Here is a 278042-nt window from a genome sequence, read left to right on the forward strand (position 1 = left end):
CATGGGGGGGGGGGGCTCCCACATGCCTCCCCTTCAACCTCTTTATGGAGCCACAGAAGGGTCCACTCCCAAGTGACTGGACCTGCATCGCAGGGCAGAGCATGGGTCAGAGGACCCTATGGAGACTCTCTAGGGCCTCGCCTGGTCCCTCAGGGCTGCACCGTGCGGGGGCTTCCCCAGGACCGACGTGGAAGGCTGGCATACACAGTGGTCTCAGATGCCCACATGAGGCTCTGGGCAGCAAGAGGGCACCGGCATAGGGGCTCTGTGCTCCCTCAGAAACGGGGACCCTCCAGGCCTGCCCCATGCCCAGCAGCCCTGACGACGGGGGATATTGTGCTGGGCACTAAGCTCATAGGCCATGGAGACAAGGCTCCTGTGTGCCAGGCCCCCGTCAGCAGGGCTGGACCTCACCTGACCCCCTTGCAGACCGTCTCCCACGGAGAGAACGCTGCTGTGCGCCCGACATCGCTCACAGGTCAGGCCCATAGGTCCCATCATCCCTGCACTGGTGTCAGGAGGAACGCCAGCCCCGAAACCGAAACCCAACATTCTGGTTCTGCAGCCTCGGCTGCCCTGCAGGCCTCCTGTCAGAGTCAGGGGCTGAGCCAGCGCAGAGAAGCCAGCACAGCCCAGGAGCAGTCAGCCGTCCCCGAGCTGCTGTCACACATCCTCCGGTCAAACCCGCCAGCTATTGGTCCCAGGAGGACCTGTTCTTGTCACCGACCAGCGGCTTCAGGCCAGCGCCCTGCTTCTTGTGGTGCAGGTGCTGAGCACCTGCTTCTTGTTGTGACCTGCAGCTCACAGACCTGTGCCAGGACACACCTGGGCCAGGGCACCTGTCAGGACACGCCTGAGCCAGGGCCCACCTGTCCATATACATGTGAGCTGGTGAACACCTGTGTTGGCTCACAAACCTGTGCCAGCACACACCCAGGCCAGGGCCCACCTGTCAGGACACACCTGAGCCAGGGCCCACCTGTCTGTATACATACGTGTCAGCTCACACCTGTGCCAGAGCATACCTGGCCTGGCACAATGGCCACACGGTGCGTCTTCAGTGCAGCCAACATGATGCTCACTGACCACTGTGGGCCCCTCCTGGGTTGTCTTTCGGTCTCACAGCTGCTGAGACATCACCTGATTCATATCTGAGGACGATGGCCCAGGCCTGATCATTTGACACCAGTGACCCTGTACTGGGGTACACAGTGTCCCCCAAAATTCACATCTATCCAGAAATTGTGAATGTGAACTTACCTGGAAATGGGTTTTTACAGATGTGATCTCATTGAGGTGACTGAGCCCCCATCTAGTGACCGGTGTCCTAAGAGGGGAACGTGGACACAGGACATGGAGGGGGAAGGCCTGTGATGACAGAGGGGCGGTTGGGACGCCCAGGACTGTGCAGCCACTAGAAGCCGGGAGACACAGGGAGGCTCCTTCCCTAGAGCCGAGAGGGAGCGCCAGCCGCCCTGGCCTCAGAGAATGTGGGGTTGAAGCCCCTGTTGTAGTCGCTTGTTATGGCAGCTACAGGACACTCTCATCCTTAAGGATATGGGGTCACTGATCCCAGCCCTGCCCAGCCCCTGGGTGTCCAGAGGCTTGCCGTGGGCTGGGGCATTTGGGGGAAGTTGGGGTCAAAGAGTAGGATCTGGGTTAACAGGAAGGAGGAGGGGGCATCTGGCTGAGACCAGCGCATCCCTGGAGTGTAGGGGTAACAGGGCACTTAGTGGGGCCCATGGAAGCCCTGCTGCCAGGGCCCTGGGGCTCCCAGGAGAAGCCCTCTGTCAGCGCCCAGCTCAGCACCCGGGCACCAGCCTGGCCACTGCCATGCCATCGCCCATCAGGTGGGGGCGCCGATTCCCTGGAGGGAGGCCGCTGCAGCCCCAAATGAGCTCGGCTGGCAAACCATGTTCTTCAAAAACCAAGTGAAAACAATGACAAGTATTTGGCTCCATAGATCTCCGTGGTAAGAAACACTGAACAGCAGGCAAGCTTTGCACAAAACCTGGTGCTGGGGTTCGCCTGGGCCACGGCCCCCCAAACACTAGCCAAATGAAATGAAGTCAGGTGTCTTTGAAAAACCGCGTGCAGTGGCGCACAAAGGCATGGAGTATTTCCTATGGACATTTCTTTTTTTAAAAAAAATATAATAACTTAGTTTGCATTTTACAGCATTTCCAACCAATTGGTTGGGGTCTCCTTGGCCGGAACGCGTGCATCAGACTCCACACGTGATCGCCAGGCGTCCACCCCGATAATTGGTTCACCCTGCGGTCACCCGCAGCCACCCCGTGGTCACTCCACAGTCATCTCGCAGGGATTCAGGCCCCTCGCCTCTGCGTCCCGGTACATCCGCTGGAAGTCCTCCAGGCGTGGGGCGCAGCCCAGCCGGGCCTCCCCGAAGTGCATGTGTCCCGTGAAGAGGAACTCGCCGCGCCCGGGCCGGACGCCGCAGGCCAGCAGCGTGGAGATGCGGCCCCGCCAGCCGCCCCCGGGCACCGCACGGAACACCCTGCTCTTCTGCCGGTAGATGCGGCTCACGCGCAGGTGGATGGCCGACTCCTGCCGCTCGGGGGCGTGGGTGACATCCTGGATGGCTCCTCGGACCACTGCGGAGGGGAGGACACGGGGTCAGTGGGGTCAGTGAGTTGGGCAGGGCCGGGCCAGTGAGGGGGGCAGGGGATGGGCCAGTGAGGTGGGCAAGGATGCCCGCTGAGCAAACAGCACGCTGCCATTCGGTGTGAGCAGGCCCTGGGATGGAAGCCGGTCCTGACCTCTGCATCCCAGAAATTCTCCTTAAAGTGACAACCCCTGCCCTAGCCGGTTTGGCTCAGTGGATAGAGCGTTGGCCTGTGGACCAAGGGGTCCCGGGTTCCATTCTGGTCAAGGACACATGCCCGGTTGCAGGCTCCTTCCCAGCCCAGGCCCTGTTTGGGGCACATGCAGGAGGCAACTAATCGGTGTGTTTCCCTCACACTGATGTTTCTCTCTGTCTTTCCCTCTCTCTTCCACTCTCTCTAAAAATCAATGGGAAATATCCTCGGGTGAGGATTTTAAAAAAAGAAAGGACAACTCCTGGGCGTGAGGCTGCCTGGGGTGGTCCCAGCACTCGGCTCTGTCAGAGGTGGGAGGCCCAGCCACACATGTGGGAGAACATGGAAGAAATAAGCCACTTGGTGCGTCAGATGTTCAAGTTGGGACAAGAACAGTAACGAGAGTTAATACACAAGATCTGCATCAAGACTGGAGAGGGTGACGCTGAGGGGCGGAGGTGAGGGAGGACAGGGCAGAGAGAGGGCTCATTACACAGGGTCCGCCCTTGTGGGCCCAGTAAGAAGCCTATGGTTCCACAGGAACCTGCCCTCCGGGTGGCTGCCCTTGGGCTTGGGGCTCAATTCGCCCAGCTGTGCCAGCTGCCATCCTCTGCCTGAGCTGAGGCCCTGACCTCGGCCCTGGGTCCTACCAGGACCTGGAACTCCCACTGTGGCCCCAGTGGGGGGCCTGGCGGAGGGTGAGGCTTCCAGAGCGATGACGTCATGTGCAAAGTGGGACAATGCCCCTTGATCACCTTAAATAACAGGAATTCCCAGCCCTCTCCCTGCCCTGCGCTAGGTCCCTTCCCTGGGGCTGGAGTCACGCGGGTGCAGCCCTGTGACCCATGGAAGAGGGGCACCAAGCCCAGGGGCCTCACAGCCCCCTCCCCGCAGAGGTCGGTGCCAGTGCCAGAAGGTTCTCTGGGATCAGGTGGGGCGCCCTCCCCGCAGCGGGAACCAGGGCACTCACCGAAGTCACTGGTGCAGACTGCCAGGAGCACCTCGGTGTCGCTGCAGGGCCGGCAGGGAGCTGCAGGAGAGAGCAGGGAGGGGGGCATCAGGCAGGGCACGGATGTGCATGGATACAGACCTGCCCCGCGGCGGGGCCCCTCCACACTGGACAACACCCCAAAGGTGCTCTGATTTCTGGCAGCGCCTCTACGACTCCTGGCGCCAGAGTCACACCGCGGCCTCAGTGTGCAGGCTGGGGGCTGACTGCAGGGACCCCAGGCCCACCACCCAGTGCAGGACGGGCCTGGCCCCACTCAGTGGTCAGAGCAGCTGTGCCCCACGAGCAGCTACTGGACTCAGTGAAATCCTTCCGTGCCCAACACCAACGCAGACCAGCGTGCACCGAGCAAAGCCTGTCCTTCCGCCCGCCCGAGCCAGGGCTACCATCACTCCGCCTCCGCAGCCACTCCCCGAGATGCCAGGGCCGCCCACTCACACGCCACCTGCTCCTCAGCGTCCCCCCGGCCACCTCCATTCCACAGGGGGTCGAGATTCTGCCTGGGAGGACCCACGAGGCGGCAGCCTACTAGGTGTACCGGTTAATAATGCGGATTTTTTTTTCAATAAATGGAGTTACGCATAGCTCGATATATATGCGATTTTATATGTATCCTATTTTGTTGTATTGACAACAAGCTTCAAGCCTTCATATGTCAAATTTTCTGAAGGTGTTAACATCATAGATATTTTTACACTTAAAAATGTCGAATATCGTGCCAAAAAAAAAAAAAGCATTTGCGGGAAGTTTTAATTCATTACTTTATTTTGAAGAAAAGTGCTGCTGAAAGTTATCGTATACTTCGGGAAGCTTATGGTGAATATGCTCCATCTCAAGACACTTGTGAACGCTGGTTTAAACGCTCTAAAAGTGATGATTTCAATGTGAAAGACAAAGAACGTCCAGGTCAACCATAAAAGTTTGAAGACCAACAAGCATTATTGGATGAAGATGCTTGTCAAACTCAAAAACAACTTGCGGAAAGATTAAACGTTGCTCAGCAAACAATTTCTGATCGTTTACAAGCAATGGGAAAGATTTTAAAGGAAGGAAAATGGGTGCCACATCAACTGAACGAAAGACAAATGGAAAACCGAAAAGTCATCAGTAAAATGTTGCTTCAACAGCACGAAAGAAAGTCTTTTTTGCATCGAATTGTGACTGGCGAGGAAAGTGGATTTATTCTGAGAATCCCAAACGCACAAAATCATGGGTTGATCCAGGTCAACCATCAACATTGACTGCAAGGCCAAATCGCTTCAGAAAGAAGACAATGCTCTGCATTTGGTGGGATCAGGAAGGTGTGGTGTATTAAGGAGCTTCTAAAACCAGGTGAGACCATTAATACTGATCGCTACCGACAATAATCAATTTGAACCATGCTTTGATCGTAAAATGACCAAATGGGCCAGAAGACATGGCAAAATAATTTTGCTTCATGATGACACACCATCACACACTTCAAAACCAGTACGAAGAAGTGGACAATTGGGTCTCTGAATGGTCTGCCTCAAAACAAGAAAAGTTCTATTGGGACAGTATCCACAAATAACCTGAAAGATGGGGGAAATGTGTAGCTAGCGATGGACGTTACTTTGAATAAAGCACTTTTAATGTTTCTCTTGAAATTATCGTGTTTTCTTTGGATCACAAAATCCGAATTATTAACCGGTTAATAGTTAATCTGCACTATTAACTGGTTAATAATTAATCCGCATTTTAGCCGGTTAATTGTTAATCCACATTATTAACTGGTTAATAGGTAATCCATATTATTAACCGGTTAATAGTTAATCTGCATTATTAACCATAATAATGAGGATTTTGTAATCAAAGAAAACACAATAACTTCAAGAGAAACATCAAAAGTGATTTATTGAAAGTAATGTCCATCTCTAGCTACACATTTCCCCCATCTTTCAGGTAATTTGTGGATACCGTTCCAATAAAACTTTTCTTGTTTTGAGGCCATTCAGAGGCCCAATTGTCCACTTCTTTGTACGTTTTGAAGTGCTGCTCAGAAAGCGTGTGTGCCATCGATCGGAACAAGTGGTCATTTGAAGGAGCAACACCACAAAATAGCACACATATCACATCGCATATATATCAACATATGTGTAACTCCATCTAGTGAAACAAAACCCGCATTATTAACCAGTACACCTAGTAAAGGTATCGTGAACAACGAGGCCCTAGGACCCTTCTAACTCCCCTTCCCCAGACCCCACCTGGCCTTGAGCCCCAGTGACCCCTCTAAACACCCAAATGCCTTTCAGAGCAGCCCAGTCACAGAATCCCCTGAGTTCCCTGAAAACCCCTACCTGGGGGGGGGGGGGGGGAGGGGCTGGCTTCCCAGAGCCAGATGGGCCTTACGAAAAGCCCTGCTCCCCCAGCCCTCCCCCTCCTCTCAGGTGGGCACAAGGTCTCAGAAAGGTGTGGGGGTGGGGGAGGCAGAAACCTGGGGCTCTGTGACTCCCCCAGGGACCACGCCCTCCTTTCCTCGGTGGTGGATTTGGGAAAATACCATTTGTTACTTGACTATGGCCTCTCCCTCGCCCGTTTTGAGTTTCTACGTTTTTGCACAAATTCTCCTAACTCCATAGAAACTTGAGGCACTCCCTGTGACCCTTTCCTGTTCTAAAGGCCCCGGACGTCCCTGGCCTTGGCACTCACTGGGCCTGGACGACACTAATCCTGTCTGGGTGCCTGGCTGGCTGCCCTTGCAGCCTGGGAACAGGGCTGAGCATCACCTGCCCAGGGGCTGCCCGACCTCCTCCAGGAGCCCGTGGGGACCAGGCAAGGCACAGACGAGCAGCAGCAGAGAGGCCTCCGGGGCCAGAACGTGCATGGCCATGGGGCCCGGCACACGGGGTCTCTGGGGTGCCTGAGGTGGACGTGAGCGTCCAGAGCGCTGGTGCCGCCGTCCCGCCTACGGGCAGTGTGGGTGCAGCATCCCAGTGCAGCTCAGTGAGGCCTGACTCACCGCAACCCCGCCCCCCCCCCCCCCCCGGCCCCGCACCCCACCGCCCGGCTCCTGTGAAGTTATCAGGAGCTGCAGAGCAAGAAGAGCCTGTTGAATGAATGGGTTGGAAGCCGCGTCCACCCAGCCTCCAGGCAGGCACCTCCCCGCCCAGCTCTGAACCCCAAGCCTTTGCCTGCCTGCAGGAGTGGACCCCAGCCTCAAGGCCTATCTTAAAAAAGGGGGTGGCGAGCCCTGGCGGGTGGCTCAGTTGGTTGGAGTGCTGTCCCATACACCAAAAGGTTGCGGGTTCGATCCCAGCAGGGCAGGGTGGGCACATACAGGAGGCAACCAATAGATATTTCTCTCTGGCATCCATGTCTCTCTCTCTCTCTCTCTCCCTTCCTCTCTTTCTAAAATGAATAAAAACATATCTTTGGGTGAGGATTTTAAAAAAAGATGGTGGCCAACTGGGGGCCCCTCATCCCTCTCACCCACTGGGGACCTGCTGCCCATGCTGCCCTCGATTGGAGCCGCACGGTGGGCGTGATGACGAAGGAGCACATGGCACGGCCGGCTCTGCGGGCTCTTATTCTGCCCTGTGAGCAAGAGGCGGGGAGCAGCGGCGACTTCCCCTCCTGGCTGGCATACCCAGTGCCATGGGATCAGCGGCCTCAGCCTGGGGTCCCTCTGCAGTTGGGTGCCGGCCTCGGCAATTCTCCCCAGGAGAAGGCAGGTTCCCCTCAGCAGCCAGGTGTGCAGTGGGTGCAGCGCAGGTGGGTGGGAGGTGAGGGTCTGTGCAAGCTCACACAGCACGTCCCAGGGTCCGAGCCAGCTGAGCTAGGCCAGGGGCACCACTCCAGAGGCAGCAGTCGGGGGGGCCCAGGCTACAGGCTGTGATCAGACCCTAGGCCTGGGCGCGTGTGACCCAGCCTAGAGCTGTGCCCTCTCCAAGGGTCACGGGCCCTGGGGCCTCGGCCGAGGGCTGAGGACAGAGGTGGACACTAGCCTCCCTGGCTCCCTCCCAGCCCCACTGCAGAAGGTGTGGGCCCCGGTAGCCCTGGGGAAGGCGGTCAGCAGCCCTGAAAAGCCCCAATGAGCCGATACCATCGACAGCTGAGCTAATAACGCGTCACCCTGGAGACTTCCCTCCTACAACTCTGAGCTTCACAAAGCAGAGGTCACCTTTGTGGAAACCCAGTCTGTGGACGCCAAGAGAAGCAATCTGGAAACAATTATTAATCGGAGTCGGGCTCATAAAGGCTGTGGAATGCACTGGTCTCAGGCGCATCCAATCTCCTTTCCTTACGGGGAGCCGGGGAGGGGTTGCCAACGGGCTGGCTGGAATGCTGGCCCGTGTCTCATGGAGAGGGGAGGGCTGGGGTGTGGACATCCCAGGAAGGTTACTCTGGAATGTGCATAAAATGAACTGAACGAAGGAAAAAACAGCAGGGTCAGGGAGACAGGCCAGGGCCATGCAGGGGCCCAGGTGAGGCCAGCAGGCACAGGAGGGAGGGAGTGGGCGGGTGCCTTCTGTCAGAACCTTGCCACCCCGAGGGGCTTGCAGATGGTCAGATGGACCCTGGTCCCGACTGCCCGCGTAAGGACAACCGGGTGGACGAACACAATTTCCAGAGAGAAAACCGTACGTGAGGGCACCCAGCGGGTCAGCTGGTGACAGGCGGGCAGTAGATGCTGAGTTGTAACAGGGAGTGAGGAGAAGGGAGAAACCAGAATGTGGTGAACGCAGCTGGAACGTGGTTTGTATTCACGGAGACCAAGCAGGCGCTGAGCTGCCGGCAAAGGCTCTGGAGCCGCCTCCAATGATCAACCACCTCCACCTCTGAGGTCACACAACCCCAGGCCCCAGATGACCCCGCCAGGGTCCCAGCTGGCCACCAGCACCTCCTCCTGTCCTGCTCCCTCCCGACCTCTTCCTCGCCAGGAAGGCCACACCCTTCCACCCCAAATGGGCAAGGCGAAAAAAATTACACAATAATGACAGAGGCCAGAGAAGCCGCCGAGGCAGGAAATAAACGATCCTTGCAAAAATACAAAGTTTTCTCCTTTCCTGTTTCCCGGCAACACTGAAGTTTCGTCACACTCCTCCTGAACTTTGCTACTCACCCCCACAGCCATCAAGGCCACCCCCAAACGCTGAGGTGCCGGAGAGGGCCCCTCAGCAGGGGCCTCTGCACCCCTGGGACGACCCCAGGAATCATCTGCCCCCAGCTCATCAAACAGAGCGGGTTTTAAAGGGGACGGGAGATGAGGCCCACCAGACCTGCGGGACCGGGGCTGCCCACCACCTCTGATGCCCCTGAGCCTGTGATGGAGCGATTTCCGTGTGTTCACAGCCAGCACGAGGGCCGTGGGCTTCTGCCCACCCTCCAGCTGTGGATCTGAAATTCCACTGTCTACCCGCCCCCCCTTGTCTGCTCCCAGGGGTGGGATGCTGTAGGTGGATGTCCCAGGAGTCCAGAGCGTGGATGTGCCCAAGCGGTGAGGTCTGCTACTCGGCCCCCGAGCAGTAAAAAAGAACAGACTGGAATCTGGGGCCCACCTGAGCTGCCCCACACGAACCGGGGACACAGGTCTGTCTTGGTTCCCCAGTGCCTGACGCAGTGACCCCCTCCCTCCCTGGCTGGTCACCCCCACACACCCACCAGCCCACTGGGTGATGGCGGGCCCTGGAGTGCCTGTTTCCTTGAGTGCTGGGACCCCGGGGGAGGACAGTCCCCCCGGCAGCCAGGCCAGGTTCTACCCCGAGACCCCAACCAATGTTCCAGGCATGACCCGGAGCTGCATCTGGCCGCTCCCTGCCTTTCATGTCCTGCCAGATGGGTTCAGGGCCACGGAAGGGGTGTCCATGTTACTCAGGTGCCCTGGCGAGGCCCACAGAGGCAGTGGGAGTTGGGGGCGCACAGGAAGCCTGTGGCAGCCAAATCCCACTCCCCCTGGGCTGGGGTCCCCTCCCACTGCCCGCCGTCCGCACCTGTCCAGGAGCTGCCTGCCTCTCCCTTCTTGGCTAGTGGTGCGTCTCAGTTCACCAAGGAAGCTGACTACGCAACCCCAGTGTCCAGAGGGCCAACACGTGCTATAAACACTCCCAGCCAACCAGTCAGAGTTGCGGTGGGCGGCAGCTCGCACCTGCCAGGACTCAGCAGGGAGCCTGTCCCTCGGAAGTCAGCACAACTGTCACTCGCGGCTTGTCAGCGGGAGAAGGCAGGTGCTCACTCCCAGGTACATCCATGGGCTCTGGGGTCACCGAGGCCTTGGGCAACCAGGGCCAGAGCAGGACGGAGCCGGCAGCCACGCTCTCTTCCCAGAGCCCGCCTGGCCCAAGGACATCACGGCCGCCAGATGGCCAGTGCCGACATTCCGCATTTCACACCCATTCCTCCGGCATTAAAGGCTTAGGGGCCGTGCCCCGATGAAAGATGAAAGGCGAACACCACGCAGAAGAGATGCCCCGACCTCCTCAGCTCCCAGAGCCCTGGGTGCCTCAGAGTCTCTGTCCCATGTTCTGACCCTCGCTGCCACTTGGGGCCATGTTACTCTCCATGTTGGGAGGTCTCTCACTGTGGGGTGTTAACAGTGTATGGGCCTGGCCCCCACCTGGCAAGGCCCCAGCACCCCCACCTGACCACCATCCCAGCTGGTCACCAAGAAAACAGCTCCCAGGACAGCACACGCACACGCACACATGTACACACACAGGCACATGCGTGCACACACCCCGAAAGGCATCTTGCTCCTGGAATTGACGCAGATGGTGCACCCAGAAGCCCGGTGGCCCTACCCTAAACATCACCCCACACATTGAGACACTGTCGTCCTCCGTGCCTCTCAGAGGGAGAGGGGGGCCTGGCCCCCGGCGCGGGACCTGCCCTGTGTGAGCATCTCGGGGTCTCGGGCTCCTCCTCCGTCTCCGTCCACAAAACTTTCCAAGGCCACCCTGCCTCCACCCAGCGCCTGGCAGAGAAGAAGGGATGGAAACCTAACGCCAGCTCACCAGCTTCCCACGTGCACACACACACCCTCGGCCCCGAGAGGCCCCTCGAGACCCGCCTCGGCTCCCAGATCACCCCAGCCCCTCAGGAGGGCCAGCAGCAGGGGCTCCTGCCTGCCGGGTGCCCACCACAGCCCCACTCTGGCATGTTGCTGGAATCTCCACAGGCACGCACCCACAAAATTCCTCCAGACCCGGGACTGGCCCAGGATTCAGGATGTCACCACTTTCCACCTGGGATGTGGATCAGCCTCAATTTCCACCCAAGACTCGACATTCCAGGGGCTGCACCCAGAGGAAATGCTGGGACCACTGTTTGAGTGGTAACAGCACCCACTTCCAATGAGTCACAACTAGTCCATGGAAGCAGAGCACACGAGGGATGAGGGCCCATCACAGCTCTGACCTACGGCCCTTCTCGGGACGACTGTTACCCTCCACACACACACCTGGGAGACGAATGTCTTGCAGAGTCCAAACACAAACTTTCCAGAACGCGGGCACTACACCTACATCCCACACCCACGACACTGCACAGGTACCCCCCCCCGCCAGGAGGGCCCGTCCGCTGGCATCACGATGCCCCTGGCCTCCCCCAGGTCTGAGGCCCACCCTGGGGAACTCCCGCAGAGGCTGTGCTGAGGGGGGCGGGAGAAAGTCAGAAGTCTGGCAAATGAGAAGAACCCGGGCTGAGGAGGGGGGCAGCCGGAAGCCCACCCACCAACCCCGGCATCACCCACCTGACAGAGCGTGCAGGTCCGAGCCGGCGTGCCGGCTGCTCAGCTCGTACTGGAAGCCCGTGGTCCTCCGGCTGATGTCCTGCTGGGGCGTCGCCTCCACGAACAGGCCGCCCTGCTCGAAGCCGAAGCAGCGCACCTGGCCGGGCCCGTGGTCCCCGTCCCGGAACAGCAGTTTCAGCGCTCCAGTTTTCTCCAAATAAATATTGGCCCCAGACGAGTCCCCAAGGGGCTTGATGCACAGAGTCAGGGGGCGGGAGGGCGAGACGACGTTGGGTCGCAGGTTGACGCTGAGAGCACCTGTCGGGTACATCCACTCCACAGCACCCGCGGAGCAGCGCAGGTACACCTGCTCCACCTCTTTCCTGTGGGCCTCATGTGTCAGCCCGCTGTGGAGAGGGGACAGCGTCAGCCAGGGCTCCACCCGCTCACCTGCACCACAGCCCGCTCCAGCACTGGCGGCTCCAGGGGAGGGGCAGCCAGCGCCCCCAGGCCCTCCCCACGCCCTGACACTCAGTATCGCTGGCCTGCCGGGCTGCAGCTGCAGGTGCCCCAGTGCAGGTGAGAACCAGGGAAAGGATGGATCTTCCAAAACACAATCAAGGGAACACCAGGAGGCCCTAGCTGGCTTGACCCCGTGGATAGAGCATTGGCGTGTGGACTGAAGGGTCAGGCACATGCCCAGGTGGCGGGCTTGATCCCCGGGGTGGGGGTGGGGGCGTGCAGGAGGCAGCTGATCAATGATTCTATCTCATCATTAATGTTTCTATCTATCTCTCTCTCCCTTCCTCTCTGAAATCAATAAAAATATATTTTTTAAAAAGGAAACACCAGGACAACTCTGGCACCAGCCCAAGTTCCCACTGAGCATGAAGGACCGGAGGCCACCCTCCCTCCAGGGAGCAGCTTATGAATCAATGAGGAATGTTAGCCGTCTGGGGGTCGTTGCTCAGGGTTTTTTAGAGCCTCATCGGCAGGCATACTTTTTATATTTTCCTTATGGTGATGATTTGACTGCTTTTTCATTCATCTGCAAACCTGAAGACCCTCCACTGATCACCATATTTTAAAAAATAAACTCAAATGGCATCAAAGATATGAAAGTAAGGTTAAGGTCCTCTCCAGGGACAGACGTGGGAAGAAAAGTGTGGAGAAGCCAAAGGGTAGCAGACACCTCGTCTTCCCAAGGGGAATTTCTAGAGAAACACGTTCAATTCCCTCCTGAGGAATCGGAGTAGAAAAGAATGAAGCGGTGCTGTGCTCTCCGGGAGACAGGTCTCAGGAAAGTCATCACATTATGTTTCAAGAAACTGAAACCATCAACAACGTTACCGCTTCTCTCCCCTCCTCCAAACTCAATGTCAGTGTCAGCTTGCGCACACACGGTTGGGTTACGTCACAACCACCACGCAGCCCTGGAACTCAACCAGTGACTGGGCTGTGTTCTATTCCATGAAATTTGGTTCTGATCAGCTCTCAGACAGGTTCACCCACATTCTTGGGATTTTTACGTGGCATAAACAAAGCTCCACTCAGAGCCCTGGCCCCAGTGCGTTACCAGAAACCCTTTCTGCCGAGGAGAAAACACAGAACATATGGTTTGCATTTACTGTGGGTGACTCATGCTCCCGGCTCCCAAAACCCTCACTTTCCACAGGACGGCCCGCGGCTCGCAGTCACTCTGCAGGCCACATCAGAGGGAGGTGCCGGGAGGTGAACCCTCCTAACCCCACGCGCCCGGGGTCAGGAGCCGCCAGCCCAGCCTCAGACGCCTACCAGGGCTGCACACACGGAACCGACTAACAAATTACAGTCACATAAAACACACACAAGCCCACGTGACACACAGGTGGGAGTGGGCGTAATTACATGCTGTGTGAAAAATTAGACTAAATGGTAAGTGGTTGCCACGGATCATTATAATCAGCTCGGCTCTTACGCAGCCAAAACAAACTTTACCAGAGTGCCCCTCCTCTCGGGGTTCCTCTCCGCAGGGGCAGCTGAACCCTTGCCCCAGCCCAGGCGCCCATTCCCAATCCTCTCTCCCACAAAAACCGCTCTGCCTAAGGCGTTCCTTCTCTGTCAGTGGGGCAGAGGGGGCCCTGGGGGTGGAGGGAGTGAAGAACCCGTACCAGAGGCTTCGGATCCCTCACTAAGGCACCTTATCGGAACCCTGGAGGGGGAAAGAGTGAGGGCCACCCTCCACCCACACCTCAGGCAGGGGCAGGGAAACGCTCATGGGGCAGCCCATGGGGAGGTGGACCTGAGTCGACCCCCAGCCTGCATATAGGACTGTGTACATCTTATGGGGGCACCTGGCCCTGGTTATTCATAAGTCACTCCACTAAAAGAGAACTAGGAACAACATGAAGGAGGACATTCAAGAAACGAGGCCCGCCGTTACATCACCCTTAAACTAACGTCCTCGCTGGCCCACAGAGGAGGTCTGCGCCATCACGGGCTCTCCGGGCTCTGCCCAGCTTCCTAAAGCACCCAGAGCTCCAGGAGTCCCCTAGGCACTCCACACAGAGTTCACACCCATGTCAGTCCCATGTGGCATGCAAGACCCCCTTTTGGACAAACACCTCCGCAGTTCACTGGTCTCTCAGCCCAGGACCCGCTGGCTCTTTTTTTTTTTTTTTTTTAATTTCAGAGAGGAAGGGGGGAAGAGGGAGAGGGAGAGAGAGAGAGAGAGAGAGAGAGAGAGAGAGAGAGAGAGGGAGAGAAACATCAATGATGAGAGAGACTCATTGATTGGCTGCCTCCTGCAGACCCCACACTGGGGATGGAACCCGCAATCTGGGCATGTGCCCTGACCGGGAATCAAACCGTGACCTCCTGTTTCATAGGTTGACGCTCAAACACTGAGCCGAGCCCAGCCAGCCCGCTGGCTCTTTGAATGAGGACAAGGACTCCTGGCCTGGCTGGTTCCTACCAGGAAATAGAGCCACGTCGCCCACCTCTAAGCTTCCAGCGCCGCCTCAGCAAACGTGAAAAAAAACCTCTATTTATGCAAAAACCGCACCGTGCCTGAATATTCACTGATGATGGTTTGTTGCAATATTCACGTGACATCTAACCAGCCCCTCCCCGCAAAGCAACTGTTTTCTGATGTGATGAAGCGGCAGGATACAGAGAAAACTGTAGCTCTCCTCAGCCTTAGGGAAGGAGAAGACTGGTTTGATCTAGGAGTACTTAAACTTGGAGTACAAGTCAATGCCTTTTTCCTTAAAAAAAAAAAAAAAAAAAAAGAGCTGGCAAGTGTCACCGCCCCACACCTGGGAGCACCTGTGGAAAAGACAGCAGGTTCCGGTGGATGCGGCGTTTTCCAATGGGGTCAGTGGTGTGGTGGAGGCAGAGCCCACACCCCTCTCCCCCAGCGGAGCGGGCGCAGACCCTGAGTCACCGGGAGGAAGCGGCCTCTTGTTTACGAGGAAAGAAGAGTTTCAGGCCAAGCCCAAGGCAGGAGAGACAGACAGCCCAGGTGTGACGTAGGTCAGTGCCCTGCCCCGGGCAGTGGTCCACCTTTAGGACCAGGCGCAATACAGACGGGGCCCTGTCCTGTCCAAGAGCATGGGTGCTGGACTTCAAAACCACCCACTTAGCTCAGTGGGTTAGAGTGTTGTCCAGATACGCCAAGGCTGTGGGTTCAATCCCTGGCGGGGCACATAAAGAATCAAGCAATGTGCGCATCAATAGGTGGACTAACAAATTCATATTCCTCTCTCTCTCTCCCTTCTCTCTCAACATCAATTTTAAAAAAGACAAACCCACACCTACTTAACTGCTTGGAAACACCCAGAAACGCGTGTCAGCCTGTCAGCTGTGAGAGGCCCGTGTCCTAAAGAGCAACTCCCTCCCTATCAGGGGTCAGAATCCACCTCATGGTGGGGGGCGGGGGGGGGGCTGTCTTTACAGAGACTCATAAAAGTCCTGAAGGCTCCAGTCCGCAGGCAGACAGCACCCTGGCTCCCAGCAAGTAGCATATGATCTCTGGGGGTGCAGTCACAGCTCCACTGAGGCTTATGGCCAGGAATGCGACCTGGCAGGCTTCCCCCCACATCCCCCCAATGGCTATGGAGCCTGGCGGGGGGTGGGGGGGTGCACTAGCAATGAAGGAGGCTCAGAGAAGTGTCCCACCTTCTCCAGGTGATAAAAGGTGAAGGGACTCCTCTTCCCTCTGCAAACACCTCCAGGAGCTGGTGCCCCCCTCCCTCCCCCCACACACACACCACCCCCCATCACAACCGCCTCAGGGCTCAGCCCTCCAGGCAGACAGTCCTCCCAGACCCTGGAGAGGGTGTTCGCTCCTCCTTGGGAAACTCAGGCTCACCAGGTGGGACTGGGTTACTGCTTTGGATTTGTGGAAGCAGGACACCCCAGGGCCTCCGTTTGCCCTGATTCATTCCGAGAGGCTGCGACGCAGGGAGTTTAATTCCCGGCAGGGGCAGGGGCAGGGGCAGGGGCAGGGGCAGGGGCAGGGGCAGGGGCAGGGGCAGGGGCAGCCCCAGCGGAGGGGTCGGAGGGGTCGGGCCGGCGCCAGCCATCTCCAGGCCACCCTCCCCAGAGCCGACCTGCCCTCCACTCGGGTCCAGGCCCGGCTCCTCTATCCCTGATCCAATGTGAGGGGCGCGGGGGGTCGGGGCAACCTCGGGGGCCCAGATCTCCGGTCCAGGAAGGGTCATTGCCGGGTCATCGCCAGCGTCCACGAAGAACCGGTCTGCAAGCGCCGCGATGACCAGCGGCCGCCTTGACGCAGAGCCCAGTGCGCGGGCACAGCCCCACCTTCTCGGAAAACCGTCTTCACCCAAAACAACCCCGTGATGTCCCCGCCCCGCCCCCGCCAGGAGGCGTCTGAAGCGGGGGGCTGGCCTGGGGGCCCCGCTCCCGACACCACGACACCCGGGCCCAGGCGGCCCAGCCCGCGGCGAATTCGGAGGAGACGCGCGACCCCCGAGCAAACTCGCGAATCGGCAACTTTCGCGGCGCACGGGCCTCGCCACCCGCGAGCTGCCAGCGCGGCCAGGGCGCCGGGGGCGGCGGTTTCTCCTCCGAGAGGCTGCGCCCTCGGCACCCGCCCGCGCGCACAGGCGGCCCGCACTCCTCGCCGCGGTCACTCCAGTTTCTCACAACAAGTCCTGGCCGCCGCCGCGGAGGGGAGCGAGGAGGGGGGTCGCCAGCCCGGCGCGCGCGCTGCCAAGGGCGGCCTGACCTTCACGGGGCGAGGGCGGGGGGCCCGGCCAGGTCCGCACACGGACCCGCGCGCACGTCTCCGCCCGCACGGACGCGGTCCGCGCTGCGGTCACTGCCACAGCCCCGCTCTGACCACTCGCGCCGCCGCCCCCTCACGCGGACCCGCCGTCCCTTCCCGCTCGGCCCTGAGCGCAGGCCCGGCTCCTCCAGGCCGGGGGACCGACCCCGCCCGCGGGCCGGGGGCCGAGGCTGTGGGGGACCCGAGTGGAGACCGGCGCGACCGGGCGCGGGGCGAGCAGGCTGCCGGCCCGGACGGACCCGAGCGCAGCCAGCGCGCCTCCCGGGGCGTCCCCGGGACCCGGGGACCCGGACGCCGCGGGCTCTTTTGTTCTGCGGCCGTGGCAGAGGGGGGACAGCGCTCCGCCCGGAGAGGGGACCCCCGAACCCTCGCACGCTCTGCCCGTGGGGAGGGGAGGGAGGAGAGGGACGCGGACCCACGAGCGGGGTGGCCCCGCGAGGACTCACCTCCCTTTCCAGCTGCACAGATCACTCGAGTACTGCGCGCCCGCGCCGCCCAGGAGCGCGGCGAGCAGCAGGGCCAGCGGCAGGAGCGGCGGCCGGGGCAGCGGCGGCGGGGACGGGGGCCCTGGCCACGGCCGCCCCGCGCGCCCCCCGGCCTCCCGCGCCGCGCCCCGCATGCTCTGGATCCCGCGCGCTCGCCCAGCAAACCCTCCACTCGCGCGGCCGGGCTCCGAGGCCGGGCGGGTCACGTCGCGCGCCTCCCGCGCCCCCGGCGTGGCCGCCCGCCCATCGCGGCCGCTGGAGCGGCAGGAGCCTCCGGAGCTGCGCGGAGCCCTGCGCCAGCCGCCGCCGCCTGAGCTCTGAAGCCGGCGAGTCAGCAGCCCGGGTCCCGGCTCAGCTGGGGGGCGGCGCCCGACCGGCCGCCCCGCCCCGCCCCGCCCCGCCCCGCCCCGCCGGCCGCCGGAGCCCCGCCCCCAGCCGCTGGAGCTGCGCGCCCAGAGTCTGGCACCTGGTCCCGGGCGGGATGCGGGATGCGGGATGCGGGATGCGGCGGCGGCACCCACGTCGGAGGCACGTGGTCCCGCGGGTGGGACAGGGTGGGCGCCACGGAGAGAAGGGGCGCGCGAGGCGGAAGAAGGTCCTGAAGAGAAAGCCAAGCGGGAAAGCCGAGTCCCCGCGAGAGGAGGACGGTGGTCTGTGGCCCTGTGATGCGGGGCGGGGTACAACCCGAGACCCCAAGTCTGTGCGGACCCCGCCCAGCGCCCGCCGGCAGTCGTCACGTGGCAGCGGCGCCTCGGCCCATCACGCACGCTGAGCTCCGAGGGCGCTGGGCTGAGGGGGTGCCTGAGCCCATCAGGGTTGTTCCTGGCACCCATCCCCCCTCCGCAGGATTTGAGTGCAGTTTGTGGAGGTTCAGGCTCCATGGGGGAGGGAGGCCCCGCTGGGGCGGGCTCGCGTGGACTCGAGCGCCCGCTCCACAGGGTCTGTGGGTTGCTGACCACAGGCCCCGCTCCTGTGCATCCCTGTGGGCACTAGTCCCACTGGTCCCCACTCCAGTACGGCTTCACCAAATTCCCACGTAGGCAGGGTGCGGGGTCGTCCTCTGCATTACAGGGTTTTGCAGCATCCTGGCCCCTAAAGTCCAGATCCACGATTTTCAACCTTTTTCATCTCATGGTACATAAACTAGTTGGTAAAATTCTGTGGCACACCAAAAATATATTTTTTGCCACTCTGACCAAAAAGAATAGGTATAATTTTGATTCATTTACATCAGATGGCTACTGCCATTTTTGGCTGTTGCCATTTTTAAATTGGACAATCTAAGGGAAAGGAGGTCAGTGCCCCCGACTAAATAGGCAGGTATTGCATGTTTTAAAACTTCTTGCCTCACACTGAGACGCTGCTCTGGAAGGACCCCAAATGGTGAGTACAGCGCGAGGAGAGCGGGTTCCTTTGCCCGGTGGGGGAGACATCTCGTGGGGGAGACATTGGAGCACATGCAACCCCAGCCCCTACAGGAAGGGGTATGCCGGAAAGTTGGGCCGGTCTAGGGAGAAGGAGGAGGAGGAGGGTCTGCCGGGCAGAGGCAGGGAGCCTGGCCCCCAGGCAGCCACTCCCGTCATCACAAAAGCCAGCTTTTCTGCTTCCTCGGACTCTGGTGTGGATCTGGGCTCCAGAGCCTCCAACAGCATCAAATGGGGGAGAAACCTGACCTTGTTTTAGCCTCCCTTTTCCAGCCAAGATGCAGTTCAGGAGGAATTTCAGTGACCCAGTGGGGGAGGGGGGGGAGCGGGAAGTGTATGTGTGTGAGAGAGAGAGAGAGAGAGAGAGAGAGAAGAGAGACTACCTGCTCCTGTGGATTTGCAAAGTGCACCCTTGTCCTGAGGTTGGAGTCAGATTGGGTTGGAGTCAGATTGGGTTGGAGTGACCACACTCTGGAGGGGCTGCAGGGCCCAAAACATCTGGGGCAGGGACACAGCATCCCCCGGAGTTCTGGGCAAGGGGCGGGAAAGTAGCTACAGGTGAAGGATGTTTGGAGCAGCTCTGGAACTGAGTAGGTCCACCCTCCCAGCCCAAGGCCGGGATGGCACTGCCCAGTCAAAAAAAGTGTTGTCACCCTGAGACCCAAGGTCAGCTTTGAGGCTGGGCCCAGGGGGCCTGCTGCACTCCTCCCCTCACCCCACTGAGATGTGGGCTCCCTGTCCCCATCCCTGCAAGAGCCAGGGTGCAGAAGTGCTTCGAGAAGCGGGCAAAGGGAGACCACCACCAGGCTGTGAGCTGAGACTCTGGAACCTGCGACCAGCTCTGTGCCCAGGAAGGGTGTTGGCCCTCAAGGCAGCGCCTCTGACCCTGTGCGTGTTTCCCTACAAGCCGCCTCCGGGTCCTGAGGGCCTGCGACTTCACACAGGAGAAGGGGAGGCAGCTTTAGGACACCCTCCCCCCCCCCCCCCCCCCCGTGACACATGCAGAGATTAAGTGCTGCTGGCCAGAGTGACCTGCTGCTCAGAGTTCTAGCTGCCGGATGGCTCTTGAGGGTATTATGCAAAGTAAAATAAGCACAAAAAACCGGCCCTGGCCAGCTTGGTTCAGTGGATAGAGTATTGATCTATGAACAGGAGTCACGTTTGATTCCCTGTCAGGCCACATGCCCGGGTGGCAGGCTCGAGCCCCAGTGTGGGGCATGCAGGAGGCAGCCAATCAATGATTCTTTTTCATGATTGATGTTTCCATCTCTCTCTCCCTCTCCCTTCCTCTCTGAAATCAATAAAAATAAAAAATAAAACAATAAAAAAAAACCTGTATGATTTCACTCATATGTGGGATATAAAACCAAAAAGTAATGAACAAACTAACAGAACACACTGGGAGACACAGACAACAGAATGGTGGTTTCCAGAGGGGAGGGGGGGTGAATTGGGTGAAGGGTCAAATAGATGGTGACAAGAGGAAACTAGACTGCGGGTGATGGACACACAAATACAGATTGTAATAGTGCACACCTGAAATTTAAACAATCCTATGAACAATGTTACCTTAATAAATTTAATTTTTTAAAGCACCCAGAGACCACCGGGCCAAAGGGGAGAGAATGTCTCTGAACTGGTTCCCATCCCCCCAGGCTCAGGGCTGTGGCCAGACCCCCTGTGCCCAGGTCCCTAAAGCTAGGACAGCACAGCGGTGGCCACAGGACGTGCACGTGTCACAGCCCATGGAACATGCCACCTGAGAGGGGACCCCCAGCCTTTGGTTAAACATGTATCGCTATTGGCTCATGGACTGTAACACAGACCTTATCATGGGGACTCAGAGGGGGAAGAAGGAGGACATATGGGAACTCTTGTACGATGCTCACTGTCTCTGTAAACCCAAAAATTAAGTCTGTAAATTAGAAAATAAAAGCTAAGGCAGCCTGTTTGCCTGGCAATGTTCTTAGAAGAACCTGATAGGCTGTTAGGAAAGGGCCTGGCCTGGTCTGTCGCAGGCCCTCCCTCCTGGGGACACAGCTACCTCTGGGCTCCTGGAAGGTCCCAGAAGCAGGAATTTCCAGATTTCTCTCCTCCTGACAAGCTAGCCAGCCGCAAGGTGTGGCTACAGTGGCAGAACTGGTTTCCCCAGCGTCACTCAGCTCCTGGGGAGGCACCTGCAAGTTGGGGGCTGCCAACCCCCTCCTGGCCCTGCAAAGCCACCTGCAGGATGAGGTGGGTCATGGCTGTCCAAGACTGCCGGGTGGGGCGACCACCCCACCTCACCCCCTAGGGCCTGGCCCAGAACAGAGAGACCCCTGCGGGATTGGTTCTAAAGGGTCCTTGCCAGTTAGAACTGGGGTCCTCCCAGGTGGTAAGAGAAGCTGGGGTGTGTTCGTCCGCGGATAGCTGAGGGGCACTTACAAGTGAGACTTCCTCCCGGTCAAACCAGGAAGGGGCCAGGGGACCACCCTCACCCCCCACCTGTAGTGGGAAAGGAGCCGGGCATCTGAGCAAAACGTGGGTGCCTCCCTGTGTTCACAGTTCCCCAAGTGCCAGGGTGACTGTTGGGAGCTAGTGTGTGAGTCACGAATATGAAGCTGCCCCTCCACACCTACCTGTTCATGGGGGTGAAAGCCACTGAAGGGCCGGGACCCGCCGTCCCACCGGCAGATTTTTTTTAAACATATTTTTATTGATTTCAGAGAGGAAGGGAGAGGGAGACAGAGATAGAAACATCAATAATGAGAGAGAATCATCAGTTGGCTGCCTCCTGCACGGCCCCCACTGGGAATCAAGCCCACAAGCTGGGCACGTGCCCTTGACCAGAATCGAACCCGGGACCCTTCAGTCCGCAGGCCAACACTCTATCCACTGAGCCAAACTGGTTAGGGCTCTAGTAATTTCTTTATAAGTGCAGCCGGAACCATCACCTGAGGAAGGAGACTCAGGGGGAGCAGGGTCTGTGGGGCTGGACACCCTTTCCCAGCCTCTGAACATCGGGGTGCATGCAGGCCCTGAGGTTGATGGATGGGCCAGGACTCCGACCTGCCCCTCCCTGATCTGGTTCCCACAGGCTGTGGGTCAGGGTCCAATTCTGAGTCTGTTCCTGCAAAGTGGGTGGGATCTTGCTTATCTCAGCAGATAGGCCTTGGCTCTGCACAGGTGTCGACTCTGGCGCCAGGTGCCACCCTGGCCTTCGGCAGAGCTGGCGGCCCCAAGTGGGGTGCTCTATCCCCAGGCCTCAGTGTGCTCCCCACAGTGTGAGTTCTGTGCACCACTACCATGGCCCAGCCACTGTGCACGCTGGTGTTTTCTGCCCAGTCTCGAGGTCTTCAAATGTACATGGATGGTCATTCTGTTGTTCAAATGGCCAGTCACCGAGCCTGCTGGTTGGAGAATCGGCTTCCTCCCCCAGAACCCGGGCACTTCCTGAAAAGCGTTTAAAGTTTTTCCTAAACATGCCCAGGAAATGTTCTCTTTTGGCATTTGAAAACCATTTCTGCCTTGCCCTTCCATCACTGACACGGAAACACCCCCACCGCCCAGGGAGGTTCCCGCCAACCCCCAACCTCCCAGGTCATTTCTGAGGTCATCTGCGTTGACCTTCTCATAGGGACGTAATTATTGTAATTGTGGTTCAATGATGTATCACAAGCAAACGCTTGTAATTGGACATTTAGCAACTGCAGGGAGCAGCATATAATTAGGTTGTGAATCAGCCCAAAGAGTGCTGGCGGCTTCATCCCAACACCCTCGACCTAAACCCGAACCTGATTTGCTATTGAGTGTGGCTGTCTGGCATCAAATGGGCATCCAGCCGGGTGGGAGCCGAGGGGCTCCCGCCAGCCGGCCACGTGCCAGGCATGGGCTTCGCATGCCAGCCGACTGGCCTGGTGTGTGTGCACTGGGTGCGCGGCCGGCCTCTCAGAGGGAAGCACAGCTCCATGGGAGGTAGTGTGATGACTGCACCGTCATCGCTGTTGCTGGCAGCAGCTGCCTTGGTCTCGATAGCGTCTCACTCAGACTGCAGGCCCCAGGTGGTAAGCTGTAATGTCTGTGCACGCGATTCCCTGGGGGCTGCACCTCACAGAGAAGCAGGCCTTCCACCTCTCGAGCCCCTGGCTGGGAAGCAGAGCCTAGCCCGTCCGGTCTGAGTGTCCTCTGGGCCAGGAGAAGGCAGGGAGAGGGAGCAGCCAAGCACCGAGGCCGGGGCTGGCACTGAGGAGGCAGGACGTGCCCCAACCCTCTCTCCAGCCCTCCCAAGAGAAGTGGGGTCACCCAGGGAAGGCTGCAGAGGCTGTGGACGGAGGTGGGGATGGAGTGGACAGTTTGGTCACTGCCTGGGAAGGGCCCAGATGGCAGGTTCGTCCCTCCGTGGCCCCAGCGGGAAGCCTCAGAGACAGGCCACACCTGAGTGACTCAGCCCAGGCGAGCAGGCAGGGCGGCTGTAAAACACTGGGTCTGGAGCCTGTCAGGTGGGGCCTGGTCCCCTCCCATGCAATTAGCCTCCCATCCCACTGGCCCAGCCCTAGGGAGAGGCCACATCAGGATGGGGGTAGGGCTGCCCCCTGCTGGACAGACTGAGAGCAGGCCTGCGGGCCCTGGAGTGTGGGGAGGTGAGACAGTGGACAAGCCAGGGTCATCACCCAGGCCATAGGCCATTGTCCACTTGTCCCGAAGGTTCCATTTGCATGAAGACATGGCCCGTGGAGCATGGGCTGGGGGTCACCTCTCGCCATGGTGTTGGGAAATCCCGTGAGCCGAGTGGGCCTAGCGTTCCCTGGACCCAGGGTTTTGGGGAGGGTGCCCACAGGTGGGACAAGTTAGGGCCCCAGAGCCCCATGCAGGGTTGTGGAGTGGGGGGCTGGGGGGCCCGGGGAGCATGTGTGTACGAGCATGAGAGTCTGCATGGGATTTGGTAAACTGAGTCAGGAGCATCCACAGTGACTGTTTCACCTTTAATCCCAGAAAATCACAGGGCGATCGCAGGGACCAGGGCTGGCGCTGGTGTCTGAGACAGGCTCTGCATTTCAAACCCAGTGTTTAAAAGGCTAATCGCAGAGTCAGGAGCCAGCACCGTCACTTTCTTTTCCGCGGTCGGCTTGCCACCCTGGGGGACACAGCGCCCGCCGAGGCGCCAACGCGGGTGCGAGGAGAAAGGAGTTAAAGTCTGCTGGTGTCAACAGGAAGCCCTTTTGTTGGCGTCTTTGAATTCTGTCTGTTCTCACTTCTTTCAAGTCCAGCCGAGGGCGGGCGGAGCGGCTGCCATCTCCCAGGGTGACCAGCCTCTGAATGTCCAGGCTCCTTTCCTGGCGGCTGACCAGCCTGCCCGCCCCGTGGTCCCTCCTGACCCTTTCTGGGTGTCAGGGACCCTGAACCCCGAAGCCACAGGCAGGGTGCAGGCGGGGACCTGAGGCGGGAACACGAGGTGGCCCTCCTGCCCCCACCACCTCCACCCTCCCCGAGAGGGAATCAGGCTGCCGTCCTCAGGGTGGTGCCAACCGCTGGGCTGGGTGGCAGTGCCCGGCTGCTGCTCCTGATGCACACGTCTCACTCCTCCCTCACCCCCACCCCAGCAACTGCACACAGTAGGTGCTCGTCAGGACTCTGAGTCCTCGAGGGGTTCTGGCTCCAGCAGATGTTTACTTGAGGGACCCCAGGGGATCACAGATGCTTCCAGGGAGGGCGTGTGTGTAGTGTCCCCTTGGCGGTGGGTGTCTGTTCCTCACGGCCCACGCTTGGGTCACATATTGCAGACCATCCATCTCACTCACTCCGTGCACCGTCTCCCTGGACCCAGAACCCAGCCCAGACCCGCCCTGTGGCCGGCCTTCCTGACTTGGAACAGAGGGAGGGCCAGAGGCAGGCAGGAAGATGGGCCTGGGCCTGGGCCCGCACCTGCATTTCAGGAGGGAAGGCAGCACAGCACACACTGTGTCCAGAACCGTCTGAGGAAGGGCCTGCTCAACTCTGAGCTGCAGTGGCAGGTGGGCAGGGCCAGCTCAGGTCCAGGCTCCCAGCCCACCTGTCACAGGGCTGATAGCGGCCCCTCTGGCAACCTCAGGAGCCCCCCACCTCCACCCCCCCGCCATGGCACTCTTCCATTTTGTTTTCCATCTCCCTGCTCATGCCTGTGATTTCCATGGATCTTAGCACTTCAGACCATTTCCTGAAAAATCTGCATTTTGGGGAACTGTGCACCTTTTCCTTCTGAGAAAGGCAACGTTGGGAGGACCATCGAGCTTGCCACAAAGCAGCAACATCCCCAGGTCCAGGCCCCAGCTCTTCCTCTCCCGGCTGGAAAGTGCCCTCGCGCCCCGGGAAGGGAGCTTTTAGAGGCACGTTCCCCTAGCCCAGCCCACACATTTCCTGCATTTCCAAAAACGTCCCATCAGGAAGTCCTAACCTCATAAAGCAAAAATAACCGCGTCTCTCCCCAGACGGCCCTCGCTCCCGGCCACAGAGCGCATCTGCGACTCCCACACCACTGGGTCCTGGGTCACCACTGAGCTGCCCTGACCGAACCCCACCTCGTTCCCAGCACCAGAGTGGTGCTTCTCTTGGCTGAGAGGCCTTTATCGGGGGATGGGTTTTTAAGGGTTGACTTGAAGACATTCTGGGAAATAAGACCAAATGCAACTTGAAATAAGTGGAGCCCTGGTCGGTGTGCGGTGAGGTGGGGCCTCCTCACTCCCCACAAACCTGGGACCCAGAGCAGCCAGGGGGGTGGTCAGGACCCTAGATGCCCCGGGGTTTTGCAGGCTCCTGGGGGTGGGAAAAGGTGGGAGGAGGATGCTGAGCGAGCCCTGGCCTGGGTCCTTGCAGGTAGGCCGTGTCAGGAGTAACGGACACCACCCATCAACCCGCATTCTGACCTTTTTGTCATGTTTTTCTTTCTTTCTTTTATATATATTTTTATTGATTTCAGAAAGGAAGGGAGAGGGAGAGAGCGATAGAAACATCCCACACTGGGGATCGAGCCTGCAACCTGGGCATGTGCCCTGACCAGGAATCAAACCATGACCTCCTGGTTCATAGGTCAATGCTCAGCCACTGAGCCACGCCAGTCAGGCTTTGCCACATTTCTTCAATTTAGTGGCTGACAAGAAGCCAAGGCATCATCAGTGAGGGGTAACAGGTGAACATGTCAGAACTTGTTCACCCCTTCCTGGCAGCCCACAAGTTTGTGCCCGCCCCCCCCCCCTACTGCGGTTACCCCCTTCACAGTCAGGAAGCAGGTTCTGCGAGTTTCGGTCACTCTGAGCAAAGGGCCCACGAGGGAGAGGCCACACGTGCTAACTCTTCGCCTGTTCCTGGCTCCCTGGTTCGGGCCCCACTCAGCTCCATGAATATCTCATGCCGCTTCTTCCACTCTGCAAATCTCGAGACTCAGCAGCCAACATGCGGATCCTGAGCCCAGGAGCCTGGCACTCCCGTAGCACCTGCGTGAGGCTTATCACCAATGCCTCCAATTTCAACAACAGATCCATGATTTACAGGTCTCCGCACATTGGTAAATCTTCTCGGCTAATCTGCTGCGGGCAGGCTCAGGACCGAAACAACCTTGTTCTTTGTTGAACGGCTGCTTGGGGCACAAACCCAGAGGCGATAGGTCTGCCAGAGCTGCGGTCCAGGGGCAAATCCCCTTTCTTCCAAGGTCTGCTGATGCCGGCCGGCTATTAGTTCTTCCGCTTCCGCATCTTTAGTTCACAAAGCACAGCAGTCATGTCGACAGGCACGGTGGGCAGTGGTGAAAAGGCCAGACGTGTTCTCCAAAGACATGTTCTAACATACTCTTGCCGTTGAGTGTTAGCTTTTAAAAATATTAAACTTATTCCTATTTGCTTAGGGTCCCATCCATTTTAACAGAATGTTAAAATGTTGAAACAAGCACAGAATTGATGCCAACCTCTTACAGAGAGAGCTGAAGGGCTCTCTGCTCAGGAAGGGCCATGATGGGGACCCCCGGCCCCCTCAACAGAGCACCTGGTCCTTACCCCCTCTCCTGGCCTGCCTCACTCTCCTGGCCCCAGCTTCCTGGAGCAGAAACCCTCCCTGCATAGGACCAGACTCAGGCTCTGCAGATTAGCTGAGAAGATTTACCAAAGTGCGGAGACCTGTAAATCATGGATCTGTGAGTTGAAATTAGAGGTATTGGTGATAAGCCTCATGCAGGTGCTCAGGGAGTTCCAGGTTTCTGGGCCTGGGACCTACATGTTGAGGAAGGCAGCACCCATGCCAAGAGAAACATCCTACGTGATACTCAGATGCTGCCACCCATCCACACCAGATGTTTTCTCAGCTGTTAATTAATTAAATGCTTCCTGTGATGGGAACCTCATTACTTCCTTCAGCTGGTAGGAAGTCCTGCCTTGGCTTCTTAAGTCAACTCGGTGACTATCAACAAGCCTTTAAAAAAAAAAAGAGGGAAAACAAAACAAAACAAGAAAGACACCCGTGCATGTCATACTCGCAGACAGCTGGCTGCTCCCTCGTGAACAGACCTATTATCGGGGTGCTCGAACAGCTATGGGCAGCCAATCTCCTCCAGTGCTGGGCACTGCCCTCCACAGCGCTGGGGAGCTCTGCACCTCCCAGCAGCACCCACTGCCCAGGGAGGTCCTGCCAGGGCTCTCGTGGGGTTCATCACATCAGGAAACTTGGAAGGGATGCTTGCTCGGAGGTATTGCCGTGTGAGCTGACAGGGAACATCGGGCTGTTGTTAAAGCTTGAGCCCCCCGCCCACCCTTCACTGACACGCTGAAGGCAGTGTCTGACTCTGGGCCCGGTGTCCCCAGCCACATCTTCACCATTTACACCAGCGTCGTAAGAGGCTGTTGATCAGTTTTTAAATTTGGAGGCCTTGGCTGGTGGTCTTCTGACTACAGCCATTCTTCACTAAACATTCTGCATTTAAAAAATAAAATAAAGAAAAATGAAGACCTATGTCACTTGGTGAATCCACAGTGAGCAGTGGGACTTTTGCATCGCTTTCCCTGCAGGTGTCCTTGACTTTGTTCATCTTTTTATCTGACCATGTCCTCCCCAGGGGGTGTCAGTCCCCAGGGCCTGGTCTCTGTTGACAATCTGCCTACCGTGAAGAGAATGACCTCGGGCCCCGCCCAGCCACACACTGCATTTCTGAAGTGCCTCTTGGCACTCTGCTTACAAAAAGCCGATTCTAACCAAATTTTTATTAAGGAGAACACAGTGAAAAGAGAGTTTCTGGCAGCCGATAAGATGTACAGAAAGCCAGGCAGGAACAGCCAAGCCCAAGTCCAATGCACATGACGTGGGGGTGTCTGGCACCCCCATCTCTTCCTCCCACTCATTACTGGGCCCCCAGCTCTGAATCAGACCCCATATTCTGGTAGCCACCCTGTGACTCTTCACCAAGTTGTTTAAAATGAAACTATTCCTAATACCCCCGCCCCTGGAGAACACTGGGCCCTTGGAAACAAATTCCCATGGAGCGTGTTCCACCTTAGATTAGGCTGCATTTTTATTCACGTGACCTAGGAGTTTCAACTTGTACCACAGGCTTTGCTCATAGTGATGCAATTTAAGGAAAAATTACACTTCAAGGGATGCCTTACAAGAGAAGTTTGGCTTTGTTGTAGTGGTTAGTTTATAGAACGATTTGCACTTAATCTTAGTTCGGGGCATTAAAGGGTTTGTCCTTGCAGCGATGGCTGTAAACTTGCTCATTAACTTGGAGGAGCTGGGACTAACCCCGAGTGTGCGCTGGCACACTGGCCTGTCACAGCGGGTCCCGTTTGTCTCCCTCCCGCGCGTGCTGGCACCGGACCACCTGGCTCACGCCCAGAGCGCTGTCCACTGCGGGGCCAACTCCCCAGGCAACGAGGCCTCCAGGACCCGGGGGGGGGGGCGGGCGGAGAAGGGGGGGACCTGGGGGGAGGGGAAGAGGGGGGCGCAGGGCGGGCGTGGGAGGGAAGGTGCTTTCACCGCAGGGCGCCTTCCTCGGCTTCCACCTCCCTACGCCCCGCCTGTAGGTGTCCCCACTCAGGTAAGACCGTGCAGAGGACACGTCACCGGCCTCCTTCACCGTACAACCTTCCCCAAAGGCCACCCCCGCCCCGCAAAGGTTTGGATTTTAGGTCGTAACCATCCGTATAGCGTGCGCCTTCCTCACCACCCACGTGCTTTGGTGACCCCTGAACCCCCCGAGGGCTCAGGCGTTGGTAAACCCCCTCAGGTGAGGGCGGGCTCCCGGGGGTCAAGGAGAGGATGAGAGCGGACCGCTGGACCCCAGAGTCCCCACGGCCCAAGGCCGCAATACCCGGTTCTCCGGCCGCTCCAGGCCACGCCTCTCCACTACGCCCGCCCCGCCCCGCCTGATTGGCGTCTCTCTGCGCCACTAGGAGGCGGCTCTACCTCGGACCCGCCTCCCGCGCACGCGCTTTAGGCCGACGTGGGCGGGGCGTTCGAGGGCTCGGAGGGCGGGGCGTCCGGAGGAGGAGGCCATGCGGGCTCAAGTGGTAGGTGGCCGCGCCGCCCCCTGCTCCCGTCCCCTTTCGTCTCCCTGCCTTCCGCCTCCGTGTCCGGGTTGGTCCCCACCTCTTCTGGGCTTGCCTGGGTGGCGGGGGGGGGTGTCTCCGCCTAAATCCCCCGGCTCCGGCGGAGCGCGCACGGACCGAGTCCAGGCCCCTGTGACAGGTACTCCCGTCATGCTCTGTCTGGTAGACCTTGAATAGACAGTTCTTTTTTCTTTTTCCCGAAGAAAATAATTCCCCAAAGTGAAGTAAATGCGTAAGTGCACGGAACTACTTTGTGGTTGACACGCGCTGGGTCAGAGCCTCCGGAGAACACAGAATTGTGTGTCCATGGTTGTCTCTCTCGGAGCCTCGCGGAACCGTTTCCGCACGGAGGTTTTTTCTGTAACACACTCGTCCACGTGCGCGTGTGTGCAGGTGTCTGCGCCTCGGCACGTGCGTACCGGGGAGGTCTCCGTGGCTTAATGTGTGAAAGTGCACAGTTACCCGGAAGTCGGTTCCGTACACTTTAGCAATTCTTGTTTTATCTGTGCTCTCGGAGGAAAGGACACGACCATCAGCCGAACTGAGAAGAGCAGAGAGAGAGGGCGGGAGTCCCTCCCCGTCCCAGCAAGCGCCCGGATGAAGCGTGTGGAGGGGGTTCTTAAAAGGGTTTCTTTGTTGCTTCTCCAACATCATGGTTTACCAAACACGAGCATCCCACACAGAAAAGTCCCACTCGGTTATTTTCATGACTGGGTTGAAAGATGCACAGATGCTCGTTTCAACCACAATGATGGTGTTTCTGGCCAAGTGATTGGAAACATGAATTTGCCCTTGAATCGGGAACATTTTTGAAGCCTTTCCGATTTTTGTTTCCTTTTCAAAAGCATCCCAAAGACCAATTGAGGGACATGTAACATGAAATACATCCCCTGGAGCCAGAGATTGAAGACCTTGGAGAGAAGGCATAGACACCGTGTTTGTCCGCACATTCTTTCCCTGGAAGCCTGGTTTGGGTTATTTTGTAACACCTGGTCCTGCGGGAAATGAAGTGTGTTCAGTGTTCACACCATTTGATAACGTATTTCTCTGGATTCCAGTCTGTGATCCTCCCCGTCCACAATGCTGAGCCCTGGTTGGACGAGTGCTTGAGGTCTGTTTTGCAGCAGGACTTCGAAGGCTCCATGGAGCTCTCGGTTTTTAACGATGCCAGTAAGGTACTTATGAACTTCCCATTGATGATTCCCCCCATGTAAGTCACGTTGGACTGCTCTCATGGGAGTTTCCTGACCTGCCAATGCCTTCTTGCTTTCAGGACAAGTCTATGGCTATCATTGAAAAATGGAAAGTGAAGCTAGAAGGTTCTGGTATCCTCGTGGTAATTGGAGGGCACGATTCCCCTTCTCCCAAAGGAGGTCAGTTACCATATGCTTAGCTTATTATTTAGCTGTAATGAATGGGTTTTTAATCAACATATACGTAGGTAGTTCTGTGTTTTTCAAATCCTGTTGAAAAGCATCCTGAGTAACACTTGAGTTGACTACTTACTAAGTTGGTTAGAGTGTCTCCCGATATACCAAGGTTGCAGGTTCGACCCCCGGTCAGGGCACATACAAGAATCAACCAATGAGTGCATAAACAAGTGGAGCAACAAAACAATGCATCCCTCTCTCTCTCTTAAAAAAAATCACTAAATAAAAACGTTTTGTCTTTCATAAAATACTTTTTATTGATTAGATATAACTAGAGCTATATCACATTTGAATGTATTCTACTAATAACAAAAGAATTTGTTGTAATATTGTGAAAAAAATGGAGTCATGCTGCTGTCTTTTTGAAATTAGGTAAGGCAGATCCCGTATTACACGTAACAAAATAGAGTTAATTTGATTATGTCTGAAAGGACATCTTTTCCTGTAACAATATTTTCTTAAATAGGAAATATTGGATAACATAGACCCAAAGTATCTATTTTCAGGATTCCTGGGTTATTTTAACTGGATTAAGATTCATTTATTATCATTTTCTATCACAGTAGAGCAAAACATTTCTTAATAATGTGATCACTTGCTAAAATAAAAATAAAACATAATCCCACCCTCTTCTCTCCAGGAGTAAGGAATGTTGATGCCATACTGTGGCCTGAGTTTTTTCTGCTGTGACCATGACAACTGGCTCCCCTCACAAAGGGTCGGGCCTCCCCAAACATCAGGCCCTGGCACAAACATTTGACTTTCTTCAAGGCAATAATATTAAAGCAAATTCCTTGTCTTTGCCAAACAGAAGATTCATTGTGGGAAACTTCCAGGTCCTTAGTGAGCAGCGTTTTCCTTCATCACCCAAATGCTTGGGTTTGTTTTCCCCTTCTAAACCCAATTCCAGTAAGCAACTTTTTAAACAGAACTCGTAATTTAAATGTGATTGTGGAAAGTCTCTTCCTATTTTTCAGTTTCCACGTGCTGCTCTTTGGTGTTGATTCCCATGAGGTCTTTCTCTGAGCTTGCCTCCCTTTGCAGTGATGACGGAGATTTAGCCACAGCTGTTTCGGTGATGGCTGCTAATCCATCCCCAGGCGTCAGGAGCCCCTCACTCTGCCTGCCTCTGCGCTTTCTTCTCTGCCTTGTTATCCTGTAGTTTGTTGAAATCTGGGACCCTTCTGCTGACTGGCTTGGGTTGGCTAAGCTCTGGGATTAAAGCTAGAAATTAAGCTGCTACCCTGTGTGAAAACAGCACTGCCCTGGGTCAGCCTTTGATGACCAGAGTGAGGGTGCATGGCTGTTAATTGTCCCTACTTCTGTGTTGCAGCTGGTTGACTTTGGTGCTCCAGAGCAGCTAACAGGAGGGGCCTGCCCTCTCTCTCCACCTTGGAGAGGTGCTCTCCCGATAGCAGTAAACCTGGAAGTACCCTGGGTGTGGCCAGAAACACTTTGCTAGTGTCCCCTGGGCACCTACAACTTTCTCCAGGTTGTCTGGGTTTTGAGTACCAGAGGGATGTAGTGTGTTAACTTTGCACACATCTGTTTTGTTTTGTGTCACTTTTCTTGGCGGCACCAAATCTGTATCTGTCTAGTGAACACGACTCAGGTGTCAGCAACCTCTTCTCTAGGGAGAGTGGTCGTTGTGCCCCTTGAAGTCTCCTCAGCCCCTTCTTTTGGGACTCAATACCTCCTCCAATCTGCCCTGCCCTCAGCACCCAGACGGAGCTTGCTCAGCGTTAATTTCTGCACAGCAGTCCCTACTCAGAAGCCGTTCCGGCTGGCCCTTTCTCCTCAGCCCAACAGCAGTTCCTACAGACACTGGCGGAGCTTACCTGCCCTGGGCAGCCTGGAGCTCCCACACGGCCTCGGTGCTGGTGGCCATTCGTGGGTTAGCATCGTGCTTATTGAATCAGACGCTAAACATGGAGCCTGGTTTTCTCCCTTGCCCTCCTCCGAAGGCTAGCCTGATCCCCTCCTGGTAGCGCAGAGTGCTCCCAGTGTTCCTGTAGCACATGTTACACTTGGTTTTATGAACAAGAGTACCATCAGGATTGAATCACAAAAGAGCTTTCGTTTTCTTTTTAAACAGTCGGATATTCTAAAAACCAAGCAATAGCACAGAGCTCAGGGTCTTACCTGTGCTTTTTGGATTCGGTGAGTAACTCTTTGTTTTATTGCTAAAAGATATATATATATATGTTGGTTGAATAATTAAATAATCTAACATTTTAGTGTGGTTCTTGGCAATCACTTCTAATGTATTATAATCAGAACTTTTAAGGTAGATAGGTTTTTGCTGTTTAATTATCATAGCACTTAATGAGTTAAGTTTTTATAAATAGGATTACGTAAAAAAGCAAAATTGCATAGCAGAGCACCATATAAAGAAAAATGAAGATAAACTGGAAAGATGTGGACAAATATAATACTAAAAAGATTAATAGCCTTAAGAATAAATAGTTCATGTTAGTTGATGAGCAAATACAAAGAAATACTGGTGACGACAAATAGGAAAGGACTGGCGTAGGGACTTCACAAAAGTGGATGTGCAAATGACAGACTTTAAAAAAGGTTTAAATCATTTGCAATGAAACAAATTAGTGAGATGCTGAAAAACCAGCGAAAAGTTTTTTAACGTTGTAGGTACTTGGGACTTGGAAGGGGTGAACTGGTACTGTCGATGGCTTCATTTTGCATTGTGTCTCTAGAACTGCAAAATTTTTATGCCCTGGACCCCTACGTTTCTCCTGTAGGCGCCTCTGAAATTCCAAGAGAGATTTACGTACAAAGAGCTTCAGTGTTTGCTATTAGGGTGGGAAATGAGAAACAACAGTGCAGGCCAGTGGAGTAACAGTGAAGGTCCGTGTGAGGGAACTACTTATCTTTTATGAAAAATGTTTAATAACATGACAAGTGATTATGACTGGTGAAAAAAGAACACGTGATGGCATCTGTAGTGTACCCTCAGTGAGGGGTGTACACTCAGTGAGGGGTGTTCTCTGTAGTTACTTTGAAGCCCACTTGCGCTCCTTCCTCGAGCCTGGGGTACAGAGCTCCAGTCTTCCTCTGTGCATTCCCTGGGAGGGGGGTCGGGTGCTGTTTTCCTTCTCAAGCTCAGCACTGGCTCAGAGTTCCCACTTGTGCTGAATTAATCCACATAGGAAGCTTCTTTTTGTCTCATATTGACTCAGCTTTTCCTCTGATTACCAGGAACCTATAGACAAGGCTGTGGTACATGTGGAAGTTGGGGAAGATTGTGTGTGTGTGTGTGTGTGTGTGTGCGCGCGCAAAACGTAAACTTACCCATGAAACAGCCCCACCCTGAAAACAAGACCCCAGCAGGGGCTGCAGCTTCCTGCCCTGCTGCTCTGGTCTCTCATCTCCCTCTTCTTTCTTAGGCTGAAACTCTTCCGCTTTCCCTGTTCTCTTGTGGGGACCCTCAGCCACCCCTCTCGTTCCGTCATCTCCTTTCAGATTCTGCTCTGGGCTTATTTTCGTACTGATGGGCCATCCTACATTTTCATAAACAGTTTCCAACAAAGACAGCTTCACCTACCACATTGACAATTGTGCTTTTATAGTCTTTGGGTCATTTGGTTATTTTTTTTTTCTCGTTAAGCTTGCTCTTTCTGACATACTTTATAGTGACCATGTATTTCTCTCTAACGACAATATAAACTTCATTTGAGCTGGTGATTGGTGCTGGATCGGACCATCCCATCTTCGAGGGAATGCTCAAGTCACCCTCTCCCCAACAGGGTCTCTACTGTAACTTTCTTTTTTTCAATGAAGGGAAGGAAAAAAAGTCCTAACTGAGGTGACGTCCAGGTAGAGAAGTGTTGGAAAATATGGGGCCTAGATTAGAGTGGTGGGACTTTCAAATCCAGGAGTCACCTAAGTAAAGCAGGCAAATGGGTGTCAGCAGAGTCGCCACCACCCACAGACCGAGGAGGGCAGAGGAAGGTCCACAGCCACTGCCCGCTGTCAGGGTGGGGAGCCAGGTCCTTGAAAGATGGCCTTTAGCATTTAGGGCCAGAGAGAGAGAAAGAGCAGGTTGGACACTGGCCTGCTCAGTCCCAGGGGAAGGGGGCGGGCATCGGAGATAGCGGGGAGCTGTCACAGGACCGTCTGCGGAGACGGGGATGCTGCGGGGTGGGCGTCGGTTGGACAGTGGGAGATTGAGTTGCTCTCAGGGTTCATTTGAAGTAAGTCAATGAAGAATGAAATAAGTTTGGTTTTCTCAGGATCACTGTAAGGGTCCTATAGCTTCTGAACATGGCATCCTAGTATTGTTCCAATTTTCTAGTTTCTGTGGTGATTTCCTTCTTTTTAACTTGAGGTCTCAGGAGCACAGACTTGAGTCAGTCATGTTCTTGGTTCAGAACAGTCTCATCTGTCCTGGTGCCAGCTCCGTTTTATGTCTGTTTCTGTTGCATGATTGTGTTGCATGTTTATCTTGATAACATTATGAGGACCCATGGACCTGCCGCCCAGAATGAGAGCCCACTCAGTCCCCCGACCATATCAGCGCCTGCCTCCCTCTCCTGTGACCCCCCCCTCCCCCCGCAGCCACATGCCGTGTCTCCCCTGCTGAGCCTCTTGGTCTCTCTACAAATCTGAAGAACTTAATTTTAAAAATATTTAGTTGTTTTTAACTTTATAAAAAGAGAATCGGGCTGTATATAATATTTTGGAAATTTAAAACTTCTTTTGTTAAGATTCATCTATTTTGTTGCATGTCATAGTTATTCAGTTTTTAAAAACTGAGGTGAAATTTATATACGATGATACACAAGATTTTAATGGGAAAATTGTACAAAATGGCAATTTGATGAGTTTTGACAACTGTATTCACTACATAAGTAAGACACCCCCAGTCAAGATCGAGACCATCCCATCACTCCACATTTCGGGAGCTGCCTGTTCTCGAGTTCATAGGATGGAACCGTGTAGTATGTGCTGTTGTTTTTAGCTCTTTACTCAGCATAGTGGTCACCCGTGATATTTGTGTGTTGGTGGTTCATTCTTGGTTGGTATTATCCTTTGTATGAAAGACCACAACTTATTTCTACTCTCCTGCTGTCCAACCAGCCCATCTCCTCACCTGCGCCGCTGCTGTCGGTTCAGCCACTTGAGCAGACGTGCCGTGACGTGTGTCTCATTGCAGTTTTAATTACATTCCCCTGGTAGATTGTGGTGTTGGGCACCTTTTCATGGTTTATTGGCCATTCTTTTGTGAAATGCCTATTCAGATATTTTGCCTAATTTTTTAAATTGGCTTCCCTTCCTGTTAGTTAGGAAAGTTTGTTCTGTGTTTGGGATCCTGGTTCTTTGTCAGGTGCATGTACTGTGAGTATTTGCTCCCAGGATGTGGCTTGACTTTTCATAGTTTAGTTAGTGGTGCCTTTTGATGAGCAGTTTTACATTTTGATGAAGTCAAATTTAATAATTTTTTTCTTTTAGAGTTAATTTATTTCCTAAGAAATCTCTGCTTGCCCCAAAGGAGAAGTTATTCTCTTATGTTTTCTGCCAGTAGCTTATAGCCTTTAGGTGTTATTTAATTCATTATCCACGTCCCCCTGATTTCTGTGGGTGGTGTGGGGTCGGAAGCGGCTGTTTGTTGTGGTGCTCGGTGGCAGCACCGCTGGCTGAGGAGACTTTTCTCGCGTGAACCGCCCGATGCCTGTGTTGAAAGTCCATTGGCCGTGGCAGTGTGGGTTTATGTCCAGGCTTCCCTTCTGTTCTGTTTGTCTGTTGTGGGCAATTCATTCCCTCTGCCTGCTGTACAACATCCCACTGAGCACACGCCATCATGTACTCACCCCTTCTCCTGTCGATGGCGGTCAGGCTATTTCTACGCCTTTGCTCTTGTGAAAAATGCGCTGTGAATGTGCCTGTATCACCTTCATTGTCCATGTGGGAGATGTCCTCTTGGGGTCACACCCAGATGTGGATCCCAGGCCGTGGGGACTCTACTGCAGGGGCCATGGTGGTGGCCTGGGGGCAGGGCCTCTCCAGCACTGGGACTGCAGGTTCTGCAGTGCTGGCGGGTGAATGGAGTGAGCGGCCTCACTGTGTCCTGGTTTCAGACGGCACCGAGCACTGTCTATGTTGACAGCCTTGCCCGTTTCCTTTTCTCGTAACGTGTTTGCATCTTCTCCCCACTTTTCCTTTTCAAACTTAGAGAAAGGTTGCAAAGACAGGGCAAAGAACTCCGCGGGGCTAGCATTGTGTCCGCCTCCCAGCACCTGTGCCTCCTGCGCAGAAGGACATCGGGCCACGTGCGTGCTTCGTTCCGTGTGCGCCGACATGTCTGTCTCAGCTTCTTCGGAGCCGTTGTAAGTGGACACTGTTTCATTTGTGCCCACATGTGACTGTGCTTACATGGAGATGTGGCTCTCTGTGTGCTGGTCTCCCATCCTGTGGTCCTGCAGCGCTCCCCACCAGTGAGGGTTCTCCAGGTGCCCCACTGCCACCTGCCCTGGGCACAGCTGGCTTCTTCCTTCCTGACCTCTCTCGCCTGCGGGCGCGGCGCTAACAGGCGCACACATCCTTGCCTCCCGCTGTCTCAGCGGAAAGCGTCCACTCTCCCTCAGCGCTGCGCTGGCTGCAGGCTCCGCCTCGCTGTGTTCCTGACCTGCTCAGAGCTTTCACCGTGAACATGTGTTGGGTTTTTTGTCAGATACTTCTTCTGTATCCATTGGGATTTGCTGGTTTTTAAGTTACGTTTGTTACTGAAGATTTATAAGATTTTTTTCTGTATTCCTGGAATTGGGTGAGCTCTTTTGAAGTGCAGACTCAAGGTTTTCTCAAATGAGATAAGTTTTTCTATATTAGTTCTTCATTTCTTCCCTGTTTATCTTGTTTTTTTGCTCTTGGGGTTCTCGTGTGTGAGTGTTAGGTCCTGCATCTGCTCCTTTCCCACCGTTGTCTCTTTCTTTGTAATTTTGCCTGTCATGTCACAGTCCGACCTTCCAGTTTATGTATTCACTGGGAGCTGTGGCTCCCTCATGATGATATTGCTGCTGCTTTTAGGGCGAGACTCTGCTGTCAGCTCGGGCAGCGTGGAGACCCCCTTCCCGTTTTCTCCTCCAGCAGCTCTGGGCTGCCACCTCACTCTGCTTCACGGGTCCCCTTGGGTGCTCATGGGTGAGTGCAGGCCACGCTCACCTGGCAGAGGTGTGGGAAGAGGAGGTGGCCTCGGCTCCAGGTGGCCCAGGTCCCCGCCTCGGTACATAGAGCCTTCCCGCTGGCTCCCGCCCCCTCGGTCCTCCTACAACTACAGCGTGGTCTGTGGATCACCAGTTGAGGACCTGTTTAGAGCTCCATGTACGTGGGACGGCTCACATGTGCTCTTGTGGTTGGCGGCTTTTGCTGTGTCATACTTCAGTCCTGCTGCTGAGAACGTCGCCAGGGTCTGGACAGGCTGTTTATCCATTTACCAGGGGTGAACGTTCAGTAGTTTCCACTTCCTGGCTGTGATGGACAAGGGGCGGGACCACCTGTAGGGGAGTTTGTGTGGGCAGATGCTTTCCGCTCTGAGGTGTGTGGGCGGATGGAATTGCTGGTGGCACAGTAACTCTGTAGCACTTTGAGGAACAGCCAGAATGTTTTCCAAAGTGGCTGCACCTTCTTACATTCTCACCAGCAATATATGAGAGTTATTTGATTTTTTGATACTGTTATAAGTGTCATCATTTTAAAAACTTTGTAGCTATAAAAAAATTAATTGAACTTAATCTTGTCTCCAGAAACCTTGCTAAATTCACTTTTAATTCTAATATTTCTCTGTAGATTTCTTGAATTGCTTATGTACACAATCTTCCTCTTTCTAACCCTGTGTCTTGTATTTCTTTTTCTTGACTTAAGTCTCAGTAATTTGTTAAAGTCGTGAGCATGGCCATTCTTGTCTCCTTCCCCGTCTCAAGATGGAGAGCTGGAACTTCTCCCTATTGAGTATGTTTGCTGTACGTTTTCTCATACACACTCTTTATAAAACTAAGTTCCCTTCTGAAAGCTGGAGGAGCACGGGATGCCCTGAGACAGAAGAGGGTACTAGGCCAGGGTGGAAGAGCTTGACACTGTGTTTTAACTGCTCACTCCCCTACCCCACCGTGAGCCTGTCCCTCAGCACAGTGTCCCTCTGCAGTCATCCCTCCCCGGCTGCCCACCACGGCCAGGTCACCCATGCAGCCAGGTCGCCTGTGCGGCCAGCTCGCCCGTTGCCTGTGCAGCGTGCGAGAGTTGCAGGCTGTGGCTGGGTCAGTGCCGGTCCACTGGGCAGGGTCTGAACTGCCTGTCTAGTCTGTTGCCCACTTTGCTGTGGGCTGCCTGCCTCTTCCTTTCGTGTCTGTGGCTTCCCGTGAGTTAACGTGGGTTCCTCCCGCAGGACGATGTGATGATGCCGCAGAGGGTGAGGCTGCAGCTCGAAGCCGCCGTCGGGCACCCAACAAGCGTGAGTGCTGACCTCTGGTTCTGTGTTTTCACTGCCTCTGATGAGATTGTCATCACAGCTTTTTTCTTTTATTTGTTTATTTTTCTTGTTAAGGAGAGACCTGCTTATTCCTGATAACACTTCATTTGGCTAAAATCACAAGAAGTTCACACACAAACACCTAACGTGCACATTCTCACAGGCAGTGTTTATAATGCCCCTGGTGTTGTCTTGGGGGGAAATGGGAAGATAGTGACAGTAATTGTTAAAACAAGGGCACAATTTGAAAAATAATTCATGTGGCCTGCGTATATTTTATCTGGCACATTCAGAGGTGTATGTGAAGGGGTCATGTTGCCTGTAGGAGTGAGGCCCCACCGTACACAGGTGCAGGCTCTTGCCTGGGTGGCTCTCCTGAGACACATGCAGGATCACGGCCTTGAGCAAAACCCCTAGAGTCGGGTCAGCTGTGCTCACTGAGCATCACAGCCTTTCAGCTCAGAGTCCTCCTGGTGGAAGGCCGGGTTACAGTGGGACTGCCCTCCCAGGGCGTCTGTGAGGCGTCTGCAGACCCTGCTGGTGTTTCCTGTGAAGGAGGACATGCCTCCTCTTTGGGTGGCACTTGCTGCCTTCTGGTGGGTACAGAGGGTCTCTGGATTTTTGTTCTGTTTTTTGGAATCAGCATCTTTGAAGCTGTGCCCCTTGGGCATGAACGCACAGGCTGAGAGCTTCCTGTGTCACCACAATGCTTGGCAGTCCCTCTCCCACCGGTAACTCAGTCGTGTTCTCTTCAAAGCAGCTTCCCTGTTGGCCCCAGAGCCAGGCCTCTCTAGGACCATCTTCCTGGCACTCGCGGGGGCCCCTTCTCAGCGGCGTGTGGGCTCGTCTCCCTATAGGAGCCCTGTGTGGGGGGAGGTGGCCGAGGCCCCGTCTAGTCCTCAGACACTCCCTCTCGTGCTCCTCGCTGAGTGTGCTGGTCCTCCCACTGTGGAAGGCATCCGACCCCGGTGCTGACATGCACGCCCGCCCTCCCGCCCCTCTCCATCCTCCCCCCCCCCACCCCCACCCCCGCCCCAGCCTGGAAAGAACAGGTCCAGAGCGCGAGGGTGCCCACTGCCCTGGCCCCACGTGCTGCTCTGCCTCGGGCTCTGTGGGGACGCAAGCGTGTTTCTTCACAGCTTAGCCCCTTCCGCCTGGAGGCCTGGACTCCTCCTGCAGGACGCAGCCCCATGCAGTCACTCTGTATCCCCTGTGGTGCCCCTGCCCCACGCTGTGCCTGCGCGTGTGCACCTACACTGCCTGGGCCCACCTGTTGGACGGGGGTTTACAGGGCGCAGGGATCCTGTCTCCATTTGTTTGGTGTCTCAAATAAAACGCTTGTATCTAGTCAATGCTTGGATGTTAGTTGTGTGCCCCAGCTTGGGGGTCAGGCGTCCCCATGGCAGCATCCAGCCCATCCGGTGCCCAGCGTGGTGCCGTTGCTGCAGGGGTTGTCGGTGCCTGGAATCTCATGTGGCCACAGCTGCCTCTTGCGTGGGACACCTACCTGATGGAGTCGGCAGCATGCCACCTGAGACGACCTTCCTCGCCCACCCAGAGTCCGCCACCTGGACTCCAGTCACGTCTGCCACACCCTTCCCAGCAGCACCCAGACAGGGTGTGAAGAACTGTCGGCAGCAGCCTCCTGAGTGCACACAAGCCCAACTGGGACAGCGCGGAGGCTGCAGTGGAGCCAGTGCGCGAGGGTAGATGACCGAGCTGGGAGGATGTCTCCAGGGTGTGGAAGCCGAGGGGGCAGGGGGACCCTTCGCAGGAGCTGCAGGCGCCTGGTGGGGCTCTGTGACCCCTACCAGATCCTGAGAAGGTCGCAAGCCGAGGAGTCTGAGAGCTCAGTGCGCAGGGCGGGGTGCGTGCACGGGGCAGAGGTGGGCTCAGCCTCCACGGAGGCTTTGTGGATGTCCACAGTCACTGAAGATTGAATGTCTCACCACTTCCTGGTTGGGAAAGAAGTCAGAAAACATCTTGGACACAGCGTTGGGACAGTCACTGCTTCTCCTAGGAGCCACGTGGGAACGTCGTCCAGCTCTGGACAGTGGGTTGGACCTGCAACCTTCAGGCCCTGGTCATCAGGCATCATTGGATTCCTCCGTGGGGTCAGTAGACTGACCTCCAGCAATTTGGCGAGATTTCCCAGTGACGTGAAAGGAGAGATTAGATGCACAAGCAAGACGCTGTGGTCTCGCTCCTTTGCTGGGAAGAGGAAGAGGAGTGGGAAGAAGTTCTGGATGGACTTCTGCTCACAGGTTGGCTACAGGGCAGTGCAGAGGCAGGTTTGCAGACGTTTCTCTCTGGTCTGACAGGTGTGACGGAATTACAGGTGGCACGGCTCCAGTGGAGCAGCCCAGCTTTTCCAGAGTTTAAATTGCACTGACAGCCAAGCTCACTGCTTCTGCCCGTCCATGCTAACCGTGTGACCCTGCGACGGTCACAGGCACGGCCCCGCCCCGCGAGGAGGATGCTGTGTTTGAGCAGTTGGGTGAGCCGTCCTCATGGGGAATGCCGTGTCTTCCTTCCGAGTGACTGCCACACAGCAGTTCCTAGCATTGCAACGTGGCCCACGTGGAAGCTGCTCCAGCCCCTGGCACCAGTGTGGGTGCTCTCGAGAGCGAGCTGCTTTCAGATACATTGCTGTCCACCTTTTTCATTTTCATACTGAAAACAATCAAACATGATCAGCTCCTTAATGAGATTATTTTGCGCAGTCCTGCAGGCAAGACTGATGGACCACGATGTCTGAGGATACACAAGGAATTTAGAAAAAGGCAGACTGCGTCTGTTTCTCATGCTCTTAAACTACCTTGGTCTGCTTTTTTACAAAGTTCAAGGCTAAGCTTTTCGTGCTCACCATCTCTACTCAAGTTCACACTCAGGAGGAACTCTGCCTCCTCCTGTGAATGCTCCCGGCCGGCGGCTGGTGCCTCTCTGTGGGGCCAGCGTCTGCCTTGCAGGTTTTCAGTGGAGACAGGGTTGTCCTCACCGTCTGGCTGCATCAGAACAAAGCAGCTTTAGAGAGCTCGTTACTGTGGGGTTGGATTTTTTTTTTTTTAATCATGACCTACAAAATCTTAATTTGCAGTTGCTGATTGGTGGTTTTGTCAACTATATCATATATTTAGTTGGGAAAGAATGAAATGAATGCTAAGTGTATGCTTGCCCTTGGCCACTGTTTTCTGAAAGCAGGTTACAAGAAAACCACTTCATTGTGAAGGCAAGGCCCTGTGGCGGCTTCCACAGATGGTGCTGCTGCACAGTCTGCAGGACTTGTGGGCATCACTAGGCAGCCCCACTGTGGCACTTGTCCAGCACGTACTGGACCTTCCCGAGCAGAGATCAGCTGTGGGGCCGGAGCTGGGGTGCAGGGGTACCTTGCCAAGGAAGGCAGCATCCTGGAGCATTTCCAGCCCGTGGTGACGGCTTTTGGGACAGATGGACCCTTGGTGGGACGTTTCTGAGGTCAGCGAGTTCCCAGGGAGCTCAGTACGAGCAACAAGCTTGTGAACATCCTGCTACCCCCCTCACATGCTCAGGTGCACCAATAAAACTTTATGTACAAACCAGGCAGCAGGACAACCTGCCAACCGGATTTCCCCTGCCTCGAGGGGATGCTGGGCACCTCTGCTTCGCCATGTGGAGCAGAAGCAAGGACAGCGCCACCACCGGCTGCAGATGAGCCAGCGCATGCCTTGTAGTGAGCACACGGCCTCTGCCCTGGCGCATCGAAGTCTCGCAGAGGGTGACATCCTTGGTGTGCGGCCCCTGTGTGCCGTCACCTGAGAGGACACAGGCCGCCTCGCGTGCACAGGGCTGTGGGCGGAGCAGCAGGGTCTGTCCCCAGAACCCGCGTCCCTCCTCCCTTGTTCCCAGCTCTCCCTAAGCCAGCCCAGAGGTGCCAGCTGGTGCCAGGTGAGAGGTAGACACAGGTGTGTGCACCCAGGAATTCACAGAGACTCTCTTCCGCTTCACAGATCATAGGCTGCCAAGTGAGGAGAGAGCCCCCTGACTCCACGGAGCGGTACACGCGCTGGATCAACCAGCTGGCGCCTGAGCAGCTACTCACTCAGGTACTTGTTGCCCAGGCTGGGAGCTGGCCACACACCCTGGAGAGCACGCCGCTTATGCTGGGAGCCGGGGCTCGGTTCATCATTTAGCCCCTGTTTGCCCACCCCCAGGGTGTGCCAGCGCTCACTGGGGAAGGGGGAGCATTTCAGAGGAGCCAGAGGGCAGGAGCCTGGGAGTGGGGCAGAGCAGCCCAGAGGGGGACTGGATGGAGCGCAGGGGTGTGGCTGGGCAGGGCCAAGCTTTAGGCAGGTGGAGGGTGGTGTCAGATGTACACACTGCAGGGGCTGGGGCTGGAAGCTGAGGTTCAGCATCTGGGTGGGGCTGCCCTGCAGGGGGTCAGAGCTGGCTCTGAGCTGCAAAGAGGCCTGGGTTGAAATCAAACTGGAAACCACCTGTGAGGGGTGTGGGGCCGCCGGGGTCGGCTGGTGGGAGGGGGACAGCCACCCCACCCCCAGGACGTGGCTCCAGAAGCCTGAAAAGGTACCCCTGCCCGTGTGGTGGGGCCGATGCTAGCATGTAGCTCACACAGTGATTCCCGTGACTCTGCCATGTAAAACATGCTTTTTTTCTAGACTGAATTTTGCAACTTGGTGAAAGGGATGACTTGTATGGTAATTTGCTCCTTAGATTAGAGCTCCTCCCCGAGTCACGGTGATGCAGAGCGTGCCCTGGTGACAGCACCAGAGCCCTGGCCCTTTCTCTGCCGGGAGGGGCTGCGAGCGCACGACTCCAGGACGGGCCCATCGTGCTCGCACCCTCAGGACATGCACGCACGGGTTCCTGTTCTGTTTTTCTGAACAAAGGAGCACAGGAGACCTGGCAAGAGCTGCCAGGTCCGTGGTCGTCGGGCACTCGGTGCTGCCGGAGCGGGCGGGCTGGCAGGTCACCCAGGGATGAAGCTGCCGAGTCGGACTTCTGACCTGTTTGATTTTCTGGTAGAACGAGACTCAGGCAAAAACTGTAACTAAGCACAGAGGGTGTAATGTAAACGCAGCAGGCACCTTCTCAGCCAGAAATACAAGGTCTGGGCTGAGGGCTAACAGGAAGCCTTCCCTATCCAGCATCATAGAAACAAGGACGGATAGTGCTTGTCATGGTGCTTTCTTTAGCAGGTTGGGGGAGCTTCAAGTCTGAAGTGTCTCAAGATAAATTGAAGACAGTATTTCTTAATGAAGTAATTTCTCAACCGTTAGTTACAGAAAACCAGGATTTCATCAGGCGGACGCCACCAAGTGGGCCCTTCCGTGTTCACGTCTACACCATCCCCTCTGCGCTTCTCCCAGCATCTTTCCTCTTCTTGTGAGAACACCTTGGGTTAGGGCCCTACCTTACAGTCACCTCCTAGGTATAGTCCCCTTGGGGGTTAGGGCTGCCACGTGGGCTCCAGGCCACAGCATAGACACCCTCCTCGTGCTCCTCGACCTGGCGGCACGTCCCTGCAGGTGGCAGGGCAGCTCCGCCACGAAGGCTCCCAGCCCACGTGGACCAGGCTGGGCTCAGACTCCGCCTGGGGCTATCCTAGGGCTCTGGGCACGGTGTTTCACCTCATCAGGACTGGTCACCCGGTCCCAGACTGCCTGACGAACGTGCTGGCCATGGTGATCAGCTGCCGAGGAGGACCCAGGAGAGAAGGAGAGTTTGAGAGGATGCTCTTGAGTGGGCATGGTGCCAACAGGGTGGAGGCGAGAGGCCAGCTCACCTTGGGGGTCAGCAGAGGTGATGGTGGGGAGACAGGCGGGCTGGCCCTGGAAGGTCTCTCCAACGTCCTGGCCCTGAGGTCGAGGGCTGAGGCCACACTGCAGGTCCGTCAGCAGGGGGCCTGCTGAGAGGGCACTGGTGTCTCTGTCCCGTTGGGCGTTTCCAATCAGAATGGAGCGGGTGCCGTGGGCCGGGTTGCCGCCCTCGAGGCCCCAGGCCTTCCATCAGCTGGGTGACCTCTGTGGCCCTGTTTTACTTCCGTAAAATGCACGGGTTTAAGCACAACACCCAGAGCCTCGGGCCGACTGCTCTATGGCACCTTGCAGCGTGCATGGGTGACATCCCGCAGTCGGTCCCACAGTTCTGGCAGTGTCCATAGCACGATGGCTGGAACCCGCTGTTTCGTGTAAAACCAGGACATTTCACTCTTCTTTGATCTCCATTTGTCTTTTCCTAAAAAGTGTGTCCTTGAAGCTCAATGGTTTTTACCTGTTTCTAACCAATCGGCATTTATGAGATTTAAAATCTGATGTGCTCTGACATGGTGCAGCTGTGCCGTTGTCTTTGCTCTCTCTGTTAATGGGAGCGTCATAGGCGGTGTGTGTGGAGCAGGTCCCTATGAACTAGCGACGTTTCACCTGGTGCAATAGAGTGCTTACCAGCTTCCCCAAACGCTACTGAGAAAGGAAACTTACTCTTAATGGCCGTGCCTTCATTAAATCCAGAAGCCATAGGTTTTGGATTTCACATCAAAGTTTATTCTTGTTGCTATGTGGGTGTTAAATGTCAGAATTCTGGAAAACTTGTTATCTATCTAAAGATAGTCTTCCAACAAATGAGAATTTAGAAATAAGGATAATAAGCCACCGAAAGCTGGAAATGAGTCATGTAAACTTAGCTCTTTCTCTGGAAGAACCATATCACTTCCTGCAGAGACAGTTAATGAGGCCTATGAATTTCTCTAACTGCTCGTACCTCTGACTTCGGGCTTCTCCTTTGTGAATAAACACCCAGCGTGTGTGCAGCCTGTAGTCCGTGCTTTCTCTTCCTGAAAGCAGTTCACGGCGTCTGCCACGTCCACGCGTCCTTCTGCGCCTTCCTCGGGGCCACGCCAGGTTTGCCGGTGGCATAGGGAGCTTGTTCCCGTTTGTTCTGCATCTGAAACATCTTGGGATAGACTTTTAAGGTTTGAGAACTACACACAATTCACTTTTGCGAAGTGCACCCTGTGTTGGCGTAAAACCAGGGGAGAGCCCCAAACTCCCGGGTTCCCAGAACAGCGCCTGGGCCCGCAAGGCCTCGCATGGGAGCCCTTGTTGACCAAATTCTAAGAATCTGGAGTATCTGATTTTTCAGTTGGTGACACACACAGGGAGTGACAGCTTGAGAGTGAAGAGGAGGCGAAAATCGATGAAAAGGATTAGAAAGACCCAACAGTCTCATGGGAGGGAAGGGCGTGGCTTTGGTGACAAGTGGGGGGTGTGCAGCCTGAAGTGAAGCCCACTGCCCGGCTCTGTCCACCACGGGGGAAGTGACCCAGGAAAAGGGAGCTGCTGGCTGGGCCTTGTGCCCCCTTGTTTGGCCTGGGGCCTGGTTTTGACACTGAACTTCCAACAGGCCATTCTCCTGTTCCTCCTCGCGGCCGAGAGTGCCCTCTGCTGGGCCTGCGTGGAGCTCGAGTCCGCCTGAGTCATCATCAGCAACAGGTTCAGTTACCCATTATTTACCTAAACATGAAAGAATGAAAACAATCAACGCAAAAGCATTTATGCCTCTTGGTCCTATTTTATTTGGGTTCCAAGAATCCTGAGATTCTGGGGGCTGTTTCTGCACGTCATTTACCCACAGACTCCAGCAGTGGGGGAGACAAGAGGCGGGCGCTGGCCTGTTCCAGGCTCAGTAATCAAACAGTTTTCATTTAAATTGAAGCCAAAGGCCCACCCCTTACCAGGTAGACCCGTGGTTGGCAGGTTGTTCTGCTGCCTGTTTTGTACATAAAGTTTTATTGGTGCACAGCTGGGCTATTGGCGTCCACTCTCTCTAAAAATCAATGGGAAAAATGCCTTTGGGTGAGGAAAACAACAGCAGAGAGTCAGCCGTCCGGTCGGGGGCTATGGTTGCAGGACTCCTGAAGTAAGTGGGGAGGTTCTCGGTCCGGGTCTGTTGCTCAGGCCCGGCTGCGGCAGAGCTGGCTCCTCCGGGTGCTCGGCTGCACCTGAGCATGCGAGGAGGGAGCTGGAAGTAACGCCTGCTGGGAGGCAGGAGGCTGGACAAGCAGCGAACCACCTGAAACACAAGAACACAGAAAAGCTTGAAAGAAACCAGCAGGACAGGCCAGTTTGTCCTCTGACGGGACTTAACGAAATCACCTCCAAACGTGCTTTCTTTGCTTTCTTTGTTCCATTTTTACTCTTTCATTCCCATCACTCTTAAGAGAACGTCGGGTGTGGAGTCAAGCTTGTGTCAGGGGGTGCTGGGTGTGTGCTGGACCTGGACGTGGGTGCCCGTCCATGGGAAAGGGGCGAGTGGGGAGCAGAGAGACAGCCCCTGGGCTCTGGCATCCCCACTGGAAGCTTGGAGAGAGGCAGGAGGTCGAGAAATGCCCTGGGACAGAAATTCCCTCTCTTTGTTCTCTGCTCTTTTTTTGATTGAGGAAAACATTACGAAATGCTTTGGAAACTGTTCTGTCTTGTGCAGGTAGTACTGGGGGTGGGGGTCATTGAGACCGAGAGACTGTGATGCTGTAAGAAATGTCTGGGAAGAAGCAGCCCTGAGAAATTATAGGTGCTGTGCTCTGGGCGATTAAGTGTGATCTGCAGGCTGCCTGTGGAGGCTGTAGATGTGGGAGGCCTGCAGGCGCTTTCATCCCGCTGTGTTGCACCTTCAGAAAAACTCCTCCCTCCCCGCCCGCGTCCCTGCCCTCCCACAGGGGGAAGCTGCGGAGATGGAGTTGGAGATGAAAGCACAGAGCCGAGCAAACCTCCTGTATAAGGGCCACTGGGCATGTGCAGGGACCTGGGCTCAGCCCCCGAGTCCTCTTCCTTTTCTCTGGAAAACGTGTGCCCTGGTGAGACAGTGAGGAGGACTCGGCAGGCAGCCTAGGCAGGACCCCAACATAGGCACATCTGTTCGGGCTCTTATTTGTACCGATTTACATAGGTTTTCTGTTTCCTCTTGAGTCTCTTTGATGGTTTATCTTTCTAGGAATTTGTCCATTTCATCTAAACTCCTAGTCATCATCTCTGTCCTTTTATGTTATTTCATCTGTTTCCTGTGATATTCAGACAAGCGATACCATTGATCAAATGCAGGGGGAGGCTCCTTAACAAACACTGAGCATCTGCCAGGAGCAGAACCTGGGGTGGGCTGGGTCCCGCCACTCATGTCCCGGCTCCTGCCCTCCACCCTGCGCCGGGGGCTGGACATTCGGTCTCGTAGCAAAGCCCCATGAGCCTGCACCTGCAAAGGACGTGCAGAGCAGTCTGTCACCCCGGAAAGACACCCTGGGGGGTGAGGTGCAGGCGCTGCGACCAGCTGCCGGTGTTAACTGTTCTAGGTCTTCACCTCCAATGGCCCAACTGTGGTCATGCCCACCTGGTTCTGCTCGCGAGCGTGGTTTTCTCACGTGGGCCCGTTCGACGAGGGCGGGCAGGTAAGTGTGGGTCCCCCTGTGGAGTCCTCCTCTGGGGTTGGGGTTGGTGCTGTCATTCCCCAGACTGGGACTCCCCACCCCCACCCCACCCTGCCGCTTGTAGGCGCCACGACTTAGTCCGGGGATCAGGGGCCAGGGAAGCGCCTCGAAGACGGTCCCCAGCACTCTGCTGCTCTGCTGAGCTCCAGGGGGCAGCTGGGCCGGCACCGTGTTTGTTTTGCCACAAGCAAGGGATTTCTGTGTGAGGCTGAGGGTGTCACACCTGCCCTGGCCCAGGCCCCGCTTACCTCATCCTATTGTGGGAAGCTGGGGTGTGGGTGGGGGGTGACAGTGGGGGGAGGCAGCCACACTGGGCGGGGGGAGGGGATGGGTGTAGGGGCTGCAGGGGTTCTGGGAACAGGGTTCCTGGGGGTCTGGAGACAGTGACTCAGGCCAGACTCCACCACCCGCCCTGGGACCTTGGCCACAGTCCTGGCTCTGGGCCGACAGTTCACTGACTGATGGGGGCCACGTGGACTGCCCCCTCCCTGGTCCCGCCCAGCATCCTCTGCCTTCCCCCAGCAATCCCCCCTTCCTGTGGCCCACAGGAGCCTCACCCCTGACCCTCGACCCGCCTCCCGGTCGCTGGGTAGTCTCTCACAGCCACAGCCATGCTCCGCAGGGTCAGGACTGTTCTCTGGTCTAAAAGCCAGGGCCCCAGGAGCTGCCCAGCAGTGCTGCCTGGGATGCAGCCGAGCCCCCTGCCATGCCCAGCCCCGGCCCTGGCCCTGGCCCCGGCCCCAGGATCAGCCCGCTGTGCTCCTCCTGCCCGTGGCCCCGCCATGCCTGGTGGCACGCGGATCACCGGGCCCCTGTCTCTGTCCTGGAGGTAAACCAATCACAGTTCTAGGGCATCGGGCACTGTCCATGTTGCCGTTTCTCCCAGATTCACACGAGTGGGAGGAGCTCATGCTCTGCCACGCACCCTGCAGGCACCAGCCAGAGAGGATGCTGAGCTCTGGTCCCGGTGGACGCCCTGTTTCCCCTTTGGGACTTAGAAACGGAGGGAGCCGACCCGGCACCCCTGGTCAGCACGGAGGCTGGCAGCCTAGACTGGCCTGCCGGTGGCCGCAGGCCCGGACGCCCTGGCTCTGGTTTGAGCCTGGCAAGCGGATGGAGGGGTGCCCTTCCTTACCATGTCCAGACTCGGGGAGGTGGCCCTGTCTCACAAGATAGGAGAATCGTGGAAACCCTGAAGAACCTGTCAGAGCCCAGTGCCTGCCCATGGGAGGGCGTGTCTCAATGGGCCAGCGACAAGGATTGCAGCGTCAGCTGGGAGGCGTGTGACGGGGGAGGTGGGGTGTCGGCCCCCCTGGCCAGGCTGCCACACTCCTCCCCTCTAGCTCCTCCTTGTTTTAAAGAGCTTCGTGTGGTCACTCTTGCCCAGCGATGCCGCGGGCTGGGGCAGCTGGGCGTGTCGTCAGCAGGCCGTGACCTCAGGGATCCAGATGGGCCGAGTGGCCGGCAGCCCTGGCAGCCTCCCCGCCTCGTGGCCTGAAGACCAGATGCCGGGGGGAGAGCACTGGACAGTGCTGTGCGTGGTGGTGAGCAGCCTCCTCTCCCGCAGGGCGTGCCCGAGGACCTGCTGCTCTTCTACAACCACCTCAGGAAGGGCGGTGGCGTCAGACGGGTGGACCAGAGCCTGCTCCTCTACCGCTACCACCCCAGCGCCGCCACGCATTCCGTGCTCGAGTACGCGGGTCCCCAGCCAGGGCGGGGCAGGGTGGGGTGCTGTGAACTCTGGGGGCCAGCTGAGGCCCAGAGTCCAGTGTGAGGTGAACTGAGACGGAATTCACGCGTACGAAGTGGGCCCTGCACACTGCCGTGGCTGCAGGGGGGCTAGGGCACCCTCTTCCTTCACCCTAACCGAGGGAAGGCTTCGGTGGGCAGTGGTTGAGCCACACCCCTATTGGGCATCACAGGGAGGCCAGCCTCCTCCCTCTCCCCCTTCTCCCCCTTCAGGCACAGTCCACGTCCCCCAGCTCCAAGGCCGCCTGAGCCTCTGCGCCAATGTGCAAGGGAGGCCGGCCGCTGGGACGGGCAGGAGGGGTGCAGGCCCAGGTGGGTTGGAAAAAGGAGGAGTGTGTCTTTCTTTAGGTTGAACTCTGTGTTCCGTCTGTGTCACATATATGTGTGCGTGTCATATTTTCCTCACATTACAAGGTGTGTCCCTCGGTTCCTCACCATCACGCTCCTGCTCACTTTTGGGAACTCCAGACAGGTCAGTCGTCAGGGACCCTCCGCACACCAAGAGCGTGAGGCAGGGACCCGCACTCGCGTTTCTGGAAGTCGAGTCGACTGTCCTTTCCCTGGAGGGTGTGGGACCCGTCAGGCAGTTACGTGGCTTCTGCTGGGGCCCTCTGTCCTGGGAGGTGTGATGTCCACTTACACTGAGGTCACGGGCGCCACGTCACGGTCACGCGGGTGCGATGCCAACTTTGCGTGTTGTGTGTGGGTCCCAGCAGCGACGTCCGCATTGACTGGAGGCGCTGCTCAACGCGAGAATGAACAGCTGGACAGGCCCTAATCCTCGGCCTGGTGACATCTGCATTTGACACCGTAGCTTCAGGGACGCACCATTGGGTTTGTTGTCATGAACCTAACTCAGTGCAAGTGTGATTTGCACCCTCTTAGGACACAGCCCTGCGTGTGTATCTCCCTAGTCACACCTTCAGGTTGCACAAAGCAGAACCTCACCGATATCAAGGGAGAAGCAGACAAACCCACAGAGAGAGCTGGAGTTCCTGACACTGTCTCAGTCACGGATAGAAATGGGGCGTCTGTATGGATGCCGAAGACGAGCAGCTCTATCAGCCAGCTTGACCCAACCTGCCAGTTACAGAGGGAGCACGATACCCAACTGCTGAGTGTGCATTCTTCTAAAGGGCAAGACAGGCAACACTTTGGATAAATAAACAAATCTGAATAAATTTCACATTGAAATCATGCAGGATCTGTTTCATGTCCACACAGAATTAAATTAGAAATTATTAAGCCATTTTGAAAAGCCAAAATACTTGGAAATTGAGCAATCAAGGGAAAAATATCACAAAATTTTCAATTTGATGGAAAATGAAAATGTGGAATTTAGCTAAAGCAGAGTTTTTCGTAAAATTTTATGGCTTATAAGAAAAGATACTAAGCAATTATTTGAGTCTCCACCTTTAAAACTTACTAAAGTAATAGCAAAATAGACTCAAAGTCAACAGAAAAAGAGAAATGAACAGTGAAGGAAGGTGAAATTTAAATGCACAGCCCTGGCCCATGTGGCTCGGTTGGCGAATTGTCCCTCCACCAAAGGTTGGTGGTTCGATTCCTAGTCGGGGCACGCTGTTTCTCTCTCACATGGGTGTTTCTCCCTTCCTCTCCCTAAAAATCAATTTTAAAAAGAAAGAAAAACATCACTTAAAAAAAAAAAAAAGGACAGTCAATACAAAAAAAAATCAGCAAAACCAAGAACTGTTCCAAATAAAGTCAATAAAGTTGACATATCTCTAGCAAGGTTGATTTTTAAAATAAAATATAGGTTACCAATATATTTGGAATGAAGGAGGAGACATCACTATAGACCCAAAAGCTAAAGTATAAACAATAATTAAAAATTAGATCGGTAATTTTGAAACTTTCCATAAGGAAAAACCAAGCTAAATGGGTTTACTGATATATTCTAACAGATTTCAGAAAGAAAGAATACCACTTAAGATCCATGCACTTTACTGTGTAAAGTTATACTTGTTTAAAATTTAAAAACATCTGGCAGTGACCACAGCGCTCTCCGGGCCACGGTGTGGCTGCTGCTTGGGGAGGGACCAGGCAGCAGTGCTGTGCCACACACACACACACACACACACACACACACACACACGTCCTCGTCCTGTTTGCATGCCCTGCTTGTCTTTTATTTTGGGACCTTCCCCCCACCCCCATTTTGCAGCACGAGGCTTTGCCACCCACAACACGAAAGAAGTGATCTCATGTTAGTTTCTGTGTGGATTAAAGTCTTTGCGCTGAGTGGGAAACCTCCCAGAGTAATGGGCTTAATTATGCCCTGAGGTTTGTCAAGAACTGGATTCCTTCAGACTCTCTCCCCAAAAGCCCTCTTTTGAGTGGGCGCCAGTTCTGGTCCTTTTTATATTAAGTTCAGAATGGTCAGCACTTACATCATTTAACGGTTTTCACGGAAATACTTCAGACACCAGAAAGTAGGATGGGAAGCCTCTAATAAAACCTGGCCCTCCCTGCCCCCTCTCGCTCCCCCAGGCTCTGTCTCCTGCCCAGCGGCCACCACAACACTCCCTCGACTTCCTCACACGTTCACTGTGTGTAATTTCTCTCTATACAATACCCTTAACCTCTTTGAAATGTTACATAAACGGTAGCAGTCTGCTCATTTTTTTCTGAAAGTTGCATTTTGCTTAACTGTAGTTGAGCTCTTGTCCCCTCGGCATCTCTGCCTCCCGTTCCGACTCCGGGCCTGCTGTGCCCAGTGCCGGCTGGCCGTGACACTGCCCTTCCTCCCAAAAAGTTCTGGAAGTGCTCATCTGCGGGTTTGGGGAAACTGTGCACTGGCCCCTGCACTGCCCCACCCTCAGGTGAGGACACTGGTCCCCAGCAGGCAGGGGTGGGAAGGGCACGAGTGTGAAAACGGCTCTGGAAGAGGAACGGGCCCAGGGCGGGACGAGCCCACACACGTGTGTCCATGGCAGTGTCTCCATCTTGTCAGCTCACCCCGTGTGGTACTTTCAGACAGAGACCCTAAGACGATTCCAGAGACACGGGGAGGTCGTTTAATGCCCGTATTCCTCTGAGCCGTCTGGCTCTGTCCCTCCCTCAGGGCAGCCTTCCCGCCAGCCCCAGGGCTGATGCCTTCCCATGTGGGCTTACACCACCCCGATCCCCAAGGCTCTGAGCCGTGTCTGGTTGGCAGCACTGATCTCCTCAGAGACCTGGTCTGGGCCATTTCATATCCTTGTAAATGTCCACGAAACTGTGGGCATTCTGGTGGGCATCATTCAGTATGTACCTCAAAGGGAAGAAAAGGGCTGGTTAGAAAGAAGCAGTTCAAGTCCCAGAAGTGGCAAGGCCCCGTGCCTGCAGCCCCTTCTCACCTGCTCGCCCGTGGCGGGGGAGACAAGAGCCAGGGTGCCCCCACACTAGCAGGGACCCCAGGGCACCTCCTGTTTCTGCCCAACCCAGACACGCGGAACCGAGGGCCCCACTCAGTGCCTCATGACACTGAGCTGTCCCACCCGCATTCCTGACTTGAAGGAGGAAAAGTGTTAAAAGTGACTTCTTGCTCAGAACACCGTATATTTTCTAGAATTCACTTGTATGAGGTCCACTGTTCTGTCCTTAGAAACTTTTCATTTTTAAAAAAAGTATATTTTTATTGATTTCAGAGAGGAAGGGAGCGATAGAAACGTCAGTGGTGAAAGAATCATTGATCGGCCGCCTCCTGCATGCCTCTCACTGGGGATCGAGCCCACAACCTGGGCATGTGCCCTGACCGGGAATCAAACCCTGACCTCCTGGTCCATAGATCGACAACCACTGAACCACGCCAGCCGGGCTTCTTTCATTTTCTTGGATGTTGACAAAGCTGCGTGTTGTGTGGCCAGGCCTGCGTGCTGTATAATGGGCTTGGAGTGTGTGTAGCTCATGCGTTTCTTTCTGAAATGAGGTGCTAAGTGGCCAGGATTAGGGAGTCAGCACTCTGTGACCCCCTGTAACGCCCACCAAGCCACTCCCCCAGGGGACGAAGACCAGGGCCTATGTACCAAGGGACCTGGCAGGCTGGGTGGGGCTGGAAGGGTCACAGCCTCCCTCCACAGGGCCACCATCTGGACCCACCGTGTCCGCTTCCTGGAAGAGCGGGCTTTGCCACACTGGGCAACCTTCACCATCTGGAATGCAGGCAAGCAGGGCCGCCGGCTCTACCGCAGCCTTACAGCAGGGGCGCGGCACAAGGTGGGCGCCCCCCTCCCTTGGTACCTCCCATCCCCTGCGCCCTCCCCCACCCCCACCCCCATCCCCCGGCAGCACTGTCCAAGGCTGGCGTCCTATGTCCTCCCCAGGTGGTTGCCTTCTGCGATGTAGACGAGAACAAGATCAAGAAGGGCTTCTACTGCTACGAGGACTCTCAGGTGTGGAGGCCCCTGGCGCCCCTGGGCTGGGGGCTGGGTCCTGCATGGGTAGCCACACCACGCCTGGCCCACCTCTAGGACACCATCCTGGACAGGCCACCTGGGCCCAGGTGGCTGCAGACACAGCCCACCCCATCTTTCCACTGGAGAGCCCTGCTCACAGGTCCAGGTCTCCCACTGCCCACCTGGATGGGTTCTGCGGCGATTCTGAGGTGGCTGGGGCAGGGGTGGGTGGGTCCCGGGTCTAGCCTGCGCTGTGCAGTTGGGAGTGGTATGGGGCTCAGGTGGCAGAATGAGCAACGCCCACGCCCTCTTGTCTCTCAGGAAAGACCCAAGCCCCGGGTGCCCATCCTGCACTTCCGAGCCGCCCGCCCGCCCTTCGTCATCTGCGTGAAGCTGGTGAGTGCTGGGCTGCGGGGCACATGGGGCTGGGACACGCCCTAGACCACCAGGCAGCTCAGCCTTTTAGGAGCTGGTTCCCAGGCTATGCTGGGAGGACACCCTTGATGCCCGTCTACCGTCCCTGCAGGCTTAGTGCTGGGAGTGGGAAGAGCGGGCCGTGGGGGTGCCATGTCATCCACGTCACTAGACGGTGCCCACAAAGTGGCCAGGCCAGAGGCCGCCCAGAGCTAGCTCCGCAGGACACCGTACATTCTCTAGAATTCACTTGCATGAGGTCCACTGTTCTTCTGTCCTTAGAAACTTTTCATTTTTTAAAAAAAGTATATTTTTATTGATTGCAGAGAGGAAGGGAGAGATAGAAACATCAGTGATGAAAGAGAATCATTGATCGGCCGCCTCCTGATCGGCGGTGCTCTTGCTGGTTTTAAGATGCATGTCTGGTCTATCCACTGGGCATATGGAGTCCCTCTCCTGTGACATTTCTAAGCAGCGTCTCCCGTTTACCTGTGGGACTGTGTGCCTCCTGACAGCCGTAGACGCCATCCTTACCTGCTGGGTTATCACCCTTTGTTGGCTTGTCTGGCCTTTTCACTTTTTAAAAAATATATATTTTTTAATTGATTTCAAAGAGGAAGGGAGAGGGAGAGAGAAACATCAATGATGAGAGAACCATTGATTGGCTGCCTCCTGCACACCCCACAACCTGGGCATGTGCCCTGATGGGGAATCGAACCTTGACCTCCTGGTTCATAGGTCAATACTCAAGCACTGAGCCATGCTGGCCGGGCTGGCCTTTTCATGCTCTTAACGGGCTATGTCAATGGAAGTCTCGTTCAGGAGGCCCCTCCCAGTCAGAAGCAGGCCTTCCTTCCCATTGGCCCCTCTGCATTGCCCAGGGCTGTCAGCCTTGCCCATGACCCCTGGGCCACACGCCAGGCAGAGCCCAGTTTTCCTGTAACATCTCAGGAGCAGCGCGGGAACAGAAGAGGGGGTTTGAGCATGGATAGCAAGTGAAGGACAGAATTTGGAAATTGCAGATGTTTTCCAAGTAGAGTGGTTTTCATTTGTTTTTAAAATGTATTTTTACTGATTTCAGAGAGGGAGAGCTAGAAACATCAATGATGAGAGAATCAGAGTGGTTTTCATTCAAATACGTGTAGCCGCGCCCAGTAGTAACAGCAGGAGGAGGAGCATGACGGCCCAGGTGGGCACAGCCAGGCCGACTCCCACGCTGGGCCTGACCTACTGTTCCCTCCCACAGGACCTTACTGGGGGTGCATTTGAGGACAACCTGAGGTCGCTGCACCTGCAGGAGGGCCGGGACTTCCTTCACTTCAGCTGACAGGCCCACAGCAGCCATGGAGCCCTGCAGGTGACAAGGGATCGGGGGCAGTCGGGAAGAACAGCCATGTGGCCATGTGGGAACCCGCAGATGGGAGTGGCAGACCCGGTGGGAGACCTTCACCTGGCTGCGGGGCAGGGGGTGGGGGGGTGGTCTGACTGGGTAGGAGCCACACCCTCACCAGGCACCTGACCTGTGCCCACACACCATGTCTTCTGAGAACGGTTGCCATGAGGAGTGCCTGTGTGTGGGCACTGCCATCTGGTGCCGGTCTGGGTGGACGTGAGCTCATCCGTCAAGGTGAGCACCCTGGGGTGCAGCTACTGCGCTTGACCTCAGGAGACGGGTGGAAGTAAACAGACCGCCCGACGAGAACGGCTGTACTCAGCGCTCGGTGGCAGGGCATCAGGCAGCAGAGGGCAAGGAGCTCAGGGGCCTGCCAGGGGCTGTGGCGGGGAGGGGAGCATATCTGGTTTCCTCTGGTTGGTCTCAGTTGGAAATGGGGCAAAAATTAGGGAAGCTGGCAGCTGCTGCCCACTCCGGGAATGGACTGGCTGCTGCAGGCACTGGGCAGGAGCTGAGGTTGTATGGCTGGTCTGGCATTGTCTGCATTCAGCCTCCCAGTCCTAGGACCCCACCCCTCCCAGTAGCCCCACCCAGGCCAGGAGAACAAATCCCAAAGAGCTTTTCCCTAAATGTGGCGCCTCCTGGTCCCGCGTTCCTCCTTGCGTCTGAGACCTTCCACTCAATCTTTTCCTGCTGCTGACGTCCATCCACAAGGAGACAGTTTGTCGTCACACCTGGAAAGGGGTTTGCTAAACTCCCTGCAGCGCACAGGACTGTCCCCACAACAAAGAACCATTCAGCCCCCGATGTCAACAGTGCCGAGACTGAAAAACCAGCCACAGGCTGGAGAGCCCGTCCTACCTATGGCTTGACTTTGTTCTCTTTCTTGAATCCTTTAGGCGCTCAGTTCTGCCACGCGGAGTCGTGTCCTCAGCACGAGGGCGAGCGTATCCAGCCTCTCGACTTAACGGCTGCCGGGATTCGGGCAGCAGGGCACCGCCGTGTGCACAGCAGCTCGCGCTTTGCGCCCAGGGGTGAACCCGTCCTGTGTGGACCGCTGGGCTTCTGCGTCGAGGACGGCTGCCTCCCAACAAGTGTGGCGCCTGCACGGTCCGCATCCCAGGTCCTGGGACACACAGGTCCCTTCTCCCGACTTTGCCGACATGCTCCCCGGCTGTTCTTCCCGACAGTTTCTGCAGGTCCTCCCGTCCTCGCTCTCCTCAGCCGTGTCCATGTGGTTGTTTAATCCATTGAGCATTTTGTCTTGAAGCTCTTCTCGGTAAACTCATTTTATATTTCGTATCTTTTGGGGTCTGATTCTAAAAATTTCTGAAATGTGAGCTTACGTTTTTAATTGTCTCTGTGGGGGCCAGCCAGCTTTCTCTCAGCGGGGTAGTGGGTTTTGCTCGTCTGCCCCTAGTCTGGAGCTCCGTGTTCGAGCTGTGGGTGGCCAGGGGAGCGCTCCTCCCTCCACCCCAGCACCAGGTGGAGCCTGAGACGGGTGCTCTGGCCGCACCTTCCTGGTCATTCCCCCTCCTGTAGAGGGTCCCAGCCCCTCTTCCTTCCCAGCCCTCGGGTGCACTCGTGTGATCATTTGCTCTTGCCTGCTTCTGGCTACAGGGTAGGTTGTGAGAGCCTGGGGCTTCCCTCCAAACCCCTCACCTAGACTCAGGTGGGCAGGCAGAGCAGAAGGGAGCCTAGGACTCTCTCTGGCCTCCAGTTTACGCCCCCCATTGGGCTGTCCCCCCATTCACCCTCGCTCACAACAGCATCAGACACAGACGCAGACTGCTCAGCATGTGATTTTATAAGACGTGGACTCGCGTTTAAACAGACTAAAGCACAGACACGGGGTCACTAGAGCGCAGACGCCCGTGTTAAAGAACGCCTCCGTGGTGACGAACTCCTCCACACACATTCCAGCGACGGCCGGGGTTCTGCACCAGGTTTCCTATCCTGAGCGGCATCTGGCTGCTCCTCCCAGCAGACGGCACAAGCGCTACTCAGCTCCCAGAACTGGCCTCAGCGGACAGCAGGCTGCAGAGCACACGACAGGGTCAGTCAGGGCGGCCAGCACCATCGCCCGCCCCCTCTGGGCCCTGCTTCCCATAGGAAACTGCGTTTGGGCCTTTCCCCGAGACGTCCCAGGAGCTGACGCATGTTCTCCCTGACCACACCCATCTGAGTGCAAAATTTTCCTAATAAAAACGAAAAAGCACATTTACTTGGGAAGCTGAGACTGCATGGCCTGGACACGAGGAGACAGGAGCGTCACAACGCTCCTCCTGCCACCTCTGCCCTAGTGTCCCCTGGGGGCTGGCAGATCAGCACCTGCCCTGCACCTGCACCAGGCTCCCTGGGGGGACTGCCATGTGGGTGCTGCCCCCCCAGGGGTCCTGAAAGCCAGGAGGACCCAGGTGTCTAGGCTGGAGCTCAGGACAGTAGCTCGTCGGAGCTGTTGGGAGGCCTGGCCTGGAAAGGGCCCCAGGTGTCCCTGGCGCTGCCCCCTCGAGGGGGACGTGCAGTTACCTTAGGGACCAGCTGAGGTCTGGGCACCCCGAGGAGGTCACACAGGCGGTTCCGATGGCCTCTTACGAGCAGGAGCTCCAAGTCCCTGTAGGGAGAGAACAGGTTGGCTTCAGCTGCAAGAAAGGCCCACTCGCTTTAGTCAAACCTGCCACAAAGCTTATTTTTATTTTTTAAAATACGCTTTTATTGATTTTTAGAGAGGGGAAGGGAGAGGGAGACGTGATAGAAACATCAGTGACGAGAGAGAATCATGGATCGGCTTCTCCTGCACACTCCCCACTGGGGACCGAGCCTGCAACCCGGACATGTGCCCCTGACCGGGAATCGAACCGTGACCTCCTGGTTTATAGGTCGACGCTCAACCACTGAGCCATGCTGGCCTGGCTGGGGATTATTATTTATTTTTTTAACAGATAGGGATTAAATTATCGGGAAGAACCTTCCCCCTCTGCCCAACACTGAGGCAAGTCTGCGCACAGCAGCCCCCGCTGCAGCCACGCCACACGGACACGCAGCACATCCTCCCGTCGGACGAGCCTCCCACACTGCACCGCACTGCAGCTTGGGCAGGAGCCCAGTCCCCGTGCAGCACACCTGGGTGCACCAGTGTCCATCACGCCCACCGAGAAGCAAAAACAGCCCATTTTACTTACAAAAACATTGCACTTGGTTGGGGGGGGGGGCACATATATAGTAATACTTTCAACAATAAGGATTTTTTAAAAATTTGCACGTGTGAGAAAAATAACTGCACTTTGAAAACGTCGCCCGAGCGGCCGGGAGGCGCCCTGCTGCTCCGCGTGTGGCTGGCTCAGCCCTCGGGTGCGAGGGGAGAGCCTGAGCTGCAGAGCCCTGGACGAGCAGGGAGCAGCCTGTTGCAGCCGCCGCCGCCTAAACCCAGAGCCAAGGCCGCCGAGGGCTGGGAGCCTCGCTTTCCCGTCCCCGTTCCCTTCGGGGCTTTGGTGGGAGACTGTGGGACAGGAAGGGAGGTGGGCACGACCGCGTCCTGAGAAAGGGAGGACTGAGCACTCACCAGGCGGTGTCGCTGAGCACAGCCATGACCTCGTCCAGGACGTCCGCGCCCACCACGCCGCTGTAGGTGAGCAGCATCTCGTACACCTGGCTCGCTGTCGTCTTGCGGATCTGGTTGGGCAGAGCATTAGTGGGAGGGGGACCCCGGAGTCCGACTGAAGCCTGAAGGACGTGCTGACCTCAGATCCTAACTTGGGAGACCTGCCGTGACCGCACGCGTTCCCACGAGGGCACGAGGCCCTGGCCCCCTGCGGTCCCTCCTGTCAGGCCGCCGTGTTCTTGTCGACATGCCTCAGAAAGACCTGCCCTCCTCAGGGGCACGTCTCGCCTGTTTGTCCTAGGATCCCCTATGGTGACATTTCACAGAGCCGGGGCTCCAGTCCCGGGACTCCAATCCCCAGGGTGTAAGCCAGCAGGTCGGGTGGCCCGAGACCTGCCTTTCTAATGGGTGCTGCTGGGAGGTACGGGCTCCTTTCACCCTTAGGAAAAGGTCACGTGTGGGTTCTCTGAAGAGCAATCTTTCAGCCAAAGGCAGCAATTTCTAGGAAGCCTGACCCTGCCGTGGGCAGTTCTGGGTGAAGGCATCACTCGGGTGTGCAGGGCTTCCAGGACCCCCTGCCCAGGGCCTCCTGGGGGGACAGTCCGGGCTAGATGTGGGAGTAGGGCCTCATTGTGCGTCACCTGCTACCCCTCAAGGGCAGAACCCTCCCCTCTCCCAAGAAGGACTGTGAAAGTCACACGGCAGCTGCTGCTCCCAAGACCCGAGGGTCCACGCAGTGGAGGACACCCCCCCCCACACCCTCCCTGCTGCGTCTCAGGAGGCAGAGTAAGGCAGCGTCCCACCTGGACCAGGGCCCGCTCTGTGGCCGCTCGCCCCAGCACCCACGACACCGGCACCAGGGACACCGGCACCAGGGACACCGGCACCAGCGAGCAGAACACGCAGCAGCACGTCCCTGGGAAACCGAGGGTGGGCTGCTGGTCACACACACTCACCACGGGGTACGGGTGGCAGAGCAGGAGCAGCAGCTGCAGCAGGACCTTCCTCCGCACGCCGCCGGGGAACTGCGCCATCCCACAGAACCTGCCGGCAACGCAGTGAGCAGCCTCGGGTGGCACGGATGCCAGAGCCGTGCTGGCCCCAGGCCTCAGGGTGGCGCCCCAGTTTAGTCACCACCATCACTGCAGATCGCAGCATCCGGACCACTGTCCAGATCTGCCTAATCTCCAGGGTCGGGACACTTCGCCTCCCCTCAGGCCAAGGTCACGGGTGGTCAGGGCTGGGGACATGGCAACAGCTTCCCTCTCGTTATCAGGACTCCACACGGCCTCAGGGTTTCCCACATCCCTCCCCGAGCCCGCCCACGTCAGCCTGCGTGGACTCACACGGCGATGCTAGACCGCAGTTTCTGGACGTCCTTGGACTTGCTGGTTTCCGCCTTACAAAGCTCTAGCAGCTTCACACAGAAGGGGTGGCTGCAAGGACAGCACAGGCACGGGGTGAGCTGCCGGGAGCTGTCCTGCCGTGCGTGCGGCAGTGATGGCCGGGTCACCTTAACTGGCTCCGGTGCCCCTGGCGCGGCACCGAGACTACCAGTGCCCATCAGGCAGCAGCGAGTGCGGCGGCCCAGCCACTGGGGACCTGACAGTCCAGAGACCCTTCCCACTGGCTGCTGCCCTCTCACGCCTGCAAGGGGAGCGGAGTCCTGCCTGCAGGCTCGTCTTCTCAGGCCTCAGGCTCCTTTCACATGACATTTCAGATGCAACATCCAGACAACAAGTAATGAGACACATGGGAAAACTCGAAACAGCATGGAAATCCCCATGAGGACTGCAGCCCAGAGCCACACAGAAGGAAGCGGACGGGGAGAGGGCAGGCCTGGCAGGAACTGCAGGGAAGAGTAAGGGACCCTCCAATTTGGAAACAACCCGATGAAAGGAGACACCTGAAAACTACATAACCCAAAAACAGGTCCCGCACAAATAAACGAGGCAGGGACGACCCATCTCAGACACCAGCAGGTGGACAGACCCGAGCGATGGCGCAAAGGCAGGAACGGCTGCCGGTGCAGGGGCACAGCAGGCACGGTGGGATCCCCGAGAATGAGGGGTGTGGGGGAAGCCCTAGTGCCCCGAGGACAAAACCCCAAGAGATGGGACAGCTAAGACCTTCCTAGGACAAATGAAAATCAATGGAACCACGCAGCTGAGTTTAACAAATCCCCATTAAGACACGCCTGTCTAAAAGCTGACAACCAGACCATTAGAAGAGTAACTACAGGGAAGCCAAGGAGGAAACCTCACAAGGGGCAGGAGACACCCAGACTGCTTCCAAGGCCCAGTCGTCCAGAGCAGGGGTGGGGAACATCCGGCAAGAAATCCTTTGGTCTGGCCCTGCCGAGGCACAGGGGGTGAGTTAATGAAATGTTTGCCCAAATACAGCAGGCTCGTGTTTAAGTGGGTAATTCTGCATGGCCCACAATGATGTTATATCCACATGGCCCTCGGCAGGAAAAAGGCTCCCCCACCCCTGGAGACGGAGAGGTGACGCTGAGAGTTACAGGAGGTGTCAGGATAAAGGCAAAACATGCACACGCTAATCCCCACCTGAATATATTTTTTTCCCATTGACTTTTTTTTTTAAGAGAGAAAGAGTGGCGCCGAAACCGGTTTGGCTCAGTGGATAGAGCGTCGGCCTGCGGACTCAAGGGTCCCAGGTTCGATTCCGGTCAGGGGCATGTGCCTTGGTTGCGGGCGCATCCCCAGTGGGGGGTGTGCAGGAGGCAGCTGATCGATGTTTCTAGCTCTCTATCCCTCTCTCTTCCTCTCTGTAAAAAATCAATAAAATATATTTAAAAAAAAAAAAAAAGAGAGAAAGAGTGGGAGGAAAAAGGTGGGTGGGGGGAGAGAGAGAGACACCGATTGGTTGGTTGCCTCCTACACACACCCTGACCACCCTGACCAGGGCCAGGGGTTGAACTGCAATCCAGGTATGTGCCCTTGACTAGGAAATGAACCTTCGGTGTGAAGGCTGACACTCTAACCATTGAGCCACACCACCAGGGCAAGGAGACATTTTTTAAGTCCTGGAATAAAACACCTGCCTAGAGTTCTGTGAAAAACCCTTGCAAATGAAAATGAGAAAGCATTTACCAGCAGATCTCACTAGAAGAAATTCTAAAGAATGTTCATTAGGCAGAAAGAACAAGACCCCAGATAGGGATTTCGGGAGCAATGAGGGACAAAAAAGTAGTAAAACTATGGGTAACAACAACTAAAAATGTCAATGGACCTATCGTATTCCAAGTCCTTGGAATTGTCCAGGAAGAGAGAGAAATACTGAAAATTAGACTGACAGGGTGACCATGAAGACAACAGAGAAGAGGGAAAAGTCCCAAACAAACCTGAGAGGAACCAACAGAGGCCGGAGAGGCCACACCCGGTGCCTCCACCCAGCTGGCCTCCGCTCCGTCCCCTGCGACAGCCACGGGCCCGTCACTGCTGCCCCCTCAGCTGCCCAGCCAGCCTCACGGGGGCATTTACAGGGCACGTAGAAACCGACCTGAACACACTGGGAAACTATCCCTAAAATTCTCATCTCTGGCCTGATCGCTGTTTCTTTAAAAGATGAATCACGAGGCTTAAGCGGTAAAGCAGCCGACGCGGGAAGAAACGAACACTCACTCCTCCTCTGCGGTGAAGACGTCGAAGCAGCCGTTGGCCAGCATCTGGTCCAGCATCTTGAGCAGCGGCACGGACACCCTGTGGGGAAAGGACGTGCGTGAGGCTCAGGTGCCAACCGAGCGAGGAAGGGAGGGCGTGTGGAGAGCGGACACTCGACCCAGACACCGCCAACCCAACAGCGCCACCACCCAGTCAGAACCCTGCAGGGGTGTCGACAATGGGAACCCCTTCTGAACTGGGTAAGAAAGGCAAAGGACCAAGGGACTCCCACCCCCTGGGAAGGAAGGGCAGGGCTAACACAGCTCCACTTAGAAAGTTATGGGGAAGCTCAAGTTGTAAAGACGCACACAAACCGATCAGAACAGAAAGGTCCGTACAAGCCCACAGACCCAGTTTCCGAGGAAGGCACCACAGCTGCGCAGTGACACCCACCCAGAGCCAACGCGTGCAGGGCTCCGCCCAGCATCACACAGGTCAGAGCCTAAAACTCTAAAACTTCCACAAGAAACCACGAGAGAAAACCTTGAGTTAAACAGAGGAAACTTCCCAGGTGTGACATGAAAAACACAGCCCATGAAAGAACAGGTGGGCAAACGGAGTTCATCAAGATGTGCGACTCCTGCTGAGAGGGAAAGACGCTGCGACCGGAGACAAGCCTGCAAGTCACACTCCGAGACGCAAGGCCAGGCCCGGGGGAACCCCAAGCCCAGCAGCCGGAGAAGCCGAAACAGGGGAATATCTGAGCAGACACCTTTACTTCCGACCAGGACGTGGCTACACGCCCCACATCCCCACCAGGACGGCCACGGCGGCAGCAGCGGTGCGGACAGACTGCAGGGGGCCGCACACGGGGTGCCAATGGGGACGCTGGGAACGCACAGATGGCATCAGCAGGAATGTAAATGGCACGATCACTGAGGACAACAGTCGACAGTGTTTTTACAATTTAATCCTGGCCAACCACGTGACCCAGCCAGCCCAGCCCTGGCTTTGCCAGGAGAAAAGGGGAGGCACCCACAGAAGACATGTTGGGGCGCTCACTGCAGCTCCAGCCGGGACGGCCTCCACTGGAAACAGCCCCCGCGCCGCCCAGTGAGCAGAGAAGCCCGGTGCCACCACGCAACAGGACAGCGCCGCACGAGTCCACGGAAAATTCTGGAAAGTGCCACCTACACTGGGTTGGAGCCTTGGGGCCGGGCATAGGGGAGGAGGAAGGGTTGGGGAAGCTCTCGGGGTGTGGGATTGTGTCTTGACTATGGTGATGGCTTTGTGAAGGCCAACAGGACTCAAAATGGCAGGTTTCACGTGCGTCTCATCAGACGTGCTCACACCGGGCTGTTCACACAAAGAGGAGAGACCACGCTGGGCTCTCCCGGAGCTGTGTCTGCGCTTCCCCCAGCAGGAGAGCTGCCGGCTCCTGCGGGCCCGGCGAGGGGACCTGTGGCCACTGAGTCCGGCCACAACCCTCTTGGAGGGCTGGGTTCAGGGCCCACAGAGTCCACCCTCTGCCTTCGTGGGAAAGCAGTGAGCAAAACCCTAGAGCGAAACGCTTAGAACAAAGACCCTTTTCTCACCGAGACGTCCCAGCTCAGCTCACTGAGCGCCTGCGCCGCTGCTCAGGGGCCACGGCTGCGGGCGGAGCCGTGCTGGCACCTGCCCGGGGCCACTACCGGGGGGAGCACAAGGGCACGCTGCGCCGTCACCTTTACTTCCGACCTGTGCAAACCCCGAATCCCACGGGCCCAGAGTGCAGGCTGCAAGGGGCCCCGAGGGGCAGGGTGGTGGAGATGCCCAGGCCTGTGCCTGCCCCACCGCGTACCTGTCATTCAGCAGGTTGTCCTCAAAGACCTGCAGGAGGGTCCCACTGAAGCTCTCCAGGGCCTGCGGGTCGTTCTGAATGCCCTTCATGTGCACGAACAGACTCTGGGTGGAGTGCCTGACCTGCAACACAGGGACCGTCCTCGTCCTCGTCCTGTCGTGAGGCCACCCCCCTTGCCACCACCTGCCCTGGGCCGGTCCCAGCAGCACGCAGAGTGCTCGGTGGCAGAGGAGGCCGAGTCCCAGAGGGTAGGGCGCTTGCCGACGCCCAGCCAGACCAGCGTGAGCCGGACCACAGCAAATGCCTGACACGGAAACACTCCCTCCAGGCGGCAGCACCGCACGAACCCTCACACACTATCACTCAATGGCCACATCACCCCTAAGCCATCCACAGTGGGGTGGTCAGGGGCTCCCCGGGAAACAGGGCAGGAGGCCAGAGCGGGGCCTGCAGACTAGAGGAAGGGCGTGACCCCTACAGAGGAGGGAGCCACGCCGAGGCGATGAGACGGAGCAGCAGGCAGCCAGGGGTCCCTGAGACTGGACGCCAGCAGCCACCAGCTGACAAGGAAGCTAAGAGGCTGACGTTGGAGATGGCAGCTGACCAGCGCTGCAGCGTGCCCGCGGCCTGGGGGCCGCCCACAGCGGTGTCTGCAGGCAGCTTCCCTCAGGTCACCAAACGGAGAGGCTGAGTCCCAGGAAGGAGTCAGCAGAAGCAGAGAACAGACCTGGACCTGCCCCACCCTGTGGGCACCACTTTTAGGACAAAAACACAATTATAAGATGAGCCTACGATGAACAAGCATGAGAAACAAACCGATTTCAGAACAGAGTGAACGACTGGTAATAAAAAATGTCATCAGTGAAACCAGAACCTCACGGGGGAGACAAGCGCAGACGACGGAAAGCTGCGAGGGGGCGGAACCTGGCGAGGACCGTGCAGAGCCGAGGACAGACGTGGAGCAAGCGCGAGAGCAGGAGCCGGCAGGGGGAGGGGACGGGCTGAGACTGTCCCCAAAGTGCCAAGAACCCTGGACCCAACGATGCACAAAACAATGCATTCCCACCGGACCCATCGCAGTGGGACCGAACCACAGGTGCCACAGCCACAGGGACAGCAGCGCCCGCCAGAGGAAGCGCGGACAGGCACGTGGACCACAAGCACTGGGGCGGGAGGGGCTCTGCAGGTCAAACCGACCCCTTTCCTAACGTTGTGTATATTTGTTTATTGATTTCAGAGAGGAAGGGAGAAGGAGGGAGAGAGAAACATCAATGCCGAGAGAATCACTGACTGGCTGCCTCCTGTGCGCCTCACACTGGGAATCAAGCCCACAACCCGGGCCTGTGCCCTGACCTGGAACTGAACTGTGACCTTCTGGTTCACAGACTGACCACCGAGCCACGCCCACCAGGCTAAGCCGACACCTTTTGAGGGTCAGGGAGTGTGTGAGCACCAAGCCAGCAGAAACCGCAAACAGACCTCCCCGGACACACCTCGCACCGAAGGAAAGGAGCCTAGAGCACCGGGGTCAGTCGGCAGTGGGACAGGACCACAGAGCACTGATGGCGGCTGAACTGCGGGTCGGGAACAGGAATTCACCGCGATGTCCCGGCTCCTGAGCCCCCTCATCAGACGTGAGGGTTCCCCCTCAGCACGTCTCCCTGGGGACCCTGCCCTGGGAGCCTGAGGCCGGGAAAGGAGCTGTTCCCCCAGGGCAGCCGCCGCCGCCGCAGGAGGGAGGGGCAGCCCGGCAGCGCCCGTCCCAGCCCCAGCTCCCACGGAGACGTGCTGCCCCAGCTCCAGGACAGACGCCCACCCGAAGCCGCTCGGCTGGGAAAGAGGCCGGGCCAGACGCGTGCTCACCGTGGACTCGGTGAGGCCACCCACGGACACGGCCAGCCCCAGCAGCACGTGGTAGCGGTAGGCAGGCAGCCCCAGCAGCTGGGTGATGCGAGGGAAGGCCTGGGATGGCGCGGTCCAGTTGACAGAGGCGGCCTCGGACCTGCAAGAGAGCCACAAGCTGGAGGGCCCCGCCCTGCCGCCCACCGCGCTCGGGCACCCGGACCCTCCATACCTGGGGAAGAGCTGTTCCAGTTCGGCCCGGTGGGGCACGTGGGGGACGGTGGGACCAGCTGGGCCGGCCGAGTGCAGCAGCGTCATGAACACGTGGGCAGCGTGCGCACGGAAGTGGTCTATCTTCTCGCTGGCCTGCTGGGCCAGGCAGCACATGACCCGCTGGCAGCTGCAAACCAAGAGCCCAGCGGTAGCGCAGCTCCGACCCGCGGGCGCCCGCGGAGCACACGCCACACGGCTGCAGGTCAGCACGGGCCTGCTCCCTGCCCCCACGGCGGGGCCCCCACCACAGCGGATCTGACCCCAGAAGCCTGAAGGCCAGGTCTTGGGTAGAAGGCAGTGAGGACACACAGGGCCCCAGGTGGGCAGCAGGTGGTGATGGGGCACAGGAAGGGGGCAGGAAAGACAGGGACGATAGGGGGGCACGGAGGAAAAGGGCAGGAGGAGGAAGGGAAGCGCGGGGCGAGGGCAGGTGGAGGCTCGGGAAACGGGATTGCCACAGCCGCAGCCGCCCAGCTGAGCGGCATGGAGACTCCGCAAGTGAGGCGCCCAGGGGCAGCCCGTGTCCCGGGAACTGACAGTAGAGGGGACAGCCAGGCCCCTAGCCGGAGCAGGCACTTAGGTGCCAGGGCCCAAAGCCTGAGGAGTGGCCCCTGCCCTGGCCTCGCCCAGGAATGGCTGTCCCCCTGCCGGCCTGAGCCCCGATAGAGGGGGAGACCTGGGTCTGAGCCCCAGGGTCAGGAGACGGGGTCAGGACAGACCCTCTCCAGGCACAGGTGGGTGCACGCCAATACTCACGTGGGAGCCTCGATCAGCTCTGGCTGGTCCCTCCCCAGGAGAAGTGTCAGGTCCATCAGACTGGTCATGGCGGCCTCTCGGACCCTGCAGGGACGAGGAGGGACGCGGAGGAGGAGGGGTGAGGAGGCCGCTCCCTAGCCTGGGGTGACCGTCAGCCACGAGCGGGAAGGGGCCTCTGAGGCCCTCACGCTCAGCGGGAAGCGTCTGCGAGCAGCCCTCCTCTGAGAACGCTTCCTCCACGGCGGGCCGACCAGGACGTGCCCGCAGACAGCGGGTCCCAGCTAGCGGGCACGGGTGCTCGCCGCAAACAGCACTGGCGTCCCAAGAACCTTTAAAGGCAGAGCACACCCACTCTGCAGCCTCCTCCCCGCAGAACCTCCGAGGGCCTGGCCTTCCCTGGGAGGACGCACAGAGCAGCTCCTTCCTGCTGCCCAGGGGCCTCCAGGCCAGGACGGCGCTGTCCACTCTGAGCACACCGTCCACAGCAGCTCCCAGGAAAGGAAACAAAACTGGTACCACCTGCCACGCTGACCTCACACCATGACTGGCCCAACTCCCGAGTGAAAGCACATTTTAAACTTGGGACAACGTGCACTGACCCAGGTCGGACATAGCTGGGCCAAGGGATCCTGGATACAACAGCCCCCCAGGCCTGGCACCCACCCTCCCACCACGCAGTGAGTGGGGCCCGTCGGGGAGGCAGCCTGTGCTGCTCAGGGTGAAGAGGGGGGCCCGGACGTGGGCCTCAGCCCAGGGGAGGCCTCAGGAGAGTGAGGTGCTGAGGGCAGGCACCGCGTGCTCAGAGGTGCAAGGCGGACGCAGAGGCTGACAGGAACGGGTGGCTCAGACGCCAGGGCGCAGCCACCGGCGAACTGCTACTCAGGACACATGATCTCTGGAGGCGCCAGGGAGCAGGCAGAGCGTGGGAGCAGGGAGGACCCCCATCTCTGTGGGCGCAGCACTCACAGGGAAAGGCTGGGGGAGGGACACGGGGACCCAAACCTGCACACACCCTCAGGGCCCCAACCAGCTCCTAACTGGTCAAGCATAGGTGAGGGTCCAACGTCCTGAAGTCAGCAGTTGGGGGACGTGTGAGGAGGAGGGCCAGGGCTGCAGACACAGGCCACGCCCTGGGGTGTAGGCAGGAGTAAGGGACGGCCCAGCTGCCGCTGAGGGCCCTCGGTGACCTGAACCCACCACGTGGGCCTCACGTAAGGAAACCTACCACCTGTTCAAAGGAAATTACACAACCCAAAGCCTCTACCGTTTTGAACTCACAATTTCTGGATTTAGTTAAAAATTAAAAGGAATGTTAAAAAACAAAAGAAGACCGCCCAGCCGGCGTAGCTCAATGGCTGAGCATCGACCTATGAACCTGCAAGTTGCAAGTTCGATTCCTGGTCAGGACACATGCTCGGGTTGCAGGCTCACCCCCCAGTGGGGGGCATGCAGGAGGCAGCCAATCAGTGGTTCTCTCTCATCATATACGTTTCTCTTTCTCTCTCCCTCCCCCTTCCTCTCTGAAATCAATAAAAATATATTTAAAAAAGAAAGGCCAAGTGCTAAAGGGATGAGAGCGACAACAGAAACGGGCCCCCGGGTGCCAGGTGTTGGTGTAAGGGGCAGAGTCCTTAAAATAACGAGGAACACGCTCAAGAGAAAAAGGTGGAGACAATGAGAGACTTTCTACAAAGAATGAGAATCTCTGAAAACGGACCAAGCGCTGGAGAACTCGGACCTCCTCTCTGACACAACTGCCCGAGGTCATCCTGTCACCCACACGCCCAGCATGCCTGGCCTCTGGGCACCAACGGGACCCTGGGAGACCCTGGAGGGGAGCCTTCCTCCCCACTTCACTGTGTGTGAGGGCAACCACAGCAGCAGCTGGAAGACCAGCGACAGCCCACCGCCCTCCGGGGTGCGCAGGCCGCCTCACCACGCGCCCACGTCCCCGCGGCTGTCGGTGGTGTAGTCGCGCAGACAGTCCAGCAGCGTGCAGTAAATCTGGGACACGTTCCCTTTGCACACGACCTCATCCGGGGTCCCTTCTGCTCTCACACCGACAGTTTGGCAAATCCTGGAATTAAAAACAGTTCATGTCCATGAGTCCCGCCGACCCTTCCCATCTCTCATGTCCCTCCAGCCTGACGGGCTTCTCCTCACAGGACACGCTCAGAGCAGACTGGCACCTCCGAGGGAGGCTCCGGCCCAGCATCCCTTCACGCTACCACCTCTGCTCCGAATCACGCTCTCTAGTGTCTACAGCTTAGAAGGCGAGTTGTGCCTGGGCCCTCCTGCCCTCTATCTGGGCAGGAAGGGGACAGCGTGCCATCAGGGCCTGGACAGCATGTGGCTCCGCCCAGCGTGTCCTCCGACGTGCTGGGGCGGGGAGGAGAGAGGACAGCGCGCCCGACGAGTACGCGTTTGTGACTAAGGACCAGACACCACGCGCACTGTCCTGCCCTCGTCCTTGGGGATGCCCATCTTTAAAGTGGTCCCGTTTCCTGAGGTGATGGAGTGAGCACACCACGGGCTTAACGTTCCCTAGAATGAGGACAGAACTGCGAGGAGCCCAAGTGGGAACTGCTCTTTCCAATCCTTCCACAAGAGAAGAAACTAGAAAATAAACCATAGCATCTGCCTCTGAGCAGACTCGTCACCGAGAAGGGGCTTCCAAAGGACCAGCTGTGACCATCCCCTCAGACAAGTCGCTGGCTCCTGAGAGCGCGGAGACTTGGGGAGGATGGGGACTCACCTGGCGATGGCCTTCACGGCATCCCGCCGGGACTCCGCGAAGCTCACGTCCTCCGAGGAAAGGGTGATGGCTCTCAACCCCGCCAGAACCTGAAAGGCAGTGACCCGTCACCACCACGAGATCAACGTACTTTCCCGCAAGTGGAGGCTCAGCCCTGGAGCTGCTGCCCGCCAGCGTGAGCGCGAGTGCCTGCCCGTCCCGGCCGGGACCCTGCCAGCTCGGTCCCGTGATCAGGCAGCAGCTCAGCTCCAAGTCGGGTGTTGTGTGTGGATCCGCCCCACGGTCAGGGTGCGAGTTCCAAGTCTGTCTGGGGGTGGGACATGTGCCACCCCACACCCCGCATATGTATGGTCTCACACACGCCACCGTCTCGCACGGACCCCCTTCCACGCTCAGCTCAGCCTCACCTGCTGGAGCCTGCCTCTCAGCAGGAAGCCTGGGAGGGCGCCCAAGGCCATGGCGAAGCCGCAGCGCGTCATCTCCTCCGGGCTCTGCAGTTCGGCGAGGTACTTCTCGACCAGCCCCTCTGGAAAGAAGCCACAGGGTGACCCACTGCGCCCAGGTTTCCTCCCTGCTCCTCACGGCGTTTCAGAAGCAGGAGCCGAACGGCGTCCAGAGAGAGGAGGAGGAACGACTCAGGCCCCAGAAGCAGGCGTGTTTTCAAAGGGGAGTCCGTCGGAGAGATTTACAGAAACTTCACTGGGTGGTTTTAAGGTTTTCATGAGCAATTTCAACAAATGATTTCTCAGCAAAGTAAATCCAAGAGGGTGTTGAGAATGGTCCACATAATCGTAATTCTCCTTGTTTACTCACTAAGAACACAAATGCTCACTGTGGAGACAACGTCTTCCTCAAATGAGGGCAAACGCCCTGGCCGGCGGCTCCGTTGGCTGGAGCATCGTCCCATACACCAGCAGGTGGCGGGTTGATTCCCAGTCAGGGCACATGCCCGGGTTGCGGGCTCGATCCCCAGGAGGGGTGTGCAGGAGGCAGCCAATGGATGATTCTCTCTCATCATGGATGTTTCGATCTTTCTCTCCCTCTCCCTTCCTCTCTGAAGTCAATAAAAATGTATTTAAAAAATAAAGTTCCACTTGTTCATGCACTGCAGTGACACGTGTGGTGGGACTTACAGGAGACACCGGTGTCATGAAGAAACCACCTCCCTTCCCCCTTTCAATCCACATGCGTTTCCAAGGCTCATTTCTGAATATTACTTCTTTCTCTATTCAGAACGGTGTGATATGGTACATTTTTCTTAGGCAAAAAGCAAAACTTGATCTTATCCCAATTTTAAAAATAGACTAAATACAAAACAACATTATTGTCTCTTTAAGTTAAACTGCCCGTAGAAAAGGGACCTAGTAAAAAACTATTAATTTGGAAAGTCTGACTTATGTACACGTTCAACAACCTCAAACAGCGTTTCCCATGCCCGTGAGGGGCTGCACTGTGCCCCACAGAACAGCGGGGGATGCCACAGGCAACATGGCATGTGATCGTATCCTAGGGACGGCCTTGGCGAGGTGTCGGGGCGCTGCAGCAGGGAGGGCTGTGGGAAACACGCCGGAGCCAGGCTGAGTGGCGAGGCAGCAGCACGCTCACTGTCCCCACGAAGAGGAAGGACATGCGCTGGGAAAAGGCTGCGGCAGTGCCTATGGAAACTCTAAAAACACAGTTTACCATAAAACAGAAAGCCAATGAAGTCATCGTGCATCTGAATGAAGGCCCAGGAGAAAGCATGGAACCAGCAGGACGTGGGAGACAGTGCAAGCGGACGCTCAGAGCCACAGACCCAGGAAGAAGCATCCGAACAAGTTGGCAGCGATAGTGACAATGGAGACGGTGAAGAACCAAATGAAGGGGGAAGGCAGGTCTACGCAGAAGACAGGGAAGCGGCTCCCTACACAGAACTGGAGCCTCCAGAGCTCAAAGCGGGAAGAGCTCACGTCGAGCCTCCCACCACGCCCCGGAGGGCCCGAGGGTCAGCACGGCAGCCACTCACCCTGCCCAGCGGAGTCTGCCTTCCCGGGCTCCTCCGTGTAGTACTCGCTGCAGAGAGCAGCCAGGGCCGAGACAGCTGCTTCCTAAAACCAAGCAGGACACGAGCGCCTCAGCCTCCCAGGACCCAGGGGAGCGGCCGGGCGGCTCTGCAGTCAGACACGGAATAAACTACATCTTCCTTCCAGCTCGACTGCGTGTCGTCATCTGTCAGGTAGTTAAAACTTTAACGTTTTTTGCAAATAATAAACTGAATAGAAAACTTGATTATTTCTTCCAAACAATGCAAACTCCATGTCTTACCATACGAACAGTTAATAACAGAATGGGCACTTTTCTTTCCCAGCAGAGGTAATGAAGGAAGAGGTGTGTGCCATACACCCGGGTGTGACGTGGGCCAGGACTCTGAGCAGGCTGTGTAGGGCCTTGTTCAGAGAGAACTTGGGGGTCCAGGGGCCCTGGGAACAGGAAGGGGCCCCTCAGCAGCACTGATCCCCAGGCAGAGCCACACAGGGCGGGAGGGAAGGAGAGAGGGAGGGAGGAGGGAGGGAGGGGCAAGGGGGAGGGAGGGAGGGGCAAAGGGGAGGGAGGGAGGGAGGAGGGAGAACACGGAGGTGACAGGGACTCGCAGGTCCGCTCCTTGAACACCTGGTTACAGAGGGACCTGCAAAGAGCAAACACTAGATTCCTATGTCCTCTCCACTCTCCAGATCGGGCGCAAGGCCACAGAGCAGCCCAGGAAAGAGCTGCTGAGGCCGGGCAGGAGGGGCCGTGAGCGCGGGGAGGGAGCTCAGAACGGTGTCAGTGGTACCAGTCAGGACAGCAGACTGCACCGGGGTCAGTGCTTTATGAATCAGTTATGGATGTTTTAAAAGGAAAGTTTGCAGCACTGATCCTGAGGCGCTCAAATTCAACTAGTAAAACGGTGCTTAAATTCTACAGAAGGACAGTTCCTTTTAAAAAGGACGCTGAAGAAGCCTTCTATAACCCAGCAGAAATGCTGAGATACACAGGAGAGAAGTACACTCTCATTTCCTCATCCTCAACACGAAGCAAGTCCCTCCCAGTGCCCTGGTGATGGTCGCTGTGCGGGGAAAGAACAGCTCTGTACCCCACGCCCACCGGGCCCCGAGGGGACAGCCGTGGCCCCCAACCACCGGGACACACACTCCTTCAGAAATGCCAACGCGGTGGCGACTGTGGCTGCAGCTCGTCATCTGCACATAAGCACCACACACGCAGCTTCCACCCCTCAAATCCTGCAACGCCAGTCACTATCGACGTGCGGGAAAGCGCTCAGGTGAACAGCATCAAACCAGAAGCAGGAATTTAGAAGTTGCGTGTTTTGGTCACCAAGAGCTGAATTCGTTTTCCTGATTACATGTTACATAGACAATACCATCCAGAAGTCCAAACAAAATTGTGGCTTCAGTTACCCCATTAGTGTATAAAAGGGACCCATAATGCAGTCTTTTGAAACAAACACTAAAAAAGTCATGTCGTTCTCAATACAGCGCAGCCACTGGGAAACCCTGCTCCCCGCACCTTGATCTGTTGCCTGGAATGACTGGACACATGGTGGAGGTTTCGCAAGGTGTCACTTATCAGCCACTGCCAACCATCTGTCACAGAAACAGAGAAGACCATTCCCCGCGTTAGGAACAGTCAGATGAAACTCAAGTCGACCACACAGTCTTCCACCCGTAAACCCAAGCAGGTGCACACAGGTGAGTGTGGAGAAAATCTAAGGTGAACCTTCTCCAGGTTGTACGATCTGAAGGCCCTCGGTTTACAAGGGAAAAGTCTCCTTTGCTGCTGAAATGCTAAAACTCTTACCATGGGAACATTTTATTTTGTTTTGTTGATCATCACCCGAGGATATTTTTCCAACCATTTTTAGAGAGAGTAGAAGGGAGGGGGAGAGACAGAGAGAGACATCGATGTGAGAGAGACTCATCCATTGGTTGCCTCCTGCACGCACCCCAACCAGGGGGGCGGAGTACGTGCCCTTTGGCAGAAATCAGACCCAGGACCCTTCAGTCTGAGGGCTGACACTCTATCCACTGAGCCAAACCTGGAAATGTTTGTTCTTTATTACACCTACAAACTTCAGGTGGTCCTTTCCCGTACCTCTCCCTCAACCAACCCCACTCCCGCCCCCCCGCCCGCTCCCCCAAATAAAAACCCAAGGATTCCACTCAATTAGATCCACCATCTGGCAACGAATGCAGAGCCCAGGCAGCACGGGGCAGCCCTCCTCGCTGCCTCTCCGCGGCTGCCTGTTCACACAACCAGAGAAGTCCCTGCTTGCTGGGCAGGACGGGCTGCCAAGGGCACTGGACCTGCACAGGGGCCTGGCCGCTGCCCCCCGCCCCCCGCCCCCCGAGAGCAGGTTCTCCCACATCCTGCCCCGGAGGCCTTGGCTCTGCTGCCACCTCCCCTGGTCCTGCGAGGCCTGCGCCACGCCCGGGCTCTGAGGAAGGAGCGTGTCTCGGAGGAGAAGGGAAGCCTGTTTTTGAGGGTGTGTGGCTGATGCCCATCATTTACAACTGGCTCTGGCAGCAGTTTCAAAGCCAGGAGCTCCACCATCAGGAAACGACCCCCATCCTCACAGGCTCACCTTTACCTTTCACGTGGAGCAGTTCTGGACGAAAAGCACTTACCGATGACGGCGTCACCCTTGAAGGGCATCTTGGAAAGGGACAGGTTTTCTATTAAAACGCACACTAGGAGGAGAAAGGGTAAACGCATGGAGGGCACGTCTGTCCCATCAGGACTGTGAGCCCCACCCGCCCGCCTGCCCGCCCGCCCGCTCCTGGGTGAGGGACCCTCCAGGACCTGAGCGCAGGGCACGGCCAGAACTGACCAGGCACCTACTCAAGCCCACCAGACAAGCGGATGAGTCTGGGTTTTCTAAGTTTAGTTAAAAATGCATCAGAAAATCTAGGCATGTCGGCATCATTTGAGTTCCTTGCACAGTTTAAATATAGTCTGAAAAATTATTCCTTGCTCTACAGTTAACTTAAATGTTGCTGAAAAGGCTAAGATAGCAACACTCGGTCCCTCACCACCATCCCTTCCTGAAAGCCATACCATGCCCCTCTCCCACGCCATCCTGGCCGCTGCCATTGGGGAACCCTGTTCCCCGCACCTTGATCTGTTGTCTGGAATAACTGGACACACGGTGGAGTCAAGTGAACCCCGGCAGCGGGCCAGGCCCAGAGTCCTGGGGAAGGGCACGCTCACGCCACGGTATTGAGAGAGGCAAACGCCCTTCGGACTCTCCCCACCCCACCCCACGCGGGGATGAGAGGGTGCAACCCACAATCTGCAGCCTCCCTTGCTCAGCCTACCTGCTTGTCGCATGAGCTCTCCTCCGAGACCCCTGGAAATTAATACAAAAAGAGTGAAAGTGTCTTATTATATAAAACAACATAAAACATCCTCACCAAGTAACAGGGACCAGTCAGGCTCCAAGCATTATGCAGATGTTACCTCGCAGCATCTGCTAGGGCCAGGAGGAGCTACTCGGGGGCGAGAGCACTTAGAGGTTTTTATGTGCCAGCAACTGCTCGATGCGCACACACCTCATTTCAATTGGTTTTTATGTAAAGCCTCTGCATCGAGTAGGTTCCCTGTAACTCCCGTCCTTGTATCGTTGGGCAAGGCCTACACTGAAGAGCGATGTTCTTGTTTTCTAACTGAACGTCTCCCAGTGGCCGTGGACAGTTGGCATCACCGAACATCCCTCTGCTTGTAAGACGCTGCCTTTTCACAGGAAGAAATGGGAAGAGGTCCTGGCACGTCTCGCAGTGTCCCCCATCCTAACGGGGTTCCTCTCACTGGTCGTTTTCACTGGACACTCTAGTCCTTCCTGGCATCAATTACATCAACAATCACACAGAACAAATCCCAAGCACTGTTCAACTCTCACTTTGTAAAAACCAGAGGAATTTAATGCCTGGCCAGTTTGGTTCAGTGGCTAGAGCATCGGCTCTCGGACTAAGGGTCCCGGGTTTGATTCCGGTCAAGGGCATGTACCTTCGTTGCAGACTGGATCCCCGGTCCCTGGTCAGGGGTGCATGTGGGAGGCAACCAATCCATGTATCTCTCTCACATCGATGTTTCTCTCTCTGTCTCTCCCCCTCCCGTCCACTCTCTCTAAAAACACCCTCGGGTGAGGATGAACAAACAAACAAGCAACAACAGGAACCTCAGACGCCAGGAAGGTGCCGTCACCCAGCCCAGGAAGCATCCACCTGCCTTCCGTGCGAACAAAACCCGGGAGGAGAGCCCTGCCGGCTCTCAGTCACATGGAGCCGATGTCTACGGCTGACAGCAGGAAACGGGGGACACGAACGGAAGAAACCCTCGCGGAGACAGAACATCATTTCACCAGACTTTGGCTTCTGGCCCAGACAGAGTAACAGGACCCAGATCTGCCTCCGCCTTAAATGTTAGAGACGTGGATGGAGCAGATGAAACCCTTTCAGAGGCTGGAAAACGGAGGTCCGGGAAGAGGGACGCCGGGCGCAGCTGGGAACCCCCAGCTCAGCGAGTGCAGCGCCAACTCCAAGGGGGGGGGGGCTCCAGTGTGAGCAGAAAGGGTCCCCGTCCTTCACCTGAAGCTCAGGGACAATCCTTACCACACAGACAGCGGTCATGGGGGGGGGTGACATCCTGCCTGCAGCTCCCGGACAAAGGTCAGCTTCACCTCAAGTGAGCCTACGGCCTTTGCGTCTGCGATAACAACCTCTGGGACGTCAGAGGAATCTCCTGTTTCAGAGCCCGCGGGGCCCGCCCAGAGCACGAGACTGCAGAACCCCTCGCTGCTATCTCTGTGCCGTAAGGTCATCAGCTACCCGGTACCTGCCGCTGATGTGAGAGAACGTCTCGCCGTTTTACTCTTATCCAACTCGAGAGATTTCCCCGCTCGGCTCACTCCCGTCCCCTCATTTACCAGTGGATGTCGTGTGACCCTGTTTCCATCTCCCCCTTTGATTCCAATGTACCCGAGAAGCTGCAAAACTACCTTTCTCCACAGCATTTTCTCAATCTGGTGAGATTTTGCTTCCTAGAAACTGTCATCAGTTTGGCTCCAATAAACTCATAAAAATTCTCTACAGGTTTGGACATTCCTGGTGTCGACACCCGCATGGGGAGGGGCCCGGTCTGAGCCCTGCACAGGCCCAGGCTCTCAGGAAAGCTGGAGGTGGGAAGAGACGCCAAGAACAGAGAGGCTGACGTGCACAGCCCTGCACCAAAGGGTCACAGGTTCAATCCCTGGCCCTTCTCGGGGCACGTGTGGGAGGCAATCAATCGACGTGTCTCTCATATTCATCCCTCCCTCCCTTCCTCCCTCCCTCCCTCCCTCCCTCCCTCTGCCTCTCTGCCTCTCTCTCTCTCTCCTCTTCTTCCCTCCCCCTCCCTTCACTCTTTCTGAAAATCAATGGAGAAAATACCCTTGGGTGAAGGTTAACGACAACAACAAAAAAAGCCACTAAGAATGCCCTGGCTGGTGTGGCTCAGCTGGGCATCGTTCCATGCACTGAAAGGTTGCTGGTTCGACTCCGCTCAGGGCACATGCCAGGGTTGTGGGCTCAATCCCTGGTAGGCGTGCAGGAGGCAGCCAATTGATGTTTCACTCTCACATCGATGAATCTCTCTCTCTCTCCCTTCCTCTCTCTCTCTGTTAAAAAAAAAAGCCCTAACCGGTTTGGCTTAGTGGATAGAGCGTTGGCCTGCGGACTGAAGGGTCCCAGGTTCGATTCCGGTCAAGGGCATGTACCTTGGTTGCGGGCACATCCCCAGGTGGGGGCGTGCAGGAGGCAGCTGATCGATGTTTCTCTCTCATCGATGTTTCCAACTCTCTATCCCTCTCCCTTCCTCTCTGTAAAAAATCAATAAAATAAAATAAAAATCAATAAAATTAAAGCGACTAAGAAAAATAAATAGGCAAACCACAGACAGGGAGAAAATGCTGGGAAATCTTCTATGTCTACAAAGAGCTCATCCAGAACATGTGGGGATGCTGACAGCTCAGTAAGAAGGAGGCAGATCGTGAGATTATTTTAACAAGCAAAAAACCTAACAGTCTCTTCTCAGAAGACAGGAGACGTGAAGGCGCCTGGTCCCCGGGAGCCGCACGCACACCCCACGGGGCTGGCTCCGGTCAAGGAGGCCCAGCCAATGAGGATGCGGAGCAGCTCTCCGCCGCAGGAGGAAAAGGTCACAGCCGCTTCGGGAAGGCCTCCGTGTCTTAGACGCAGAGAGGAACAGCCCAACGCCATCACCTGAGAGCAGGTGAGCACAGACACAGGCACAGCACCGAGGACCACAGCACCCACAGGGGTGCCTGCACTGGGCGCCACACGTCACAGAGACACTGCCCTGAGGACACAGGCCCAAGACTTGGCAGAACAAGTTCAGACAAGACTGCCCCGGTGCCGGAGAGCAGACGGCAGGCGCGGATGGGAGGAGGAAGTGTCAGGGACGTTGCCTTGTTGGGACCACAGCCGCACGACCCTCTACGGCCTCCAAACCCGTCAGAGTCCACACTGCAACCAGCAAGCGTCAAGTACACCTCCACACGCTTAGAAGACCAACAGGTTAGACCTCTCAGTTCTTAACGGGAATCTGTGACACATTCAAATAAACGAGCACAGGAGAGACCCCGCCGGGCGGCCGGACAGGAGTTCCACTCAGCGCTGAGGGGTTAGCAGACCAAGCAGTGCGCTCACTCAGCAAGACAAAACGTAAGAATCTCGGGTTTGTAAAGCTTACCTGTATAACTGACGATCATAAAGCTAAAATTAAAAAACAGAAAGTTCTTTAGTGAGATAGGTTATTTGGGTTTTTAAAGTAGGTAAGTCCTATTAACAGTGAGAAAGCAGGGACGGAGCCCACACACTCTCTGCAAGTACCTCCCTCAGCCTCCTGCTCCTGTTCTCTCGTTTAATCCTCAGGACAGCCTCACTTGGGAGGGAAACCAGGGCACGGAGAGGGTGGCCAGACGTGAGGGTCCAGGACTGACCAAGCCGTGACCGCCCCCCTAGACGGCCTCTTGGGCAGAAAAGACAGCCAACCAGGGATTCTGAGGCTCTTTCCTCCAAAGCCCCTGGAAGCACCTCCCAGCATCACCCCCTCGGCTGCAGGGACTGAGTGCTCACACGGCCCTTAATTCCCCACAACTCCAGGGAGGGAGGGTCCACCCACACTCTACAGGACGAGGGAGCCGCGTGGCCCCCGTCTGAGTCTCTGAGCTGCCAGCACCACCGGCTCTCAGGCGCTCACACTGTCCTGACAGCAGGAGGTAAACGGCCAGACTCCACTGTAGAGCGAGAACTGTAAGTAAAAAGACCAATGGCTTAGCCAGATCATACAGCAAGCTCGTGGCACAAACAGCTAAGAGGCTAAGACCCAGTGTGCGTTATTACATAAAAAATACGGAAGTCTAACTAGGGCCACAAACAGTGAAGCCATCCAATGCCTCCTCCTGACTCGGGGGTTGTCCTAGAACATTGAGACCGTAGCTCATGGATTCCCTCTTTTGAATCACAGGAGCCTCTGAGAAGCTGAAAACTCAGAAAGCCCACAGCCCTTCTCCCCGGAGAGTGTGCCACACTCGGGTGTAACCTCAGACTCAGGACGCCCGCCACGCAGGCACACGGAATCCAAGTCCTTCGTGCTGCCTGGCGTCTGTGAGAACAGGCCGCGACCCAGACAGGAGGGGGAGTGAGGCCTGTGAGCCACCTGCCCTGCCAGCCTGCACCTGGGACTCTGCCACACGGGAAGAGATGCTCTTCCCTCCCCCGCGACCCCGAGGAGCTGGCCTACGGAGAGGAGAACTGCTCCCCGGCTGACAGGCCAGGCCGCACGCCCAGGGCTGAGCCTCGCAGGGAGCTTCCGGCCCAGGCAGACCCCAGCCTTCGAACTGGCTGAGGGCGGAGAGAGCTTGGGATCAGGCGGACACCCTCAGACCCACGGACCTGCTGGTGAATCTGCTTCAGGCCCTGCACCACCGTCTCGTCCAGGTAGTCTGCGACCGGCCTACAGGAGTTCAAACACAGCAGTGAGACCCCGAGCACCACGAGGGCCCGGGCTCAGAGAAACCCACATCATGCTCAGGCGCTTCACCCGCCCCCCCAAACACCTGCAGAAGGCAGCCCCCTAAATCAACACCCACTCACAGGGTGGCCACAGGGACCACATCGGTCAAGCCGGGACCCGGGTGCAGCTTGCTGACCACAGAGACAGTCCCCGCAGAAGGGGAGCCGCAGGCTCACAGCTGCCGGTGTGACGCTTGGAGAGGAGACGACCGGCTAAGGTGTGGGGCCAGACAGGCAGGAGCCCCAGCACAGCCTCACTGCCGTCCACAGGCTGCTCGAGAGGCTGCCCGTGACTGGAGTCCGGAACCTGAGGTTCAGGAGGGTTCCCACTATTCCCTGATGCAAAACGGTGACTGTGCCCAAACTGTGCAAGCCACACGATCTCTGCTGATACCTGGCTGTCTGCGGGGGGTCTGGTGGAGAAGACCATGGGACTAACCCAACAGAAACCTGGGTGTGCCTCTCAGACCCTCCCTGGTGGGTGACACCTGCACCCTCACAGCCAGAATTGGGGGATCAGGCTCCTGTGTGGCTGCCCAGCCCTCAGCCCGCAGGCACCACTCCCCCTCCCGCCGTGGCCGCCCCTCAGGGAGCTGGTGGTGAGCTGAGCTGGGCGGTGAAAGACTGCCAACCCTCCCGGCCCTCCGGTCAGGAGAAAGGTGAGCTCTGTCTCTCGCTATCATTCTGTCCCCAGAACCACCTACTGACGTGACACAACCTAAGACAGTTTTTCTCAAACTGGAGGCTGAGGACCAGGTTACAGCGTCCTGTGTGGTGGCTCTGGCTTCTGAGGAAAGGTGGTTGGAAAGAAAGGAAAGCAAAGCCAAGTGGCTGCTTCCCCAATGTTCCCGCGTGCGGATCTGCTCCCGGGCCCGCTGCCTCCTCACCGTTCACACCCACTTCCCCACGAGAAGCTCCTGGGGAAACTGTTAGCCCCGTGCTCTGGGATTCCAGGTTGCTAAGTGACAAACGATGGAGAGTACGGAATGCAGGAGCCACTCAGCACCGTCTCCAGAAACCCCCCTGCTTTTATAACTAACCTACTTCCCCAGAGAGTGAGGTGACTGAGGACACAGCCCCGGGCAGCCCTCACCCACTGAGGACCCTGCATGTCCACCGAGGCCGAGGCCAACCCGCCCTTCAGGAAGAAGAGGACTCGCCGAGGGCACTGAGGCGTTTTCCCGCGGGCGCGCACTGTGAGTAGGATGCCACCGCGCACGCGGGACCTACAGTGGGGATGACGTAGCTGGGACGTAGCTGGGACGTGCACTGGGAAACCCAAACGCTCGGGGTCAGGACCCGAGCTCTGCCGTCTGCCTGTACGTCACACTTGCAGCCGCCAGTGGCCCATCTGGCCACACGCTCGCTGGCGCCCGTCACAGGCCGTAACTCATCAGAGGAGGGAGGACCACCGACCGACTTCATCAAATAAAATGTGAAGACTGCCCCACGGGCACATGTAACACAAATGAAGTGGACGTGTCCCGGCTCTCGACCACGTGCTTCGGTGGGAGGAGGGCTTCTCCTACCTGTGCTCCTGCACTGCCAGTCTGTACAGGCTGTGGGCGACCTCTGCACAGGTGAGCACAGCTCCATGCCGCGTGTGCAGGTCCGTGCTCCGCGTCATCGACAGCAGGCGTGGGAAAACTGCGAAGGACGGGCAGGAGACGGGCTCACAGGGGGCGTGCAGACCCAGTGAGTCAGGATACACAGGGAGGAAGGCGCCTGCTGCCCGTTCTGTCAGGACGGTTATCACACCCAGAGCTCAACCTGAGGGAGCAACAGGCAGGCCCCGGCGCCCCGGCCAGTGAGCAGGGCCACGGCCGAGGAGACGCCTCTCCCTCCCCAAGCAGCACGTGCTTCCCAGGCTCCGTGGGCACAGGTGGCTGGCATGGGGCGAGGTCTCTCCTGAGCTAAGTGGCCAGCAGGGCTCTGCCTGGGCGGAGCAGGACAGGCCGAGCTGCAGGACCTCCACTACCCTCCAGGGCTCTTGTGCTCCGGGCACAGAAAGCAGAGCCCCACCAGCCCTCGGAGCCTCACGTCCTGAAGGCACAAGTGCAGCTGTGCGGAGGCGGGAACAGCCGACGGTGTCCAAGCCGAGAGCTCCCACGCAGCAGCGGATAGGGTCAGGGTTTGAGGTCAGGGAAACCCCTTATGCCAGGGCCATGAGGACTCCTGAACTGGGAAGAAACTATATGGGAAGATCATGGTTCAGGTCCTCCCACAGATCGTCAATGACAGGTGAGGGCGCACCATGCAAGGTTCCTGTTTAAGGAACAGGCGACGAGGCTGAAAGGGCCCTCAGAACTACGGGCTCCCAGAATGTGTAACCGCACACACACGTAAATCAGCCCCACAGAGGAAGGACCACGGTCCCACCACTATTCCTCTAACAAATGTCGGTGGAATAAGTGTAATTTCAAGCAATGTGTGTATGGTCCTCACACTGAAATCGGATGCTTCTTTATTCCCAGTAGAAAAGACGAGATGGACTCCTGGGTTCTCCCCTAACGACAGTGGAGGGGGATGGATCCAGCAGGACAGCCGGGAGTGGGCCCTGCGCTCCTGAGAGTCAGCGCACGGCACGGCAGGCTGCTCCCATGGCCTGAGCACCCAGGAGGCAGCTCGTTCTTTAAAAAGTTGACTACATGGTCAATCATTCACTTATTGTTTTGTTTTTTAAAAAAGCTACTTCTGAAGTACTCATGACATACAGGATTCCATCAATTCCCCGCTGCGACCGGCACCCACGCAGGGGCCCCGCCTGGGAGCTCCCGGTGGACACACCACAGCAACCCGCAGCACCCGTCCTTGGAGACGGAGGCAGTAGTCTGTGTTGTGTCCAGTGATTCTCAGCCAAGGAGAAACACATTATTTTCAGCTCCTCAGGCCTTAAAACCAGTAGGGTGGCCCGTCCTCGGCTTTCTGTTACCGTGCATGCGTGCGCGTTGTGTGCATGTGTGTGCGCACGCGCGTGGGGAGTGGGGGGGCACCCACAGGATGGCTAGAGCTCACTTACCCTGAGCAGCACTGTACTCGGGTGCCTGCTGGACCAGGTTATGCAGCGCCTTTGCTGACAGCTCTCTGATGACCCTGGGAGCCAAGTGGGACAGAAAAATTGTTAGGTCCTTTCTTTGATGATTCTAGCTTTATTCAACTCATGAAAAGAGACACAGTCTACATGAGTCAACTGGCCACTGAGCAAAACCACTATTGAAAATAAATACCCAAAGAACAACCTGATTGAGAGCGCTTACCCAATGAAGCACCGAAACGCAGGCCATCTCCAGGCACAGCTGCCACCTCCAAGTACTGGGTGGCAAAGCGTCCCTACCTCCCACACCCCCACGGACTCAGAAGATGGGAAGAACCCTGAGAGGACCTGAAACTATGAGCTTTTGGAAGAAAACAGAGGAGAAAGCTTCGTAATGTTAGATTTAGCAATGATTTCTTGGGTATGACACCAGAAGCATAGGCGACAAAAGTAAAAAAAAAAAAAAAAAAAAAAGGTAAGTTGATAATAGATAAATTGGACTACATCAAATTTTAAACTAGTGATTGCATCAAAGGAAGCAATCAGTAGAGTGAAAGGCAGCATATGGAGCGGGAGAAAACATCTGCAAATCATGTGTCTGATAAGGGCTGACGTCTAGAATAGAAAGAACTCCTACAACTCAACAGCAAATGATTAACTGCATTTGGAGATACTTCTCCAAAGATGAACTACAAACAGCCAACAAGCATATGAAAAAACTAGAGGCGCGGTGCATGAAAATTCATGCACTGGACGGGGGGGGGGGGGGGGGCGGGGGGAGCGGGGGGGGGGGGAGTCCCTCAGTCCACAGTCCGGGAACCCTCAGGGGTGGGAGGCGACCCGGCGATCAGGGGAAGACGACGCCCCATAACACCTCTGCTGCTACCACTCTCAGCAGCGCAAGCCTTGGCCGGCCCTAGTTACCTGAGCCTCGGGCGGCCCTGGGCAGCTGGGCAGCCACCATCTGAGGCTTGCCTGCACCTCGGTCTGGCCCTGGGCAGCTGGGGGGCTGAGGAGACTGGGGAACTCTGGAGGCAGGTGCACGACAAGGCCGGGCCCAGCCTGGCCTTACCGCGCCTGCCACCCCAGCGGGGCTGAGGGGAACTGGTCGCCGCCATCTTGTGGCTGTGGGTGCTGCCATGTTTGAGGGCGGGGAAGTCAATTAGCATATTCCCTCCTTATTGGCTGTGGGCACCACCATCTTTGTGACGGTGTGAGGGTCAATTAGCATATTCCCTCTTTATTAGATAGGCTGTTCAACATCAATAATCATTGGGTAAACCACAATAAAATATCACTTCATACCCAGAAAGAGAAAAACAACAACAACAAAAAAACAACATAAAAAAGGTCCTGGTGTGGATTTGGGGAAATTACAACCTTGTAGATTGCCAGTGGAAATGTAAGATGATGCAGACACTAGGAAAACTAGCATGGTTTTTGAGGTTTCTAAAATATTAAAAATAGAATTACTGTATGATACAGCAATTCTACTTCTGGGTATATACTCAAAAAAAACCTGAAAAACAGGGACTTAAAAAAATATTTGGACACTCTTGTTCATAGCAGCATGATTCACAACAGACAAGAAATAGAAGCAAGTTAAGAGTCGGTCGATGAATAGATGGAAAAAGAAAATGTGGTATGTCCAACAATGGTATATCACTCAGCCTTAAGAAGGAAGGACATTCTGGCACCTGCTACAACATGGATGGACCTTGAGGACATGGTGCTCAGTGAAATCAGCCAGTCACAAAGGGGCAAATACTGTGTGGTTCCATATGAGGCCCCTAGACAGTCAGATGCATCGAGACAAAAAGGAGGATGGCGGGTGCCAGGGCTGGAGGACGGGGAAGGGGAGTCATTGTTTAATGGGGATGGAGTTTCAGTTTTGCAAGATGAAAAGTTCTGGGGATCGTTTGCACAAGGTGGATGTGCTTAACACTACTGAACTGTACACTGAAAATGGTAAAGATAACAAGTGGACCAACACCTCTTAAAAACACACACTATAACAGTATAACAGAATACCTATTCTGATAAAGGTATAGCACTAAAGAGTGTTCGTAAGGAACTCTGCAAGGGTCAGATCACTATGAAATACCCGAACCTAACGGAATAGTGTAAGTCAGGTATACTTCAATAAAAAATGAGTAAGAAGAATAAAATATGGTTCACAAAAGAACTCTGAGGCTCCCATCACCTAAACGCAGAACCCAACACGTACCCATCCCAGTGGCTGATCTTCATGGTGAGCAGGTGGTCTATCATCGGCTGTGTGTACTCAGGGAAGCCGGCAATGAACATGCTGAAAAGACAACAGCTGATGAGCACTTAGCTGCTCCCACCTTGTGCACGTGCGCCCCACTCGGCGTGGGTGGAAATAGGGCAGTCAATACACCTAAACATGGGAAAGGACCACATCTTAGAAGACGTAAGAAACCGGAGACAACAGGACTTGGGATGGAACCGGGATGCTGGAAAGAGAGGTGAGACAGACACGAACACTCCTGCACCTTCTGAATTGACAAGCACATGTATCGCCTTCCCCCCAAAATGCACTTTTACACTTCCTGCCTCTAACACAGCCCATCGCTTACACAGATTGAACCTGCCATGTCACCCCCACCCACCGTGGACTTGGTCATCATCACCCACGTGTGACAATGCAGCTGAGAGACAAAGTGAATGGCACAAAAACCAAGGGGAAACACAATTTCACACGGGTCCTTTGTGGGCACATGTGTGTGCATGCCGGGATGAACACGAGTGCCAGGCGGGCATGCTTTTGCCATGGTGTGAGGTCGAGGAAAGTATGCCCAGACTGAGAGAAAGGAAAGCAGAGGCTGCTTCCGAAGTGGGTGGGCTGAGAGCCCCTCGAACGGGGATGAAATAGCTCGAGAGAGAGTCAGAAGGAAACACAGAAACATCAGGACAGGAGACCAGCTGCCGGAAACAGAGCTGAGCCTTGACCCCTGGTCCCACAGCACCTAAGGGCCCCTGGCGCCACCGACAGACGGGCTCGCCCCAGGCCAGTGTCCAGGAGCTGGCGGGATTCCAGAAACACAGGCAGAGGAACGACCTCCGGCCTCTCAGGAGCGGAGAGGCCTGCGCCTGTGTGCCGGTGCACTCTGGCACCAACTAGCGGCTGACCTCGGAGACACCCTGCTGAGCCCCCACCGGGCATTGCCCAGCACGTGCTGAGCGCCCACCAGCATGTGTGCAGAAGCCAAGTGCAAACCAAGGGTGTCCACAGAGGGTGGAGGGTGAGGGTGAAGAGCCTGAGGGGACAGCAGGCTGTGGGACAGGAACGAGGGGCCGCCGACCAGCACTTCGGACTTTGGACAGTGGCGGGAGGAAGGACCGGTGGCAGGCTCTTCAAGTGTCCAGGACGGTGCGAGCTGGACGAAGGTGACAGCTGAGTGGAGAAGCAGGACGAGGAGCGTGTGAGGGCTATTAGGGATGCAGAAGTGACAGAACCAGGTCACTAACCGGATGCTGGGAACAAGAAGCCGCCACTGAGCTGGCTGCACGGCGTGCTGTGCACTGAGCGATCTACAGAGGGAATGGCACACCTGCCTCCCTGACGAGCTCAGTGCACAGGAATGTGCAGGGCTGCTGCAGAGCCAACGGCCAGAAGAAAAATATGACACACTGCACGGTAAGAAGGACGCACAGGACTGCAGATGTCAGAAATCTGTTCAGGGAATTCACAACAGCAAGAGACAAACCAACAGAGCGTGCCAATCACTGCCAGTTAGGTCTGCACACCCAGGACCACAGTGGAGACAAGCGTCAGGACATGTAGACAGAATGACTGTGAGGCTACGGGAGCCCACACACGCCTCTCACCCCACTCACACGCATTCCAGAAAAGGTGAACTCGGGGACAGAGGGCTCCGAGGCAGCCGGGGCTGGGGCAAGAGGATGCTGTGGTGACGGAATGTTCCTCACGCTGACCACGTTTTAAATGAGTAGATTTTACTATATGCAAATTATATGTATAAAAAGGGGGGGTGTATGCCAAAACCGGTGTGGCTCAGTGGATAGAGCGTCGGCCTGCGGACTCAAGGGTCCCAGGTTCGATTCCGGTCAAGGGCATGTACCTTGGTTGCGGGCACATCCCCAGTAGGGGGTGTGCAGGAGGCAGCTGATCGATGTTTCTCTCTCATCGATGTTTCTAGCTTTCTATCCCTCTCCCTTCCTCTCTGTAAAAAATCAATAAAATATATTTTAAAAAAAATAATAATAAAATAAATAAATAAAAAGGGGGTGTGCAAAAATAAAGCCAAAGACTAGGAAAACATCTGCAGACCCTGGATCTGAAGAAGGACCTGCACTCAGAATACACAAGGAATTCTCCAAGTCTCAGCAAGAAAACAACTCACCAATAAATAAACAGACAACAGATTTGTCAAAAATGAAAAGACGCTCACTGTCATGAGTCACTGGGAAGGCAAATCAACCCCTCCTCCTGCACATCCGCTCAAAGAGCTGAAACCATAAAAACTGACCACGGCAAGGCTGCGGGACAGGAGGGAACAAAGAGCTCCCGGCCAGTGGGCGCTGACACTTGGAAAACCATTTGGCAGCTTCTTTTTTTTTTAAATATATTTTTTATTGATTTCAGAGAAGAAGGGAGAGGGAGAGAGAGAGAGACAGAAACATCAATGATGAGAGAGAATCACTGATCAGCTGCGCCCTGCACGCCCCCCTCCTGGGGACCGAGCTCACAACCCGGGCATTGAACCCGGGAGCCCTCAGTCCGCAGGTCGACGCTCTATCCACTGAGCCAAACCTGCTGGGCCACTTGGCAGTTTCTTAACGTGAGGACCCACCATTCCCCTCCTGGCACCTCACCCAGAGAAGCGGGGGCTCGTCCACACACAGGCAGGCACTTGGAGTCCCCACAGGTGCATCTGTGAGGCCCCGACCGGAACACCCAGACACCCCTCGGCGGCAAGTGCACACACCACAGTGCCCCGAGGACGGAGGCCATCTCTAGTGCACAACCCAGAGCCACGAGAGGAGCGCAGCCCAGGCCGGGGTGCCCGTGGCAGCGGCACAGGAACCTGGTGGCGATGGTGGGGACAGAGGCTGGCACACGTACCCTCGTGCAGCTTCCTGCGCCATCGGCACTTTAAGAAAGCTGCTGAAATGACCACCAGACAGGACTGCCCCAGCCCCACGCCCAGGTGCTTCCCTTCGGTGCAACTCAAGTCCGTGTGTTGGAAACCCCACTCCCCAGAATCACCTGCCCACAGGCCCTGCGGCCACTCAGCCGAGCCACGAGCCCCTCACAATCAGGGTGCGACGCTGATCACCTGACCTTCCCCAACCCACAGGCATTTTCTCCTCACAGATGTGCCCAGCTGCAAGCGACCCTGGGGCGACCCCAGCACCTCGCTCTCGAAACCCCTCCAACCTGCTGCCAGCACCCCCTCACTCCAGCACATCCGCCCTGTCCCGACTGTCCCGTACCAGGCAGGGCCCCGACCACTTCCTTGCTTCTAGTTACCAAAGTGCAGCCACCATCGCGTTTAACATGCAGATCGACCATTAAACTGCATCCCACAGCCTCAGGACAACCCAATTCCTCGCACCCCCCGGGCTACCCCCCCAATACACACCGGGCTCCCTCTGCCACGCACCCCTTCCCTCACCCCACTCAGGCAGGACTCGGGAGTCTGCCCTGCCATGGCCAAGGGGACAGCCCCAAGTGCTCTGGGATCACGGGGTGCAGCCAGACCCTGCTCCCCATGACCACTGGGCCCCATCCTCACAGACTGCCTCTTGCCCACAGGAAGCATGCGAAATGCAGTGAAAAAACACCCTGAGCAAGGTCACTTCTCCAAACATCTCCGTGCAATGCAGACCACGAACCATATGTGCCCCAGAAACCTCAGCGGCGTGAGCGGCGTGCCGAGGTGAAACACCGCTTGTTAGTTAGCCATGCAGCCCTCGGAGAGGGGCAGGTTCTCCGCATACGATGTGTGCTCAGGTGCTAACACCACAGGAAGACGGGACACACACGGGAAGACGGGACGCACACGGGAAGATTGCTGAGGCACAGAGGCCGAGAAGGTGGAGGCGGGTAGGAAGGACGCTAAAGACGAGACGTGTCCAGTCACTGAGTCCTTTTGGGAAAGAGGCCAAACTCGGCATTTCTGAAAAAGGTATGTTCACGCCAGTTACAGGGAAATGCCGCTTCTGCGAGGTCTGTACGGCAGGGTGTCAGGAGCCTGTCCTCAGGACACATGACGGCTGATGACTTGAAAACGCGGGGCCTACTTCTCCCAATTCAGGGCGAACACATCGCACGTCGCACCTACACTCTCCTTCTCACGCTGCAGCCTAGGACACGGAAGCCATTTCCCAAACCGCGGTCCCTAAGTAAAAGCGTTGCTGTAACTGCTGCAAACTGCACTCAGGGCGTTAAATATTCATTTCCTGACCTGATTCCTCTAACACCTCTTCCTCACTGAGCGCGCACACAGCCCGGACACACCGCCACCGGGAGAACACACGCGCTGATGCAGAAAAAGCAACAGTCACTCCCAACCCAAGGCTTCTTTGTGAGAAGCTCAATACACGTGTGATGCCCAGGACAGCTGTCACGCAGGCAGGACACGGCCTGGCCCGCGGCCATTCTCCATGAGAGACCAGCTCTCAGCAGAAACAGGACCACGAGAGGAGAGTGGTGACCAGAGAGCGCGCTCACGCCGTCAGCTCCCGACACTGTTCACACTTTTTAAAGAGTGAGCGGCTTCTCTCCCGCAGCCACCCCTCTCCCCTCCCGCTCTGCCGCCGTCCCTGTGGCTCCGTCGTCCCTGTGGCTCCGCCGTCCCTGTGGCTCCGCCGTCCCTGTGGCTCCGTCTGTCCCCATGCATTCCCTGAAGTTTTACATAAACGGAACACATGGTGTGCACGCATCCACTCATGAGAAACACGAGTTCCGATAACGGCTCCCAAGCCCACCTTCAGCTTTTCACACTAAGTTGCAATCACATAATGACCTTCCAGGCCCAAGGAAGGAAGGGCAGAAGCTGCCTGTGGCCATCGAGGTCAATGTTCAATTTCGCGACAGTAAAAACTTACCTTATAACCAGGAAACAGTTCGATCGGTTACCAACAGCAAAGTAGTCAGCAGTGGTCAAAATGTCAATTCCATGAGGGAAAGTGCCCTGAGGGAAAAGGAGAGCAGAAGACAATGGTGACAACAATGTGAATGCGCGAAGGCACCTCCACGAGCTCACGCATCGCATCCGTGTACGTTTACATTCGCAGACGAGGAGGCCAGACAGCGTGACAGCGAGGCTGCGGCTCCTGAAACTGCTCATCCACAGGCTGCCAGTCAAGTCGTTACTGAGCATCTATCCCGGGCCAGACATGGCACTAAAACTATGTAAATATCTTAAAAATATTTAATTTTTTTCAAATGACTCAAGCATTTCCATTTTAAACTGTTGTAGGAGACGTCTCCTTCCTTTAGCCACACACCATGAAAGACATCCAGGTTCCGCAGCATTAAAGCTACTGATTCATTGGACCCGTGCTCCCGTCCAGGCAGGGGGACCCCAGCCAGCGCTCCCCGCAGGGGCCCTGAGAACCCTGGACAGGAGCCACACCACAGCCTGTGAGAGAGAATGAGAGACAAGCTTGACAGCTGACACCCAGAAGCAGACTCTGAAAGGGGGAGACAGGGGCACCTCACCCATGAGGCTCGCCCAGCCCAGCCCCAAAGTCCGCGTGTTACTACTGAGAACACTCTGGTAACAGTATTTAAAAATCTGAAAACAAAACCATCTTCTAAAAAGATTAAATACTTGACCAACTTTCAACCACTGAGTGGAAGCCTTCTGGCCGTGGACCCACAGGAGGGAGGTGAGAGGCCCAGCCCTGCCCCTGCTCTCAGGGGTCCCTCCTCACCCCCGGGGCTGGCACGGCAAAGCGGGCAGGAGTCTGATGAGCAAGGTACAGAAAACAGCAAGCGCCCAACCCTGTACCTGTGCCCCCGTGGGCACAGCACCCCCAAAGCGACAGGGAGGAGCAGGGCGCAGGGAGGAGATGAGCAGAGGGGCTGCCCCGTCCCTGAGGATGCCCCGTGCCCAGACGCCAGCTCCGGACAGTGACACACAGGAACTACACGTGGGGCTGGTTCCAGACTGCGACAGGAAACTCACGAACGCGATGTCTGATTCACAGGCAACATGTAAAGGCCAATTTGCCTCATGACCCAGCTACACGCAGAGCAGGAGACACCCCGCCACCGAGGGCAGCAGGACGCCTGGCCCACCTGCACTGTCCCACCCTCGCCAGTACACACAACTCGCCCAGGGACGGCTGGAAAAAAGGCCACGTGGCTCCCGAGGTGGGGCCTCCCCTGTAGGCGGCACTCAGACCTCTCCCACTGCCTCTGTCCTTTCATCCCTCCTGGCCCCAGACCATTCAGGCCCACCTCTGTGCAGCAACACTAGCAAAACATCCCCGTCCACACAGCTCCAGGCAGCCCAGGAGGCAACGCCCCCTGCATGGAATGCAGGCCCCGGGGTCAGGACAGCAAGCCTGTTCTGCCTCAAGGTCCCTGACAAGCAGGCCTGGTGGTGGGCAATGCTCAGGTAGTCCCTGACCCTGCCTCTTCCTCCCCAGAGTTCGGGCACCACCTTGGAAATTCTGTTTTGTCCACGGCATCCCTCTCAGGTGCTGCCTCTCCCTCCTGAGCCTTCTGCTCGGGGTTCCCCCAGCTCCCGCAGCCCGACTTCTGCCCAAGTCCCACTTGCTCCCCGGTACCGCCTGCCAGGTCCTTCACCACACACTCACCGTCAGCCCAGACCTGCCTCCAGGCACGTTCACCTCCCACCCCTTCCAACCAGAGCTCAGCTCGGGGTCTCCCACACATCACCTGCCTCTGGCCCATTCTCCACCAGGCCCACCATGCGTCCGAGCCTGTCACCATCACCCTCAGCACAAATCGTTCGGGGACAAAGGCCACACCTCCCAGCCAGGGCTGACCAGTGAGGAGAGGTTCAGAGCTTAGAGGCACGATGATGCCAGCGAGCACTGAGAGGCGCCCTGGGGCCGATGCTCCCGGAAGCTGGCTCAGGCCGCACGCGGGACTGGCAGGGACTGCATCGCCGTCCCCATGAGGCAGGCTCCTCCGCACACCCCCTTGAGCACCATGGGCAATGGCAGCATCGGGTGGCCCTCAGCAATGCACGAGACACTGATTTCTGACGTGTGTATGTGCATAAAATTACTTCTACATTCACTTACTAATTGTTTAAAACTTGTGTCAACACTCACCTGAGGCACCTTACAAGTGAGTCTGTGACCAGAACCGTGTTCAGTGTTAGTTTATTCTAGGCAAATGCGTTACCCAGGCCTAACAATGCAAGAGGATACTCCGTTTGCAGTTTGCAGTATTTCTGCCTCTAAATGTACAGGAAGTTGTAGGAATGAAGCCTGAAGAAGCAGCCATACCTGTCTTCCCACATTCTCCTGGAAAGCAGCCTAAGGAACAGAAGAACAAATAGCAGAGTGAGCGAGCCTTGCACTTTGCTAAACATCAGGAGACAGACTCACAACAAATGACCCGTGGCTTTATTTTTCCCGTAAGAGTCCTCATTGGTGGCTGATCAGAGCCTCCCGGGAGGTTTGTCCTGCCTGTATATCCTGGTGCTCTTTAAAACCACAATTTAGCCCTAGCCGGTTGGGTTCAGTCGAGAGAGCATTCGCCTGCAGACTGAAGGGTCCCGGGTTCGATTCCGGTCAGGGTCACATGCCCGGGGTGTGGGCTGGATCCCCAGTGGGGGGCGGGTGTGCAGGAGGCAGCCAACCAATGATTCTCTCTCATCATTGATGTTTCTATCTCTCTCTCCCTCTCCCTCTCTGAAATCAATAAAAATAACACACACACACACACACACACACACACACAATTTAATGTTTCAAGTTATAAAATCAGACACACCCTGAAAAGTGACCTCTGGCAGCTAATGCTGGGCCTGAACCAATGCCTTAGTGAAGGCCCCAGCTGTAAAAAATGGGGACAGAGACAAAGCAATTGGTTAAACAAAAGCCAAATCCAGGGTTGTAAGGGTCAGAGCCTTCCGCTGTGCCCACCACCTCTTGGCACAGAGGGGAACAGACCCCAGGAACCAGTGACCTCAAGAACCACTGCCCGGGAGCAGGGAGACCATCACACAGAGAGCACGGATGTGAACACACAGGCGCCACCACGGCCAGATGCATCTGTGTCTGGGGACGCAGCTTCGTGGAAAGAGGTTTTATTCCCAGGAATCAGGTCTCGACCCCATGTTCCCAGTGAGCTTCGCACAGAGCAGTGACTCTCGCGGCCTCGGCTCTGCATCTGCTGGTGCACAGGGTGCACTTCCATGCTCCAGGCAGGACTTTCCCGGGAACTTGTTAAATTACGACTTTAACTGGAAATCGTGATTCCTATGGTTTTATTCTATCTCCTCTCCAAGGTTCACAAAGGTACCAGTGCCCTGACTGCCTCTTGGCCCACCCTCCCCTCCCTCGGGTCTCCTGGTCTGACAGCCACACGGGCCGGGAACCCTAACCCTGACTGCAAAGACGGGAACCGTGAGCGTGGCTGCCCATGCCAGCCTCACACAGCAGCACGAGCCGGAGCCCCGCCCCGCAGGGAAAGGAACGAGAGGGGGAACTCACAGAGGCGGCCCTCCTGCAGTTCACGTTCCGGTCGAACACCGTGGCAATGACCAGCGCGCTGTGGGAGAGGGGTAAACGGCTGATTAAAAGGAAACCTGCGGAGACTCAGGTCCCATGACACGAACTGGGAACGCTGGCCTTTCATTCGCTGTCCGTGACTCAGGCTCACTGCAGCTGCCGCCATATGTGCGCCAAGGGTGGCCGACCGATTCGAATGAGAGCACCTGAGAGTGTGCACCTGAGCGCAAGCACAGTCCCGGGAGCAGGCCGGCTGCACAGGCCTGGGGGCAGCCACGGGAAGCAGGGCTCCCAGAAGAGGGGTGGGGGGCGGGGAAGGCGGGCACGGCCCGCGGTGACACACAGAGAAGAGGCTGCAGGAGCGCCAACCCCCAGGCCCTCCTCGAAGCAGACGGACCAAGGGAAGAAACAGCTGCTGGGGTCGCAAAAGCCTACAGATGGCAGGTCCCCCCATGCCACACCACGCTCCCAAGGCAGACACCTTCCAGCTCAGTCGGCTTCATTTACATCCCCTCCTTGGGTCATCGCATGTCATCCTTATGGACTAACCAGGACTCACCTGACTGTGGCAACAACAGAAAACAACTGATTTAGGGCGGGCCTGCAAAGCATGACTTGAAAATTTCAGGTGATAGAACTGTTCTGTTGGTACTGTGGTTTGGAACCCAACTTTATAAATCTGTCAAAACACAATGAACTGTGCGTGACAAGGGTGACTTATCCGAACGTGAGGACCGGGAGGGCCTGTGGGCTGGAGGGGCCATGGAACGCAGTGCACAAGACTCCTCCTCGGTGCCGGCTGCACCCCCCGGGTGAGGTCAGCCACTGTGAAGCTGCTGCACACGGACCTGCAGGCGTAGGAAGCCCCGCAGAGAACGAGGGCCACGGCGGCGTGGGGCGGGCGGGACGTGAGGTGCCCATGTGAACACATGGCCCTGGAGGTTCTACTCCTGGTGCAGATTCAAAAGGCGGTTTTCCGCTAAGAGAAACACAGACTCTTGACAGTTACATTAGCCCAAAGGGCTAGTGGACTAATGTAACAACACCACTTTAAAACTCATCTTCCAGGGATGGGGCAAAGAAAGAAAGACAAGCTTGGAGCATCGGTCGGGCTAGGAAGTAGGAAAATATTCAAAAAATAAAAGTACATGCCGAAACCGGTTTGGCTCAGTGGATAGAGCGTCGGCCTGCGGACTGGAAGGTCCTGGGTTCGATTCCGGTCAAGGGCATGTACCTTGGTTGCGGGCACATCCCCAGTGGGGGGTGTGCAGGAGGCAGCTGGTCGATGTTTCTCTCTCATCGACGTTTCTAGCTCTCTATCCCTCTCCCTTCCTCCCTGTAAAAATCAATAAAATATATTTAAAAAAAAAAAAAAGTACAGGTGCTGGTGAGAGGACGCAGCCAGCAACCTGAAGCAGATCCCAGCAGCCAGAGGTGGAGCAGCTGAGCGACAAAAGGAACCGCAGCTTTAAATGAAAATCCCAAGAATCCAAGAAGTGCCAGCGCCCACAGGACGAAGCGAGCGCCCGAAAGCGCCCGAATGAATTAAGGGGAGCGGACACCTTCTCCGGGTAAAAAAGGGGAAGAGACGCGCCATGACCGCGGCGGCACCTGGCCCGGCAAACCACCAACGGGCGTGAAAATGGGTGACGTCTATGGAGAAAGGGCAGTCATGTCGTCTTAAAACATGTTACTATCAAGGAAACAATAGAGTAACTCTGCAGACCCACCTCAACAGGGGGTCAAGGCCAGCATCCCCCACGTAAGTCCGGGACGTGCCCCAAATGTGGCCGAGCAGGCACACCACCAAGTACCAGCCGCAGTTTGGCCAACAGTGACACGGGGCTCTGTCCTCGGTTTTGCTACGTGAGGGATTACCATCAGGGAAGCTGGCAAAGGGCTAGTGGACTAATGTAACAATACCACTTTAAAACTCAGCTTTTGCCTGGCTGGTGTGGCCAAGAGGTCCTGGGCTCGATTCCCAGTCAGGGCACATGCCTGGGTTGCAGGCTTGATCCCCAATGGGGGCCATGCAGGAGGCAGCCAATCGAGGCTTCTCTCTCATCGATGCTTCTATCTCCCTCTCTAAAAATCAATAAAAGCATTAAAAAAAAAAAAAAGAAACCCACACTGCTTTTAACCAATATAGACTCTTAAGTTAATTCAACCAATCAACTGTGTATATACCTATGAAAGGTAACTGGTTTTTAATACTGTTTTGATTTGGACTAAATTTAGAAAACTACGGTACTCTAATTTCACTTTGAGAACAAAACTGGCTTACCCAGAAATACTGGTAAGTTTCAGATAGAAACAGGTATGATCATCCTGGTTAAGTGTGAGGTGGAAGCTCGCACAGGCTCCCTTGTCCAGTGTGCGCCTCTAAAGCTCCCCTCGCCAAGGAGGGCCACGTGTGAGCCACACACTTCGCCTCACGTCTCAGAGGCCACAAGGAGAGCGACCCGGGGAGCCTGCGCACACGTCTGCCGGGCTGGGCTGCCAGGGCTGGAACGCCTCTCAGGCGTCTTCCCAGTTTGCTTTCGCTGCAGGGGTTCAGGCGATACTTCACCAGGATTTCCCAACAAGAGAAATGGTCTGTGTCAAACAGAAAGGGACTTTCTTTCTCGTCCGAGTGGGGGAGGGGGGGTGTGAGAGGAGCTGCACGCCTAAACCTGCCCGCGTCCCAGGCACCTGGTTTTGATTAGCAGGTACGGCAAGGGGTATATCTCACCCCAGTCAATCTTTGTTAGTTTATATAATGTTTTATAGAAATAAAAAGCAAAATACACTGTTGTTATCTTAACAGTAATCTGATAATTTCAGAGTTTTAAAAAAATTTAAATATCAAGCCAGCAATGATCTATCCACATTGTTTTAAAGTTGCAAATCAAGTTAAAATGCCAGACCTGCCTAATGCCGAGTTAGTCTGAAAAAGTAAAGCTCCCAGCACCAGACTTTCCACGGCATGGCTGTAAGTCACAGCAGAGCCAAAATGAAGGCCAAGGGCGTTGACCAGGTGAGGGGCACTCTGACCTGTAATCAGCACTGAACTTTTCTTGAAAAACAAAAGGGTTATCTTCCTTCTGGAAGCGGGCCAGGGCCCCAGAGAAGGTCGCAGTGAGAACAAGACGTGGCTCTGAGCAACGCATGCCATTTCCTGATTTTTCAGGACAAGCTTGCCCTCGAGGAAGAGATCTGGGAGCCAATCCCCAGGTGCTGCCGGCTGCCCCTGGGAGCAGAGCTCAGCCCAGGACAGGGCGGGGCCTGCAGGCTGATGTCAACAGGCTCAGTTTACACCAGAGTTTCAGGTGAGGAAATCGCTGGGAGGTGAGGACCAGCCTGCTGGCAGGCAGCAGCTCCTTTTCTTTTCCTTCTTGCCAATTAGCTTCTGGATTCTAGATAAAGCACAGCCATCCTGTACCATTTTAACTTTACGGGTTTCATTGTTCCTAAATTACAGTAGGCTTTTCTCAGGAAACCCTATTTACTTTCCACCAAAAAAAAAAATTGTTCATCTCTTCACCGGTCTGTGTATAATCTTAGGAAATACAGATTTTCAGAAGCAGCCCAAACTAATTCAAAACAATTAAATTTGCTTGAAAACTTGCTTTGTGACATTATAAAACAGCAAGCTCCTTAGAAAGTGGGCAGCTGAGCCCTGCACTTGCCCCGACCTTCCAGGGGTGTAAGGAGGTGGCCAGGCCTCTGACCTGTCACCACATGGGCACCTTTCAGCCTAGTCAGTCTGACCTCTGACCTCTCACCACGTGGCCTTTCGGTTCAGTCAGTCTGACCTCTGACTTCTCACCACATCCAATCCTGCTACCTCGTTGTTATTGCTGCCCCGATTCTTTTTATCAGACATTCTTACTTCACTTACAGAATTACATTTTAATCTCCACTGTCAACTTTTGCAGGAAGAGTTTGTGAAAGTATAGTTAAAGATATCAACATTTCACCAGTGCCAGGACTAATGGGCTTAAAAGCTGACAATTAAAATGTGGTCACTTATTACAAAGCAAAGGAGGCAGATCTCGAAAGACACACCCCAACCGATACTCCTGGGCAGGCAAGGAAGTGCGGGCCAGCAGCATCCTGGGGCTCACCTGGCACGGTGACTCACCTTCAGCCCTCCCTCCGCACCCGCCCCACGCTGCCTGCCCGCGTCTAGATGGACCAGGAAGAGCTAGGGCACAGGCACAGGCTCCTCCCTCAGAACCTGCCAAACTGGCCCCGAAAGCCCGAGGGCGTGGCTCCCAGGGGCACATTGGCTGATCCGATCCTGGGATGGGACAGGGACTGGACAGGGAAAGGGGACGAAACTCCACACGCCCACCAGCGCCTGTGCTAATTAGGAGAAATTAGAAAGGCTGAGCAGGAGTTGGGGTGTCCCTGCCGGCAGATGGCTCCCTGTGCGACGCTGTGCACACTCACTATCGACGCCTGGGGCATGCCCAGGAAGTCGAGGAAAGTAACCTCCCCTGAGATCAAAGTGCCCAAGTGCAACCACAGGAGTTTCTGCAGAGGACGCTGGCCACCAGCTCAGCAAATGCTCTCTGTCTCATGTGGAGTGAGGTGCTTAAATGAGTCCCAGCTCAGAAAGGTGAGTGTTCTGAACACCCACATCCACACCCTCCCATCTCAGTCCAGACACAGTGGGAGCCGGGGTGTCCTGTGGGGTTCATTTGGAGGACCCTCAGGACCCCCAGAGGACAGGCCTGGCTCCACCCCCTTGGCTACAGCAGATCTGCAAAGTCGCTTTCACTCGGACACGAGCAGACCACGCTGCCCGCCCACCTGCCCTCACGGACAGTCACGGGGCTCTTCAGTCCAGTCCCACCATGAGCCATGCCCAGGAAGCTGGCAGCTCCGTGGGCCCCAAATCTGTCTTTCCTTTTCTGAATAACAGAGGGTGGCCTGGAGTACACTGTGCCAGCGCCTCAGCCTCCATGACAACCAGGTCCCCTCGGCTGTGGCCCCCTCAGGCTGCTGTGCAGGCCTCGCCCAGGCATGGGTCCAAGGTCCACGGGGCATGGATCCGCCCACGCCAAACCCAGCTAGCAACACCGACTCTCACGCCCATGTCATGCTCAGGCCAGGCTTAAGCACAGCAACTCTTCAGACTGATTTTCATGGTATAAAGTCGCTGCTCAGATTAGCGTGGGGACTAGTTCTAAAGTCTCAGAAGCATAAATCACTTGCCTGTGGCTAACAAAGCCTGTTCCAAAAGCCAGGGACCGGGCAAGAAGAGGACCGGTCTGTCCACAGGCCCCGTGGGGACGGGAGGGCGGGGCCTTCGCCGGTCACTGCTCTGCATCGTGGCTGACACTCGTCCCTGCAGTGCGGTGGGTAAGCAGCTTTCACCCCAAGTAGAGAAGCGGGTGCCTGGCCCACCCACCCCGTGCCCAGCCCTCCCACTGTCCCCGCAGAGTGAGTGCAGCCTCACGGCATTCCAATTTCCTCGGCCAACCCTCAGCCTTCAGCCCTCATCAGCCGGAGGGTCCCAGGAGAAAGATTCCTGCAAGCTTACCAGGCGGACCAATGTCCAACCGAAAAGAAGTGCTGGGCTATTCGCACTGTGAACTGGGATGACCTCAGGAGCCCGATCCCTTTCCAAGGTGTGTCCGTGCCTCACTCAGCACCTGCCAGCTGCCCCCTCTGGGCAGGTGTCCTCGGTGCGGTGGGCACGACCACAGCGCCCACCTGCCCACAGCACTGGACACCGAGGGCACTGTGCCAACCGGGAGGAGCCTGGCTGTCCTGTGCCGGCTGAAGTAAGCCCTCCCTTGCTTTGCTTTCATTTCCTAGTTTCGGAAGCCACTTCCAAAAGGTGAGCAGCAGGAGCTGGAGCAGCAAAGTGCCTTCCCTGCAGCATGTTAACAGCAGCAAAGTCCTGTTCACAGAGCAGACGATCACGGAGCTGCTGGCCGAGAAGCAGCCTCAGCCCTCAGGGACGAGTGAGGGACGAGGGGCAGGCAGCCTGGCCTCCGCCACGCTGGGCCTCCCTGCCTGCAGGCCAGTGGTCACCAGGACCAGGGCTTCCTAAGACCACTGCGCTGTCACTCTGCCCTTCCCTCAAGGGAGGACGAGAGGAGGAATCAGACATCTTTACAACTTCCTGGGAGTTCCTTCAACTTTATCAGAATCCCCAGGCTGTTCTGCAGGCTTTGCTTTGATAGGAGCCAAGATCAAGAGATTCAGGCCAGAGGCACTTCCTGGGCAGTAAACAGGCCTGTGGTCCCTCCCCTGACCCCAGGAAAGGTGAGAGCAGGAGGAGGCTCTGAGCCACAGAGGAGCGGAGGGGCTGCAGACCACGGGCTGCTGACCAGGCGGTGCCGCCCTTCACCGGAGCACCTGGCTGGAGGGCGAGGTGCAGGGTTCCCAGGGCAGTCAGGCCCCCGGGATCTCACACTCTCTCTGGGCCTCAGACACAGATCTGGGGGGGGGGGGGGGGGGGGGGGGCGAGGATCTCCTAAGAACTGTGGGAGGATCATTCTGAAATCCATTTCCTAGTTCAAGTCATCAGCTGAGTGTCACGCACCATGACAAACGCCGAGGCTGCCACCATGCTGGGCACCTCCTCTGGCCACTTCATACACAGCAACCACAAAGGCCGGACGTATTCACGCCCAAAAATACAGTAACAAAGCAGAGCACAAAAATTAACTAAAAATCTCACTATACTGGGACACCTTTGTTTTGCATTTTTCCCAAACAAAAATATAGCAGATCTTAAAAATGGGACATGACAGCAGGGGGCATACAGACGCCTTGGGGGCTCCGCTGGGGACACACACCGAGAACCCAAGGCCACGTTGCCACCGCATCTGATGGGGCCACCAGCCTGCTAGTTTCAGTTCTCCAAGAAACCAGAGAACATACATCTCCCTGTCTCCCAAAGCCAAGCTGACGAGTGCTCTTTTCGTTCAGAAGGTGTCGATGAAGAAGATGCTAGTCAATCCTGTGACCAGTGAATATGCAAGTGCGAGTCCACAAGAATCAGGGGACCAGGCAGGCAAGCCCCGCCCTCCACAGCAGGGCTGCCACCCGAAGGCTGAACTCCTTCGAGGTGAAGGCTGACCACTGACGTTCTCTCGGCAGAACACGCAAATGCTTAGATGCCCACCTGCTCAGTTTCCCGCCTGCTTCCTCCACATTCTCCCAGATGCCCAGTCCCTTCCTCTAGGGACCTGCTAACCACAGGCCAGCCAAAGCCTCTAGAACATTCCTCCCCAACACACCGCCTGCGCTGTTTACCCACGAAAAGGATCCTGAGCTGCTTCTTTGGAACAGGCTATTATCAGCTTTAAGACCGTCATCAGCTCCAGAGCACCGCTGTGGGAGCTGCGCTGTGCTGTGCTCCTCGAGCGCCACTGAGGCCTCGATCTGAGGGCGAGAGCAGAGGCAGCTCTGACCGCCACGACTCTTCACAGGCTTTACCTTGAAATCTCGGCCACGAAGGGCTTCAGCTCCTGAGGCTCGTAGGCGCGTGCGAAGGCCCAGCACACATAGCAGGCGGCGTCCCTGACGTTGTCACCCACACTGCAGGCACCCCGCTTCTCCTCGTAGGTCAGCGCCCTCAGGATCACAGGAACCACTGGGCAGAGAAGACAGGCTGGATGGGACCAGGGAGGCAGCACGTGTGGTTTTAAAGAAACAGCGTCTATTGTGGTCACACGGCTGTCGGCCCCTCAGCACCAAACAGAGGCAGGCAGAACCGTTATGCACGGTCCACCCCAAGGTCGTTCTGTAAAAGTGATGACCTCGTCAGAAAAAGAACATGCAGAAGGAAAACAGAAGTCCGCCAGCTCAAAGCAGGTGAACAAGTCTTTTAAAGTTGCCCAAAGCCCTAGCCTGGGCTCAGTGGATAGAGCGTTGGACTGTGGACTGGGAAGGCCCTGGGTTTGATTCCGGTCAAGGGCACATGCTCGGGTTGCGGGCTCGATCCCAGTGGGGAGGGCGTACTGCCGAGGGGGCGGGAAGACAGGCCTGCAATTCACAGGGGACCCCAGCCTTGGAGTCTTGTCCAGGGGACCATAAGAGATCCCTGGTTTATCACTGTGGCCCGAGGCAGTTGCCTAATGAGCAGCCCTGGGGGAGAGGAGAACCCCATCACACAGGTGTGTTACCTCTGCTCAGAGGGTGTCTGTCACTGGGGGGTCTCAGGATCCAGAACTGAAAGGATAAGGTAAGTCCGCCCACTGTGACCTCCATGCTTCCAGGTAACTTTATGGACAAGCTACATGCGTTTAATGGTCTGAAATAGCTGATGTTTACGATAATTTGAAATACATAACAGATTATCCTGGTTCCATTATAAAATATCTAAATGAGTAATTTACTATAACAGGTGACTTCATATAAAGATATGAATTTTCAGACATGTGGTGAGGGTAATTAAATGTTTAAAAGGGCTAAAACTTTTCAAGTACCTGGAAAGGTTTTGCTTATTAGAGACATATAAATTACTTAAAAATAAAATATCACATTCATGTATTAGGTTTTTAAAGTATTAAAAAATGTAATTAATTTTATAAATGAACCAAACAATTTTAAAGCCTTTTAAAATAATTATAATTTTTAAGTGTAATAGAAAAAGCTTACATAAACATTGCAATTTAAAAATCAAACACAACGTTAAATTTTTTTAAAGTGACACTAAATGGAGTTTTCTCAAAGACCACACTGGAAGTCCCAATTTACTGACTGAAAACAGACAAGGATGCTGCCACAAAATGCACGGAACAGCTGGCACTGGTGGGTAGAAAAGTGAGAAGAGGAGATGTGGGTCCCAGGAAATGGAGATCGTGTCTGGGGCCAACATGCTTCTGGTCAACATCTGACCCCGTGGCGCTGAATGACAGACCACGGAAGGGAGAAGGACACGCCCCACGCCCCCTCGGGATGTGAGCCACGGGAGGGTGTCCTATCAGTGCACACAGACACAGCATCCGTGTTCTGCCGTGTCACACCCCCAGCCACAGTCGCCAGCAGGATGAGGGACTGCAGGCTTCCCACACGGGGCCACCACAGGAGCCCGCCATGCAGCTCTCCCACGTGACGTCGTGAGAGGGTGAGGGTCCCAGCACAAGAGGCGAGCGAGACCAAGCACTCAACAAAGAAAACGAAGGTGCAGCTCAACAGCCAGCGGTGAGGCCAATGGGACCGTAAGGCAGCGCCGGTGCGCACGTCAGCACACCGTCCTTCCGAGCACCCTCGGCCAGCACCGTGAGCCTCTCGTCGTGCAAGGCTCCCACGGTGACTCCAGGCGCCTGAGAAAGGCACCCCAGTGTGAAGTAAGAAAACTAAAGCATCAAATATTCGTGCGTGCACCTATCATCACAGAAATTATCTTCCAGAGAAATGTATCTAAAAACTGTCTTAGGTAAAAAATAAAAAATAAAAATCAATGGAGACAAGGCACGACTATGAATATTATACACAAGTAACCCTTCTGCCTTTCTATATACAAGGATATTTGCTTCTATTTAAATAGCAACAAAAAGTGGATTTGATTCTGTATAGTTTACTTTATACACATGTGACAATTATTTTTAATAAGATTGTAAAATGTTCACATAAATTTACTTTAAATTGCATTTTAAAAACGTTCTCTAAAATAAAAAGCTCAAAGACATCACATCCTCAATGACACCCACCGCCACAGAGGGAGGAACTCGAGAAACGTGTTGCTCACAGGATCAGCAACGGCTCAGGCAGCTGCAGTCAGAGGTCTGATGGAGGAGAGGATGCTGCAGGGCATCCAACCTTGGACGCCAAGGTCACCCCAGCCTGGAGGTGGTCTCACTCTGCATCTGCGTGTACTCAGGACCCCAAACATGGGCCCACCCTCTTACCAAGTTTGCATATTCCTCTACCCAACAACAGGACACCCCACTTGAGATGTGGTAAAGGCCCCTCAAATTCCACAACATCTGAAACTGAGGCTGTCACCCCTCACTCCCCCACCCCCACCCAGCCAGAGGCCTCGCACAGCTCAGGATGCGCTCAACATGCCAAGGTCGCCCTCCTTGCTTCCCAGGTCCAGCCACGGCTTGCCCTGCCCACAGCAGCCGCTGAGGGGCCCATCGCTCCTCCCCCAGCTTCTCCCGCGGGCCCTACCACTGTTGGACCAACGGGGCTCTCAGCCTTGGTCTGCCCAGCGCTCCTTCACCGCAGAGCGGGCTGCACAAGCTGGCTCCTGCGTCTCCCTCGGGAGTCCTCCCAGCACCCACACCAATTCCACGCTGGCCTCACATCTCTCTCAGCCACGACCAGGTGCATGCTGCCTCCCACCCACACAGCACCCCAAGCCAGGCCACCTCGCTGAGAGGAGCCGTCCAAGCTGACGAAGGCCTGCCTCCCCAAGAAGCCACGCTCTCCTTGCTGAAAGAACACCCATCGCTCCCTGGGACTGGCCATGTCCACCTTCTGAACATGAAGCTCACAATCAAGACTCCTGAGGACGAGTAAATGCCAAACAGGCAAGAGGCCACCGCCGCTGCAGATGAAGCAGTTGCATCTGTTAGTGACTTCTAAACGACTGTCTCTAAACGGTACCACATCTGTAATGCTTAAACGTGGTCTTCAACTGTTTTACCTGGAACGACTCCGAGTGTTGCTCATTCTCACTTTGTGTGCTAACAGGATAGCCTGTCCATGGCCCGATGAGTGTCAAAACTAACAGGCTGTGGCACCTTTATGAGAAAAGCATAACATAAACGTGGTGTCGCTGCCACACCAGATTCCCTAAACCGTCACCTGAACACAGCCGCCGACAGCTCTGGGTAAGACCATGCAGCAATTGCATAGCCAGAGGGAAAGCTGGATGTTAACTGCTGAGTCCCAATTTACCGGTCCACCAGACAAAATCAATTTCAAAACAGACTACTATGAATGACAGCAGTCAGTACCTCGACGTCCACTTCGTGCAGACATCCCACCCAACGACACACTTAGGGATGCTCGGTGCCACCTGGAAGAAGGCCACTTCCATGTGGACAGAGCCCCACCCTCACCTGCTCACCACCCCAAGGTCACTGAGCTGGGGGAGCCACTGCCATTGCACCCCCATTGTCTGACCCCTATTTGGGAAGCCCAAGTGTCTGATCCCAAGTCAAAGTGAGACCGTTTCCTAAAGTGACATTTTGTTGGCTAGGAAGGTCCGTCAGCAATGAGGACAAGGACACAGACCGCGGACTTGTGTTCCACTAACGGACAACTGCCTCAATACAGACAGGTCTTCGTAAGGTTTGATTGGCATTTACTTTTGGGAAAACTGACAGCCTAGTCAAGTCCAACCATAGTTCACCTGGCCCACTTCTCAGTTTCAAGTTGTGGGAAAAGATCAGTTGTGAGAGGGCTAGGAGCTGTACACCTGACATGAGCCAGACCAGTGGGGATGGGGGCTGTGCTTTCTGTGTAGCCAGGGAACCCCAACTTTGTCCCTGGTACCCAAACACGCCCCTGGATTGTGTCCTCGGGCAGCTGCCCAGCCCACTGCCAAGTTGCTGGATTTCTGTGTGTCCTCCCGCAGAACTGACTCAGAGAAATAAAGACCCAGGCCCGCCTGGCCTCAGGAGCCTCACTGCCAGTACCACGCACACACCGGGCAGAGCCCCGCCTGCCTGCGTTCCATCCTCAGCACAGCCTTCATCTGTCCTGTCACCTTCCTACTCACACCTCTGGTGGCCCCTCCGCAGCACCTGCAACATCAGTGACTGCACTCAAGTGCAGAGAGGTAGCTACCAGCACTCCAGAGGCTGTGCGGCTGGACGGGGTCTGACAGGGAACCAGAGCCATCACTGGGTGGCAGTGGGAACCCTTTCCTCGTGTGTCACTAGAAAGGAATTTGATTTGCAGAAAGTAAAACCGCTGAGGAAAGCAAGCAAGATGACAGATTTCTTAGACAAGAAAATTTAAAATGAGCCTATCAGCTCCAATTAATCCCAAGAGGATAGTAAGGCCTGTGGCTGGGCAGGGGGTGGGAGGGTGAAAGGTTGGGTTGGGCGTGCATCTGCCACGCCCAGCCCAGGGCTCGTGGCTGCCAGCTGACCATCAGCCCTTCTCCACACTCTTCTGGGGGAAAGAACACCCTGGGCTGCCAGCTCGGACATTAGGGCCCAGAGGACAAGGACAGACCTCTCAGTGGCCAGGCTTTGGAGGAGAGGAGGCAATATATGGAGTAGAAAGTCTCTGCCCTACACTTTAACAAAAAGTCATTATCAGAGACAAAAATTCAAAGACAACTCTTTCCAGATTCAACAGGTTTAAAATAAGGAAACTCCTCAATAGCTTTGAACAAAAAAACCTTTCTCATGGTTCCAATTACACACTGCCAATGCATGTCAAATATATAAGATTCCCCAGAGGGCTTCCTTTTGGCAACCCAGAGTCTAGCAATATAATTTAAACACCCTCCTCTCTAGACAGCATGTCATTTGTCTACCAACTGCCTAAGGGCACAGCAGCCTCCAGGTGAAAGAAACGACTTAACCCTCAGAGTGCAGGCTTACAGCGTGCACACCCCAGGGGACAAAAGGGGGACAGGAGGAACCCAGGCGTTCTTTGTAGGTGTATAAATAACCTGTTCCTAAAAAAGTCATCACATAGCCAGCACAAAGTTATGTCTTGATAAGTCATAAATTATACTAATTTAAAAAACAAACTCATCACTTAAGGCATTCACTTGGACTGCACTGGGTGATTTTCCCAGGATGCACTGAGCCACATCTACAGGGATGCACTAGAATGACACCTCCCAGGGTGCACTGGGACAGCATCTCCCAGGGTGCACAGGATGACATCTCCCAAGATGCATGGAGCCCATTCCCCCTGGAAACCTCTGAGCCACTTCAGCACTCAGACCCCGGAGCCTGCCTGCCCAGACGGAGCCTAGGAAAGCCCCAGGTTTTGGGAAGAGGGTGTGGCCATCACCATAGAACTTCTGTTTCGGCCACCAGTACAAATAGCCATCATATCTTCCTCAAAAATGCAGTCCAACTTGCTCAGGAAAAAAAGCCAGTGTTGAAACTGCTAGGGGACAAGAGGAAATGACGGAGAGAATACCTGATTCCATAGACATTCGGCTTTCAGTTCCCACAGGACACTTCTGAGAACTTGTCCTAGAGGCCCTCTGCATGCGGGGTGCAGACTATAATCCGCCCTCGGAGGGTGTGGGACCCCAGCCCGCCGACCCTGGGCTGCCCTGGCCAGGCCCGTGTCCATCGTCCTGTGCTCCTGGGGCAGGCCCTGACCAGAGCCTCACCTGTCTGTGCAGGTAGGTCTCAGGGCCCAGCTGTGGCTGAGAGCCAAGGCTCTTTGGTCAAGGGGCCAGGACGGGAGCTCTCTCACAGGTGCCCTGAAGATCACGTGAGTTCCCACCACATGCGGCACACGATGCAGGCTCAGTGGGCACCGCTATTACTACAATGCACAGCAGATCAGGCACAGTAGCCACTGGCCCTCACAGGAGGGATGGGATCACAAGAGGAGGAAGCCACTGTTTCAGAACAGGCGCCCCCGTCCCACCTGGCAGGACCTTCTGAAATTACTACGAAGCACGGCTGAGGCAAAGGACAAGAAGCACCGTTCCTCTGTGTGACCATGGCCTAGTCCCTCGGTGTCGAGAGCCGTTCCCGCCACGCTGCCTGCCCAGCTCTCCACCCGCCCAGAGCCAGGGCCACAACTGAGCCTGAACCATGTCAGGTGGGGGAGGGGTGCAGGGGCACAAGGACAAGTAGTCAGGAAGCTGATAAAACGTAAGGCTGAGCATCTCCACTGAGCTCAGGCTGCTGTCGGTGTTTACAGAATCCCTAAAGCGTGCGGGAAGTGCGTCTGTGTAAGTGATGTTGGCTGGACGCCACATCTGATTGATGCCCAGCAAGGACAACGTCGCTGGTTCAGAGGTCAACATATCACACAGGTTTTATATTCTGCACACAAACTGTATTTCATCGTGGAAGTCAGACCCCTTCACAGAACCTGGGAGGGTGCAGGACAGCCCTCACCCTCTACCACTCAGTCAAAGAAGAGGCCGCAATGACGAGGCCCCTCGGGGATGAGGAGTGACATCCGAGGGGCGTCTCTTCCACTTTTAAGACTGCTCCCAAGGACAGATTCATTAAGAACATCCCGGACTGAGAGCTGCAAGAGCCATGTCCGACGAGACGTCCTGCAGATCTTACAGTTCCTGTACGAGCTGTCACTGCATGTGACTCAGCACCTTGGTCAGGCCCAGAAGCTGACAGCAACTCCATAACCTGGTGTCCCCCGCCTCACCCACCTCCAGCATCAGAAAGCTCCACCTACTCTACCAGATCCTCATCAATCCTGCTGGAGGAAACAGGACCCCAAAGAGCTGCATTCATATGGCCGGGTGCTGGTTCCCAGGGAGCGTCAGGGATGGCCGCACATCGCCTGCTACCCTGGAAGTGAAATGCTGTCTGCTTAGAAACAACCCTCAGGTGGAAAATGCAACCTTCAACCAACATGCTCCCTTTTCAGTTTTCTCAATCCTGAAACCTGACTTTCAGACACTTTCTCCAAGGTCAGGGCATTCCACTCCTTGTAAGTCTGTCTGGAGGAAGTGGCAGCTGCGCCTGCGACCAGGCTCTCAACAGGAAGGAGGGGCAGCCCGTCGCTTCATCCGGCCGGGACACAGCACCCACAGGGGCTGAGCACACTCTGTGCTGAGTCAGGGCTGTGCCTGAGCAGCTGTCACCCATCAGCAGCAGGTGACAAGCAGCACCACAGCGCCTGGAGCGAAGCCACCAAACAGCCCCGCTCTCCCCGCATGGGCCCTGGCTCATTAAATTCAAAGGAACGCCACTGGTACCCACCCGGGGGAAGCTGTCACATGGAGATTCCAGCTCTCCGTGAGAGCTGACCCAGCCCACGATGTCACCGACACCTCGTCCAGGTGCCCAGGTCCAAGGAAACACCCACTGCAAGCTGAGCCCAAGGACTCGGGACCCAAGAGCCCCCACAAAAAAACAAAGGGACGTAGGAGGCGACCTCGAAGGAGAGAACTGGTGCCCACAGAGGCCCACAGCCGCTGACAGTCCCCTCAAGGCCAGCGGCACCTCCTCTGTTGTCATGCTGGGGTGCTGGCTTCCCAGCAAGGCCCCCGGCCTGAGCCCAGGTCTGTTAGTTTCGAGTCAAGGTTCTTTGCAAGTTAAATGCTCTTGTGATTCCCTCAAGGACCCTCCTTTCAGTGGGAGGAAAAAATGTGCTCTCGCTCGGCTCGCTTTCTCTCTCTCTCCTATCCCAACTGGTAGACCACACAGGGACCAGCACTGTCCACTCTGTGCCTTGCCAGAGGCCAGTGGAGGGAAGGAACTGAGTGTGGCGAGGGGCACTCCGCCCTGCTCTGCTCAGCAACAGGCCGCTGGCATATGAACCGCCCACAGCTGATGACAGAGTGGCCCAAGTACAACTTGAAAGAAGCGAAAATAAGCGATCAGGAGAATTAAAGGCTTAACCAGGAAGTCAGGGACCAGTTCTGCCACTGACTCACGGCCTTGGATTCCCAGCCCAGTGCCCAGGCCTCCACTGGCCCCAAGAGTGTCCCCACACACAGCTTCAGAGCTGGCGGGCCTGGAGGATCGTGCCATTCAAGACCCCCCTCACTGAGCAGAGGGTCTTGGACCCTGACCTACAGAATGTACAAAGCCCAAGAAGACTGCCCAAGGCCGGAGGGTCAGTAGGACGGAACACAAATGTGCAGGCGACAGGCCATCAGCGTTTGGTAATGACAATGACAAGCCTGCCACTGCGTTTAGCCAAGTTATCACCACCCACTTCTGAATCTCTCCTGGTCCCTGGAGAGATGGGCCTGAGACAGCCAGGGCAGGTGAGTGTGGGCAGCATCTTCTGATCAGAGCCTGTCACGGCCACACTGCCTGCAGTCAAGCCCCAGCCACTGCCTGACCTCCCCCCACCCCATGACCTCGCCCTCAGGCTTGGCCATGCCTGGCAGGGGTCCCACGGGGGGCGGGGGGCAGAGCTTGGCCTCCTCCTCCCTCTGTCCAGAAAACAGCAAGCCCCCCCCCTTCTAACTCCCCCTTTCACACCTACAGCCCTTAGGAGAGCTTGCCCCCCTCCATCCCCACTCCAGTCCCTGAATTAGCTCTGAATGAGCTCTGGAACCCACTTCAGGGCCGACACCGAGTTCTTCTCTGCACCCAAACTAGAGCGGTTTCCTAGCCCTGAAAGGAGTCTCGCTGCCGCGCAAGAAATCGAAGCCTCTGTGTTTTCTCACGTGGCGTGATGCTGGGTCCACTTCTCAGGACCCTACCACAGGCTCACTTCCCACAGAGCCGGGGAGCTGGCGCTCAGAGGACAAGCGTGGGGCTGCGGCAGGAATGCCTCTGCGCCGGGCGGCGGCTGAGGGAGTCACCTCCACACGAGCACGTCCATGCTGGGCAGCCTTTCTCCAGAGAGGACAGCGCATGAGAACAGGTACAAGGAAACCATGGCCACCTCACCACGGCACATGAAAAACCAGCCGTGCCTGCATCCGCAGGGCACACCCGCCAACCAGGCGGCCCTGGGCCCTGTCGCTGGGAGAAATGCTCACGCACTCTCACAGCAAACCGGAAATTCAAGTACACGCTCCTCGGCCTCCCTAGAAGGCCGTCAGTCACACCAGCCTCCTGCACTCAACGTCATGCCCCAGTGGGCATGCTGCTAGCAATAAAGACAGCAACAAAGCTGGGGAAATGTGGAATTACACTTAGTAGGTTTCTTCCAGGAAGCAAGATTTCTCATTAAAGGGTTCATAAAAATACTTTCTATTGAAATAGCATAAATGCTATCAAAGTATCTAAAACAACAGAATAAATTATGTGGACAGACATTACTTCCTGAGCACACTGTGTATAACTAACACACACACAATTATATCACCATGTTCGTTACTGTCACAATCTTAGTTTTGGCCCAAACTATGAATTTCACCTCTTAAAATAACAGATAAAACCATGTGACAGGTTTCATATGGCTTTCATACATACATGCACAGTATAAATTCTAAACACTTATTACTTTGACATGCTTTATGCTTTTTCATTCAACTGTGAATTCTTTCATAAAGAATCTTAATTTAATTAAAGAGAACCAAATACTTAAAAGTAAAAGAATTTGATACCCTTTGAAAACCCTCTAATGCATGTGTGTATACCCACATACTCCTACCCCCAAAAAATGTATACACATTAAAAAAAAAGAATGAAAAAGGAAGAATTACTAGAAATGACAATACAAAGATGTTATCAAGAGAATAAAAAGTCAACCCACACAATGGGAGAAATTATTTGCAAATCATTTATCTGATAAGGATCTAGAATCCAGAATATACAAATCAACAACGAAAGACACACAACCTAATTTTAAAATGGGGCAAAGGACTTGAATAAACATTTCTCCAAAGACATGTCCAAATGGCCAACAAGCCCATGGAAACGTGCTCAACATTATTAATCGTTCAGGAAATGCAAATCAAAGCCATAATGAGATACCCTCTAGTTTGGGTGCAATCAAGAAAATGAAAAGAACGGGTGCCACTGAGGGTGTGGAGACGGGAGCCCGGGCACTGCACACTGCTGGTGGAGTGCGGGGTGCGGGGTGCGGGGTGTGGAGTGCGGGGTGCGGGGTGTGGAGTGCGGGGTGCGCGGTGTGGGGTGCGGGGTGCGGGGTGTGGGGTGTGGAATGCGGGGTGCGGGGTGTGGGGTGCGGGGTGTGGAGTGCGGGGTGTGGAGTGCGGGGTGCGGGGTGTGGGGTGCGGGGTGTGGGGTGCGGGGTGTGGGGTGTGAGATGGCGCGGCTGCTGGGAAAGTATGGTGGCTCTTCCACACATCACACAGGTCCCATGAGATGCAGCATTCCATTCCGAGACACAGGCCCAGAGAGATGAAAACAAGTGTTCCAACCAAAAGCTGTTGCATATTCATAGCAGCTCTACTCAGTGTCCAAATGTGGAAACAACTCAACTGTCCATCCACTGGTGAACAGGGGAAAGTGGCCTATCCATACGGTGGATAATATTATTCATCATAAAAAGGAACCAAGTTCTGATACTATGCTCAGTGAAAGAAGCCAGACACAAAAAGGCCACGTCGCATGCCCCCACTTACATGAAAGGTCCAGGAGAAGCAACCCATAAACACAGGACGTAGGTGGTGGCTGTCGGGCTGGGAGGGGTCATGGGCTGACCGGGTTCTTCTTCGGTGATGACGTCTTGGAACTAGATGAAGTGATAGTTGTGCTACACTGTCAATGTACTAAATGCTACTGAGCTGTTCACTCTAAAATGGTTAGCGTTCATTTGATGATGTGAATTTGACCTCAATTTAAACAACCAAATAAGAAATGACTTTTAAGAGCAAACACCTTTGCCTTCCCTCCTCCTGAGAATTCCATCCTGAAGCCATCGGTCTGGCAGGGAGGGGCAGCGCCACAGCAGGGACAGTGCCGGACACGCAGGGCGACGGCACCGGCAGAGGGCGGCCGGCGTGGGAGCCCAGAACCTGAGCAGGACGAGGACAGCCCCTTGATCTGGGATCCCAGCTTCCAGACTTTGAGAAATAAATGTGGCCGTTCAAACCCCATCCCTCGCTGTCTTCTGTCCGTTCCTTTGTTGTTAAGATTTTCACTGATGTTATCTGTAACTTGGGGGAGGGGTCTAATCTATTAGTTGTCCTTGTTCCAGTGAATTAAGTGGCTTCTGCACCAATGGTGACCAAGCCCAGCGATCGCTGTGTGAAGGGCACGTTTTCACAGCCATTCAGTGGAGAGAGGACAGAGCACAGGAAACCGACAGGGACGCCTCACCGTGAGGTGGGACAGGAGGCGAGGGCAGGGGAACTGAGCCCTCAACACTTGGCCCTGGTGCCAACCCTGAGTCACTTTCCCAAATGAAGACAAAACTCGGTTTTAAGTTTCATTGAGAAGCAGAAGCCGCAGCCCAGTCGCCCTGGAAGGTCCACAAGAACCTCTCACCTGCTCTGTCGGTCCTGTGTCCCCAAGGCCCAGTCGCCCAGGCGAGAGGAATCCATTTCCCTGCCCCTTGCTCCCTCCACAGGCTCCTTGGGGACAGGAATCGGAGGGAGGAGCCGGGCTGTGTGTCAGGCACAGAGCTGCCCACAGGCCACACACCCTGAACCGCCGCTCCCTCTCCCCTCACAAGGTCCGAGGGGTGAGGACGCAGCCCGCCAGCAGGCCTGGGAGGAGGGGGGCAGCAGATCCCCTGTGGCCCCCTCCCTGAATTAAAGCAGCTCCAATTCCACAAGCGAGGCTGTGGCATCGTTGGAATAATAAGCAAGTGGCCATGTAGGCCGTGTGTTACACGCCAGCAGTTACTCGACTGGATGAGGCAACGGCCCTCTGATAATCTGAGGCTTTCTGACGTGAGAAACCAAAGGCATCACCTGAGACAGACAGCTCAGCGCCAGCCCCGCCGCCCGGCACACACAGCGGGCCGGGCTGGCCGGCTCCTGCACCACTGGTTCAAGAAGAGGGGGTCCAATCCAGCTGGTAAGCTCTGAGTGTAGGGGGGTAGGGCCAGGCCCTCGGTCCACAGAGAGCTCAGGGCGCAGGGAAGAGAGACCAGGCAGAAAGGGGGGAACGTGGAAACAATGGAGGTCCACAGAGAAGACACTGGTGAGGACGGGAAATGCCACCCAGTGTGCCACAGACGCCTGCCAGCACGGGAGAGCAGACACCGAGAGCCGGGGCCGTCCCAGAACCAGGCTCCGGGAGCCCAGACACAAGCAGTCCGGGACCCTGAGCCACACCTTCCCGAGGAGCACACGGAGCTGAGGCACAGGGCACGGCGCTGGGCTCCCCTTCCGCTCGGTCCTCTCAGCCAGAGCTTGGTGAGCAGTGTGTGTGCATGTATCTGTGTGTGCGCACGCACACGCACACGCACGCACACACATAAGCTGCCAAAAGACACTTGAAGCTGCCCTGCCCTCCAGGAGCCTGGAATCTGCTGAAAGGGACCCCAAGGCCATGCCACCCTGTGCTCCTGGGGGAGCAGCATCCGGCCAGCGTCCTACCCCACTGGCCTGAGCTCCTCACATCTCACATGATCCCCGAGGACACAGCTCACACCCGGGGATGGGCCCGGTACAGAACCTGAGGAGGGGTGAGCTCGAGCACTGTCTGGGCAGCGGGCTAGGGCTCTCCCACAACGAAGTCAGAGGAACACGTTATGCCTCTGAATTTTCTGTCACGTTTTCCTTTCCTTTCTCCTCTCCTCGAGAGGCAGCGCCCCAACAGGAAAGCAAACGATTAAAATAAGAACTACCTCATTTCCTTGTAAGTGACCGGTTCCCTATAAAGGTGTTCTGCTGTGACACAGGCCATTCCCCCCACACCAGCGTGGGAACCCACCGGTGGATGCCCCAGCGCATCTCCCTCAGGCGGGACGGCTGAGGCCGCCAGGTAACCCAGCCAGGTAACGGCCGAGGCACAAGGGAGCAAACGGTGGGCCCCAGACTTGAGGCAAGCAGCCTGGCACAGAGCACAGGTGTGAGGACGGTGCTGCCCGAGGACAGGAGGGGAGGGGAGGGCGAGGGGCAGTGACAGGTGGTGACAGAGAAGAGGATGGGAAGGAAGATAAGCTGCCCAACACGGCGAAGCAGAGGAGCCGAGCCCTCTGCAGGCCTCACCTTAGAAGCAGACGGCTTTCGGCTCACACACCACAAGGGTGACAGGTGTCACGTCACAGCAAAGATCTGATGCTGCAGCGGGAGCCTGCGGCACCGACCACCCTGCAGGCCGTGCTGCTGGGACGCCCGTCCCTCTCACACCAGATCCATCACGGCCCAACAGGCAGGAGCTCAACCGAAATGCTGACCGTGCTGGTCCCCCGGTGCAGCTCGCAGCTGTCAGCACCTCCCCGGGCAGCACTTCCTGCCTGGGCAACCCTTGCGCTGCCTGGAGACCCTGCTCGGCCCCTCGGACTGGGTGACTCTCCCGGTGCTGTCTGCCTCTGCAGACCAGGCTCACAGCAGCTGGCGTTCACGGAGCACTCACTGTCAAATCCTGACCACTTGTCTGTCTGTTTGAAATGTTTCGTATTAAAATGTTGGGGGAAAGAATCAGGAATCAGAATGGCATCAAACTTTCAACAGCAGTGCTGCTGGCTAGATGCCCCAGAACATTTTCAAACCTGCAGGTGAATGACTCCGGGCCTGGGATTCCCTACCCAGCCGAACCAACTACAAACCAGGTAGCAGGTAGAACAAAGACACTTCCAATCCATCCTTCTCCAAACCTCGCCTCTCTCGGACTCTTTTTCTCAGGAGCCCACACACAGGATGACCAAAGTAAAGGGTCAGTCCACCAGAGACCATGTGGGATCCAGGAAGCGGGATTTCGATGCAGGAAAGAGGTGGAGAAAATCTAGGGGGATGGGGAAGGTAGGCGAGAAGGCAGAAAAGAGGGAGTGAAACTCATTCTCCATAAAGGGAAGTCAACAGACAACGCCCACAACTGGAAGCAGCAAGGGGGGTGGAGGGAATGGACAGAGCCATGGAGAAATGTTATTTGGAAGCCAGGAGGTAAACACCGAAGACTCAGCCGAGAGAAGGTCCAGGTGGTGCCCTGGGGAGACTGGGAGGGGACAGCCTCCCCTGAGAGGTGGGCCGGCACCCTCTCCTCGAACCCGGGCCGGTGAAGTACGGCCTGGCCTTGCTGAGGACCGGAAGCTTGGACGTAGCTCTCCCAGAGTCCTGAGCCAAGTCAGACTGACCCCCTCCCGGAGAGGCCCCTGAGGAGACGACCTGAGGGGGGAGGACCCAGCTGCCCTCTCCAGGACACCAGGCAGGTAAGTGAAGCCATCCTGGGTCCCCCATCCAGTGCACCTGCAACTTGACACCACCCCCACCCTCAACACCCACAGAGCACAGGGCTGGCAGGGCGGAGGCCGGCCAGACTCTCGACCCACATCACCCAGACATGATGCAACCGCGGGGAAGGCACCCAGCGTCGGTGGCTTCTTCCCCCGCAGCAGCAAGGGGAGCAGAGGGATCCTCTGCTTTCTGCGACAAGACTTCACAGCCACGTTGTCCTCTTTGAAGTACACGATGTCTAACATGGACAAAAGTAACTGAAAACATTTTTAAAGAATTCAACCCAATGGAAAAGCCTTAAGTAAAATCTTAAGCCTTAAATTTTTAAAGAAACAAAAAAACAGTATGTGGCCTGGGAAGCCCGACCCTGTGCCAGGAACACCACACGTGGCCAGGTCTGACCCAGCTCACAGCCTCCTCTCCCGTCCCCAAACTGACATCTCTTCCAGCCACACAAACAGTGGGGACACAGCCACGGACTGAAGAGCAAGCAGTTTAAGTGGGGAGGGGGATAAACAGGCTCAAAAATGGTCTTAGTTATTATTTTTTTAAGAACGAAAAGGGTAGAGAGGGTGTGGGATTCCCACGGCAGCTGCAGTCCCGCCCCACAGTGAGCTAGGCCAGCGACCGGTCCCGGGCAAGCGCCAGCAGGTCCCCGCGGGAAGGCAAATGCTGAGCCTGTCTCCCTCCCTCCCGGCTCTCTCGAGGAGGACCAGGGAGGACAAAGACTGCCAGGCACAGGGTAAAGGGCGAAAGGCAACAGCTGTCTCCTTCAGACCCGGGGAGAAGACACCAGAGTGCCCGCCTCCGTCGGGGGTGACGTGGTTCAGACTAAATGCCGGTGTTTGCAGGCTGCTCCCTACAAGCGCTGGAGCGGCTGAAGGAAGGTCTCACGTGCTTCATTACAACATCACATAATTATTGGAGGCTGACCTGTGCCCTATTCCTCTCTATTCTCACCAGGAACACATCTGACCCCGTGGTCCTGACACCTGGCCGGCACTCCGTGGCGCTACGATGGCACTCCCGAGGGAAGCAGGCAGCTTCTGGGAGGCACAGAGTGGTGCTCGGCTTGGCCCATGGGTGACGCTGCTCTGAGGCGGCTCGGTGGGTGCAAACACGTGGGAGCAAACACATGAATCGTAGCTGCGGGCAGGAGGAATATCAGGTGCATCTCCAGGCCCTGAGGGCGCAACTCCTCCACTTAAACCCCTCCCACTGGGGCGGCCGCTCAGTTTCTGAGAGCAGCCGGCTGAGACAGTCCTGCTCCTGGGCACTGTCCGCCTCCCGCCGCGCCTCCCGCTCCCTGCACTGCCTGCCTCCGGTAAGTACCTACCATTTCTTCTCAAATTCACCTTTCTTTCAAAACTACTCTCGGCTGGATCTTAAACGACCTGCTCGGCGAGAACCTGGCTGCCCTGCTGTTCTCCGAGATTCCTTAGAACAGCAGGTGCACCACTCAAAGCAGACCAGGAGCACGAACTTGTAACGAGGCGACACTGCGTTCTTGGCCTGGGAACTAAGTTCCTCATTTCTACCACAAAGCCCATACAGTTTAAAACGAAACTCCAATCTATATTATTGCTTATATGTTTCCTCACCTTAAAAATAAACTATAAGTTTCAACATAAAAGATCGTATAGATACATAAGTGTGATTATACAGTTGCTGATTTTATAGTTTCTTTAATTTTAAAACCTTTTAAAGTTTTAAAGTTTAAATAAGTGCTGTTGTAACTTAAGTTAAAAAAAAAAAAACTTAACCAAAGAGGATCCCTCTATGTACAGAAAGAAGTATGTGTTATTTCTCTTTATAAAATGTTTCATAAATCTGTATATTAGAACAATTACTGACCAAATTGCTGGCCAAGTTTGAGACGAGACCTCATTTAAGCAAACTCTGTCTGCATTTGCTACCCTGACTTTTATTTGCATGACCAGTCTTCCCCAGGCTTTGAACTGGTTTGGTTTTGTTTCTGTGAGAACAAGCGGGCCGGCACCGTGGGCTCCTGGGCTCTGGTGACAGCCCCCAGCAGAGCGTTAAAGCTGTGCCCTCAACGTGCAGAGCGGACAGGGACGCGGGGCCTTGGCTGAAACCAGGGCCCCTGGTTGTTCCCTGGACCTGTTCTTCTAAACCCCGCGCGGGAAGCGCCCTTCTCCCTGGTCACGGGGGTCCTGAAGGTTACCCGGCATTGTAAGGAACCAAAAGTCTGGGAAGGGAGTGGCGGTTAATCACTGGAAAAGCTCCATTGGAGTAAAACTCACAAATCTTGTTCTTGCAACACCCCAGTGGGTAGGCGACAATGGCGTGTCCCTGAGTTATGCAATAACGCCACCTCACAATATCGTAATTATAGCATGCCCTTCAGAACGTTCCACCTGACGAGGCCTCTGCCAGGCTCCGGACACACCGAGGCAGGATTTCAGTGCACAGGTTCCCGGCATGACGGGCATGGCTGACCAGCCTGGCACAGCAATGTCCCATGAAGTTAAGCTATAGTAACCTCTATCGTGTCCTATCAAAGTTTGTTTTTAAATCTCCTCCTCTCATCTATTTTTCAGAGTTCAAATTCCTTAGAAACTTTTTAAACTTGCCAGCCACTCACTATCTCCTGACCGCTGTCTCGGCTGCCACAGTGCCTGTCCACGCTTGGGAAGCCGTCAGAGACAGTGAGAGGCAGTTCCCTGCTTCATGACAGGCAAACAGCCCTGTGGCCAACAGAAACCACATGTAAGCAGTTCTGCCCGGACGCCCTGGGGAGAGCGCAGCGGGGGAGAGGGAGGCAGCTAGACGCCTGCTCCCAGCTCTTCCCACAGGCAAAAAAGCCAATCAGCTTAGCAAAAGCAGATGTTTAAAATGCTTGAAAAGTCACAAAAAGGACACTTTTAAGTGAAGTAGAAAAACCTCTGTGAGGGCTCCAGCCCCTGTGCCTGTCTTCAAGTCACTGCCTCCCACTGTCCTCTGCCTCCGGCGTGGACGCTGGGGTACAGCTGCTTAGTCTGAAAGGACGGGATGGAGGGGGCCGCGAGCGGAGCCGCTCAGTCAGAGGAGGTGCACTCAGAGCAGGCGCTATCTGCCAGCTCCCTTCGAGCCGCAGAGACAGCCGAGTGGGAGGGCAGGAGGGTGAAAACAGTCACAGAAACCTTTCAACAGGCAGACATCTGACTGTGAAAGATGCTGACAGGAGAGCCATGTCCCAGGGTCCTGCTCTATTAGCTCTCGCCAGGCCGCTCTCCAGAGAAGTGTGAACTCAGAAACACGCGTCCCAGAAAAAGGACAGGGAAGCGCCTCTCCCGTCCCCGGAGAAATCTCCCTCTGAATGCAAATCCACTTGCTACAAACAGTTAAAGCTCCGGACTGGACTGTTGTGGCAACAATGCCCTTTCTGGGAACGCCTGACACCAGCAGTTTTAGTTTTAGTTCTGTCATCCTGTAAACCCTCCTGGGCAGGAGAGCTCCCAGACATACCTCCTTCTATAGGCTGCCCCTCGAAAGCCCGCAACAGCCTCCCTTTCACCCCTTGTTCCTCTGGCATGACTGCGCTTTTATAGCCGAGGGAACTACGCCTGTCTCCACGGGCACCTGAAGCCGCTGTGCTTCTTGTTTTAATGAGTGATTGTGCAACCCTGAGTCAGTTTACCCAGAGTTAATGCCACCGCTGCACCCGTGACCCCAGTGCGGGCTGTCCTTCCAACAACAAAACCCTGAGGACCCTCACCTCCCACACACGGCACCAAGGGTCATCCCCTGAAGCCTGGGTGCCAGCCGACCAGACAACATGTGAGTGAAAAAAGTACATATTAACATAAAACAACCATTTCCAAAAGTATTCTTTGGGTAATACTATAACTTACATATAACTTCCTCCTATAAATCTTTGAGAAACTTTAACCAACCTGGGTCTATTTATATTTCTGCCTGAAAGTATTAGCAATGCTAGCTAAGACTGCTTCTAAACCTGACAGAACTTTCTTAAATCCGGAGGGAACTTGCCGCTCAGGTGCGCTCACGTGTGTTAGTGCTGGAGGGGGTGGATCCGAGTCCACTCTCGGTATCGCCGGGACTCAGGGCTCACACCTGATAAACGTTTTGCAACTGTCATCATTGGGATGGTGCTGCAGCTGGTGATGAAATCACCGGTGCTCAGGTCTCTGCCATAACACATCCGATGCAGCCCTGGGAAGCTGACTTGCAGAGATTCTCACGCCTCCAGAACCAGAGAGCACAATGAGGCGTGCCACCACAGGCCCCGCTGACTGACTTATCTGGCTGGCCCGGCACTGGCTGGAGTCGCCTGATGACGGGCGGCAAGGAAATTGTGCTTTTATCACCCAGAGAGTATCTGCCCCCCAAGGGATGGACTGATCTCGTAAAGAATCATTTCACATTTTTGCTATAATAAGTGGGGAAATTAGAAAAACTCGGAGCTATGATTACAAGTGTCATTTGCTCGGCTTTGACACAGCCGTGCAACTCCTGGCTGCATGGGTTGGAGAAGAGGAGGGGGATGAAGGTCTCAGGAGGGAGGACCCCCCGGGGGGTCCCTCTCCCCTTTGTAGGGCAGCCAGAAATCTCCTCTCACATCCAATATGCGTACCTCAGTCCCCTGTCTGCGGAAACTCGGAAGGCTTAGGCACCAGCAAAGCCTCTTTCCACTCCAACCACCTCCGTAAACACACATGTATTTGAAAGACCTGGGTGATAAAATAGCTCCACAGAGGCAGTTTGTAGGTGGGAGAGTGGTTCTTTGTATTTTTAATAAATATGGATACATGAGCAGAGAAACCAGTTTGCTGCGAATAAAATCAGACAGCGCTCTTAGAATTTAAGGTATCCAGTGAAAAGTAAAGCTCCACCCTCCCACTTGCACCTCTCCTCCCGAAAGGGCCCATTACCTCATCGCCCAAGGGTGGGACCCAAGCAGACTGCCTTGTGCTGTGAAAGCAAGTCTCGTAGGTTCCCACAGAAAGGCTGCTTTCCCGTGAGTGTCTCCCCACCGTGTGGAGGAGGTGACTGTGTATGAATCCGGCCACCCTTGTTTAGGCCTTAAATCAGAACTGCAGCTGAAAAGTTCTGATAAATCATTTCCTTTGAACCTCGTTTTTAAGTGCTTGGCAATATAGAGAAGCTAAAGACCTTTTCCTTTTCCCATTTTTATGCAAATGGAGTGCTCACACCTCAGGGCGCTCTCCCCACCCACACGTTTCTCTGGGACACAGTCACTCCAGGGGCTGGTCCTCCCAGATCCACGTCTCCGTTTGGCAGGAGGCAGGCTGAGAGCCCAGGGTGTGCGTGTGCGGAGCCTCTGAAGGAAACCGGGCTGAGACCTGCAGTGAAGCCTGGAGGGCGGGGGGCGGGGGGGGGGGCCCCTAAGGGAAAGTAACCTGAAGGCCAGACCCCCAGCAGCCCCAGCTGGGACCCAAGGCCCTGGGAGGGACAGCCCTGCCAGCCACTCGCCAGCCCTGAGTGGGTGTGGCCCAAGGCCCAGTTCCTAAAGGCTGAAAGCTGGATGGCCTCTTACCATGATCCAGCGTCTCTAAAACAGGCACCACTCACTCTGCCTTCGCCGGGGCCGGAGGGCTGAAAGCTCTGGTTGTGCCACTTGGAGGCGAGGCCAGGAGAGAGGCAGGCACCCCTGGCAGCGCTCTCGGCCACCCAGAGGGATCTGTGTTTGCTGGCCAGGCAGGGACCTACCCCACACCACTCACCAGGTGGGCAGTGGAAACGGGCAGAGACCAGAACCAGACGTTGGGTCACTCACAGGCTCCCTTGACAGCACCTCAAACCACGAGTGTGTGTGGAGCCCACTCTGTCTGTACTTGAGACGGCGTGACTGTGACATCAGTAGCTTTAGGGTGGGATCCCATTCGTAAATATATGCCTAGTGCCTGCACGTAGACAACAGCCTGCTTACACAGGGCAGCCCGGCGAGCAGTGTTTCCTGAACGTCATAATTACATGCTCCCTGTTCTAAGTGAACACACACACACAGCGCCAGGCCTCCGGCAGTCACGTTCAGCAGTCAGACCACGCTGTGATGTGACTCAGGCCAGAAACGCTGTGGGCGTGGCCGGGGCAGGATCCCAGCAGTCACTCAGCCCCTCAGTCCACAACCTTTCTGGCATCTGAGGCCTCAGGTCCAGAAACAAGGTTCCCAAAACTCAAAGAATGACAGGCATTCTCAGAACTGACACCAAACACTCCACACACCACATTCCTCTTGGCCCCAAGGAAATTCAGGTCAGATGTGAGAAAACAGAAAACGTGGTTCTGCGTGGGGGCGGCTCACCCTGCCCCGCACCCACGGGGGTGGTTACGTCTTACGTCGCCTGCATCTCCAGGTGCCTTGGCGTCAACCCCCCCCCCCCCCCCCCGTGATCACTGTGAGGACAGGGCTTCCCCACTGGCCCTCAAGCCAGGGTCCTGTCACTAAGGCTCTGCTCCTCCTTTGCAGCTCCCAGGCCCCCATGAGCGCGACTTTCCCCGGCAGACCCGCAGCGCGTGGAGCTGGCTTCAAATAAAAGCAGCGGGAAGGAAAGCAAGAGCGCGTCTTTAAAATCACCACGTGCGAATCAAACAGAAGCCCGCTGTGAGCCGACCCCTGGAAGCCGGAGCCTGAACCGAGAGAGGAAAATGAGTCTCCTCAAAGAGCGGAAACCGAAAAAGCCGCATTACATCCCGAGGCCTCCGGGGAAGCCCTTCAAGTACAAGTGCTTCCAGTGTCCCTTCACCTGCAACGAAAAGTCCCACCTCTTCAACCACATGAAGTACGGCCTCTGTAAAAACTCCATCACACTAGTATCGGAGCAAGACCGGGTCCCCAAGTGCCCCAAATCTAACCCTCTAGACCCTAAGCAAACGCAGCAGCCGGACCCCACAGTGAAGCCCACCTCCTCCAAGTCTGCCACACACAGCCTCCCCCACCTGGACACCAAGCTCCCACTCGGCCTTGCCAAGGACGATGCCAAGGAGAATCTGGAACTGCAGCTGCGTGGGCCCCACAAGGGCCCTGGACAGAAGCCTGCTCTCCACAAGGAGGCCGAGCACCGGGCTCCAGGCCCAGAAGCCGCGGCGGGCACCCCGCCTGCTCTGGAAGGGGCCGTGCGGCCATCGGCCTTCGTTCCTGTCGGAGAGCACAGACTCAAAGGGCCAGAACACGCCGAGGCTCCCGAGGCCCTGGCACTGCCCAGCGCCACCACCAAGGCCAGCACTTTCCACACCAAGTCTGCATTCCACGCCCCTGCCTACCCCTGGAAAGCTGGCTCGCCCTTCCTCCCGCCTGAGTTTTCACACAAAATCCCACCCACGAAGGGGTTCGGGGCCCTTTCCCCTTACATGCACCCCACAATTCCCGAGTACTCACCCCACTTTTACACGGAGCATGGACTGGCCACCATCTACTCACCCTACCGCCCGGCCGGGAACTCGCCCGAGTGTGACACCCCCCTGCTGTCAGTCTACGGGGCCCAAGACCAAAGACATTTCCTGTCTCACCCGGGGCCGATGCCCAAGCACTTGCACCCGTCTCCCTTGACATACGATCATTACCGGTTTTTCCAGCAGTACCACCCCAATTTGCCAATTCCTTATGGATTCTACAGACCAGAGTCTGCGTTTTCCTCCTATGGCCTCAGACTCCCGCCTATCCCTGGTATTTCACAGGATCAGAGCTCCCACCTGCTGGAAGAAGCTGCCCTGGTCTACCCGGCCTCAAGTCCATCCAAGTCAAACCCTTCCCACTCCCACAAAAAACACACAGAGTCTGAGAAAGAGAGTCCGACTGCTGAGGCTGAAGACCCTTCCAAAGACAGGCAGAGGGACACAGAAGGGACCAAGATGAGCCCACGGGCAGGCAGCGCGGCCACTGGCTCCCCGGGAAGGCCGAGTCCCACCAACTTCACACAGACAAGCCAGCCCTGCACTGGGCTGGGCGACCTCTCGGACAAGCCCACGGCAAACGCCCTGGCAAGGCTCCAGCAACCAGAACGGAGCCTCACAGCCTTCAAGCCCATCAAGAAAAGCACCGAGCGCCCACATTCCCAGGCTCCAGAAAACAGAGAGGGCCCTCCACAAAGGTAAGAACATCTCCTTGTCAGAACCTCCACAGCCGTGTCTCTGGCTGTGCTCCGTTAGCAAGCTTAGCCTCCCTCAAAAGCTTCCCACAGCAGCTTTTCTACATCACGTCCCCAATAAGCCTTCTCTTGTCTTTGCCTCTTCCAGACTCGACGCCATGGACATCGACACTCCGGCCCCGACAGGCAGCACCTCCCGCGGCGTGGAGGCCCTGCCGCCCGGCCCAGAGGACGGCTCCGGGGTAGCCCCGCTGAACCTCTCCAAGAAAACGGAGACCAGACCAGCAGCAGCTCGCGACCCCCTGTACACGGACTACCCGGAGCTGCAGGACGTGCCTCTCAACCTCTCGGTGAAGGACCCCTGCAATGCCCTGGCCCTGAGGCCTTCCCCCCACAGCCCACCGCCAGAGGCGGAACCCGCCACTGCTACTGATCAGAAGACCGGGCCAGAAGGTTCTGGAGATGAGCCAGGACATACAGAGACGAACCAAAACAGCCTTGGCTCTGATGACGTTCCAGTGACCAGCCCCACTGGGAAGGCCCAGGACACACGGGCAGTGGACAGCTGCGACGAGCAGAAGCAGACGGCAGCCGTCGCCCTCTGCCAACTGGCGGCCTACAGCCCGGGCACCGTCCGGGTAGGCGATGGGGAGCCAATGGCCCAGGAGTCCACCTGCCAACAAGACACGCCAGCTCTCAGTGCCACGGCGAGCCAGGAGCCTCAGAGTGACCTCAGACCCAAAGGGCAGAAGAGGACAAGCCCACGGGATTCGGGGAAGTCCCAGCAAGGAGCTAAGAAGACGAAGCTGAGCGACACGGCCCGAGTGTTCACTCTCCGGAAGAGGACTCGCGTGTCCTAGTGCTGGCTTCCCCGGCACAAAGCGCTGGGCACGGCACACACCTCTGAAGCGGGTCGCAGAGCAGCTCATCTGCAACAGCCCCTGCGTTTTTTATCTGGTCAATTTTTACAGGCAGTTTTTTCTTCTCAAAAAACAAAATACACATAAAGAGAAAAAGAAAAAAAAAACACAAAAGGCTACAATTCAGCTCACTTTTTGTAAATATTAAGCATGAATATTATAAGGTGCTTCCACTTGGGACTGTAAAAACATTTGAATGACTCCTACTCTAAGACTGGCAAGTTAGACACTGGCTTTTATTTTTATAATAAAATGAATGAAATAGGTTGGACTAAAAGGTAACTTTCAGGTATAAGCCATGTCATAGGAAATCTTTTAAAAATACTTTTCTTATAAATACAATTCTCACACCAGAACAAATGGTCTTAACTGTGTCATTAAATCCACTGTGTTGTGAAGTAAGTAACAATGACTGGCAATGCTAGAAGCCTTTTCAGCACCAGCATTAAAGTGCTGTCTGAGGACACTGGGATTTGTTGTGACTAAATAACACACAAACATCAGGAGGCTATTTGTACAGATAATTTATTTCCAGGAGGGAACATGTTTTACTGGTGGAGTTATCAATATAGTCCATTCCATATGATGTTACAGTGACCTTTCTGATTCATGCAGCCTCACTTTCCACTTCCTAAAATGATGTATATATTGCCAATTTTCCAATAAACTCTTGATAAACTTTAAGGTTGCACAAAACGGAAAGAAATATGAACTCTGTGTTATATTTTAGAGTATTCTGCCATAATAAACTCAGTGAAAGAAGAGACTAGAGCTGAGGCAACAATTAAAACAGAATGAGAGTGAGTGTGAGTGTGTACACGTGTGAGCGTGCGAGTGCACATGCAGACCAGTGGGCACCAAGCGCAGGCATGAACCACCTGGGCCCCTCTGAGCCTTCCTACAGGGCCCTGGGCCTCGGAGCGCTGCAGGAGGACGAGCTTCCAGAGCCTGGCTTCCTGAAGGGCTGCTGAGAGCGGCCGGCGGGCCTTGGAGCTCCTCCTCCAGCCTCTGCACAACAGCCCTGGTTTCTCCCGTTTACCCCACCTGGGATGTCAGCCAAGGCCCTGGAAAGGCATGTGGTGTGAGGTGGGATTCACTCCAGTGGCTCGGGAGGAGCCCTCGACCAGGCAGGTGGTGGTCACCAAATGCAGGTCCAGTGACGTCAGAGGACAAACACTGCTAAACAAGAAAGCCATCCCCAACCACCTGTGTACGTAACAAGGCTTCTCAGCACAAAGCTAAAAAGAAAAAAATTTTAAATAAAAATATTTATGTAAAACCTTGCCTCATCCTAAAAGATAGCCTGAACTCCCCTGGCCGGGTGGCTCAGTTGGTTGGAGCATCGTCCCATGCACCAGAAGGCTGTGTGAGTTCCATCCCCAGTTGGGGTGCGTGCAGAGGGCAACCGATCAATGTTTCTCTCTCACATTGATGTTTCTCTCTCCCCCTTCCTCTCTCTCTAAAATCAATAAAAACATACCCTCAGGTGAGTATTAAATTAAAAAAAAAAACAAAAAAAAAAAACACTTCACAGCAGGGAGAAGCAGCAATTAGGAAAGAGAAAGGTCCATATAAGAAGGAAGCCTGAGCAAGATCTAGCACATTCTCTCCTAAAACACTGCCCATCAGTGAGGGCACAGGCCTAGTTGTGGGCTCACACAGGCCGTGCTGGGGAGATGGGGAGAGACGAGGCACCCACGTCTTCAATAGTCCCAACGATACAAAGCAAACGCACAGCAGGTACTCACCGTCCGGGAGTCGGGGAGGGAGCAGCAGGCCCCTCCTGCCCAGTTCTGCCAGCGCCAGACATCCACCATGCCAGGCGTTGTCCGTCTCCTGAAAACTGAGAGCACACAGAACACTGAGACCACAGAGCTTTCCGGCAGGCCCCGTGTGCAGAAGCCCAAACCTGATGCCCAGAGCCTCCCCAAAGCCCATCTGTGAATTTAAAACATCAGCAGCTGGCACAGGAAATACAATACTCGGATCACACTGGAGAGCACGCGGCTGCTGCCCTGGGAACCACAGCCCCGCTACAAAATCAGAGTTCATAAAAATGACAAAATCAAGGCACTGTAGTATTTGAGCTTCAACTCAGGAGGACAAGAGAAACTGCACTAAGACTGCTGGGCTGGAGAAAGGCCCGCACACCTCACCAGAGATGTGTCTTTTGGGAGAAGAAAATGTTCAATGCGTCGGGTAGGGGCTTCAGGAGGGAGGCCGTGAGTGCAGCGATGAAAGGGAGGGAGGAAAAGGGGGAGTTCCATACAAAGGAGCCTGCCCTGGCTGGTTTGGCTCAGTGGATAGAGCCTCGGCCTGCGGACTGAAGGGTCCCAGGTTCGATTCCAGTCAAGGGCATGTACCTTGGTTGCGGGCACATCCCCAGTAGGGGGTGTGCAGGAGGCAGCTGATCGATGTTTCTCTCTCATTGATGTTTCTAACTCTCTATCCCTTCCCCTTCCTCTCTGTAAAAAAACAATAAAATGTATTTTCTTTTAAAAAGGAGCTTTAACTGACCAGAGGGAAGAAGCAGATAAAAGAGCTGGACACAGACAGCCATCCCTGGAGAAGGAGCCAGAGGAAAAGCTCCCAAATCCCATCTCAGAGCTCCGTCCTCTCTCAACAGCAAGACACTCCACCGGGGCCACGACAATGGCCACCCCCTCAGTGGCCACCTGGGGACACCTCTGCGCCCAGCAGGGTCCCAGCACCATCAGCACACCCATCACCACGCCACCAGAACAGAACTCCAGGAAGATGCCCTCAAATGAGCCAGCAGAACTGCCAGGTAAGACAGGGAAGCCCGCACTGTCTGTTCCTCGTCCAGGGCCCCGGCCTCCCAAGAAGTGTCTGTTTCTGCGGGAAGTGAGCTGTCTCCACCAGAAGACACCCCGACCACGTGAGCGCCATTATTCTGAAAAAGATGACCCACATCTGACACCCTGTTTCCTGCCCTCCTGACACTGTCACCAAGCAGCTCCAGGCGAAGTGCAAGAAGAAACCTGCTCAGGAGCACGGGCTCCGAGGGACGCTCGAGGAGCAGCCTCGGTGACTAACACACACTCCTGAGCGCCCGGCAGTGCTGACGGTGCACTTTCCATACTCAGTGGCAATCCTAAACGAAAAGCCACCAGCTAATGAGGGCAGGAGTGCAACCACTGGCCCAGCAAACAGCACCCGTTCTCCAACACCTGCTTCTGAAACCAGGAACACTTACAGCATAAACCCCCGGGAGTCACTGCTCACTACGCCTGTCTCCAATGCGCACACACACCTGGGAGCACCTTGCTGCCTGGGCTCTGCCCTGTCCCAACCTGCAGGCCCCAGGCTCACACCCGTGTCAAGGGCAGACCATCTGCCACCAGACGTCCTGCAAGGCTGGGACAGGTACAACACAACCACCACCACGTGTGGCTGTTTACATTGAAATCCGGCAAAATTAAAGTAAAACTTACAATTCAGACCTCAGTGATGCCAGCCTCTTTTTATAAATCGCAGTAGTCACGGGTGGCTCGTGGCTGCCCTAGAGGCAGATCCAGAACATTCCATCACCACAGAATGCTCCCTGGGACAGTGCAGACCACAGGTTCTCTCTAAGAATACCTATGTGTGTGTATGTTCAAGACCGACTTTTTTCCTTAAGGTTTACAAAATATAACAAAATCTAAGCTGATAAAATAAACGTATCAGAAATACCGGGAGTTCTCAAATTCACTTCAAACACAAAAACACACGTAACTCTGGGGCTCTGACAAGAAGCTCGATTAAAGAAAATGTAAAAGGTCGGAGAGAAAACCCACCGCCTCCCGCCAGAAGGGCACCTTCCGCTCCCCTCCCACCCCCGCCCTGCACGTACCTGAAACAGTCCAGCACCGACCCCACCACGTCATCGGCCAGCTCCTGGGGAAGCCTTCCCGCCACCCTGCCGATTCTGGAAGAGAAGGCCAGGGCATTCATCAGCACCGCCAGCCCATCGTGGGGCCACAGCCAGACCAGGAGCCATCCAGCCATCTGCCCCCCCAGAGAAGGGGAAGCAGAGGCTGACCCAAAGCCAGAGCACACACTGCACTCCAGTCACTGCCCCACGGGACGCCACGAGGCCGCCATAAACACACATCTGTGCGCCTCTAAGGACGGATGCAAAGCGTGGGCATGCAGCACCCAGCACCTGCAGACCCTCCCGCCTGGCGGGAGGCCCCACTTCCAGTGGACGCCAACCATAGGCTCCCGTCAGGCTACCTGACGTGGGACCAGCACCCCTGCATAGCCCCTGCCAGGCCGGGTCCTGGCCGAGCTCCCAGGAAGGCCCCTCGCTGCCAGCCCATCCCAGTCCAACCAGGCGTGACTTTGGGCTCAGAGGTTGCCCGTGCTCCCTGCAGCCTGAGTGCTCGTGTATCTGGATGATCAGCTCAGAAGCCCAGGGGAACCTCTGGCTAGGGGGGAGAAGCCCAGGGGAACCTCTGGCTAGGGGAAACCCCTCCACCACCACCCTCCACCCCCACCCCCAGCATCTTCACTCCATTTTACGTTTCTCCACAAGAGGGCTCGTGGACATCTTCAACCTCTACTGTGTACTTGGGACCCCGAGTGCCCTCACCCTATGGTAGATTCTGCCTTGTGGGAGGCCTGGCCCTGCTGGGCGGCGCCTTCTGTGTAGGCATAACAGAGGATGCCGGCCAGCCCCATCCTGGGAACCCCGGGATTAAATGGGGCCTCGAGTGTCTGTGGGGGTGGGAACACGGGCGGGTGAGACAGGCACACTGGCATATACTAATTCTGCCCATTCTAGACCAAAAAAAAAACAAAGAAATAAAGGAGCAAGTCAACCTCAGTGATTATCTTTAAAATTAGGACATAAAACAACAAATGTAAATTAGAAAAAGCCCCAGTTCTCAGATTCCACATGAAGTGCTGAATTAGGTGAGGGGTCTCGTTCACAAGCCGCCAGCCCCCACTCTCAGCGAGATGGCGTCACCTACCCTTTGGCCGCAGACCACCGCACGACTGTGTCTTTGTCCTTCAGCCCGACCAGCAGCTGCTCTGGAGAAGACATGAAGGAAGGTCCGTGAGTGCCTGAGTCACTGCCTCCCTCCCAGCTTCAGGCACCCACCCCTCACTTCACTGAGCGCGCTCCATGGAGGGAACTACGTTAATTCTCACGACAAGAAAAGAACGTTTCCTTCTCTGTTCTAAATCATTTGAAGCCAACTTTTGCCATGTGCCTCGGAAGCACATTCACCTGAGTGGCCACGGCACAAAGCACCAGGAAAGCCAGAGTCAACAGGGACCTGAGCCAGCGAGCAAGGGCCCCAGAAAACACAGGAGCTGCACGGGAACAGGGTCTTGAGGATGGGCCAGACTTTAGGAAGAGCCACACGAAGGCCGGCCGGAAGGAAGGTGGACGGTGTGAGAGCCCTCATGGTAAGGGCCTTACAAGCCCAGGGGGTGGAACTTTGACGGAGGGCCCCGGGAAGACCTGCCGTGGAGGAGGAACAGGAGCCTGTGCAGGCGGACAATTCTCTGTGATGGGCATTCTGGGACCTTGGGGGTGCGATCAGGGAGGGGTGAGACTGCCTTCAGCACAGGGAGCCTGGAGCAGTGCATGCCAGGGTGGGAGCCCACCAGTGGGAGCCAGAGACTGACCAGGAGTCGGCAGAGGCCGGCCCTGCGTGTGGGGCCTGGTCCATGAGGCAGGGGTGGGGGAGCAGACTCTGCTGATGACTCTGCCCCTGTGTTCAGCAGGAGCTGCCACCTGGGGTGAGAGTGGGGCAGGTGGAGAGCTCTGTGAGGTGGGAGTGGGTGGCTGGGCCAAGGAAGTTGAGCTCGGAGCTCCAGGTGAGGCCTGAAGTTGGAGGTACACAGGGAGTGAGGTGGAAATGAGGGTCAACAGTGGGATTCTCGGGGTCCAGGGCCCCAATCGCCATGGGTATGGATGTTCTCGTGGGGATGGGGCTGGACTGCAGGCCACATGCTCAATGGACACAAAGAAGGTCATGTGACAATGGCACAAATGGGAAAGTGGGGGTGCAGTCAACAGATTGACCTCAGAGCCTCCACCAAAGCGCTGCATGGAGCAAGTGGGGCCAGAGCCTCGTCTCCCACCCACCCAGACAGCCGCTCAGGCTGCAGGGCACGCACCAATCACGCTCTCCACCTCCTCGGGGACGTCATAGCCCTCCTCGCTGTCAGGAGTCTCGACATGTGTCCGGGCCTCCCTCTGGCTCTGGGTGCTGGCCTGCAGGTTAGCAGCCAAGGAGCGGCAGCCACGCTGGTACCTGCAGGGACCACAACTGACCTTAGGCCCACTGTCTAGCTCAGAGCCTAGCAAACAATCTTGACAATGTAAATCGACACCTGAGTGTCACTTGGAATCTGAACCTGCGGAAATTGCAGGTGTTTGTAGGGACACAATGGGAAGGAAGAAAACAGTATTCACTGTCATCAGCCAAGACCACCAGGAGAAGATGACTAACCGTAGCCACAGAATCAGACCCGAACTCCCAAAGACTCAGAGTCCTCAGTGCCAGCTGCCACGTCTGCAGGTGGAAAGGCAGGTGGTAAAGCAGCCGGCGGCATTGGAACCACCCACAGGCCTCATCCTCACTCAGAGCTGGCAGCACCTTGCCACACGCCCCCCCTCCCAGCCCCGCCATCACCCCAGCGCTCCAGCTAGTCCACTGCCAGCCCCTACAGATTCTTCCCGCCACCCACCAGCCTCCTCCCCAGCCAGCAGAGGCCACGGCACCATCTCCCGCCAGCACAGGCTGGTTCAGCTGTACGATTCTGCCCAGCTCTTGACCCTCTTGCTGCCTCAGTTTCCCCACCTAAACAATGCCCGACACAGAGGGCTGCAACAATGATGGGTGAGAGGATGTGCACCAGGCACTCAGACCAGGGCCCTTCCTTCTGGAAGGTGGCAAGCACACAGGGCCTGCCTCGTGGGTGGCCAGGACAGGCCTGGAGCATTAAGAGTGCCCAAGTCAAGTTACAGAACAAGTGCTGGGGGCTGCAGCCTGAGGTCAACTCCAGAACCCAGGACTCGAACACCAGCGGACACTCAGCTGTGGCCTTGATAAGTCTCTTTCTGGGTCTCGGTTTCCAGCTTAGCAGGCAGCTCTTTGGGTGGCCCACCTCCAAACACTCACACAACCCCTCCCTGGGGTTCAGCCCGACCCAGTGACTGGCTTTTGTGGGGACATGGCCCTGAGATGAGCCATGAAGAGACTCTGGCCTGTGTCCCACGGACCCTCCCGCTCTAAGAGCTGCCTTGAGAGAGGCCCCTGGGAGAAAACTGGGGGAGAAGCTCGCCTGCCCTGGCCTGAAGATGGCAGCAGCCCGTCTACATCTTCAAGAAGTCTTGTGAGAGCCCCGGACAAGATGGCCCAGCAAAGCTACACCCAGATTCCCGACCTGCAGAAACGATGGTATTAAAAAGGCATTGTTGCCAAGACCGGTTTGGCTCAGTGGATAGAGCGTAGGCCTACGGACTTAGGGGTCCCGGGTTCGATTCCCGGTCAAGGGCACGTACGTTGGTTGCGGGCACATCCCCAGTGGGGGGCGTGCAGGAGGCAGCTGGTCGATGTTTCTAGCTCTCTATCTCTCTCCCTTCCTCTCTAAAAAATCAATAAAACATATTTATAAAAAAAAAAAAGGCATTGTTTAAGCTGCTCAGTCTTAGGTTCTCTGTTACACAGCTGTGATACTGTGATTTATAATAAATATACAGGGTGGGGAAAAGTAGGTTTACAGCTGTGGTATGTGAAACAACTGTCTTTTGTTATGTTAACTTTTGTATTCTTTTCCATATTAACTGTAAACCTATTTTTTATGTTTTTTATTTGAGAAAAAGAGAGAAAGATTGATGTAAAAGAGAAATGTCAATCAGCTGCCTCGTGCACACGGCCTATTGGAGATAGAGCCCCCAACCCTGGCATGTGCCCTGACCGGGAATTGAACCAGCAACCTTGTGGTGCATGGACCCATGCTCAACCTACTGAGCAACACCAGCCAGGACTGTAAACCTACTTTTGTCCTACCCTGTGTATTGGGTTTTTGTCCATCTCTGGATTAAGCGGTCTTTTATTATGTTAATGAGGTGGTTTTTAGAAAGCCCCTAAGGAAAGGGGGCTGGTTGCCAGGGGAACAAACCTTGTGGCTGGAGGGTTAGGAGGGGAAAGGGACTGGATGTTGAATCAATCACCATTGGCTAATGATCTAGTCAATTATGTCTGTGTAATGGAGCCTCCATAAAAACCCAAAAGAATGGGGTTTGGAAAGCTTCCAGATTGGTGAACAGAAGGTGGTGCTGGGAGGTGACACCTGGTGAGGGCATGGAAGGTCCACCCCGTCCCACACCTGCCCTGTGCATCTCTTCACCTGGCGGTTCCTTTCAAATCAGAAACACTCGAGAAGAAATGAAAGCAGAGGACACTCTATCAGTCAGTCTACTTCACCACCAAAAACACAAAACATGGCCCCGCCAAGTGACGCGCAGACCACACACGGCACGCCTCGGTCCACCCACCTCCACTTGGCCACCCTGGGCTTCAGGAAGGTCAGGCCCAGCCGCTGCACCAGCTTCACCCTGAGCTTCCGGAGCAGGGTCTGGTTGCTGTCCGGGATCCTGCAGCCGTCCAGGCACTTGAGAACAGTGGCAGCTGCGAACAACATGCGACTCAGTTTGGTGGAAGGATCTTACCCACCCCACCTCCAATGTGCACCATCTGTGTCTGATGTCTACAGCATTTAAACCACAGACGCTCCCACAGGACCCCCGAATGCAGTGATGGCCTCAGTTCACAATGAACCCCAAGCCCTGTGTCACGAAGACCCCTTCGTCCCACGTCATTTACCAAGTGCAGCGAGAGTGAAGCTGCTCAACTTCCTCCCTGTGAAGCAGCAGACCCAGAGGTTGGGAGAACAGGGCAGCCCCAGAGGGAGGAGAAGAGGATCTTCTCCGCAGAGAACAGCCTACGCTACAGCCTACAAAGCATGACACACACGGCTCTGGGGTCGCTGCTGTTTGCTGTTGTTTGACAGGGGAGCCAGCATCAGGCAGGAGTGGTCACAGCCGCGGGGGTGAGGCTGCCTGCCAGGAGTGGTCTCCATGGGCAGGGAAATGCTGCCAGGGCCGGTGGGGGGAATGAGGTGAACCTCGGGGGAAGCTGAGGCCACTACGGTGAATGGAATGGCATCTCATGTGAGAGACAAGGAGGGCAGGGTTTCAAGACAAGTTGTAACAGCATCGGAGTAATTTCCTGAAAGGCCCAGTGTGCAGCGAGTAACCGGGTGGTAACTGAAAACAGACCCATGCCCTGTGTATACAAGTCCACTGAGGACAACATGTGAAGATGTTGGGCAATCACTGCTCATTTTCTCAGGTGTGATAATGATATCAGGTTATGTCTTTAAAAGAGTCCCTACCTGTTAGGGACACAGACGCAGAGAGAGGCAGCGTGGGGTGGGTGAGGAGCAGCAGCAGAGTGCCACGAACGGCAGTCTGAGGCCTCGGATAGAACATGGGGTTCGCTGTACCATCATTCTCTCTGACTTTATACGTGCTACAAAGTATCCATAATGAAAACACCTTTTAGAAAATAGACCCTACTAGTCAAATCTGATTCATACATCTTCTAAAACACAGAAATCCCTCTGCATCCAGGTAGCACACCTCTCTGCAGCCTTATTTTTATAAGTTGAGGTTCTATATAATATTAAGGGAATGAGATAAAAGCACAAAAGATGTGGCCATATCTACAGGAAGAACACAGCTGTGACTGGGACCCCAGGAAGTGGGCCGAGTCACTGGAATCCAGACCCAGCGTCAGGAGCCCTGACCTCCTGGAAAAAGCCCAAAAGTCAGATTATCCCCCCGAGGTTTTTTTCATTCCTCCCAGCGGCCCCCCCACACACACAAAACACTACAAACTAGGACAGTGTCCTGATACAGCATGTTACGGATTTCTGCACCTGCAAATAACACGTTAAACAGGCACACTCAGATAAACTCCCCTGGCAAACACACCCTCTTAAGAAAGAGCCTTACCATAGGGTAAACAGTCATCACGTTTTCCATGCTTAAATATTTGTGCCTAAAAAAAAAAGAAGTTCTATTAAAATGCTGCCGATTCATTTACAAATTTAAAACGAACAAAAAAAATCAAAACAATCCTTTGCTCCTTCCAGAATTTCTCTTCTGGACACTCATCACCGAAAAGCAAGAGAGCAGCTTCTGAAGGTGATGAAAGAAGTTACAGAGACTGGAGCCTCCAAAAGGGCATCGTAAATAGGGGTGCGGTCACGTATGGGGGGGCTTCATCGGGACACGTGCCCACAGTGAATTATCAGGAGAGTAAGGCACCTCACCAGGCCTCTACGAGTACCTGTGCATACATAAAGGTACCCAAGGACAAACGCTGCAGGTCCGAGGGTGGCACACAAAGGTAGGACCCAAGGACTTGTGTCTGACGCCTCACCCATCCTCAGTCGATAAAGGCCTCCGGCATCAGGAGCAGAGACACGACACCCCCGGGGTCCAGGCCTACCAGCCTCTCCACAGAATCCACACACAAACAGCAGCTGCTGTTTTAAACCACAGGCGTGAGCTGACATAATGAACTCCCTACTTAGGGACCCTGTGAGGGACTGAAATGTCACCCTGCAGGCAAGGGGGCTACTGCCTAACCCTGGACACAGTGAACCATTAGATTCTAACTGGACAGACTGACACTGCGCAGTAAAGAGGGCACGTGGAAGGGGGTGAAACTAAGTATGAGGCATTTCCAGGAAAGCTAATGAGAGGCCTGAAGTAGGACGGAAAGTGTGCAGGGAAGGACAGACAGACGCCCAATGGTGCGGAAAGAGCGGGCAGCACCGACTCCTGCCAAAGCCCCTCTGGTCTCCCTCTCTAAGCAAGAACCTGAAATGCTCTCACCGGTGAGCATTCTGTCTCTCTCTTTTTTAATCCTCGACCAAGGAAATGTTTTTATTGATTTTGAGAGAGAGGAAGGGCAAGAAAGAAAGGGGGGAGGGAGAGAGAGATCGATGTGAGAAACATTGATTGATCCGTTGCCTCCTGAACGTGCCTGACCAGGAATCGAACCCGCTTTGTGTGTGTGTGTGTGTGTGTGTGTGTGTGTGTGTGTACAGAATGACGCTCAAACCAACTGAGCCACCCACCCAGAGCTAAACATCCTTTATTTGCCAAATTCCTGACATGAGCAGACCAGGAGGGCAGAAGGGGTGAAAAAGGAGGAACAAAAATCAACTAGGATAAGGACTTTGTTTTTGTTTGTGGGTGTTTTTCACTTAAAATGGGGCCATTACCACTACCCTTCACAGGAGCGCGCTCCGAGACTGTGAGCCGAGCACCGGGAGGAAGCGGTCGGACAGAAGGCATCAGACTGAGCAGTGTGCAGAAAGCACACGCGTCACAGAGGCCAAGGGCACCCGGCTGTGAGAGGAACAGCAGCACCACACACTGAGAAATGCCCGCACATCTGTTGTTTAGAAACAGCCCAGCTCAGGTGCAAACAGCTGAGTTTCCTGGTGATCACTCTAAACAGCCACCCCTTTTGATTGCTACCCTCCCGCTTCCCCTCCCCGGGGCATGTGCGCCCGGCGGGTGAATCACAGTGTCAGCTCAGGAGCAGGTCCACCCAGCTGCCAAGCAGGAGATGCTGGTCCGAGGTTCCCTGAAGCACCATCAAGTCAGGGCCAAGAAAAGCAGCTCCACCCCAGGCCCAGGGAGAAAGGGCCCCACAGCACATAACTCATGGCGCCCGGGAATTCTCCTGTGAGGTGGTGCACAGTGGACCCCGCTGGGCACCTACCGCCCTGTGCCTGGCCCCTGGAAGAGCTCCGAGCAGACCGGACAGAGCTCGTGCGGACGGGCTGCCTCATTCCGTGCTCCTGGTCTCACCCCAAAGCTGAGAGTGGTACCATGCCCTGTTGTGGCAGTCATGACACACGAAGAGGATGAAACAAACAGGAAGGACCGTCGGCACCCAAAGCAACCAGCTCCGGGCTGGACGCCTTTCCAGGCACGGCCCATGGCCCTCACCTGTGGGAAGAGCCCACCCAGGGCCACACCTTCCCTGCAGGGCAGCAAGGCTGAACTGGGGCTTCGTCCTTGACTCCCTCACGGAACAGCCAAAGCACGTTACACAGGATCCCCTCACTCCCGCCCGAGGCCCCCTCCAGCTGCTCCTTCCACTACCACCGACTGCAGCCTGGAGCTCTGCTGACTTAAAAATGAAAGTGAGGGGCATCTCAAAGGGCCCCCCGCCGCCGCCGCCGCCCCAAGAAATAACAGCAGACTGACACTGGGCAGAGAGCACAGCGCCGTGGGGCAGCCAGCGAGCACCAAGCCTGGCAAGGAGGGAGAGCCTCACCGCACAGCCCAGCACCCAGCACCCAGCACCCAGCACCCAGCACCCTGGTTTGCTGCAGGGCTGGGGAGGAGGGAGAAGCGACAGAAAGCACACAACTCTGAACACAGGGGGTGTGAAGCAGGGGTGCCCAGGACCAAGGGGAGAAACAAAGAACTGAGGGTCAAGGGTGAATCAGGGGAGAAACGTCAGCCGCCCACGGACAGAGCCTGAGGGACACCTGCATCAGGGGAAGGGCGAGGTCCGCAGGAACCATGCCCTTAAAAAGGCAGCCGCAAGCTGGAGGAAGCGGCAAGGCGCCCCCCAAGGGCTGCAGAGGAGGCCAGGGGCCAGGAACAGGGGACACCAGCCACGGGCCCTCTCTGTGCTCCCCCATCAGAGAGGCCCCTTGCCCTCCAAGCCTGGGCCTGGCCAGGCTGCCTGGGAGCAGACACCTGTCCAGCAGGACACGTAGCCTCAGTACACAGCAGGTGTACAACCCAGCCTGCCAGTGAATTCAAGGCGTGCCCCACAGCACACAGGTTTCAACAGGACTTAAGCACCCCCGTGCTGCCTGCTCCGCGAAGAATGCTGAGTTACATGAAATTAAAATAGTGTCAGAGGTGGCTGCTCGGCATCTTTAATCCCACGAGGAAACTGAGGATACCTCCTCCCCCCGCCCCCCCAATTCTATATTTGCACAATTCAAATGGTTCTCTTCAAATGGTTCTCAGCACAGTCTCCTTCCCCCAGAACCCTGCCCCAGGCTAGTGTTGTGACTAAGAAGCCCAATTTGGACAATTTGTCCTCTGGCCAAACTGAACCTTAAAGGAAACCACTGGGTGCTGTTCTCCACGGAACACTAAAAGAAAAGAAACCAAAGCCACCCTGAGAACTGTTTTGGATAATCAAGTGGCTTCTTTTTATCTTCAAAGAGCGACAGACAGTAATTAGCCTTCACACCACCCTCTGAGCTAAGAGGTTTGTTATTTCCCCTCCAAGGTGGGTGTGGAGCAAGGCGCTCACCTCTGCCTGGGGTCACTGGTGTTGCTACAGAGTCTCCAGGCTCCAGACTGGCCCACTTACATCAGCCTCCTTGGGGCAGCCAAGTGCCCAGGGCAGAGCCACTCCACGCTGGGCTGGGAGGTGCAGGCCCTGGGGCAGCTGCTCCCACCTGGGCAGAGGCTGTGCACGGCCCCTCACAGTGCACTGGGGCGGCTGCAGGTGCTTTCGGCCTGTTGCTGACCAGGCTTTATACGTGGCTGTTTGCTACTGTTTCCCCTCTAACAAGAGGTAGCCCCTTGTCCATGACAAAAAACTCCTTGTGAAGGGGAGATGCCACCCTAACAGCTGGTGAACAGGAGAGCAGTCTGCGCCCCAGATGGCAGCAGCAGCACTTCGCCGGGGAAGGAGGCGTTCCCACCCCATCCCAGCCCTTGCAGGACGCAGACAGAATCTCCCATCACCGTGCAAGCCGAGATGGCAGCACCTCCACCGAGTGAGCAAGGCCACAGCAGAGCCACGTGACAGCCATTCTGTTTTAACTTCTGTTTTCCTCCCTGAACTTCCTCAGCATCAATCCTAACGTTTTGGTCGGGACTAAACCGAAGGTGCTTTAAAAGCTGGAGCAAAGGGCCTTGCAGTGCAATCAGGTTGCCAAACACTTGTCTCCCTCCCACAGGAGTTAAAAATCATCGCTGCAAGAGGCATGTGCTTCAAGGGAAATACAAGTTAACTCCTAGTTTCGATGGTACTTGTTACGAGTTCACCTGTTTCGCCTAACCCACACTAATGAACAGGTGGATAAAAACGAAGCCAAGTGCATCAAAGGGAGCAGCTGAAATCCTGAAGCACAACACGCCTGCAAGTCTCATCATGCACGGCAGACGCCCGGCCTCTGCGGTTCAGGTCTGACGAGCTCATGGCGAAACCGCTCGCTCGCCCAGGAGAGCTCTGCGTTCGGCTTGGCTTCCTCATGCCCAGGTGGCAGCAACAGCAATTAGGCCAAATTGCTCCTTCAATTAAAGACAAGGACACAGGACACAACCCCAGAAAGACCCTAGACTTCCCAAAAGGGATGTGCCTGCCCTGCGGCCACTGCTTCCGGCAGTTTCATGCGTTCACTTCCCAGGAACTCCACGGCTGCGTCAGGCAATTGCTCACTCTCTCTAGCAGCTGTCTCTCAGATTGCTGAGGTGCGGCCCACTCACCACCCAGCACCCTGCCTGGGGAGGGGGCACACCTTCCTCACCCTTTGCCCACACAGGGGTGTGGGCAGAAGGCTGAGCTTCTTTAAGCCTTGAGGAAGTCCTTTCACCCCTCAGGGAGAGGAAACAGAGGACTTCCCTTCGCCTAAGGATGGAGCTCCGACAGCCAAATAAAGCGCACTCCCCACCCCGGCTGGTGGGGGCCACAGGAGAGAATGCCAGCCCCTCCCACAGCTGGAAGCAGGCTTGGTATTGCTGTTTAATGCCCGGGCCTGCCGCTTGGGAATAAAAAATCAAACAGAAAATGTGGGAACACTCTTGAGATAGAGCACAAGATGATCAACAAAAATGTGAGGAAAAAGAAACCTGTGGACAGAGTGGCCCCAGGACCTTCTCAAGCCAAGGAATATGCTTCAAGGGAAATGAAACTCATCTCCTAGTTTCCAGAGTACCTGTTACAAGTTCACCTGTTTCACCTAACCCACACTAATGATCGGGTGGATAAAAATAAAGCCGGAGCCCAGGGACAAGGAAGCCATTGGGGCATTCTCACGGGGACTGAGCACACAGGTCCCCCACCACCACCCCCACTGCCTGGCACAGGGGACCTGCCTCCCTGCCTGCAGGTGCCTAGGGCGATGCCACACTCGGGTGGGTCTGCCAGTCTCCCCTGCAGGCCACAGTGTATTGACTGACAGGCCCCAGCTACACTTTGTCAGACCTGCCATGGTTTTTCCATGACCTAACACTTCTTAAAGTGACTCATGAAAAAAATTAGGACTCCACTTATACCCAAACCTTCAAATAAACCCTCTCAACCCCATCCACCCTCCTTCACCAGAACCGCCTCCAACATAAATGCATTGCCTCAGGATCCACGCCACAATGGCCCAGTGGGCACACGCCATGACCTGCACCACCCCCTCCCTGCACTCCACACTGGGCAGCCTCCCAGGAGAGCCTCCCCCTGGCCAACTTCCATCACAGCAATTAAACCGAAAATCCCAGTAAAATCCTAACCACCACCACCACCCCGCTCCCCCGCCATGCAGCTGGAATGAGAGCCCCTGAGGGCACAGGCAGTGTATCTACCCAAGCAGAACACCCCGTGTTCATCAATACGACAGATGTGCAGACAAAATTTTAAAGACCTCATAAACAAAAACACTTAATTACATTGTTTTTAGAAAACAATTGTTACCTACCCAAGAAAACGGAATATACATGCTCAAACACTTCTACACTCAAGTTCAGATTAGCATTAGCCACAACCACAAGAGCTAAGCCCCAGAAGTGGACGATCATCCGGGCGTGAGCAGGAACGAGCTGAAGGCACCCTGTGGGTGAGCCTGACAGCATCACACTAACTGAGGAGCCAGACACCGAGGCCAAGGGCGCAGTGTATGCCTCCATCTGTGAGGCACCCAGAATAAAGGAGCTCATGGGGGGCTGAGGCAAGGGTGGGGGAGACTGTTGATGGGTGTGGAGTTTCCTTGCGGGGTGATGAGAATATTCTGGAATTAGATGTATAGTTCAGTGGATCTACCATCACCACAACAGTTTTTTTAAAGCTGAAATAGAGCGTACATCTATTCATAGAATAGAAAAAAGCATGAAAAACACATTACTTCAACAGGAATTCTGGAAATGTTTTGTTTTTCCAGATTTTCTTTTTTTTACTAATTTCGGAGAGGAAGGGAGAGGGAGAGAGAGGTAGAAATATCTATGATGAGAGAGAATCATGGATTGGCTGCCTCCTGCATGACCTACACTTAGGACCGAGCCCTCAACCCGGGCACATGCCCTGACCAGGAATCGAACCATGACCTCCTGGGTCATAGGTCGGTGCTCAACCACTGAGCCACGCTCGCTGGGCCAGATTTTCTTTTTAAATGTCTCAAATATTCTCATCATTTGAATGGCAATCCCTCCTGAAGACAATGGTAACATGAAAGAAACAGAGACCAAGCGGCCACCTCCCTCGGTGCCCAGAGCGTTGGGGAGAAAGGGCTTTCCTTGCGAGGGGCCCCTGGCAGGCCAGCCATCACCAGCTTACCTCCCACATCCCGTGCCCACTGCCTGGGTAATTACACCATCGCCCCACTTTCCACCAGCCCTCCTGGCCTCCTACACCTCATCAGAACCTGCAACAGCCAACGACAGCCGACAACACCCAAGAGCATGACATCACACTGAGTCACGGGTCCAAACACCTCCATTTAAACAGTCCAAAGTGTCCTGTTCTCCTGAAAGTGGGCCGTCGGCCTCTACAGCCTCACAGACGAGGGCAGGACCCACATCACCCCCACATCACCCACTGCAATTACAGAGCAGGTGGAGCCACCAGCGCTGCGAGGGGAAGCCAGCCCCAGAGCTTCATGCACGGGCAGCCCCTCTTCTAGGGAACTTTCCTCATTAGGTAGAAGCAGGACGGCCAGGAAAGAGTAATGTCAGCTCTGCAGTTAGCCCAGTTGTTACAAACACCCTAGCCTGAGTATCTGCACAAAATCAAGTTTTAAATCACCTGCCTGATTTCATTAGAGCCGTTCCCATAATTATACTCCCTTACAGCAGGAAACCCCAGAAGGACACGCCCGTCAGCCCGCCCATGGGCCTGCTCGCCCCAGCTCCTTGGGCACCACTGCCCCCTGGCGGCAACACGCAGGCCGACGCGGCCCATCTCCACTGGAGCAGAAAGCCCTCGCTGACAACCCACGGCCAGCCCTGGGCAGGCCGCAGGTCCAGTCCAAAGCAGCGAAAAGGCACTTGGCTCACTGTCCTGTCAGGGCTGAATGCCTTCCTGTGTTCCAAGCACTTCAGAACAGAGTCAACAGACTTTGTCCCACTGTGTAGCTCCTCAGCTGACCACTAAAGAGCCCCCTCCCCCCGGGCGGTGTTTACCAGGGCCTGCAGCATCCCGTCCATGGTGATGACGCCCTCGATGGTCTGGAAGGAGGAGCGGGCCAAAGTGCACAGGCTCCAATCCAGGAAATCCGCCATCTTCTGTTTGACATCGGGCCGTGTGATAAACCTGCCAGAAGGGAACACAGGCAGGTCGCAGCTCAGCCCAAGCCCAACGTAGGAGAACTCACCAACACCCCAATCTAGGAAACGAAGACACTGCCCAGACTGAGGTCCTCAGGTAGCGATTCCCCACCAAGACCTCTCTGAGGTCACGCGCAGTCCCCACCACTCCCCTCTCCTCCCCACTGGGCCTCCACTCATCCCGAGGCCCCATTCGCCACAAGACGACCTTGACCTATCCCCATGGCTGCCCTGGGCCCCACCAATGTCCACTCCTCAGCCCTCCCTCCTCCCCGGAATGCCACGCCCCCACACGCAAGGCCTGGCCCAGCAGCAGACCCCACATCGCTCTCCCTGCATCTGCCGTGGGTCTCCCTTCCCCATTACAGCGCTCCAGCTGGTGTCCACGGCCCCACATCCCTGGCATCTGCTCAGCTCTCCACCCTCAGGACGCAGATGGGTGTGCTGGCTCTCCCCCACCCTCTTATACACCTGGTCTGGGCTGGCAGCCGCCCTCCAGCTCCCACACCGAAGTCCAAGAACTCTATTCCTCCCCAGCCCATCCACACGCCAACCCCCCAGCTCTGACTCTGGCTCAGGCTGAGCCCCTGCCTCCTAGGGGAGCTTGCAGTCGGGGGGCAGAAACATAGGAAACAAGCAAATAACATGAAGAAAACAGTTGAGTAAGGGGAGGGTGGGAGACAGTGCAGCCTCCAAGAGGCACAGGGACGTGTGACCAGAGAACGTCAGAAGGAGGCCACTGTAAGGACCTCACACTCCCTCAGCAGCCCCACAGAACACACGGAGGGATGGTGGACCCCAGCGACATGGAAGCACATGCTCAGGGTTCAGGCTTGATACCTGGTAGGGGGCTTGCAGGAGGCAGCCAATCAAGTTTGCCTTCTCACATTGGTGTTTCTCTCTCCCTTCCCCTTCCTCTCCCTAAAAATCAATAAACTATTTTTAAAAAGGAATATGTTTACAGGAGAGGTCCCAAAGACACAGATAAACAAAAATGGAAAAGATATCTACCCCACAGATAAAAATACACATTTATAGAAACAGGATCCTTCTACACAAAGACCTCTGAATCCTCCACTTCCTCCCTTTCAGAAGTGAAATCACAGCCCCACCTGCTCACACACGGAGCTCAGCCAGCACATGCGGGCATCTCAGAGATAAGCCCCAGAAGAGCAACCAGAACAATTACCAGCAAAACCTCAACTACAGAACTAGACGTATCAGAGGAGCAAAGGAAGTCTCGGCAAAGCATCTGTGGGACAGACGGCCACCCCGGACCATCGGTGGCACTATGACCACACGCTGGTAACTCAGTAACCTGGTCTAAGAGGGCAACAGCAAAGGTAAGGTGACAAACCCTATTCTGTGGAAGAACTTACTGTGGTTTTCTGTTTGTCTGTTTGTTTTTCACATCCGAGAATTTCACTGGACATGGCTCTGGGCCTGGCAGGCCCAGCTCATGGCCTCGCAGCTAGGGCTGGAGGACAGTGGTTCCATACAAAAAACCTCAGAGCACACAGTAACCCCACAAAGCAACACTCTAAAGATGATTACAGCTGAGAGACGGGAGGGCTGCTCCACAGATGTGCAAACAGGTCAAATCTTTATAAACATCCAGTGAAAACGACAACTCAAATTCATCCCTATACACAGAGCACTCTACGGCAAGTAAATGGGTGGGGGTGGCCAGAAGCCACCATCCTCACTGGTCAAGGGACCTGGATGGGTGGGGGCAACAGACGATAGGCACCACTGTGCATTTACAAGACCAACTACTTGGGGGGAGTGGGGCAGCTGCCCCGTGCATGTGTGTCAGGCTGTTCCTTCTGGGATGAGGAAGGTGGTCTTTACGGCATATTCTGTAGCTGGTGGGCTTAGAGAGGAGCTACTCTGTGGAGAGGATGAGGGCAACAATGAGACCGTAGAGACCCAGCACCTCTGCAAAACTGAGGATCAAGATCATGTCCACGAATAGCTGGGGCTACTGGGCAGTGCCCCGCATGCCGGTGTCCCCTACAATGCCAATGGCAAAGCCAGCTGCCAGCCCACTGAGTCCCACTCAGGCCAGCGCCCAGTTGGAGGAAACTCCTGTAGAGACTGATGCCTTCATTCAGGGAGCTGGCAATGAGGACTGCCACCACCAGGCCACAGATGGCAATGATGCCAGCCATGACCCCTAGGATGATGGACTTCATGATCAGCTCTGGTCGCCATGACGGACATGGCAGCGATGCCAGTGCCACTCTTGGCGGTACTACAGGCAGCACCCAAGGGGCTGAAGACCACAGCAGCTGAGGCACCCATGACTGCGAAAAAGGAGGCATACTCGGGGCCACCGCTCTTGACCTCAGACATGTCTGCGAGTGGGGCAGGGGCAAGCTCAGCAGGCCAAGGTGGGCGAGAACCAGCTGGGCGAGGCGGGCAGGCAGGTGGCAGCGAGCGCAAGGCGAGCAATCAGACGGCGGCTAAGGCTCAAACTTACTGTGTGTTTTTAAAGAAATTTATGGAAAAGTGAAATATTCACAAAACAGTGCTAAGTTACCCGTGAGGGGAAAGATCTATTGTATAACCACATGTGTTAGTAATTGTACGTTAAACAACAAAAAAGCAGAAAAACATAAATGACTTATAAAATCTATTAATAAGACTTCAAGCTTAAAAGTAAAAATAACTAAAATAAGAAGGGAAAGTTACTGTTTTGATTTTTTTTATGTTTTTGTTGTGTGTTTTTTTAAGAGAGAGGGAGAGAGAAACACTGATGTGAGAGTAGAACATCAATCGGCTGCCTCCCACAATCACCCCAACAACAGATCAAACCTGCAACCCAGGCATGTGCCCTGACTGGGAATTGAACCAGTGACCCATCAGTACATGGGATGACGCTCAACCAACTGAATCACACCAGCCAGGGCACCATTTTGATATTAAAAGTAAAACTTGAGGAGATCCAAGATGGCGGCATAGATAAACATCTGGGCTGCTGCCGTCCACAACAATTTCCAAAACTACAACTAAAAGACAGAACGTCTATCACCCAGAACCACGGGAAAGCTGGCTGAGCGGAACCTCTACAGCTAGACTGAAAGAGACAGGAGCAATCAGGGCACAAACGCTGAAAAACTGAGTTTAACCTTTTGCACTCGGATGTCGAGTGTGACTCGACACGGTTAGCATTAGAATAAAGGAATCGAGAAAAAAGCAAGCGAGTGCAAAGGGTTAAACTAGTAAACTTGCAACCCGGTACAGACAGCTCCAAAGCCTCCAAGCTCCAAGCAGGGAGAAGAGAACGGCAGTTCTCGCTGTAGCTCCTGCAGGGTGGCCTCAGACAGCAGCTGAACTGCACCCCATTGGAGATCCAGAAGCCAGTGTACCTAGAGGTCAGTGTGAGACACCAGATTTCAACTCCTCACATCCATAAGTGACACATTCGGGAGGCGGACTCAGTGAGCACCAAAGCCCCACTCAAACAAGCCCTGTACCACAAGCATGTCTCCAGCGCAGCAGTGCTTCCATTATAGACACAGCGGGTCCTCACAGCCAATTGGCCTGGAGGTCAATTCCTCCCAGTGCACCAACAGCAATCAAGGCTTAACTACAACAAGACTTTGCACTCAGCCCACAAAGGGGTGTACCAAGAGTGACCACCTAGGGTGATTGGGGAAGCTGAGCTACCGGCCCCTATAGGTCACTGACCACACAAAGCCACTCCATCAACACAGGGAGGCAGCCAAAATGCAGAGACACCGAAGCATGTCACGAATAGGAGATGGAGGAAAGTAAACTACTGGACGACACAGTGTTCGGAACCACATTTATAAGGTTACTCAAGAATCTTCTAAAAACCGCTGAGAAACTTGAAGAGACCTTCAAGGACCTTAATGAGAATACCAAAAAAATGGAAAAGGACCAGTTAGAAATTAAGCATACACTGTCTGAAATAAAGAATATACAGAAACTCAACTGTAGATCACCGTACCCGAAGAGTCAAACCAAATATCTGGAATATGAGGAAGCAAAAAACACCCAACCAGAGAGGTGGAAAGAAAGAATCCAAAAGTATGAGGATAGCGTAAGGAGCCTCTAGGACGGCTTTAAGCGTACCAACATCCGAATTTTTGGGGTGCCAGAAGAAGAGAGAGAGCAAGATACTGAAAACCTATTTGAAGAAATGACAGAAAACTTCCCCCACCTGGTGAAAGAAATAGACTTACAAGTTTAGGAAGCGCACAAAACTCCAAACAAGAGGAATCTAAAGAGGACCACACCAAGACACATCATAATTAAAATGCCAAGGGCAAAAGACAAAGAGAGAATCTTGAAAGCAGCAAGAGAAAAAGTTAGTTACCTACAAGGGAGTACCCATACGACTGTCAGCTGATTTCTCAACAGAAACTATGCAGGCCAGACGGGAGTGGCAAGAAATATTCAAAGTGATGAACAGCAAGAACCTACAACCAAGATTACTCTACCCAGCAAAGCTATCATTCAGAATTGAAGGTCAGACGAAGAGCTTCACAGACAAGAAAAAGCTAAAGGAGTTCATCACCACCAAACCAGGATTACATGAAATGCTGAAGGGTATTCTTTAAGAAGAGGAAGGGAAAAAAAAAGGTAAAGGTAAAAATTATGAACAACAAAAAGACATCAAATACATACCTACCAACAAGTGAATCTAAAAATCAAGTGAATAAAAAATCTGAAGAACAGAATGGACTGGTGAATATAATAGAATCAGGGACATAGAAAGGGCGGGGACGGACAATTCTCAGGGGGAAGGGGTCTGAGGGGTGCAGGAAGAGATTGGACAAAAATCTTACACCTATGGATGAGGACAGTGGCGGGGGGTAAGGGGGTGGGGTGGGGTGGGGTGGGGAATCAGGTGGAGGGGAACTATGGGGGGGGAGAGGAACTCCTGTAATAATCTGAACAATAAAGATTTATTATAAGAAAAATAAAAGTAAGACTTGAGTCCAAAGGAGAAAGTAAAAGGCCACCAACCACCTAGGGGAAAGAGCCCACCCTACACCTGTAGAACCTCAAGCTAGTGGCGAAGAAAATGCACCAAGAAACCCACAGATATTAGACATCAGGTCACAACGCGGGTAGGTAAAGCCTAAGACAAGAAACAAGTGTTGAACCTCACCAGCTCTCAGTACCTGACAACAGGGGACAGAACAGAGCCGTTTAACCAATGGTGACGTGAAGTGAGGTAACAGCAGGATGCTTACTCAATGAGACTGCGTGCATGGGCGATGCCATGGCAGTGCAGACAAAGAAATGCAACACAGGTACTGTGCACGAGAATTACAAATGTGTGTGGGGTTTTCCTAATTGTCTATGTTCCAAAATTTCCAACTTGCCTACATACAGCTCAGATTGCTTTTATAATTAAACAAAATCATCTGCTTTTAAAATTGATGTAATCAATAGGAATAAAGTCATGTGTTTCCATTGACAAGTGTCTATAAAAGAACACTCAAATCTAAATGTCTTGGCATCGCCGAAACCGGTTTGGCTCAGTGGATAGAGCGTCGGTCTGCGGACTGAAGGGTCCCAGGTTCGATTCCGGTCAAGGGCATGTACCTTGGTTGCGGGCACATCCCCAGTGGGGGGTGTGCAGGAGGCAGCTGGTCGATGTTTCTCTCTCATTGATGTTTCTAGCTCTCTGTCCCTCTCCCTTCCTCTCTGTAAAAAATCAATAAAATATATTTTTTTAAAAAAGAAAAAGAAAAATAAATAAATGTCTTGGCACCCACAGAACATCAAGCTACATAAAACAGCCGACGTTTCAGGTTCAGTTAGTAAAGAGCAACGGGAAGCTCCAGAACTACAGTAGTGAAGGGAAATCATCTGACCTCATTCGACAGGCAGCTCCCTCTGCAAAATACCAGCAAATAAGCAGGCAGAGGAGAAAAGCCACAAGCAACCCACCCTGCACACCATCACCATACTGTAACAACCCACACACAGACAGACAGAAATATGTGGATCAGAACCTGCCTGGAGCCTGGGGCATGCGTGCTATGAGGTGAGTTAACCTAGAGCAGCTTGAAGCCCTCATCCAATGCCCACTCCCGCCCTTTCCAGGAAGCTTGAAAGCAGAGCTGCACTGCAGCCTGGCAAACTGGCTGGAGCATTTTAATGCGCTGAAACCCGACCACAAGGAACACTTGCTCCTGTTGACCACCAGATGGCGAGGGAGAGTCCCATCAGTGGCTGAACCTGCCCCCATGCCAGGACTGAGTCTCTGCTGTGTCTTTCCCCTGGAGGCTATCAGGGAGGGAATAAAAGGTTTAGGGATTCACCTCCTCCACCCCACAGACTCAAAACTCCACAAAGTCAGGTTCAGCACAAATCTACCCAACCCTCAGTAATTCTGCTAACAAATAAACACATTTTTCATTCATAAAGTCACACACAGTATTGGTAAATATGGGGAAAAGGGGACTTTCAGTTTGTTCAACCTTTCCAATAACATCATTTAAAACACCTATGATGCTCATTCCACTTCTAGGAACTCATCCTTAAGAATCAATCAGAACAGTACAAAGTTTTATGCAGGATGTGCACGTCGGTATTAATTTTACTAACCAAGTGGCGGGAGAGCAGCCTACATGGCCACAGGAGGTTGGAGAAACCACATTCACACCGTGACCATGAGGCCGAAGACTGAAGGGAGCTCCAGGCCTGTCGGCACCTGGTACGGACACGCGTGGGCACCAAAACGCCCGCAGACAAGCGCCCACACACAGTGGCAGGACAAAGGACAAAAGCAGTTCCATCTCGGGGAGATGGAAGTACATGCGAGTTCTATTTGCATTTTGTGCTCTTCTTTATTTTCCAAAACACACACGATCACTTTTACAATCAGAAACCAATAGGCCGCCTTTCAGTCCTTGTCAAAGCCGCGGGGCCTCTGTCTGGCAAGCGTCTCAGGCAGCTCACTCCTAAAACCAGCTTCTTTCCTTCAGGCTTCTTACCCTCTGTGGTTCAGCAAGTGCCTTCACAGATCTCTCTCCCAATGCCCCTCAGTGCCCTCTGAATTAAGTGTTTCACTTCCCACGTTGAAAAAGGAGGCCATGGCTATAAGTATAAGGTGAACCGGAATCCCTAAGTGAGGTGTGGCCCGTTTCCCAATCAGAATATCCACAAGTTTTTAGAGCCAATTTCCAACTTTCACGAATATAGAGGAAACCCAAAAAAGCCAAGTTTCCTAATGTATTTTCTCTACGCACATTTTATACCAAGTCATACAAGATTTCAAAAAACGGCGTCCTTCCATCCTTACGTGTCAGCTCCCGCACATATTGGGCCCACCGCCTGGGTCGGCTTACCCAGCTCATCAGACAGCCATCCTATCTGTTTGCGGCCTGGACCATTGTTTAGTTAACCTAGGTGATTGGGGATTTTTATCCCAAGCCACAATGACCCAATCACAGCTCATGATCTGCAGTGAACTGCTTTCTAAGTGACTTTCAAAGTGCCACCACCCCAAAGGTGAGCTCATGCCCAGGTATAACTGCTACACCTATTCTAAATCTGCCCTCATCTCAGCTGATGGGCCTATCAGGTGGCCTCCTTGAACCCATAACCCAGTCTCAGGACTTCTGTAAGCCACTAACCCATAGTTGGGTGACCTGTGCATCCTGTCCCAGGACCTGATAACCTGTGAACCCCAGCCCACTGTCAGGTGACTGATGAGCCCCTAGATCATAACAGGTGACCTGTGAGACCCTAACCCAGCATCAGATGACCTGTGTGAGCCCCTAACTGGCACTGTCAGTGGTCATGAGGTTCACAAATCTCCCACACCCAAACAACTGGTGCTTCCTCAGAGACGGAACTGGGGAAGAGAAAACACCTCCCCAGACCCGTCAACCCAGGGGACAACACAGACACACAGGCAACACAGTATCCTGTCCTACATAATAAAAGGCTAATATGCAGCCGAAACCGGTGTGGCTCAGTGGATGGGGCGTCGGCCTGCGGACTCAAGGGTCCCAGGTTCGATTCCGGTCAAGGGCATGTACCTTGGTTGCGGGCACATCCCCAGTAGGGGGCGTGCAAGAGGCAGCTGATCGATGTTTCTCTCTCATCGATGTTTCTAACTCTCTATCCCTCTCTGTAAAAAAATCAATAAAATATTTTTTTTTAAAAAAAAAAGGCTAATATGCAAATTGTCCCCTTGGGAGTTTGACTGGCAGACTGGGAGTTCGACCACTTGCTATGACATGCGCTGACCACGAAGGGGCGGCACGGAACATGGTGGGTGACCAGCAGCGGAGGCAGGGCGCTGAGGGAGCAAAGGAAGGAAGAGGTGGGGAGGCCGGGAGGCAGGGAACCACGCTGTGGCGGTGCGCGGGCAGCAAGGGAAGGAGGAGGCAGGGAGGTGGGGAACCTCATGGGCCCTGATCGCAGGCCAGGCCTAGGGACACTACCTGTGCACGAATTTCGTGCACCAGGCCTCTTGGGTAAGATAAACCCCTCAGAAGGCAGCAGTCACACATCAACCAACAGGGCCGCAGGAAAGCAATTGGGTACTTACTTGGACACGAGGACGGCAGCCGCATCTCGCGCCTTGTCACTGACAACCAAGTAGGACTACAAGAAAGCATAAAGGAGAGGTGCCATTACACACAGAATAAATCCAAGGAGGCTGCTTGGCCAGCCAGTCCTGCAATCAGGAGCTTCCTGAGAGCCCAATGCATGAAGCTCACAGACAGAGGCCGAATGCCAAAGCTGCACAAACCTCTCTGAACTTGAACTAAAGCTGCCGCTGCTAAGTGCTGTGCTCACCTCAGGCGAGCGCCAAACCACACACGGCGTGTCAGAGCCCTAGGAAGACATTTGCAAAACTAGCAGGAAAATGAACTGTGTGTTACCCCGTAACAATCACCGTGTCCACAGGGCACATGTGGGACCCGAGAGCCTTTAGTATCAGGACAGTTAGGAGGCCTCACGCAAACAGAAGGGCCCCTGGGTTTAATACAAACGACTAGCTCTTCTTAGGAGGCCCAACTTCGAGGTTTCCAATTCTCATCTCAACTAACTCTTTTCCAAATAACTCTCTTAAAAGAGCTTTTCTCTGGGGCAGGCTTTCTGGAGAACCGCACACAGTGCGAATGGTTACAAACGAACCGCCCTCCTCCGGCAATCCCGCCCAGGACACAGCACCAGCTGCTGACAGAGCTCACCCAGAACCAGTGCCCACCTGTGAGAGAACATACTAACACTGGGCACAATGGAGCTCCTTTCCCTTAAAGATTATGAGGGCGACACCTGACACACACTCAGGATGTGCTGCCCAGGCCCTGCCGGAGCGGGCAGGGAGGAGCACCGTGAAAAGCACAGGCTCCAGAGCCAAGCTGCCGGGGTTCAAAGGTGGATCCCGTTATGAGGAAATGACCACGCTGTTGTCTCCTCAGCAAAATGATTAAAACAGTGAACGGACTCATTAAGAAGGATTAAATGAGTTAATATGTGAAAAGCCATCAGCCCAGTGTCTGCACACAATGGCGCTCAATGAATGCTTGGTATGAAAGTAAGGCCGCGGACTGCAAGGTGGCCCCTGGTCCTGCCTGCGGGCACTCGCACCCTGTGCAATCCCTCCCAGATGGGTTAAGCACACTATTTGCTTCAAACCGAGAGAATGTGTGGGGAGAGGTGGAGGTGGACTTCACCCCATGACAGTAACGCATCCCTGTGACTGCGTCTTGCCAGCAGAGCCTGGCCTTGCAGGCTTTGACAGAATAAGCTGTCCCGTTGGGGGCCATGCGGTAGGCGGTATGGAACCGTCAACAAAGAATGGAGGCCCTTGGTCCACCAGCCCCAAGGGTCCGATTTCTGCACAGACCAGGAGAGCTCGGAAGCATGCCCTGCCCCAGGGGCCTGACTGCAGCCCGGGGAGACCTCCACGCAGAAGGCGGAGCAGCCAAGCCCAGAGTCCCGACCCACTGAGTCTGAGATGACGCATGTGTTCAACTACTCAAGTTCAGGGTAAGCCTTTAAGCAGCAGTAGATAAATAACATAATAATCAATATGCACAATCAGATGTTTGAAGACTATATACAAGTGTTATCTCCTGGCACTAGAATTTGAGAGATTTTATTATCTTTGAAGCTTCTCTATTTTCTAGTTTTTCTACAATGTATTATCAATATGACATTAAGATTTAAACTTAAATAAACCTTTATTTTATCTTACCAATGCCACCTGAGACCTCTTACATGTCATTATTTTGGTTAGAGTATTTGCAATATCTACAAAGAAATAAAATTTGCTAAAATAATTCATTCTGACCCCTATATGAATTACCACAATTTCCAAATAAGTAATAAGTAATGAAATTTTACCTCTGAAAAATAGTAACAGCAACTGCAGAAATATCGAAGTGTCAAGAGTGTACCTAAGGAAACTCTAATATCAAGACAGCATGAGCACAAAAGAGCACTAACTTTGTAGTTACTAGTACAACCACACTCACCTGTGCTATTTGGAGAATACGGTCGGTTATGGACATTCGCGCTTGCCCTGGTTGGGTGTGAAGGTTCCCATCAAGGCGTGTAAAATCGAAAGGGATCAGGCAGGTCATGGAGAGCCACAGGAGAAGCATGTAGCGGGTCTCCCAAGTCTAAGGAGTTAAACCAAAATAACACGATTCCTGTGTAAAGGAAGGAGGTAACCCACATGCCCCGATCACAAACCTGGTACCCTCCCTGCCCACTCAATGCCCATCCAGGCCCCTCAAACGCCACTGACCTGAGCCTGGGGTTCACACCATCGCTAGCTCCTCCCCTGACTTCCCTATACCCCACCATACTACACACACCTTCTTCATGCAAACTTGGCTACCACAGCAGACCAAAAAAACAGCCAAGTGGACAAAGGAAAATCATAACACATCAGTATGACAGCTTTTCTTCACTGGCACTCTTCAGCATGCAATCAGCCTTTTGAGAAAGTAGGAAGCACATAAAAACAGAAGACGAGAAAAAAAATTCTCAACTTCCAATCAAAGACAAGTGCCCAGAATTTCAGCAGTCACTGAAGCAAGACTCAAATTTGGCCCTGGAATCACCTTCTCTGCAAGAAGCAGAGGAGCCCTAACCGGTTTGGCTCAGTGGATAGAGCCTCGGCCTGAGGACTGAAGGGTCCCAGGTTCGATTCCGGTCAAGGGCATGTACCTTGGTTGCGGGCACATCCCCAGTGGGGGGTGTGCAGGAGGCAGCTGATGGATGTTTCTAACTCTCTCTCCCTCTCCCTTCCTCTCTGTAAAAAATCAATAAAAAAAAGAAGCAGAGGAGCCCAGCCGGCCTGGCTCAGTGATTGAGCATCGACCTAGGAACCAGGAGGTCAGGGTTCGATTCCCGGTCAGGGCACATTCCTGGGTGTGGGCTCAATCCCCGGTAGGGGGTGTGTAGGAGGCAGCCTACCGATGATTTTTATCAATGAGGTTTCTATCTCCCTCTCCCTTCCTCTCTCTGAAATCAATTTTAAATTTTTTTTAAATATATTAAAAGAAAAAAGCCAAGGAGAGCAGGAAAGGCTCACCCAAGACTTCAACGAACATGGGGCACTTTCGCACCAAAACCTTCGAGCTGTGGCTGTAACTGTGGGCTCTTCTGAATGCAACGGGCACAGGAGTGCTCCCTCCGCAGGCCTGGCTGCTCTCCTCCGAAAGGCGGGCGTCCAGGGCAGCCACCATGCCCATCAGGGGGCCTGGATTTCATGAGGGTTCCCACTGTTCCCTCACTGACAAGGGGGACCTACTGTGCCTAGATTGGCTGCACAAACCATGAGGCTTACGCCGAACACCTGCTTTCCTCCGGGAGCCTGAGGTGGCAGGATATGCTCAGCCGAGTGCCTACAAGACCAGTCCCCACGGAAACCATGGTTCTGGTCTCCACGAACTTCCGTGGGGACACGTCACACATATGGTCACCACCCAGTGCTGGGGAATTACAGGTGTTCTAGGGGACCCATCCGGGGAGGACTGACATTCACTGAGCATCATACTTTCCACATAGGGCTATTTCAAGTTAAAGAAAAGTGGATGTTAACAGGGTTATCACCACACTGTGTTAAGCGTTTTTCTTTATAAAAGGCATTATTTAAAAAAAAAAAAAAAAAGATAATTTAAAGAAACGTAAAAAAAGAGAAAGCCAAAAGAATACAAGAGTGACACTAAACAGTATAGTAAGGTAAAACGTAACGAGACAGGCAGATGACGGTGCCAGAGCAGGGGGGGAGCCAATAAGGGGAGAAAGGAGGAGAGGAGAGAACATGAAGAGGAGGAGGCGAGGGATACTCACTTCATGGTCCTTCGGGTTCTGATTTGTAAACATGTCTAAAACAGGCTGCACGTCAGCTACTTCATGAGGAAATAAACGAAGAAATGTTTTATATCCTCGAACCTACCCAATTAAAAAAAAAAGGCATTCATTATATAATTAAGAAAATAAAGAAAAAATATCTTTTTCCTCATCAAAAATTACCACCAAGTCCTGGCTGGTGTAGGTAGCTCAGTTGATTAGAGCCAAGTTACAGGTTGGATCCCCAGTCAGGGCACATACTAGTACAAGAATCAACCAATGAGTGCATAAATAAGTGCACAACACATCGATGTTTCTCTCTTCCCCCTCCCACCTTCCTCTCTCTCTAAAATCAATAAATAAAGTAGCCCGACCAGTGTGACCCAGGAACCAAGAGGTCGTGGGTTCGATTTCCGGTCAGGGCAAATGCCCGGGTTATAGGCTCAATCCCCAGTGTGGGGCGTGCAAGAGGCAGCCAATCAATGATTCTCATTATTGATGTTTCTATCTCTCTCTCCCTCTCGCTTCATCTCTGAAATCAATAAAAATATATTTAAAAACAAATAAAATTTAAAAAATAAAAACGAATCAATAAATAAGTAAAAAATCACCACCTATGCCACCCAGTGATCAAAGAGAATTACATCATATTACAGTGATACGACTCATCGAGCTGCAGAGAAGTGTGCACCCTCACTGGCCACGTGCCTCTGTCCATCATACAGCAGGCATCACTGCAACGTGTAGCCCAGAGAACCACAAACCCCACCCTGAGAGGCTCTGCATCACTCCAATGGCGAAAATGCAAACAGGAAGTGCAGGCCAGCACACAGACATCACCTGGGAGCTTATTAGAATGCAGACTATCAGGCCCCACCCCGGCACACTTATGAAGAACCTTCATTAGAACAAGGTCCCCAGGAAACGCACCTGTACATTAAAGTTTGAGAAGTACTTTCGTTTCCATGTTTGTTTGCTTTTTCCTTGTAAAAAACTTTTCTGAATCAGTATATTTCTCTCTCTCTATCTCTATTTCTAGTTAGGTGGTACCTGATCTACTCAAATGCAAATGATAAATACCTTGGACATTGTTGCAGCCAAAAGAACCCCTGGATCACTAAATATGGGACCCCAAAAATATGGTGAAATGAGAAAATAGCCCTTGCCGGTGTGGCCCAGTTGGTTGTGCGTCTTCCCATGCACTGAAAGGTTGCTGGTTTGATTCCCATTTAGGGCACATGCCCTGGTTTCAGGCTCAGCCCTCGGTAAGGGGCATGCAAGAGGCACCTAATGGACACCTGGCTCTCACATCATTACTTTTATCTCTCTCTCCCTCTCCAAAACTCAATTAAAAATCTTTAAAAAAAAAAAAAAGAAAGAAAGAAAGAAAGGGGGGGAATAAAACACACAATTTATGTGTGAAAACCATCTTTCCCAAGAAAAAACATTTTGGAAGGTAACTTCTGGACCAGGTATATTAAGAAAGTGTTGTCAAAAAAAAACAAAGTTTAGCCGAAACCGGTTTGGCTCAGTGGATAGAGCGTCAGCCTGTGGACTCAAGGGTCCCAGGTTCGATTCCGGTCAAGGGCATGTGCCTTGGCTGCGGGCACATCCCCAGTGGGGGGTGTGCAAGAGGCAGCTGATCGATGTTTCTCTCTCATTGATGTTTCTAACTCTCTATCCCTCTCTCTTCCTCTCTGTAAAAAATCAATAAAATATATTTTTAAAAAAACAAAAACAAAGTTTAAAGAGTGTTCTGTCAACTATAAAGTGCAATGCAAATGTTACCTTGGTGATGATGTAAAGAAATTTAAAAGCCAGATGTACGAGGTCAGCTGGAGATGTCTTATCTTGCACTATTTCCAACAACAAGTTCATCATCCATTCTAGAGAAAAAGAGATACAAAACATTTGCTATAAAATTAAACATTAAAACAAAATGCCCAAGGAAAAAGGGGTTAATTTAGGCAAATTACAGAGCAAAAACTGACAACTGAAAGGAGAACTTGACAAACCTGTAACTATAGTTAAAGACTTCTATACTCCTCTCAGATTTAATAGAACGGGTGAGAAGAAAATCAGTAAGGACATGATCAACTCAACAGATGCAGAAAATGCATCTGACAAAATTCCGCATCATTCTGTAATAAAAACTCTCAACAAAGTGGGAATAGAGGGAACATATCTCAGCATAGTAAAGGCCATATATGACAAGCCCATAGCTAATATCTCCCCCAGCCAGGTTATCAACCAAGGATTAGGCTCTCGCCTGCGACAGTTCAGAAAGCTTACCTTCTACAAAACCTTTCGGTTACTTCAAGAACAGCACCAGTCCACTTTTTAGAAGTCACAGGTGTGCACAATAAGGCTGACTCTTCCTGCCTACACATTCCCGGTTCACATCTTTAAACCTCACAGCCCTGCTAACAAGTAAGACCCAGGCACTGCATCCTGACACCCTCTGCTGGCAAGCAGGCACACACACGCACACAAGCCTGCGCGAGCACCAAAGCTTTTGTGGTCATCAGGAAGTGGATGGCCAAAATCAGAGTCAGCAGCCTATTCTTACCAAGGTGTGGGTCCAACAGGTGAGGCTGCTGCTGGTACTTGTCCATTATCACTAAAGACAAGAATGTGAGCGTTAACATCACCAAGACCAACATGCACAGGCGCCTCAGAACCCTCCATTTCCCTCCCGGGCCCCAGCCCATGCAGCTCCCAAGGCCACAGGACACCCGGGTGAGCGCCTCGCGGCCACTGCATCCCGGCCTCCTGCTCTTGGCCTGCTGGGCACACCTTCCTCCCGGGGCCTTCTTCCCCCTCCTCAGACCTTCTTCTACAGCCCCGCTTAGTTCTCCCTTCATTAAACACACCTTCTGCTCCTTTAAGGTCCCCTCCAACATTCCCCAGCCAGGGGCAGTCACGCTGCGCCAACTGGCAGATCTCCTTATCCCCACGTGCCCCCAGCCCCTCCCAGCCTCACCGCAGAGCCTAGTTCACACCAGGCGGCCTGGTTTCTACTCCTCCCGGAAGGCGCAACTGCTACCAGAGGCAATGGCCACCTCACCTGCACACACCTCCACATGTGACCACTTCCCAGGAATGGGAGAGGGGCTTTCCCTGGGCCCTGGACACCCGCCTCACCCTCCAGACAGTTCTGTACACAAGATCCTGTTAGTGCTGACCCCCCCGCCTGACAGCCACAGACTCACGCACGGGCACTGGGTCCCTGGGTTCGAATCCTGGTGGGGACCAAGCGCCTAACCAGGCGTCCTCACACTACGGCCCGCGGGCCACATGCGGGTGTTTTTGCCGTTTTGTTTTTTTACTTCAAAATAAGATGTGTGCGGTGTGCATAGGAATTTGTTCATAGTTTTTTTAAACTATAGTCCGGCCCTCCCACGGTCTGAGGGACAGTGAACTGGCCCCCTGTTTAAAAAGTTTGAGGCCCTAAGCACATGCTGCTTCCACGCAGCCGGCCACAGAGCCCCTCGCGTGAACTCCGAGGCCCACAAACGTGGTTTTACTGAATTACACAAAACCCTAGGTCACGAGCTCTGGGGTCCTGAGGAACCGTTTCATTATCCAAGACAGACAAAACTGCAGACTCAGGACCCCGCCATGAGCGCTGCCCACCACCCCACGCTCCCTGAAGAGGCTCCTGCACGGGGCTCCCCGGCCTGTCTGCTGGGGTGTCCCCGGGACTGCAGGCCGCACAAAGCCCTGCGCCTTCCGTGACCGGAGCTGTGTTCTGCGGGGTCCGGGGTCCGGTGACAGCAGGCGGAGTGCGGAGAAGACACAGGAGGTGCCGGCGGGGCTCAGTGGTTGAGCATCGCCCTCTGAACCAGGAGGTCAAGGTTCAATTCCCGGTGAGGGCACATGCCCGCTCCATCCCCAGTGTGGGGCGTGCAGGAGGCAGCCAGGCCATGATTTCCTCTCATCACTGATGTTTCTCTCTCCCTCTCCCTTCCTCTCTGAAACCAATAAAAATAAAAAGACGCCAGAGGTGAGTCCGTTAACCGGGGGGAGACATCCCTGCGGGCGTGCTGAGGCTCTGGGTGGGCTTCAGGGGACTCCTGTCCTCCGGGGACCAGCCCGCAGGCACCCCAGGCGCCGCCGCACCTCAGCCGGCCAGGAGGGCACACCGCTCCGCGGGCACCGGAACGAGGGACCGGGACGGGCACCAGGCCCAGCCGGCCCAGCGCCACCCTGTCCCTCCCCGTGAGCTGCAGCCAGGGAGCCTTCTGCAAAGTAACGGACAGCTTCCCTCCCTAACTCGGCTCCGGGAGGGTGGGCTGGGACTGTTTGCGGCTGCGGAGGGTTTTGCTGCGCACCTGCCGCTCCCCACCCACTCGCGCTCCCACTCCCTGCCCTGGCTGTGGCCCCGGCTGAGGCCGCAGGGCGGGGTGCGGCCCCAGGAGGGGGGTTCGGCCCCCAGGACCACCCCGCGTCCTCGCCCAGATGGTGCGCAGCACGGGCTCTCCCGGGGCGGGGGGGGGGGGCGGCGGGGGCGTGTCCGGGAGCCGGTGCCGCCAGCAGCCGAGGCGGTCACGGGTCCCGCCCCAGAGCGCGCACCCAGGGCCGCGCCAGGGCCGATTCCCGCCCGCCTCCCGCGTGGGCCGGCACTCGGGCCGCACGCACCTCGGAACCGCTGCAGGGCGCTCTCCCGCGCCGCGCAGTCCCCGAGCACCTCGGGCAGGCGGCCCAGCAGCGCGCGCGTCTCCGCGCTGTCGCCGAAAGCCTCGAAGGTGCCGCCGCGGGCCGGGGCCCCGTCCTCCGGCGAGTCCTCCGGCGAGTCCTCCGGGGCGCCCGCGGCCGGCTCCTGATCCACGCCCATCCTCGGCGCTGAGGCGGAGCCGCCGCGGTAAGTCAGCGGGATGCAAGCGCGGACGGCGCGGTGGCGGCTAGGCTGAGACGGACGAGGGAGCCGCGAAGCGAGGGGCCGACGCAGACCCCGCCCTGTGACCTCCGACCTCACGCGCTGGTCCCGCTACGGCGCGCGCCGGCCGTCAGAGCGAGGAGCGGGGGCGGGGCCGGGAGAACCGCGCCCAGAAGGCCTGCAGCCGGGGCGCGTGCGCAGTGGAGTCCGAGCGGGTCCGGGTCTGGGCCGGTGGAGGGAGAGGAGTCAACCGGGGGTCTGGGCCGGCGAAGGGGGCGGAGTCAATGGAGGGGGTCTGGCCCCGTGGAGGGGACGGAGTCAATGGGGGGTCTGGGCCGGCGAAGGGGGCGGAGTCAATGGGGGGGGCCTGGGCCCGTGGAAGGGGCGGAGTCAACGGGGGGGGGGTCTGGGCCGGCAAAGGGGGCGGAGCCAATGGAGGGGGTCTGGCCCCGTGGAGGGGACGGAGTCAATGGGGGGTCTGGGCCGGCGAAGGGGGCGGAATCAATGGAGGGGGGGCCTGGGCCCGTGGAGGGGGCGGAGTCAATGGGGGGCCTGGGCCCGTGGAAGGGGCGGAGTCAACGGGGGTCTGGGCCGGCGAAGGGGGCGGAGTCAATGGGGGGATCTGGGCCCGTGGAGGGGGCGGAGTCAATGTGGGCCTGGGCCGGCGAAGGGGGCGGAGTCAATGGGGGGTCTGGGCCCGTGGAGGGGGCGGAGTCCAGGGCTCTGGGCCTGAGGGTGGGGCGGGGTCGGGGGTCTCCCTGGCTCTGCCCACGATGGCAGCTTGTATTTGAGACCGTCAGGTGTTTGGAAGGAAGCGTTCGGGGTGGACTTCTTTCTAGAAAGCTTTCAACAGGCTCCGGTGTCTGCGTTGGGAACGAATCCCGCTAGAGTCTACAGTCGCACTAGACAGAAAAGGGACATTTGGGCGCTGTGCGAATGAATGGGTAATTTTTCCAGAAGTAGTAAACACGTGGTCCTCTGACTTTAGAGACACACACACAGGTGGCCATGATGCCCTGAGACCCTGCAGGCACCGCCTGTCCCCAGGCAGAGACCTTCAACCGTGACAGCCCTGACATCCTGAACCAGCAGGCCGTGTGGACATCCCAACCCCCTGAACACCACGGACATCCCAGCTGTGGGGCACACCCCACTGCCCAAGGCTCTCTCCCAGCCTTCCGCCTCCTCTTTATCCAGAGGAAAACACACTGGCTGCAAAATGGGGAGAAGTAGAGAGGCTGGGCAGTGGCTGCAGCCCAAATGCCAGTCCCCACAACATTGGGGGCCCTTCCTTGCATCTGTCTCACCTTAAGGGTGAACTTGAAGCCCCCTCACTCAGCCCCAGAGAGGCTGCTTAGGAAGTGGGGCACAGCCCAGCTGGTGTGGATCAGTGGTTGAGCATCAACCAAAGAACCAGGAGGCCACGGTTCAATTCCTGGTCAGGGCACATGCCTGGATTGCAGGCTCAATCCCCAGTGTGGGGTGTGCAGGAGGCAGCCAATAGATGATTCACATCATCGATGTGTGTGTGTTTTTCTCTCTCTCTTTCTCCCTTTCCCTTCCTCTCTGAAATCAATATATTAAACTATATATTAAAAATATATTTTAGCCCTAGCTGGTTTGGCTCAGTGGATAGAGTGGTGGCCTGCGGACTGAAGGGTCCCAGGTTCAATTCCACTCAAGGGCACATGCCTGGGTTGTGGGCTTGATCCCCAGTAGGGGGCGCGCAGGAGACAGCCAGTCAGTGAATCTCTTTCATCACTGATGTTTCTCTCTCCCTCTCCCTTCCTCTCTGAAGTCAATAAAAATATATTTAAAACTCATGGGGCACAACTCATGGTTCCCCACACTGCCTGAGCTAAAACAGGAGGATGGGGCACCATTTTCTGCCTAAGCAAACCCCAAATCTATGTGAGTTTCTATACAATTACGATGAAAATATCCAAACTTCAAACATCCCCCAGGCTGTGGTATGTCAAGAGCCCCTTGGAGCCCTTTCGGGTGGTCTGGGCACCCTGTAAACTAGCCCAAGTGCATGGAGGGTGGAGACTCAGTTAGGACTCACAGCAGTTCCGTCCCCGAAGCCCCCACTGGCTTTATTAGCCCCTGCAGCCGCCTCTGCTGTTGCTGCCCCTGGTGTTTGCTAAGCGGGCGGGCAGGCGGGCCGGGACACGGGTGGGCTGCTACTTGAGAAGCTTCCTCATGGTGCCCAGGGTCGGGCTCCTGTACTCCCTCCCAAAGTGGTTCCAGTGGTTCAGGTAGTTGAAGAGCTGGTAGAGCAGCTGCCGCTGGTCGAACCCTGGAGCCTTGGGGATCTTCTGGTGGTAGGCGGTGAAGAAGGACCTGGGGAAGCCACCGAACATCAAGGCAATTGCCAGTTCAAACTCAGAATGGCCATAGAAGGACGCTGGGTCGTAAATAAGGGGTCCCGAGTTGTCCTCGGCCACGTTTCCTGACCAGAGATCCCCGTGGAGAAGTGCGGGGACAATCTCTAGGCCCCTAAACAGATCTGGGATCTTCACCTAAGGAAATAATATCGGACACACCGTTATGGGACTGTGAGCCACGGTTTCCTCATGCAACACGGGGAACGGTGGCAAAGATGGCCTCGTGTTTGTTCAGTGTCGAAGCAAGCCCAGGGCAGTGGAACTTGGTCTCACTATCGACTAGACTCGGGCCCGAAGCTCCATGACACTAATGATTTACATACGGTGTCAAACCCCAGGGGTGATGGTTTTATCTCCTGTAGAATAGAAACCTGAACTGTATAACCTGAGTGAAGGTATTTTTTTTCTTTTGTACCTAACTTAGCAAACTTTCTCCACTGTTCTTTTATTTCACATCACACCTCTTTTGTATCCCATCGGTTACTTCATTGAAGAGTTAAATAAGGCCGAGACCGGTTTGGCTCAGTGGATAGAGCGTCGGTCTGCAGACTGGAAGGTCCCAGGTTCGATTCCAGTCAAGGGCATGTACCTTGGTTGTGGGCACATCCCCGGTGGGGGGTATGCAGGAGGCAGCTGGTCGATGTTTCTCTCTCATCGATGTTTCTAGCTCTCTCTCCCTCTCCCTTCCTCTCTGTAAAAAAATCAATAAAATATATTTAAAAAAAAAAAAAAAGAGTTAAATAAGCCCAGAGGGTGTGGCTCAGTGGTTGAGACTCCATTTCAGGCTTCATCCCCAGTAGGGGGCGTGCAGGAGGCAACTGATCAGTGAGTCTCTCTCATCATTGATGTTTCTATCTCTCTCTCTCCCTCTCCCTTCCTCTCTGAAATCAATAAAAAATATATTTTTTTAAAGAGTTAAATAATAGTTCTTCTTCTTTTTTTTTAATTTCTTTATTGATCAAGGTATCACATATCTGTCCTGGTCCCCCCAATAATAGTTCTTCAATGCATGCTCTAGATTGACCTGAGAGTTCTGTTTTTCACATTTTGGGTATTGCTTTGAAACCAGTCCCTCAGGCATCTTCTGCCCACATCTGCTCTAAGACGTAAAACATTCATGCAGAAAAGGGTAAAAGTGGGCAAGAAAGTAATAGTAAATGCCACCATTTATGATCCCAGTAGCTGTGTTTCACATGAACAAAGTCTGAGGTTTAAGAACCCAGTGGCCTCGGGGGTCAGAGGTACACTCAGGGGCCGAGAGTACGTCCTCAGGTCCCACTCCCTTCCCCGTGTCCCCATCAGGCCAAGAGGCGCCATGTGTCCTGGACTGGACCAGCTCCTTTCCAGGGCTCAGTGGTCCCAACTCCAGAGGGCCCCACATAGATGTGGTGGCTCACAGGGGGACAGCCCCTCTCTCAGAGAATACCTGCTGTGCCCACCTGTAGCTGCGACCAGAGATCTCGTGCCTCTCGATCAGCATAGTCCTTCTCAATGAGATCCAGCTGCGCTTGGAGCCGGTGCCGGGTGAAGAAGGTCGACCAGTCGTCCTGCCACTCATTCACCTGCGCAGCAAGGGAAAGGAGGCGGATGCTGCAGGTGGTGGTCACAGGGCAGTTATACACGTGATTTGCCTAAACCCTAGTCCCGTGGTCGGCAAACTGCGGCTCTTTGGCCCCTTGAGTATAGCTCTTCCACAAAATACCACGGCCTGGGCGAGTCTATTTTGAAGAAGTGGCGTTAGAAGAAGTTTAAGTTTAAAAAATTTGGCTCTCAAAAGAAATTTCAATCGTTGTCCTGTTGATATTTGGCTCTGTGGACTAATGAGTTTGCTGACCACTGCCCTGGATCAAGCACTAAAAGAACACAGCCTCAGAGGGTGGGTGGGAGGTAATCAACCAAAGACCTTGTATGCATATATGCATGACCCATGGACACAGAGAACAGGGGGCAGTGAGGGCCTGGGCAGGCTGGAGAGGGTCAATGGGGGGAAAAGGGGGACATAGGTAATACTTTCAACAATAAAGAAATATTTTTTTAAAAAAAAGAGATGCAGCCCTAACTGGTTTGGCTCAGTGGATGGAGCGTCAGCCTGCAGACTGAAGGGTCCCAGGTTTGGTTCCGGTCAAGGGCTGTACTTTGGTTGCAGGCATATCCCCAGTAGGGGGTGTGCAGGAGGCAGCTAATTGATGTTTCTAACTCTCTATCCCTCTCCCTTCCTCTCTGTATAAAAACCAATAAAATATATTTTTTAAAAAGAGAGAGATGCAAAGAGCTATTTGCCACCAAATAATAATAATAAAATTGAATGCAATGTGTTCATAATTTCATATGTATTATTTATGATATTATAGTACTTATTAAAGTAAAATAAATAAAACTAATAAATTAAAATAAATAAATCCTATATAACAAAAGCCTAATATGCAAATGGTCCCCTTGACCAGGAGTTTGACCAGGGATGGGGCTGGTGGGCGGCAGGCAGCCGGGGGAAGGGAAGCGCCCCGGCTGGCAGCCAGCAGCTGCTAGGGACCCTACCCATGCACGAATTTCTTTTTTTTTCTTTCTTTTTTTTTTTAATATATTTTATTGATTTTTCACAGAGAGGAAGGGAGAGGGATAGAGAGCTAGAAACATCGATGAGAGAGAGACATCGACCAGCTGCCTCCTGCACACCCCCCACCGGGGGGGATGTGCCCGCAACCAATGTACATGCCCCTGACCGGAACCGAACCTGGGACCTTCCAGTCCGCAGACCGACGCTCTACCCACTGAGCCAAACCGGTTTTGGCCCCATGCACGAATTTCATGCACTGGGCCTGTAGTAAATAAATAAAAGAACACAGCAATCTGGAAACAGGCCAAGTGCCCATCAATACATGAGTGGATTTAAAAAAGATGTAGCACATTTGTACCATGGACTACTATGCAGCAGGAAAAAAGGATCTCTTATCCTTTGAGACAGCATGGAGGGACCTGGAGAGTATCATGCTAAGTGAAATAAGTCCTAGGGCAGTGGTCAGCAAACTGCGGCTCGCGAGCCGCGGTTTGCCGCTCTGTTGACTAATGAGTTTGCCGACCACTGGGATAGGGGCTTAATCACAAGGAACAACAACAGCCTGTAATTATTGGAATCGAGAGTCTAGGTCAGTGGTCGGCAAACTCATTAGTCAACAGAGCGGCAAACTGCGGCTCGCGAGCCGCATGTGGCTCACGAGCCGCAGTTTGCCGACCACTGTCCTAGGGCCTTCTTGTCCTAGCACAAGGAGGTGGGCCTGGTTGTCCTCCCATCCCCCTTTCCTGGCTGAGCTGCAGCTGACCTAAGTTGGCTTGTTGATCCTGTAGTTTGAAGAAACACGCAAGGGCTATCTGTGCCCCTCACAGACCATCCCTTCTCATCTACTTCAGACCTTAGGGTTCTTGAAAAGCCACTGTATGAGGTCAACCAAGTCTTTGGAGACCCCGCAGCTCTTCAACTCAACATCTGAAGCAGGACAAGCCACACTCAGCCACGTTTGTTGGGACCACTATGACTGCTGGCTCCATTCATCCTGTGCCCTCCTGAAATATGGCCTTCGCACCTGCTGTTCCCTCTGCTTAGAATGCTCTTCCACCTGCCCCACGGCTTCCCACCACCAAGCTCAACGCCCTCACCCCAGGTATCACAGCTCACCCTTTGCTTTTAGGAATCAGGTGGTCCATCTCCCTGGTGCACCAGGACTGGCACCCTGTCACTACAAGGGAAGGGGTGCCCCACATGAGGGTGTAGGGAGCGGCCCTCAGCTAAGCAAGCACGTGCATCCGAACCCCGGCACTCACCTGCGGGATGAAGCCACAGCACGTCACCGTGTGGAAGCCGAACTTGGTCACAGGCTGGGGCTCAGCATCCTCGGCCCTCCGGCCTATCAACAGGAAGAGATGTGGTCCTTCCTTTTAAATGCCAGACCCCGACAGAGAGTCAGGACAGGCCTGGCTGCCCTGCTGGAATGTGTGTGATATGAGAATGTACCACTCCCACTAGCAATTAGCACGTGAGTCAGCCAGGACACAGCCTCAGCACAGACGGCAGGGCTGGGTATAAAAGAGGTCAGGAACCAATTCTACTTGCTTATCGACTCCATCAAATTCCTACTTCACAATCGCATTTTCCCACTGAGTGTAGAGGGAGATGGCGTGCAATCCAACCTGTTACGGAAATGTCACCCTGGGCACCAGGCCAGGGTGGATGCCACTGGGTCAAGGGCGCACGAAGGCAATCTGAACGCACCCACTGTGTTCGCCTCCTCCCTCAACTTGTCCCGGAGCTTCTGGTTGTAAAGGTGCAAATCTGCCACCTGTTCTCCAAGTCTCCAAGCCTGACTGCGGAGAGAAGAAATGCAGCCATTAAAATAAGAAATAGCAACAATCTGCCAGCACGTTCTATTTTAGGAATATTTTAATACCTAAAAACTACTTTCCATGAAACAAGTGAAAAATGAATGGCAGGCAGCGACCCTTTCCAAAAAACAGTGTAAAATCACCAAGAGTGGGGAAGCAGGTAGGCATCAACAGAAGCTTTAGGAAGTACTGAGAATTACAAGACAAATGTTCAAAAGGTAACGTTAAGTTAAAAACCATCTCCCAGCGGACTCTTTCCCCCTCCCCACATGGGAGTCTGAGCTTGTTCTTCAATAAATTTCCACCTTTGCTATAAAAACAAACAAACAACTAACAAAAAACCATCTCCCAGTTTTGGGGGTTTTTTAAATATATTTTTTTATTGATTTCAGAGATAGAGGGAGAGGGAGAAACATCAGTGATGACAGAGAATCCTTGCTTGGCTGCCTCCTGCACGCCCCCTACTGGGAATTGAGCCCACAACCCAGGCATGTGCCCAGACCAGGAATCGGACCGGGAATCAAACCATGGTTCATAGGTTGACGCTCAACCACTGAGCCAGGCCAGCCAGGCTTATCATTGATGTTTCTCTCTCCCTCCCTCTCCCTTCCTCTCTGAAATCAATAAGATATACTAGAAGAAAAAAAGAATGACAGGTGGGAACCCTGCCCCTGGTAACTCCACCTAGTTATGTGGGCAGCTCAGCAAGAGGCTGCTCCCTCTCTCTCTCTCTCTCTCTCTCTCTCTCTCACACACACACACACACACACACACTCTCTCTCTCTCTCTCTCTCACACACACACTCTCTCTCTGTCTCTCTCTTACCTGTTCAAGCTCCTCATCTTCAGGTGCTCCATCACGAAGGCTGCCCCACCCCCGGGCAGGTCGATAACCTTGATGGGCCGAGGGGCCCGCACCGTGCCCGTGCTCCGGAGGGCCTCCAGGCTTGCCACCTCCCCCTCAAACATCTGCCGGGCCTGTGTCCAGAACACCACCATGAGCTCCCACTCCAGCAGGGGTCTCTGCAGCCAGGCTGTGGCTCACAGCCCTCCACAGAAGCCACCGCATGGGATCATAAGCACCCAGGACCACCAGTTACTGAAAATGGGTTCCTGTGGGTGGGGCTTATCATTCTGAGACATTTGGGTTCTGAAATCAGACTCCTCAACAGTTCTGGTGCCCACAGAGCAGGGATGCTGGATCAGCCCCCACCCCCTGTCCACCCGGCCGTGGACAGTGCTGCAGGGTGTCCAAAGGGGTCTCTCTGGACCCCTCCAGCCCACAGGCAGCACCCCACCACTGCTGGGTACATGCACTGTAGCTAACTCTCTCCACTTGGTTTTTTGTTTTGTTTGAAATTGATTTCAGAGAGGAAGGGAGAGGGAGAGAGAGAAAGAAACATCAATGATGAGAGAGAATCATTGATCAGCTGCCTCCTGCACGCCCCACTTTTGGCATGGAGCCTGAAAACCAGGCATGTGCCCTGAGGGAGAATTGAACCATGACCTTCTGGTTTATAGGTCGACGCTCAACCACTGAGCCACACCGGCCGGGCTAACTCTCTCCGCTTGTAAAGTGTTTTATCCGTGTGTATTTAACAGAAATAGGGTAAGCCGGGGATGAAAACCAGATCCAAACACAAGCAGGGCCTGTGAGTAGAGGGGACTGGAGTCTGTCTGGCCCTTGGGGTGCCTGGGGTCCTGGCTTCCTCCCTGCCTCTTCACACCGGGTGAAGAGGACGGGAGCAGCCCAGTCTCCAAGCCTCCCCTCCCCCATGCTTGGTGGGTGGAGACATTAAACCAAACAACGGAGGTAAAAGGACCAGAATTAATCCTGCAGCGGGTGAAATCCCGCAGGGGATCCCGCAGAACATGCTCGAACCCTGTGGCCTGCAGGTGTCCGGTTCAAGGCCACTGGCTGCCCCGGGTCAGTGGCGCCAGGCCTGACGCAGGAAAGGCCATCCGTGCCCGCGCCCCCTGCCCCGCGTCCCCTTCCGCGCGCCCCATCCCCTCTATCCGCCCCCTCTCCCCTTTCCACGCCATCCCCACCCTCTCCCCCTCTCCAGTCCCCGCACCTGAGCCCTGCGGTTGACCTTGACAAACACAGGCCCAGCGTCAGTGTCGTAGGAGTGCCCCTCGCTGATGCAGCCCCCGCCAGAGCGCCCCAAGGCGCGCAGGGTCGCGGTGCGCAGCTCAGAGCGCAGCAGTTGCTCCATGGGGGCGGGGGACACTCGGAACACGGGGACCAGGGGAGGCCAGGGGGACGCGAAGAGGGACCCAGGATGGTGCCGACTGCCCAGCCAGGGACGCGAGCTTGCCGCTGCCAAGGCCGCTGCGCACGGGGAAGGCGACTGGGACTGGTCCGCGGGGCCAGCGAGCTCTGAACGCCCGGGCTCCGGCCTCCCAGGCTCCGCCTCCCAGGAGGGGTGAGGAGGGAGAAGCGGGGGAGGGAGGGAAGGGAAGGGAGGCGGGAAAGGGAGGGAGAGGAGGGAGGGAGGAAGAGGAGGGAGGAAGAGAGGGGGGAGGGTAGAGAGAGGACGTCTCCCAAGGGGGGACAGAAGCGGGGCGGCGCTCTCCCCATGGGACTGCAGTTAGTGTACCTGGACAGTCCAGGTTGGGGGTTCACCCACTGGGGGCGCTCAAGGGGCCCTAGAGGCAGGGCCTGACCTCCCTGCACAGAGGTTCCAGGAGCCTCCCAGGACGTGAACCCCTCCCACTCAGCAGGGTACGGGACACAGCCCTGGAGAGGCCCAGTCTGAGGCCTGGCTAGGTCTCCCACTGACCACACAAGGCTGGGGCTCTCAACCACGTCCTGCCAGGCCCAGGCCCTGTCCAGGGGCACCCACTGCTGGCCTTGCCTTTGCTCATCGGGGCACCTGGTGCCCATCAGCAAGACAGAGGCAGCTCTGGAGCTGCTGATACCAGGCAAGGCGGTTGACCCCACCCACGTGGGACTCCTGATTACAGAGACCACAGCTATGGGGAGGAACTTTATTTTTTTAATTATTTTTTAAAAATATTTTTATTGATTTTAGAGAGGAAGGGAGAAGCAGAAAGAGATAGAAACATCAATGATGAGAATCATCAATTAGCTGCCTCCTGAACACCCCACACTAGGGATCAAGCTTGAAACCCGGGCATGTGCCCTGACCGAGAATCTAACTGTGACCTCCTGATTCATAGGTCAACATTCAACCACTGAGCCACACCAGCTGGGCTTTACTTATTTTCTTTATTCATCATTTGACTGTCTTCTATACCTTATACCACAGCGCAACATAGGCATTACACTGTTATCACAAATCTTTTTTAAAAATATATTTGTATTTATTTCAGAGAGGAAGGGAGAGGGAGAGATAGAAACATCAATTAAGCACCACCTGCCTCTGTGCCTCTCCCCCTCCCTCTCTCCTTGGGGTGCACTCTCACCTGTGGCCTCCCTCCCAGGTGCCACTGTAGCGTGTCTCCCTGTTCCTGTTAACAGCTGGGGAAAGCTCAGGCCCAGCTCTCATGGCTGGCAACGCTGTGCTGCCTAGGCGTGAGGTCCGGGGCCCAGGGGGCTGCTGCGGGGCAGAGGCAGCCATTCCCAGCACCTGGCACAGCACCCAAGAGGATTCTCCCGCGAGCGGGTCTGGGCCAACCTCCTGGTCTGAGAGCCCAGCGGCCTGTCACTTTCTCGGGTGACCAGGTACCAGGGGAGGCTGCCTCCCCTACCTCAGCCTCTTGGAACCCAGAGGGGCCTGTGAGTGACCCCACTCCCCCACCACCAGGAGCCAGAAGGCGTCCCTTCCTCTCACCACTAACTCATGGTTCAAAACACCAGTCTGGGCACTCACCTACTCAACAGTTCCCATGAGTTACAGGGATCTGAAATGCAGACTCCGCTTCTAAGATCCTCTATCCGAACAAATGCACATTCCACGCAGCATCTGCCCACTGACCTGTCTGCTCTGACTTGATTAACATAGAGGAGAGCAGGTGCAGGTGACTGACTCTGGAAGACCTCAGGCCTGGGCACCCCAGGACCAAACCGTCTGGCAAGCAGGTCTGTGTCAACAGCACAACAGCCCTAGCTGGTGTGGCTCAGTGGATAGAGCATCAGCCTGTGGACGGAAGGGTCCCAGGTTCGATTCCGGTCTAAGGGCACGTACCCATACTTGGGTTGCGGGCTCCTCCCAGGCCCCAGACCTGGTTGGGCTCCAATCAATGTGTTTCTCTCACATCAATGTTTCTCTCTGTCTTTCCCTCTCTCTTCCACTCTCTCTAAAAATGAATGGAAAATATCCTCAGGTGAGGATTAAAAAAATAAATGAATAAAAAATTTTAGAGAAAGAGTACAACAGCACACGTGCCATCGTCAGAAGCTGGCTCGGCACCCTTTCCCTCGGAGACAGTTAACAGTTTCCCCAGGATCAGGAAAAAAAAGCTAAAACCTCAGCACATAGTAGTCTAGGAATTACTAGGTTTGAAAGTTCGACAACCACAAGCTCTTAAAGTCAGAGTCCCCTCTCCCTTCCCACACAAAGCAGAGGAGAAAAAATGAATCTATCCTCCCCACCAGCCTCCAGGAGACCACCAGTGTCCTAACACTGGTGCTCCCAGCCCCATCCCAGACCTAGTCGGTGGCCACAAATGGGCTTCTTCCTCAAAATGCAATCCAACAGTTGCTTTCAACATCCCTTCAGTGTTCACAAATCTCGCAGGGTGACGAGGAACAGCAGCTAAACTTCATCTGAGTAAAATATTAGAACGTCCTCAGGCTACACCTGCACTTAGTTTGAAGCTATTCTCTTATTCAACAAAGTCAAGGAAAAAATTTGCTCTTTAAGAAACAATTTATTACAGTAACACATTACAAAGGCTTCTTGGCAAATATCTAGGAAAAACATTGAATTATGGTTTAAATGAGGGAAATGGTGCCTTGCATCATTGAAACCACTGGAAGTTTACACAAAAGCATTTGTTAGCATCAATGCCATTCGTGACCGTTCCTCATCCCTGCAAGACCAAGGGGGAAACACTGGCTTAGTGCGGGCATATCTGAAGCAAAGGAATGACACTGGGCAAGCGGAGGGAGCGGCAGACAAGGTGGGGTGTGAGATTCGGTGGCTCCTGAAGCTACTAAGGACACCCCAAAGCCGGCAGTTTGGCCACTCCCCAAATCATTTCCAGACCTGCTCAGCCTGCGGCTGGTCCAGAGGTCACACAGAAAGCAAAGGGAATGTGCTCAGTTTGGGGAATGGGCATTGTAAGATGCTCCTCGTAAGACAGTTTTGTGCCTAGACTACACCTCAGCCATCGAGTAGCATCATCCTGAACTCGAGTCATTCCTGGAGGCAAAACCGGAGGGGATGGTGCGAAGGTGCCCGCAGCAGCAGTGCGTGGTGCACTGGCCACTTCCCTTCTCTACCTTGGGGGCAGTTGTTTGGTTTGACATGGCCCACACTGCAAGTCCCTCTGTTCACATTACCAGTATGGGTCATCCAACCGTGGAGTCTAACGAAACGTACAGCTTTCAGAAAGGTGGTCCGAAGCCTCTCCAGGTGAAGAAATGGGACAGAACCCCTGAAGAAGAGGACTGTGGGGAACCAGAGGGTTAGGATCTGGTACATTTGAACCTAAGGCTCCGGCAGGCTCCTCGCACAGGCCTCCCTCCGGAGCAGAGCAAGCTCACTAGATGAGGTTCCTCATGATGTTGAGGGAGGACCCTCTATACCCTGATCCGAAATGATTCCAGTGGTTCAAATAGTGGAAGAGCTGATACAACTTCAGGCGCTTCTCAAATCCAGGGGCCTTGGGGATCTTGCTGTGGTAGGCGGAGTAGAAGGTGCTACTGAAGCCCCCAAACATGCCGGCTATTGCCAGCTCATATTCCGAGTGGCCATAGAAAGAAGCTGGGTCAAAAATGATGGGCCCAGAGGAATCCTCTGCTACGTTTCCTCCCCAGAGGTCTCCGTGGAGCAGGGCTGGGACGATGTCCAGATCAAGGAACAGACCAGGGATCTTCAACTGCGAGGAGGAAAGGCAACCTCAGAGAATCAAGCGACGCATGTGGGAGGGGTGCACGCTCTTCCACGTGTGGCTGCGCATGGCCATGCGTGGCTCAGGCAGGGTGACCTACTGCCATCCGACTGGCCGGGCCCACCCACCTCCTATCAGACCCACATCTCAGTGCTGTACCTGGCCTGCCACCTCTCCCTGGTGGGGCTGCAGGGCATGGTGGGCACAGCGTGCAGCGGGGCTCTCTTACCTGCAGAGCAGACCAGAGCTCAAGGGCATCTCTGTCCCCAACCCCCTTCGCCAGCATGTCCATCTGGGGCTGAATGCGCTGCTGGGCATAGAATGCGACCCAGTCCTTCTGCCAGTCATTCACCTGCACAAGCGACAGCAAAGGAGAAGGCCGAGCTCAGAGGCACAGGCCAGGGCTGAAGGAGGTACCCCAAAGTGGGAAGGACTGATTGCTAGGGACTGCTGCAGGGACGGGCGTGGGAGCTGATGGGACCCCTGGGGCCTTGTGGACAGGTGGGACCTTAGAGCCTATCCCAGGAGCAATGGGAAGCAAGGGGCCCTTCCCGTGCAGAGCAACAGGGTCCCTCTGATGAGCTCCGGGATGTTTTCTTTCTTTTTTTAAACTTATCTTTATTGTTGAAAGTATATCAATATTTTTCCCCCATTGACACCCTCCACTCCGTTCCCGCCCCCTCCCCAGGCCTTCACCGCACTATTGTCTGTGTCCTTGGGCTATGCTATGCGTACATGCATACAAGTTCTTTGGTTAATCTCTTCCTGCCTTGGGATGTTTTCTTTCAATCTATACTCACACAGGAGCACAGAGGCCAGAGCTGGCTGGCCTTCTCTGACCCTGTGGCTCACTTCTGTCCATCCACCTGGCCACAGAGGACCCCGCTTCGGCCCCTCCCAAGCAGCTGGCACTGCCCTCTCAAGAGTGGTAACATGGGAAGTCACGTGGAACCCTGTTCAAAAAGACCGCTGAGAGGACATCCAGGCCACAGGTGCTGACCATGGGGTTCGGGGGGCAAGACAGACATACACAAGAGCAGGACAGCACAGGGGCAGTATGTGATGCCAAATGACAGAGTATCACACTCACAACGCATACACATACTCTCACACATGTGCACACACCTATACTCTCACACAAATGCAACCTGACATGTGCACGTGTGCACACAACCAGCCAGCAAGTTACAGGTGGGATAGAGAGGAGCGGAGCCAGCTGAGACACCCCCAGAGCAGCATGGAACAGGAGGCCCAGCTGTCAGCCACTTGCCACCTCATGCAGGTTCCTGGACAACCTCCAAAACATTTCAGAATCAGAGTAGTGTCTCCTGCACCCCTCTGCCCACCACAAAGTCCCCGAAAGTCTTCCACAGCAGATCCCTTCCAAGGAGCCACCTGCCTTTCGCTGAGAGCACACCCACCACCCTAACCACTCTGCGTTTGCGGGACGTCAAGGAGGAATAATTCCCAGGGGAGCCAACCGTAAAATCATAAAACTGAAAGTTACCATCCCTTTTCATTATGCCACCTCTGAGAGCTTACTATTTAAAATAAAACATTTAAAAGTTTTCTAGTTTTTACCGACCTTGAAATCCAGCATTCTAACTTGCTGGCCTTCTCTGTTTCTCTGAGCTTACACAGCCCAGGAAGGGGTAAAGCTCATGTCAACCTCTTTAAAATTAGCAAAAAAAAAAAAAAAAAGAGAAAGGGAGCAAAGACTTACTAATCACCAAAAAGGGAGAGGGTGTGCTTTCCCAGCTGTTTCTGAACAGCTTTCCCGGTTGGAAGATGGAGGAAAGTGCAGGTATCACTCACCTGGGGGAGATAGCCACAGCACGTCACCACGTCAAACCCAAACTGGTCTATGAAGGGCCGTTCCACCTGCCCACCTCCTCTCCCTTGGAAGCAAAAGAAAAACAGGACAGACAACTAGTTGCCTTGCTCCCTCGGCCCTCTTCTTGGAGCTCAGCATAGCTTGAGACCTGATGTCAGCGTGCCTTCTCCACCTGAGTCCCACCCAGAGACAAACAGGGCCCTGGTCTCCACCCACCCTCAGGACCCAGAACCAGAGCCTGTTCTGTCACACTTAGCAGTCAGGCCACCCACTGCTTTCCAGGAGAGACACCAGATGGGGCCCGGAGGATGCCCAGGACAGAGTGGCTCGCAGCTGCCATTTATGGCAGACAAACTGCATTCACTGTGTTCACCGCACCCCAAACATGCATCTTGGGTTTGACATTCCTTTCCTTTGGCATCAACACAGGCCTGACCCTCACTCATATGGCTGTGGCATAACCCCACCCAGACACCCATAAGAGCCCAATGTCCTCCTCCAGGTGGGGTCCCTCTTGGCCCACAGATGTCATACCCACTCTGCTGGCCTCCTTCTGCAGCGTCTCTCCAAGCCTTTTATTCTCTAGGTGCAGGTCTGCTAGCTGGGCTCCAAGCTTGGCAGCATGACTGAAACCAAAAGGCAGCAACTGAACGCGTGACACACGTGAGGAAACTTCATCCACTTGAAAGGGCTCGGGCCAGATAAAGGAAGTCACACATTTTGAGGATATAAAGTCTGTTTTGGTGAAGCAAGAGGGAGCTGATGGGCCCTCATTAGTGGACGGTCTTTCCCAGCCTCATCTGAGCTTGCAGCCAAGTCCTCTGAGCATCTCACCTTGAAAGATTTCCTTCCAGTTTGCCTTTGGCTTGCGGATACTCATTGTGTGTGGGTGGTGGGTTCCTTGTATCACATCCCACAAAGTTATACCCCTACTGCAAGCTTCGGGTATGGAGGAACCACTCAGAAGAAAACCAAAGCCAACCTGAGGGGAAGGTGCCAAGACGTACCTGCTCAGATACCTCATGTCCAAATGCTCCATCACTAGCATACTGCTGCCTCCCGGGGCATCCAGGACCTTGATGGGTTTGGGCACTTTCACTGTGTCTGTTTGCAGGATGGCAGTTAAACTGGCCATCTCACCTTCAAACATTCTTCTAGCCTGTCAGGAAAATGAATGGAGGAGGGGAAGGAGAGCGAGCGAGATCACTTCTGGAAAGGTTCCAGGTAGACAAGTTTTCTCAGGCATTACAATTCTAATCCAAGGCTGCCCTGACTTCAGAGTCAATAGACAGACAGCTTTTTGGGCTTTTCTGTAGAGCAGATTATACGTCCTGACGCTGCACAGGAGTAGATGGTACTTTGCATCATTGGACTACATTGTTATGCTATCACTGAGTCCAAACTCCCTCCAGATGGGGAGAAATCAGCTCCTAACATTGCACTAAGTGTCTGGTGCAGGGCTGGACTGTGTATGGAGGTCACCCTCAGTAGTACCTCAAACACAGTCCTGTCCCACAGCAACCACAGAACCAGCTCACACTGGCCTTACCTAGTTCTAACAAGATACTGACTTGTTTTCCAGGGACAACGGAACAAAACTGCATGTCATGCTCAAGTATGCTCCGAGGAGAGAATTTTGACTTTCAATAATACCCAGAACCAAAGTGTGCCCTGCGCGCCCCCCCAGCAGCACTTCCGCAGGCTGGCCAGTCCTTCCAAACCCACAACCGGGGAGACAGATTGGAGCCTTGTCTCACTGCCAGTTGAGTTTGCAATAAAGCCTTGTCTTTTACCAAAAGCCAATGTCACAGCATTGGCTTCTGTGCACATCGGGCAGCAAGTCCTTGCTTGGTAACAACACCTGAGCCCGCAGGTGCAGGTGGCCCTCTGGTCTGCACATGCCAGGAACCTGTGGTCACTTTTCATCTGAATGGACCACCAAGTTCTAGGACATCTCCTACGAGCACTGGAAACTGTACCATCTTGAACACCTTTCCATCCCCGTCCAAAAGTCCTTGCTCCCCTGGACTGCAGTGACCCTCCTCCCCTGGTCTCCCTGCTCACCAAACTGAAGTAAATGCTTATGGGAGGCAAATCCCACCCTGGAACACACCCGGAGTTACCACCTCTGCCTATATCCTGCACGTCCCACAGGATCTGACCCTGCCCACTCTCCCATCCTCATCCAGGGCCCCTACCTGGGCTCCACACCTTACACTTATATGCACACACACCCCTGGTGCTCCTGGATTACAGCCTTCCTTTCCTTTCTTAAAGACTGCCTGCTTCCTCCAGCCTCGAAGCCTGCACACACCGCGTCACCTCTGCTGGGAACACCAACCCCCACCTTTTGCCAAGTCAGCTCCTTCCTCGTCATGTGCTCATCCCGTCTACTGTTGATGGACAGCTGGGCTTCCAATTTGGGGCTATTACAAACAGTGCTGCCATGGACATTCTTCTACATGTTCTCATAGTTACTAATTCTGTGACCTTTGGCAAGTTACTTAAGCTCTCTGTGCCTCAGTTTCCTCATCTGTAAAATGGGGTTCATAATAGTATCAATATCATGGGCTTGCTGCCATGATTAACTAAGTTAGCAGCTAACACATAATCCATTCTAAACACTTTATCAATATTATTATACTGCCATCAAGAGCTACAGTCACTGAGGAGAAAGGTAAGAACAGTGTCTTGCCCTGACTAGGTAGGTAGCTCAGTTGGTTAGTGTTATCTGTATATGCCAAGGTTGTGGGTTCGAACCCCTGGTCAGGGCACATACAAGAATCATTCAATGAATGCACAAGTGGAACAACAAATGGAAGTTTCTCTCAAATCAATAAAAATTTTAAAAAAGAACTGTGTCTTAAGAATTTTCAGAGCATTCTCTCTAGAAGATAAAGAGAGACTGGACCCTGCTGTATTTTGTCCTAGAGTGCTGATTTTGAGAGAAGGGGGTGGATTTTTTAATGCAGGCAGAGGTGAAGGAGGATCTGTGAACACAAGGCTCCCTCACAAACATCGCCTGCAACTCGGGCCTAAGAACACTGCTCCTCCAGCGAGGAGCAAGGTGAAAGGGCTGGTGCTGCAAATAAGCCAATCACACAGTGTGCGGAGGACAGATAAGAATAATCAGGAGGTGAAACCAGCAGACAGGGCAACTGCACAGGTGTGAGCAGGGTAATGGGAGAGCAAATAAGAGGTCTTTTCTGAGAAGTCTGGAGGAAGACATTTTCACCTCCTAAAAGGTAAAGCATTTAAAAAAAAAAAATGCGTAAAAGACTTTTCTATGCGGAGACCTAACCCCGGGGTGATGGTGGCAGGAGGTGGGCCCGCCCGGTGGGACTGGCGCCCTCAGAGGCCCAGGGCTGCCCGCCTGCCCCAAGGAGGACACCTTGCGTGCATCCTTCTCTCTTCAGGCGCTTTGAGCCTGGGCTTCCAGACTCCAGAAATGGGAAAATAGATGTTGGTTGTGTAGACCACCGAGTCTGTGTGGGTACAGCAGCCCCAGCCGGGTGCGGCAGCACCTACATCATTTCAGTGGCTCAGGAACGGGGTGATCTCTGGACGTCCAAGGAGGCCCAGGACACAAGGCTTCTGCTACCTGTGCCCTCGTCCAAACCTCGACAAATGCGCATTCTCTCCAAGCAGCGGCACATCGGTCACGAAGAAGCCACCTGCAGCACCCACGTCCACACCGCACAGGGAAGGGCACCCACATCCACACCGCACAGGGAAGGGCCTGGATCAGCACCCACGTCCACACCGCACAGGGAATGGGACCCACGTCCACACCGCACAGGGAAGGGCCTGGGCGGGCATTCACCGTCCACACCGCACAGGGAAGGGCACCCACGTCCACACCGCACAGGGAAGGGCCTGGGCGGGCATTCACCGTCCACACCGCACAGGGAAGGGCCTGGGCGGGCATTCACCGTCCACACCGCACAGGGAAGACCCTGGACGGGCATTCACCGTCCACACCGCACAGGGAAGGGCCTGGATCAGCACCCACGTCCACACCGCACAGGGAAGGGCCTGGAAGGTTCGACAGCTCCCTGGGGTAGAAGTGGCCACACAGGGCCGAGCTGGCGGTGCCGACCCCAGAAGCGCCCAGGCACGGCCGGACGGTAAAGCCGGGTCACCAAGTGCCCCCACTGAGGCCGCGGGCAGCGCCGGTCCCGCCCCGCCCTCAGGCCAGGGCCCCCGCCCTCGGGCCTCTACCCCGGCCCTCAGGCCCCGGCTGGCGGACCCCGCCCCCCGCCGTCTCGGCCCGCCCGGCTCACGGCGGCCCTGACCTCCGGCTGGGCGTTCACTTTCACAAACACGCGTCCTCTGTCCGTGTCGTAACTCTGACCCTGGCTAATGCACCCGCCCCCTGAGTGGCCCGTGGCCTTGACGGAGCTGCAGCCCAACTCCCGCCTCAGCAGCTCCTCCATGTTCCCTGCGGATCCGCCTCAGGTGGCGCGGAGAGGCCTGGGGACTAGGAGAAGCGCAGTTACGTCACGTAGGGGCGTGGCCAGATGAACGCACAGGGATTGGATGAGAGGCGGGGCGACGCCAGGGTGGGGGCGGGGCCTTGTGACGCGCAGGGATTGGGTGAGAGGCTAGGTGACGCCACGGTGGAGGCGGGGCTATGCCGGGGTGGGGCCAGGTGGGGGCGGGACCGCGCTGCGGCTCCAAGGGGACCTGGAGGCTCTGCTGGTCTCAGAATAAAGCCTGGCCCGACCAGTGAGGTTCAGTGGTTGACCACTGACCTATGAACCAGGAGGTCATGGTTTGATTCCCGGTCAGTGCACATGCGCGGGTTGCGGGCTCGATCACCAGGAGGGGGCGTGCAGGAGGCAGCCGACCAGTGATTCTCTCTCATCATTGATGTTTCCATCTCTCTCTCCCTCTCCCTTCCTCTCTGAAATAAAATATATATATTTTTAAAAAAAGAATAAAGTCCGCTTTGCTCCCTGTAGTAGTCGGGGTTCTCCAGAGAAACCAAGCCAACAGGATGTGTATACATATAGAATGATTTATTTAAAGGAACCCGCTCACACACTATGGAGGTGCGAGACCAGAACCCGAAGGGTGGACCAGTTCTGCAGACAGGATTTACTCTCCTTTGGGGGAGGTCAGTGTTTGCTCTATGCCCTTACTGAGCGGGTGAGGCCTACCCACACTGTGGAGGGTAATTGGCTTTACTCAAAAGTCCAGTTATGGGTGGCTGCTTGTGTGGGGGTTTCCTTCCCAGCACCCAGCTAGCCTTGCTGCACCCGACTTCAAGACACCACATTGCCCGGCCGGTGTCCCTCAGTGGGTGAGCGTGGACCCATGACCCAAGAGGTCCCCGTTTGGTTCCGGGTCTGGGCACATCCCTGGGTTGCAGACTCGATCTCCAGTAGGGGGCGTACAGGAGGTAGTCCATCGATGTCTCTCATCGATGTTTCAATCTCTCCATCTCTCTCCCTTCCTCTCTCTAAAATCACTAAAAACATATTTTTTAAAAAAGAGAGAGAGACCACATTAAGCTCAACATTTATTCCCAACCAAAGCCTCTCTCCTTGACCACGGAGTAGGATTTCCAGTTCCCCAAACACCGAGTTTGAGTGGTGGAGGGTGCGGGCACCTGACAGGGGAGCCAGGTCTCGGCTCGGGCTGTTGGGACAGACCCGGCTAGAACCCCAGCTCCACCTTCCACCTTCTCCCCTCGGGCCGGTCTGGTGTCTGTGGGAGCTGAGAAGGGACAGGGCAGGCTGCCAGGAGGGGGCGTGAGAAGGACGCAGACTTTGTGGGCTCGTCACACCCGGGCGGGAGGCTCCCGAAGGGGGCGGGACGGGGCGGGGCGGGGCCTGGGTGTGGGCGGGGAGTGGGCGGAGCATATGGTGGGCGGGGCGTGAGTAGGGCCGGGACAGAGTGTTGCGCGGGGTGAAAGTCTGGCGCGAAACCTACATTACGTGGATTTCCTGCGGCTGTGATACTAGCACCAGTGAGGTTACAGTTTTGCTTAAAATAGTTTTTCTTTCTATATCGGAAGAACAACTGGCACCTTGACTGAATTCTTAGTGAGTCATCCGCAAATATACACCCAGTGTGCAAGTCTCATCAGCTGTCAGTTTCTATTTACTTTCCGACAGCAGGGGAGAGAAATCAGGAGTTCATTGGTGTGTGCAAGTGCCTGGGGCTTGAGAGAAAATATGGTCAGTCCCTTTTTAGTGCTTAAGTCTATTTTTATGTGAGCATCAGAGAAAGAAACTAAAGAAATGCTTTTCCATAGTCAAGTGGGAGACACATTTCATATTACGTAAAGAGATCCCTTGCAAATCACCCAGAGATGGCAGACATTTCTCTTCTCCCCCACCTTCCATAGTAGGTGCTCCCGTTGTGCTCTAGGCCTGACATCCCATGTTGTGATGGAGTCCGGTGGTGCCAGACAAAAATGGCAGGACAAAAATCTCTCTTCTCCCTCGATAAATTATCACAAGACCCTAACACAAAGGGGCAATCAGAGGGTACGCAGACAAAAGGTAAAAACAGACATAGCAGACCCAGTTGTTGCCATATGTGTATGGGTAGCAGCCTCTACTGCAGGCACCGGGACGCTGTGCCTGGGGACAGCAGTGGAGCATTCCGGGGTGGGCAGACCTCGGTTCCTGGTGTACTCCTTGGGTGGGGAAATCCAGTATGTCCTTCACATCACCCCCCCCCCCCACTTCAGGTCCCCAGCGGGACTGAGCCCAGGTGTCTGAGGCAGTCTCGATAGTTATGAAAATGTAAGTGGCTGCAGATGTCCCCAATCTACAGCAAGGTGGGTGTGAGCCCCGAAAAGACACAGCCCTCAGTGGGTGCTCTGACCTCACCCACCCACCCTCTCCTCCCTGGGCGCTTGAGTGCTCCCCATCCCGTCATCCTCCCACAGGGCTGATGAACCACAACCACCACCGGCAAGTAAAATAAAAAGAGCCCATACATGTCACCGTTCTCAAATCAAATGATTCTTTTTTTTTTTAACTTTCATTTTTTAAAATACTTTAATTCTAAAAATGATTTCAGGACGATTGGGGAAGAATGAAGGAGGTAAATTATTTCAAGGTTTCTGAATAGTGCTTGTTGTCCAGTCCAGTAAGGTAAGTAAAGGTTCATAAGGGAAATGTTTTAGGAAACCAAGGTGATGAAAATTACATTCAACCTGAAATCACCATCCAGGAAAAAGATTCAGGAAACAGCTTGGAAAAACCAAAATGATATAATCACGTTATACTCATTAGATCCTACTTTTAGTAGCAGAAACACCCAGTATATGCAACATAAAAACAATTCTTACCACTTATTCAGCACCTGTCATTTGCCAGGCACTGTGCTAGGTACTTTACAATCATGATTTCAAATTCTGAAAACCATTCCTAGGTAGGTGGTTAAAGCTGTCTTTTGAAACAGAAGAAAATGAAGCTCATTGAAGTTTAATGACTCATCTAAAGCATCACAGAGCTGGTAGGCATTAGAACTAGGTTTAGGATCCAAGTTTTCTCCCACACCACACAGCACCCATCATAAGGAAAACTAGCAGAATAAATTGCTCTTAGTATTTTATCCTAGTTTCATTTCCAAAATCCCAGACATGGCCAACTATTCTCATACAGCAATATCTACCTCTCTAGTATTAATAAATAAATAAGAAAACCTGTTATGTTCTTACCATGAGTTTGGAAAACAGTGTCATCACAGATAACAATAAGCGATTTTTGTCCTCGATTCCAATGATTTAGAATCTTTTACTGAAAATAAGAAGCCCTCTGATTAAAATATAAAACACGATATTCTATTTAGTAGCAACCACAAACACCTGAAACGCCATTTTTGACCCATTTCTGCTTAATAAGAATCCAGCCTGCATTTGTCCGTGTTAAGCTAAGAAGGCCCTGGAGACATCACAGTGGTTGACCAAATTCAACATGATGGAGCCCACTCAGACACAGGAAACAAAGCCAGGCCTTCCACACCGCCGTAAGTCCTTGCGATGATTTTGTTTTAAGTCAATGTCTCTGCATGTCGCACATATTCCGCAATGTCTACTTGATGAAATACCACAATCACCACGGGGTCTACTTTCCTGCAGTCTTGTGTAGACGTTGCTGCCACCCCAAAACCCACAGGGATGTCTGCCATGGAGTACACCACCACTCCCGGGTACTGAGATGGGTTTTCAGTGATACGACACAGTCCAGATTTTAACACGTGATTCCCATTCAGGAAGGACTGCTCTGCTCCAGGCTTTAAACACACTTGGTACTGGGCATAGGGTGCAAGGTAATCCAGAGCTGTGATGTGCAGCCGGAATTTGTGGGTCTTAGTGAATTTTCCGAAGCAGGACCCCAGCAACACCCGCTTGTCACCAGAGATGTTGGCGGCCAACTTCAAGATCTTCTCACTCACGTAGTGCTGCCTGAAACAGTAGGTGCCCTTCAGCAGCTGAAAGCTCTCCCCAGTGCTGTGGGCAAAAGGAGGACTGGAGGCCGCGTCGGAATGGACGGGTCCGGCCCCTCAAATGATTCTTAAAAAAAAAAAAAAAAAAAAAAAATCAGCCCTAGCCAGTTTCACTCAGTGGATAGAGCTTAGGCCTGCAGACTGAAGGGTCCCGGGTTTGATTCCTGGTCAGGGCACATGCCCGGTTGCTCCCCAGTAGAGGGCGCGCAGGAGGCAGCCAATCAATGATTCTCACCATTGATGTTTCTATCTCTCGCTCCTCCCTTCCTCTCAAATCAATAAAAATATATACATATTTAAAAGTCAAATGATTCTTGGCGTATTTTGACCCAATAGGGAAAGAAAATGTGATGCTACGGAAGAGAAAGTGGGTGGGCATTCGCACGAAGATTTCATTGAGACAAACGACCCCCTACCTGGTGAGCCCTCCAGAGCTGAAGGCACGCCCAGGCCTGAAGACCGTGGCTCCCTAGACCGGGAGGGGAGCCCGGAGCTGGAGGGTCCCCCCTTGTCCTCTCCTCCAGCACCTGCACAGACACGTGCCCACGTACCCAGGCGCACGAGCACTCACAGGTACGTGCACCCACGGACTTTGCGTCGCTCTGGGACAAGGAAGAGGCCTGAGCAGCCGTGGGGGAACACCGCGAGCTCGTCCCGGACAGGGACCCCTGGCGCCAGGAGACTTGGCCTTGGCGCCCCGGCCTAGGGTCGGTGTACAGAATCGCTCCACCGCACCGGGTGCCGGCCCACGCGGCACAGTAAACGCCCGGCCCGCCCCCTGCTCATCCCGCCCCGCATTGGCTGCCGGATCAGCGTCCCCGCCCCCTGTCACTTCTGGCTCCGCCCCACCCCGTCCCTGGACCCCCATGGCCCCGCCTCCCGTCCACCATTGGCTGCGGCTGTTGTGGGCGTCGGTCTGGAGGCGGAGACCGCAGCAAGATGGACGGGCAAGGTAGCCAATGAGCGCGCGCAGCTACCTTAGCAACTACGGCCGGCCAATGGCAGGGCGGGGCGGGGCCGCACACTGTCAGGCGGTGGGGGGCACGGAGCCCAGCGTTCCGCCGACTGCGGGTTTGCGCGGCGCCTGTGTGCCCCGCCGCCTCCTCTGCGCCGTCCCGCGGGCCGGGCATGGGCGCGGGCGCCGGCACCATGAGCGTCCTGGGGAGCCCGGTCCGCGCCTACGACTTTCTGCTCAAGTTCCTGCTGGTGGGCGACAGCGACGTGGGCAAGGGCGAGATCCTGGCGAGCCTGCAGGACGGCGCGGCCGAGTCCCCCTACGGCCACCCGGCGGGTGAGCGCGGGGCGGGGGAAGAGCGGGGCCAGGGGGGTGCAAGGCGGGCGGGAGCCTGGGAGGAAGCGCCAGGAAGGCAGCGGGGGAGCGGGGCTGGGGATGGGGGAGGAGTTGGGCCGGGCCGGGCCGGGAGGGAGCGCACCGAGGGTCGGGGAGGAGCGGAGCTGGGTGCGCGGAGCGTGGGGCTCGGGACCGGCCTGTCTCTGCCTGAATCGGGCCCACACTTCGCGGGCGGCTCCGGCAGCACCCCCGTCCCGCACGTGGGGGACCCAGGCGGCTCGTGGGGAGCCTGGGGCGGACGCAGATGCGCATCTTCCGTCCTCTCGCCTGGAGGGAGCGAGCGGCTGGTCAGGCCGCGGGAGGTCCTCCCGACTCGGGGGTGACTGCGAGGCGGAGGAGAGCGTGGGGATTTGGAGGGCCCCCCACAGGGAGGCCCACGTGCGCGCGACGCATTTGGAAAGAATGCGTGGGGTGTGGAGACGGGAGCGGATGGGAGCGTGGGATCCAAGGGGAGCGGCTTAGGCTCCCAGGTGGCTGCTCTGCGCGTGGGTCGGATGGAAGAGGAGCGAGAGAAGACGCAAGAGGCCTAGTCTGGGGGCTTCTCCAGGGTTCCCGGCGTGAACCGGGGGCTCCTGGTCCAGGCGGACAGGCCTGGGGGGGCAAGGAACCTAAGTGACCCTGGAGAGTGCGGTCTGGGGCGGAGAAAGTGCAAGAGCGTGGGGTCCCGATGGAGGGGAGGCCCGTGGTCCCGGAGCTCCAGGACAAGGGGTTCCCCCACGGTTTGAGGGTTGACAGCCGCAACCCCAAGAGGGGGTGGACCTTAGGAGGGAAAGAAGGGCGGGGGGAGAGGAGGGGAAAGTGCGGTGGGCAGAAACTTGAGCCAGGAGAGTGGGGGAGTCGGGGTCTGTGCCCTTCACCAACCGCTGTGCAGACTGAGTGGCGGCGGAAGGAAGCCTGTGCTTGGTCACCTTTGAGCATCCTCTCAGGGTGGGAGCCACACCTGAGCACAGACCCTGCCCCTCTGCCACTCACTCTTGTGCTCTGGGCTTGCAGTCCGGTTCGCCCAGGGAGCGGAGTCTTTTCCTTTTTACCATGAAGATCTATTTGGCTTTAATAAGAGGTCCATGAACTGGGCAGCATCCCATCTAGCCACCGGCAGGGTGCTCCCAGGGGTGGAGGCTAGCCTGGGTGTGCTTGCCACCTCTCCAGGGAGGATAGAACCGGGAAGACCGTGCAAAGGAGTAGTTTGCACAGCGTGGGGTGGGGTGGGGGGAGGATTCACCAGGAGATAAACAGGATTTGAGGCGGGAAGAGGGAGAGCATTTGCCTCTGCTTCAGGAGCGGGTGCAGGGCATCCCTGAAGGGCAGCAGTCGTGGTAGGACCCGGGTGGGCTACATGGGGGTCAGGGGAGGGAAAGAGGGAAAGCTGGGCCCTGCCCGCGTGGCTTGGTGGTTGAGCATCGACCGTGAGCCTGATCTCGGTTTGATGCTCTGGTTGCGGGCTCCATCCCCAGTGTGGGGTGTGCAAGAGGCAGCCAATCCATGATTCTCTCTCATCCTTGATGTTTCTATCTCTCTCTCCTGCTCCCTTCCTCTCTGAAATCAATACAAATATATATTAAAAAGGAGTGGGCAGGAGGGAGCATTGGGCTCCTGAGCAAGGGAATAACAGAACACGGGGTCATCTTAGGGAGAGTGGCCGGGAGGAGGGTGTGGAGATAGAGCCGGGAGAGTTTGGGACGATGGGCATGAGCCGACGAGGAGAACCTGGACTCATCCTCAAATTGCAATGGACAGAGGACCACCTGGAGGTCCCATGCAGATTCCGATAGATTCTAGAACAGTGTTGTCCGAGATGACGCCATTAGCTGCACAGGGCTTTTTAAATTTAGCAGTAGTTACATTTAAAGTAGTTAAGTCCTAGCCAGTTTGGCTGGGTGGATAGAGCGTCGGCCTTCGGACGGAAGGGTCCCAGTGTTCGATTCCGGTCAAGGGCATATGCTTGGGTTGTGGGCTTGATCCCCAGGAGGAGGCGTGCAGGAGGCAGCCAACCCATGATTCTCTCATCATTGATGTTTCTCTCTCTCTCCCTCTCTGAAATCAATACAAACATAAGTAAGTAAATTTAAAGTAGTTAAAATGGAATGCAATTGAAAGTTTGCATTAGCCACATCTCCAGCCCAGCAGGGACACGTGGCTAGTGGCAGACACAGGTGGCCGAGGTCTGCTGGACTGGGCAGCCCCAAGTTTAAGTTCCAGGAGGGCAGAGGCGGTTTGCTCCACAGCTGGGCCCTCAGGGCTCCGCGGGTGAATGGAGGAGCCGCAGTGGAGGAGAAGGAGTAACACATTCAACAGCTAAGGCATGGCGCTCTTACAGCTGTGTGTGTTTGAGGGCCCGAGCGTGGGGTGCTTTGAATTGTGCGGTCGGTGATGGTGTGGGGCAAACATGAGCTCCTGATAGGCCTGAACAAGGGCTTGACTAAGCTTCTGGTGCGTCCCTTTCTCTTTGTTAGGGGACCAACCCAGGACTTCTAAACACAGTGCTTTCTTCCACAGTTTTTTCCTTGTCCTAGATGTGCCCCTTGTGAGTTTTTGATTTACTGAAAGATTCTTCTAGGATTCAGAAAAGAGGTGATGAAAAATTGTGAAAAGTAGGAATCTTTTTTTTAAAGACAGGTTTTACTTCAAAACGATGGGTGCTTCCGACATTCAAAGGCATTTTCAACTTCGCATCTCCGCTCCCTCCGCACACCCCACACCCAAGTTTTGTAGCCTTCGTTGTTGTTTTCACATTGCCCAGGTTTATAACACTCAGTTGTGTTGTTGCTACAATGACCATAATTGCTTGGTGATAACTCACCAGGTAAGGACTCAGTGCTCACCACCAGTCCTGCTTCCACTCTGTGTCAGTGAGTTCTTTACTTGGCTCTCCCTCTAATTAGCTAGATTTCTTTTCCTGTCATTTTCCAGGGAGGGCTCATGACTATTTCCCGAACATTTTCACATTTGAGAATGTCTAGTCCATTGTCCTTATCTTTGAAGGATAGCTTGGCTGGGTATAACATTCTTAGGTTATATCTTTTTCCCCTCAACACTTCGTGACTATTGCCCCACTACCTCCCTGGCATTGGATGTGCTGTGGTGAAGCCTGAGGTCAGCTGATTTTTCCCCCCATGTGGGCGATTTGCCTTTTCTTCCTGAATTTCTGAACAAGTGGCCATCTGAAGGAGCAACACAACAAAATAGCATACATATCAAATCGCATGTATATCAACATATGTGTAACTCCATCCATTGAAAAAACCCCGCGTTCTTAACCGGTACACCTAGTATTAGTTTCCTGTTGCTGCTGGGCAACTTCTCACCCACGTAGTGGCTTAAAACAACATCATTTTATTATCTTACAATCCTAGGGGTCAGGAATCAACACAGCCTCGCGGGGCTAACATCCAGGTGTGGGCAGCGCTGGGGGTGCCTTTTCCAGCTTCTGGAATCAGCCTGCACTCCTTGTCTTACGGCCCCTTCTTCCTCCTCCAAAGCCAGCAATGGCTGGGTGAGTCTTTCTCACTTCACATCACTCTGACACTGACTCTGCCTCCATCTTCAGTTTTTAAAACTCTGACACTAAATGCTACAACCTCTTGATTCCCAATTTTTTTCCCCCCTAGCATGAGACTCTGTTTTCTCTCACTGCTTTCTCCTAGCTATTTCTTCAGCTTCTTTTCCCAGCAGGAAAATCCCATCTTTCTTTCTCAGTTTCTATAATAATACCTCACCCTTATCGATAGTGTAGAAGCATCATCTCCTGAGACAGGTTACATTCGTAGGCCCAGAGAGGGTGAGTAACTCCCTCAAGATCACACAGCATACATGTAAGAGCCGAGCGGGACAGGGTGGCTGGCTCTGGGCCCTACTCCTGATCACACCCCCTGTGGCCCCTCTGGTTCAGAAGAGGCTCAGAGAGGTGGCTTTCCCCGCCGAGGAGCATTGAAACGTCTCTCCTGAAAGTGACCTCGGTTTCAGGTTCTTGTCCTTTCTCTTTGCCTTCGACAAACCTCCACCAGGAGATGCAGGCACCCTCCCCGCCGCCTCTGCGATGCTGCAGACAGTGGTGCATTTGCCAGTTTTATGGCTACGCTGTCGGTTTCCCTTGGCAACCACTTGAAGATTTAAATCTCGACTTTTTCAAGTCATCGCTTCAAGTTTGGCCTGAGAGTTGCATCATATCGTACCCTTTTCTTTGCGATGTAATTCCTTAAAGAAGAGGCGGTCGATGGCCTTCTACTCTCTACCCACGGCAGGGCCATGTTTAATGCATTGGGCTTTTAAAAATTAAGTCATACATTTGTCTATGTATTTGAAAATAATAATATTGCATTGGTATCAGCTTTTCTCTTTAAATGCCTTTCGGGTTTCTCTTTAAAAGTCTCTCTCCCCTCTGTCCTGTGGGGTCTCCTCCCTGCAGGGTGACCACCCCTTTGGTCTGCCCCCTAATCCCTGGAGTCCCCAACCCAGGACGAACCTGATTTCAGGTGCTGGGCAGGGGGAGGCTCAGAGCTGGCAGCCCAGGTTTCTCCAGGGAAGTGGTCAGCTCCTGGGCTGGGCGTCCACCCACCATGCTCTGTGTCCTCTGTTGCTGGCACCGGGCACCGTGGTGGCTGCGGAGTGGACATGGCTGAGCCGGGTGGTTCTACCGTCTACACCTGCTCACCCCTCACCAGCCTGGCTGTTCAGGTGGAGAGAAGCAGCAGGGGCTTATCACCCAGAGCACCTGCGGCCACTTCACTTTTTTGGCAGGTGGGGAACCTTTGTTTGGAATTCTCTCTCCAGGCTTCTTTTTAAAAATATATATATATTATTGATTTTTTACAGAGAGGAAGGGAGAGGGAGAAAGAGTTAGAAACATCGATGAGAGAGAAACATCGATCAGCTGCCTCCTGCACACCCCCTACTGGGGATGTGCCCGCAACCAAGGTACATGCCCTTGACCGGAATCGAACCTGGGACCCTTGAGTCCGCAGGCCGATGCTCTATCCACTGAGCCACACCGGTCAGGGCTCTCCCCAGGCTTCTTCAGCTTAACTGGCTACAAAGAATGAATTGTGTAGAAGCAAAAACTGGGAAGAGCCCGCAGTGCCCAAGGGGCTGTGGCTCAGTGGTTGAGCATCGCCCAATGAACCAGGAAGTCACGGTTCAATCCACGGTTTAGGGCACGTGCCCTGGTGGCAGGCTTGATCCCCAGTGTGGGGCGTGCAGGAGGCAGCCGATGAGTGATTCTCTCTCTCCCTCGCCCTTCCTCTCTGAAATAAATAAAAATCTATCTCTAAAAAAGTCAGAGATTTAGATTTTATCAGATCCACAAGCAAACCATGTCAAAGGCGGTCCTGATGTGACGGCTCCCACATCGGCTTGACCTTTGGAGTGGGCCCCACTCAGCTTGTCTGGCCCTTCCTGGAGGCCTGACCAAATTCTCGCTGGACCCAGGGCGCCTCCTCCATCCTGTCCACCCACACGTCGCCGCGGGAACTCCGCTGTCTCCCAAGCTGGTCCCACGTCTGCACTGCCCGCAAAAATGCCGCCAGCATCTCGGTCGCGGTCAGCTGCTGGGCCCTGCACGGCCTGTGTGCCCTTTGTGCCCAAGAGGCTACGCTTTGGGGTTTTTGAAGTGGGCCAGTGCCCCTGTGTTTGTAAACAGGCACCTCTTCCATTCCAGGGGTGCCGTTCGCCCCGCTTTAAGGACCTGGCGGTAAGTCGGCTGTCGCTGTCCTCTGAGCCACCTCCTCCTCTGCCAGCAACTCCTTTCCCAGGGCCCCACCGTGCCTTGCAGTTTGGTGGTTCCTCCCCGTGGTTCTGCGTTTCCTTCATCTTGTGACGTGAGAATGTGGCTGGGTCGGGGGGAGGCTGGGTTGGCACCCAGGGGGCCGCGGGCTGACCAGCTGACGTCAGGCACACACGCTACAGTGGAAGAGATTCTTTTTCTTTTTTTTTTAAATATATTTTATTGATTTTTTACAGAGAGGAAGGGAGAGAGATAGAGAGTTAGAAACGTCGATGAGAGAGAAACATCGACCAGCTGCCTCTTGCACATCCCCCACTGGGGACGTGCCCGCAACCAAGGTACATGCCCTTGACCGGAATCGAACCCGGGACCCTTCAGTCCGCAGACCGACGCTCTATCCACTGAGCCAAACCGGTTTCGGCTGGAAGAGATTCTTTATTTAAGATGTTTTAATGGTTTCAGAGAGGAAGGGAGAGGGAGTGAGAGAGAGAAACATCAAAGATGAGAGAGAACAATGGATCAGCTGCCTCTTTCACGCCCCCCACTGGGGATTGAGCCTGCAGCCCGGGCATGTGCCCTCACTGGGAATCGAACCGTGACCTCCTGGTTCATAGGTCGATGCTCAACCACTGAGCCACACCAGCTGGGCTCGAAATGTGTTTTATGCTTAGATATAATATACTTTACACATGTAGTATACATATACGTATATATGCATGCATATCTATGTATAACTACATATATGTACATACAACCAACTTATTTTGTTTTTATTCTTTGATTAAAGGCCAGAGCTTTTTGACGGTTTATCACTGAGGAAGCAGGTTATTTACACTTTTAGTCTGTGATCTGCACAGAACATGCAGCTGCTTCTGTAGCTCTTCGGACGGCGTTGTTTTTGTGACAGCGAGCTCTGCTCTCACAAACCGTAATCACGATCGTGACATCCCTGAGGACTGGGCCTTGCGGTGTGCGTTTCCTTACGTGGACTTGGTCCCAGGTCTTGATCTGTCTTGAACGTGTCTCACAGCTGAGAGTCCAGTCTCCAGGCCCCGTTGGGGTCAGGCAGCCCTGCAGACGGGGGCCTTCGTGATGGGGAACTTACGTGACTCGTGTTCCGAGACTCTGCCGGGTGGGAGTGAGGGGCTGACCCGCTTCTGGAACCTGACGGGAGGGAGACGGTCAGGGGCTGCGTCACCGCCCAGCGGTTCCAGCCCTGAGACTCTGTGCCTGGCTTCTAGATCTTTCCACGGATGCCCTGGTTTCCGGCCTGGAACCGCTGCGAAGGGTCATCTCTTGGGAGACTCCCCATAGCTGCTGGGGGAGAACCATCCAGGCCTGACCCACGGCTCCTCCCGCCGACAGTGAGCTCAGGCCACTCCGGGCTCCCACCTCTCGCAGCTAATAATTAATGGATCCCCCGCCCCCAGACGTGACTCAGCCGAGGCTGCTCATGAGTTTGAATCATACGGTGACTCGTGACAGGACTGGCATTTTGTTTGATTAAAAATAAAAGCAAGAGCTAGTTTACAGCGGTCGCGTCGTAAATACAGCCAGGCCACGAGGAGACGGAGGCACCAGGTCCCCCTGCTTTGCTGTCTCTGAGAAAAACCAGGACGGAGAAACAAGCAGGGAACACGCTCTCCTTTTCAGAAAGGAGACGGCAGAGTCTGTGCAGAGCAGGGTAGCTGCTCCGCGAGTGGGTTTCCATGTGGTGGACACGCGTCAAATCCCCGTCCCAGGTCCCGAGGGGCAGGGGCAGGCGCTGGGCCTGGCTGAAGCTCCCAGCCTATCCCGGCCCCTCCTCCAGCCCTCCCTCCTCCTCCAACCCCTCCCACCCCTCCCCCCATGTGCCCTTCCCATCCCAAAAGCCAGGCGGAGTCAGTTTCTGGGCAGGACATATGTACATGTATATTTTGAGGTCAAATTTACATGATAGCAAAGGAACCATTTTAAAGGGAACAATTCAGTGGCGGCTAGCACGTTCAGTCTCGATGAATCCCCACTCTCTAATTCCGGAACATTACCCTCGTCCCATCCCCGGGAACCGCCAGTCGTCCATTGGATACTTTAGCTCAGCACCAGATACACTCCTCAGCCTGGCCCATGTGGCTCCGTGGCTGAGCGTGACCCATGTGCCGAGAGGTCACCAGTTCGAGTCCTGGTCAGGGAGCGTGCAGGAGGCCACCTGTCGGTGTTTCTCTCACCTACGTTTCAATCTCTCTCTCCTTCTCTCTCTCTAAAATCAATGGAAACATTTAAATAAAAAAGATACGTTTCTCAAAAGTCAGGTTCTCAAAGACAAATACGTTTGTAAATGGCATTTAACCCATATTTACACCGTAATCAAACCCCCCTAGTGACGGTGCCCCGTGGCCGCTGCCTCGCTAAAATAGAAGAAGCAGGTGGTGGAGGAGTGGAAATAGATTCCTAAATTATTTATTCTTCCTGCGGAGCTAAAAGCGTATTGACCGGCTGGGCATTTGAGGTTTCCTTTTTTTTTTAAAGAAGGCTAAAATTGTTTCTCTTCTTGTCCCTTATTCTGACTCACTCGAGCGTTCTGACAGGCTTTGTTCTGGAAGCTTTTGTGTATGTTTATTTCTGATGGACAGAGTTCCTGGTGAATGAGTTGAGGACCGAGATGTGAGTTATACTTTTTGATCCCGGCACTGACACCTTTCAAGAATGTCAGGTCCTGCCCTGGCTGGTGTGGCTCAGTGGATAGAGCGTTGGCCTGCGGACTGAAGGGTCCCAGGTTCGATTCCGGTCAAGGGCATGTGCCTTGGTTGCGGGCACATCCTCGGTGGGAGGTGTGCAGGAGGCGGCTGATGGATGTTTCTCTCATCGATGTTTCTGGCTCTCTATCCCTCTCCCTTCCTCTCTCTAAAAAATCAATTAAAAAAAATATATATATATAAAATACATATAAATATATATATATATATATATATATATATATATATATATATATATATATAAAGAAAAAAAAAGAATGTCAGGTCCTGCGGCCGCTGTTTAGGGTTATAGCATCGTCCCACGCACAGAGGGTTGAGGGTTCGATTTGCGGACAAGAGCACGTACCTGGGTAGACTGAAGACACGTCAGACATCCAAAGACGCAAAAGCTATCTTCCACGCACCCTTCTCGGGGAAACCAGAGAAGGAATACGCCAAGAGGGGGAGACGTGGGAACCAGGAGAGAAGGGAGGGCCGGGACAGCCGCTCCCAGTGCAGGGGAAGCAGGACAGACGCTTGCCGAGATGCCCAGGAAGGCTGGGAGTGCGGAGAGGAGACGTAGCGGTAAATGCAGAGGACACTGAGCAAATAAACAGGCTGTTTTTAACTCCCGTGAAAACAAGTTTGTACATGAAGGAAAATCAAACACAATATCCCACACGGGGCAGCTGTGGGTGGGGTTTACTTGGTCACATTGATGTAAAACCGAACATTGATCTGGCTAACGTTGCAGCATAATTATACTGTGTGTGAGAGAGACAGAGACAGAGACGGAGACAGAGGTTAGAGATGGAGGCAGCTGGCGTGTCAGTGAACGGAACACATTCTCACCTTCAGGGTGGGCAGTCAGTGTCTAAAACGGAAAAGTCAGGAAGTCGGAATACAAGCTTGTTGTTTACAGATTTGGAGACAGAGAGCAAGAGAAATAATGAGGAAGGCTTAGCATGGGGGCGGGGGGGCACACGGGTGGGTGCAGACAGGGGAGCGGGGCTTGGGGCCTGCCGTCTCCCATGCTACGTCCCAGAACGAGTGGATGCTGGAGGCCATGTGTATCCACGACGTGGATGAAAAGAAAAACCAAATGTAGTTTCAGAAACTCAGAGGTGCTCAAAAAGACCATCAGCAATGAATTTTTACATTTATGAAAAGTTCTTTAAAAAAACTTTGGGACCTAAAACAGTAAGTGCATGAGCGCACTTTCTAAGTCAAAGCAGTGCGGGACAACGATGAACCCCCACAAAAAGTAACCAAAGCAGTGCGGGACAACGATGAACCCCCACAAAAAGTAACCAAAGCAGTGCGGGACAACGATGAACCCCCACAAAAAGTAACCAAGACAAAAACTGAAAAATGAACCGTCTCTGCGGGCCCTGGAGGGCGCGGGTCCCCTCCCCGCCCGGACGCAGGAACCCCACAGCCCCAGTTTTCTCCAGACTCAACGCAGATTCCCAAGTGCATTCATTGCTTCGTGTCGACAGAGGAAAATGCCCAGCATTCCGAAGGGAAACAGAATGTTTCCCAAAATAAATTTTCTAGCGACTTCAAAGTTAATGGACTAAATATAAAGTTAATGTTCATACCATATATGTCTATATAGATCCCATTTATGTGTCATATGCAGTCGTGTATTCTAGTGTGTGTGTGTGTGTGTGTGTCATGCCATACGTGTGTGTATGTGTGTGTGGTGTGTGTGTGTGGGTATGTGTGTGTGTGTGTGTGTGTGTGTGTGGTGTGTGTGTGTGTGCGTGTGTGCGTCTCATGCCATACAAGCCCCGGGGCTGGGAGGAAGGCCTTGGTGTCAGTTGCTCCAAAGAGTAATTTCACAGAATCTGAAGCTATTGAGCTAGACTTTCTGCAAAATCCATGCTCAGCCTCAGCAACCTGGGTGCCGTGCCCTAGAATGGGGAGCTGAATCTCTTGTCACCCCCACAAGGCACGTCGTCTTACCCTCAACCTGCTTTACAGACAGGAGACCTTAGCCCTGGCTGGTGTGGCTCAGTGGTTGAGCATCACCCATACACTGGAGGGTGGCTTCAGGTCAAGGGCACATACCTGGGGGAGGTAACCAATCGATGTGTTTCTCTCTCATCAATCTCTCTCTCTCTCTCTCTCTCTCTCTCTCTCTCTCTCCCTCCCTTTCTCCCCCCCCCTCCCTCTTCCCCTCCTCCCCCTCCCTTCCACTCTAAAATCAGTGGGAAAATACCCTAGGGCAGTGGTCGGCATGTGGCTCGCGAGCCGTGGTTTGCTGCTCTGTTGACTAATGAGTTTGCCAACCACTGGACTAGACTAAATGTTACCGTGTAGTTGGAAGCTGTGAGGATTAGGCAATGGTGGCATATTGTGTGCAAAGAGGCAAAGGGTAGTATATGAACAGGATATTGTTTTTCTCGTGGCTCTTTGGGCGGGGGCTAGTCTAACATTCTAGATCTTTCCAGGGAGCACAGGTCAAGCCCTTGAAGACGACCCCGTCTTTCCTGTTGCATTTTGGAGGAGACTTGCACCCACGGCAGGATCCCCGCAGGGCCAGGCCCTCTCTCCCCCTCTCTGGCTGCCTCCCTGCGGCACTTGCCCCCAGACGTGTAAGGAGAAGGCAGCAGCTTTACTTGCGCAAACGTTCAAAGTGGGATCATGTCCGAGTCTTCAAAGCCGCTCCTCCGGGTGTGAGTGCTTTGGGGCGCTGGTGCCGAGCCCATCGGCGAGGCAAGGCCAGCACCACCAGCCTCTGCGCTTGCTAAGCGGCCGGGTCCTGCTTTGGGGAAAGGCTTCTCCTTTCTTCGCTGCCCTCGTCGCCCACCTCTGCGTGTTCTCGTCCTCAGATTCGGAGACTCACTCTGTTGCACACAGGAGGGGTTCTCAGAGAAGCAGGAACTTGGCTTCTGGCTGAATGGGGAGGAATAGTTCTCCTTCTTGGAAATGATTATTGTTTTTTCTTCTTCTTCTTCTTCTTCTTCTGATCTTAGAAGAAATACATGCTCATTGAAGAAAACTTGAAAACAGTGAAAGTTCTTTTTTATGTAAAAACTTTCCAGATTCTGCGACCCAGAGACTTCCACGCACATGCACACACATCGGTGCTCACAGAGCTGTAGTGGGGTTTCCCAGCTGCTTTCACATTCTCCATAACGTGACATCCTCGGTGTGATAATTTGAGGGAACCATCTCTGTTTAGCCCCTTGCGTGAGAGGAGGGGGCACAGATGGGCGGGGGGTGCGGGGGAGAGGGCCGAGCCATCCGGGGAGACCCACAAGCAGGGTCCAGCCACCCCCCCCCCCCCCGCCCCGCGCCTGAACACCGTGCATCTGCAGGGAGAGAGGGTGAGAGTCCTGTCTCCCCCGCGTGAGAGTGAGTCCCCCACGTCCTGAGGAGGAGGATAACTGGGGGACACTGCAGCCAGCTCCCACTCAAGCCGCCCACCCTCTTCCACAGGCATCGACTACAAGACCACCACCATCCTGCTGGACGGGCGGCGGGTGAAGCTGCAGCTCTGGTGAGTCTGGCGCCCGCCTGGGCCCTGAGCAGGCCCGGCCCTCAGAGCTCGGCCTGCACCTGGGGAAGATCCTCTCCCCGTCCCGCCTGGCCCTGGGCTCTCCGAAGGAGGGGCTGACCCTGTTATCTGGGCCTGAAGCTTTAGCCCTGGACCTTGGGGGCCCCGCTGTCTGCCAGGAATCTGTGGCCCGAACTTCCCCGGGGCTCAGAGGCCGAGTAGCAGCGGCTCCAAGTTTTCTTCTGAATGTCCACCCCCTCAGTACTATCTAAACAGGCCTCGGCTTCCTCCACGTCCCACCCCCCACATCCTGGGCACCCACGTGGGAGCCCCCACCCCGGCGGGGCACAGGAGGCCAGGTGAACTGTCCACACGTTCTGGCCGAGGCAGGAACCATGATGGCCCTGCAGGCCCAGGGCAGAGCTGGACGTGGTCCCTCAGGGTCACTCTTCTTGCCCACAGACCTTCTAGCTGCCCCGCCTTCGGGCAAGGCCTGAGCGCCCGAGGCTCTGCTGGGGCTGATTGGCTGCTCCCAGCCTTGCCTCTCTCCCTGAGTCTGGGGAAGGTCACCAGCACACATATGTGGGTCCGACTTTACATGATTGACTCAGAGTTAGTGGAAGCCAAGGGATCCCGCCAAATCCTTCAACCTCCCCGCCCCCCACCATGAGATTCACATCCCTCACAACACAGCTTTGTCTCCAGATCCCACAACATTTTGAAGCTTACACTAGATTTGTTTAAATGTCAGAATTAGGGTGTTGAAACCTGTCACTCATTTTTCTAGTTTGACTTACAGAATGACCACCAGAAAAGAGCATAAGCCCAGGACATTCCGATGTCCAGGTCCCCCCAGGGGACGAGGTGACCGTCCGTGGGGGTCTCGGACTTTCCGTGGCATGGCCACCGGCTGATGAGGGTCCCACGTTGGGTGCCCCGTGGTCAGGAAGAAGCGGCAATGTCTCACCTGTCCCCAACACCTTCTCCTTCCAGGGACACGTCCGGGCAGGGGAGATTCTGTACCATATTCCGCTCCTACTCGCGGGGCGCACAGGTAACCCCCTGAGCGGGAGGTCGCGCTGGCATGTGGGATGCTCGTTCCTGGACACGTAGGCAGTTGAGCTCTATGTGTGAACCGAGGCCCGAGTCTAACCGCGGACTGTGGAGGGTCTGGTGGCTCACAAGCCTTTGTTGGCGCCAGGGTTGTACGTGCGCATGTGCCTGTGCGCATTGTTCTATGCATGTGTGTGTTCATGCACACGTGTGAGGCTGTCTATACATGCACAGGCGTATTCATGTTGCACACCTGTGTTTGCATGCATGTGTGTTGTGCATGTGTGTGCTTGTACACACGCTGCATACAGGAGAGCTGTGTGTGCGCACATGTGTGTTTGTACATGTGCATACCTGTGTTGGTGTAAATGTCCCTGTGTGTGCATGGCTGTTCATGTGCATGTGTGTGCACCTGTGTTAATGGTCCTGTGTGTGTCTGTGTGTGTGCACCCGGGCACCCCGGTGGGTGGGCTCTGCTCCTCCTGGCTGGTGAGCCCGGGCTCCCCATGCCTGTGTCCCTGGAGCAGCTTGTGGACGTGGGGCATCGAGTTCTAGTCTCCAGCTCACCTTGAGGTCTGAGGGCTTAGCAATGAGCTTGGGAAATAGTGGGAATAATCACATAACTGCTACATCTGATGGATAAATCCCAACAAGCCCGTGTTAGAACAAGCACGCTGGGTGGTAGGCTGTTGTGAGTCTGTTACTGTGTGGCCCTCACGTGGTTGTGCAGCCCGGAGCTGCGCCTGCGGTGAGGTCAGCCGGTGCCTCTCCCCAGGGGGTGATCCTGGTCTACGACATCGCAAACCGCTGGTCCTTCGACGGCATCAACCGCTGGATTAAGGAGATCGATGAGGTGTGCTTGGAGCTCCAGCGCTCCCTCCCTGTGGGCGCGAGGGTGTCGAGCTGGGGCCGGGCGTGTGGGCCAGGGCACCAGGCTTCAGCCCCAGGGGGAGGTGTCACCTCCCAGCACAGGACCCGCCCTGATGCGAGAACCCGCAATCCCAAGCGTCCGGGCCCTGCATGTGGTCAGGTGCCACGGGGTGCCCTGCTGTGGTCTCGTGGGGTCACGGGCAGTGATCGGGCTGCTGCCTGCTGGCGCCCTGACCAGCCCCACTGCCCATGGGGACATGGCGTGGCGGAGACCACACCCACTGCCTTAGTTTCCTGCTGCTGCTCTAACACATGACCTTCAACCAGGTGGCTTAAAGCTACACACTTACTTTCTCACGTTTGGAAGCCAGAAGTCCAAGATGAAGGCGTGGGCAGGGCCACGCTCCCTCCTAAAGTCCTGAGGAGGCTCCTTCCTGTCTCTCCCGCTGCTGTGGCTGCGGCGGCCCCTGGCGCTCCTGGGCCTGGAGCTGCTTCCCTGTCTCCATCCGTGGTCACCGCCTCCTTCCCTGTGTCCGCTTATGAGGACCCCGGTGATTGGGCTTAAGCTCACCCCAATGACCTCATCTCAACCAATCACATCCTCACAGACCCCATTTCCAAATACGAACTCGTTCTGAAGTTCTGGGTCCGCATAAACTTGGGGGGCATGCCATCTAGTACCCCAGTACACCTACGGTGCCAGCGGCAAAGCTCACACAAGTAACCCGCTTTCCTTGCCTTCCTTCCGCCCTTGAGCACGCTCCCGGGGTCCCGAAGATCCTGGTGGGAAACCGCCTGCACCTGGCCTTCAAGCGGCAGGTCCCCACGGAGCAGGCCCAGGCCTACGCCGAGCGCCTGGGCGTCACCTTCTTCGAGGTCAGCCCTCTGTGCAACTTCAACATCACCGAGTCCTTCACCGAGCTGGCCAGGATCGTGCTGCTACGGCACGGGATGGACCGGCTCTGGCGGCCAAGCAAGGGTAGGCACTGAGCCGTCCCACAGCCCCGGGCGCTGGTCACCCTCCCAGGACCTGCCTCGGGCCGCCACTCCCATTCCCAGGGCATAGCTGTGCTGACTTAGAGGGAAATCACGGTGACGGCTCCATCTGGCCGCGCAGGAGGCTGCTGAGATCTGTCCGTGGGCAGAGGCGGACGCATTTACCGTAAGGTGGCCGCAGGCGTCCACGCGGAGCGGGGGTTGTGCCTGAGCAGGACCCCCAGCCTGTGAAGAGGGACCCCCTGGGGCAGTACTGTGGCTTCCACGTGACCTTCGACCTTCCTGCGGATGGCTTTGGGAAGAGCTCATCACGTTGGGAATAATTCCCTTTCCACTTCGTTTATAAAGAGAGAAACTTGAGAAATAGAAGTGCGCAGGGTCTTTTTTAAAAAATACATATATTTTTATTGATGTCAGAGAGGAAGGGAGAGGGAGAGAGAGATAGGAACATCAGTGATGAGAGAGAATCACTGATGGGCTGCCTCCTGCACGCCCCACACTGGGGATCGAGCCCACAACACAGGCGTGTGCCCTGACCGGGAATCAAACCGTGACCTCCTGGTTCATAGGTTGATGCTCAACCCCTGAGCCACGCTGGCCGGGCCATGGTCTTTTTAAGAATGTAACTGGCAGTAGAATGTATATTACAATTCCTGGGGCGACCTCCTGGGACACCCTCCCTCCCCCTCACCGAGTCTCAGACCTGAGGGAGAGATGGTGGCCTCTCGGGTTTTGGGGGACAAACTGAGTTTAGGGTGACGAAAGCAGATGGCTCTCTCCGAGTCTTGCCAGAGGCTGCCCGTGGGTGCGTGGGGAGCGTCAGCCTGGGGAAGGTGGTGGGTAGGTGGGCCGGGCTGCCCCGAGGTCGGCGGCAGGGACCGCCTGAGCACGGTTTCTCTTCTTTCCCAAGTGCTGAGCCTGCAGGACCTGTGCTGCCGGGCGGTGGTGTCCTGCACCCCCGTGCACCTGGTGGACAAGCTCCCGCTGCCCCTGGCCTTGAGGAGCCACCTCAAGTCCTTCTCCATGGCCAACGGCCTGAACGCCAGGATGATGCACGGCCGCTCCTACTCCGTCACCGCTGGCTCGCTGCACAAGAGGAGCAGCCTGCGCAAAGGCAAGGCCGCGCGGCTGCCCCAGAGCCCACCCCAGCGCTGTGCCCGGAGCAGCTGCAAAGTCTCCTAGGAGGCGGGAGCGGGGCACCCACTGCAGACTCCGGGGGACTCCGGCCGCCCCACGGGAGCCGGGAGGCCACGCCAGGCCAAGGAACACTGGCCAGCCCTCACGGTGACCATGCGCTCCGGGCAATGAAAACCCACGCCACGGTTTGATGTTGTTTCCACGTGGATGTGCATGAAGCTCTTGTGTTAGACGTGTGTTCATAAAGGGGAGAGTGGTACTCTGCCTGCCTCTTAATACCGTGCAGTTCGAATATTATTTATGCCACAAATGCGGTGCAACGTTCCCTTAGCACAGCGGCCTTGATGAGAGTGGTGATGTGCGTGTGCTGCGTGTAAGTCCAGGGGACCCTGACAGCGGCGCCAGGGAACGTCGAGTCGACACGAGGAGAGAGGCCTTTTTGTAAACCTCCTTTTTAACTAATTTATAAACGCTGTGGACGCATCTGGGGTCATGGAAAACAGATCCGTCCCACTTCTGTACAAAATGGGTTTGATAAAGTTTTTGCTATGTTATTTACTATGTTTCGGGATTAATAAGTGATTTATATGCATATTTTTCTGTCCATCTACATTTTTTTTTTGTATAAAATGTTCCACACGTTATGAAGCAGAGAAAAGAAAATGCCAAAGATACCTCTGGTTGTGTCGAACCCAGAGCAGCTACAGCAGAGTTGGGTGGGCAAGGCGAGCGTGGGCGAGCGTCTCGGCGGGAAAAGGCGGGCACAGGCGCGGGAGGGAACAGTGGAAGGGACAGGGTCTGGCTGTATTTACAGCCCTTTACTTCCTTGCTTCACCGCCTGGTTCAGGCGCCAGTTCACAGCGTCCGTGCAGGTATGGGGCGTTGGCAACAGGACTCCGCTCCTGAACTGCGTCATCTGCTGAAAAAGATTCCTTTTCCTGAAAAGAAATGTAGCGGCAGGAAGAGGGGAGCACCGTCGGCCCCTGAACAATGTGGCCTCAGGGCGCCGACTCCCACGCAGGTGAAAATCCATGTGTAACCACCGTGAGCCCTCTGCGTGGCGCGGACCCTCGAACAACCCGCTTGACCTCCTCGGGCCCCTTGGACACGGCCTGTGATCGGGGCAGTTCCAGCCCACATTCTTCAAGGGCCACTTGGGACTGAGGGCGCCCGTCTGGGAAGATGCCGGGAGATGCCCTCCGGTCATGGCGCCATAAAGAACGGGGCCGTCTTTGCAAAGACCCCGTCGGGGTCTCTCCTTCCTGGCAGTCCCTGTGAGCTGTCTCCGTGTGGCAGCGGGAGGTTAGAAGGAAGGATTAAAAAAATAACATGAGTTGAGGTGTCCTTTGTTTCTGTAAGTGGTTGACAGATTTTTAGAAGTTTAAGGAGCCCTAGAACTGGGAACAACCTTTATTCAGAGATGGGGAAACCAAGGCCCAGAGAGGAGAAATGAGACGGGCACGGAAGGTCGGGAGCCAGACGTGCCGAGGACAATGTCCACAGGGGAGCAGGCAAGTGGGCAGCAGCAGGTCAGCCCTGAGGGAGCCGCTGGCCTGGGAGGACACGCTGCTGGGCATTGGCTGGAGACAGGGAAGGGCTGACACGCTGGCCGGGAAGCTGGGGCAGCCGAGGTGGGGCCTCTCTTCCCTTCGTTTGCAACTAGGAGGGGCCAGGAGGGGTCCCAGCGGAATGAAGACCCCCTCTTCTCCCCTTTGAAGAACGCACTTCTCAAGACCCCACAGGAGAGCGAAGGTGTGGGGCCCACGGATGGTGGCGGCTCCTGGGGGTGGGTCCCCTGGCCCTGAGGTTAAACTGGGACACACAGCGTTCTTCCCCTTCCATTTCCTTATTGTTTTCCGATCGAAGGACGCCTCAGGATGACACGTGTGTCCTAGGACTATGACAGGTTCCTGTGGCCTCTGTGACAGGAGCTCTCTCACAGCACACGGTTCCAAGGCCTCAGCCCTCTGCAGACCAGGCTCCAGGTGGCCGCCAGGAGCTGGAGGAGTCAGGACTCCCCCTACACCCCCGGAGAGAGCCAGGCCCTGCCGGCACCTGGATTTCAGTCTGGCCTCCCGAGTTGTGAGAGGACAAAGTTCTGCTGTGTGGCAATTCCTCACGGCAGCCCCAGGACACGCACGTAACATGGAATAGGTTACACGTCCCAGGAGGAGGTGCCTCCGAACCCAAGTGGCACCGTGTGAAACAACAGTAGCCCTAACACAGGATGCACTACGTAGCCGTGGGCGTGTCTCCGTGGCAAATGTGCAGAAAAGGTAATTGAGATGTAAACTGAACCTTGAAGCAAACTGTGCTCCAACCTTGTCATTCTCTCCCAGGGCCCTCGCTGCTGGCGAAACCCACCCAGACTATAAACACGCGCCGAGTTACGTCCGGATGTTTGTGATGCTCTTCTCAAGCGCGGAGATTCAAACGTGTTGGTACAGCGATGCCTTCATCGCCCTGTGGAAACAGCTGCAGTGCAGAATCAACTCCTGGACCAGGATCTCACAGCATTGAGGCATCTTCTGGGCAAACACTGACTCTGGGGGGAAAGTCCGTGGTAATATTTGTTTTGCCAAAAAGACGGAGACCGAGATGCTTCCGTTTGCTGGAGGACGGCTTCGTCAGAGTCAACGTGAGAGGAAACCGAAGCTGCGTGTGTTGGGGGACTGGGCAGAGGGGCCTCAGCCCTTCCAGGCAAGGACGGCGGTGGGTCCCCGGGTCACGCTTCACAACGTGCGTGTTCTTGGCATTTCCCTTCCCCGGGTCCCAGCCTCCACAGGGGGTGTTCTCAGGATGCTGAGCTTTTTTTTTTTTTTTTTTTTTTAATACATTTTTATTGACGCCAGAGAGGAAGGGAGAGAGAGATAGAAACATCAATGATGAGAATCATTGATCGGCTGCCTCCTGCACGCCCCCTACTGGAGATCGAGCCCACTACCTGGGCATGTGCCCTTGACCAGAATTGAACCAGGGATCCTTCAGTCCGCAGGCCAAGGCTCTAGCCGCTGAGCCACACCCGCTAGGGCGGGGTGGGATGCTGAGCTATTGAAGGGTGTTGACGAAACAGGCCAAGCAAAGTCTCAGAACGGACAGCTGTGCTGCAGAATGCTCTGCGGTGCAGGAGGCAGGTGGGTCCCTCCGGCAGCTTCTCTGTGCAGCAGGCAGGTGCCTGACACTGTTCCCCGCCCTGGTGAGGGTCAAGCGCTCCCTGCAGCAGAGGCCAAGCTGTGTCCTGGGCTGGCCCTGCCTCCCTCCTCACTTCCAACCCTCCTTCCCACCAGCCTAATCTCTGGTGGGGGTCTGGCTCCATGTGTTCCTGCTTTGATGGTCTGTTCCTTCTTGCTTTATTTCATTTTTATTTTTTATTTTTATTGATGTCAGAGAGGAAGGGAGAGGTAGAGAGAGATGGAAACATCAATGATGAGAGAGGATCATGATCGGCTGCCTCCTGCACGCCCCACACCGGGGCTCAAGCCCACAACTAGGGCATGTGGCCTGACTGGGAATCGAACCGTGACCTCCCAGTTCATAGGTCGATGCTCAACCACCGAGCCACGCCAGCCGGCCTGTGCCTTCTTTCTTTAGATCTTTGAGTTCTCACACACTTATGTTCTCTAAATGGCTGGTCAAAGTTTTGGCTTTTAATCCTGCTGCCCTCCCCTGCCTCAGTGTAGAACTCAAGAGCAGGCTACCACTCCTTTCTCTCTCCTTTCACGGCGATGACCCAGGCGGCCTGGGCAGGGAGGCCTCGGAGTCTCAGTGGATAGAAAGACTGAGGCACAAAGGAAGCGCTCCGAAGCCCACCTGCCCCAGAGCAGCTGCTGTGGCTCCAGCCCCAGCCCCAGGCCTCCTGGCTCAGGGCCACAGCCAGGATCACCAGGAAGGCTGACTCACTGCAGCGAGGGAGAGCCCATCTTCATAAACCCGTGCGGGCGACATGTCCGTAGCAGGGTGTTGGGAAGGGCCTGGGGGGGCTGTCTGAGGTGTCTGGAGAGTTTGCTGCGTGGGTGGAGTGTGCTGGCTTCTCACTGCGGACTACACCGCCCTGGCCTTGCACACACTATCTTTCATCCTGTTTTCCTTTTAACTCTTTAAGAACCCCATCATACTAGTCGACAAGGACGCCCCCAGGAGTGTCCGACAGGATTCTGTGTAGCGTTTCTTTCTGTGGCCTGCAACAGTAGATGGTGTTTTTTCTTACAAAAATAAATTAGGGCTTGAATATGGAAACGTAATGCCTGTACCAACATCCCGGCTCAAACCCTGGAGTGCCCCCCAGGGGTGAGAACGGGCCCTGCTCCTAGGAAAGGGGGTCAGGTGAGGACGTGGCACTCAGCAGTCACCTTTCCGGTCTTTCTCCCGACGAGGGGGTTACGGGGGGTGGGGGTGGGGGTGTGATTTCTGGGGGGATCTGGGCCTTGCCTGCGCAGGAGGGCGAGGGGCACGGCTGCCGCTTCGAATCCCCCTCCTCTCCCCTCCCCTCTGGGGGCAGCTGCCCTCAGGGTCTCCTCTCACCTGGCAGGTAGGTGGCCCCCCCACCTGTCAGGCCAGGCCACGCCTCCCCGTCCAAACCCCGCCCATAACACCCGCCCCTCCCCACCCGCCCCTAGACGTGGCCCCGCCCCGCGCACGTGACGCTCTCGGCGCTCCCTCCCCCGCCTGCCTGGGTGGATGCGATCGGCGCTCCTCAGCGTACTGGCTGGGCGCGCGCACGCACGCACGCACGCACACACGCACGCACGCAAGTACGTCCGCGGTTCGCTTCCAGCCGCGGCGGCCTCGGTGGCGGCCTGACGGGACCCAGCGCCCGGCCTCCTCGAGCGGAATGCGGCGCTGACGAGCGGTGGACCCTCCGCGGCGGCGCCATGAACCTCCTGCCGTGTAACCCCCACGGCAACGGGCTGCTCTACGCCGGCTTCAACCAGGACCACGGTGAGTGCGTCCCTCCCCGGCCGGGCCCCTGCCCTGCAGCCCCCCGGAGCCCTCACCGCCGGGGCCTCTGACCCCCCGGAGCCCCCCAACCCCGGGGCTTCTGCCCCCCAAACACCCCTTCTCGGTCGGGCCTCCGCCCCCCGGAGCCCTCACCGCAGCGGCCTCTGCTCGCCAGACACCCCTTCTCGGCGGGGCCACTGCCCCCCGGACGCTCCCACTGGGCTGGGCCTCCCTGGGTTCCGCCGGGCCGGGCCCCGCGCCCCGCCCTCCCGCTGCCGTCCCCATTCGGAGCCGGGTGCGGGCCGAGGCCGGGGCGGGTCCCGCTCCTCTGGGCCTTTCGTGGTTCTCGGGGTGGCGGCTGCTCCCTGTCGGGCCGCCCCCTCCAGGCCGCGCTCCCCGTCCTGTGTCCCCGCCCGGGCGGCCCGCGCGAGCCGAGGCCGGAGTCTCCCCTGAGCCGCGCGTCCACCCCTCGGGCCACGTCCCCTCCGTCCCGGGCGGGACCGTCGGCGGGTTGTCCCACTGCCGGTCTTGGGGTCGCCTCGAAACTCGCGGGCCCCCTCTCCCCCGTTTAAGATCTTTAGCAAATAAGCTGAACGTTACTTAAAAACGCTTCCTAGTCACACTTTTTTTCCGTTTGAATTTTTATAAGTTTATTGGACCCAAACTGACTTCATATGCTTTGGGGCAAGATCTCGAGTCCTCCCCAGAGTGACCGTCTCGCAGCTTCTTGGAGCTTTTGCAGTGAAGGCGGATGAGGGCGGCTGGGGAAGGCGGTGGGGACGGGGTGCTCTCCTGAGGTGCCTGGCCCCCCCCCCCCCGGGGTTACTTCCGGCATTTCAAAGGCGGGTTCCCCTGCTTACACGCGTGTGTGTGTGTGTGTGTGTGTGTGTGTGTGTGTGTCACATTGATTTCTCTGCTGTCCCCCTTATGGACTCTTTGGTTGATTCTTGAATGTGCCCTGACAGGAATCGAACCCAAACCTTGGCGTATCCGGACGACACTCTACCCCAGGGGTCGCCAACCGGTGGTGCCGCTGGTTTAAGGAAACCTTTGGAGTCTAACCAACTGAGCTACCGGCGGCCCCTACTTACACTTCTTATTGACGTTCTCGCGGGCCTAGTTGTGTTTTTGTTGTTGGTGGTGGTGGTTTTAAACAGAAAATGTCGGTGAAGGAATACCTCCCACCCAGGGCTTTTTCGTTTGTTTACTAAAATCAAAGGACTCTTAAGAATTTAGCAGGAAATTGCATATATATTTTATTTTATTTATTTTGTCACATTTTGATCCCAGCTGTGGTCACTGGGTGATCTAAACCAAGGGCTTGCAGGGTGCCGGAGGGGAGAGCTGGGAGGAGCTGGGATTGTGGAGCTCCGTCGCCACTGGGAAGAAAAGGAGCAAGAGCTGCTGCTCGGGGACAGGCTGCCAGGGGCTTCTACGTGTGGGTTTCGCAAGTTCAGTTTTTGGGGAGGATCGGAGCCGGGGTTCGTGAGGATAACGTTGAGTAGACAGTGCTGTGCTGGCCTTGCTCTCCGTGGCCTGTTCACTGCCCGTGCTGTGCTGGGACCTGTGCACAGGTGTCAGAGGAGAGCTGAAATGTGTCAGAAAACCAAGGTGAGGGAGGGACTTTCCGAATGCCGTGACCCTTTAACACAGTTCCTCATGTTGTGGTGAACCCCAACCATAAAATTATTTTTGTTGCTACTTCATAATTGTAATTTTGCTACTGTCATGAATCGTAATGTAAATATCTGTGTTTTCCAATGGTCTTAGGCGACCCTGTTAGCGGCCCACAGGTTGAGAACCGCTGCTGTAGAATTCCCCATGAGGGCACATGCCCAAAACCCAGGCATGTGCCCTCATGGGGAATCAAATAGGTAACCGTTCCATGCACGGGATGACAAATGAAACTGTTGTGCTAGGATGTGCACATCATTTAATAACTGCCCACAGGGAATGGCTGTGGCCTGTGCAAGCATGTCTGTGTGGTCTGTGCATCTGCTGGCATTCTTAGGAGTGGCCACTTTCTCTAGACCCAGCGAGCTGATTAATGTGTCTCTCACTTTAGGATGCTTTGCATGTGGGATGGAAAATGGATTCCGAGTCTATAACACCGACCCACTAAAAGAAAAAGAGAAACAAGGTAAGAAGTAGCCAACATTTCATGGTTTCTCTGCTTTCCAACCCTCGTAGTCTAAAATGTATCCTAGTAGATGGAGGAGGCGGCAGGGGGAAGGGAGAGATGGACACAGCTGGTTTTGAGAAGGAAACATAGGGTCCATGTTCCTCCATCAACTGGATGGAGCTGTGCTCTTTCTTTCTTGGAGCTTCTACGGTGCCTGGCTCTGTGCAGGGCCAGGATACAGTGGTGATTTCGTGGGCATTGGCCCGACTGATTTCTCCAGTGAATTGTCAACTTGGAAGCATCTGTCTTCTGGAGGAACGAGGTGTGGTTGACCTAGACCATGTTCACCCCTCGGTGAAGGTGATGTTGTAGAGAACTCAAATGATGATGGGACTCTTAACTCTTAGTTAGTGAGCAACTTAGAAATATCTGTGGCAATAAAGTTATGGTAGTCCTTTTCCCATTTGACAGGAAAAATGTTAAATTTACTGATAGAATTTTTTCAATTTGTTTTTTTCTCCTACATATTTTTCTTAAGCTTTTAGTGTTTCCTGGTCCTGATGGGAGAATCAAGCACTGCCCCCTGGATGAACAAATCTCAGATAAATCCTAGGAAGTGAGAAACATCCCTTTTCCTCCTGCAGTTGTAGTTGTGGTTTTTATTCAATGTACAAGTTACATTTTCTGATGCTAGAAATTTCTCATCTGTAAGAGGAAGTAACTGCATCCTGGTGCTCCATTAAACAGCCCCCTTTCATTTTAACAATACTCCACATTTTCAGATTTTTTTAAAATAGTGGAACCCCTTTGTCAAAGGAAATCTCATGTACAGCCTGGTATGTAAACCAGTAAGTGGTGCTTTATATGTAGGAATTTATTTTGTACCCTGAGGTCTGTCACTTTCATTTATTGGAGGAAGACAGGGTAGCCTGGTAATGAAGGGCCAGACTCTACACCACCCACATTGCTTAGATCCGAATCTTGGCTCTCACCCTTACCAGGTTGCTGTGTGACCTTGGGCAAGTCTTTCGCCTTCTCTGGGTCTCAGTTCCTTTATGTGTAAAGTTAGGACAGCTGCCTGTGGTTATTGTGAAGATGAACGAGGTGGGCCATGTAAAGCACAGATTAGTTCGGGCGCACATGAAGCTCTGGGCAAGCGTGTGCCCCCACCATCTGCAGCGGCAGCCTTGCTGGGAGACTCCTGTTAGTCGCCCACGCATCTGACATCTATTCATTTTGTTTTGGTTGATAGTGAATTAAGACAACTGCTTTATACAGATAAGTAGTTACAAAATATTTTGAACAGCTTGACTTGCAAATTTCAGGATACTTTTTACTTAAATTGACTCAGAATCATGGAGAGGAGTTAAAGAGTTGATTACTAGCAACAATAAAAGAGAGCAAAACAATAATATGCACAAAGAATCTAAAAAATAATAAGCTAAGAGACACCAAACATTTTGTGCAGCTGTGACTGGACAGGTGGGAGTTGATTCTTAGGTTGACTTCTAATTTCTAGATGTTTTGGTTCCTCACTTGCCCTTTGCTATGCCCTCACTAACCTAGGAGCTCAAGGTCCTTTCAGACCAGAGAGCAAGGTTGGGGAGGAAGGGGTGGGGCAGCCCTGCTCTGTGACAAACAGCACTGGTGGGGCCTGCTTCTCCGAGCGCCCGCACTTCTCATGGGGCTCACTTCACCTCCCTGAGAGAGCACTGTCTTCTGTCCTGGAGGACATTGGAAATCTGCTGACATTTATTTCCTCTTAATATAGCTCATGAACAGTTTTGAGCATTTCAAACTTTAGTGGAAGAGTGTTTAAATGATTTTTAAAAACTCGGGTTTTGCATTAAAGTGTTTAGCTTGCTTTCTCAGCTTACAGGTTTTGCCATACCATAAAATACGAATTTAGATATGTCATATTTTGCTCTATTGGCTTCTTAGGGTGCTACGTGCTCAGCAATTTATGCATGAAAATAGTTGATGGGTGACAGGATGCTGAGAGATGGCTGTAGCTCATAGCTAGTTATTTTCCCTATTCAGTCACCATTCTCATTTCTGATGGTAGCTAGATGCTTTAAATTGCTGATTAAAGCCAAATGCCAACTGTTAGTTTCACCTCTTTTTCCTTTTTTTAAATTATAAAATATACCTGCCGGAAATTGATCCTTGTCTCACTAATTAGAAAGGTGTGGACAGAACCTGGAAGGCTGGTCCACCTTGAAGCTCTGAAAAGTCAGAGCCAACCACTCCCTATCTCAGGGGTCCTCAAACTTTTTAAACAGGGGGCCAGTTCACTGTCCCTCAGACCGTTGGAGGGCCGGACTATAGTTTAAAAAAAAACTATGAACAAATTTCTATGCACACTGCACATATCTTATTTTGAAGTAAAAAACAAAACGGCAAATACACCCGCATGTGGCCCGCGGGCCGTAGTTTGAGGACGCCTGCCCTATCTAATCGAGACAATGGCAGCTGAAGCAACTTCCCCACCAAATAATCATGTAAATCCTTATTGATAAGATAATCTGTCTGTTACTGGAATTGCCTGCCTAAGGACAATGGGTGTATCCCAAGGCCAAAGCAAAGCGTAGTCCTCCCACTAGAGGTGGGCTCCCGCCTGGCCCCCATTTCCCAAATTAATATTTTTCTAGTCTCTTTCATTTGTGTTTGGCTTTCTCCAGAACCGAACCCTGAACCTGAACCCTGAACCCCGCGGGACGTAAAAGGGGTTCCCACATATACATACTAACTTATTTTTAATATCATTTCAGAATTTCTGGAAGGAGGAGTTGGCCATGTTGAAATGTTATTCCGCTGCAACTATTTAGCTTTAGTTGGTGGTGGGAAGAAGCCAAAATACCCTCCCAACAAAGGTAAAGTCATCGTGCATTTAATAATCGTGCCTCACATGTACTAGCTTCTTGGACTTCTGAGAACATCTTTGTGTCTGTGGCCACATTCGATCCCCCCTGTGGTTCTGTGTAGTCCAAAGGGCTAGCCTCTGGGGCTTCACACCATTTCCAGACATTTCTGAAAATGGAGTTCCCCAGATTTTTGACACCCTTGATTGGCATTGTTCTCTGCAGAATTCTGTCTGGTTGACAGTTTGCATTTGTTTTGAAGTACAGGCTTTTTGGTATTTGGTTGCAGAGCCAGAGGAAGTTTGCTTTTGAATCACAAGAGTAAGAGTGTCCAGAAGGTTGTGAACACGTGGGTGTTGGAAGGTTGACAGGCAGTTGTTACCCAGTGTTAGTGTGTTAGTGCATTGGTGCCCTTTATGGGGAGCCCACTCGGAGATTTATTAACTGGAGAGGTTTCTGGAACAAAGATGGCTTTTGGAGTAGAGAAGATAAAAACGGCTGGATGCTGCATTCCCCTGCATTTCCCTAGCACTCCTGGTCAGCATTCCTGACCTCAGAGGTTGTCTGTGAGGTGTCTCAGCCCTTGGGATGCAGACTCCCAGCACGTCCTGGAGAAGCCCTGCACCAAGAGCAGGCAACCATTTCTGAGCTCGAAGAAGAGCAAGAACAGCCAGGTGCAGCAGAGAGACCCCTGGCCCTGGGCTTTGCCTCGGGCTTCACAATGAGATTGACCCAGGTTTCTTGCTAGCACATTAACACTTAGTAACTAGAAAGAGGGTTGGATGAAATTTGCCTGAGCACTAGGCAAGGGCTGTCAGAGAAGAGAGCAAAGCACCTGTGAATGTGTGAGAGGGGCTGTGAGTGCCGACAGAGGGGAGGGGAAGGAGCAGAAGAGTCCTGAGGGGGTGGTTTAGACCTGGGAGGGAGAGAAACCTCTCTGCCTGGTCAGGTGACTGGTATAAGGACCCCTTCAGAGTGGCCTGTTTAGTATTGTGTTCATACATTCTTTCTGATATTTCAGTGATGATCTGGGATGACCTGAAAAAGAAGACTGTTATTGAAATAGAATTTTCTACAGAAGTCAAGGCAGTCAAATTGCGGCGAGATAGGTAGGTTTGATATCCAGTTTCTAAAAGTGGAATAGTACTTTCTCGGAAGGTGGCTGAAATACTTTTATGTTGAAGGAAGAAAGTGTTCAAGAAAATGATGTATTAAAATGTGATGACTACAATAAAGGATTTTAAAAAATTAATGACACAATAAATGGAAACCTCATGAATGTATGAAAGAAAAAAAAAGAAAAAGAAATGTGATGACCGTGGTCTATGATCCAAAGGACATAGGGTGATTTATGTTACTGCAAGGAAGGCAGTGAATTTTATTGGCCTCCAAAGGTCATTTTGAGGCGAGGGGTCGGGGGCATAGATTAAATGCACCTGCCTCGGCCTGGCGCTGCCCTCAGTGGCTCTCAGGCCTCAGGAGAGCTGTCTCCATCCAGCAGGTGCCAATGGAAGACATAGGTTTTGAACCATGCTTTTCCAAAAGCTGTCTCAGTACATATTTTCAATCGGAAGGTAAAGGAATATTTGGAAACTCCTTATTGAGATGGTGTCTCTGACTTGTTGAGAGCAGGTTTCTTTCTCAGCTGTTGCCTTCAGAGTGTTTAGGGCAATATTGTGGGTAGCAAGGTAGGACAAAGCTTCACTAATTTGGATTTAATTTTATATAGTTTACATATTATATTCAGCTGTGGAGAACAAAGACAATTGAACAAGATGAATGTCATCTCTGCATTCTTAGGTTTGTTATTTCCAGAGATGTCAATATTTAGAGACCCTTAATAATGCAAATAGTGGAGCCAAATCCCACTTCCTGGCATTTCTAAAGTATCCAGGCGTATTTAAAAGCACAGAAACCTAATTTTAGTCCCATGTATTCTACTTGGTTCTTACTCCAGGTGCACCATTTGATGATAATATCTCTTTAAATCTCAGAAAGGTCATTAGCCAGCATATACCCAGGTGAGAGGCGTTTGCTCCTTAGTGCTGACCTCGCCCTCAGGTCGCTCCTGTGTGACATGCTCCAAAGACGACCTGCAGGGCCCCAGATTCAAGCAAGAATAATCCCTTTGTATGGTGTTTCGAGTTTCTAAGGTTCAAAATGATAAGAACAGATATCCCAAAATATTTGAGTTTTGCTCTGGGGAGAGGAATCCTGATTTGTTTTTTCTTTCTTTCTAGAATTGTGGTTGTTTTGGACTCTATGATTAAGGTGTTTACATTCACACACAATCCCCACCAATTGCACGTTTTTGAAACCTGCTATAACCCTAAAGGTAAGAGATTCAGCGGAGTGCCGAGACCTCCAGGCTGGTCTGCCTGAGGGCCTTGCTGTGGTGAGGTGTCCTGGGGGGTATTGGGGCACTTGCTCCCTCTACTTCCTCCTGGGTGACCCTTCCCAGGCCAGCCTCCTAGGGTCCTTCTAGGGTTCCTTTATCAGAGCCAGGGCCTCACAGGGTTCCAGGGAGATTGTAAGCCATTCAGGAGTGCTGCGTGGGCCCTGGAGTCCGTGTTTTTATTAGATTCTGAGGCGTTTCCTTTCTTTTTTCTTCTGGAAGCAGGATTACTTGTGGCTGACTTGGTTATTCATTATATCAGCTTAATTTCTTAAAAAAAAATTTTTTTTTTTTCTCCTAGCTTGGTTCAGTATTACTCACTCATTTTGAGTATGTCACTTGATGAATGTTAGTAATTGTTAAAAGTTGTGTAGCTACCACCACAGTCAAGACAGAACAGCACATCACCCAAAAAAGTTTCCTCAGGCAGTCAGTCCCGTCCCCTATCTGACCTTCAAGTTTTGCCTTTTCGGTGTTTCTCTTAATATATATTTTAAAATATGTTTTATTGATATTTTCCAGAGTGGAAGGGAGAGGGATAGAGAGTTAGAAACATCGATGAGAGAGAAACATTGATCAGCTGCCTCCTGCACACCCCTACTGGGGATGTGCCCGCAACCAAGGTACATGCCCTTGACTGGAATCCAACCTGGGACCCTTCAGTCCGCAGGCCGATGCTCTATCCACTGAGCCAAACCGGTTAGGGCTTAGCTTAATATTTTTAAGATTCTTCCTGGTGTATTATTATTTTGCTCTTTTTTATTGCTGAGTAATAGTCCCTGGTATGGATATAACATAGTCGTTTGTCCATACAGGCTTTTTGGCTATTATGATTAGAAGCTGCTAAGAATGTTGACATACAGATCTTTGTGTGGAGCCCTGCTGGGTAGCTCAGTTGGTGAGAGCATCATCCTGATGCTCTAAGGTTGTGGCATGTAACGAGAATCAACCAGTTAGTGCATGAATGAGTGGAGCAGCAGATCAATCTATCTCTAATCTCCCTCCCTCTCTCTCCCTCTCCCTCTCTTGAAAATCAGTAAATAAAAAATTTAAAAATAAATCTTTATATGGATACATTTTTCGTTTCTCCTGAGTAAATACTGAGGAGTGTGCCGGGTAATAATGCGGATTTTGTAATCCAAAAAAACATGATAATTTCAAGAGAAACATCAAAAGTGCTTTATTCAAAATAATGTCCATCGCTAGCTACACATTTCCCCCATCTTTCAGATAATTTATGGATACCATCCCAATAGAAGTTTTCTTGTTTTGAGGCAAACCATTCAGAGACCCAATTTTCCACTTCTTATGTTTTGAAGTGCTGCTCAGAAAGTGCATGTGCCATCGATTGAAACAAGTGGTAATCTGAAGGAGCAAGGTCTGGTGAATACGGTGGGTGGGTGAATACTTCCCAGGCAAGATCTTTTAACGTGTCTTTAACTGGTTTTGAAGTGTATGTGATGATATGTTATCATGAAGCAAAATTACTTTGCCATGTCTTCTGGCCCATTCTGGTCATTTTATGATCAAAGCATGGTTCAAATTGATTATTTGTTGTCGGTAGTGATCAGTATTAACAGTTTCACCTGGTTTTAGAAGCTCATAATACACCACACCTTCCTGATCCCACCAAACTCAGAGCATTATCTTCTTTCTAAAGCGATTTGGCCTTGCAGTCGATGTTGGTGGTTGACCTGGATCAACCCATGATTTTGTGTGTTTGGGATTCTCAAAATAAATCCACTTTTCCTCGCCAGTCACAATTCGATGCAAAAAAGACTTTCTTTCGTGCCGTTGAAGCAACATTTTACTGATGACTTCGGTTTTCTATTTGTCTTTTGTTCAGTTGATGTGGCACCCATTTTCCTTCCTTTAAAATCTTTCCCATTGCTTGTAAACGATTGGAAATTGTTTGCTGAGCAATGTTAATCTTTCTGCAAGTTGTTTTTTAGTTTGACAGGCATCTTCATCCAATAATGCTTGTAATTGTTGGTCTTCAAACTTTTTCGGTTGACCTGGATGTTCTTTGTCTTTCACATCAAAATCATCACTTTTAAATTGTTTAAACCAACGTTCACAAGTGTCTTGACATGGAGCATGCTCACCATAAGCTTCCTGAAGTATATAACTTTCAGCAGCACTTTTCTTCAAAAGTAACAAATTAAAACTTCCCGCAAATGCTCTTTTTTTGGCACAAAATTCGACATTTTTAAGTGTAAAAATATCTATGATGTAAACACCTTCAGAAAATTTGACATGAAGTTTTGAAGCTTATAGTCAATATAACAAAATAGCATACATATCAAATCGCATATATATCAACATATGTGTAACTCCATCTATTGAAAAAAAAATCCGCATTATTAACTGGTACACCTGGTCATTTCTGGGTCATGTTGTAAACACACATCTAATTCTACAGAAAACTAACAGAATGTTTTCCAAAGTGGTCGTGTCCACCTTTGCACGTCCATCAGTGATTTATGAGCGATCCAGTTGCCACTTGGCATTGTCAGTCTTTTCACGTCAGACGTTCTAGGTGTGGTGGCATCTCCTTGAGGACTTGGGACGGAGCACCTCTCTGTGCTTTATTGCCAGTTGTGTATCTTTAGTGTGAAGTATCTTCAGATCTTTTGCCCGTTTTGAAATTGTTCATTTTAATACTGAGTTGAAAGAATTCTTTATATAGTCTGGTTAAAAATCAAATTAAGTGTGCCTGGCTGGTGTGGCTCAGAGGTTGAGTGACAACCTAGGAACCAGGAGGTCATGGTTCGATTCCAGGTCAGGGCACAGGCCCGGGGTTGTGGGCTCCATCCCAGTGTGGGTCGTGCAGGAGGCAGCCCATCAGTGATTCTCATTCTTGATGTCTCTATCTTTCCCTTTTCCTTCCTCTCTCTGAAATCAATAAAAACATATTTTTTAAAAATCAGATTAAGTGTAAGAATATTCTGGATTCCTTAGTCTGTTCCCGTGAGCTGTGCTTCAATCCTCATGTCAGCACCATACTGCCTTGATTTTTGGAGCTTTAAAATATTTCTTGCAACTAGGTGGTGTAAGTCCTCCAAACTTGTCCTTACTTTACATAAAATGTTTTTGCTATTCCAGGATCGTTGCCTTTCCTTATAACCTTAGTATCAGTTTGTCTCTTTCTTCAAAAAAGCTGGGGGAGACTTTAACTGCAAATGTAGATTCCAATCCACAGTCGTAGTGTAGCTCCATCTATTAGAACTTTGGTTTTCCTTTGCAACATGTAACAGGGTCTTAACATCTGTTGTTGAATTTATTCTTAAGTATTTTGTTTTCTTTTGCTGTTGTTTATGGAGCAGTTTTCACATTTTACAATTTTGCATTCTCAGTGTCTGACACCACAGAAGACAGATATTTGATAAAGTTTATTCAATAAGTTCAGCAAATGTTTCCAGTTATGAGAAGGTCTCATGGGAGGTAGCTTCGCTTGGCCCTCTGGTACCCTTTTTTGATTCTGATATAAATGAAAACCCACAAATAATTCTCACTTTTTTCCTTGGGAACTGGAGAGCAGAGAGCAGGTTGGACAAAGCTCTGCATGTGGGAAAGTGGAGGCTTTGAAGATGGTTTTGAATCCTTGACAGCTTTTCTCTGTCTGTTTAGGCCTCTGTGTCCTGTGCCCGAATAGCAACAACTCCCTGTTGGCTTTCCCCGGGACACACACGGGCCACGTGCAGCTCGTGGACCTGGCCAGCACTGAGAAGCCGCCTGTGGACATTCCTGCCCACGAGGGCGTTCTGAGCTGCATTGCTCTCAACCTGCAGGGAACAAGGATTGCAACCGCATCTGAAAAAGTAAGGGTGTGTCCCTGCCCTGGAGGTCGTGGTCCTGCCGGTGCCCGCCCACCCCTACGACCTCACAGATGGGCTCCGCAGGAAACAAGTGGGCGTTGACACGGCCGGTCCAGAAGTCGGGCATCGTCTTTGGGCGGAATTGCAGCCTTGCTTTTCCTAACTGGCTGTGGGGGTTACAGTGAAGGTGCCATTTCTTTAGACGTAGGAGTTGACGGCTGCCCTCGGTGTGCTCTTGGTTGTCTGCCAGGGAGCAGATGCCCGGGGTCAGGCAAGGGTCCCAAGTCTCCCTCACCCCTTGGCCCCTGCCCAGAGCTGTCGCGTCAAAGAGCCACCAGCCCGTTCTTGGGAACGGGGGAGGGAAACGTCGGGTTTAGAGGATGTGGGTGAGGTTGGTGGACGGTTGTAGGGCTGGTGGTTTTGTGAATAGATGTCAGTGAAAAAACTAAAACGTTGTGAATCTTTGATAATGAAACACTTCACTGTTTTTCAAAGGGGACCCTTATAAGAATATTTGATACTTCATCAGGGCATTTAATCCAGGAGCTACGAAGAGGATCTCAAGCAGCCAATATTTATTGGTAAGGGTGACCGCGTTTCCACCTAGACAAGGCATTGCTTAGCTGGTGCATTGAAATGGGCCCTGTATGATGTGGAGCGACCGGCGAGACCCCTGGGCAGCAGGCAGGAAGCGGCTATGCTGTGTTGGTGGGGGGCACGTGTCAGTTCATTTTATTAGTAGTAATTTTAACGTTTATTATGGGAATATATAAAATACAAAAGTAGGAAGAGGATTATAATTACCATTAACCCATCACCCTACTTGAGCATTTATCAATATTGTCCAGTTTTATTTTACCTCTTCACTTTCCCCCCAGCTTATTTTTCTGGGGTATTTTATGGCAAATGTTAGAGACCCTGTTGGCTCATCTGTAATTACTTAGCCGCCTCTGGGAGTCTGAGCTGCTTTCTCCATCGTAGCTGTTACCACACCCCTGGTGTCGGCAGGACTGAGGTGCTGGACCCCTGGGTAGGCAGGATTCCATTCTTTGCATCTGTGGCTCTTGTAGGTGCTGAGCAGCATTTGGGTCTGGGAGTGAAGAATGTAATTCATATATAAACGTAGTGCGTGCGCCTGTGGGGCCTGTGCCCGAATAGCAACAACTATGGCAGCATGCTCTCCTGTCTGTCTGCTCTCAGCCCCTCCTGCAGAGCCGGTGCCTCCCCAGCCCAGCCCGTCCATCTCCAAAGGGGTAGCCTGCACCTCCAGGGAGCAGGGTGGTTGGAGAGGCGGAGGTTTTCTTACCCCAGTGGCATGTGGGGCAGTGGCGTGCAGGGCAGCCTCAGGCCCTGGGGCTGCAGTTGGTCTGCAGGAAGCCCTCCCTGTCCCCGGCATCCAGCGTGTCTGTGCCCAGGGAGAGGCCTGCTGTGACACTGGGGGTGCTGTGCTTGGGCCCCGGGTTCCATGGTCACGAGCGCTGTGGGCTAGTTCAAGGAGGGTGGTTCTTACGTTGCTGTCTTGGGCGTGGGACAGCCAAGGTGGCGGCTCGGCGGGCTTGTGGCTGTGGTGGGGGCTGGGTTCCTTGACACCCATATGAGACCCGAGCCTCTCCGATTTCTCTGCAGCATCAACTTCAATCAGGACGCATCCCTCATCTGTGTGTCCAGTGACCACGGCACAGTGCACATCTTTGCTGCTGAGGATCCAAAAAGGAATAAGCAGTCTAGGTAGGTTCCCAGAGCAAAAAGGACTCGCTGTTGCTTCACTGCGGGCAGATTCAGTGAGTCACCGAGCAGGGTCTTCTTCATGGTCGTTCCTTTGATTCCTTGAAAACCAGCGCAGACTATTTGATAATAAAACAGTCACGTCATTACTTCCTGTTGTTCCCTCCTTAGAAAATGCCCGCTGAGGACGCAGGCACTTGGTACTGAATGCCCATGGCTGTCCGTGTTTGCTGTGTTTAGAAATGAATTTCGTGACAGTCGAAGCCTGTGCCCTTTCTGGTGCTGATGGCTTCTGGGGTTGTGATAAAGCCATTTGTAAGGACTTAGTTTCTTCATGTGAAAAACAAAATATTAAGAGCAAAAATAGAATTGAAATTATTAAGACTATGTTAAACAGAGCTGTATCTTTAAGATATGTGAATGTAACTTCTTTTCTTTCCTTCCTTGTCCTCATAGTTTGGCATCAGCCAGTTTCCTTCCAAAATACTTCAGTTCCAAGTGGAGTTTTTCCAAGTTTCAGGTTCCCTCAGGCTCTCCATGCATTTGTGCCTTTGGAACAGAGCCAAACGCTGTCATTGGTGAGTGGTCCTGCCAGACCAGAATGACAAGGCCCCCAGCCCTACTGGGAGCCATGTGTGTCCCCCTGGGTCTGCACAGCCACGTGAGATGTTGCCAGCTCCCTGCCCTCCAAGGTTTCCCAGGAAATCCTGGGGCAGGTCAGTTGGTTTTGTAACTGATGACCAAAGAGGGTGTTTTCCTGTCGCCAGCACTCCCAGCACAGTTGGGACTCTGGCCACCTATGTGCTCAGTAAGGACGGGAGCCCTGGCCGTCCACAGTCCATGTACAGTCAACTGCTCGGTGCTCCACGTGGCCCTTTGCAGTTCAGCTGAGAGAGGGCTGCTTGCTTTAACTTGGCGGGAAGAACCGTGAGTAAGATGGTCTCCTTCTGTTGCAGCAATCTGTGCAGACGGCAGCTACTACAAATTCCTGTTCAACCCCAAGGGGGAGTGCATCCGGGATGTCTACGCCCAGTTTCTAGAAATGACCGACGACAAGCTGTGACTCTTCACCCAGAGTGCAATCAACACCCACGGCCGAGTGCCCCCAAAGTGCTGAGTGTGCCTCTCAAACTTCTGGGGCTGGTGCCAGCACCTTTGGGCCTTGTGGGTGACAGGCTGGAGGGACCGCCGGGGACCTTGGTCTCGAAGCCACATGTGGTTGTCTGTTTCCTAAGCAAGGCTTCGCATTTCCAGTATTAAAGGAAGGATGAGCGTCCAGGCATCGTGGACACTCAAGTGGCTCCGAGCGGTCCGAGCCTGCCTGCTGGCTTGCTCCTGTAGTTCAGCTGTGATGCTAGCTTTACTGGGTCACTGCTTCCTCCCACCTGCAGTCAGGGCTCAAACAGACTTTGGGGCTGGGTTGAGAAAAGGATGGACAAATAGAAATTTGTTTTTGTCAACAGATTCCGCCGTTTTCACTGAGTCTATAATGGGGAAATGGACAAATGTATAAATGTTAGTTCTTATAACCAGATTTCAATAGAATAATCACACCAGCAGCTTGCCTTAGAAAAGGAGAAAGGAATTTTCTCCCATCTGACCATGAAGAAGAACGACAGCTGTGTCAGAGAGCACAGGTGGGCATTTCCCTCGTGAGTCCCCGTCGTGGTCCTCTGTGCCCCGTCTCGCCTGTGGTTCTTGTGTGCGCACGTGCTGGCGGCCTGTCTTTCTGTTGGAGTTGAGGCAAACACTGGGCCTCCCGGTGAGGAGGGTGCTTGTGCATCACCTGGGGTTTCCTGGTGAAAACTCCCAGTGTGTGCAGGGAACAGCAACGCATAGACTTTGAAGTTAGTCGTAGAAGAAAGCATCACTTAGAGGATCTGAAGGGAAACATTGACATCTCAGCAAAGCTGAGTGGGGAGCCCTCCCCTGCCACTTCCACGTCCTGCCTCACTACCTTTTCTCTCCCCAACACTTGTAAGAAGAGCTGCACACTAACAATGAGAGTGAAGGGCACATAACTTGAACATTGGGTAACAAATGGGTTATGGGCTCAGTGTCCGTGCTGGTGAGGACGGCGTTTGATGTTCTTAAATCCCCTTTGAAGAAACTTGGCTGCAGGTTTTGATTTCAGGTAGCAAACAGTTAGGATCTGCAGCAGCAAGTTCTCCGTTTGCCAGTTCTCTCACTGTCATGTAATCAGCTAACTTTGTATGTGGGTTTCAATGTCAAGTATGCATGTTCCTTTCATGTGTATTTAATCATGAAATTTAATTTTGCACACTTATTTTTAATGTTTCTTTTAAATAAAAGTGACTAATTTTGTTGTACTCTGTACCTCACAAGGGTAAAGAATTATATGTTATAAAACCAAGCCCCTGGTTTTGAGAATCTGGTTGAGTTGTGGGCTCCAGGGTTGCCCCACATGCCCTGCCCATCGGGCTGCTGTGACGGAGCCGGGGCTACAGGGCGCCCTGCCCTAGGCAGCAATGGCTTGGCGGCTCAGTTCTCTTGGGGAGCAGAGGTGAAGCGAGTACTTCAGCGGTGCTCATGGTCTCGTCAGGGAGGCTTGGCCCGTGGTCTCTGTGGGCCTGGACGCTGCTCGCCCGAGTGGTGTCAGGCTGCCCTGTCAATTTCACGCTCACTCAGCTAACACTTTAACCTCAGCTTTAGGTAGGGATCAGAGGCGTCCTTCACATCCGTATAATTCTAGTTGATATTTTCCCCAAGTACAATCCCTCCGGTGTATCCAAGTATACATTAAATGGGGGGGGTGGGGGTGGTGAGAGGAGTATGTCCAAAAAGGAAGCTTTGGAATTCTTGGTGCACGGAGAGCCTGGGAACTGGAGAGGAAGGCAGGGCATACTTGTGGCACACCCGGTACCACCCAGTGAGAGCAGGTCCTGGGGCGAGGCCTTGCCTCCTTTAGGGAAGGACAGAGCCAGCCCCTCAGCCCCTTTGGGCCCCATGGAGATTATCCTGTTGTCCCCGACAAGCAAAATCCCGTCATTCAAGACCATCCCTGCGAGATGAGGCGGTGTCCTTTATCCTCTGGCCGTTTTTATAGTTTGTTTTTAATGGGAGGAGCGGGAGAAGCACCAAAGAAAATGCAGCCATGCTGGGGTTTGAGCATCATGAGTTCTGGAGAAGTGCTGTGAGATGCAGCTCCACGCTGTCGGCTGTGACTGATGCCCTCAGCCCATCGTGTGCTGGGCCGTGTCCCCTCTCATGACGTGATGGACACGGCGGGAGGGGAAGGATGTTTCTGAGAGCACTGGGAACTGCACGTTATGGGGGCGGAGGGTGCGTCTTCCATTCCCTACCAGATTATTGGGGACTCTCGGACGACGGGGCTAAGGTTAAGCCTCACTTTCCTTTACAAATAAGTGACTGAAATGGCAACAAAACTTGCTCCAACCCCAAATGGCACTGAAGGGCCTTTGGAATGTTTCCAGATTTGGGAGATACGGATGCTGCTCTAAACACTCAGAATTGCCTAGAGAAAGTGGTGAATGTAACGTCTTCTGTTCTGGGTGAATTATCAAGAGATTCCTTGGTGCAGCTTTCCACGCTGCTGCAGCAACGGGTCCCGAGTGCCGCGGCCTCGCGTGTCCACAGGTCCGAGCGGCGGTGTCTGCATCCTCACCAGGTAGGTAATTCTGCTCAATTCTTGAAGAATTTATTTTTTCCACATTTGGTAGTCTTTGCTAGTGATACCTAGGCCTTACGTTTTCTATGTTTTTATTGTAGGAAAATTCATGTACTACACAGCCATTATAAGGTGTGTTAACAGTGTTGGGCAGCTACCACCTGTCTTGTTTCAAACTTCCTCACACTCCCACCCCCCAACACCTCATGCCTATGAAGAAATCCCTGCCCATTTCCTCCCATCTCCTGGTAACCACCGAGCTGCACACTCAGTAGGCTACAGTGAGAACTGTTAAATACACTGGGAAATCAGAAAACTTGTGGGGCTCAATTTACTGCAATATTTGCTTTACTGCAGGGTCTGGAACTGAACCCACCATGTCTCTAAGGTCGGTCTTGACTTGAAAAGTTTCCAGCATTCCATCTCAACTTCCCGGTTGGCTTTTTACTTTATCTTCGCTAAGAATTATTAGTAAAGGTACCTTTTCAGTCTCGTTCAGAATTAATGTCTTATCATTTCCAGTGCAATGCAGAGACCTTACAAAGTCAGACATAAAGAACTGAAGAGGAAAAATTTGTTTATAGCATTTGTACAAAATATTTACCATTTCTGTGGATCTTTCTTCCTGAAGCTCCAAGTTTGTTTACTTTTTGCCTGAAGAACTTCCTTTAGCATTTCTTTTTGAGCAGCTTAGTTTTCCTTCATCTAAGAATATCTTTATTTCATCTGCATTCCTGGTACTTTCTGTGGGTATAGTAGTATTCTGAGTGACCGTTACGTCAGCCTTTAAATTTAGTTTCCCAGTTACGTGTCCTCGTGGTTCTGATGAGAAACCTGCAGTTACTTCGTGTTGTTGCTCTGTGTGCGGTGACACTGTTCTTGTCTGCCTTCAAGGGAGAAAGTCCACTTCTGAGGTCAAGGGTATGTCTTGACATTGTTTTTGGGTTTATCCTATTTGGGGTAACTTTTGGTTCATTTGAAGAACATTTGCCCTTCGTGGAATATGTTATAATAGAGCTATAGAAAGTGCCAACGTGTTTCTAATCATTCCAGCACACGGAAGTTTCATGGCCCTATATTGTAGCGGTCGCCAGCCTTTCGGACCTCATGGACCACCAGTTGGCGACCGCTGCTTTAGCGATTTTCCTGGATCTTTAGATATTAATTTTGGATTGCATTTTGTATATTATGAGACTTAAGTCCTAGTAAAATCTTCTAGAGGATGTTTGTTTTTCTGTTAGGTGCAAACGGCACGAGCTATGGTTCTAGTGTTTTCCAAGCCTGTGCTGCTTGCTCTTTGGGCCCACAGCTGTGCACAATCCATGCGGTAGGTCAGGTCACCAAGTCTCTGCTTCCCCAGGTCAGTGCCAGGCTTGTGTAGCTCAGCTGAGTGCAGCTTTAGGGGCTCCTTCTCTAACTTCATGTTTGCCATGATGTCCCCCACATTTGCCATCTCCCAGGCACCCCTTCTCCTGGTCCTTTGGCTAAATGCTCAGGTTTTTGCCTCCCTTTGATTTTGCATATTCCCTGTGACTGGGTCCACCGTGAGGCCAAAATGGTGAGAGAAAGTGGGACAGGGACTGTCCCCGTCCTTGGGGCATCCTAGGGGCCTCAGCTCACAGGATGCAGCTGCATGACCCCAGGGTCTGTCTCGGACCCTTCCCAGGACACTGGCCGGTGTGAGGGAGAGGGTTTCTATTGTCAGGGTTGGTTGTTGTGGCCCCTGGGAGACGGGCAGTGTGCTTATCCCTTGGGGGCCTCTGACAGACATTTCTAGGTCATGACACCTGCGCCCTCATGTCTAATCGTCTCCTCAGAGGTCACCAGAGGCCCGTGTGAAAATCTGACTTTTGCGTGGCTGTGACGTAAGCACAGGGGGAAGCAGCAAGGGGTGAGGTGTGCCAATCTAGCATGGAATTGCGGACCCCGAGCCAGCGCTGCAATCTCAGTCGTTGCCCTGGAGGGTCTCCCACCTCCCGTCCAGCCCGGAACTCGCTGGGTGGGGACCGGTTGCAGAGGTTTGTCCTGTGCCAGCGTCTTCTGTTGCAGACGGGAATCACAGGGCTCCTGCTGAACTGTTTCCTGCATCTGCAGTGCAGGCTCCTTTTGTTAGGATACGTAGTCTGAGTATAGCACGAGCAGTTTTCTCTGCTAATATGACTTGTTTTAAATTAGGGCATCAGTGTAGGGGATGAAACATTCCGTATGAACTCTGTCCTTGAACGCTCACTTTTACCTTCCTTTAGCTCCCCGGGGGCCTCCGTGCCATTCTGTTCAGGACTCACCTCTCGCTCAGAGCTCTAGGCCTTTGGCGTGCTCAGAAACGAGTGTAAAGTAAAAAACCAATGAAGAAATGCCGTTTATCAAATGACAATGATACTCTGTATTCAATCAAAATTAATAAAAATATTTTATTGGATTTCAGGAACTCGGTACTTTTAAAATTTCAAATCTTTGCACACAAACCACCACTATGCCTCTGGTCTAATGGCGGTTGGGATTGAAGATTCACTTATCCCCGTGTCACAGGGCACAGACTTCCAAGTCCTGGCACCGCCCCTCCCCTCTGACCATGGCTCCCGGCTACACTGGCTCCAGTGAAGGAGGTGGGTCGGTGTGTTTAAGGAGCTCAGCTGTCTGCGTGAGGACCCTACTACCAGATCAGCGCCAGCATGCAGACACCCCGAATGCACCATGCCTTGCAGGTCATGTGTGAGTTTCCCTTTTGTACTTTTTGGTTCAGGGCAAAGCTGCAGAAATGAAGTTTCTGGTCCCTCAGGGAGCTCCGACGTTTGGCAAAAGTCAAAGTAGAAATTTCTTGAAATAAGACTTTAGGAACTGCCAGTGAACAGCTTGGGGGGGGGGGGGGGGCGGGGGGTCCCGTGTCACACATGCACCGTTTGGCACCAGGCCTCCAGCCCGGCAGCAGGGCCACAGCTCAGTGGCCCTTGTATGTTGAGGGCTCTTGAGAATTCAAAGGTAAATTGAAAAACACTTGCTTGGAATGTGGTAGTTTCCTAACCCATGTTTTTCCCGGTCTTCTTAATATTTTTAAATTTCTATGAGCCAACTAGGTAAGGCAGCAAAAAGGAAAAGGAGAGACGATCCTCACCTCTGAAAGGCCCTCCAGCTGCCTTACAGTGGACAACTGTCCTCTTTCTAAAATCTGAGAACTAGGTTCTTATCATCCCAGCAGAAATTCCTCCGGACCCATAAGGTCTATGTTTTGGGCTCAGAAATAACCAACTGATGAACGGCTGGGTAGGAAGGATCTGCCCGAGTCCTCTGTGGTGGTGACAGGTTGGTTTCTGCATGGACACGTCTCCAGGAGGACACACGGTGTGTCTGGTCACTGCCGCCCAAGCCGAGTTCTCCACGGGGGGTCTTGTGCATTCACCTGCCGGGAGCTTGCAGCGGCAGCACCAGCATGACAAGCGTGTCTGGGCCCTTCAGAGGAGAGACCAGACCCCACACACGGGACACAGCGCAGCCTGAAATATTTTGCCAACCTCCTGAACAGGCAAGTAAACATACACATTCCCGGGTTGGTAACGTGCCTGGAGATGCAGGCTGCGCCCTGAGGTGCCCTCCCGTGCTTGGATCTGCGAGTGAGATTCTGCCACCGTCACACACGTGGTCTCACTCACTGGATGGTTCCATTTTATTGTTTAAATGGCTGAGTTATAAATCAAGCTATTTGCAGTAATTTCATAATTTTTAATATGCATGATCTGCAGTAACATTGTGACAGCTCCATACTTTGGATTGACACACAATACTTAGAACAGATTTATCATATTTGGTCTTTAGGTAAATAATAAATGTTTTAAAATTGCCTAAATATACCATTCTGAGCCATTTCATTCCATCAGGAAAATACAGGGTTTTTTTTCCTCTCTTAAAAAAAAAATTAAATACCAAAATAACTACATTTAAATAAATAACGTTATGATGATGACATTTAAAAATTCACAATAAGGCCAAAGCCCTCTTTCTAGTTGCCCGGCTGCTCAGCCCTGATCCCGAGAACACTCTGCAAAGGTGAGTGGTTTCCTTCTGGAGGAGCCTGAGCCAAGGCCTGGGTGCCTCCTACTTTCCATTCCCTCACCTGTGCCTCCTGTCCTCTTGCTGCTGTTTTCTGTAGGAGAGAAGTCAGCCTTGGTGGATTCCGTTTCGAAGGGAGATGGAATTTCCTATCACAAATCAGAAAACGACCTAGATGTTTCCCATGCTTCACCGCAGGGCGCTTGCTTCTCAGGCCCTTGTATTAACACAGAATTTCTGCTCAGCCCAGCAGCTGCTCTGGGTGCGTGGGGCAGAGCTGGGAGACAGCTGGTCAGACGGTGCTGACCCGGTGACGGCACCTAAAATAGCGGACAAGCCACCAAGAGAGCGGTGACATTTGAGAGGGCGTGTGACAAAGGACTAAATTACCACCCCACCCCCCACCCCAATAAGTAGGAATAGTTCTGTTGTTTTAAACACACAATACTTAGGAGACTTGTTTTACTTAGAGTGGAAAATTATGCCAGGGACCAAGTCAACACAAAGAAACAACAAAAAGTAGCAAGAAAGAGAAACAGTTAAGTGCAGCCCGCAGTCCAGCAGTTCATCCATGCAGCCGGCCGCGTCCTGTCCGTCCCTCACCCTGAACTGGAGGAGTAAACGCATCCACAGCTGCTCTGACGGAAAACGGGCAGTTGTCATCTCGTAGCTCCTCCTGATCTTTAACGGACAAAGTCAGTCCTCCCACAGGCGGACAGCAAACAACGAAAATAAACAGAACCACGTTGTTTCTTTTCTCCAAATGAAACCCACACTAAAGGTCCTGTGATTCCAAAGTTTCCAAGTAGAATGGAGTGATCTGAAATGCCAAAGACCCATTCTTTTGTAAAGAAAGAAAGTACACCCCAAATATTCTAGTTCCACGTGTGAACAAAATACTGTCTCCCCTGCCAGCCCCGGGCGTCCTCTGAGCAGGTGAGGCTTCTGCGCTGGCCTCCAGAGGTGGGCCTGTCCGGCCGATGCGCTGGCATCGGGCCTCATCCTCATCCTCATCCTCACTCGGAAGGACCGAGTCTGCTCGGGGTTAAAAGATGAGCGCTGGGCGGAGACACTGCCGGCACCAGGCTTCCGTGTGTGGTTTCAAAGTTCAGGTGTGACTTCTGTCTTGAAGGAGTTGTAAGGCCACCTGGGTCTTGTGTGTTCAGTGCTGACATGAAGTCCAACCGCAGGCCCTCTGCCCACTGAGAGGAGGCGCTCCGAGCATCGAGATGGGCAGTGTCTCCTTTTGGCACCAGAGTTGACAGTAAAGTTAGAAAAGCTCTCCGGCCGCTAGTTCTGGATGCCCTTCTCCCTCGTGGCCGCTGGAGGCGTGTCCACACTCAGGGCGATGACGATGCTCTCGCCTTCTTCAGTCTTGACCCGCTTCAGCTCCGGCTGCTCTGATTGGTCTCCGTTCTGGCGCTTGGTGGGCAGGGAGGCCGATGCTGAGGCGTGTGTCGCCAGCATGTGCAGAGGACTCGCCGCTGCTGCAGAGAGACAGTGAGTCAGACCCCAGGCTCTGCCTATGTCAGCTTCTCTCTGTGACCTGCACAACCCTGGATGGCCCAGGGGACAGGAGCCTGGGCAAATAAACTGTATGAGTGTGGGTTACTTTTCTTAAGATACATTTTTAAAACATATTCTTTATTGATTTCAGAGAGAGAAACATCGATGAGAGAGAATCATGGATCAGCTGCCTCCTGCACGTCCCACACTGGGGATCCCACAACCCAGGCATGTGCCCTGACCAGGAAATGAACAGTGACCTCCTGGCTCCTGGGTCGACACTCAACCACCGAGCCACACCAGCCAGCCTCTTAAGATACTTTAAAATATACATATATATATTTTAAATTGATTTTTTAGTGAGAGAGGAAGGGAGAGGGAGAGAAACACGGATCTGTTGCCTTGATCAATGTTTACATACCCCAGCCAGGGATCGAACCCACAACTTGGGTATGTGCCCTGTTGGGGAACTGAACAGGTAACCTTTCCATGCACTGGCCAGGGCTGACTATGGGTGTTCTTAGGAACAGCGGGCATCGTGTTTGTCACTTCGGAAAGTGTGCCATCCTGACAGAGCCTGGAGGCTGAGGCTCAGGGTGAGGCAAAGGTGGGCCCAACAGTAGATGGCTTTGCTGTTGTGGCCAAGGAGCCCCTGACCCCTCCATGCCGAATGCTCCGACCTCTCCACACAGGAGGAGGGAGCAGGGCACGGGGCTCAGGCTCCCAGCTTCTCCCTGGCTTCCACCTCAACCAGGGGACCCTTCCTCCTCGTAGGCCAACATGGGCTGTCCCTGCTGGGCACAAGGGTCTCCACCTGCCCCAGGCTCTGTGCCCCCCGGCAAACTCCAGGCGGTGAATAGAGGGTGGCTCCCCATTAAGAAAGCGCCACTGCCTCTAAGGGAGAGGAGGACTGGGCTGAGAGCCAGCGATGGCAGCCGTGCACGCCTGGCACACGTGACCCCGGGCAGCAGCATCCACTGGGGGTCCTTGCCCTTCTATCCGAGGGCGTGGGGCCCGGCAGCAGAGGACCTGACGGGCGTCTCACCCACAGAGAAGGACGAGCACCAAAGAGGCCTGAGAACCCCGTCCAGTGGGGAAAGCGGCGGAAGGACGGCCAGCAGCAGCTGGGTTTCTGGGGAGCAGTGCGAGCAGCCCCACAAGCTGCCAGAAACACTGAGAAAACTACCAACCAACATCCCTGACGAATACGGATACAAATACCCTCCACCGAGCTTTGGCAAACCCAAGTCAACACCCTGTCAAAGGCTCCTCACCATGCCCACGTGGGTTTATGCCAGGAACACAAGGAACAAAGCGAAGAACCCACGGGACCCTCCTCATACAGAAAAGCACTGGCTGGGACGCAGCACCCTGTCACGACAAACTACGCGGCAAACCAGCAGCAGAAGGGAAATTTCTCAGCATGAACTCAAGTCTGATCAGGACAGCCCTACAGCCAGCATTGGCCGCAGGGTGAAAGCTGATGCTCCCCGGGGTGAGGAAGAGGAGGGCCCCTCTGCGCTCCCCGCCCTGCAGGGCCGGGCCGGCCAGGACACAGGAAGAGGAAGCGAGGCTGTCTCCACTGGCAGAGGACGTGTCTTACATAGAAAATCCAACAAATTCACACGAGAAAATGAACGCAGCAGCTTATGGGATAAGATCAAAACAAAACCCACTGTATTTCTACACAGTAGCAATGAACAATTTAAAAGGGAAATGAAAAAAAAAACAATTCCCCTGACGAAAATACCAAGACACCTCTGTCTCTTAGCTCAGAGCCAACCTCCCTGTTTGTCTGTCTTCTCCATGCATCCAATCAGGACACGGGTGGACAGCCACACGCACAGTCTTCAGCAAAGCCGTCCTCGCGACCACGCCCAACCCTCCTCAGGGGTGCACTGCCCGGCACAGGTCAGCGAGGACACCCCCAGGGACACCTCCCAAGTGAGGTTCCACCATCCAAGCCTCAGGCTGCTTCTAGGCCACAGCCAAGTCCGCACGCAAAAGGGGGAGTACTTTTCTCTAGGCTTTTCCAGTCGCTCCTCCCCTCAGCCCCTCCACGGGGATCCTGAGAGCCACTCCTACGAGCACTCCCGGTGTCTGCGGGGTTGGGGCTCTAACAGTCACACTGACTAACAGGACGGACACTCTGAGCGTGCCCTTCAGAAAGGAGGGGAAGGGTCCCTGCTGCTTACCGTTGTTCACCTGGCCGTGCACAGCTGCGGGGATTGGCACCACGTGAGTCCCGTTTTGCGTTACAGTTTTTATTGGAAGCTGGTGCTGACCTAGAGGTGGCTGCGGCACGATGGTGACTGTCTGGACAGGGGTGGTCTGTGCCGTCTGGATGACCCGACTGGCAGTGCCCAGGGTGGCCTGGCTCAGCGCAGGAATAGGTTCCACTTTCACTGAAATAAAAAGAGCAGAAATGACACCGACTGTACTGCAGGGCGCTGACAGGAAAGCCCTGTGGCTAGCAGGCCTGCTCTCACACACCCGTGAGGAGCATGGGGAACGGGCTGGGCCGGACAGGGCTGCTGGCTTCTGGAGCGGGGACAGCTGCCTCAGCAATGGCCTCGAGGCTCACCTTTCACTTCCCGGTGGTCTCCGTTCTCCTGCGGCTCCACTTTAGGAGGGGCCAGCACGGCCGTCTGTGCCACCACAGCCTGCCCGGCGACAGTGTACGTGTTCGCTGGGGCCAGGCTGGCCACGCTGGTGACGGACACGGCTGGGATCTGGTGGACAACGTGAACCGTCTGCACAACAGGCTGCTGGGAGGTCGAGGTGGTCACAGGGGCAGCGACAGTGTAGGTGACGGGCTTGATGGTCGGGGGCAGCTGCCGCTGCACAGCGATTAACACGGGCTGACTAGACAGCGGGGAGCCTGCGGGATGACGGAGCAGGAGTGAGGCTTGTGTCCTGTGTCCCTCCCACCCGTTTCCCCAAACCTGACCACACACGGGCTACCTGACAGAACAGGGCAGGCCCTGTCCACCTGTGACAGTCACGTCACTCACGATGAGGGACGTTTCATTCATAGACCTAAATGCCAGCAGCGCAACATCTGCTCTATCCACATTCTTACAACAGCTCTTCCTACAGTTCTTTTCTCACAAAAACAATCTGGACACAGGATATGGGAGGAGGCTGCCCATGGAGGCCCGACTGAGGGCCGTGCTCCCCAGGCTCAGCCTTCCTCTCACAACCGAGCCAGGGAACGAGAGGTCGGGACACGAGGCCGCAATGAGCCTGCCACCAGTCTCTGCTCTCTCTGGTTTAGGCTGAATCAAGGCAGACACAGATGACAGGACCAGGCTGGTCGGGGGCCAGGAATTCCAATACAGCAAAGCGCACACTCGCCAACCAACTAGGAACCAGAAAATTAGTAATTTGGACACACTTCTACACTTCTGTGTTTGTTTTTTAAACCCCAGGGCACATGTTTTTATTCTGCACTATGACTTTATAAGTAAACTGCAAAATGCTCACCAATCATCAAATGGACTCTTTTTAGCTGCTAGTCAATCAATGTCTAATGTGTTATAATGAAGCAACTGCCCTGGCTGGTTTGGCTCAGTGGATAGAGCGTCGGCCTGCGGACTGAAGGGTCCCAGGTTCGATTCCGGCCAAGGGCACATGCCTGGGTTGTGGGCTCGATCCCCAGTAGGAGTCATGTAGGAGGCAGCTGATCCATGATTCTCTCTCATCATTGATGTTTCTTTTTTTTATATATATAGTTTATTGATTTTTTACAGAGAGGAAGAGAGAGAGATAGAGAGTCAGAAACATCGATGAGAGAGAAACACCGATCAGCTGCCTCTTGCACACCCCCTATTGGGGATGTGCCCGCAACCAAGGTATATGCCCTTGACCGGAATCGAACCTGGGACCCTTGAGTCCGCAGGCTGATGCTCTATCCACTGAGCCAAACCGGCTTCGGCTCATCATTGATGTTTCTATCTCTCTCTCCCTCTTCCTTCCTCTCTGAAATCAATAAAAATATTTAAAAATAAATAAATAAATAAATAATGAAGCAACTAACTAAGAAACAGCTTAATTCAAAATTACTTCGGACATCTACACAGGGTCACCTGCAGGAATGCTCAGAGCCTGTAAGACAACGCTCAGGTGCTGTGCAGTGTCAGGTACCAGGGAACCAAGCCTCTTCCACTTCCTTCAACGAGCCGCTGCCCTCCCCCCGCCTGCCCTCTGCACGCCTCACCTGGTGCACTCTGGGCAAACCGTGCCTCCTGGATGACAGCCAGCTTGGGCTGTGAGGCGCCAGGCTCAGGCTCCAGGGGGGCCGGCGAACCTTCCCTCGACAGGCTCTCGGGGGTCTGGGCACCACTGGAGTGAGCAGACAGCACTCCAGCGTGATTAGGAGAGGCGGGGGCACTTCTGTATGCCAAAGAGAAGACAGGGGTTCTTAAAGGTCAAGCATGCCTGCGCTGCCTTGTTTTTGAACAAGTGTATTTTGCAAAAAGGGGTGTCACTGGTCTTCTGCCAATTATTCCCATAATCTTACTTTCTCTGTGAACGCTTGTGACTGAGATGGACACTCAGCAAAGACTCGCTTGTCTGTGCCAGGGTCACTGTGTACTGGGCGCTGCTGCCCATGCCCAGCGCAGGCCACAGCCACGGAGGTGGACTGCCGCGCTGTGTAAGCAGTGCCCACTGGCCAGGCAGCAGGCAGTGTGCAAGCTGGGGGAGCTTCAGACTTGTGATTGTCATTTCTTTTTTGTTTAAAAACAGTATCTGTTAATGAAGTTAAAAATGTGTCATTTTAAACTCAGGCAATTAATATTGTATAATTTGATCCAGTTTAAGCAGCTACAAGATAGCTTTAAAGAGCTTCCACAGGCCAAGGGAACGGAAAACACAGGATTGGTCAATCTGAAATGATACATTGTGCCTCATCATATTACAATACGCAATGAGTTCAATGAAGCAGCAACTGCTACATGGCAACGAGTTTAAATAAAACTTTACAAACAATCTGAATTGTTTCCGACCACTGGAAACAAAAATAGAGCATCCAACACGTTTTGTTTTTCCAAATCCCCATCCCAACATTTAATCATAATGCATTTGGTACTTCTTTCATTTTCCAAAGGAAAATTTACCAATACATCGAAGGTGAATTACTGACCATTAAGTGAGGTCTTTTGTTTGTCTTTTTTCCTTACCTAGACGAGAGCGGTCCCAGAGGGGTTCTAAAGCAAGGCACGCCCCTAGGCCGTCTTTTCCTAAAAGCCTGCTCTATTAATTTGCTTTCAGAAGCAGGATCTATCCTCCAGAATGAGCCTTTGCCTGGTTCTTCCTGGGAACGTGGTACTTTGATGAAATAACGATTCAGAGAGAGATTGTGGCGAATTGAATTCTATGAAACATAAAAAAAATACATAGAATTCATATATTTCTTTGCTGAGAAATAAAAATGTGCTTCATTTCAGTGCCCTGCACAGCAGAACCCTTGGTGCCAGGCTCCTGCAGAGGCAGGGAAGTCTGAAAGCAGCATGTGCTGGGGGCACGGTCCCTCCCGAGTGAGCAGACAGGGGAGGCTGGGGGGCCCTCAGCAGGAGGGCCAGGAGCTACTCCACGAGGAAAGGAAAGAGCTAAATCCAACGGGAAAATGTCAGCTTCCACCTTTTTTCCAGGTGGGAAACCAAGGACATCACTATGGCCGTTTGACCTTTCCTGCCACCCTCACCCTACTTAGTGACAACTGAGCCCCGATAAGCCAGTCCTTTAATACATTTCTTTAAGCACAGAAGTCTCTTTCAGAAGCTGTCGTAGCCGTTTACAACGAGTTAATCCAGTACCAAGTATTGGCCAAGCAGCACAGGAGAAAAACGAGCCCAAGGCTGAGAAGTATCAGTGACACGTCTCCGTGCGGCTTCTCCCTGAGCCTCACAGTGACTGCGTGAGGCCGGCAGAGAGCTCGCCTCCTGGGTGAGATAGACGACTGTGGGCAAACTCCACTGCACCCTGAGGAACACCTGGCCCTGAGCTGGCCGAGTGCCCTGCACTCAGCTCGTTTCATGCATGTACATCAATGTTGACATTTATAATGAACACACTACCCAAGTTCCTAAATGGTAATAAAGTAAAAGTTTGGGCTATCCAAACATCACTTCTAAATTCCCCAATTAACCTTCTGCTAGAAATGCAGCCATGGCCTCAACTTCTGAATCACCAGAGAGGGCTCAGTAATCAAGACATGGCAAATACTTCCGCACACAGTCCAAGTGCCCGCTCAAGGGTACCAGCCACAGGCCGTGGTGGAGACTGAAGGCCACGGCATCAGTTACTACACAGGCAACATGAAGGAGCCAGCTGGGTGATGTGAGTTATGAAATTTCTATAAACAAATGTATATGAGATTTATAATATTTTAATAACCACAGATACTTGCTAGACTGTTTTATCATAGGCTTTAGCTGATAACCAACCAAAACCTTTCAATCAAGTCCTGCAGAAAACCAAATCTGCCCCCTCAAAGACAAGACAGTCCTCCAGCTCTCCGCAGGCCTTTTAGAGTTTGGAGGACAAGACATATGCCGAGGCTGCCAGCTGAGAAAGCATAGCCCGGCGGTGACACTGTGAGCAAGGCAACCCTGTAGCTGCTGCCTGGGGTCGAGTTCCTCCAGCGGTTCTGGGAACCTGGCCGCCAAGTCTCAGTGCAGGACCATGTCTGACCGTCACTGCATGGACCGAGGTGGGGTGGCCAGTGTGCAGCTGCTGGGAGCGGAGGGACACGAGCACAGGGGGACCCTGGAGACCCACAGAGAAAAGGCAAGACCACGCTGCGGATTCACCCCCTGCTGGCGAAGCACCTGCCAAGCAGGTTCCTAGACCAGGGAGTGGCTGTGTTCTGTTCTGAAATGTACAAGGGCCCAGTCTGCACCACAGAGTGGGGTCTAACCCCCTCTCCACCCTAAAGACATCTCAGGGGAAAAGGAAGCCCCAGGGTCACCTGTGATTTCCCAGCCAATAACACTTTAGAAAATGTGACAAAGTAATAGGAGGCATTTAATGTAGACACAACAGGATGAACTAACTATGTTTCTAAATTAATTTAATAAGGCTTTTGTGATTTTTTTAAGAGAAAGAAGGGAGGGAGAGAGAGAGAAACATCGACTTGTTGGCCTGGAGAGGTGGCACCTCTGCCCTGACATTGGTTGACTACATTCATTGGTTGACTCGTGCATGTGCCCCGTAGGGACCACACCCACAACCTTGGCGTAGTGGGACAATACTCTAACCACCTGAGCTACCCGGCCAGGGCAAAGCCTTTGTAATTTGATCAAACCAAGCTACAACATTAAACCACACTGGTTCAGACTCCAGTGATGCACAAGTTGATACGGTGGTCACAGAAAAGGGAGTTACTATTCTTTAAAACTAAACTGAGGAAAAGGGTCTAACACTGAGCACCGTCTCTCCCAAACCCCAACTGTGGCTGCTGCCGGGAACCCGGAACCTCCTGCCCTCAGCTGACCAGGAGGAGAGGCACGCGGTCACCCAGACTCGCTCTGCACTGTCCTCCGAGGTCCTTCCACGCAGACTCCGTTTCTCAAGGGCCGTGTGTCTGTCTAGTGACCGACACTCAGCACTGAGCACTCACGTGTGCGCTTTGCACACAAAGTGCCTGTAAAGCGACTTAGGAACAGGGAACACACCCAGCGCCTTCCAGAGGAAGGGCATGTGCAGGGTGGGCGAGCACAGAGCTCGCCCTCGACGGGCAGAAACCAGCTCTGGTCCTTCCAGAAGCCGAGGGCCGCAGAATTCTCAGACTCTTCATGGTCACAACAAACACCTCGACTTTGGGCTGGGAAGTTATAAATCATAAGAAAACATTTTGGCACAAATACACAACCAAAGGGAAGAAGCATGCCATCTCTCCAGACAGGTTCCTAGGTCATCTTGTTTTGTCCTAGAATTTCCTCTGGATTAACGAAGAAGTCCTGCCATGGATGCACAAAGCTAGAAATCAAGTCAGCCTGAAAGGCAGCTGTGGACGCCCACTAAGTGCTCACAACGGGTGGTGGGCAGTGTCAGCACCTCAGGAACCGACGCCCAGCCAGACACACACCGCACTCCACCACCCGCCCCGGCCAGGACGCAACCTGGACATCCACATTTTATAAAGAAGAAGGATCCCACTCTTTTCTAAAACAGGTTGCAAAATGGAAAGGACTTTGGTTGAGGAGGAGGAACGACATGGGGAGGAGTTCTCACACGGGCAGACGATGGGAAGAGCAGCTCAGAGGCTCTCCTGACAGTGAGAGGGCACAGGCAGCCAGGGCACAGCTAGGACCATGGCGCTGTGGGAAGAGTACGGAGAGGGTGTGTCCTTAAGGCAAAGAGGGGGCTGCAGCAGGAACCCCTTCCCGCTAAAGCAGCTGGAGGCAGGTGTGAAATGTCCCGGAGCAGCCTTACACAGGCAAGAGGCACAGTCGCCCTTGCGACCTTCATCTGGACAGAAAAGAAGACATTTCGATAAAAACAAGCGTTAATGACATAGTTCAACAGAGAGGGGGTCTGACAAGTCACTCCCCAGAGACAGCAGCAACCGGGCAACAGGGCATCCACCCCCCTCGCCATGGCCATGGCCCTGGTCCCTCGGCGCCCTTTATCGAGAAAACCTTTTGATGCTCAGAAGCAGCTCTCATTCAAATGGATGATGTTTGGAAACACAGGGAAATACGACCGTAAGGGAAATGGGTCCTTAATTCTGGCCAGAAACTCTCACTCCCATCAAGCCCAGCTGACTGGCTTTTCACAGCATCAGAATCCCGCACACAGGGAGCTGAGCTCCAACGGCAGCCAGACGTGGTCCTGCTTCTGTCGGCTCCGCTCCCTCCGAAGCCCAGCCTCACCGTCCAGCTACAGTCCGGCAAGTTCTGCAAGGTTTCATCAGGCAACTGCGAAGAGACCTGCCAGGTCGCTGACAGGGAGACTCCCCTGTCAGCCTCTCACTGCCACCAGGAAGGCCGCCCACTGTGAGCACCTTGGCCAGGAGGGAGGCTGGGACCCACCACTAAAGACCTTGCCTGACTAGGACCCTTAGACAGGAAGCACTCGGTTTGCCCGAAAGCCTGCTTTACTCACACATGTCCCTCTGCAGGCGGAAGAAATCAGTTCTTACCTCCCACTAAACAGAAAATGCCCCCCGCCACCCCACCCTCCGCCCTTGCCTACATCATTTGGTTATGGTTCAACAGACACATTTGTCACAAGATCATTTACTCATTAAGCCTCAAAGAACTCTAGCCATTCCTGGTTACTTCATGAATTTAAAAGTTATAAATGTGCATTTCTTCTCTCTCTCATTATGCTTTAACATTCTAGACTTCAAATTTACCCTTTTCTATACTGTCTGAATTACAGAGATCCTACTGTATATACATACCCAGTAAATACACAACAGACACACAGAAAAAACCTACACAATGTAAAGGTTTAAAAATGAAACTAAATTAAAAAGCTAAACCATGCAAATATTATGCACTGATTTCAAAGTGTCCTCTGAGGACACTGGTTCCAGACACCCCAGGAATGGGTTGAAGTGCAGGTGGACAGGCAGGTGGGCTCCCCACTTTAGTAGGCCATGGGGCATCCATGTTTTATGTCCTGGCCAACCAGGAAGATATCTTTGAAGAAGGGTTCCTCAGTAAAATAGTTTGAAAACTGTCTCTAGGCAAACTTCTAAAAGTGGGGTACCTCAGCAGACGGAATGCATAAGGGAGACAGAACAATGCTGGACTCACTCCTCCATTTCAGACATGACGTGACGGCCCTAATCAAAGTCAACCAGCAACACCCCCCCGCCTCCCCCGCCCCGTGGGGATCGCGACAGTGCAAAGGGTAGGCTGAGAGGTTTCCAAGAACCACTATTCCTTCCACTCGGCACCAAGGGTCAGAAAAGGCATGGCAACAGCAGCCTCTCCAAGAGGGAACGCCACCCCCTCACTCAGCACCTTCTCCCCCTGGGCCCGGTCAAACCACCATGGCTGAGCTTCCCTCTCAGCTGTCAACAGCCCCGAGAAGGCACTGGGTGGAACACTTCGTAACAAACTGGAATGGATTTACCTGCCAGCCCTTGTCCGCAGTCCGGTAGTATGGGTAGTTTTTAGTGATGTGCGTGTAAATTCCATTGAGGGTGAGCTGTTTATCAGGAGCCATTGTAATTGCTTGTACAATTAATTGTGCATAGGAATAAGGTGGCTTTGAATCATCCTGTATTCAAGTGAAAAAAACACACATAGTAATGAAGTTATCAAGACCTTTTACTAAATGTACTAAAATTTAGGATTCTTGGTGGTTTTAGTATGTGTGTGTTCGTGTGCAAACACGTGTGTTCAGACGTGTGAACACACGCACTGGGACACAATGGACGCACCCCACAAGGATGAAGGGTTCTCCTGTACCCCCATGTGTTCAGCTCTCAGCAGACCCCACTACCGAGACCAGGCTAAGCAGTGACCAGTGAGCCCAGAGCCAGCCACGTCCACTCCGACGTGCACATCACTGACAGACCACGTGCTTCCCCAAGGCCTGGTCGGGAGGCTACTAGACACGCAGGCCACACAGCAAGGGCGCTAGCTACACGATGGCCCCGGGTTCTATTTCAAGATGATGAAACATTTACCTTTGGGCTGTCTCCACCCGAAGCTTCCTTTTCGTTTTCTGGCTGTGAGCTGTCAGCCATTAGATGGAGGTCAGATGGGATCACGCGGCCCATTTTGTACCCTGAGGACCCTGCTCCCCGGGGGCTGGACGGGCAGGAGTTGGCAGCACTGTGGATGAGAAAGACATCGCGTCAGCCTACCAGAGTGACCCTCACACCGTGCTTCCATAACTGGTTCTGATTTCAGGGAAAACAAACTGTGAAAGTAAGAGAATGTCAGCATTTCCCATGGAAAATAACTCATTCATTCTCTGGGAAACTGAAGATCACCCCAAGAAACGTGGGGATTTATTCCACATGTGTCATATCACATGATCATAAAACAAACCCTCACAGGACGGGGTGGCCCCGCTTCACCAGTGAGGAAGAGAAGCTCAGGATGGTTTTGGAACTGACCAAAGACAGAGCCACACATTATGTATGGCTCCAGGGCTCCAACCTGGGGGAGGGACATAGCACAAGCTCGCGCCCCCCGCCCCCACCAGGGAGCTGAGGACAGGCTGGAAGGACATGCCTGCAGCCACCCAAGACGGTCAGGGCGAGTTGGGAAGGGGAGGGCAGCGACCTGCAGGGTCACGTGGCTGTTTTTGACCTGGTGTTCAGCTACTGTCCTCTGTGAGCAAGGCACAACCTGAACACCTTGTACTGGGGGCTTCAGGTTCCACTGGGGACAGTGTACCCCAAAGGCACCGTCCTCCGCTTCCTGAAGAGCCCAGTCTCTCTTGGGAAATCATGATGAACACAGTTTGTCACTTCACTGGGATCCAACTCATCAATCCAAAGTACAAGTCTTCAGAATTTACATAAAATTGTAGCAAACTGAAAAGCCTCAAACTGCAAATGAAAATCTCAGACTTTAGACCAATGTGACAAGTAAAAGAACCGTAAGCAAAAACTAGGACCATCTGGGAAGCGTGTTTCGTAACATTGGGAGCTGAGAGCAGACAGTGTCCTCAGCGTCTCCTTCCATGGCTGCCAGCCCTGGGAAGGAAGGGCACAGGGTCCCTGCGTGCTCCTGCTCACCCGTGACTCACCATGGCGCTGGAAAGGACCAAGGCAAGAGGAGAGGACAGAGATGTGGACACGGACCGTACATGGCCATCCCCGAGCAGGCCTGTGTACCTGATGGTTCCCGTAGGGGAGGGCAGGGGGCTGATGAGGTGGGCCATGGAGTCTGGAATGTTGATGGTCAGGGGCGAGATGTGGGCCTGCACGGGCTTCACAGGAGACTCGGGTGCCTCCTGCTTCTCCCTCTTCTCGCTGGACAGCGCAGTGAACGTGATCTTGATGTTTGTGCTCGGGAACCTGAACGTGCACCTGAAAAAGAGCGAGCGTCAGTGCCTGTGGCTGGACTAGGGTACGGAGTGCCCACCCCAGCAGGACACAGAGCCCACCTGCACCAAATGCTCATGAGACTTGTCTGCTGGGAAGGAGCCCCTGAGAAGCCCACCTCACGTTATGAGCAGCTGAATGAACGAAACCACAAACCAGGCATTTATGACTTTAAAACACCAGTAAACAAAAACTTCAGACCAGCCAAATAGGAAAAAAAGAAAAGGAGACTCAAAAAAGACTCAAATACCACTCAATCTGCATTATTTTTTTTTAAATCCTCACCCGAACAAATGTTTATTCATTTTAGAGGGAAAGGGGGAGAGAGAAACATTGCGCCCAGACCTGGGATCAAACCCAAAACCTAGGCATTACTCCTTTTAAAATAAATGCACAAAATTGCCCAGCTGGCATGGCTCAGTTGTTGAGCATCAGCCTATGAATCAGGAAGTCACAGTTTGATTCCCAGTCAGGGCACATGCCTGGGTTGTGGGCTTGATCCCCAGTGTGGGACATGCAAGAGGCAGCCGATCAATGATTCTCTCTCATCATTGATGTTTCTCCAAGGAGGCATCGATCGGACTGTCGGGCCTCAGAGGGAGGGTGGGGGAGGGTGGGGGTAGGGGGGAGAGATCAACCAAAGGACTTGTGTGCATGCATACAAGCCTAACCAATGGTTGGGGACAACAGGGGGGTGGGGGCATCCGTGGGGAGGGGTGGGGGATGGGAATGGGGGGATGAGGACAGATATGTGACACCTTGATCAATAAAGAAATTAAAAAATTAAAAAAAATCATTGATGTTTCTCTCTCCCTCTTCCTTCCTCTCTGAAATCTATAAAAAAAATTATCTAAAAATAAATAAGTAAATAAATGCACAAATACATTTTAGGTCAGAAGATTTAAAGCAGACTTTAGTACCCTTACTATCCATTATTCCTTTCAAGATAAACATACAAGAATAATTGGGTCACTAAGCAAAAACAGACAATTTTGTGACTGTTTCTTATATAAGAAAAATCACTCCTTTTACTTTAAAAACTACCAGCTTTTTCACTGAGCAAACAAAAGTCAGACATATTAAATTTTGGGGGGAAAGGTTTACAATTCAACACTCTGGTTCACCTTTAATATAGCTTCTTTGCCATGACTCAAGTATATTAAAAAAAAAAAAAGCAAGCCAAAAGCCTTCAAAGAATAAAAGTTAAAAATAGCTCCACAGATTCATGGTCTCAGAGCCTGCATTTCACACCCAGTTACAAGCACCTGATTCGGGTTATATTTTTAAACAACCAAACGACCAGTGATGGTGTTCAGCTGCTCTGCCCACCACCTTGTCCTACTTGGATGCTCACCAAGGGAGGGTCCAGCACATGGTCCCCCATACTCCGGGACACATCGTCAAGGTGATACTTCCCAACTCTTAGTTGGGGCAGGAGACATCTCTCAGCAGGGTTGGGGCCTCCCTGCCATCAGGCCTGCCCCTGACTTCCCTCAGAGGTCAGTCCTCCACAGCCTCAGTGGACAGAGCAGAACCAATTCAGATCAGTGACAGTATTCAGAGAAGCAGTGTGGACAAAGATGGACAAGGATGGACGAAGAGAGGGCGAGTCCGAGGTCCTGGAGGAGGAGCAGCAGCTCCCACCGAAAGGAACACTGATGGACACGACACAGGACAGCAGTCGGGGGGCGGGGGGGTGGGGGCAGACGGCAGACAGGAGGCTTCAAGCTCAGGGGCCAGCCGCCTGTCAGCACCTGACTCCAAGTCCCCATGCTAAGGCCTTGCCTTCAGGTAGCCTCTGTGCCTACACAGGTCCATAGTCCCTTGTTCACATTTTCCAAAAAGCATAACAGCTCCAAAAAACCTGACCTAAAATCGGATGGCAGCCAATTCTGATCTGAACTGAGAAGGAGCTAATTATAACCTTTAATTATCCCACTTAGAATATGCATGTGTTTTGCCACACTGGATGACAGGGTGCTGGGCGCACACGCACTGTGCTACTTTCAAAACCCGAGACACCACAGCTCCTGGGCTTCAGATGGGCCTGTCTATGCACTGCCTGCTGGTGCCTTTCCCTCAGAATTTCTCCAGAAATATTCTGACTTGTTCAAGAGGAAATCAGATGGCTTACTTAAAAAATGATTAATCCACTGAGCCACTGTCCAGAGTAGAATCTCAATTTGTACTTTTGTTGTTGTCATCAATAGGCAATAAATGCACATAAAAATTTAAAGCCATCAGACTCCCTCCTGCCCACAGCCTTCCCAGGCTCCAGGCTCTAACGGCAGCTCTGAGTGGACCCAGAACCATTCACATAGACAACTAAGCCAGCCAGAGAAGCTGTCTTGAGAGGCAGGCCCTGGGCTCCAGCAGACAAGTGGCACCTGCCATTTCCCCAGCGCCACCCCCAACTGGCACCCCCACGGAGGCCCTCAAAAACCTCCTAAGGAAAAATGTCCCATCTATACACAAAGAAGCTCTTTCCACCTACTGCCTTCTTGGTAACTAGAATCCCACTTACCATCATGTCTGATGTTCAAAAATTTAATCCCACTCCATAAATGACCAAACTGCAATGTGTTTTGTTTTTTAAATAACATTTCACCAGGAAATCCTGACACCTGCAACAAATGGCTGGATCTGGAGGGCACCAGCTGAGTAAAGAAAGCCAGACACAGAAGGGCAGACACTGCACGATTCCACGAGGTCCCTAGAGCAGCCTGACCTGTGGCGGCACGGAGCAGGGTGGTGGGTGCTGGGTGCTGGGGCTGGAGGTGGGGGTGAGGGCTAGGGTTTCATGGGGACAGTTCCAGTTTTATAAGACGGGCTCTGCAGGTGGCGGTGATGGAATGGCTGCACTGCAATGTGAATGTGCTTCAAGCCACTGAGCTGTGCACCTTAAAGATGGTCAAGGTGGCAAATACTATGTTGTGTGTATTTTACCACAATAAGATAACACTTGAAAGAGCACTTACAAGTGTGTCTGGAACATAGGTAAGCACTCATAAATCTTAGCTATTGTTTCTTCCTTGTTTTTTTGTTAAAGACATTCATCAAAGGAATGAGAAGACAAGCCAGCCTGGGAGAAAATATTTGCAAAAGACAACCGGATCAAGGTCTGTTACCTAAAATATGAAAAGAATTCTTAAAAGTCAAGAAGAAAACAATTCAATTTAAAAATGAACAAAAGGCCCTGACCGGTTTGGCTCAGTGGATAGAGCATTGGCCTGCGAACTCAAGGGTCCCGAGTTCGATTCTGGTCAAGGGCATGTACCTTGGTTGCGGGCACATACCCAGTGGGGAGTGTGCAGGAGGCAGCTGATCGATGTTCCTCTCTCATCGATGTTTCTGACTATCCCTCTCCCTTCCTCTCTGTGAAAAATCAATAAAATATATATATTTTTTAAAATGAGCAAAAGACAGTGGTTGAGCGACAACCGATCAACCAGAAGGTCATGGCTGGTCAGGGCACAGGCCCAAGTTGGGGCTCAATCCCCAGTGTGGGGTGTGCAGGAGGCAGCCAATTAGTGATTCTTTCTCATCACTGATGTTACTATCTCTCTCTCCCTCTCTGAAATCAATAAAAATATATTTTTTTAAAAATTAAAATTAAAAAAAAAAAAAAGGAGCAAAAGACCTGAACAGATACCTCACCAGACACCCTGGGCTGACCCCTAGGCAGTGCCAGCCTGACCCAGAGCACAGACCCGATCTGCAAAGACTCGGAGATGGAAGAGCTCCTGGTATTCAAGGAAACCTGTCAAAACACTGGCTGAACACAAGCTATGAAACAGGACTTCAGGGATCACACTGTCGAGGAGGACAGTCTTTGCAATAAGTCTGGGAAAGTCACCAGGTACAAAGGACTCCTATGGCCTTCAGCCAACAACAAACAGCAAACCCTAGGAAGGAAGGAGAATCTGATTTCCAGAGCTATTCCATTATAAAAGTCAATGTCCAGTTTTTAACAACAAGAAAATCATAAAACATAAGCAGGAAAGTATGGCTCGGTCAAAGGAACAAAGTAATTTAACAGAAATCTGAAGAAGGTGAGACACAGGACTTGCTAGACAAAGATTTTAGAACAACTGTGTTAAATATGTTCAAACAGCTCAAAGGAAATCAGAAAAAACTAAAGGAAACAGGAAAATGATGTATGAACAAGACAGGAATATAAAGAGAAATTAAAAGAAGGAATGAAACAGAAAGTAGAGTAACTAAAATGAAAAATTCAGCATAGGGATCCAACAGCATTTTTTTAAAATATATTTTTATTGATTTTTTTACAGAGAGGAAGGGAGAAGGATAGAGAGTTAGAAACATCGATGAGAGAGAAACATTGATCAGCCGCCTCCTACACACCTCCTACTGGGGATGTGCCCCCAACCAAGGTACATGCCCTTGACCGGAATTGAACTTGGACCTTTCAGTCCGCAGGCTGACGCTCTATCCACTGAGCCAAACTGGTTAGGGCCCAACAGCATATTTGAGCAAGCAGAAATAAAAACCACAAACTTGAAGTTATCAAGTCTGAGGAGTGAAAAGAAGAGTGAACAGCCGAAACCGGTTTGGCTCAGTGGATAGAGCGTCGGCCTGCGGACTCAAGAGTCCCAGGTTCGATTCCGGTCAAGGGCATGTACCTTGGTTGCAGGCACATCCCCAGTAGGGGGTGTGCAAGAGGCAGCTGATCGATGTTTCTCTCTCATCGATGTTTCTAACTCTCTATCCCTCTCCCTTCCTCTCTGTAAAAAATCAATAAAATATATTAAAAAAAAAAGAAGAGTGAACAGAGCCAAAGGACTCATGGGACATTAGCAGGCAGAACAACAACATACACTAGGGAATCCCAAGGTGTAAAGAGAAGGGGGCAGAAGTGATGGAACTATTCTTCATTTTCCAAAAAAACCTTTCTCCTCAGCAAAGCGTTTTACAACAGAAAAGTCTGCTGTTGCTATAACAGCCTCACCTTCTGGAAGATGCCCACCAACTATACATGAGGCTCTGCTGAGCTTCTGCACCTGCGGCTCTAGGTGGGCCCTGCAGGTCAGCAGGGGAACAAGAATGAGCGCCATGTCTGGCGAGAAGCCGGTCTCTAGGCGACTAGCATGTGAGAATGTCCACAGAACAGCCAGGTCCTAAGTCAGCAGTCAATGGGCACGGTTTTGGCTTTGTGCCACTTCTAGGACCTGGTCCCCCCTTGGAGGAGCAGCAGGGGAGAGAGCTGAGTGAGAAGATGAGTTACAGGCTCACAGCGGAAAGGGCTCCCGGACCCATCACTCCTGGGCACCCCCCAGCAACTCACCTGCCTGGAGACCTGCAGAGGAGCCCAGATTCCGGTCCTCACTGCCCCAGAAAGAAACCTTGGCCCAGGTTTCAAAAGCGTATGTGGTTCTCACACATTGAAAAAGCAGTTTAAGAAAGAAAAACAGTACACTGTAAATGGCAAAGCTCTATGGTCGACAGCTGCGCTGAACACTGTCCCTCCTATCAGACCTTTCCTGATGGAGCTCAAGGCAGAGCGCCTTTCCTCTTCCCCGGGAACAGGAATACTTGTGATGAGGCTGACAGGTTGGAACGGAGCCTTGAAGAGGGTGGGGCACCCCCGATGGACCTCTCCAGGCCTGGCTACCAGCTGACGCTGACCACATCACATGTCTGTCACACTGGATCCCACGGCCCCTCCACACCAGGACACTGTGATGGACAAACACATGTCCAGCAGGGGCACAGGCACGGTGCTAATTGTGTCCCATGATGACAGGCAGTTATGATCCCCATGTCAGCAACGAGGGAACTAGAATGCAGGCAGTCCAGCTCCAGAGCCATCCTCACCACGTCCGGATACAGTGAATGGGCACACAAGTCCCACCACGTAGGCTTGTTCCTCAAAATGTGTTAGAAATTCAAACGATTTAAAACCTCAACCGTTTTAACCCTTTGCACTCGCTTGCTTTTCTTCTCGATTCCTTTATTCTAATGCTAACTGTGTCGAGTCACACTCGACATCCGAGTGCAAAAGGTTACACTACTCATTAAGTGAACATTAAAATGAAGTTTTACCCCCGGAAGAACTACTAAACACTCAGGGAAGAAGTGAGCCGGTGGTTGTTGTTTTTTACTTAGTCAAGTAACAATTATGCTAAAATAGCTGCACGGTGTCCCCCGATGTCTACAAACTAGTGATAAAAATGTATCTCCATTCGCCAAATGAACGCATGCTGTAGCTTTTAAAGAAAAATGCATAGTGGTCACTAAAAGCAGTTAATTTGTACCCTGAGACTTCACAGCGCAAAGCTCCTCTGCCCCTCTGCTGTGTACATCTGCCCCACACATCACCCACTCGTGGGTCCCAGAGTCTGCCTCCTGGACCCCCCTCTCCGCTCTGCTGACAAGCTAGTCAGAGTCTCAGGTCATAAAGTGAAGGGGTTCAGCCAACCCTACAACCCTGGGGCAAGAGAACACACCACTGATGCAGAGAACAAGCTGACGGCTGCCAAAAGCAGCGGGGGGGGGGGGGGGGGAGGGGGGTGTAAAAAACTTAAGTAAATGAACAAAGGAAAAGGCCCCGCTAGTGGCTCTGGCTCTGTCGGGTCTTCAAACAAGACACCCCATTTTATCTTCCTCTCCTGGGAACTCTGTCCTCCTTCACACCTCGTCTGTGTCCACTCACTCCCTGGGCCATCTGGGCCTCTGCTTCATCTCTCAGTGGTTCCCTCACCCACTGCACACTGGCCATCCACAGGGTCTCCACGCCTCCTACCCTAACCTCATCTCCACTTTCCTTACAATACCACACCCACCCCACAAACCCTTCTTACCCCCACTCCCTCCTCGATCTCCACCTCACAGGCAGCCTCCTTCCTCATCGCAAACGTCCTGATCAATGTGCGCTGCAGGGCGCTGTCCTTTCCCCAAGACCAGCTCCTCTCCGCACGCCCCCATCACTGCCCTCTTTCTGGTCTGCTGTTCTCTGGGAACCTCAGTTCTGCCCCATCCCTGTTTCTGAGCAAGACCCAGCCTGTGAGTTCCTGAGTTCTCCGCCTGGAGCTCCCCTGGAAAGCTCCAGAAGCCACTGTCCATGGCCGCTTTCCAATCCCACCTCACATGACGCCATCTCTAACTTAACTTAGTGAGAAAGTCTTCACGTGTGACATCACCGAGCATGATCTGCAAGTTAAAACTCGCCACATCGAAAAGGCGGGGCTGCTGGATCACTGACAGCTAGTTTAGCCTAGGAACACGGCCACCCTTCAAAATAAACAGTGGCAGTTCTGCATGTTAAATAGTTTGGAGCAATAATAAATCCAACTTCTATTTATGTTGGCTACTAGATACTGTAGGATCTTATTGATAAAAAATGTCAAATTCAGTCGACATTTCAAAGTATGAACAATTGTTAAAGAATTGCTTATTATTTATAAATTATACTTTGTTTGCTACCATGGCAACAAGAGTAACAACACACTCAACATTCCTGTCCAACCAATCTAGCTAAAACACTTTACTGCTCACTCAGGCCCCAGACCAGGTCCGTAGACAAAGGCGGAGCCTGTCCTCAAAGAGGACAGTCTTCATTCTGTCTCCGATGCTGTGAAAACCGATCCCCCACCAGCCCCGGCAAACCTCAGGCTCCACAGCTCGCCCCCCCAGGGCTCCTCCAGCCAGAATTTCACGGTCTCCAGCGGCCTCCAGCCCAGCCACGCCCACAAGGCCACCTCAACCTGCCCACTTCCAGAAGCCCTGCCCAGGTCACCCAGGGCTCCCCACTGAGCTCACAGCAGGGACCCCCCCCCCCCCTCCATTCCCAGTAACTCCTGCACCTCCAGCCAAGTCAGACAGTCCTGGGGATAAAAAGATGCTTTTCTTTTTATCTTAGCCCTGCATACGTTGTGGAAATCACTTGTTTTCCGGAAAACTACAGGCCCTGGCATTCTTGTACATACTCTCATCTCTGCCATCCCGCCCTCTCTCCACACACACACATACGCACGCACTGCTTACTCAAACCATTTAAGAATACGCATCACATCCTCATCTTTATCTATTCCCCCCCAAATTAGTACATTGGGTATTTTAATTAAATGATGAAGCACACTTTAAGCCTAAACTACTCATGTACTCTACTCTGTATGTAAATGTTTAATACTAACTACAAAATGTACATTCATCTTAATGTTGGAATTGGAATAAAATCCTTGTCATTCAAGTAACAGACCAACCATGGGTTGTCCTACTTTTTAACTCCACAGTGACTGTCAATTCAGCAGGCGAATTTGAAACAATAGGATATTCCAACCTCTGCATAACTGCTCCACATTACCCGTGCTTTCAAACTTACACAATTTGATGTTTTAACTTCAAAGAACTTGTAACATAAAACTGAGTTTAATTTCAAGAAGAATTTTTAAAAGTTTGTCTGCATTTAGCTAGTGCCAGTCTTCTTTACACAATTTATTCCATCAACCTCCCTACACTAAAAACTTTAAAATGATGCCTTACAAAAAGGGAGGTGCTGCAAAGTCTTAGTCACCACTTATTTCATGCTGCAAATGCAAAATTCCCTTCTGTGAAAAAGGAGCACCCCCCTTGGTGGGCAGAGGGGCCCGGGCCCGGGTCCGCCCCACCCCACCCCACCCCACTGCTTCCTCAGTCCTCTCTCTGCCTCTCAGAAAGTATGAATTCGCTCCCTCACCAAAAGGCCAAACTACTTCCATGTTTCGCATGTCGACACAAATGTTCTGGGCAGAGAGGTAACAAGAATTTTCTTTAAAAAAAATCTCAACATCCTCAGAGTGAAGACACAACATCCTCTGTTGTGACATGGAGTCATTGCGAACAGCACACCTCACACCAGGAGGCCCTGCCTCGGTGCTGGGCAGCACTTTGGGCGGAAATGCTCCCATCGGCCCGGGGAAGACGCGGGGCTGCGTCCCAGGCTGCCCGGCATCGCACAGCACACTCCACGGAAGCCAAGAGCCGCGCTCCTACCGCTACCAACAGCTGAAAGCAGTGAAATTCCGCCTGTGGGCAAGGGCTCCCCTCGCCACCGTTAGACCGGACACCTGAGGAGTGAGGAGTGACGGCTGAGGAGTGACGGCGTTTCCCAAGAGCAAGTGACTTTCCAGGCAGGTGACTTCGTGGAACCACAGGCCCGGGCGGTCGGCGAGGCAGGACGGCCTTCCCAGCAGCTCCCTGGACTAACACCGTTCCGGCCTCACAACGCACCTGACTTTTAAGAAGTCACGTCAAAAGTGTCCCCTTCCCCCAAAATTTCAAGGTTCTGGAAACGACTTAAAAACGCATCATCTTCAGGCTGCCAAACGCAGGCCTGGCGAAAAGGGGACCCTGCGGCTCCAAGATCACGCTCCTGGAAGAACTCACTACCGAAAATCTGCAGAATGGAAAGAAGTGACAGACACCCCTCCCCGGGCAAGAAAATACAGGTTTTCGTTTTGGGCAGTTCCACCAACTAGTTTAACGTTTTGCCTACGCGCTGGTTATGAAAAATACATGCAAACTCCCACAACAGACAGAGGAGCAAAAAAACCCAACCCCCCCCCCCCGGACCCACGTGCACAGGTGCCTAAGCCTGCAGCCTGCAGCTTTTGGGGGGCGGAGGGGGTCGCTGGCTGCGGCTGCAGTCTGCGTCCTGGTGAGTGGGGTGCACGAATCCTGGGTTGGGATCCAGCCGGGGTGACGGGTGGGGGTCGGGTCGTGGGTCAGAGGAGGGCGGCCGGGGCTGCGGGCAGGATGGGCGGATCAGGGGTCGGGGTCCTCCTTGTGGGTGCGCCTCAGGCCCCGGCCCCCACTCACACGCGCGGCAGCTGCAGCGGCGGCGCCCCGCGCCGCTGGAACACGCCGTCCACGAACACGCCGTTCTTGCCGAGGCAGCGCAGGTAGAAGTCGCCGCCGGCGTCGGGCCCGGGCTGCGTCGAGGAGTCGGGGGCCGCCCCGCCATGGCCGCCGCCCGGGGGCGTGAAGATCTCCAGGTGGCGCCGGGAGATGAAGCTCGAGTGGCCCATGCTCACGTCCACCGAGCCCTGCGACGAGTTGCGGCCGATGGTCACCGAGCGCTTCTTCATCAGGTACTCGAACTCGCGGCCCTCGAGGCGCGCCACGGCCCAGCCGCCCGGCGGGGACCCGCCGCCCGCGCCGCCGGCCCCGCCGCCCGCGGGAGGCCCGCCCGCGCCCGGGAGCGCCGCGGCCGCCGCCATGGGCCTGCGCGGGCCGGCGCCTTCCGCCGCCGCCGCCACGGAGCTGAGGCCCAGCGAGGCCGCCGGCCGGCGAGCGACGAGCGGCGGCGAGGGGCGGGACACGCGCGGCGCGCTCGTGCGGCGCCGGGCCGCTGACGGACGGGCGCGCCCACCTATGGAGGCGACGCACGGCAGTGGGGCTACCGGCGGCGGCCAATGGCGAGGCACGTCACCCGGCGCTGCACGTCCCGCCGCGACGCCCGACGCAGGCGGCTGGGCGGCCCGGAAAACCTGGGGCGGAGCGGGGTGGCCCAGGAGCGGGGAGCGGGGAGCGGCGCGGGGTCGGCGGGGCGGGGGCGAGGGCCGGGTCAAGGTCGTGCGGGCGGCTGGGCTGGGGCACCTGCTCTGGGGCAGCGGCTCCGTCGGGTCTGACGCGCCCGCCCATGGGCTGCAGCGCCCGTGGCCGCTGCTGTCACTGCAGAGCCTCCAACTGCGGGCACTGCCTCCTGTGAACCAGCAGTTACCGTCTGAGACCATCCAACACCGACGGCTTCCACGTTGTCAGGTTTTACCGCCGCTACAGTAACTAGCAGACGCCCCAACATCGAGAATGTCATGGTCTGGATGTTCCGTAATCAGTGGAAACCCTGCAGATGCGCGTGGGCGCCTTGGACACGCTCCGGACCAGAGCGCAGCACCCACGGCCGGTCCCGCGGGCGCCCTCCATGCAGCAGCGAGCAAACCAGGCAGCCACGTCCCGCCAGTGTGCAGCCGCAGTGTGGGGGGGAGGAGGACCGGAGGACCAAAAGGAAGCCAGTGTGTGGAGCGGGGTGCCTGTGGGGGTAGCAGTACCAGCAGATGCTCCCGAGGTAGGTGGTGTCGCTGTGGGAGCTGCAGACAGACGTGGAGACCCCAGACCCGAGTTTTACAAAGCGTGTGGTTTCTTTTGTTATTTATTTATTTATTATTTATATTGATTTCAGAGAGGAAGGGCGAAGGAGCGAGAGACAGAAACATCACTGATGAGAGAGAATCATGGATCAGCTGCCTCCTGCACGCTGCACACTGGGAATTGAGCTCACAGCCCTGGCATGTGCCCTGACTGGAACCGAACCGTGACCTCCTGGTTCATAGGTCAGTGCTCAACCACGGAGCCACTCTGGCTGGGCAAGGCATGTGGTTTTATCCAGGAGAGGTGTACTGAGCACCTGACACGTGCAGACACGGGTGCGGGAAGAGAGCGCCTGCCTCGGGGTGCGTATCTGGCTGGAGGATGTGGGAATACACACGCATCAGGTGCTGTAAGGTGGGGTGAGGGACCAGACATGGGCAGGAAGGCCAGAGGAGGAGGAGGCATGTGACCTGAACCCCGAAGGGCCAGAGCCAGGACCACAGTGGCATCTGGGCAAACAGCAAGGACAGTGGCCCTGAGGAGGGAATATACTTATCCTGTCGTGTCCACGGCAGGAGAAGCCCACGATTGAGGACGGGAGCATTTACCAGGGAGCATTTCAAGGGCTTGCTACATATACGCTGGATTCTGCGTTAAGTGAAGTGGGCAACGACTGGGCATCTCCATCGAGGAGTAACATGATCTAATCTAACTTTTAAAAAGATGAACCTGCCCAGCCGGCGTGGCTCAGTGGTTGAGTGTCGACCTATGAACCAGGAGGTCACAGTTTGATCCCCTATCAGGGCACATGTCTGGGTTGCAGGCTCGATCCCCAGTGTGGGGCGTGCAGGAGTTCAGCTGATCCATGATTCTCTCATCATTGATGTTTCTATCTATCTCTCCCTCTCCCTTCCTCTGTGTAATCAATAAAAACATATTTGTTAAAATAAAAAGTATATCACAATGGAACTAAAACCAGTCATGGTCAAATAATGAAGGAAATGAAATTATGATTGCAAAGAAAATATGAATAATGAAAATGACAACACAGAGATGGAAGATATTGTGAGAATCAGGACACTCCTAAACAGGAAGCAAGAAAGCGAAGGAAAAGCAAGGTGGAAGGAAGAGGATGGTAACGCGGGACGGACGCACCGCGGGGGCCAGACTCCACTGACTTGGAAGCATGCAGGTTTCATCATGCCTGTCTCCCCAGCACTATTTAGTGAAAAACTCATTGGTTCGAAATTGTGATCCCTGTTACAGAGAATCAGCTAAAACACACAACAGACCAAAGAGATGATTCTCAAAACATTTGGAAAGAATTATCTTTTACCGGGAAACCTGCCCCGTGATGTTGTTCACCTATTCCATGAGTAAAGGCTGCTTGCGTTGTTTTGCTTGTATTCGGTTTTCAACAAGACAGACATCACTTACACCAGACAGACTTTCAGATCAGTGCCTGTAGAACCCTGGGAAGTCACTAAATCTCCACAGAGCACTGGCCACGGTTACCTGGGCACACAAATCATGTAAGAGCACGGTGGGCTCCTTCTCAAAGGGCAGAGAAACGGGCAGAGTGTCTGTGATTCAAATAGGGACGGGGAGTGAATCACAAAAAGAAAGCAGTTCCCATTTCTTCCGGATTTGACGTGAAATGCTGCTATCAACAATGACACAAAGTTGCCCGGCCAGCGTAGCTCAGTGGTTGAGCGTCAACCTATGAACCAGGAGGTCACGGTTCGATTCCCAGTCAGGGCACATGCCCAGGTTTCGGGCTTGATCCCCAACGTGGGGCATGCTAGAGGCAGCCGATCCAGGATTCTCTCTCATCATAGATGTTTCTCTCTCTCCCTCCGTCACCTTTCCTCTCTGAAATAAATAAAAATATACTTAAAACAAAAACAATGACACAAAGCTCATAACTAGCCACTCTGAGGCCCGGGGAGATTGCAGACCAGGCCCTGCAGCCAGACACCTGAAATCCCCTGGCTCTTACAGGAGCGGTTTGGCCAAACTGGATAGCAATCCTAAAAGTTTGTGTTGCATTACTAGGAAGAATGCAAAGCTGACAGTCTTTTCCAAAGTATTAATAAAAATCAAAATGCGACCCACCCTGTAAAGGCTGAATTATCTCCCTGTTCACTCTATCAAAAGTTCTACCAAATCATTGCCGAATCAAAGTCTGCATCCAAAAAATTAGGAAAAAATATATAAGTGTGCCAGGCAGTTAATTAGTCAAATTAGTTGTATTAGTTAATTGTATGAAGTTTGTGGTATTTGTGATGAGCTTGGTAGACTTCACTGTTTGTTGTGATTACTTTTCTTATTCTAATCCATTTCCATCTTTGTATCTAATTTTGTACTTTTTCTCTTAAAAAGGGTGCTCCAGCCCCAACCGCGCGGACCCATGGACCAGGTCACATGCCCAGGTTGTGGGCTCATCCCCAGTGTGGGACGTGCAGGAGGCAGCCGATCAATGATTCTCATCATTGATGTGTGTCTCTCTCTCCCTCTCCTTCCTCTCTGAAATCAATAAAAATATGTATTTTTTTAAAAAGGGTGCTCCAAACTGCACAAGTTTGCGGCCTCCTGGCCCCCGCGGGACAGTGGGCGTGGGGTGGGGAGCGGGGCGAAGGGTAGAGAGGACATCGGAGCCCCGGCTCCTGGCACCTGGGCACCTGGGCACGGGGACCCGCGATCGGGGAGGGCAGGGAACGCGAGGGTGCCGTCTCCACGGTCCTGGTGGTGAAGTCGGGTTGTAAATCAACGGCCCACGAAGGGCGGACACCCTGAGGTCGCCCCATCCCTGGTCGTGTCCCTACATCCTCGACCCCTCTCCTTCCCGCGAAGGCGCCCGCTAGCTCCCAGGCCCCGCGCTGCCAGGTGCGCATGCGCAGACGTGTGTACTCCTGCAAGGGCGGGGCTGCAGCACGCAGGCGCCAAGACACTGACGTACGCAGTAGCACGTGACCGGGCGCCCACGTGACCGCCGATGCCCGGGATGGGGCCTCGCACCTGCGGAGCACCTTTTAGGTTGTCCTGACGGAGACAGGCATGTGCGCCATGTCCCAGCGCCTGTCGCGCCGTCTGCTCCTTTCTTCGCCTGCGATCGGTCGGGGCTGTGCCTGTGGGCTCGGAACCCGTGGGACTTGGGTGCGGGATGAATACACAGGCCCCTGCCTGCTACTCGAACCTGGGCTGAAAGCTGAAAATCGGGGTGCCGTCCGCGTGAGCAATTGGCAGTATCCGTCAGAAGCATGGACAAGTGCTGTCCGTTTGGCTCCTGTGAGTCACTTCGAAGGTTCAGAGGAATAAGCTCGGACAGTGCCTTGTGAGGCAGCTGCCTGCAGGAGGTGAGGAACTGGAAGGAAGCGGTTCCTCCGGGAAGGCCTGCTGCCTGCGGAGGTCGCTGTAGCCTGTGGCTTGGCCAGGAGCGGTGTTGTGTAGGGCGCCAGGACCGCGGGTCCTAACACTCAAGGGCTGGAATGGGGGCTTATTCCAACGCGGCCTTGCAGGTCTCCCCAGGGAAGGGATCAGTGGAGTCATCTGCCCTCGGGCGGCTGGTGCCCTCTCCCCCGCAACCAGAATTGGGACTTACTGTTGGCCACTAAACGTGTCAGCAGGCGGCACAGCCAAGGCAGGCTTGGTGGGGGGGGGGGGGGGGGGGGGGGGAAGGAGTCCATGTGGTCAAGCCTGGGCCTAGTCTCCTTCCCTGTCTCCACGGCCATTTTGTTCTGAGGGTTAAACAAGCATCATTAGCGTGGCTGGAGAGTCTGACGGGCATCTGCAGATTATTTGTGCATGACTGAGCCTTCCTGCACTGGAGCCCTTTCATGTGGACCACGAATCTTCTAAAATTCTGGGCCTGTTCCAAAGAGTCCATCCATATGCCTCATCGGCCAGGCTCTTTGACAGTAATTCTCCAGCCTGGTGTTATTGGGGCCCGGCAGGGGGGCGCTGATGGAATGTGCTGCTCAGAGGGGTTTCCCCTGCCTTCCCCCCAGGGGCCACCTTTCGCCTGTAACTGTACGTGTATGCCTGGATTTCTCAGACTCAGAAGACACCCTCTACCCTGTGGTGGAGATTCAGGCTCAGACAGCCCTGTGGGTGCCTTTCAGGGAGCTGCACCCATGGCAACAGCAGTTCTGTCTTGAAGTTCAGCCCAGGGCCCCCTGACCCTGCTGGCTGTCACTGGTGCTGCAGAAGCCCCTGCCCGCTGGCTTTGCCTAGGCCTTCACTGCAGGTCCTCCCTTCGATGCCGTGGCAGCTGTCCATCTGGGGTTATGGTGGTTTCCCTTGGTCCTCCGGAGTGTCTTTTGTTTGCCCTCCAGACCCCCATCGTTCTCTCCCTAAAACCGACAGGAAGCAGAGGGCAAAAGAGCTGAGTGGCTGCATGCCATGGGAGCCCGGCAGGAAGAGACATGGAGGGGGAAAGGCGGGCTCTCCTCAGCTTCTTCCTGCCCGGCCTGGGCCCATGTGCTCCGCTAAGAAAGCCTCGGCTCCCGTTTGGTGCCTACACATCAGCTTCAGGTGCCACAGGGCCCAGGAACTGCTCCCAGGCCTCGGGATTCTGACCACTCATGGCTGTGGCTAGTTTTGGGGCGCTTACCACCCCGATTGGCTTCCTTTAACCCTGCTCACTAAGGCCGTTCATTAAGTTCCTCCTGGCTGATCCTCATAGTTTGATGCCAGAAGTTTCCATCTGTTTCTTTCTCCTGGTGCTTCTCTTGATTCGAGGGAGGGGACACCCTGCTATCTGCAACAGTAGCTCCATGGACACTTTTCACATGAAAAGGTTCAGAGATTTTTTTTTCCTCAAAGGATTTATATCCAGAATGTTCCTGGGGGAAAGTTTCTTTTTGAAACTGCACAGTTTTTCCAGTTTTAAAGCTGGACAGCAAGATTTCTCAACACGTTAATTTTAAGCAGTTTTGTAAGGAAGAAATGACACCTGCCTGGCCCTGTGGGCCCTGCCCTGCCCCTGCCCCACTGGGGCTGCACAGCAGGAGGGCGCTACGTCTGTCACTTGTCAGTCACAATCGACATCATGTGCAGCTGATGGACAGTGGGGGTGAGCTGGGCCCATAACCCATCCTCTGCTACAAGGTAACCTCTTTCAATCCCAACCCATAAGCCAGCTCAGGCTCAGCCTTTGAACCCTCCCATTCCTGTGTCCCCATCAAAATATGTAGGGCCCATAGCAGTGACTGGTTCCATGGTGTAATGGTTAGCACTCTGGACTCTGAATCCAGCGATCCGAGTTCAAATCTCGGTGGGACCTGTGTGTGCCTTTTGTTCCACCCCCCACACCCTCCACTGAACAGTAAGATTTCTTACAACTTCTATTTTAAGCAGTTTTGTATGGAATCATGGCTTCCCCTTTTGTTTCCTCCTCTTCCTTTTGTGCCCTGCTCTTCCCCCGAGCCACCCCTCCCCCCCCCCCCGCCCCCCCGCCGCCCCAGCTTTCACTCAGGCTCAGGCCCCTGGGCCAGCTGTTGGCTCAGGCAGTAAAAGGTGAGAGCACAACTCTGTGAGGTAGAGCCCAGAGCACACGGTGGCCCTGGCTGGGAGAGAGCAGCATCACTCACCCAATGCCCACACCAGACACTTCAACTGTTTATTCCGTAATCAGAAATGGATCTACATTACTGCAGAGGATGAACCCCAATGTAAATAGATTGAAAGCAGAAAATAGGTAATTTCACACAATGTCCCAGTTATCAAACCAGATGGGTGCACAGGTACAATCACACATGAATGAGGGAAATCTAACAGGCCGAGGGACTCAAGAACAATGTCAACCACATGGTAACAAAATCCAAGTGCTCTAGAAACCAGCACCAGGCCGGCCACAGGCCCCACGTCACAGGACGGCCTAACGTGCACGGGTGCTGGGCACTGTGGTGGCTGCGATCTGTCTATGTGGTCATCTGTGGGCCAACTGATCTCTTCCTTCTCGTTTAGGGCGAGCATCACGTGAGGGCAGAGCGTGCTGTCGTGGAACGCAGAGGGCTCCCTGGAGCCGAGGGGAGTGGCTGGGCCCACAGGGGAGAGAGGCGGACACAGAGGACGCTATCTCACCCAATTGTGGGGCGGGCTGGCCGGCCTTCATCTGGACCTTCTCCACTTGATGTCCCGGCTGCTTGATGACCCCACCCAGGGAGGGACTGAGCAGGGTGTCCGCCTCTCCATTCTCCATCCTTCCATCTGTGACACCTGTCACCCTCGCCAGGCCTCCCCCAAAGTGAGTTCAGCTCAATCCCTGAATGTAATAGGGCACGGGGGCCTCTATCGTGCCCCCCGATTCCCAGCGACAGGACCTGGTCTCAGGTCGGTGGCCACAGCTGCAGAATGTAGACCCGTTTCAAGAAAAGGTGGGAATGCAGACTTTCCTGTGAGCCCCCGTTCCAAAAGGTGGCAGTTTATTCACATTGTAGCAAAGACACCTTCAAGAGTAACTTAAGTGGGTCAAGTCAGGGCCAAGCCGGGCCATTTCCTCATCCGATCTCTCTGAGGCGCGTGGACAGAACTGTCTCGGCTCTTCGCAGGACACTTCGGGGGTTTTTTAAGCCTAACGACAGTAGCCTGTCTCCATTCTTGTTCTTTGGGATTTTTTCATCGTAGGATAAAAGGATACATACATTGGGGCAGTCCTTCTCTCGAGATACAATATTCCAGTTGCACCCATGTGAGGACGACGGCGCCCCTCAGAGGGAGGGAGCAGGCAGATGAGGAGCAGGGAATTCTGAAAACCAAAGCGATGACAGAGATGCTAAGCCTTTCCTTCACGCGTCCGACACCCCTCCTCAGGAGCCTGCAGGCCGGGTGTCTGCTGGACCTTTACCACTTGATGTCCCGGCTGCTGGCAGGCTGCCCTGGGCCCTGGTAGGCAGTGTGCAGGGCCGCCTGAGCCCGGGGGGAGTCGGCCCCACCCAGCCACTCCTGGTACAGCTCCTGCACATGGGCGCTGGTCTCCGGGGGCCGCACCGGGATGGCAGCGTAGATGCCTTCCATCTGCCGCAGCAGCGCCCTGTCCGCACGCCCGTCCTCTGCCTGGGCCTGGCCCCTGCCGCTTAGGCATCCTGGAAGACACAGGCGGGAGCTCACTCTCCCTCCTTCCGTCCTACAGGGAAGGGGTCCCGGGCAGGAGAGGAGTGGCACGGTGGCCCCGAGGCCTGGGGAACCCTGTCCTAGGCTCACAGTCTGGGCTCCCTGCTCTTTCCTGTTTCCATGGCCCAGGACATGCCTTTACCTGAAACCAAAATAATTCGCTGACCTTTAGCCCTGAGGGCTGTGTGCACATCTGGGTTCCAGTTTCCCTGGAACTCACTCACCGAACCAGGAGCACAGACACAGCACGAGCAGCTGTGTCCCGGTGTCTGCAGCACACAGTGCGCTGTGCCCCCTGCCACCCCCCCCCCCCGCCCCCCCGCCCCCAGGAGCCCATACGCCCGAAAGCTTGGCCTCCTGTACGGAAGCTGCGTCCTCTCAAATGCGTTAGGTGATGTCATGATTCATCGGATATAAATTCATTTAGAAGAATTTGAAGCAAATGTCTGCCCTGGCCAGGCCTCTCTCTACCTCTCCCCCGTCTGAGGCAGAGACCTCTGCTCACTTCCCAGCCGGTCCCCAGCGCTGAGGCAGCCCAGCTATGCCCTGACTGCATGGATGCCGGACACCCCTCAGCCTGGAACCAAGGGGTTTCCAAGGTGACATCCGAGTACCTGCTCTTTTCTCACGAGGTGGGTGTGAGGAAAGGGAGGGGCTGTTGTGTCACAACAATAAGGGCAAAGCCATGGAGACCGAGTGAGGCTCAGGGCGGGTACGGAGGGACCTCCCCCACGACGCTGTGGGTGAGTCTTACCCCCGGCGCAGGCCAGGACCTCCACAAAGTGGTAGGGGAACTTGCCCCTCTTCAGCTTCAGGACCACGTTCTGGATGTTCCGAAAGCCGTACGCAGCCGCGAAGCGCAGCAGCACCTCCCCGTCCCTTTCCAGGGCGACCTCCTGGAAGTCCTTGTTCCTGTAACACAGACCAGGGACCTGGCTGTCGAGCCCACTTCAGCCGCTTGTCATTTCCACTCTGTCGGGAAGGTCAGCAAAGTAAACGTCTGCGAGTAAACGCAGGAAAGGCCTTTGACCTTGACTGGTGGAGACACTCTACAAATAGGACAGCCGTGCCCCAGCACCCACACAAATACATGCACACACACATGCACACACACATGCTAACACGCACACACATGCACATGGGCTCTGGGGAATCTACCCTAAAGGCCGTGCTGACCATGCGAGCAGACGCACCTCAGGCTGCGGTAGGTGAGCGCCCCCACGTCCTCGTTGAACAGCTCCTTGGCCGCGTGCCTGAAGATGTGCGCCAGGTACCCCTCAGAGCTGGCACCCTCGTGGCGCCTCACCTCCTCCTCCTTCACGTCTCCAAACCTCGTCAGGCAGAGAAAAGCGACAAGAATTACAGCAGATTTCCAAGTGTCATGACCCAGGGCTGCCACATGGAAAGTGAGACCCTTCACAAACCCTTCAGCTCCAGTAAGACCCCAGCACCCTGAACGCCATCTGTGCCCGCCAGGCTGCACAGGCAGTGACTTCCCTGCGCTGCTGCACGTGCTTCAGTGTCCCCAGAACCTTGGGCCTGGCTCAAGCCTGCCTGAGCCCCACCAGGACCGGGCACACGGTCAGCCTGGCTCAAGCATAGGCTGTGGCCATGGTTACTTGAGTGGCTAAGAGTCTGTAAACCTCAGTCCAGCCTCCCACGAAGGGCCACACATAGTCCTGGCGCCACTACGGGCAGGACCGCCGAGTGGCCCCGGAGTGCTCTGCACATGCCCCGGCCCAGGACACGGCAGGAGCATCGGTCACTGGTTGGGGTCACCCTGGGCGCAAAGGGACCCAAGGAATCTGCTGTTTCCCTAAGGCAACCGCCCGGGGCAGGTGCACCCCGTGCCCACGTCTCAGCACAGCCCCTAGTAAAGCAGGAGCCCTAGGACCTGTCCCCCCAGAGACCCCACGGGAGGCCCATCCACCGGCGGCCTCCCTGCAAGAGCCACTTACAGAGTGTCCACGACGGCGTCGTTGGCAGACAGGTCACTCTGCTCCATTATCTGGACAATCTCACCTACAGACACACGAGAGGCGCTGGGCCCAGTGGACACCACGCGTCCGGGCTGTTCCCAAGTCACCTTCTCCCCATGGGAAATTCTAGGTCAAGGTGACCTGGGTGTTGTCCCCCTCACAGACAGCAGGGGGCCCACCTCAAGTGCAAAGTAACACCAATAAAATGAAGAATGCAGATACAACGTAAGAGAAGCATCTAATTCCTCCTTCTGCTCTTGAAATGAGGCTCTCTGCAAACAATCCCTGTGTTTGTTTCCGAGCGGAAGACTCTGTGACAGCCTCACAGGGAGGTGCTGCATTACAGATGTCCTGTGGCCCGAATGAGACCAACCGACCATCGGAACCACTTCTGGACTCCCCTCTGCGCCCGACTCACGCGGGCTTGACTGACCGAAGACGGCCTTGCACCTCAGCACAGGGCCCTGCACAGGCTGCAGCGACGTCCCCACAGCACACGCATGTTTCCACTTCACGAAGAGAAACGGTCACGCGTGCCCCCGCACAGGCTGGGCCATCAGAACTCCATGGCGAGGTGGGACTGCCCCCCCGCCCTGTCTCTCCCTCAGCCCGGGCCACGCACGCAAGACGCTGGCAGGAGTGCTGCCCTCTTCACTGTCCAGAGCCCCCCCGCCCTCGCACCTGGCCCTGCCCACCTCTCACCTGAGGTTAACACGCAGTCAGCACCCCGGGAACTATGCAAAGCTGTGGGAACATCTTCTCGGAGGGCCTCCAGTTTCTTGTCATAACACGGGGCCACAATGACATGGAAAATCTTGTCTGGGGACAGGTTCTGCGGAGACAGAGCAAACTGTCCAGGCTGCGGAGAGCCCACCCAGCTGCCACCCTGCCCGGCCGCCTCCTTGGTGCCCAGCTGCTCTGGGTAGAGCCCCGTCCCACAGACCAGCTCCTGCCGCACGTTGCTGCCGTGTTCCCACCAGCTCCGCCCCGTTCCCACCAGCTCCGCCCCGTGTCTCCTTGGCTCCCCTCAGTTCCTGTCCCTGTCAGCCCCTGTGTAGTCCCGGCTCCCCTCTCATGCTGACCTCCGGGAAGAGGCCGGCTTACCTGCCGTCTGGCGAAGTAATCCTTCACCAGAGAGCCCATGATCTGCTGGGGAGACTTGGCCGTGCAGAGGTGGGGCGTGATGGGGTGACCCAGCACGCGCTCCGCATATCGGACCCAGCCTGGGGAGAGACCGGGGCTGCGTCAGTTCCTCCCGGCTGCTTCCCGTCCCACATCTGGGACCCTGAGCTCCCGCGACCCTGTCCACGGGACGAAGCGGACATCTCCTGTCCAGCCTCCCGGAATGGATGGCGGAGCCGGCTGTGGCCTGCGGGCTCACCGGGGCAGGCGGAGGTCAGCATGGGTAGCCGGGGCTCTTCCTCGCGGTGCTGGCGGTACCGACGCACAAACTCCTTCTGACTCTCCAGGATGCTGAAGTCTGCGGCTATCGTCATGTCAAAGACATAGTGCACCCCTGCAGGAAGGAAGGCATCAGCTCACACTCGCCGGTCCCTCTCCGTCTGGACCCTACGGGACAAGCTGAGCGGATTCTGCAGGCTTCCCTCCTGGGCACTCACTCACCTCGGCTCTGGCTCCATCACTAATGGCGGAAGTACAGGACTGCGCACTTTTTCTTAAACAATAGCACGTATTTTTCATAATAAAATACCTACTCTCTCCTACTTCCTGTCTTTCTCTCTACATCTTATTGTAAGCACCTCACAATACTCCACACGTAAATTAATGGAACATTCCAAGGCACTCGCAGCATTCTGTCCCAATTCACTGTCTAAACTAAACTTCAGTCGGTAATGATCCTTGACATCTTTAAAATAAATAAAATGAGTAAACTGGCTGAGTACACCTTTATGATGATCTTAATTTTATGTTGATTTTTAATTAGCTACCTTTTTCTTAATAAGTTTTCTTACTATTGGTGAATAAGCTTGAAATAAAAGAACGTATTTTCAGTAATTAAAAATAAATTAAGCAAGTAAGTTTAATAGTCTAAATCTTAAAAGCAGCCAGTTATCCTTAAGAAATATAGTAGCCCTAGCCGGTCTGGCTCAGTGGATAGAGCATCCGACTGAAAGGTCCCAGGTTCGATTCAAGGGCACATGCCTGGGTTGCGGGCTCGATCCCCAGAAAGGGGTGTGCAGGAGGCAGCCGATCAATGATTCTCTCTCATCATTGATGTTTCTATCTCTCTCCCTCTCCCTTCCTCTCTGAAATCAGTAAAAATTAAGTAAATAAATAAAATAAACAAAGAAATGTAGTAAATATTCTAAGTGTGATCTAAAACCATTATCTTAAGGAATTAGTTCCACTGTGAATACATCTCTCTTCAGTATTAACAGTAACAAATAATGCCCACCTATTTATTTTTTTTAAATGTCAGGGGAAGGCCTTTCGCTCTAAGGTCACACAGCACCTAACAGCTCGCTCTGCGGTGAAGCAAAGCACACCCTCAGCTTCCAAGACAGACGAGGAGGCGGCTCAGGAGCCCAGCTCGCGGTGCCCTGCTGTGCGCCAGGAGCAGCCAGGCGTCCCTGCTTGCTCTGAATCTCATCTCGCTGTATTAGTGGCCCCCAACGTCTTTGTGTCTTTGAAGAGCTACTGCGGAGTGACAAAAGCTGTTCTTTGGCAAATGGCTCACGTTCTGCCCCGGAGCCTGCCCGCTGGTGGCTGCAGGAGGGCCGGGAAGTCTCCAGGGCGGGACAGTTCTAGCTCGACATCAGCAGGTAAGGGAGCCCTCCTGTTGCCGGGCAGGGCCCTCCAGTGCGCCTCTCATCCGAGTCCCTGCCTGCTCCGAGCTGCTGCCTTTCCTGCTTCACATGAGGCCGCAGAGGACAAAGTCCGCTCCCTCCTGCCGGCTCTTCAGAGCTCCCAGGAGACCAGACGCCACTCCCTGCAGCCGTCACTCCCCAACACAGAGATGACCCAGGGGCCCCGAGAGCCAGGGCAACAGGACACGTGACCCCTGGCCAGCCTGTCCAAAGCCGGTCACTCGCCGCTCCGGGAGGGGCCGTCCGGCAGTAATGCAACACCTGGCCGCACGGCAGGGGGCAAGTGACACAGCCCACCGTGGGTCAGAGGCAGGGTCACAGCCGTTACCTACCCTGAGCCCCGGAAAACTGAACTCTGGGTATAAAAAGGCAGTTACAAGCGCCCGTTCTACATTCACGGTGACACCACAGGCACCTCACCAAGGCTTTTGAGGAAGCCGCAGAGCCTTCTGGATGCATCCGTGACACTGAGGCTGAATTTAGCAGCAAAATAAGGCAGAGACTGAGGACACACGGACACTGCCAGCACCTTGTGCTGTGAGGTATCACATTTCTAGGAGAAAGAGAGAAGACCGTCACACAGGTGGTGGTACAATCTAATGAGGGATCCAGAACAGGCAGGAGGTAGGAGACAATCTTGTGCAAAGACTGGTAAAGTGGCAAACACTGGCAAGAATAACTGAAGAAAAATTACAATTAAGATATGGGCCATCCCAAAAGATTTTGTCGACTTTAAGAACAATGGTATATTGATAAATCCAAATATCTGGAGGAAAAGGATCATTTTAAAGAAAAACGACAGACATGGAGGAGGAGGGATAATTCCACACAAACGTCTGGGGGGCAAGCAGCCCTGCCCTGAAGGCCGCGCAGCAGCACCGAGCCGCACGCTCCCGGGACGAGGCTCTGTGCGGTGCGCACCGTCCTCAACCTCCCTGCACACTCAATGCAGCTCCACTCCGAGCACCAGCCAGACGGCCCCCAGGGCTGCGGGCTCCTGTGCTGCACTCGGGCCAGGGCTCGGCGCCCGTGCACAGAGGGGCAGGGGACACTCCCGCCTCTGAGAACACCCTAGAGGCTGAACCACATCAGCCTGGCCTCTGAAGACCCGAGACCTCGGGCACCTCCCCTGGCAGGACCTCGCACGGTAGAAGCTGCCCCCAAATCCGGGGAGCCTGGCCGGTGGTCCGGCCACAGCCAGTGCCCAGTCAGTGAGGGGGCGTGACTGGGCCGGCTGGTTTTGCTCTGAGGAGGAGGGACCCCGCAGAGGGCTGACTAGGGCACGGGACCCAGGGCCAGGGCCAGGCTGCATGCACGTCCCAGCAGAGGCTTCTGCGCCCCGCTTTGACCCCCACCCCTCTCTCCAGGCCAGGGTGCCAGTGAGCACGGGACCCCTTACCTTATTAAGGTTCAGAACACGGAAGAAGTCCTTGGCGTTCTGCTGAGAAACTTGGACTCCTTCCTCTGCGGTCACACAACTGTCACACGCCAGGCAGTCACTCAGAAATATCTTGGCATCGGCCAGCTTATGGAATTCTCCCTTCTACGAAAGAAAGAGGACGTCTGGCCTGATTCTTCACTGAGGTACAATCTAATGAGGGATCCAGAGCAGTCAGGATGGTCTCCCACGTGGTCTCAGGGGAGCAGCAGCGCAGGCACGATGCAGACACCGAGCACCCACGGGGAGGACACGGCACTCCTGCGCCCTGGCCCGTCTTCCTCCCTCAGCCTCAGCCCCCCTGCTGCCTCGGGGCTCCTGCTCGGAGCCTGTTGTGCTCTCCCCAGTGAGTTCACCCAGTCCCACAGCACCATGCGAGCTCAGAACCGGACAGCTCACTGCCGGCTCAGGCACTGCACGTGCACTGGGCCCTCGGTCCTCCTCAGTAACAGGGACTCCGCTCACCAGGACGTCCAGGCTACAAACCCTGGGGTCCCCTCGGCCACCTTCGTCTGCCCCTGACTGGCACTCCGCTCCTGAGGGCCGCTGGAACCCCGTGATGAACTAAAACACAGCCATACCCACTCTGCACAGGGCCTCTCCTCGAACCATTCATGGCCCTTGTCCCAGTCACTCCCTGGCTCTCACTTCCAGCCAAACTGCCCTGGGTCACCCCTGCGGGAAACGCTCCCCAAGAGCCCAGCTCACCCCTTGGGTCCTCATAGGCACCTACCGAACAGCCCAGATCACCAGCTAGCATTTATGTGTTGACTCTCGCCATGACATGTAAGCTCTGAGGGTAGAAACCCTGACCTCTCCCCGCTGTCCCCCAGGACCTCCCGCTGCCCCCCAGCACCTCCCGCTGCCCCCCAGCACCTCCCGCCGGCCCCCAGCACCTCCCGCCGGCCCCCAGCACCTCCCGCCGGCCCCCAGGACCTCCCGCCGGCCCCCAGCACCTCCCGCCGGCCCCCAGCACCTCCCGCCGTCCCCCAGGACCTCCCGCCGGCCCCCAGGACCTCCCGCCGGCCCCCAGCACCTCCCGCCGGCCCCCAGCACCTCCCGCCGGCCCCCAGCACCTCCCGCCGCCCCCCAGCACCTCCCGCCGGCCCCCAGCACCTCCCGCCGGCCCCCAGCACCTCCCGCTGGCCCCAGCACCTCCAAGAGGCCCCTCGTACAGAAGGTGCTCAAGGACTATTTAGTGGATGAACACAGGAACGTTCGGAAGCCTACGGAGCCATCTGAACAAATTAATAAGCGCTCCTGATAGCTGTGCATTTACTTTCCTTCAACCATGAGCTGGTAATAGAGGGCTCTGGAGGGCCTCCTTGCAGGATGGGAGTACGCGCCGGCACCTCGCTCCTCCCCACGTGCCCGCCACTGTGCAGCTCCCCCAGGACATTATGTCGCAGAGGCATATGCGTGAGGTCTGCATGGGCCCAAGGGTTGGCACTTGTAATGCAGTGACAGGGCTGGGGGTGTCCAAGGGTCTGGAGCATATGGCCTGGCACGCAGCTGGTGCTCGAGACACTGCTGAGCTGCACTGAGAATCCTGGCCCTGCAGAGGGGCCCACTCTGGCCGGCCCACCCAGGCCCACACCCTGCCTCCCATGTGGTGTCCTTCGATGCCCCCTCTGCTCAGCCAGCCGAAGCCGCCCTTCAACACATCGGATCTGTACCCTTGATAGACTCAGGGCTCCCACCACCCCTCCCCCAGACCACTTCTGTCCACTCCTTCTCTGTGCGTGGTGGGCTCACCCCCACCCCCCATTCTCACGGCCCCAGGGCCCACTCCAGTAGCCCCTTCCCTGGCAAGCCCAACCTAACAGGGTGTCCATCCACTGAGCTGGCGGGGGGCCCGCTTCGGCTGTGTACACGTTATCTTGCCATGGCCAAAGCCCAGGGGGAGGGGGAGAGTAACCCAACTCCCCGTGTCACTGATAAGGAAACTGGGGCTCCCAGGGTTAGATGGCTGCCCAAGGTGATGCAGCCAGAGGGCAGGTGTGGGGGCCCCGGGCCCCCTGCTCAGGGATGCAGGGCCCGGGCAGTCCCTGCTTTCTGCCCTGGACCCCGGGTGCGGGTCTCACCCCCTGCACTCACGGGGCCGCACAGTCGCCCGAGCGCAGAGCAGTCAGTGCTGGAGCACAGGGACCGGACGGACGCCCGTCAGACGAGTGTCCTCTCGGGCTACTGACCTACAGAGGACACCAGCACTCGCTTCTCCAGGGCTGCCGCCTCCATCGGTAAGCTGGTGCCAGTACTCTCTAAGCCTTAGAGTAAGGGAAGCCGTGCCCTAACCGCCCTCCCACTGCCGCCTCCTCTCTGCTCGGCGGGGATGGCAGTGGGCGACTCGAAATGCCAGTCCTGAGCAGTGAGGCCCCGTGCAAAGCACTTCCTCTGGGGTCCAGCTTGGCATCTGGGCCCAATAAGCCTCTAGCTAAGGATTTAAAACCCCACAACTGAGCTGGTGAAGAAACTGTTAGAAAAATGCATTTACGGAACCATGAGAATGGAATCACTGAATAAATTACCCACCTAAACGCCCATTTTACAGAATGGAACTTTTGGTTTTAAAAAAAGAATTGGAAGTTTCAACATCACACCACTGTTTCTGATAAATGACCAAGGACGACGTTCTGCTTTGTTCCCCCGACAGTCTGTTCTGCCGTATTTTGGGGTGACGAGCTCTTTGGCCCTATTACCCGGGAGGCCTTGTGCCTCCCGCTGACGGGCCTGGCCCCTGGCAGGGGCACCGCTTTACCCATTCACGTCTCATTTCTCTTTTTCTCAGAGCAAGGATGTAGGGGTGACATGAGCCCCGCAGGGGAGAAAGCCAGCAGCTGCTGCTCCCTCTGGGCTGATACGAAACAGAAAACTCGACTTGCCTCTCCATTCTCCTGGGCCGGACTCGGGGCATCGCCTGAGGCATTCTCTTGGTCATCGGTTTTTGTTTTTTTGCTACATTCCTTGAAAAGGCACAGAAACAGAGAAAAGAACTTTGACTCTCTGAATTAAAAAATGCATACCTATTCTCTGTCAATTAACCTCATGAGTGGAAATCTTTTCTAGATAAATAAAAGGACATGTAGCCCTAGCTCAGGGGTCGGCAAACTGCAGCTCATGAGCCACATGCGGCTCTTTGGCCCCTTGAGTGTGGCTCTTCCACAAAATACCACGGCCTGGGCGAGTCTATTTTGAAGAAGTGGCATTAGAAGAAGTTTAAGTTTAAAAAATTTGGCTCTCATAAGAAATTTCAATCGTTGTACTGTTGATATTTGGCTCTGTTGACTAATGAGTTTGCCGACCACTGGACTAGCTGGTTTGGCTCATTGGATAGAGCATCAGCCTGCGGACTGAAGGGTCCCAGGTTCCATTCCGGTCAAGGGCACATGCCTCGGTTGAGAGCTTGATCCCCAGTGTGAAGCGTGCAGGAGGCAGCCAATCCATGATTCTCTCTCATCACTGATGTTTCTCTCTTTCTCTCTGAAACCATATCTATACACAAAGTAAAATGAAAGCACATGTACCCGCCCACCACCTCACCTGCATATTCCTATTAGCTGAAACCTGGACACCATGTGCCTTGCATCAACAGGTAAATTAGGGCTCGACTACCTGGACACGCATGGACTTAGAACACAGTGAACTAGAAATACAAGAAATGCTCTGACAAGCCATTTCCAGCATTATGTTGGGTTAAAAAAAAAAAGAGAGAGAGAGCAACTGATGGCATAACATTTACGATGTGATTCAATTGTTAGAAAAAAAACAAAAACAAAACAATCCCGCTGCCCGCACTGCGCGGTTATTTCTGTTATTCCGGCCCAGAAACAGAGTGGAAGGCTACCGAGTTACCATGGTTACACAGGTGGCAGGCGGGCCGCACTTCTGTATTGTTTTGTTACTACAAGCACTTACGTTTTTGCAAAGTTAAAAACAAAACAAAACACGAAAAACATGGTATCAATGGCTGACATCCACAGTGGGGTTTGCTCTGGCGGCCCTGAGAGGTAACAGGTTGTTCTACTTTTCTGGGGATTTTGGCTTCAAAAAAAAAAAAGCATTTTGAATGGCTGGCTCAGCGATCCGAGAACTAGAGCCGGTTGCGAAGTCCAGGGAAGGCCCCGGACAGCGGCGGCACCACCCGGGCCGTGGCAGGGTTAGCGCTCATGCCCCGTCGGAGTCGGTCCAACCGAACCCGGACGGTCCTATCCGAGCGGCCCGCGTCCGATCCCGGGCTCCCGAGGCCGCGGTGACGCCGGGCCCGGAGCTGCCGATCCAGAACGTGGCGCCCGCCCACGCTCCCACGGGCCGGGCCGGGCCGCGCCGCGGACGGGGCTCCTGGGCCCATCGGCGATCATCCCCGATCCTTGACCCCCAGTCGCACCGACCCCTGATCGCGAGGCCCGGCCCCTGACCCCGACCCCCGGCCGCACCGACGCGCGGGCCCACCTTCCGCGTGCAGTGCTCACACTTCATCTGGAGCGGGGCGGGCGGGGGCCGGCGCGCGTGACCTGGAGGAAGCACGGGGAGAGCGGTCACCGCCGCCGGCCGCCCGCCGCTCTTTGTTGTAGTCGCCCCCGGCGCGGCCCCACCCCCCGGCGCCGCTCGGCCAATGAGAACGCGGGACGGGGGCGAGGCTGGGCCCCGCAGCCAGTCGGAATGCGCGGGGGCGGGGCGCGGCCCCGACCCACCCGGAGGTCGCGAGGGCGCTGAGCGAGTGGCCGACCGCCCGGAGGAGGGCGCTGGCGTAGTTCCGGGGTGCTCGGGGCCCGCAGCCCGGCGCCAGGCGCGCGCCACCCGTCCGGCGCAGGCCCGTAGGCGACGGTGCCGCCCTGGAGGGGAGGGGCGGAAGTGCGGCCCCGGCCCGCCGCCATTGCCACCCCGAGGCGCGGCACGTAGGCCTGGCGAGGCGGCAGTGCGCACGCGCGGCGGGACCCGGGCGCACGTGGTCCCTGAAGCTCGAGGGCGCTGGTGTTGGTCCGCTGCGTCTTACCGGGCGTATTGGTGACTCGGCCCTTACCCTTTACCAGGAATTCTTTTCCTCCAAGAAATGGGACCACGTGTAGGGCTAAACGGAAATGTTCAGCTGGTAATAAAGAATGTTTTCTAAAATCAGCGCATACTTGCTGAAACCGGGTTGGCTCAGTGGATAGAGCGTCGGGCTGCGGACTGAGGGGTCCCGGGTTCGATTCCGGTCAAGGGCATGTGCGTTGGTTGCGGGCACATCCCCAGTGGGGGGGGGGGGTGTGTGCAGGAGGCAGCTGGTCAATGTTTCTAGCTCTCTACCCCCCCCCTTCCTCTCTGTAAAAAAATCAATAAAATATATTTTTTAAAAAATCAGCGCATACTCTTTCAGGACCGTCAGAACTGAGAACAGGCCTGAAGAATTCAGGGGAGAGGAAGCAAAGGATCTTGTGGGTGTCTTTGTCTTTATCAAACACCAGCATTCCTCGGGAATCCCAGACCTCGCAATCCCAGAGGTCAACAGAATATTTAAAGGCTAGTCCGGGTCCCAGAAACCTCACTAGGGTCTTCAGAATTTTCCCCATTAAATTTTTTTATTTATATATAGAGTTTTGGGTGCATATAGCTTTTTATAAATGCATCCCTTTAATTCAGGTCTTAACGTTCTGCTTTGCTTAAATCTATGTCAGCACCACTCAGAAAACATCTTCCACTTTCAGCATGAATAAGGGTAATTTTAGGTAGTCATTTGTATATATTTTTTGTTAATGTTTTGAAAACAAACAATGCCATAATGTGTGTGTGGGGGGGGGGAAAAAGCAAAGTACAGACTCTTAATTTCATTTAAAAATGTAGTCAGTGTCATCCCGGTTGGTTTGACTCAGTGGATACAGCGTGGGCCTGCAGACTCCGGGGTCCTGGGTTTGGTTCCTGATCAAGGGCACATGCCCGGTTGCAGGCTGGATCCTCAGTGGGGGGCGTGCAGGAGGTGGCCAATCAATGATTCTCTCTCATCACTGACATTTCTGTATCTCTCTCTCTCTCTCTCTCCCCCTTCCTCTCTGAAATCAATAAAAATATATTTTGAAAAAAAATGTAGTCAGTGTCTAGGTTTCCCCAAGCATCTCATTTTTTTTTTAGTTTAAATTGGGTCTAAATAAGGTCCAATATGTTCCAATAATCTCTATTAAATTGATTTGTGTATTTCTTTTTAAAATATATATATTTATTGATTTCAGAGAGAAATGGAGAGGGAGAGAGAGGGAGAGTTAGAAACATCAATGATGAGAGAATCACTGATCGGCTGCCTCCTGCACGCCCCCCATTGGGGACTGAGCTCAAAACCATGGTCTGTGCCCTTGACAAGAATTGAACCTGGAACCCTTCAGTCCGCAGTCCTACGCTCTATCCACTGAGCCAAACCAGCTAGGGCTGTTTTGTGTTTGTTGATACCCTGGAAAAATTCCACTTTGCATGCTGTTATTTGCATAATTCCACCTTTTCTACTAGATTATCAGCCATTTAAAGATGAAGTCTGCGCTGGCATTCTACCAATATTAAATAAGGGAGCAAGAGATATCTGATTTGGTTAAAATCTTGATGAATATTGGTAAAAGCAAAAGACTGGAAATAAATACAATATCTATAAGTAGGGGGCTGAGTGAATAACCTCTGCAGATCGTGCCTGTTATCCATGCATTATATGTCAGCTCCAAATTCAAACTTCAGTGCCTGCTCTGTGCAAAGGCATCAGTTACTTTCCTGTGCCATCAGGTGTAATGTTCCGCTCTGCCAGTAGCGGGCGCTGGAGAGACACTGCAGGAGGAAGCCCTTTCCTTCTGGGTGCGCTGCGCGGGCCGCCCGGACCTGCAGGCTCCTTCTGCTCCCAGCGCCTCCCCGGCGTCCAGCGCTCACACTGCATGGTGGCCAGCAGCCCCCAGCGTCCACCAGCGTCCCCCTGGCGACCCCTTAAGTGGTTTTGTGCCAAGTGCCTCTGGCGAGACACCTTCGGCGAAAAAGCTTTCCCAGTACAAGGAGGCTTTCCAGTGGTTCCACCAGGGCAGCGCCCAGCGGTCCCTATGCCATCCCGTGAGCCACAGCTCGTCCGCTCCAGCGAGGTCCAGAGCTGGCCCCTGGGGCAGAGTGGGGTCCTCACTGGGTGCTCCTTCAGGGCCTGGGGGCTTTGGCCTTGTTTCTTGCCATTCTCTATGGTCCAGTTGACTTCCTATCAGCCTCCCTTGCTGCAATCCCCAGTTATTGATTCATTATATCAATCTCTCTGTTCAAAGTACCGTGTGGTTCCTCTCTCCTGAACGGACCCTGTCAAATACATCCACCCACACCACGTCGTGCTCTGCAGCCATAACCTGCATGTGCCCGCGGAGTGCTCTGCGGTGCACCTGCCGGCTCTGCGGCTCTGCTCGACGCCAGGGCGGTTGGGGCCGTTCCTCACCCCCCGCCCCCGGGGATTGAACGCGGAAGTCGGCGCCGTCCTCGTCCCTCCACTCCTTGCGCCAGAGTCCGGCCGTTAGGAGGACGCGCCACCCTCTCGCGGCTACAACGAGCACCGCATCCACCTCCAGATTCCCGAGGACCCGCCCCGGAAGTCGGGCCCGCCCCCGCCCCAGACCCGGAAGTGAGCGCCCGCCCCTTGGCCCCAGGCTCCGTCCCGCGCCCGCCGGTCCACGTTCTCGGTAGGCGCCGCGCGGGGTGGCGCGGGCGGGCGGGGGGCGTGCGGGCTCCGCCCTCGGGAGTGCGGGGCGGGAGGCGACGCGGGGGCTGCAGGGAGCGGGTCTCGGGCTGCGCCCCGGCCCAGGCGGTGCCCTCGCTGCGCGGGCAGGTCCCGGAGGGAGCGCGGCGCTGCACCCGCCGCTGTCCGGGGTTTGAGTGGACGCTGCTGAGACCCTCTGGGAGGCGCCCCAGAACCGGTCCCCGCGCCCTGCGGGCATCGGTGTGCCGGGGTGCTCCTCCGCGCTGCAGGTCAGCCCCGGGGGACGCACCGCGCAGCCGAGGCGACCGCAGGGCTGGCTTCCCGGGGCCTCGCAGGGCAGACTCTGCCGAGGTGAGACCTGCAGTTCCGGTTTTTGGCGGGACCAGCGCGGGGAAACGAGGGCGGTCCGCTAGGTTCTGGTGGGCCCCGGAGCTTGAAGTCACTGGGGCTAAGGTGGCTGAGACAGCTTTGCCGGTGAGACGGGGCAGCGGAGGGCCAGCGCCCGTGGACCGTGCGTGAGTCCGAGAGGGCGCGCGGCCCCAGTGCAGTCCGTGTAACCGAGCAGAGCGGGGCCTTGCTCACAGGGGAAGCGGCCTCCCCCCGGGGATCAGGGGATCTGGGGGGCCAGCTGGGTCCCCAGCCTGCACCGCCTGGCGGGGCGGCCAGCGCGGCTCCCTGCCCTGGAGAGGCCGCCCTCGTCTGGAGCGGCAGTGGCCCCAGCTGTCCGTGTCTGCCCTCCCCAGCCGGGCTCCCGCTGAGAGGTGTCCGCGCGGCCCAGGGATGTACATGCTGGTGGAGACGCTCTCCAGTTCCCGCCTCCATCTGAAGAGGGCGCCGGGCATCCGGTCCTGGTCCCTGCTGGTCGGTAAGGGTTTCCATATTTCACCCCAAATAAAAAACTTAACTTTAAAAATAGGTGAAAATGAAACTCCCGTTTTCCTTCCTTGTTTTACTCCCGACCCCCAAACACAGCAGCTGTCCTGTTTGTTTGTGTTCTCCGGGGTTTATCCGCTGTCTGTGCTGTTATGTGTGATGTGTGTCTGTCTTGCCTTGTTCACCACTTGACATCCTTGAGTTAACACTGCATGCTCTTCTGAGGGCCCATGTTACCCCCCCACACACACTTTTAAAAATATGTTCTTAGTGATTTTATAGAGAGAAGACGGGAGAGGGAGAGAGAGCAACATCGACTGGCTGCCTCCGCATGCCCCCCTGCAGGGGATTGAGCCTGCAACCTCAGGCAGGTGCCCCCACCGGGAATTGAACCTGTGACCTTCTGGTGCAGGGGACCACACTCAACCAACTGAGCCACATGGCCGGGCCACGTTCCCCCTTTCACTTGCTCTCATACACCTGCTCACAGGTGTCTGATTTACCCGCAGGCCCACGTGATGTGTGATAGTGCGTTCTGTTTTCCCCCCAAGTGGGAGAGGCTGCCCTGGCCTCCATCCCCGTCACTGCCAATCAGAGGGCCCTGCACCCGCTGGGCAGCTGCCCTGGGTGGCCTGGATGGCGGGTGTAAGCCGAGCCGCCTGCCTCCAGCAGCCTGTCTCCAGTCCTTCTTTCCCATGACCCTGCATGTGGCTCCTCCATTTCTCCTCAGCTGATGTGTTGTGACACTTTACGTAGTCCTGTCTTCATTCCGCACTTGATACTGTTGGGGTAACACCCACGTGGGGCTCCTCGGTCCGACTCCCAGTCGGCTCTGGGTCCTCACGGAGACGGATGTGTCACCTGCGTACTGTGAATGGCACGTACCGTGTTTGTGAAGAAGCTTCCCCCGCTTCTGAGCCTGGTGGTCTCCCTGCTCCCCGCCCCGCAGCCTCGCTGGCCCTGGGGAGGCGGCGGGCTCTGGGCTGGTGGTGGTCCCGCAGCAAGGTCCCTGCTTTCTCTCTGCAGGAATCTTGTCCATTGGCCTGGCGGCTGCCTACTACAGTGCAGGTGAGAAGCAGCGCCTGCTCCCCGCAACTTCCTCGCTCTTTGGAAAACGGGAAAGAAGGAAAGCCCATCATTCCTGACCCACCAAGGCCTGGCCTCTGGGAACACCGCCTGCCCCTCTGCCTCCTGGGGCCTCACGGGCACAGCCGCACCGCTGTGTGCCGGCGGATTCGCCCTCATGCCCAGCACTTCTCACTTGTATCTGGGCGTTTTCCTGGGTCAGAAAATCCTCCTCGAGAGGGTGCTCTCTCGTATCTGCGTGGGCTCGTTGCGGGGTGAGCCATGCTCTCAGCCTCCCCACCTTTCCCCTCCACAAGCCACGCTGTGATTGGCAGAGACCGGCTGCCTGTCTCCAGTAGACGCCACAGGGAGTGAGGGCAGAGCGGGAGGAGTGTGTCCCACGTGGCCCTGAGTGACAGGCAGGGCCCCAGGGCCGCTCCAGCCCAGCGTCTGGGGGAGAGGGACCCCTGCGGGCCCACCCTGCGCCTCTGCTGCTGCTCTCACGTGGCCGCGTCCTGTTTGTCCCCAGATAGTCTGGGCTGGAAGATCTTCTACGTCACCGGCTGCCTGTTCGTGGCCGTGCAGAACCTGGAGGACTGGGAGGTGAGGCCCGCTGCAGCCCGGCTCCCTGCTGAGACGGCGCAGGGGCTCCTGGTGCCTGGGCGCGGCCCTGGTGCCTGTCCGTCCCTGCTCCGGGGCCAAGGAGTCTCCTGGAGCCGTTTTTCTCCTAGCAGCTCTTCAAGGCTGTTTGTACCCAAATTCTTCCTTCCCGAGGTCGCCGTAGCGCAGAATGGCACGGGCCAGCCCGCTTCCTCGGGGGCCACCCCCTCCCTTGTCCCTCGTCATGATCCTTTGAGCTGCCTGGCCCTGTGCTGCTCTCTGACCCCGTTCCCTCGTTGGCTGACCTTGGCCACTGTCCTCGTCCTGGAACACCTGCCTCGAGGCCCCAGGCCCCTGCGCTCACACCTGTCAGGAGTCTCGGTCAGGCTGCAGGTGTTTGGCTTTGGCAGAGCAGCTTGGGCGCTGGCGTTGGGTCCTGAGTGGGATGGGAAGGGCGAGGGTGGGACAGTCGGCGAGACAGGCCCTCCCGGGTTCGTGCCGGCGGCTCCTGCCCAGCGGCCAGCAGCCGGTGACCCCGTGGCCGTTTCCAGGAAGCCATCTTCGACAAGAGCACCGGCAAGGTCGTGCTGAAGACGTTCAGCTTGTACAAGAAGCTGCTGACCCTCCTCCGAGCAGGCCACGACCAGGGTGAGGCGTCGGGGCTGAACGGGACACGGGCTACCCCGGGCTGGACGGGGGGGCAGCCAGGGCTGAGTGGCGGCTGGGACTGGGCCTGAGGCCCGGGTCCACGCTGGCTGCTCGGTAATCAGGGTTGAATCCCGCCGCTGGGGGGACGTGGGGGCCCCTCGACATGGCCTGGTCCGAGGCTATTGCCAGGCAGCCCCAGCTCGTTGTCCGGCCACTCAGGACAGGAAGGCCCTCTCAGCCATCGAGGAGATGAAGCAGAGAGACGGGGGGACAGGCAGGCCTTTCGAGGCCACGATGGGCCAGATGTTCCTTCTCACCAGCCTGGCCGTGACCCGGCAGCTGCAGGACCCTGCGCTGTGGCCACTGACCGGTGACACCAAAGGTCGGGGTCTCGCCTGTCTTCTGGGGCTCAGCCTCGGACACAGTGGCCGACGCTTTCCGCTTCATGGCAAGCGTGGCGTGGTCCTCTGCAGAGTGGCCCGGAAGTGACCCCGCCCGCACCCAGGTGGGGGGACGCTGCTGCCCCTGACCCGCCTGCCCTGCCCCCCAGTGGTGGTCCTGCTGAATGACATCCGGGACGTGAACGTGGAGGAGGAGAAGGTGCGGTACTTCGGGAAGGGCTACGTGGTGGTGCTGCGCTTCTCCACGGGCTTCTCACACCCCCTCACCCAGAGCGCCATCATGGGCCACCACAGGTGAGCGAGGACGGGGGATGGGACTGCCCAGCGTGGCGGGGCACAGGGGCAGAGGACTGGGGAGGCTGGGGGCAGGCGTGCCACCACCGCGAGGCGATGCTGGGGTCCCCACGAGGACAGGCAGAGCATGGGGACCTCAAGGGGCTCCAGCAGGACGGGGCGGGGCTGGGGCCAGGTGAGGATGGGGACCAGGACGGAAGGTGCCGGGTCCTAGTGGAGAGCTCTCGGGGGTAGCGGCTGTGGTCTTTCCGGGTGCACCGCTCTCGTGGTAACCGCCCTTCCTCCGGTGCCGCCCGGCCCAGCGATGTGGAAGCCATCGCCAGGCTCATCACCAGCTTCCTGGAGCTGCACCGCTCGGAGAGCCCCGAGGAGCCGTCTGAGAGCAGCGACAGCGAGGCCGACGGCCCCGCCGAGCAGGGCTGACCCGGGGAGCCCCCGGCCGTGGACCTGATGGAGCCTCAGCAGGCCAGCCTTCCTCCTCACCACCCAGCTGTGTCCCTGGCAGCCCCCGGGCGGGGGCCCTGGGCCACTCCTGCTGCTTGCTGCCGCCCTCTGCGCAGAACCACGGCTGGGCTCCCAGGCGCCCAGGGCGGGGGTGGCCTCGGATCTGCCTCCCGGAGCCAGGTGGCCCCAGCCTGGTGGTGTGGGGCGTGAGTGTGGTGGGTGGCGTGGCCTGGTCTGGGCTGACCCACCCCACAGCCCACCAGCTGGGTGTGCTCCAGCCTCTGGAAGGGGAGGGGGCCAGGCTCCCCAGGGCACGGCCTGAGGCCGGTGTTCCTGCCCCCGCCTGAGGCTGGCCACTTGGTCCCTGGGGAATTCAGCTCCAAGGTCACGGCGAGGCTTCAACTCATCGCGGACCAACCAGGATGGTGCTGGGCTGTCTTGGGGCAGATCCCCTCCCGTCCCGTCCCGTCCCGTCCCCTCAGCCCGGGCAACGCCCACTTGGCGAGAAGAGGTTCTCCCAGCCTCGTGCACGGTTTCAAGCCGGGACCTCGCTCTGAGAAGTCAGAGAAGACCTGTCAGCTGGGCCCATTTGTGGGGCAGGAAGTGGGCCGCACCCACGGAACTGGGCACCGAGCACCTCCGGGCAGGTGCACGGGCAGGGCCCGGGATCGCCCATGGGGCTGCCGCTGCCTGGAGACACGGACCGCAGTTTCTGCCATCTCCCTCCTCGGCAGGGGCTGCGACCACCTGGGCTTGGGAACATGTCGCTGGACCTGCTAGTGGGGTTCCACGTGAGCCGCTGGACTGAGCTGTGCAGGGCTGCCCCTCCTGAGGGCTGAGAGGCTCTGGGAGGGGGGGGCCAGGCAGGCCTCGAGGTCCCCCCACCTCCCGTGGGATTGTTGTGAACACCAGGCGGTAGTGAGGTCACACTCCTGCCAGCACGACTTCTAGCTTTTTCTCTCCTTTTTATTTCACGAGAATTAAAGTTCTACGTGCGGATCAGTGAGCAGGTCCCTACGGGCGTTTCCTTCCCTGTTTCAGCCGCCTTCTCCCCATGATCACCACCGGCGCCGAGTGGGGCCTGCTGCCTGGCGTCCCGGGCGCAGCAGGAGGCGAGTATTGGGCCAGACAGAGCTGGACTCGGGGTGGGAGGCCCATCCCCTCAGAGGCCCTGGCCTGTGTCGGGGCCGGCTGGTGGGGTTGGGGGGCTGGCGGCCTCGAGGTCCTGCAGCAGCGCCTGCAGCTGCCCCAAGCTGGGGTGCACGTTCTCCTGCAGCCACTCCTCCACGGCGCCC

The 278042-nt window shown here is 54.6% G+C and overlaps 13 protein-coding genes and 1 pseudogene across 22 annotated transcripts in view; 5 read left to right on the forward strand and 9 right to left on the reverse strand.

Moving 5' to 3' along the window:
- Nucleotides 1–1963: 1963 nt before the first annotated feature.
- On the reverse strand, nt 1964–17603 carry METRNL (meteorin like, glial cell differentiation regulator). Its single transcript, XM_079798978.1, has 4 exons — nt 17255–17603; nt 11540–11925; nt 3790–3849; nt 1964–2615 (listed from the first exon to the last, which is right to left on the reverse strand). Exons 1-4 carry the CDS (start codon nt 17425–17427, stop codon nt 2302–2304), a joined length of 933 nt encoding a protein of 310 aa, XP_079655104.1. The 5' UTR covers nt 17428–17603; the 3' UTR covers nt 1964–2301.
- An 11578-nt stretch (nt 17604–29181) lies between these two features.
- On the forward strand, nt 29182–58347 carry B3GNTL1 (UDP-GlcNAc:betaGal beta-1,3-N-acetylglucosaminyltransferase like 1). Of its 3 annotated transcripts, XM_079798162.1 has the most exons (12): nt 29579–30433; nt 30532–30631; nt 32784–32848; nt 39084–39149; nt 43154–43249; nt 48502–48597; nt 50204–50328; nt 54468–54603; nt 54711–54779; nt 55104–55178; nt 56443–56553; nt 57489–58347. In XM_079798162.1, the coding sequence occupies exons 1-11, from the start codon at nt 30263–30265 to the stop codon at nt 56521–56523; spliced, it is 1080 nt and encodes a 359-aa protein (XP_079654288.1). In that variant the 5' UTR covers nt 29579–30262; the 3' UTR covers nt 56524–56553; nt 57489–58347. The 3 variants fall into 3 exon arrangements, with proteins under 3 accessions (XP_079654289.1, XP_079654287.1, XP_079654288.1); XM_079798163.1 differs by lacking the exons at nt 54711–54779; nt 55104–55178; nt 56443–56553; nt 57489–58347 and adding an exon at nt 29182–29219 and having other exon boundaries at nt 30317–30433; nt 50800–54592; XM_079798161.1 differs by lacking the exons at nt 54711–54779; nt 55104–55178; nt 56443–56553; nt 57489–58347 and having other exon boundaries at nt 29578–30433; nt 50800–54592.
- Nucleotides 58348–58378: 31 nt separating this feature from the next.
- TBCD (tubulin folding cofactor D) lies at nt 58379–160944 on the reverse strand. The gene is made up of 39 exons (XM_079798159.1): nt 160554–160944; nt 158482–158532; nt 157701–157798; nt 155913–156014; nt 154085–154231; nt 152146–152201; nt 143457–143586; nt 136026–136071; nt 134505–134637; nt 132119–132255; nt 130960–131020; nt 129837–129911; nt 127729–127823; nt 102573–102729; nt 95115–95172; nt 93903–93932; nt 91521–91606; nt 86650–86730; nt 84408–84481; nt 82918–83035; nt 81269–81329; nt 80064–80086; nt 76634–76665; nt 75944–76006; nt 74826–74902; nt 73285–73366; nt 71687–71805; nt 71280–71368; nt 70461–70601; nt 68525–68608; nt 67728–67895; nt 67517–67655; nt 65654–65775; nt 63835–63912; nt 61537–61626; nt 61147–61234; nt 60152–60261; nt 59119–59203; nt 58379–58626 (listed from the first exon to the last, which is right to left on the reverse strand). The coding sequence occupies exons 1-39, from the start codon at nt 160747–160749 to the stop codon at nt 58612–58614; spliced, it is 3597 nt and encodes a 1198-aa protein (XP_079654285.1). The 5' UTR covers nt 160750–160944; the 3' UTR covers nt 58379–58611.
- On the forward strand, nt 118720–127716 carry ZNF750 (zinc finger protein 750). The gene is made up of 2 exons (XM_079798160.1): nt 118720–125063; nt 125209–127716. The coding sequence occupies exons 1-2, from the start codon at nt 123622–123624 to the stop codon at nt 125918–125920; spliced, it is 2154 nt and encodes a 717-aa protein (XP_079654286.1). The 5' UTR covers nt 118720–123621; the 3' UTR covers nt 125921–127716.
- LOC307114382 (V-type proton ATPase 16 kDa proteolipid subunit c-like) lies at nt 144204–146757 on the reverse strand (annotated as a pseudogene). The gene has a single exon. The product of its transcript is annotated as a V-type proton ATPase 16 kDa proteolipid subunit c-like (transcript).
- A 1545-nt stretch (nt 160945–162489) lies between the features above and the next one.
- On the reverse strand, nt 162490–169898 carry FN3K (fructosamine 3 kinase). 2 transcript variants are annotated; one of them, XM_079797753.1, is made up of 6 exons: nt 169628–169898; nt 168379–168530; nt 167443–167534; nt 166995–167077; nt 164618–164740; nt 162490–163134 (listed from the first exon to the last, which is right to left on the reverse strand). In XM_079797753.1, exons 1-6 carry the CDS (start codon nt 169766–169768, stop codon nt 162853–162855), a joined length of 873 nt encoding a protein of 290 aa, XP_079653879.1. In that variant the 5' UTR covers nt 169769–169898; the 3' UTR covers nt 162490–162852. The 2 variants fall into 2 exon arrangements, with proteins under 2 accessions (XP_079653879.1, XP_079653878.1); XM_079797752.1 differs by having other exon boundaries at nt 162849–163313.
- A 2404-nt stretch (nt 169899–172302) lies between these two features.
- Nucleotides 172303–179885, reverse strand: FN3KRP (fructosamine 3 kinase related protein). The gene is made up of 6 exons (XM_079799160.1): nt 179703–179885; nt 176415–176566; nt 175942–176033; nt 175389–175471; nt 173803–173925; nt 172303–173561 (listed from the first exon to the last, which is right to left on the reverse strand). Exons 1-6 carry the CDS (start codon nt 179841–179843, stop codon nt 173226–173228), a joined length of 927 nt encoding a protein of 308 aa, XP_079655286.1. The 5' UTR covers nt 179844–179885; the 3' UTR covers nt 172303–173225.
- Nucleotides 179886–183420: 3535 nt separating this feature from the next.
- Nucleotides 183421–185006, reverse strand: LOC307115389 (60S ribosome subunit biogenesis protein NIP7 homolog; the record flags this gene model as incomplete). Its single annotated transcript, XM_079798603.1, has 2 exons — nt 183421–183880; nt 184900–185006. 2 exons carry the CDS (start codon nt 185004–185006, stop codon nt 183421–183423), a joined length of 567 nt encoding a protein of 188 aa, XP_079654729.1.
- Nucleotides 184927–205513, forward strand: RAB40B (RAB40B, member RAS oncogene family). The gene is made up of 6 exons (XM_079797295.1): nt 184927–185167; nt 197108–197168; nt 198159–198219; nt 198994–199071; nt 199845–200067; nt 200995–205513. Exons 1-6 carry the CDS (start codon nt 185005–185007, stop codon nt 201264–201266), a joined length of 858 nt encoding a protein of 285 aa, XP_079653421.1. The 5' UTR covers nt 184927–185004; the 3' UTR covers nt 201267–205513.
- Nucleotides 205514–205894: 381 nt separating this feature from the next.
- On the forward strand, nt 205895–221417 carry WDR45B (WD repeat domain 45B). Its single transcript, XM_079797611.1, has 10 exons — nt 205895–206159; nt 208225–208299; nt 211053–211154; nt 212164–212251; nt 213383–213477; nt 217168–217358; nt 217851–217936; nt 218982–219083; nt 219537–219658; nt 220037–221417. Exons 1-10 carry the CDS (start codon nt 206093–206095, stop codon nt 220141–220143), a joined length of 1035 nt encoding a protein of 344 aa, XP_079653737.1. The 5' UTR covers nt 205895–206092; the 3' UTR covers nt 220144–221417.
- A 5014-nt stretch (nt 221418–226431) lies between these two features.
- On the reverse strand, nt 226432–250533 carry FOXK2 (forkhead box K2). 2 transcript variants are annotated; one of them, XM_079797559.1, is made up of 9 exons: nt 250118–250533; nt 240092–240286; nt 238931–239078; nt 238372–238518; nt 233463–233656; nt 232499–232674; nt 230864–231160; nt 230475–230684; nt 226432–228257 (listed from the first exon to the last, which is right to left on the reverse strand). In XM_079797559.1, the coding sequence occupies exons 1-9, from the start codon at nt 250516–250518 to the stop codon at nt 228064–228066; spliced, it is 1962 nt and encodes a 653-aa protein (XP_079653685.1). In that variant the 5' UTR covers nt 250519–250533; the 3' UTR covers nt 226432–228063. The 2 variants fall into 2 exon arrangements, with proteins under 2 accessions (XP_079653685.1, XP_079653684.1); XM_079797558.1 differs by having other exon boundaries at nt 226432–228260.
- Nucleotides 250534–256926: 6393 nt separating this feature from the next.
- Nucleotides 256927–269347, reverse strand: NARF (nuclear prelamin A recognition factor). Its single transcript, XM_079797589.1, has 11 exons — nt 269197–269347; nt 267630–267710; nt 264709–264852; nt 263730–263862; nt 261863–261997; nt 261586–261704; nt 261184–261313; nt 260461–260524; nt 259696–259833; nt 259257–259414; nt 256927–258474 (listed from the first exon to the last, which is right to left on the reverse strand). The coding sequence occupies exons 1-11, from the start codon at nt 269221–269223 to the stop codon at nt 258233–258235; spliced, it is 1371 nt and encodes a 456-aa protein (XP_079653715.1). The 5' UTR covers nt 269224–269347; the 3' UTR covers nt 256927–258232.
- A 2989-nt stretch (nt 269348–272336) lies between these two features.
- On the forward strand, nt 272337–277753 carry CYBC1 (cytochrome b-245 chaperone 1). 3 transcript variants are annotated; one of them, XM_079797621.1, is made up of 8 exons: nt 272352–272405; nt 272635–272773; nt 273166–273287; nt 274322–274363; nt 274890–274963; nt 275512–275608; nt 276159–276303; nt 276606–277753. In XM_079797621.1, exons 3-8 carry the CDS (start codon nt 273203–273205, stop codon nt 276724–276726), a joined length of 564 nt encoding a protein of 187 aa, XP_079653747.1. In that variant the 5' UTR covers nt 272352–272405; nt 272635–272773; nt 273166–273202; the 3' UTR covers nt 276727–277753. The 3 variants fall into 3 exon arrangements, with proteins under 3 accessions (XP_079653746.1, XP_079653747.1, XP_079653748.1); XM_079797622.1 differs by having other exon boundaries at nt 272389–272405; nt 272692–272773; XM_079797620.1 differs by lacking the exon at nt 272635–272773 and having other exon boundaries at nt 272337–272405.
- Nucleotides 277754–277894: 141 nt separating this feature from the next.
- HEXD (hexosaminidase D) overlaps nt 277895–278042 on the reverse strand; it is a 9860-nt gene continuing 9712 nt past the window's right edge. For all 3 annotated transcript variants that reach the window (XM_079797582.1, XM_079797581.1, XM_079797583.1), the window contains one exon: nt 277895–278042. This exon is cut by the window's right edge and continues 66 nt beyond it. In XM_079797582.1, coding sequence (XP_079653708.1) covers nt 277910–278042 — 133 coding nt within the window. In that variant the 3' untranslated portion in view covers nt 277895–277909.

The sequence above is a fragment of the Cnephaeus nilssonii genome (genome assembly GCF_951640355.1).
Source record: "Cnephaeus nilssonii genome assembly, chromosome: 19".
Classification (NCBI taxonomy): Eukaryota; Metazoa; Chordata; class Mammalia; order Chiroptera; family Vespertilionidae; genus Cnephaeus; species Cnephaeus nilssonii.

Coding starts and splice junctions, on each gene's coding strand:
- FN3KRP (XM_079799160.1), bottom strand. CDS start 179,843: ATGGAGGAGCTGCTGAGGCGGGAGTTGGGCTGCAGCTCCGTCAAGGCC. Junction 176,034..176,414: donor GACATGAGGTATCTGAGCAG/GTACGTCTTGGC, acceptor TTTTGGTTTCAG/TCATGCTGCCAAGCTTGGAG. Junction 173,926..175,388: donor GCTGTGGCTATCTCCCCCAG/GTGAGTGATACC, acceptor TCGCTTGTGCAG/GTGAATGACTGGCAGAAGGA.
- WDR45B (XM_079797611.1), top strand. CDS start 206,093: ATGAACCTCCTGCCGTGTAACCCCCACGGCAACGGGCTGCTCTACGCC. Junction 217,937..218,981: donor CAAGCAGCCAATATTTATTG/GTAAGGGTGACC, acceptor ATTTCTCTGCAG/CATCAACTTCAATCAGGACG. Junction 219,659..220,036: donor AGAGCCAAACGCTGTCATTG/GTGAGTGGTCCT, acceptor CTTCTGTTGCAG/CAATCTGTGCAGACGGCAGC.
- FN3K (XM_079797752.1), bottom strand. CDS start 169,768: ATGGAGCAACTGCTGCGCTCTGAGCTGCGCACCGCGACCCTGCGCGCC. Junction 167,078..167,442: donor GGAGGAGGCGAACACAGTGG/GTGCGTTCAGAT, acceptor TCCTGTTGATAG/GCCGGAGGGCCGAGGATGCT. Junction 164,741..166,994: donor GCTGTGGCTTCATCCCGCAG/GTGAGTGCCGGG, acceptor CTTGCTGCGCAG/GTGAATGAGTGGCAGGACGA.
- NARF (XM_079797589.1), bottom strand. CDS start 269,223: ATGAAGTGTGAGCACTGCACGCGGAAG. Junction 267,711..269,196: donor GTGAGCACTGCACGCGGAAG/GTGGGCCCGCGC, acceptor TGCCTTTTCAAG/GAATGTAGCAAAAAAACAAA. Junction 259,415..259,695: donor CTCACCTACCGCAGCCTGAG/GTGCGTCTGCTC, acceptor TCTGTGTTACAG/GAACAAGGACTTCCAGGAGG.
- RAB40B (XM_079797295.1), top strand. CDS start 185,005: ATGGGCGCGGGCGCCGGCACCATGAGCGTCCTGGGGAGCCCGGTCCGC. Junction 199,072..199,844: donor GGATTAAGGAGATCGATGAG/GTGTGCTTGGAG, acceptor TCCGCCCTTGAG/CACGCTCCCGGGGTCCCGAA. Junction 200,068..200,994: donor GCTCTGGCGGCCAAGCAAGG/GTAGGCACTGAG, acceptor TTCTTTCCCAAG/TGCTGAGCCTGCAGGACCTG.
- METRNL (XM_079798978.1), bottom strand. CDS start 17,427: ATGCGGGGCGCGGCGCGGGAGGCCGGGGGGCGCGCGGGGCGGCCGTGG. Junction 3,850..11,539: donor GGACCTGCACGCTCTGTCAG/GTGGGTGATGCC, acceptor TCTCTCCTGCAG/CTCCCTGCCGGCCCTGCAGC. Junction 2,616..3,789: donor AGTCTGCACCAGTGACTTCG/GTGAGTGCCCTG, acceptor TCCCCTCCGCAG/TGGTCCGAGGAGCCATCCAG.
- CYBC1 (XM_079797620.1), top strand. CDS start 273,203: ATGTACATGCTGGTGGAGACGCTCTCCAGTTCCCGCCTCCATCTGAAG. Junction 274,364..274,889: donor GGCTGCCTACTACAGTGCAG/GTGAGAAGCAGC, acceptor GTTTGTCCCCAG/ATAGTCTGGGCTGGAAGATC. Junction 276,304..276,605: donor GCCATCATGGGCCACCACAG/GTGAGCGAGGAC, acceptor CGCCCGGCCCAG/CGATGTGGAAGCCATCGCCA.
- FOXK2 (XM_079797558.1), bottom strand. CDS start 250,518: ATGGCGGCGGCCGCGGCGCTCCCGGGCGCGGGCGGGCCTCCCGCGGGC. Junction 240,287..250,117: donor CCGCTGCAGCTGCCGCGCGT/GTGAGTGGGGGC, acceptor GCTCTTTTTCAG/GTGCACGTTCAGGTTCCCGA. Junction 238,519..238,930: donor CGGGTGGAGACAGCCCAAAG/GTAAATGTTTCA, acceptor ACTTGAATACAG/GATGATTCAAAGCCACCTTA.
- ZNF750 (XM_079798160.1), top strand. CDS start 123,622: ATGAGTCTCCTCAAAGAGCGGAAACCGAAAAAGCCGCATTACATCCCG. Junction 125,064..125,208: donor AGAGAGGGCCCTCCACAAAG/GTAAGAACATCT, acceptor TGCCTCTTCCAG/ACTCGACGCCATGGACATCG.
- B3GNTL1 (XM_079798161.1), top strand. CDS start 30,263: ATGAAGTGTGTTCAGTGTTCACACCATTTGATAACGTATTTCTCTGGA. Junction 30,434..30,531: donor TTTTTAACGATGCCAGTAAG/GTACTTATGAAC, acceptor TCTTGCTTTCAG/GACAAGTCTATGGCTATCAT. Junction 50,329..50,799: donor GCCACGCATTCCGTGCTCGA/GTACGCGGGTCC, acceptor TCACATTACAAG/GTGTGTCCCTCGGTTCCTCA.
- TBCD (XM_079798159.1), bottom strand. CDS start 160,749: ATGGGCGTGGATCAGGAGCCGGCCGCGGGCGCCCCGGAGGACTCGCCG. Junction 132,256..134,504: donor CCCAGGGTGGCCAAGTGGAG/GTGGGTGGACCG, acceptor TGGTCCCTGCAG/GTACCAGCGTGGCTGCCGCT. Junction 74,903..75,943: donor CAAGGGTGACGCCGTCATCG/GTAAGTGCTTTT, acceptor TTTCTGTGACAG/ATGGTTGGCAGTGGCTGATA.